At 37.0% G+C, this 270,300-nt stretch overlaps 1 protein-coding gene across 1 annotated transcript; it reads right to left on the bottom strand.

Annotated features, from left to right (window-relative positions):
* Positions 1-35,323: 35,323 nt before the first annotated feature.
* PACRG (parkin coregulated) lies at positions 35,324-269,324 on the bottom strand. Its single transcript, XM_054399075.1, has 5 exons — positions 269,178-269,324; positions 216,088-216,222; positions 153,308-153,479; positions 142,630-142,779; positions 35,324-35,484 (listed from the first exon to the last, which is right to left on the bottom strand). Exons 1-5 carry the CDS (start codon positions 269,322-269,324, stop codon positions 35,324-35,326), a joined length of 765 nt encoding a protein of 254 aa, XP_054255050.1.
* Between the last annotated feature and the right edge of the window lie 976 nt (positions 269,325-270,300).

Genomic DNA, 270,300 nt, shown 5'->3' with positions numbered 1-270,300 from the left:
GGATACAGCCATGTGTTTTCCAGAAAAGAATTTTCTTCATCCCTTTTAATCTTCAGGCAGGGATTTTTAACAAATAGATTCCTGAATAGGTTCACCTTTATTTTTCTTTCCCCCAAAAAGTCTCCTATAGGTGATTCACAGCATTCTAAAGGGAATCTGCTACTGCCTAAGCTTTGAGAAGTCTAGCAGTTGCCGTACAAGTGTAACAGAGTCATGTCACAGACTGAAGGTGTATGTTTCTGGATGGCACTGAGATGAATGACAATTTTTTGTGAGAGTTTAATGTACATACTTAGAGCATTCCTCTTTTGCCTGTAAACAATTTAGATGCATAACATGAAAGTTGTTTTCTTATATACTCACAGATGCTTCAATTTCTGCTGGTAGAAGTCCTAGTAGACAGAGTCTACAAAACACTGAACAGTTACCAAAGTCCTTAGAGGTTTCTCAAAAAACGTTAACATTAACAAACAAAATATGGATGAGTTTGTTGATCGTGTCTGAGAGTATCTACATAAGTCTACATTTTTTAAGTTACTACAGGTGATGAATTATTTTTTTATTCTCATATGTGAGCAATATTCAAATTCATGAGCATAGTTCTATTAGGACTTCTTGAAAATCTAGTTTCCATAAACAGCTTTCAGACACCTAACCTCAGTGAATTAATTGATAAAGGAACCTGAGCCTGTCTTTAGACACAAAGATGCATTTATCTTCAGTATAGAACTCCTCTAAGAGTTGAGTTTTCTAACAGGAAGACTGCAAGATGTTGGTGATGGAAAACATAACATTGCTCCATTTTACACAAATCAACTCCATATTTCTTCAAAATTCATCAAGATGTTAGCAGTTGTTCTTCCAGGCAAGCAGTTTCCAATATCAACAGTGCTGAATTAGGAAGAAGGAAAGTGGATTGGGGAGAGTTTTCTTTTCCAAACACAGTATTTTTCTTACCCTGCCTTCTCCTGTTGGAGTTTCTCCACATAAAGCAAGACTGAAAGAAGTACAGGCTTCTGTTTAATAGCTGTTTTCTTATCTGTTACTTTCCCTAGTAGAATTTGTATGCTTTATAAATACGAAACAATTATTTGAACAAAATAATTTGTCACCATTCCACTTCTGCCATCTTTTAAGCAATAACAATTGCTAACTTGTTTCTCATGGATTTTCTTTAGGTGTGAGAATTTTTAAGAACTGTTGAATATTGGCAATTAAAGCTCATATAAACCTCAAGCATTCCTAAAAATTATTTAGTGTCCCTAAATAGAACTGAATTTGTTCTCACAAGTGTAATTCTAGCAAGTGTCAATGCTCAATGCTGTTGAGTACTAATTACATGATCTAATTTTCAAGCATTCAAAAAGTCTATTTTTGAATCATTGACTTCTGTTTTATTGGTCATCTTGGTTTTCACACACACATAAAAACCCCTGAAAACAAATCAATTTTAACATTTTGTGATGCTTGAGGAAAATAAAAGGACCTCTCTTGTTCTTTAAACACTGCCTTAGTCATTTTACCAGGATATTTTTTAAGAATAATGTCATATAAATGAAGGCAGCAATCTCAAAAGGCACCAGAATGAGAGAAATCTGGATTTAATGTCAGTTCTTCATACAGATTTTCTGGCTACATCTCTTCTAAAATGTCAAACAAACAGGATCAGAACCCAACCATGACTATAATACTGGGCACCTTGGCCTGGCCATGTTCATACTGTTAAGATTTCATCTAGCAGAGCATGGTCACTTGCAGAACACTGCCCAGGAAGTCTTGGGAAAAGTGTTAGTTGGCCTTGGGGGAAAATTGTCCTGGGCCTTTTCTGACACTTGAATAGCGTTGACCAGTATGCACTACCTGTGAGTTTGAGCAGACAACTGGATAGTTCCATTGGTACATGCTATACATTTCTTTAAGTGTGAATCTGTAAATATAGTAATATGTAGTAGTGTGCATGTGCATGTATTTAAATATACTGTGCAAAAGAGTTCTGCATTACTGCATCCTTCTGCTAGCTGAATTAAGGTTATCTATTACACAGCTATTTGACAGAATGTTATAGTTAAATAAACTTATCATAAATGACTTATAAAAACCTGGACATGTTTCCACACAGGCATAAGTATTTCACCAAAACTTTGACAGTGTTTCACAGATTAACTAGTAGTAGCTAGTCTCTTTCTGTTAATCTTTTAAATTCTCTTCTAAGATCAGGTTACATACCATATTATTTAAACAATACCACGGGGGGGAAAAAATATTTGTGAAGGATGAAGTTAACCACAGGGATGAGGGATAACACAAAGAAAAGCAGAACTCAAGCACAGAAAAATGGCTACATACTTGAAGTAATAATGAGAAAAGGATAACAGTAACTGCAAACATTCTCCCATAGTCCAGGGAAAGGAGAAAAAATAGGTGACAAAGCCCTTCGGATCTGATTAAAGTCAAATTGCAGGAAACGTTTACTTAAATATGAAATATGCACAGCAACACAACCCTAATTAGACACACATCTCAAGATATCAATAAACGTTTCCTTTTTGATATGTCTGAGTTAATAGACCGTAATAACTGGGGAATGTTTCTGAAACATTTAGCATCTAAGGAAGTGAGAGAAAGAAACAAGCTCAAATATTTAAACCTCGACACCAATTAGCAGACCATTCTTAAAAAAAAAAAAAAAAAATCTGAATTTCAAGTTTATTTACTTTCAGCCAAACAATAAACACATTGTTTTCAGAATAAGTGGGTTTGAAATTTGAGAAATAGCTTCTGGACATTGGTATCTTTATTCACAGAAGTCTACATAAACAGCAAAATACCTTGTATGATTTTGATCTTAGCACCGAATTAAAAAAATACAGCCCTCCACATCTGAAGAGATTTTGTCTGTTCTACTTTTGCATGGAGCAGAAACAGACAGATCAGAAATGGGATTGCTTGTGTTGTGCCCAGGGCTGCAGAACAAGGAAATCTCTTTACTCTGAGAATACATTTTTGCCAGCAAGGAAGAGGAGAGTGAGCAGTGTTACGTGGTGCAACCTATGAAAATGTTTACCTGCATCTATACCAATATTATTTCACTTTCTCAAAATGGTTTCCTGAGTATTTGTGAGCTCCATTTCTTTGCTGTGTGAAAGAGGCCTCAGTTACTGCTGTCCTGGGATGTAAAACAAATTACTACTTTTGTTCAGGTTCTTGTAATTCAGAAGAAAGAATATTTGAGCATGAAGTCAATAGTAGATTTATACTGCCATCAGTTTATAAACATTGTTTTTAAACCAGAGGGAGGATTCAAGCCCTCCTGACATCAATGGATATTTTGATTCACTGATGGCAGGTTTCATAGAATTTTTTCAGTTGGAAAAGACCTCTGAGATCATTGAGTTAAACCACTGACCTAACATCACCATGGCCATTAAAACACTTCCCAAAGTGCCATGTCAACACGTTTTTTGAACACCTCCAGGGACAGTGACACCACCACCTCTCTGGGCAGCTTATTCTAATGCCTGACCACACTTTCAGTGAAGAAATTTTTCCTAATATCCAATCTAAACCTCCCCTAGTGCAATTTCAAGCCATTTCCTCTCCTATCACTTGATACTGGAGAGAAGAGACCGACCTCCACCTCACTACAACCTCCTTTCAAGTGGTTGTAGAGAGCAATGATGTCTCCTCGCAGGCTCCTCCAGCCTAAACAAGCCCAGTTCCCTCAGACACCTGTCATAAGACCTGTTCTCCAGGCCCTTCACCAGTTTCATTGCCCTTCTCTGGGCACACTCCAGAAACTCATTGTCCTCCTTTTTGTGAGGACCCCAAAACTGAACACAGTGGTTGAGGAGTGGCCCCACCAGTGCCAAGTGCAGATGCATGATCGCTTCCTTACTCCTACTGGCCATGCTATTCCTGGTACAAGCCAGGGTGCTGTTGGTCATGTTGGCCACCTGAGCACACTGCTGGCTCATGTTCAGTTGGTTATCAACCAGCACCCCCAGGAACCAGCCTGCCAGGAAGCTTCTCAGCCACTCGGCCCTAAGCCTGTAGCATTGCCTGGGGTTGTGACCCAAGTGCAGGACCTGGTACTTGGCTTTGTTAAACGTCATGACCTTGGCCCATTGATCCAGCCTGTCCAGCTCTACAGACTCTTCCAACATTGAGCAGATCAACATTCCCACCCAGTTTGTTGTCATCAAAATGTTGCTGAGGGTGCACCCAATGCCCCCATCCAGATCATTGATAAAGATATTAAACTAGACTGTCTCTAGTCTTGTTCATCCCTGATTTTCCAGAGCAATGATTAAAATGACAACATCCCTTTCTTAAAATATTTTTTCTAATTAAAAAAAAAAAGAAAGGTTTTTAAACTGTGCTTCATATAAAGTGGCTGACTTGTACAATAAAAATGACAGATGTTTCAGCTGTATTATTTTTTCTGTTACATCAAATATTTAAACATGCTGAATTAAGACCACAGAATAAACAGCAAGGCACAGAACTTAAGAGACCAGAAAACTTCACAGTATCATTAGCTACAAATAAACTTAGTCTCAAAGTCAGCATTTTATATTCCTTCATGACATGACTACCTTTTCAAAGAGACATAAAGGTACAAAACTTTATTTTTTTACATGCAGATATGAACTGGTGCATTCAAACACATTATGAAAGAAGGTAATCAATTTTTTTTAATATATCTCATGATTATACCACATCAAACAAAACCCCTGCATTTGAGAAATTCTTTTGCTGCATTGAAATCAGTGCAGCTGCCTCAGCTGTCACTGCACACTCAGTGGAAAAGGATGGATAGTGCACAATGTCCTTGTAGGTAACCTCTTAAATAATTTGGATGTGATGCATGTTTCCCTTCCATCCTAGAACACAGAAGTAGCCAATGCATAATGAGGCCTTTAATGAAGGGGAGTGGGGGAAAAGTAGGGCTGTAACTTGGGTGCTTCTCACTGTTGGTCTCTATCCTTCAAAAATATTGGGGAAAAAAAGACATTGTTTCTCAAAGGTAAATGAAAAGGCATGTTGAGAAGACATTCTGTAGATTCAGAACATAGCAAAGTTTCTTTTCCCCCTCCCATCACCACCATCCCAGACCTGGTCAGTCTTCCAAAATTTAAAAACCACTGAAGTGACTTTACCACTTCTCTGAGAAAGCCCCTGCTTCTGCAGGTGGGAAGTAGGCCTTATTTTCTTTTTCCTTGTTGCCAGAAAGACACAACTGTTCATCAGAAGGTGTGATGCATCTAAGGAAAAGGAGTGCAAACTACAAACAACAGACAGAAAGCAAGCAGAAAACTAATGCCATGGTTGCCAGATCACCTGCTGAAGAAAGCATTTTCCAAAACAAGCAGGCGAATGCTTATCACTGGGTATACAGGGGTCAGAAGGATTTAGCATACAGTTTTACAGGCATCCCAACCTTGACAGCATGGAAAGAAAATGTAACATGGAAGCAGAGAAATGTAAAGAATTGGAGCAAATAACAAAATGAACCCAAGAGGAATTAAGTGTTGTGGTGAAGAACACTCATTATGCATGGGTTAGCACAGCCACAGTCAGTGGGCAGTTAAACAGAGTGCCAGAAGCATGACAACATGTGCTGTGGAAAAGAAGGTTTGTAACTGCAGACATTTTAAGAATGCATTCATTCATTGAAAACAATGCAAAGCTTGGGACATCCAGAACCATTCCTCTCTGAAAAGTTAACTCACTTTTTCTTTAAAAGTTACATTTTCTTGGTGTTGGACTATACACTGGTGCATGTCACTGTAAATTTTCCCCAGTTTTGCCTCTTTTGTGCTGAGTATAAAGGGCCTATAACTTTACAGACGAACAATTTTACTTGTGCTTCTATTATTAGCAAATCCATAAATAAACTCTATGAGATTGCATACTGCACATAGATTAGAATATATCATTAAAAGCAGTGATAGCCCTCTATCCTTCGCTACTGCTTTGCTTATTATATTGTATAAATAACCTACTAGGTCTAGCATTCTCTACTTTCCAACCTAAAAGAGACATTTTCCCTCCCTTTTCTAATGCTTCTGCTCCTTCTGTCCCCACAATAAACACCTCACATTTTCAAGTTCCCTTCTCCCCCTTATCCCAATCTTCTACTGCCATGCTTACCTTTATAACAGATATACCTCATCCTTAGCTCTCCATAATTTTGTTTTACTGCTTCTTCACAGTCCAACCTCTCACCCTCCTTCAACCTCTGAGCTCCAGATAACCCTTAAGAAGCCACTCAGTTGGCTAATCTTCCTTATTCCTCTCACCTGCTACTCAAAACCCATCATTCATTTAATAAAATCTACTCCATATGTCTCTTTTAATTTATCTCAAGCTTCCTATGCAGTTTCTTTCCTATCTAACTACTCAGGCTTCTCCTGTACTACCACTCTCCCTGAGCTGTGCTACTCCAGTCAGCTTCCCTATGTCATGTGCCCCCCATGTCCCACAGTAATATCCACCTTCTTCTCATACTTTTGCAACGTATACTGTGACCTGACCAATGTCACAGCATTTCCACTGTCACTACAGCTCTCCATTTTGCAGTGTTGTGTGCAAACACAAAGGTTTCAATTAATGGGTAAGCTTGACATGGCAAGGATCTTTCTTGCCCAAACTATAAAGGGCCTTTTAATCACGTAACAACAAATGCAGATATTCTGGCACCATCTTATTTCCAGAGGCCTTATTTTGTGGAAAGTAGAGCTCAGTGCTTCCTTTCCTCCCTTGTCTTCTATTGCTGTTCCTCCAATTCATTTGGATCTCCTGGCACAAACAAGATTTCATGACAGATGTTCTCCAGTTCTGTAAAATTGCATCAGACTCAAAGAAATGTAGAGGTTTCTGGGGTGACTTACTGCCTGCTAATAATACAGGCTGCTGGCTGCTGTGTCCTGCTGTGCATTTAAGTTCATATCTTATTCCAGACCTACTAAAAAGGGCTTAAGTAATGAGGAAGAGTACAGAACAAGAAAGATACATGCCTCGTGTTATTCTTCCACAAACCCTTTATCTTCCCTACAATTAAAATTGGCCTTGACTGTCTTGGCTCATATTTTGGTTGTTTCTCAACTAAATCTTGTTCCAGAAGTACTATGTCTACTTATCACAAACCAGAAGAACAATTAACCTGAGTTATGTTACCTTAACTCTCCTTCTTTTTGTTCCGCTATTCAAGTAAAGTCTGTATCTTTCTCTACCGAATACTGAGAGAAGTGTTTCAGTGCAACATCTGCATAAGCAAGAGTTAGAGGTGTAGTTTGTATAATCAGATTACATAGCATTGTAAAATGGAAGAATAAATAGCTTACAAAATTTCTTTCAAGGCATGCATTACACTTGAAGGATCAATTTCTTCTGCCAGTATTGTTGCAAAAAGTTGTATTGCTGATTTTTGAAGCCTCCTCTATGCATGGAATGGAATCTTGCTGCCATATTCAGTTTCTGTTTTTCCAATAATACTGCTGAAATATCCCTCCCAACCACATACATATCACTCCATAAGAACAGATGGAGTTTACACACAACTGGCTTCCTTTCTATAGCCAATCAAAACGAGCAGCTAGATAAGACAGAAATTTGCTGAAATTGTGAGGGGGTTTTGTTTTGGTTTGGGTTTTTTTGGGTGTTTTTGTTGGTGGTGGTGGTGATGGTTTTTTGCAGGTTTAAAGATTTTGTAAGTTATCATTCATTGATTATGCAACACCCATGGTCATGAGCATCTGTTGGTTCACATGGGAGTTTAGACAAACCCCTTCTTTTATGCTACTGTAGAAAGTAAGGTACAAGCTCATAACTTGATCAAAAGGAAGAGCACTGCAGCAGCTTTCTTTGCAGGGTGAGCTCTGTGTTGCCTCTGAACTGGGGGAGAAGCCATTAGTAAGAGAATAGACACTCTACCATGCACCCCAGGTGCTCAGGACAGATATGATAAAGCCAAATTTTCTCAGCTAGGCAGAAACAAGGGGAGCTGTGGCTGAGATTCAGCTCTGGCAACTTACAGGAAGACTGTGAACAGTCCACAATAAGCAGAAGTCTTTCTGCAGCTGTTTCATATGTGTACACAGATAACCTGTCCATGTGGGAAAAGTGCAGATCAAGTATATGTAAGACTCCTGAAATTCATGGATTTATTCCTAATCATCAGGAGATGATTATACATCTAAGAGCATCACTATCAGAACCCCAGCCTTCAAATTTTTTACCTTGAACCTCAGCTGTTTGTTTCAGTCCATTCAGCTCTGTGAACATTGGAAAATATTAGTAAGTCCTATTTCATACTCCTTCCTGTTCCTGACTGTCACATATTCAATCCCATCCCAATCCCAAATGCAACATTTACTTAATGGCTTGCTTTTGTTCAGTAGCACTGTTCACTCCTTTTGAATATGCCAGGAACCCAGGAAAACAACTTTACACCAAAAAAAAAAAAAATTAGGAAAATTACTCATTCAGTTTGTTTCCTTTTTCTACCATGATGAAACACTGAATTCCCAGGCAGCACTAGGGAATTCATGTCACTGATGAGTCCAGTAAACATATCACTGTGCTGTGCTATTTTTTTTCCTTAGACTCAGAGTTACCAGTTTTATAGATTGCTCTTTCTAAAGGCAGGAGAGAGGAACAAAGAAACAATAGCAAACACAAGAAAATATCTATCACTGAAAAAAAAAAATAAAAACCTTCATACCCCTAAACAGCAGAAAGACAGACAGAAATTAATTTAAATCAGAAAAGAAGTTGGATATACTTGTCTTGACTCTTTCTGGATTTTCTATCCTGAGTTGAGATCACATTCCTTCAGTTCAAAACAAGGCACAATTTCCTCTCCTATTCCACTTTCTCTCACTCATTGCCTCCTTCATATCTCTTCTCCTTTCTACCTTTGTTTTTGAGTCTGGTTCTGGCTTTGAACTTTCTTTCCAAGTATCACACCTTAATTTCTAAAAAGCTTTTCTTCTATGAATCTCAAGCCATCTAATCAATTAATGGAATAAAGTTAAATTCACATAGATTGGTTTTCAAGCAGTACTTAACCCAAAGTTCAGTATTTCTGCTTCCAACCTGAGATTCAAAAAACATTTTCTGAAAAAAAAAAAATCACTTGATCCAATAAAAGAAATTTATTTCTTCTCTATTGAAAGGAGCTATTCTTTTGTGAACACTGCTACCAGTGTGCTCTTGGACTCAGCTCTTTTATGTTGCTGTCCTATGCTGTGTATTGTATTTTCTCACATTGTAAGTTACTCAAAACAAGTACCTTGCCTATGACAAGAACTGTATCAAGGATGCTAAGACACTGGCTTCATCATTGCTTTGATAAAGTTTGGTACAACATTCTGCTTACACATTGTATAAATGTGTTTTGTTTAGGACTAGCCTGATCCAAAAACCACATTCAAAGTTTGTGTCTAGATTTTAGAAAAACCCTAAAGTTCAAGTCAAACTCCAAGGTCTGGGTATAGGTTTGCATTCCCATACTCCCACTCTAAGACACTGTAGTTCTTGCAGTGCAGTATGCTAGAATTAATGGCTTAATTTCTAGACATATTTTTCTTCTAATTTCATCTGCCTTTGTTTTATACTTTTACAATCCAAGGTCTCTGTTGACACTGCAAGGCAGGAGTAAGTCACATACAGAATGTCACATACAGACAGAAATAGAAAATGGCAAAGCATGTATAAAAGTAATCTCAGTAACTTTCCCAATACATTCTGATTTTTCCTTGGACTGGGCAGTATTTTATTCATACTCTTGCAGAATATATTTTTTTTAGCCTAATGAATATGGACTGCTTAAAATCATGTTTCTTCTTCAGTATAAACAAACCACAGCCTCTGTGCCCCATTGTAGCAAGTAAGGGTGAGAGGGAAAAGACACTGCAGAAAAATTGCCTAGCTTCTGTTCCTTTACTTCCAAGAACTGTCGGTCTTTTACAAGTGAAAGAGGAAAAAAAGAAAAAAAAAAGAAAGGGAAAAAAAGTCTTTGTATCTAGAATCTACTTGGTGCTAATTTGACATGGCAATGAGATGAAAGTTGGATTCATACTAGTTTCAACATCAGAGGATTGGAATGCAGCCTGCTTAGCAGAGAAGTCAAACAATTCACTGGCAATAGATTGCTTTCCACTTGTAGATCTGCTAAATAAATAGAAAACTAATTAACAGTGTAGCATGCCAGATGTAGCAGGTTTGAATTTCTTTAGAGCACTGGCTAAGAACTGAAAGACTCAAGAAGTCAGTATATGTCCTAGTGTCTAAAGAATCTTTCACAATGTCTCTTCTGTGGGACAGAAAAGATTTATGTGCCCTCTGCCTAAGAATTTCCTGATACATTTCCACTTAAAATAAGAATAAAAATGTAAGCTCTTGAAATTATTGAAAGTGTACTTTTCATTTTCCATACAATTACTTTGGATCTGAAACAGCAGGATTGTGTTTCTTTGACTTCTGCATTTCTATGCAGCTATTTAAAGCTTGTTAAATATGTTTTTACAGGGCATTTTTATGTGTCTGTGTCTATATTTCTTGCTCCCTGGTGAAAAGTAATAATAGTTAAGAACAGGCATCACAAAAAGGAATATCTATACTCACATTTTGAAAGGAAACAAAGTTATTCAAGGCATCTATTTTTATACTTTTCCCCCTTCTAAACACAAATTAAATTGAACTTCCTATATCCAGAATTACTTAACCAGATTTGGCAGTATTAATTAACAATAAAAGTAGTGTTCTGCCCCATAAGAATCAATAAGATAATTATGTTACTTAGGAAATGGTAGTCATATGATTTTGCTTTCAGTGCATAATGAATAACATTAAGTTTTGTGCCACAAAAAGGTTTTGCAAACCAAACCAAGCCCTAGAACCTGCCTGAAATTCTTCCAGGAAAGCCTGATTGAAGCCCTTTAGCAACTATTTGATTTTACTAACTCTTATGGGTATGTATGTATCCTTGCAAACACATACATACTATAACAGTGTGAGAGCTGAAATCCTCCCCCCACAGCGACAATAACCAGGCTAGCTCAGTCTGGGAGCAAATGAAAGCTGTATTTACAAGCAAATCTACAATCTATGATGAATTGCAATGAATACGTACAAATATACACTATTCACAACGTTTACAAATACGTACAATCAACAGTAAAGCACAACCAAGCCCCCTGGCTTCCCCTAAAAGGGCCTTCCCCAAGGGGTCTCCCCCCATACCCTCCTGGTAGAAGGCAGAGAGTCAAGAAGCAGAGAGGCTGTTAGACTCAGCTTGTCAAGGTCAGCATGCAGGGGGTGACTGTTATCTTCCCAAAGCAGAAGAAGAGGCAGAGAGAAGCCAAGCAAGCTGAGACTGAGTGACTTTGTTTTGAGTAGTGATTCTTAAACATTTCTACCTCTCCAACAGAAGTGTTTAGAATAATCATTATTTTGCTTTCTTACACCCAATAGTGATTTATTTACATTCTTTCACTTTTCTGTTTGAACTTTGTGAAGAAAATTTAAAAAGACAGTCTTAAAACCATCACACATACTAATTTAAACAAGAAGTATATAAATTCATATAATCCCAGGATATAGTTTTGGCTGCCATGCAGGAAATACCTGGACCATTACTTTAATTTTTGGACCTTGGAACATTTTTGTCACACTCCACACAGCTTCGTTCCTAGGCAAAAAGTAATTAAATGTCTTCCAAGTGACTATTATAAAGCTGAGTTCTGTACATAAATATGCATGAGAAATCATTATTGCTGAAGATGATGCTTAAAAGGTTCAAGTATCTCTTAGTAAGATGTTCATACTTGTGATATGGCAGAAGAGTGAATACTTCAAAGGTGTAGTTGCATCTCCAGATACTGATTTCTGGTTTCTTCACTATTACCTCTTCTGTTTTCTTAAGGGTTCTCCCAGTGATGAAACATAAGCCACCAAGAATCCCTACAGTGGGCTGCTAAAATCATAAACTGGAAACCATCTCTCTAAGTAGTTGTTCTACCTGAGGGATTATCTGTACCAGGAGCCTGCCTGAAATCCCTGTCAGTTCCAGGGAAAGAGCAGTCACTGCTAGAAGACCAGCAGATGAATTGTGCTCTGCAGCTTTTGCTTTCAGTCTCAGCAAAAGCCAGCTTCGGAGTCAGGTAAATGTCTGGGATCCTCCCTTCTACAGCATGCTGACCTCGGTCTGCTCTGCCTTACAGCCTCTGGTCAGACAGCTTCCTGCTGTCAGCTGCTGCTGTGGCAGGCAGAGCAGGAGAGTGGCAATGCTGCTGCTCATTCCCCGCCATCTTCCCAAGAACAATGGGAAAGTGCAACGCAGAGAGTAAGGCGTTGAAACTGAAAGAGCAATTGTGGGTGCCATGGCAGGGCTGAGGAATGCAAACATACGCTCCTGGCAACTTTGGATTTCACTCTATTTGGCATCAGAGGACCCAGAAAAGATCATGCAATCAGCATATTTAGACACAAGCCTATGTCCTGTTGGTTGGTTGTTTTTTTTTTTTCCCCAGCAATGCTAAGCAGTTATATCTCCTGGTGATTTCTGTGGGAGCTGCATACAGTAGCAGCTTTCTCCAAATCTTGGAGTAGACTTCTATCAAACAGTTTAGCAATTTTGTTGTGCACAGGATACCTGCATGCCACATTTGCTGTGTAGTTCCTCCACAACCTTTTTTTTTAACTTTATTTTTTTCCCTCTCCACATTCTTCCAGTGGGGATTTTGGCTCTCTCATGCGCGTATTAGCTTGGTGTGATGTCAATCTTCCAACTGCACAAACCTTTCCAAAATGCTTGTCAAACCAGGAACTGTTAGGGAGTTTTCTTGTGCTTGTTTCTCAAAATGTAGGTAGAAGTATGAAATATATATTCCCAGCCTTTACTCATACAACAGGAAAGCTTGCTTTCTACCCAACACAGGGTAGCCCGGAGAAGGTGACTACATGATCCCTGGCTGATACTGCTCCTTTTCCACCAAGCCAGTTAGTCACATCCTCTGTTACAGATGGCTGATTTGCAGATAACCCCAAGGAGCAAATAGATCCTTCACTCCTCATAAGCTAATTTAGTCCTTTGCCTCCTTCCTACAAATCTCAGTTTCTACCCTATGACATAATTAAAATGAAAGCCTGTAATTATTTTTATGTTTCATTTTTTTGCTTATGTTTCAGTCTCTTTTAGTAACATGGTCTGTAACCCCTCAGTATATCTCATTCCAGAGCCATGGTTCAACTCAGGAGTATATTGGTTCTTATTCTGGTTAATGCATCCATTTCTTGAGTTATTGCTTTCTGCATTGATCTCTATTGATCCAGTTAAAAGACATGATATCCTTATTTCCATTTCTGTGAGAGAGTTGTGCTTGTGTTATGGGACGTCTAATGACAAGGTTATCTCTCCTGTCACAGCCTTCATCTGCAACATATTTTTATGATTATTTTTCATGTGTAATCCTCAGAACAGAGGCTGCTCAAGAGATAGAACAATTTAATATCTGATGCTGTAGCAAAGTGTTTTGCACTTTGCTGAAGAACACACCCATGCAACAAGGGTCACTGCTGGCTCGGACCTTATTCTTCAGTGGTAAGGAAGGATGTTGTCAAACCAGTAAATCTATCCAAGGCACAGAAGGAACAATGCCCAAAGTATGCATGCGAATCTAGCAAAATTAAAGCTGTGGTAAAGATTTGTAACATCATCCAAGAACAGCAAGGAAAAAAGCAGATGAACAGCTGGCAGAAACTTCCCTACTCTTTTGTAGCCAGATGTTAAGTGAGACAAGTGGAAGTTGTATCCTCAGACAAGAAGCTGTTGGGAAGCAAGGGAAATGACATAGCTGTCAGGAGATTTACTTCCTCTACACAAAGGCAGCCTGGTTGCCAAAAAGAAAAAAATAACAACAAAAAAAACCCCACCTCCTTTCTAACGAAAATGTTGCAAATGCAGCAAAACCAGCAATGCATGCATTTTTGCTAACTTGGCAAATGAAAATTAAAGAAAAAAAAAAAAGAAAGGGGTTTTTTGTCCCTCCCCCCTCAGCTAGAATCATCTATGGTTATGCATTTGGATTACAATGTTTGCTTGGCAGACTATGGGCTACTGGTTAGAGCAGAAGGCAAACCTCATCGAGACAGTAGTAGCATCTCCATTACCAAACTGAGCTCGAGACAGTTTGGGAGCTCATGTCTGAGCACTTACAGCATTTTAGGGAAATGAAATTCCCAAAAATAAAAAGGAGAAATGAATCTGAGCAGCCTTACATCAATTTAGGTTTCTGCTGGTCCATGACATGTCTCAAACACCAGCTCAGCTGTCTTTTGAAAAGAAAATAGGACCAGGGCTGACATGCTTCAGTCCCTGGGTTTGCCTGATAAATACCAGTTAGATGAATCAGCCTCTGAAAAACACAAAGTCTAGCATAAACTCTGGAACTTTAAGCTTCCTCTTTTCTCACTATCCTCCAGCCCCTCCCCAACAAACTATTAATATTAAAACAATACGTCCTTAATCCTATTGCTGTTCTGTATGGTCACCAAATCATGAGACGAGACAGATCCTCAAGGGAAAACTCATGTCCTTGCATTGTCAATAATTAATGGAATTATTTCATGCTTCACAATGCCCTTGAAAGGGAGTCATAGCAATTAACACAACTGGGTTTTTCTTATTACATGATCAAAATTAATGGGGGGGGGAGGGGAAGGGGAAGGGAGGGAGAAGATGGTATAGTGATGTTTTGTAATGCTGTTTGATCATAAGTTGAGGGTACATCACTGTATTAGCAAAGCCAAGCACCTCAGAGAGAAAAATTGCCTCGGTGGTGAGGAATGAGAGCTCTTTTTGTCCATGTAAGTCCATTCATACTGAGCCCTATTCCAAAGTAAGGGTTGTGTAATATTTAACTGTAGGACAGGCCTTGTGTTTACACCTGATATGTTACTGTGTAAGTTCAGTAAGGGTCTCCTAAAAGAGAAGTCCACATCTGGTGATGGAATACAAGGTCTTGACTGTAAATGTCTAGACTGCCTGAAAGAGTTTAATGCTCTAGGAGGTCTTGCAGCCATAATGATGCAGGTTCAGTATCTCTTAATTTCTCACAATCTACAACATAAAATTGCAAAAATAATTGCTTGGAAGATAGGTGAATGCCAACAGCAGTTGGGTGAGAAGTTAGTATTCCTCATCGACTTTGCCACAATTGGAAGTTAATAAAGATTTTGCTACCTTTATGAGTGCTAGATTCATGAAAACCTGTGTGAGGATGCAGCTGGATTCTCATTATTTCCTTGCACCTTGATATACAAGTCATTTACAGGAACAGCTCAACAATACAAGTTTGAAATAAACAGGGACATTGATATGGTATTTTTTTTTTCATTAAGGGAAGGCCTTCTTCCAGGGGAAAGCAAACTATATGCAAGCTATATGTTAAGTATCTGCCTACAGTACCTAACCTGGATCATTTGGCTGCCTCCACAGACACTATTTAGTGATGAGCTAAGGGCCCTGGGGCATCAGACTATCATCTCTGGTGTGGCTACAAAAGTCATTACTGTCTTTTTCTACAGAAATCATGGGATGCTGAAGATGATTCTTGGAAGTTTCTCTGTTAACTGCTCTCCATTACCTCCTCTCTCAAACACTGTCATTTCCCCATTAGCCAAATCTTCTTCTGTCTCATAGTTCCATTTCTAATCCTCAGGTCCTCCAGCTTCAACAATAGTTAACGTTTTCTAAGCAGAACTAAGCATTTCCTTTATTTAGGACATCATTCAGTCAAAGAAAGATATCAGTCAGTCTGGCACAATCTATTGCAGTAAGCTCAGATGTAGCATTTTCTTTACCTCCATATATTTGAATTGTTATTTTTTTCATAAATTATCCTAGAACTCTACATACAGTTAAGGCTGTGTGTTTTCCCTTACTTATTTCCCTTCTGCCTACCTCTTCTGGATGGACTCTGGAATCCAAAACTTCAATATTAACACATTCAATCTTTCCCACATTTCATGTCATGCTGAAATATGAGCAGCAGGTGAGCCTCTGAGCCATGTGGGCCAGTCTTGATGAGCTGTAGACACCCTCAGCTCTTGTTCTCTCTGTGGACTATTTTCAATACATAAAAATTAGAATCTTTCCTCAGGAGGAATCAAAAAAACCTAATCTAAGAAAGCATTACATAGGAGAGCTATGGCTTGAAACATCTCCAGGAAGAGAAACTGAGCTTTGAACTCAATTTCCCCACATCCCAGATGTGATCCCTTACTACTGTCATAATGGGAGGTGGTGGTAAGTCAGCTGAAAGGAGCACCTGTGACCCAGCTCCAGCCAGGCTCCAGTTCCACAGCAGCAAATACTGAAGGAAAAGAGGTGCTGAACCAGCTTGTGACACTAGGTATCTGCAGCACTTCTTGTAGAGTAATTGCCTGCTTAGTGTGAAACAAGATTTGGGTCCCACTGCTAGGTAGCTGCGTCTCTTCATGCACTGTAAATGCATGTGTGAAGGTTATGAACTCCATCAGAGTATATAAAAAATAGATGTTGCAATGTTCACACCCAGTTCTTTCATTCCCTGAACCTTAAAAAGGAACACAAACAGAAACTTGGCTGCTAGACTCAGATATTTTTCCTATGCTGACTTGTCCCAGCTATCTCCTTAAGACACATTTACCTTGACTTTCTTTTTCCCAGCTTCACATTTTTTCAGGTTAAATCCCATATACCAGTTCAAACACCTTCTGCTTCCAAAATCCTTCCTCCTCTTTGCTGTCAGTTGTGGCTGTTTTTTTGATGTCATTGCTTCCTTGTACTCTTCCTTCTAAGTGATAGCTGCATAGTGCTATTGAGTTCAATAATAAGCATCTCACTTGATTATCCACCTCTGCCCTAAACAATCTCTACACGTTTTTTATCACCACCTGGTTTCAATAATCAAGCCCAACATCTAGAGACTCAGTCCCATACCTCCCATCTCACATGGTGATATCTCATGGAGCATTAAATCCCCGTACTCTTGAAATTTGGCAATGTTAAGAATTAATTTTATATTCCTCTTAACTCCTTTTCTTTTTTTTCTTTTACTTGATGAAGTAGAACAATTGGTTTCAGTTACATCTGCCTTTCTGGTAATGATAATCAGCTGTCTTGAGCGCTCCCTGAAGCCTATAAATACTTCTTCCCCTGTTATTCTCCTTGAAAAATCTGGCATGCAGTAATGTTTTCCAGGTACCTCTCCCACAGCCACCTTAAGTTTCCTGTCTGATTTGAGTCCTTTGGTATTTATTTTTTTAAACAAATCTGGTATGTAAACAATTCACTTTTTGAATAGTTCTTTATTTTGGTGTCTTTAATCAATTGCTCGATTACATGGTAGCCTAGAAACTGTTACATGCCTTCCACTTGTCCTTGCTGAATACTGAGGTACAAGTAGTAATTCACTTCCCTAGCAATATCTCACTTTTTGTCAAGGTAGCCTCCTTGTTGCTCAGGAAGGTGATGGCTGTCTTACCAAGTGAACTTTGGCGTCCCCTATACCAAATGTATAGGAAGTTTTATTGTGTTCACATCTTTTCCCATCTTCTTTTCCTGTTGCAGCTTTTTGGATCATTTGCTTGCATTCCTCTTACACAACAGGCTCTTGTACCCATTCCTGCAGCACTGACCCTGCTGATTTATAGGTCTCATATTTTTCTCTTTTTATTGCTCTTTGCATTTCCCTGGTCATCCACAGCAGTCATTTCTACTCTGAGTAGATTTATTTCTCAGTGGTATACAGATTTCTTGAACTCCACAGACTATACCTTTGAGCATTGCCCCACTGTATCCTACCTCTTCACTGTCTTTTGCTGTTTGTTTAAGGATATATAAGCCTCTCTGTTTTCTATGAGTGCAGAGCTTTTGCCCTTCTTATTTTGGGGAGTCACATGCTCCTATTTTCTGAACTCATTAAACTGGTCTTATGGTTTTGTTTCCACCTCTGTTAGCCTTTCTTCATGACGCATATCTTATCTGGGCTCAGCTGTCAAGTGCTGCAATACAAGCCCGCAGCCTTAACCATACACTCACGTAGTCTTTGCTATAGTTCCCATATAGCATATGAGTGCTTCCCAGACGTGAAGGAGCTTGTTTTCACACTGCCCTGTGAGTAAAGAGTTATTATTTACATTTTATGGAGAGAGAAACTAAGGTACAGAAGTTTTACATTCTACATTTGTGAATGAGCTTAAGTGCATACTTCTAATTCAGATGAAAATAAAACCAGTTTTCTGATTAACTTACTCCTTTTTTTCTCAGAAGCCTGATGCTTTCTTCTTGAGAAGTTTCCCATTTTCAAACACTATCCAGTCCCCTTGTCCCACACGAGTCCTGCCTTGAACAGCACCATTTTGTACATTCCTCATGTCTACATAATTCAATCTTGTCTTCCTTTTTGCTCTTAGACAACGTACATCCAGCAAGGCAGCCTTCAGACTCTGATAGTAGAGTTTTTTTCAGCTTGCTTTGTTTCTCCACAGTACCTAAATCAGGAAGGACATGAATATGGCCTCTTTGCTTTGTAGTGGTTTAAAGTATTTACTTATTTTGAGAATTTGCTTCCTACACAAATGTAAAAACTGAGATGAACCACCTGAACACTCAATCCTCAGTGGATCTAAGAGGCAGCTGATGTTGTTGTAAGCCCCCAGCACCACTGTCAGCTGCTCTTGGAAGACAGTAAGACTCGCAGACCCTGGTACTTCCCCTGCTGAAACCCCACAGAGCCACTTCTACCCAGACAGACACAAAGCCCCTGCTGGTGTGAGATGGTGGGTCACAAAGCCAATGCCCACCCATACCATTCCACCATGTCCTTTGCCGTCCTGTCAGCACCCTGAGGATGCATGCTCTCTACCAAAGTGGCCTGAAGGGGAAGCCTACCTCAGCCATGCATGTGGGTGCTCAGGTTCAGGGCTGCAGGTCACCTCTGGCTGACCAAATCCCTGAAGCCAGGGTACATCCTGTTTCTGCTAGCTTTGTCATCCACAACTCCACAAAGGGTTTATCTACATGTGAGGGGACATGTAATGCAAGCACTCTGGAGTGAATTTCTCTCGATCTTTGCTGTTAAAGCTGTTCCATATCTTAACATATTGTTACCCATTTGAAGAGGTACCTGAAAACCAGGGATCATGCTCCCCTTTTAATTAGTGGGGATCGGTCTACACAGACAGTGGACCAATGAAAGAGATTTGTCTCATCCTAATAGACGTCCATCTGACAGCCTGATGCGCCAACTCCATCCACATTGACCATCCTGAGATCAAGACCACCAGCTTGCTGCACACGAGGCCAGTTCCTCAAGACAGGCCAGGGGAAGCCCACCCAGATCTCCCATTGCCACTTCTCAGGCTGCAGGATTTTTCTTGCTGTCTCTCAGGTTATTGGCACAGGTGACACCAGAGTTCCATCTACAGACAGGCAGAAATGTGGTGAGGCTCAGGGTGAGGGATTCAGCAGGCGTTTGTGCCCAAGACAAGGGACAGACAGCAATGTTGTGCCAACAGATAGACCAGCCAAAGCAGATAAAGAGAAACTCATGAGGAGAGCAGCAGGAAGGCAGTCCATCGTGGTGCCACAGCCCTGCCTTTGTCTACATCACCAGTTGATTGCAAATGACCCTGTTTTATCAGGCACTCCATAAGCACACAGCAGTGCCAGGCAGTGTATGGCATTAGCCAGTTTGCTGTTACAATAAGATGCTAATATTTTCAACAATCAGGTACTCACCACCACAAAATAAAGCTAAGCACTCTGGATCCTGCTTAACAAGCCTGCTAATGCACTAATGAAATCAATGACACATTTGAACACTGAGAACTGCCCTGAAGCTTTTTAAAGCCTGCTGTCCTTAGTTTTCATTTAGAGAAGAAAAGCATTCTTACTGGGAGGGCATCTTCTGTTTGAAAGGCAGTGGGACCAAAAGCACAAGTTACAGAGACTGGTTAGTAACAAGTGCTAGCCAATAGCATCCAACAAGTCACTTCATCTTTTCCTACCTCAGTTTCTTCAACTTGTGGAGAGCAATAGTCTTCTCCAGTGCTCAAGCACTTTGTGAGACATGGGTGGATAGAAATGGCATGTTAAAGGTTGTGGTGAATTGTTTTTAAATGGACTCAAATGATGTTTACATAATGCAGAATTGATAAAGCAATTGCAGATAAAACATATATCAAAATATGTAATTCCATGAGAGAAGAGAACAAGAAAATGGGAACTGCATAATTATAGACAGGAAAGAACAACTGGCAAATGAAGGCAAATCAAATATAACAACTCTTTTCTCTTTAAATGCCACTTTTCATCAACTAATTTATGTCAAAGTTTAAAAAAAAAAAATCTCCTGCGATTTTGATTTATTAGATTTTGCTCTGAATACCTGCCATGCTCTGGAGCTGCAGCTTCAAGCAGACCCACCTCTGCCACTCTCAGCTAATAGGTTTGATCTCTCTGAAGTGATTCTTACAGACACTGACCTGCAAGTCAGTCTGACACTGGAAAGAAAGGCCCCCACGTAAGGTGGTGTGGGAGTGACTGGTGCAGACTGGCAGCCTGCAGCAGATCTCTGCTGCCCCACTGGTGCTGCTGCTGCTGCTGCTGCGCCTCTCTGCTCAGGCAAGTTACGTTGTTGATAGTGAGATAAGTCATTGCATCCACAAAGTGCTGGTGTTTAGTATACAGTATTTATATTTTATGAATGTTAACAAGCGAGAAGCCCTGCACAACTGAGCAGTTACGAGCTCAAAAGGCTTTGTGAGATATTTTCTCTAAGGGCTCATTAATGTGGTCTTTTAATGGAGTACTTGCATATCTGAATCTTTAACTGTTGCTATAAATAGAGTTTATAAGCACTTGACAGTGTGTGGCAAAGCTGTGTTAGCAGTGCTTGCCCTGCTTTTTTGCAAGTTCCATTTGCAAAAGATATTTAAGAGGTGAAATTTAAATGTTTCCCAAAATGCAGGCTTGTGTACATCCTAATAATGCTGCACTCTGGATACCATTTTCACTGGGTTTAACATATTTGGTGTGCTCCCTCAATTAACTGAGCAACACAACACCTAAACAAAACAGCTAGTATTCCCATGCTGTGGAAGGGGAAATTAGGACATAAAACGGTCAAGCTACAACCCAAATGTTCCACAGCAAGTCAGTAGCAGAGCAAGAGAAGAAACCAGCTGTAATTACCTGCCCTAACCATTAAACCCAGAGAGATAAAGTCTGCCTTTGTTTTCGCTGGTGCTGGTCACTCCAGGCTTATAAGTCACTGACACTGAGCAGTGTAGCCAACAGCTGCATTTTCCCTTCCTCATTAGATTCCCTCATCCTGCAAAATGTCCATGCTGTGCTGACCAGGTGGCTTTTTCTCCCCTCTTGATGATCAGTTTAGAGCAACTACATCTTCAGCTCATCAGCCTATATGAAGCAAACTTAAATATACTTTTGCCAGCCCTAGCAAAGAATCAACAGAATTACCCAGCTTAATGTACTATACAGGAGTGTTGATTTACAGTGATATAGTAAAAGCTGCTGGTGGATCACAGCTTTTAGTAAATCACCATAGAGTATTATCCATAAAATTGCTATTTCCATGCACTACAGAACTTGTGGCAGCTGTCCTATTTTGCACAGCCACCTGGGACTGTAACACACCCACACCATGTCCACACTGCTGCCCTGTGCAAAGAAGCCATCACAGGTCAAGTGTGACAAATTTGAAGGGCTAGTTTGTAAAACACCAGTGCCTTGAAGCATCCGTCACAGCCTAAGGAATCCACAAGGTATAACTAGGCCTTTATTTACCTGTGTGGGGTTTTAAAACACTTTAACAAAAATAATTTTTGAAATACTTCACTGTTGAAGTGGGTCCTGGAAGCCTTGCCAGTGTCCATAGAGGAACACAGAGTGACACATCCACTTTCATCAGGTTTTCTACTGTAATCTTCCTATCTAGTGGAAGCAGCATAGATGCATTACTTCTCCAATAACACAACAGGAACTGAAGCCCAGTTGGGTCTTGAAAAGGAAATGACACACACAGCTCCTGAGCCCTCACTGGGAACAGCTCTCCTACCTAGCTGCAGCACGCAGCTGTGCAGTACAGATACTTGGGCAGAATTGCCTTTATTTACTGGGGTGTGAGCCCTGAACACATTGACAAAGTCCCTTTAAGATGATTATGGGGATCTGTTGTTCTCTCAGGCTGACATCTATTGCAGGTCATTATTTGGATTTTACGCTAGCAATTCTGAATGCTTCCATTTTTGGTTCATCTCTGATGAGACTGCAATTGAGTTTTCCGCATGCATACACCCTGAATTTATTTTAACTGTGCTCAGTGTCTAGAAGGTAAGCAAGGATGCTATTAGCTACCAGTCTGCATCTATGAATGATCACTTATTACTTTCTCAGTGGTTTGGTTCCACATGTGGGAGAATATGCTAGCTTGTAATGAGACTATCATGAGCTGAATTGTTTGAGGTAGCCCATTGTCAAATAGTTGCTTTGATCTTGGAGGAAGGGTGGAAATCAACCAGAATAACTTATAGCTTTAATTATTTTTTTGTGTGTGTGTGAGCATGTATTAGATGCCTCAACACCATTAAACTATTGTAAACCAAAACATGATTAAATATTAAGGCTGTATTCTCTTTTCTACATGGGGATAAGTATCTCTTTGTCTTGCACCACAGTTTTATGCACTTAATATCTTTCCAGCACTGTGGTGTCCCACACTAGAAGCTCAGGATCTGTACCTCCTTCAGGAGTGGGTGGGCAACTCCAACAATATTGTCTGAGTTGGAGATATAGTAGCTACACCCTCCAGTTAAAACAGGAAAAAACACAATAAATTTTGCCTCTTCAGTTCACCTGTGTGGACCTATGTCAGTCTAACACAGGGAATACTTATTTTTCTTTGCTCTTTAGTTAATTTCATTTCCCTCCTTCTTCCGTCCCTTGACCTTCTCACCTTCTGCTGCACTTCTCTTCCCATCCACTACTGGAGTCTTCCTTCTTCTTCCAGAATATTTGGTCCTTTTCTAATTAGATTTTTTTTTTCACCTTCCTCTTAACAGCAAAAAATGAGAAGTTTTGATGTTGAGTGCTTCCTTACATACTCTCATTGCCTCTTCAGCTCTTCCCTGGAAACCTTAATTTTTCCTGCTTGCAGGGGGCTCTGTCTCTGCTCAGAAGCATTTCTGAACACATGCTGATGTGCTGAGTTAAACACTACAGAGAGAAGAAGAGGAGACAGGCTGGGACCAGGTGGCCAGATCTAAGCAGCATTTGTCTGGAGAGCAGTTTGTTTCTGCTGCCTCTCCATAGCCTGGCAGGAAGACTTTGGCATAATTTTTCAGGACATTTTTGCCCAGCTGCAGGTCAGCTTGGATGCATCCCTTGAAATAACAGCTGTATATTTCTTTCAGCACTATGGAGTTGTCTATGGGAGGACTTTCCACCTGGAGTCCAAACTGGCCATCAGATGGGGAGACAAATCTTAGCATACAGGGTCCATATACCAGCTGCCTTCTCAGCAGCACTTCCTGCTGTTTCTTTAGTCTGGTGTCCAAAAGGCTGTCATAATTATTGACTCAGGCAGCAGCAGTAAACCATCATTCAGATCAAGGAGAACATGGTCAAAAATCGTAGAAGCATAGGACACAGCTAAAAAAGTTACTGTGAGCAACTGTTCACAGCTATAAATCAGGATTAGTGAAGCAGTGGAGAAAGCAAGGCAAGAGATGGGTGAGAGAAGAGGGCTCTGTCTTTTGCCCTCAAAGGGTAGGCTATATCTTCCTGGAAGAAAAGAAACCATGGACAAAAGAACCTGGAGAAAACAGGCTGGGACCCAACATCTGGCCATAAGGCAAAGACTACAGCAGGGTTTCCACTGTAGGCTGAAGTCTCATTTGCTTGTCAGCATGATGTCCACATCTGTACAGCATATCACTCCAGCACATCCCATCCTGCAATATACATAAAGCTTGTAAGCTTTGGGTTCCTGTATGCAATTTAAAAGTTGGTAGTTGACCTGTTAATCTCGTTCAAGAGAGGCTGCTTTTCCAGCTGGGGCTGATGAGGACACTAGGATTTTTTGGAAGAAACAGGTGTACCAGTTGGGAAGGGGCAAACACAAGTTTGCTCCAGGAGAAAGGAAGCTCCCAAGGTGATCTCCACCATCTCCCTGCCAGTGAAATGGATGGTCATGTATGTGAGTCTTCCCAACTTTGTTGAGGTGTCCTGCAACATTCCCAGTATCACAGATGCAAGGTTACAGGCAAGTTAGTTTCAGCTTGGTTCAGGCTTAATTTATCTGTTTTTTTTTTCTTCCTATTTCTGCTATTTGAATTGGGTTTTATAGAAGAAAATAAGTAAGGCATAAATGTACAGTTGATGTCTCCTTGTTATATTCAAGTTTAAAGGCTATTACCTACTTCAGTACAAACAGCTGCTAACAGAAAGTTTGGGTTCTCGCCCCCCCCCCCATTTAGCTTCATTCACAAATTCCACGTTTACTTGTGGTGTAAAGCAGGATGACCCCAGCATGCTGTACACCCCTCATGTGGTTAGGGCAGCACAACCCTGACCTCCTTCCCAGGGTGTGCAGTCTCTGCTCCACTCCCTTCTCAGAGACCCTGGGGCATGAACCATGGTTTTGGAAGTTATTTTTCTTCTCTCCCTCAAGCACAGCATCAGTGTGGGCAGCCTGAAGAAGAGTTCATTTGGGCATCACATGCTGCAGGTGAGATGGGCTCTTCCAGGCAGGTAGTGGGGAGGTCCCAAAAGGCAGCCCTTGGCACCACACACAGCAGGACAGCCAGGCATCTGCAGAGCCTGCAATGCAAACCCTGCCAAGATGCTTTTACAGCATTGGATTTATTGTGCTTTTACTGGGCATTTATTGAAATAAGTGAAAAGGCATAAAGTTCACAGTAAAATCCAAAACACCTTTCACAGCAAATTTCACAGTTCTTATTATTGTCTGATAGAGGCAGTTTAGTGTAACTTCCTAAACAAATACATCATATCACCAATTTTAACCTTGGTGAGCAAGGTGCATGCTACTTTCATATCAAATCAGAACATGACATGAGACAGAGATTTCCAGCCTCCTGCCATTTTCTGTAGAAAATCATTTGATAGAAAAATGCAGGTTAAGAGCTAATGAGTAAAACACTAAAAGTGTGCAAACCAAAGTGACACAGAGAAGCCATCTGAAATGACCCCACAGCTATAAGATGAAGATAAATTTAAATATGGTCCTTCTACAGCGCTGCTTGGGGTAGAATTAAAATTACCGAGGGAAAAAAAATGCAATGGACTACATAGCAGCAATTTAATTTTAAGGTAAGCTCAGGGGCCAGTTCCTCCTCTCCTTTTTCATATAAATAGTCCCTTTTACTTCATTAGGAACAATCTGAAGGCTAAGATGAGCAGTATTTAGCCAAAATCGCTGCTGTGTGCAGCCACAGCAAGTTGTGTACACACTGAACTGAAACCAGAGCAGTCACACAGCATTGCTTCCCCATTTTGATCTCAATGAGACCAAGAAGCAAAGAGGTCTGGCACCACAATGGCATCAGCAGTTGTTTGGGCAAGTGACTGGATTCCACCCCTTGCTCAGACACATGTTCTGTGTGACTTCAGTTTGCTCAGACAAAAGCAGAAACAGCAATGCTTCCTGATCACAGGGCAGCACTTTGGGTTTCAGCTGGCTGTCCCCAGGGAGCTGCTGACCCCCAGGAAGAAGGCTCTGTGGTAGTCCACTGTGCCGGCTGTAATGCTACACCACATCCACAAAGAGTAAAAGAGAAAGTGGGGGTTTGCTGAGCATTAGAAGTGAGCTGTCACAGCTCTTCCTTAGTCTCCTTTTATTTGCAATGTATACATCATTCCTGTTCCTGCCTGGAGCAAAGATAGTCAAGAGAAGCAGCAGAAAAAAAACATCACTGTGTTCAGATGCTTCCTTTGCTGCCTCCTCCTCCCAACTAGTAAGTCCAGCTCATGCCAACTGTTGGCTGCATTTCTCATCTGTGGCCACCATCTGTCATGGCAGGAAGGAAGCAGATGTGCAGAGACTTTGGCAGATCAGTGCACACTGGGCACAGTGAGAGTCTGCTTTTGCCAGAAACCAGTTGGCGCATGCTGCAGGACTGGGGTCAACAGGTGCCTGACCACAACCAGGGCTGTGCACAGCTGGGCAAGATGGTCACCAAACCCCTCTGCTGGTGCTAGGAAAAGGTCCTTTCACTGACCTTCTTGGAAATCGTGGCTTTGTGGGCATCTTGCACCCTTGATTAACAAGCCCAGCCCCAGACTGCAGGCAGGGCACAGTTTGTTTCACCTGACCCCCATGCAAGTTCCCAGACATTTCTTGCATTTCAGTGTCAACACCTGCCCTTTGAAGTTTATTTCATAACAGTTATGAAGGAGTAGTCACTTCCCCAAGCCTTTGGGATGGTTGGTCCACATGGACCAGGCTGCCCGAGAGGATCGACCCTGTGGTTTCATAGGAGAGAGAGACCAACATCATGAGGTGTCTCAGGCAAAGCAAATAGAACTGCATTGTATAATTTAGGAAAACTTCTAAATTTTCATGAGAAACTTGAAACTGAAAATTAGAAACTAGTTTGTACAACTGTGTTCTACTGATCAAATTAGAGAAAAAAAAAAGCCACGAATGAGGGCTGTGGGGAAACCAAACACACACAACACACCATCCATCTTCATCCTCCAAACATGAATATAACAATATGGGAGACACAAAAAGACAGTGCAGCACTATGCTCTAGTAAAAAATAACAAAGCTAGAAATATTTGTGGGTATACAGGGACGCCGTTGAGCATAGGCAATGCAATCATCTGCTAGATGAGCTGAAAAATGCTTGAGGAATAAATGCTTTAAAACACCCACTGAAACCAGAGGAAAAACAGAGTTTTTTTAAGGAGAAAAAACAACCATTAATAGTATGTATGAAGGAACACTGCAGGGTTTGCAACTGCCAATTTTTCTCCTGTTTGTGGTATCCAAATTAATTATAAGCTGCTATAAGAGACCACAAAACCCAATCCTGCGCTATGCCAGTAACCAAATTATTGATAGAAAAGGATCTTTGAGTTTGTTTAGGCCATTACTAGCTCTAAGTAGCAGAACCCATCCCTTAGAAAAGGTCAAAGCACTGTTACACAGGGTATTATATACATGTAGGATTTAAAAGCAAATGGTCAGAACTTAGTAGTTTAAGTTTCTTTTCTGTGATAAGGATTTATTTTTTCCCTTCTACTGATAAGGGGAAAAACCTTATTAATGAGGCCTCAGTGGTAGTTACACTGCAGCTGCTGAACTGCAAAGAGATGTACACTTTTCCCAAGGAGGGTTTAACTGCTTTGTAGATCCATAAAGATATTTCACAGAGAAAGCTTTATTCAATTGGAGCTCTTAAACCTCCTTTGTGAAATGTTGTGGTATTTTGTGAGATATGTGGCCTTCACTACGCATGTGATACTGGTAGGTCTCTAGGCATGCAAGTTCAAGGGCTTTATTTTCCATATGTTTTTTCAATCAATGAAGCTTGTTGGTAGGACTACACACACACCAGAAAGGAAGGAATAGAAAAACAACCACTAAGTCTGTCTGCTTTCTGCAGAAGTAGCTGGATTTGCTGTTGTTGTCTTCACAGAGCTGCTCAGATGCTGGTTTTGGTGGCTTGCGGGTTTACAGCCCTGGAATGCTTCTGGTGGGTTTTCCCTCCTTCGTTACAAACATTCTTGTGATGTGGGGGATTGCTATCGGAGCTACCATCACCCTCCTAACGCAATCATTCCCATGCTTTTGAATACAGGCAGCTGCTGAGCTACAGAAAACATCAATCTGCAACTACAGAATTCTTCATGGAGGTTTTTTTCCTAATGTTGCATTTCTACATGCTTGTACACCCAGCCCTTATGGGGGAGTGAACAAAAGGCCTTTTAAAAGCAGTCTTTCAGAATGCTCCAATTGTGCCCTTAATTGCATCAAAGTACACGTGGGCCAGTTCTATGCAGACATAGTTTTAGCTGTAGGTTGATTTCAAGCAAGCCTCAGATTTTATACCAAAGCATTGCATAAAAAGCAGGCACGTGAGTAATAATGCATAGCAAGCAATAATTGGATGCAAGAAGTTGAGAGCAGATGTTCCCTTTACTTTGATTCTTGAGGCAGTACAGCAGCAATTTTTTCCTTTGTAACAGACATAAATGATTTAGTGTTAATAAAGTTTCAGCCATGAAGTTCTTCCAGTGAATAGCTGATGAATAAAACACACATTGTGAAATGCGGGTCTGAACAAGGGCTTCCAAGCATTCCCTCTCCCCACACGGATCACGTTTTGAAAGAGATCTGGGTTTTATCCTTGAACTCACAGTAGTGGATTTAAAGCACTATTTCTGCTAGCCTTTTTTTTTCTCTTTATTTTTTTTTGTGTTCTCTCAGAAAATGTACTTGCTTTCCAAAGAGGCGGGGAATTGCAGACAACCTACCTCAAAGTTTCTTACCTGCTGTGTGCCCTGAAATAGGCATGCTCCAGACCTGGGACAACACCACCATCATCATCTTCATCAGCCCCTAAGGAAAAAGTAGGAAAGAGGTTTTTCAAGGTTGTGTTGCTGGCCAGGAGGAGCCAGGCTCAGCTCCATGCTTTCAGCTGATATCCTAGCTACAACAGTGACGATACCCAGTCCACCAAGATAGGACATTGCTGTGGGCGGGCTGGGCAGAGATAGTAGCACCTGGTACTCTTCAGAACATGCACTCCCTCCCCATCAGCAGCTCCAAGCACATCTTGGAAGTCAGATAGCAATCAAGGGGGAAAAGTTCCAGGCTGCCCCAAATCACAGTGCTGGGGCACCTGTCTGGCCCTTTGCATGAGCAGACCCTAGAAAGGCTTTGCCATCAAAAATACAGAAAACTTCCAGTGGCAGCTAATCAGGCAGTAGCTAGAAGGACAAATGGTGGTCCAGAGAGGCAGGAATTTGTGATGTACAACCACAGAGGCCCAAAAAGCTTGACAAATGCAGACTCTCAGCACTCATGAGGCAGGAGCTTCCTGCCATTTGCTGTCAAACCTGTGCCCCAGCTGCAGCTTAGCTGGTGTTTTTCTCTCAATACACCACAGCACTACGCAGGAGGAGAAATAAGGAGGGCTTTTTCCAAACTTTTTTTCCTCAGTTATTGCCCAGGGAACCACCCTAGGGTAAAAAATATGTAAGTTCCCCAAAACTCGCATTTTCCAAAACACAAACTGCAAAGTAAAAGCTTTTGCCAGAAAAGTTGGTCCCTCCTGGTCTCTTCTCATCAGCTGCACCTCTACCTGCCCACATCTCTCTTTCACATCAGCAAAGTACTGCAGGGACCTAAGAGAAGCAGGAAGTGAGAACATAAAGAAAATAATGGGACTAATGCTTGAGATGGAGATGGCGAGATACCAAGATATCATTCCTTGCTTCTAGGGCTGGCATTAGGTAAGCTGAGCTGCTTTTTGGTAATTACTCCTTAGGGAAAGACTTAGAAATTATACCCAGAAAACAGAAATTAAAACTTGATACAGAGTCAGATAGATCACACATTTAAAGCCAGGCTTCCCAATTAATGCAGTAGTGTGCAACATGAGGTAGTTGCTTTAGTTCAGACATTAATTTTGTCTAGCCTATACCCAGTGAACCTCAGCATCCACCACTGTTGTACCTCTTGTGGACAGGATGTACTTGTGTGGAGACTTCCTCAAGCTTCCCAGTGTTTTTAAAGGACTTCGCCCACAAGGTTTCTTCCCTCACTTTACCCATAACAGAGAGCAAGGTCAGCATGACTCCATAAAAGACACAGAGTTACAGTGATTATGGATGCTAGTGGCTGCAACATCTACATCTGCACACGAGTGTGCTGTATACCACCAAAAGCATCCATGCATTTATCTGCAGTCCCATTAAATATGGTAAATATTACATCAATGCATTTAATACACTCTCACCAAGGCAAAGCAAGGAGGCTGGGATTTAACTTTTCTTTCCACATATGTACAGAGCCAGGATTAGTTCCCATTTTGTCCTTTCACTCCATGCCCTCAACAGCCGGGGTCAGCAGACCACAACAGAGGCAGAGTTGCAGAGTGCTCCTGTGCACAAGGGTGGGCAGCAGCAGCAGAGAGGGTGCCATCCCAAAAATGACCCTAGACACAGCCACACCAGCACAGTTGTTCCCTGCACTTCTTCCCCCAGCAAAGTGCCCATTCTTCTGTAGCCTGAGGATTTTGCTCCATATGAGGGACACTGTTGGCAACAACTCTGAGCAGCTGTCCCTTTTCCTTCTCTTTCAGCTGCAGGAAAGGGACTGGAGCACACGCCTGCCTTGCCAGCACTAAAGCAGGGAGGCCAAGATTAGGCGCTTCTGCTGTGAAAAGGGAAGTGCAGGGTGATCACCAGCCCTTGGCATGCTGACCCTGAGTGACACTACACAGTCCTGTGCACTCACAGCTCCCAGCATAGAGAGCACAGGGGTTTATAAATTAGTGTTTTGCAAGGGCTGTGCAGTTCTTTAGCTGTCCGACTCACTCCTGAGTGTTGGTGAAAAACATTCAGTCTTTGTTGATTTGGGGAATAAACACCCAAGCTGGCATCACAAAAGGGACATTCAATACAGCTGACTCCCAGCTTTGCAAAAAGCATATTCTTCCCTCCCCGAGGCTGTAGATTATCCCCCTAAGATCAGCAGAAGGCATCCACTGCACCAGACGTGCTGGGAGACCCTCTGGACATGCTGCCCTATGGAGGTGAGAGCTCTCAGCAAGGACCCCCACAGACATACCGAGCCTGTATTGGCTAGGCAAGAACAAGCTGAGCTAAGATATGCCCCACCACACACACTCCCCTGCCCTCCCCTCACACGCCGGAAGGATTATGGGGCCAATGGAGGGAACTTCTTGTCCTGCCAGGGCATGAACCTTCTTCCCCAGTCTCCAGGAGGCACAAAGCAGCTCCAAGCTGTTGCAAGCAGACAGGCTTTGTAGAGAGTTCCCGCAAACATCACTGCTTTTATTTAAAGCAGAAAACACAGGATGTTACAGATGAGTGGAAAAATGTGAACTGCCCCATTGCCTACACAGCCCTTCAGACTGGAGAATGCTTTTCTGGAAGTCAGAGGGTCTCCAGACAGGATTAGGAAAGCACATAGTGTCTGCTTTAGCTTTTTATTTTTGCCCTGCTTGGCTGCAGTTACACCATTCTGCAAGCCACACACAAACACTTCCCCCAGCTAGGGTCCTGTACCTTCCCTCCCACTTACATCTTCCCATAGCCCTTTCATATTTAACTCCTGGGAAGTCTTTTTCAAACCTCTTTTGTCAGCTCCATCTCTTTGAAACACTGGAAAGCTACCAGCAAGAAGCCTGGCTCCAACTCCCCACCACCAGTGCTGGCAGCAACTTGCCCAGTCTTCTGCCAGGCTCTGCCCCTCCACAGGCAGCCTTGGCCCAAGCTGGACAGGAGCCACAGCCACCTCTGCCCTTTCTCAGCTTCACATGGACAAGTTGTTCCATTCAGTAGTTCAACAGCTTGTACAGCAACTGCTTTATAGCATCACCAGTATTCATAAAATGCCAGAGTCTCCAAAACTCTGACACTGGGTAGAGTTCCTTACAAAGATTTGGGGAGTAATCACTTCAAAGATCTCATTTTATTTCTGTTTTGATCATCATGCAAGACAAAGAACGCCACAGGTGGATTTTCTTTTCCCCCTAATGTTAGCTAAACAACCACCAGCCAATCTATCAAGATAAACTGGAGAAATCTCAGACATTTAGTCTCAGAACACTAGCACTTAAGACTTATTTAAGCATCCACAGGGTCCTTTACTGATGCTACTTACCTTGTAGTGGCTGCAGAGCTAGAAAGCCACAGACATGAGCAAGATGTAAATCACATCAATTCTGTAAAACCAAGTCATCTTCAGTGCTGCTATACTTAATTTATACTTCTTGAAACACCTGTCCCAGAATGCCTTTTAATTGATTGTAACTAGAAACTTTTTATTGGCTCACCCCCAGTGTCAGTGATCACAGCACGAGCTGGTGAAGAGATGTAGTTACCATTTCTGAACTGCAATTCCATTTTTTGCACATAGTAATATAGCTGAGGAATGTATTGAATGACATAGCATTACTTACATGCTTAAGCACCTGGGCCCTTGATCTTGTGCTTTATAGAAGTGCTCTAAGCTGTGCTGTGATTGCCTATAAATATGCTGCTGATCATGCTTAAAGGGGCACTGTCAAGGTTGGCAGGCCTACAGTTTTACTTAGTAAAATGACATCTTAAAATAGTTTTATTCTCAGTGTTCCTAAATCACCAAACTGTAGTTTTTAATATGCTTCTTTTCATCAGTCCAGCTCCTAGGATTAATAGGGTTTTGGAATAACGTTCATTTTTAAATGGCCCAGGCATAGAAATAGTGTAATAGAGGCTAATGGTCTCATCCTGAATATGCAAGTAAAAGCACTTCCCTGTAAAGACTATTTTTGCTGATGTGAATGGGTATGACCTCTATTGCCCTCGTGGTTTGCAAAAAGGTCACCCCTTGTTGAAGCAACATCTTGTGAGAGAAATCTTCAAGCAAGAGCACAGAGCTGAGGGGATCAGGCCTGGGCAAGTCTGCAGCTGCACAATGTACTGATTTTCCCTGGTGTCTCTTTGTCAGTTGTAGTCTTGTCCTAGTAGAGCTAAAGGGAAGGGGATGCAAAAAAGAGTCAGGCAAGAGAGTTACAAAGCTGATGAAGAGCCTGAAGCTTCATCTCATGCTCAACGGTGCTGCTAGGATGCAGAGGGGTGATGGGATAAGGAAACCCCAGGGATGAGAGCCCTTTCTGTACTGCCCCTTCTTGTGTGCTGCTCTGTGGCTAGAGCCTAGCAGTGGGGGAACTGAAGCCAGCTATTAAGGAATTTTTTTTATCTCAGGCAAAAAGCAGTACTGGGCTTTCTCTTAAGGACAGAATACAAATAGCTAAGGAGTGAAAGGTGGCCTGGGATTGTTCCTTATGTGAAGAGCCTGATTTGTTTCTTGAGCTGAATAACTCAACTCCCCTCAAGCAGCAGCCCTCCAGCACACTGTACTCATGGGAAACCTGCAATGCCACAGTAATCAAACCCAGAGGTGTCAGTTAATGGAAAAGTATGGCCCATTGCTGCCAGGGATGATGCAGGACACAGATATGCTGAGGAAAAACAGAGGGAAAGACTGTAAGTGAAGTCTGAGCTGTTAGTGCCATGGTGGCTGTACAGAAAGGCATTTTTGGAAGAGGAGATGTGGCCTTAGTCCCTGTTGCAGTATTCTGCCTAACTGTGCTGCAAGGCTTGAAGACAAAGTCTTGAGTTTCCCAAGACATGGGCTTACAGCCAGGCTTCACCTTCTTCTATGACCTGGAGGTGAAATATTTACTGATACCCTAGATATGAGGCAGTGTACTGGATATATTCATCCATCAGTGGTGTGTGTTAGTCACAGTATAGACACTGCCTAAACTCTAGGGACTTGAGGGAAGCCCTGACAACGCATAAAAGAAAACTCAGGAAGAACCAAACACCAAATAGTAAAGGAAAGTTTCTGGAGGTTGGGAAAAAGGCATACCTACACCAGCCTAAACTCGGGACAGGTGAGCGTTTATGGCCAGTGGCATCACTTTATGCTGCAGTTCCTCAAAGAGGTAGGAAGAGTAAAAATATTCCTCAACTTTTTCTTTTCTTTTCTTTTTTCCAATTACAGGAAAAAGAAGAAAGTAAAAGGGAAAAAAATTCCCCAGGGTGAAGATTCCACAAAACAGAAAAAGGCAAGTCTAATGTCAGTCTAATGACAAATCCAGCTCAAAGTTACGGCAGGTGGGCGAATACTCCTCAATTTGCAGTACATATCCAAGAGAACAGGGCAGCATAGGGGATGTATCTCTTACACAGGCAAGCCTTATAGGGTGTGAAAATGGATGTGGATAAGCGCTTGGAATGAAGGCTCATGCATCTAACACCAAAAAGTGCATTTTGAACTCTAACACTTAAAGACAAACACTTGAAGTACAACTTGCATATATTTTAAGAGCTTCTAGAAGCAAGAATAAAGGTGAAATGAGACCCAAATCTGTACTTTTAAAAATCCCATGCTTTTTAGGGAAAGCCTGATTTGCTTTGAGCTGACTCAATATTTTTAAACGGTTGTCCTTGATAATGCTAAAACTTCCTTTAGTTTGTGTAGCTTTATTCCACAGAAATACTGAAAAACAATAAAGTCAATCTCAAGAGCCTTTCTTCAATCCATGATTGTTTCAGTTCTGTGCGACTATGCAGAGAGAAACTAATGGAGTAAGAAATAGTAGGGGATTCCTGTAACAACTGTTACATTGTTTGTACACATATATATCGTAACAAAACCAGAAAAGCAGTAACAACCTTGCAGTTACGAAAAGTATCTGATGCCCTTAAAAAAATATATGTGTATATTCAGTGTTTATCCAGGTTAACATTGTCATTAGGGACTAATACATTATGTATGCTATATCTTCCATCTGATTTATTGACTTTTTTTCTGGGCTTCATTTTTCAAAACTTTAGTTGTGCCTGATGTTTGCCAAGAGGAACAGAAGTTCCATGAAAATGTAAACACCTGGAAAACCAAGATCAGGAGTGTGTAAGAAACATGAATTAATTTAATGACAGTGCTTTATAAGGGACAATATAAATTTTCCTGCTGTAATGGGCATATACGTTCAACAGTTTTATTGTATGTCGGTGCGCATTATTCAGCACAGCTGCTACTGAGACATCACTGAACTGGTGTTTCTCTTCCATGACAAACACCTATTAAGCAGTCAGCATAAACTCTTCTTGTTACAGCTTTTGACATCACCCTCAAGGCAAGGGGACACAGAATGGCAATTGCTGTATTGCGTATGAAAATTATAGTTTTATTGTCTATACAGCTGAAGGTTTAACTCAGATTCTTGCTCGAGTCAGCTCTGTTATAAAGGAGCGATTCTTTCAGAGAACAAACAAGCACAGTACACCATTGTAATCAAAGAAACAGGCACTATTTATGTATTGGAAAGCTTTGTTCACAACAGTGCTGACACTCTAATGCCCCAGAAGCCACTATTTTAGCAGCTGTAGAGAAAAAAACCATGACTAACAAGATACCATACAGAGTCAGACACAGGTTTTTTAGACCACAAATGGAATTATCTCATGTGATACAACTCAGTTTAATATGCACGACTGGTAAGTAGGGATCATGTATTTAATGTTTATATAAGCAATTTCTCCACCGTAGCGTTCAAAGGCTTCCAGTGTCTCTTGAATCAGATCTCCAACATTTTCACGCTTCTGCTGGCTGTAGTCTATCCCATCACCTGAATTAACTGGTTAATAAAACAAAAAAAAACAAAAAAAAAAAAAGAATTGTATTAAATTTACTGTTACACTGTGAATAATGACATGGAGAATTAAAATTGCTGGCCAGTCACTGTGCTTCTACGAGAAACTTTGCTCTGAACTGAAAACAGGGTGGTTTTGGTATCTCCTTGAGGCTCCACACAGGCTCTGACTTCAAATGCCTTCAAAATTTATGTACACATTACTTCAGTGTCTAAGTGAAAATCCTAATAAAAATAAAGAAAACATATTCTCTCATAAAATGAAGATGGACTGTTTCTTATACAGTTAATCTCTTAGGACCATTATTTCTTTGTTTCTAACATTGCTTATTTAGGACAAAATTCTACTGCCAGATGCACAAACACTTATCTACAGAATGCGATTTCAAATAGACTTGTGCTGGTTTGAATCTCAAACAGGTATTGTCTCAGGATTGTTCTATATTAGATATAATATTCACACACTTAGCTTGTTTCTGATAGAGGGACTGTCTTGCGGCCTAAAATAGATATTTGGAGCATGACATGGCACTCACTGAATTTCTGCTCTCTGAAAAATATGCAAAATTTAGTCAATGTCAAAATGACAACTTATTGCACAATTTTGACAACAAAAAATGCAAGACTAAGAAATAACTTCACCTGCAGTAATGCTAAGGGAAAAATATATTTAATTTTGTTTAAAACAATATTCTGAAGACTATATTAACATGGATGTATTCCAAGACATATATCAAAATTGCTTTGGTGGGAGCATAAAAGTACTCAGATCAGATGTGTTGTAGTGGTCAAGTGGAGCTACTGTCACTGCTGTAGGGTAATGCACACACAATCAGCCCGTGGTCTCCAGGCAGTGGTGGCAATGTGCCCATGACATGCATTTAACATCTGAAATGATGTTGCTTGCCTGTGGACGCCCTCAGCCATCCAGTAAAGAACACATTTGCCAAAACAATGCAACCAGGTTCTCAGGAAGTGTCTGCCTTTCACATTAGAAATGTTGCACACAAGGGCAAAGGGAGACTTTGCTTCCACTGCTGCCTCCACATCCCGAGGCCAATGGGGCATAGATGTACAACTGCACCTATCCTTATATCCTCTCCTTGGCCCAAGGATCTGGATTTAAAGTTTGTGACTTTGTTACCAGTAAAGACTGAAGAACCAGAGTCACGAAGAAAGAGCTGATGAACATATGTAAAAATCACCCTTTTGCTGAATTTTCCTATAAAATATCTGATTGTTTTCCAAGTCAACTATGTATGTAGCAGTTTCTCAGACTCCTGACTCATGTGTGTCACTGCATTTACATGTCACAACATTTACAGAAATACAGATGTAACGTTCAAGTACTGGGCTTCTGTGAGGAAAGGCAGTAACTGTTTCGGTGGTTATTACTTTTAAGTATATAAATACTTTCCTATATATTAACCATTTATTTCACTAACATGAGAAGCCAGGGTTGCGATATCAAAATTTACTACAATGAATTTACTGCAATATTAGAAATAATAGATTATGAGAGCCCACTGAAAACACAGAAATAATAAATAAAAGGGTTAGCTTATACCAAATACTAATGCAGAAATAAAAAGACATCCCAACTGAGTGCAATTTAGACAGAACACGGTTTACTCTTGCCAGTAACAACTGTGTCTCATCACCTGTGTTGCATATGCACTGACAGCACTCCTCAGAACACCTAAAGGTATTTTTGATTACACCAGTCTGAAGCAAAGGAAACCTTGAACCTTGACCTAAGTCTTGGCAAATATGTAAAGGAATTACTGACTTTCCAACCATTTGTCTATTATCTGTAATTTTAAGCCTACACACATGCTCTGCTAATGAGCTTACACAGCTTTCATTGTTCTTTCAAATAAGCAGTGAAAAAAATGAGTTCTCTAGAAGTAATGGTGATACATTACTAAGCAAGTTTGTAGGAGGCCAGCAAAATATCATAATGCTTGTAGAGCAGAGGTATTTTCTCAAATCCCATGTAACAGTCTTTATTATAGAACATAGTCTGTACAGTAAATGATGCCTTAGATGCTTTGATTAAAATATGCCTAAGAGAAGAGGCATAAAGGAAATAGTCTGCAAGGGAAGACTGTGTGATGTGCAGACTGTCATTATTTTTTTTTCCTACAGACCATCTATGCTGTATGAAAGTTTGTATCCTCAAGATAGCCATAATTCATGTTAATGTCACGACACAAGCTACATTCAGTGGTATCAGAAAGGTTATGTCAGCATTGAGGTCACCTGGTAAGTACCAAAATAGCTATCCTATGCAGTTATAGGAATTAACAAATCTTTCAGATAAAGAAAGATAATCATTAACTCAACAGGACAGCATCCTCTAAAGGAATGAGTCAGAATGGTCAGCCCAATTCACCTAAGGGTAAATATCTAATCATAATAACAATGATTAGTCAGCTAAAACTAAAAAAAAAAAAAAAAAAAAGTTTAAAAAAAAAGTCTACTAAAGTACAGCAGTCTCAGCCTGCCCTATTCTGGTTTCACTCTGTTTCCAAGTTTGCATGAGAAGCCAACTTTGTCAGACGTAAAAATATTGCATATGTAAAGTGTGAACATGGATCTGATTCAAGTTCTTTATGAAGCTGTCCTTTGTGAGGGGGAATAAATCAACATGAAAATGCCGGGAAGCACGTCTGTTGTATCTTTGTCTCGAAGTTAAATGTCTGGCAAATTCAGCATGCACTGAGAACTCTTCACAGCAAATGTTATTTCTGTGTTTACAAGAAACACATTCAAGCAATACTAACAGATGTAAAGTATTACAAATAGGAGAAGATCTCACTTTACTGGATCAAAAAGTTAGTCACCAGTCTCCTAAATCATACACTGAGGTTTTTATGGTTCTTGAAAATGTGGTGAAAACCTTTGCACCTGTTGAGACCTGTGTTAACTGATGAAATCATGCAGCACGTGAAACCCTGCTGTCAGCAATGCCCATGCCCACTGCTGTAGCCGAGAAAACCCTGCTCAGACCCTGGGGGAATAAACTCAACATTTGGCAAAGAATGGAGGAGGATTTAAATTTTGCTTGAAAACATGGTTTGTGTTTGAGTCTAGACATGCTTCTATTTATGATTCAGGATATTTACAAATATAAATCTAATGTTACTAATGTGTTCCATCTCATTTAATTTTAAAATTTCACTAGGGTAATGCTGGATATATAAAATTGTATTGCATTAAAGAAGGGTGAGTAAGTTTCTCTCAGTGTATTAAGAGTCTGATAGGGCATTTTTGAAGTCCTGGAGTGGATGAGAAAGTTAAACCAACCTTTAAAGCTCAGTCAGATCGATTCTTATCTCTGCACATTTGTTAGCATCTGAACACATCTGAGATCTTCTTTTATTTTATTAGGTTTCATTTCAAGGCAGGTCTCAAACAGAGGGTTTTTTAATCCTCTGAATATGCCAGAGTACGTCTCTGTAAATATCTCACAGACACCAGAACTCAGTCCTGTAGTCCAAGATTCTGCTTCAAGGAAATAACAAAACCATAATTTTCATATACCTGCTATTGTAGGAACATCATAGATCTTGGGATATTACAATTGTTAAATATGAGAGGAATGCTTAGTGTTGGAGGACAGAGTAACACTTAAAAGAGATTTCTGAAGTCACTAGGAGGGAAGTCCCACGTTCTCAGCTTAAGTAACATTTTTAATCAAATTGTAACTTAAAGGCCATTCTTTTATTTTTAACTGATATACATTTGAGAGTATATACACACATATATTTAAATTTGTAGCTCCTAGCAGAAATTTTCCAACTACTATCAGTTAAAAACAAAAAGCTCTTGTATGATGCGATTTTTTTTTTTTTTTTGTGCACAAACGAATAAATTTATTTGGAAAGATAGACACCATTCCTCCCTTTCTTAATCTGGAGAAATAGAGATAATTAAAGACAAAGTGACTTGCTCCAACTCATGGATGCAATCAGTCAGAAATCATAGTTTTGACTTTATATTGTAGATGATGAAAGTAATATTTATGGTGAAATACAGCTATGGTAAAAATAATTTTTAAGCCTCTCAGTTCATCCTTGTCACTCCAACAGATATTCTTAGCAATTAAAATGATTACAGTAATCCAACATGCTAACCACATAACTGAATAAGATTTTTACTTTGAAAAATCAACAGTGATGGGATTGTAGAGTGCAGATATTTCTCAGTACAGAATTGTGTTTTTACATAAAAGCCCATCACAGAATAATGCACAGCTAAGCAATATAACCTAGCGTTAAAATATTGGATGATTTCAGGACTTTATTCCTTATAGGAGTCAGCATCGGTACTAAGAAATAAATGGAAGCTGATTTCAGATACAGATTGATATGCATGTGGGTCAGGGTTCACATCATGTAAGTTCACTGCTCAAGTACAGTTCAGACCTTAATTAATTTTTCAAAGTCCTTTTGTTAGGATTAGCTTAATTGCCATTTAAAAAATGTTGGTTTCCTGACAAGAGTGGAAAATGAAAGCCCCTGATGAGTCAGTGCGGTGGGAGGGAGGATGGCTCCTTTGCATCACTCCTTTCACTGTGACTCAGAAATTGTCAGCTCCAGGAAGGATGAAGTAGTTCAATCTCCCTGATTGTTTAATTGAAAGTTTGTCAAAAGTCACAGACTAAGCTTCCTGTCTGCTAAGAAACACTCCAGTGAAGGAAGAGTTATGAGGAAGTCATGACTTTTCGTTGTTAGTAACCCAGATAGAAAAACTCGTGTTCCATTCTTGAAAGCTCAGAGCAATGTGAACACCAGTTTTACATGATTCTTAGAATATCTAGATTATGTGCACACAAAAGTGCAAACCAGCCTTATGTAGGCTGGTCCCAAAGCAAGAGCATTGGAAAGAGGAGCTCATAGATTAACGTATGTGGAAAGAACATCTGGAACCATCTGGTCCAAGTGCCTGCTTCACTTTCAAAGTTAGATCAGGTTGCTCAGGGTGAAATAGCTGAAGTGCTCAGCATAGAGTAATCACAGAATGGAAATGATGAAGAGATCCCCTTGAGCTGGCAGAGCTTTAAATCAGGTGTTTCAGATGTGATGAAGGGAGACACTACTTAAATATTAAAACATGCCTGGTGAAAGAGGATTTGCTGAAGTTACAAACTTCATAGGGAGAATTATTACCTGTTTCCATACCAAAAAAAACCCCTAAACTTTTGGCATAGTAACAGATCCTAACCTGCATATATAACATTCCTTTTGGAAGCAATCATATACTGAAGAAAGAGGCACAGGTTTGACTGAAAAATTAACAAAATTTCATTAACACTCTGACTTGAAACTACGAAAACATAATTTAAGAAAATTTAACACATATTTCAAAGCCCTTTAAAACATTAGAAAGGGAAAGTACTGATATACTTTAATGAGTCCAAATCTTTGAGTATGCACAGATCTGGATTTTGACACTATCAACACTTACGAGTTCCTTGTCTATTGCTTTACTTGGCTCTTCCTTCTATTTTCCATCAGTAGTCCTAAGTGTTTAGCACTTTACAGTCCTACAGTACTACAAAGACTGCAGAAGAATGTTTTAATCCAAGAAGAAAGCATGTATGGTTGGAATTAAAAAAACAAACAAACAAACAAAAAAAACCCCAAAACTAATACAGAGATATTTCTGGTCATCATAGATCTTAGAAAAACCCTTAATCTTATACTCTTGATATAAATGAGTTAGGTATTATTGAGAGTTTTTTAATTTTCATTGAAGACATGTTGCTTTAGTATAAAACAGATTCTTTCTGTAGTTATCTTCCATATGCAGCTAACTTTCAGTTATTTCATAAATTTGCATTATTTAAAATGTAAGTGCTGTTACTATAAATAATTTTCAGAAAGTCAACAATTCAGTAAGTGGAGGAAGTGTCCTGATTGGAGAGGAAACATTTGACAAACTTACAATGTTTTACTAATGATGTAAGCCTACTAAAGATAGCTGTAACTACTTTGAAATGGCTGCAGTCTAAAAAAATCCAAAACAACAAACAAACAAACAAAAAAGAAGCAATTGAAAATGAGCCAAGAGAGCAGCTGTTATCACAGTTTTCCATTTCCAGGAAATGTTAGCAATATCAGATGTAATCCATTCTAAGCCCAGACTTTTTTTTTTTTTTTTTAATAAAAGCACAAAAATGAAAACAAAATCACAGGTTTTGTAACAAATTATATTAGCAACTATATTTAGGAGAATGTTATTGGTTTGGATTTTTTTCCTCTGTAAGTACTTAAACATCATCAACTTTGAAGTTGCCTATATTTGTGCAACTGATCAGTACCAAAGAAAGCAGAATTAAATAATCTTAGATAAACAACATGTTCAACAGGGGAACAGAAAAAGGAGTCTCAGATCTCTGTGCCCTTTATACACTGTTTACTGTTGCAAAAGAACACATTAGGTCACAAATAGTGCTTAAGGTGCAACAAGAGTTGAACCGCTTACGTGATACTGATGTTCTCCCTGCTGTTTTGAATGTGTATAAGCTAGTGCAGACTAAATATGGCTTTTTGGCTGGAAATCTTTTTTTGAGTGTGCAAAATTTGCATATCTTTGCTGGACTGATGTGAAACACATTTGCCTGTCACACCAATTTCTTGTCCAAATATAGCACAATTAATGCAAAAATAATTAGAACCATGGAAAACCAAATTTTTTGCGTGTATGTGGAATAAACATAATTTCTTTTTTAAAGTAATACAAAGTGACACAGCTGAAAGTCCCAAGATGCTTTAAAGATCACTGATTTCAATATGAAAATCAATTCTACAACAGCCAAGTTTTAATATTGAGTTAATTCATTCTTAACCTCTATATGTTTGACAATTCATCCTCCTTCTCCCCCAGGAAGATTTTTACTTAGGTAACCAAAATGCTTTTGAGGAAAAGCCTCAGGTTTTTCTTTACAAGAAAAATACTCAGCAATTAATTACTTTGTGTTAATTAACTGTTGCTGTGTTTGCACATCTGTCATATGCTAATGGAATTTGTTCTGTTTAAAATTCAGTATTTAAAAAATATTACCATTTATGGACCCTATTTGGTATAGCTTGCCCATCAAACATTTCATTGACAACTAAATTAATTCAATGACTGCTTTCAATAACTTTGTGACAGAAGAGTGAGCCCTTCATTATCATTGGAATCCAACCATATGAAAAATAGAGTCCCAGAATCATAGAATGGGTTGGGTTGGAAGGGAACTCTAAAGGTCATCTAGTCCAACCCCGTGCAGTGGGGGTATGTCCCAGCAGGGACCTCCTCCACTAGTTCAGGTTGCTCAGAGCCTTGTTGAGCCTGACCAAGAGTATCTCCTGGGATGGGGCCTCACAAGGGGCTGGAGCACATCTGCTATGAGGACAGGCTGAGGAAGCTGGGGTTGTTCAGCCTGGAGAAGAGAAAGCTCTAGGGAGACCTTAGAGCAGCCTTGCAGTACTTGAAAGGGGCCTACAAGAAAGATGAAGAGGGCCTGTTTCCAAAGGCCTGTATTGATAGGACGAGGGGCAATGGTTATAAATTAGAGAAGAGGATCTTCTTAGATCGAATGTTAGGAACAAGTTCTTTACCATGAGGGTGATGTAACACTGGAACAGGTTGCCCAAAGACGTCAATATATTAAATATTTCCCATAAAAATTGTGGGAGCATTATGTTAGAGATGTCTGTAAGTTACAGGATATGCCTGAAGTTGTCAGCTTTCTAATTTTTCTGTACCCTAATTAAGTGAAATAAGCAAGCACCCAAAGTCAACTCAGCAGTGACTCGAGAAAGGGACAAGGACATGAGAGCTCTGAATAACTGTGGATTTGCCAAGATTTCTTTCATTGCTATGGGGTAAGGACAGAAGTTATGAAGTATAAAGGGCAACTCGTACTGAAATTAGAACGTGCTGTCTTAAACTAGACAGAAGATCAGGATATCTCATTCTGATGCATATTGGAATTTTTTTTAAAGTATATATTTTTAAAGTAAATTGTGGAATCTGATTACTGTTTCTTTCTGATTTTTTTTCAGTTGTATTAATGCATATGTGAGAGAAAAAATAAAGACAAATTACCTGCCCAGTATATGAACTTGCATTCTTTTTATGAACACAGGAAGGACATAAACCCAAATACTTATCAAAAGCTAGTCATTTTACATGAAAAAAAAATTATAAAAGCTTTCCAAGCAATCTGAAAAAAATAACTAATTTTTATGCATCTAAAAATGTATTATAATGTATAGTCTTTACTTACAATAATGTGAAAGACTTAAGAAGGAAAATTATGTCCCCTAGGTGCGGTGCTTCTGCAGACTCACAGCTTTTGAATTGTGAAAGCTGAAGCCTTTTGAAAGCAATATAGGAACAGTACATATGCCACATGAAGACTGATTCTTAAATTATTTGTTTTTAAAGCTTTGGGAATCTCTCACAAAACTGTCGCTTATTTATCCTTTTCAGCATTTTCCCTGCATTAAATATGAAGAAAGGTAAGTTAATGGGGAAAACTATTTCATTAGTGAATTTAGCTGAAAAACACACTTCTTGTCTAAGTTACACCTATACCTTTTGTTGCTCAAATGTGAAGAAAGCAAGAGGTTCAGCAGCCTTCACCTTAGTGTGCTGAATGTCTGAGATGTCACATAAAAGTCAGTTTAATAAAGAAAGCTGCTTTAGGAAATACAGTTATGTGAAAAAAAAAAAAAAAAGCCAGCATCTCAGGTTATAGAAACATCTATCAGTTCAGTCTGCTGAAGTGATGCTTGAAAATACTGTATGTTGATATGCATAGAAGACACTCCTGTATTCTGTGGCACACACTTTAGTGAGGACTTAACACTAGCGTGAGACTAAACAAAAGAAAGTAGAGCATGTGGTCATCCCAAACAATCACTGCATCTTTTTGTGTCATTTTAGATTGCTTAGTAAGATGAAGGAAGACAGATTTGAAGAATGGCAATAAGAAAGCTCTCCAATATAGCTTACTGAGTTCTTCAAATCTTGTTCTGACCTAAAATAATTTTTAAAAATGTAATTTAAGATGTTGGCACTTAACTATCTTCCTTTAGAGAACTCTTTAGCACTTTGATTGATACTAAATGAACTGAGGTATATTTCTCTGAATATGTATTTCTTGTGAGGTAATCCATGAAAGGGAAGTTGGTTGGTTGCATGCTGTGAAAATGTACAATGCATCTTGATGGTTACTAAAAGTCAGCCATCTCAGGTACAACTGCTTATTTGTCTATCTTGCCATCAAGACTGCAGGGATGCAAATAGTGGAGCTTGCTGGTACATGCATGCTCCTAAATTGTCTGCTATTTTTGTTTGAGAAGAATCACTTTGCTGAGTTTGAAAAATAACCCTGTGATGGTTTGAAACTGTCTTTTTAATTTTTCCTTGCAAAGTTCAAAACAGAGAAAGTGAAAGAGTGTAAATAAGTCACTACTGGGTGTAAGAAAGCAAAATAACGATTGTTCTAAACACTTCCATTGGATAGATAGAAATGTTTAAGAACTATTACCCAAAACAAAGTAGGCACTCTGCACATTCTGCGTTCGGCAGTGGGGGCAGTTGCTGGGCTGTCTGGCTGCTGTTTCTTCTTCTCTTCTGGCTGAAGATAACACGTACTGACCTTGGCAGCTAAGTTAACAACTTTCTGCTTAACTAACTCTGCTTCTCTGTCCAGGGGGGTCTTGGAGGAAGCTCCTGGGAGAGAGAGAGGCCCCTTTGGGAGGGTCCCCTTGGGGGGAAGCAAAGGGAGATCGGTTGTGCTTTTTTGTTGATGGTATATATTTGTAAATGTTGTGAATTTTGTATATTTGTACATATTCATTGCATTTCATTGTAGATTTTAGACTTGTAAATACAGCCTTCATTTGCTTCCAGACTGGGCTAGCCTGGTTACTTCTTGGTAGGGGGGGAATTTCAGCTCGCACCGACACAAACCCAAACAGAAAGAACCTGAACTGCAACAGTATTTGACAGGGAAAAAAAAGCTATTTGTAACACCAGTGAGTATGTGCAAAAACAGAAGATCACAGAATCACAGAATGTTAGGGGCTGGAAGGAACCCTGAAAGATCATCCAATTCCTCTGCCAGAGCAGGATCACCTATACCAAATCACACAGGAAGGCAGTCTTGAATATCTCCAGAGAGGGAGACTCCACACTCCCCTGGGGCAGCCTGTTCCAGTGTTCCCTCACCCTCACAGTGAAAAAATTTGTCCTCATGTTTACATGAAACTTCCTATTCCTCAACTTCCACCCATATCCCCTTTTCCTAGCATTGGGCTTCACTGAGAAGAGCCTCGCTCCATCCTCTTGGCACTCACCCTTTACGTATTTATAAACATCAGTGAGATCACCCCTCAGTCTCCTCCTCTCCAAACTAAAGAGAGACTTACACAAGTCTCTGAGTTTTTCCTGTAACCTGACCCAGTACTCGGATCACCTCCTGAGATTGAGCAGATTGACATGCTCTGGCAATACACAGCAAAACCTTATCGTTCACAACTCGTACAAGATTACTTCCTTTACTATCCGATGTAGAATCATTTGCTATGCTGCTATAGGTATCACAGAATCTAGATTGTGTTTTTTTAAATGTAGTCCTAACTTTTTCACCAAGGGATTGCACTATTAAGTTACTAAAATGCAAGCATTTCATTGATGCCTAAATAAAATTGTTCGTAACAAAGAAGTAATTGCACACAACAGGTGTGTATAAAAACAATAGGGTGGGAAATGGTTAGTATGTATACTGGAGTTTTTTTTGTGATTAAACTGTTATTCACATATATTTTAAAAAATAAGATAATTTAAAAAAAAATATATAAAAATATATTTCTTATTACGCTTTACCAGTTTTGTTCCTTAAAAAATGGTATTATTCCAGTAAAAAATGTTAATGTAGAATCTTTTCTCCAATTCCAGATAGTGTTTTTCTGAAAAAAATGAAAAGGAATCATAGGACCTAGTTATAGGAAAAAAGAAGTAAAAGAGTATTTTTCTGATTTGTAGTGTCCATGATACAGTTTAACTGTTGGCATGTATGAGTGCAGTAGCAAAAACTGATGCTGTTTCTTACATTGTTTACATCTGAAAAATTACAGTCATCCACAAGCAAATGACCTCTTAAAGCCATACTTTTTACACATTTACTAAAAATAACCCCTTTAAACTCATGTATTCTGGGACTATCCATAGAAGGAAAATGTATTTTCTGTGCAAACAGGATATGCAAATTTACTGTGCTCAGCAGGGTAAATCAGACACTGAGTAATACCCTTAGGATATTTGTATGGGTGCCTTTGCAGCAGCAAACGTCCAACTGCTAGCAAGGCAGCACTTACAGTTTAGTTTGTAATGCTTTTCTTAATACTTTTTCATGTCATTACAAAAACAGTGAAAGTCAGCAGCATTAAAGCTTGAAAAAGAATCTTTTCTTCTCAGACGAATTTGCACTTGCTTGTCCTAAACTGCTGCAAATATCATGTATCCATAAGCCAATAGTAGTCTACTAGTTACAGTAAGTTCATCTCCCTTTTAGTAGTCATTTGAATGTTTGATATCCTGTAACTTGTTCTCCAGCCAATCCTGGCATTGTAAGGCATAAATGACCATTTACATTCTCAAACATGAAGTTAAAGCAAGCTACACTTTTTAATTGCAATCTTAATTTTTTGTTTATAACTCAGTCATTTTACAGCCTTTTCATTTCTGACAAGCCTACAACTGTTCAGTTTCAGAAGAAAGACAGCCCATACAGACACACACACACACGTCAGGATAGGGAGGAAGAGGCAAGAGAAGTAAGTGACTTGGCAGGAAAACAGTTAAAGAGGTTGGCAGAGCACATGTGTTTGAATATTTGTAATTTTGCATTTTCATGTATTATAATGAAGAACAAAAGTAAAAATCTGTCAAGAAAATACTTCCCTGGCAACTTAAATATGCTTTCTTACACTTGATCTGAGAGTACATGCACATCATAACAAGCTTTGCATTAGTAACAATGAAATGGCAATTCCTATGAAAGAAAGTCATGGGGTTTTTTTTTAGATCAATTTGGGACACATTGAAAAGATAACCTGGATGACAGAATAATTTATACCTAAGTGGCATATATTTTGACATGAATATTCTCTTGAAGTTTTCCTTGAATGCTTATTTCTCTGGGTAGGGTCAGCCTCCACACAAAAAGGAGAAGTAACAACTCGCAAAATTCCCTTATTGACCCTCTCCAACAGGCCACAGATGGCTGCTTCAGCCTTCTGCATTGTTTAATGCTAATGGTTGCAGTGAGTTTACAGGTCTGTGATACGACTCTGCAGTTGCAGTGTTTAACTGGTACCTGTGAAAGGACTACCTCAAGAGAACTGAAAACTCTACCTCAGAAGAGATTACTGAGCATTTTTTGACATCAGAAGCTAGTGCAGAATGATGACTGAAATGTGTCCAGAGAAGGGTCACAAGGGTGATCAGAGCGCTGGACCAACTCTCCTATGAGGACAGGCTGAGAAAGTTGGAGTTCAGTTTGGAGAAAAGAAGGTGCCAAGAAGATGTCATTGTGGCCTTCCAACGTGTGAAGGGGGCCTACACGAAAGCTAGTGAGGGACTTTTTAAGAGTGAAAGGTAGTGATAGAACTAGGGGGAATGGATTGAAGGTGGAGGAGGGTAGATTTAGACTAGACATTAGGAAGAAGTTCTTCACCATGAGGGTGGTGAGACACTGAAGAGGTTGCCCAGGGAGGTGGTAGAAGCCCCATCCCTGGAGGTTTTTAAGGCCAGGTTGGATGTAGCTCTGGGCAACCTGATCTAGTGTGAGGTGTCCCTGCCCATGGCAGGGGGGTTGGAACTAGATGATCCTTGTGGTCCCTTCCAACCCTGATAATGCTGTGATTTTGTGACTTTTGAATGAAAGTATGGGATGTTATTTTAATGGGAAAGAATAATATATACGAGTCTCCATAAATTAACGTGAGCAAAATTCGTCACTGAATGGTGAGTGATATCTAGAAAAGTCTTCCTGAATTGCATGTCCTGCCATAGACAAATTTTATTGGATGCTTGACTGGTAAGTAGAATAGACAATTCTTGTCCTGGAGACAAGAATGTGGACATGGGAAGAGTACCAGGCAAAGAAGAACAAAGACTGTAGAAGTGGAGGAACAAAAGCCAAGGACATTCACTTGGCCAATTAATTTTCTTAGCTATATTCCATAAAGGTTCTAATTTATATGAACATAAATATTATGGATTAGGATAGTTATTGCACAGTGTAATTTAAGGTTTCACACTGGATGTCAATTGACATATGATAGCTGAGCATATCGAGTTTCCAGTTATTTTATAGCAAAACAAGGTGAAAATGTCGATAAGCTTCTCTGCATGTCTGTAGCTAGGATCCAGTATATTTGCTTTTACAGTTCTGTGTAAGAGTTTCACCTACTTACAAGTTTACTTTGGAAAATGATTAGGAGGGAATGTCATCCTTATTAATGTAAGTATTGGGCTCCCACAGCAATTTGTACTATTAGTCTATCAACTTTTTAAGATGGAAGAAGTGAACTGAAGCTGTTAGTAGTCCTGATAGGAAAGGTAGCAACAGCCTCCCATTGGTTGAGACCTCTCCTATTAACTTCCTTTTAATTTCATAGATAAAATATAGAGTAATTTAGAGGTCTCTTGCTGTTCTGGTAATAGCCTTGTTTTAGAGAAGCATACACTTTCCTCTCTCCTTAATGTAAAAAAATACTGAAGAGTCAGTCATTTTAGGCATTTTTGTTATCAGATTGAGTGCCTCAGCCATCTGCCTCAACAACTCCTGAAACTACTGGTAGTTGTCTGGTGGAGATTATAACCACTGTCACTGAATCCTCAGGAGTCATGGAAGAAGTCAGGCTAATACCAGTTTGTTTACATAATCCTCACTATTGTAATATATTCATATCTAGCAGCCCAGACTGGCTGCAGCAGGGGTTATGATTCTAGTTCTGTAGGAAAAATGATACCATGAGATAAGAACGTTATTTATAATGGGAAAGAAACAATAATAGCACTCAGAATTTTCAGGTAAGACAACTGTGAAAACATCCAGGCAGAATTAAAGACACAAGGTAGAAGACATCATCACATTAGAAATATTTTACAGTCATAATGGAAATTTCAGACCCAGATAGGAGTTATATCACTTGGATTTTGTCACATGGTCTTTGCAGGAGAATTGGTAGGGCTGCACTAAACACATCTCACAGGATAAAATAAGAATTTCTTCCCCAGGAACAGTGTCCAAGTGAGTGAAAGGCTGTACTGGGTTTGGCTGAGCTGGAGTTAATACTCCTCAGATCATCTTTCTAGTACTGTGTTTTGCAGTCCTGTAGCTGGGTGTTGATAACACACCAGTGTTTTGGCTAGTGTTGAACTGTGCTTTTCCAACATTTCCCTGCCCCAAGAGTACACTGAGGGGTGGGCAAGATCTTGGGAGGGAACACAGCTGGGCCAGCTGACCCAAACTGGCCAAAGGGATATATGATGTAAGCTCAGACATAAGAACTAAGTGAAAGAGGGAAACGGGGGAATATTCATTCATAGCATCTGTCCTCCAGAGCAACCGTTACACCTAGACCACTGATTCCCAGGTTTTGGCAGAACCTTTTGGACTGAACATCATCTGCTGATGGGAAGTAGACACTAACATCTCTCTTTGCTTTTACTTCCGCACACAGCCTTTGCTCTTTGCCTGTGCTTAACGTTATAAAATTACTTCTACCTTATTACTGGCTTTTGTAATATTTCCCCATCTCCCCACTCCCCATCTAAGGGGAGTGGTAGAGCAGCTTGTGGGCATTTGGCCCCCAGCCAGGGCCAACCACCACAAAGTCTGATCAGTGAGTCTCACAGAGGTAGCCAAAAAGCATCTAAAATCTTACTAGGTTTTTATACACCCTGGAGCTACAGCCCAGAAGTTGTCACGAGCATAGATAACTATTGCTATTCCTTCTGAGTAAGAGTGAATGCATGTTGGTTTTCTGCTACATCTCTTTACTATAATAATTGTTCTACCAGCTAAAATATAATATAAGCTAAGGCTGGTTCTAACACTTTGTATGTGTTGTATACCTTACCAACCTTTCTTTTACCATGGGCATAAATTTTGATCTCTCCTCCATCAAGATTCTTATTTTTCCAAAAACTCTGCCACCTTTCCGTTTTGATTGAATTTGGACAACGGATTTAAAAGTGATGAGAGTTGAGAGTAAGGAAAGACTTTGTACAATTGAATAACTCTTAGGACCTCATAAGTCTCATATTAGGATGGCAGGTAAAAAGATTGAACAATGGCAGCAGTAGCTGCCTTCTTTTTTATTGTAGAGCACCATCCCAGGGAGCAGGACACAAGTCCAGCATTGTTCAGCCTATGTGGTTTCAAATCTACAACTTTTGTGATCAGGGAGATTTCACCAAATTCTCACTCTCATGGAGAGAGGCTCTTTTGACCTCTATGCTTATAATTTGGCATAGAAGAATCTGCAAGACAAATCTGTTATTAGACTTGTACCAATATTTTTCAGAGAAACCCAAATTTGTCAGCTATGAGTGGGCAGATCTTGAGCCCTTACCAGTCCCAAATGAAGACTGCAGTGAATCAGAACATCTGGATACAAGGCTAGATACTTAGACGCCTAAATACAGATTTACAAGAATATATCTACAGTGCCAAGTTTTAAGTGTTTTGACTCAAACTAATTTCTTAACAGATGGTTATTCTGTATCTATCTTCATTTATTTATGGCTGTTTATGTTTTTACATATAACTGATCTAAAAGTGATACAAGCTTACTTCTTCTTTATATTTTATATATTTATTTATATTATATTTTATTGTATTTATATTTATTTATATTCTTCATATTTACATTGCAACAGTGAAAGATACTACTGTGCTGCACAATCTATAGAAATTACATAAATATGATCTTTCTGCGTTTTACTCACAGGAGGTCCTGGTCCTTCCAAATGCTCAAGAAAAACTGTCATGACCATAATGCAAAATGAATGAATGTAAATTAGATATTGGAATACTCTGTAACATTATAAGCTTATTGAAGATATTAGATTAAAAAAAAAATCAAAAACTCTGGAAAAAATGAGGAGAAAATGAAGGGAAATTAAGATGATAAAATATTTAAGCATGTGTACTAGAAGCTTCAGAATATGGAACATTCATAGAAAAGTTCTCCATAAGATAAATCCTATGCTATATAAAATGCAGTTTCATGGCATCATGACCTGATTCAGATCTGATTCAGGAAACTGGTATGCAAGTGTGTAAGTGACTGCGCAATCAGAACTGAAGAGTGTTTATTTTATATTAAATCATTTCCTAACTAAAGAAGCAAGGAAGGCAAACAAGTACAAAGCACAAAGTATTAAGAAACGAAGGGCCTAATACTACCATGTAATGAACGAGCTTAAGAAAACTAAATGAGAGTCTGCCTGCTCCTGTGACTAATCATCTTATTTGCAATACAAAAATAAATCATAACTAATTTTTTTCACAGTAACAAAAGTACAAGAAAACAACAGCTATTCATTATCCCTCTAGCAGGAAAAGGCACGTGTGACCATGAAACACTGAGCCTTTGGACTCAGGAGATGTCATGAGAAAGAAAATTTCTCAGCTTTGAAACTGTATTTATTTATATGTAAATTGTAATATCTATGGAAAGCAAAGTTTGCTGTAATCGTTTCCTCCATTACTGCAACATGCATTTTTAATGCATTGCTTTATTTACAACTCTCTGACGAAGATTCAAAAGATCATTACTCTTCCCAGAGAGGTGATGGAGTCATCATCTCTGGAGAAGACTCATCTGTGAGTGTTCACATATGTTCCTGTGTGACCTGTCCTAAGTGATCCTGCTTTGGCATGGGGGTTGGACTTGATGATCTTCGAGTTGCTTTCCAACCCCTAGCATTCTGTGGTTCTGTGATTTGGCAATTATAGTTGCCAACATTTATCTTACACATTTGTGATCACTGTAATGTCACTGCATTTGTATCAAGAAACCAGATCTGGAAGGAAAGACTAGGAAATTTTCCCACTGAGTGATAAAGATGGTTTATTTCCATAAGCCAAATAAACTTTTCAGGAAACAAACTCAAAAAAATATTGATGTAGAACAGTTTTTATCTCATCAGTCACAGACCTCCACTAGGAAAATTTGAAAGGAGAAGCCCTTAGGCCACATTTTGTGTGACCCAATTCTTTCAAGGGTATGTTTCTGCAAAATTTTAGGAGGTGACAATGCAAATGAGTAACAGTTCCCACTGTGATGTTTTTCATGGAATCTCTGCATAACCTCCAAACAGCAGACTTTGCAGCAGCACTACAGTACATAGTTTTGTTGTAGAGTTTAATTACTTTTGGATGTAAATAAGCAGAAAAACAATTATCACAGTTACACTTCTATAAATTTCTGGTATTCTACTGTTATGATTGTCAGTTTAAAGTTTCAGTCTATATGCTGCTGCCATTTAATGATTAGTCTACTACATTTTGGTGAAATTGCACTCCAGTCAAGGGAAATGAAGTAAAAAGATGAAGGAAAAAAAAACCCTTAATATTGCTAAAGTATAATTACAGAAGCAGGGCCAGTGCTATACTGAGCTCTGATGAGGCTGTCGTTCTATTAAATTTAATACACTGAATTCAATAAGAGCAAGAGCAAATGTTTTGATTTGATTTTCGTGGGTGAACTGTTAATAGGAGGGTGGATTAAATTTTTCCTCATGTTGTGAAATTGTTTTTATATTAATGTAAAGCAGAATAAAAAAAATTCTTTTAAGCGTATATTTCTAAAATCTGCCTGTTTACTTTCAGAGGGATTAGCATGATGCAGTTTATTTTGAAGAAAATCACATTCCTTTAACAAAGAAGAAAAATGATTCTTCTGACTTCAGCATCATCAGAAATATTTACCAGACCTTAATTTCAACAGTTTCTTATGTCAGACAATAATTTCTCACCTATATGATTTTCATTCATGCTGTACTGCAAGTGAAAGTGCTTTCATTGTTTTTTAACAACTGCACCACAATTTAGCTATAGCTAATAAAAATATAACTACAAAATAATGCTTTAAGAAAGTAATCGGATTTTATTTAAAGGAACCAAACCAAAACATACTCTGTAATTAAACTCTGTATTTCTCCTGTAGAACATCTAGTTATTAATTTACCCCTTCTCCAGAAATATTATTGAGCATTTGTAGAATCACAGAATGTTAGGGGCTGGAGGGGACCTCAAAAGATCATCAACCTCTGTGCCAGAGCAGGATCACCTATACCAGATCACACAGGAACACAGCCTTGAATATCTCCAGAGAGGTGATTCTCCCCCTCTACTCAGCTCTGGTGAGACCCCACCTGGAGTACTGTGTCCAGTTCTGGAGCCCCTATTACAAGAGGGATATGGACATGCTGGAACGTGTCCAGAGAAGGGCCACCAGGATGAGCAGAGGGCTGGAGCAACTCTCCTATGAGGACAGACTGAAAGAGTTGGGGCTGTTCAGTCTGGAGAAGAGAAGGCTCCGAGGTGACCTTATTGTGGCCTTCCAGTATCTGAAGGGGGCCTACAAGAAAGCTGGGGAGGGACTTTTTAGGATATCAGGTAGTGACAGGACTAGGGGGAATGGAATAAAGCTGGAAGTGGGGAGATTCAGGCTGGACGTGAGGAAGAAGTTCTTCCCCATGAGAGTGGTGAGAGCCTGGAATGGGTTGTCCAGGGAGGTGGTTGAGGCCCCATCCCTGGAGGTGTTTAAGGCCAGGCTGGATGAGGCTCTGGCCAGCCTGATCTAGTGTGAGGTGTCCCTGCCCATGGCAGGGGGGTTGGAACTAGATGATCCTTGTGGTCCCTTCCAACCCTGACTGATTCTGTGATTCTATGACTCCATAACCCCCCTGGACAGCCTGTTCCAGTGCTCCCTCACAGTGAAAACATTTGTCCTCATGTTTACATGAAACTTCTATGCCTCAGCTTCCACCGATTGCCCCTTGTACTGTCATTGGGCTTCACCTGGCTCCATCCTCTTGGCACTCAGCCTTTACACATTTATAAACATTAATGAGGTCACCCCTTAGTCTCCTCCTCTCTAAGCTGAAGAGTCCCAGCTCCCTCAGACTGTCATCATAAGGAAGATGTTCCACTCCCTTAATCATTTTCGTGGCTCTGCACTGGACTTGTTCAAGCGGTTCCCTGTCCTTCTTGAACTGAGGGGCCCAGGACTGGACACAATATTCCACAATATTTCACCAGGACAGAGTAGAGGGGGAGAAGAACCTCTCTCAACCTACTACAACCTCTCCTGACCTACTAACAACAGCTTTACCAGCCATATATTCTGAAATGCTTCTGGGTTCATGACACATGAATTTGGTACAATATGATGATGATGATGATAATGAAATCTGCTTGAGTGCCCGTAAATACTTTTCATGGAGAAATATTATATATACAGCTCTTCATCCCTCTACCAATAATTATTTAATACTTAAAGATCCAAATATATGCAATTTAGATAAAGCAGAACAACATTTAAATGAAAAATGTCAGGTGCATATAATACACACTTTTTTCATTCTAAATTGTGCTCAGTTTGAAGTCAATGGGAAACTTGAGTGTTTATTCAAAGAGAACTTAAGTATAATGCATATGTTCCCTGAAACTGTTTAAACTGCCTAGTACAAACAAATACTGTGATGTTGTAAGCACATCTCAAATATCCCATAAAGTATAAATGTTAATATAGACAACAATTCCTTAATGCTTCATAGTGCCTATTCAATCAATAGAATTGTGCATTTGATTTTTTGAAATAAGAATATTTCTCCCACTCCTTTATTAGTCTATGAATAAAGAAAAGTCTAAGCAACACACATAACATCTCTATGTATTTTTCTTTCCTTTTGATTCTGCTGTTTTCAAAAATTCTTTTGATAAACATACTTAATATGAACACATATATTGGCAGGAGTATTTCCTCTGGGGAATAACTGTAAGAGCCCATCATCTCTGGTATCAATACTTCCATCAAGCTGTTTATTTATTTCTAATGTGTATAATGTTCTCAGCTTTCACCTTTCCCAGTGCCTTGGAGGAATCAGATCTTAGGATTGAGCAGTTATACAAATTCATATTCTATCAAGACAGAAAATTATGTGACAAGAGAATATCCTGTTAAATTTTATAAATCTCCCAGCTTCCCACCTAGCTAACCAGGCCATCAATGCAGTCCATTTGGAGAACTGGTCATTCAGTTATAGTTGAAAATTTTGAAAAAGGCTTTATCCAGCTGAGAATTACTTTAAAGCTGCAACCCAATCTGCTATATTATGATAAAAGGCTTTGGCTTTTTTCACTGAAAACTGCTTGAATCAATTACTGAAATATATATTACTTTGATATAAGTAAAACCAACTCTGATTAGTGGTATGTTTTAAAATTGGCAGACCAAAGATGTGATCTCTTTCCTGAATATGAAAGTCCTCAAAGAAATGCTTTTCTTACATGCTGCAGAGTATATTTCTCATCCTGACTTGCTCTTTTATGTATTAATCGTTAGTCTATCAACCTGAAAAACAAAGCTCATGGGAGCAGAATATAGGCTAATTTAATAAACAGAACAAAAGATTTCATATTCCCTGTCAGAGGATATTAAATTGACCATGATTCTCTCAGCATTCAGAACAAAGCTGAAAACTCACTTCCAATTAGTATCCTCATAGTCACTATACAAAGCAGCTGAGAAAATAGGACATGGATCAAGGTGGAAAATGTGAGGTTAAAAGTATAATGAAATTGCTGTGCTATTGTGGGTCTGTTTAGTTTTTGGAAAATATGCAAATCCTATGATAGGTAACATCAAAAAAATCTTATTTATATGAGAAGGCAAGAAATACTTTAGCCTACAAAAGTCCTTAGTTTTCAGTAATGGTGTTTTAATAAAAAGACAAGGATAGGAGGATATGGGGTTTTTGCTTGCTTGCTTGTTTGTTTTTTACAATTAAATAATCACATTAAGTAATAAATGTTTTGTGGCTGTTACCATTACCACAATTTGTTGCTTAGCTGCAATGGTTTTTAAAAAGGAAAATGATTTAAATTAAGAAAATGTGCATACGTATAGTACTTTGTAATAACTGTGCAGTGTATTGAACTGTTTCGTTTTAGTGCACCTCTGCTGGCAAATGAACAGATCTCTCGTCCAGGTTGTAGAACTGTAAAGTTTAAGGGCAGAATCTGTAACCAACATGCTTTTCTGTCCCTCTGAGCTGTTAATGAGTGATGTACATTTTGTTTCTAACTTTGAAACCAAAAGGAATATTTTAAAATATTAGGAGAAACTTAGATTTTTTTTTTTCTGAAGTTAAACTACATGTAGCATAAGATAACTTCCCTGGAGTGAAAAGCATTTATATGAGCTGAAGATCTATGGACATTTCTATTTAATTACAAAAAAGGAAGGGTTTTTCCCAAAGATTAATTATTATTTTCTGAAACAACAACAAAATCATATTACTATCTTAAAAACACATAGCTAATCATACTTGGAATGTTTGCAATTGTAATATAGACCCCAGAGAATAATTTATAATGTAGCATTAGAAGTCTAATATTCACTCAAGGTTTATTGATCTAGTTGAAGAAAGTGTTAAATGAATTTTAAAATTGATAGCACACGGTATTCAATTTGGTTTCAGGAATAAGAGTGAGGGGGAAAAATGAACTTTTTAAACCTGTAGATCCCATCCTCAATAATCAGTGTGAGACAAAGCCCACCCTTTGATATTATGAGCTTTCTGTGATGGAGATTGTTTCCTGGAGCTGTTTCATTTGCAATATTGCATTAGACCTGATCCACCACAGTCCATGTGAACAAGGAAATGGCAAGACCATGATCTTTAGGGATGTCTGTAAATAATAAAAAGGTGAATTGATTTTTGTTCAGGAAGATGAAGTAAATGACTAAGAGGCAGTTCCTAATCCTACTATCTAAGGTCAAAGTCTTTTCATTAATATATGCATGTTTTCTACTGAAGTTAATAGAGGTGCAAATTGGTCTGCAAACACAATCTAATGTAATGCATCTGTCATTTAAAGAAACAATATTATTAGTGCAATGTATGTAGTGTAAATATCTAGTAACCAAACTTGGTGGAGTTCACAAACTTGTATCTAAATAGCTATTTGACTGTAAAATCATCACTTCTACTCTAGCTACATAATGTGATCAACTTTTTAACAGCATCTGTTAGTTCCATATTATTTACTAAAATACACCAATAATCCTTGTCTTCTTTTTCAAAGAAATACTTTCTTACAATAAGAAACAAGAAAAAACCATTTGCAATTATTCTTTTGCAGAAAAAAATGTTACTGACTGTAGCATATATTTTAAATGTTGCTGAAGAATTGGAATGTTGGGGTTTTGGTTTGGTTTGGTTTTAGTTGTGTAATGTTTTAAATCAGAACAAAACATGCCAAACCGAACCAGTGGGTTAACCTGTCTTTTTCTGTTTTCCCAACACAGAAATGAAGCAAAAGTACCACACAAAGATTTGGGATTGAGACACAATATAGAGTTTACTGAGCAAAATCAGAAAAACATGGTAAAAATGCATAATTACCTTAGTCTATTTGCAGAAAAAGCACAGCACAAAGCAGCAGCAAGCAGAAGCAAGTGAGCCAAAAGCCCAGCCATAAGACCACTCCCCCATCCCTCCTTGTCCCACTGCCATCCCAGTGAAAAAGCCCCACACCCGAGAACATGGAACCCAGAAGCAGCAACTGGAACAGGAAGCCTCCCATGTTGCAATCTGAACTTCAAGTCCCATAATACTTAGCTCCAGCCACTACTTTAATTTTTGAAGCTGGCATAACTGCAGCGTGGTATGAATAACAGCAGCAGATTCAACTCCATCCATGACAGTTTGGTACCCGCCACTGCTTCATGTTGAGCATTAAACTGGTTAAATATATTGACCCTCTGTCAATGAGGAAGTGTACAATGTCAGCATGTTTGCTGAAGAAAAGTGGGCACAGCTACAGCACATAGTGCCAGTCATGTAGCAATTTTTTTGACTTTACTATTTAGAAGATGATCAGTTGGGCTACAGATCTTGATAGACATATTAACTGTTATAGTCCATATTAATATTAATATCAGGCTTTTATTTATACATAAAACTTCTAGGATTGTTGTAATCACACAAAAACAAAGAAACAAAACCAAAAAACAACCAAACAAAACCAAACCAACCAAACAGAAACAAACAAAAAACCAAAACAAAAACAAAGACAAAACCCCCCTCAAACAACCCAAGATGCAGGAAAGAACCCATTCAAACAAAAAGTCAGAAAACCCTAGGATCTTTTCTAAAAGAAGTCAGCCTAAGGGGACAAAAAAATTTTCTTTTCTCTATGCAAGCTCTGGAGGTTAATAAAATCCATAAAATTTGAGTTAGTAGCAAGATTGTTCAACTAACCCTGAAGTTTTCCAACAGACATGAGGTAAGGATCATCTAAGCTTGTTCTGTAACACAGTCACCCAAATGATGAAATCAGTGGCCTGTACAAAACGTTAAGTCACCTTCTGGATGAAGGGAATACATGTTTCAACAATATTATCAGGTAGCTTTTAGGCTTAAATGGTATGAAGACAAAGATAAGAGAAAAAACACAGGTAGCATGGTGACTTGATGCAGTAACTGGCTCTTCACCCCAACAGATGAGAGCTGAAAGTCAAAGTATAAATTAAATGCTTTTTCTGATGTAATTCTTGTCCATTTGATCATTGTACAACATCACCAGGCAATTTTGTTGGATTAATCATGAATGGCAGCTGTATTCAAATAGTCTGGAACTGTACTAGAAGCTGTGAAAAATGAGAAGGCTACAACATCAGTGTAGAAAGGTACATTTAACTCCTTTCTATGGTAAACAGCATTTTATTTTTCCAAGAATGAAATCACACATGAAACAAGAAATGCCAGTAACGAGGACAAACGGTCCCTCCTTTCCCTTAGATAACAATAAAATGAGTGAGTAGAGAGAGGATTGAAAGAACATGTAACAGGTCTTCTGGAAGTTTTCGAAATGCAAGGAACTGTTCACAAGGGTGTACTTAAGCACAAATGTGTAAGTGTTTGCAGACTCAAGGACTTACTTTAGAATTTGGTCATACCACAGTAATAAAGCAATGCAGGTATTAAAAAATCGTTCAAATTTTAATATCATGAACTAGACTTGATGTGCTATAAAGCATGTAAAGCAGATATATCCCAGCTGACTGAGAGTTTTCCTTCTTTTGAGAAAGCAAAAAATACATTATCTTTTACTCATGAGTAGGCTGCTACAAAAAAAAGAAAAAAATTAAAGGGGAAAGCTAAATCTGAGCTGACATAGTATAACCTACAGATTCCTGAACACGTTATTGCCATTTTTATTTCTTTAGAAATCATAAAGGAAGAGGAAAAAGAGTTTAGCCTTATGTTAAAGATACATTTAACATTTTGATTTATGTTTTGTCTCATTTCTGTACTGTCAGAAATACTCGTGGAATTCTTTCTCCTATTTCCCAAATTCCCCTAAAAATATTTGTTTCTAATACACCAGCATACAACATCATTCTGAAACTATTGTGGAAAATGTATTTTTAAATGTTTTATTCTAGAGTTCTAGCTTCAGAATTAATTTACTTACTTTAAGCATGTGTTGAAGTTGGTTGTTTCTTTACAGTTAAAGAATACATTTGCAGAGTAGAGATTCCTAAATAGAATAAAATCTAAAATAAGATTTAGCAATCTAACCAATACTGATACTGGGAATTGTGACCTACCCATTGCTATACAAATATAGTCTATGGATTATCAGGAGACAGTACCACAGCACAAAGTTTTACTGTGTAGTAATGCAAGGGAAATGTTAGTAAAGTAGAACAAGATGCAGGAGTTATATTAGTGATTCATATATCCTCATCTGAGAAAAACAGTAAAATAAAAAAAAAAATGGACATTTTAGGTCAAATCCAGACCTAGAACAAATAGATGTCTGTACAGATATTTTCATGTCTACTGGCTGAAATTACCTCTTCTCTATTCTAGTTGCTGGTAACTTTTTGCCTCATTATAAACAGTACCAAATTGTCCTCCTGGGAAATGTGTGTGTGTCAAGGGTAAGGGAAATCAATGCCAACAAACACAATTTCTTACACCACATATAACTCTTTTCTACACTATTCTTAAGTTTCTGAATAATGTTCTGTCTCCTTAAAACTACCAAAGCTGAATTTTGCACCAAATTAGATCAATTCTTAGCATTTTCACTCATTAGGACTTGATTTGCATCTTGTTGAAGTCAGTGGAAGGCAATCACAAAAGCTAACATTAACTTAACATTGGTCTCTTAGTCTCCTCAACCTTTATAGTACATGAAGAGATTAGTTTTCTCTTGAGGTGAACCAAAATATCTAAAATTAAGTTCTTGTTTGAAATTTTTTTCTCACAAATGAGTAGAGCCTAATTAATAACCTTTTGACACCCTTTGACTATTCTTCCTCTTCCTTTCCCAGTTAAAATCAGCTCTTATTTTGGGTGCATTTTAATTTCCTGTTAGGAAAGAATTTCCGGTATTTTGCATATGCATAATGCTAAATAATGCAGTATTTTCTTGTACTTATTTCTTATTTTGAGACCCTAGATTCAGCTGAACACATGATAGTTTAATTCTATGAATCCCAGAGGCATTTATTCCTGTCTCCTTCTTTAGACACATCTCAGATATTTGTACGCCGATTCAGCTCACAAACCCAGCAGATATACCTACATAACGAGTTTTCTGGGGGGGGGGGGGTTGTTTGGGTTTTTTTGTTTGTTTGCTTGTTTTATTTGTTGCATTTTTTTTTAAAGCAAAATACTATGCTGTAGTATATATTGCATCACTGGTAGCCACAGCTTGAACCTGTTGCTTCCCTCCCAATCACCTAGATAGGTACCAGGACTGACCTCACCTACAGGAGTTGATAAACATAGGCCTTGGTGCAGGATAATTCTACTTTCTTTCATAGCAGTTCATAGTACATCTATTAGTAAAAAAAAAAAAAAAAAGTATATCTGAACTCTGGATATAACAGTCATGGTTGCTGCTGTGTCACATTGCCCTGAGGACATTTATTGGGTCACATGTAGAAGTGGATATAGTCTGTCTTCTACCTCCCCCAAACTCTGACTTAAAATAAATTAGTAGCTGTTAACGAAATATAGATAATAATATAACAATATAAATGTTCTGTTGATGAAATATAAATAATATAAATACAATATAAACAGGACATTGCATTCATGAATATATATAGTTTTCAGTCTTGTTTCTTTCAAGTTACTGTAACAGCAAAAACTATGTACTTGTAATTGGATTGAGTTAAAATTCTAGTAAAGCATCATTTATAGAAGAATAAACATGTTTGTCTCTTAATCATTCTTCTCAAACTCATTCTATTGTGGGCACTTCCATCACAGCTTATTGTTTTCCTTGCAGGGTCCATCTGTCCCCACCCTTTCCCTGCAAGTTTCTATTTGGGAAACCTGTGGTTTGTTTAAGACAGGATTATCACATAAGTTTCATCTGTAGTAAAAAAAAAACCCAGAGATGTATTTTACTCTTATGCCTAACTGCATTTAAAAGAAATTATTTACTAATTCTGGAAACAACTTTTTGTAAATATCTTAATTGCTATTGGAAATATCTTAATACAAATGTATAAAACATGAACATTTTACTCCCTCACATGTGTGGGCAGAAGAAATAACATGTCACGTTTTACATTTTGATGATAAAGAAAATGGACAGCAGTAATTCAGTAATTCACTGTGTAGAGGAGTATTTATTAAATGTAAAGACATTAAGCAATGAGACTGTCAGTTAATAACTAATGAACTGCTTTAATTTTCTTCCTTATGAAGTCAAAAGTATGCTCCCTTGGCCTCTTTTTAATAATTTAATATGAGTTGGTTTAAAAGTCAATGTATTTATTATATGTTTGGTAATGTCAGTAAGTGAGTGTTCTGCTTTTTTTGTTCTACTGTTAATTCGCCACAATGGAGCTGTACTTATTTGCTTGCATTTCATCATACAAGAAGGTGAAATTTATTATGAGCATACATTCAAAGGTGGGACTTGGCTTCCTGCAATGTTCCAAGTGATGATTAAAAAGTGTCTGCAACCTTACGGCTAGTTGGAGGGATTCCACTAATGTTTGAAAAATAATGGGTTTGGGTCATCATTGTTATGATGGCAGAGGGTGGTGTTCCAGTCATTTATTCCCTATGGCAGAAATTGGAAGGAAAGAAAGCATCACATGACTAAAATGTCTCATACTAATGAACTGGCTTACTTCTCTTTTGAGGAAAAGAAAAAAAAAATCAGTGTTGGTTGGAACAAAGTGAATCTTACTCATTTAAGGAGGAAAAAGCCTGGATCTTGTGTCCTTTATGTAAATTCAGGGGGAGAACATTTACCTTAAAGGGAGTCTGGATATAAGACTAGAAATAAGTTTTTCTAACATTACTTCACTTTCCATTTTAATTTGCCTTTGACAAAAAACCCAAAGCAAACCAATCCCCCCCAAATTCTGCCCCCGTAGTTTGTTAATATATGTAGTTTCACATGCAATCTTTGTTAGTGACACCACTCCTAATTCTCATATTTCTAAGCACAGTTATTAATAAAATGTGTATGTTGCATTGTCAGACAGATGAAATAGATATATTGGTGTAAAAGTTCTCCTTTAAAATTTCCACACAAGAAATCTACAGTCTCTCATGGACTTCACAGTGGAATGCTGCATATGAAAGAACAGAAAATTGTTTGAGCCACAACTGACGCAAAACATCTGAAAGAATAAATCTGTACAGTATATTCACTGAATAAATAGTCATTACAGCACACAATTTAGTATTTGCCTAGGAGTTCATATTTCCTTGCAGTACAGTAAGGAGGAGAATTAAACTTTAAAAAAAATACAATGCAGGGTATACATTTGCTAGTTAAATGTGTGAATAATGAACTGAAACAAGCAAACAAACAAACAAACCCCCCCAAATTTGACAGAAGAGTAGAGCAATAAAAAACATCCCTGTCTGGAACAGTAAGAAATAAAGCAGGTGTGTTATTTTATGAAAGTACACATTCACATACAGATGAAGATGAATGGGACTGATTAGGGATGCTTAATCATAAAAACCTCAACCCCCTACCCCCCAGTAATTGCCTAGAAACATTTTGCAATTTTCTTCCATAGAAATCATGCATCTACTTAAGAAAAGATCATATGTCATATTTTACTTAAGAGCATTACAAAACTTAATTAATATTAGAGATTACATTTCTTTGGGAATAGATCTAGATTTTGTCAGAAAATGAGCTTTTTGTGGGTTAATGGAGCAGGAAAACCAGCAATCACAGTAGTAGGTCCTCATTCTCATAAACTATTGTATAGTTTGGAAAATAAATAATATGCATTGTTTCTAAACACGTAAGAAAATAGAATTACTACATTGTACATATATGCATACTTCTACTATGTATTAAAATCAACTACAAGAAAGAAAATAGTGTAAAAAGCCTGTGGAATATAACACACAGCCAGTAAAGAAAAGAGTGGATACATTGCATAAAATGAAATCTTAAAAGGGATAAAGTAAAACCAATTCAATTTTCCTCAAATTTATTTACATGGTGTGGGTTTTGTCTTACTAAGAGAAATGCAATATATCAACCTAATTGCCATCTTCCATCCAGACAACAATCAATTCATTTCAGTTCTCCTTGACATGAATTGTTCTTTCTTCAATCCAACTCTCTTTGGTCACTTTTCTTGCTTACCATATTTGACTGTATCAGACTCAGTTTTGGTTCCATAACTATCACTCCTCCTTCCATTCACTCCTCACTGCTTATCAGCCTACTCCAATTCCTATGCTGCTCACCCTATCAGCCTTAAACATGTTTTATCAATTGCTCATTACAACCAGCTTTGTATCAAATGGAACAAAGTTCTTTAACAGAAAGCGTAAACTGAGAGGTGACAGAGAAGGAGTGCTCAAAATCCTTTTCAGTAGGAGCTGGAAAAAATGTCTTATCAACACCTATATGAGTTCTGGCTGTTCAGTTTCCATACAGCAGCTGCTAAACTAACTCTCTCTAGAAAGTACTGATGTGTATCAGCTCTGTTTAAAAAATTTGTTAAAATCTTGGCTAAATAATTTTGATTAAATAGATAATTCAATCTCAGTGCAGTCAGGTGTTTTGGCAAGGAGCAGCAGCTAAAATATTTCAAAATTAATGAGTTAGTGAAAGATAGGCTTGCATATCCATATTCATCCCTCTAAGTTTTGATCATATGAGCTAGAAGGCTCCTAAGAGATGACTTTGTATTAGTCTGAAAGACAGGAAAAGGAGTCCCTCACTTCAATTAAAACTTGGGAGGGGGAGAGCTCATGAGAACCCACAACTGTAGTCATAGAGGTCTCCAATGTCTTCAGAAGATTCTGCAATGAGTGGAAATTAAATAGCTGCAATTTATATTGGTCCCTTCTGCCCAGCCCTCCTCTGTATCTTTCTATAACCATATCTTTTCCTCTGACAGTAATGAACAGACTGGAGGAATGCTAAAGAAAAGCAGTAGGGAGCAGGATGGAAGACACCAAACTCATTGAGAACTGAACACTGACTGTTCTGTAAAAGAAGGATGCTCCTCTTTCCCCTTCTGCAGTCTTTGCTCAAAAAGCTGTGTGAATTGCTCAATAACCGAATACAAGTACTCAGAGTTCTGCAATGCAGAAACAATTGTTCAAATAAGTAAAAGTCATAGGTTTGAACAACAAAAACCCTGCAGCTCCACATTTTCTTTGCAACAAAGGAAAATCCTATAGAAAGGAATGTGGAACTGATAGGGAACCTAATATAGATAAACATGAACCTCCTTAGTAAATGGGCACTAAAAGAAACAGAATCACAGAAATGTTCAAGTTGGAAAAGACCCTCGGGATCCCAAGTCCAACTGATAACCCTAGTCTACAAGGTTCACCCCTAAACCATATCCCCAAGCACCACATCCAAAGGACCTTTAAACAGGGTTGGTGACTCAACCACTTCCATGGGCAGTCCATTCCAATGCCTGACCACTCTTTCCGTGAAAAAAATTTTCCTAATGTCTGGTCTAAACTACCCAGTCACAGCTTGAGGTCATTCCCTCTTGTTTGATCACTAATTACTTGTGAGAAGAGACCAGCACCAACTTCTTCACAATGTCCTTTCACATAGCTGTAGAGAGCAATGAGGTCTCCCCTCAGCCTCCCGTTTTTTAAACTAAATAACCCCAGCTCCTTGAGTTGCTCTTCATAAGATTTATTCTCCAGGCCTTTCATCAGCTTTGTTGCCTTCCTCTGCACTCACTGCAGCACCTTGACATCTCTCTTGTATTGAGGTGTCCAAAACTGAACACAGTACTTGAGGTATGGCCTCACCAGAGCTGAGTACAAGGAGACAATCACCTCCCTACTCCTGCTGGACACAGCATTTCTAATTGAAGCTACACAGCTTTCCAGTCACACTTCCCCAAGTCTGCAGCACTGCTTTGGGTTGTTGAGACCCAAGTGCAGGAACTGGCATTTGGCCTGGTTGAAGCTCATCCCATTAATGTCGGCCCATGGGTCCAATCTATCCAAGTCCCTCTGCAGAGCCTCCCTACTCTCGTGCAGATCAACACTCCCACCTAACCTGGTGTCATCTGTGAACTTACTTATGACATACTCTATGTCTTCTTCAAGAACATCAATAAAGATGTTAAACAGAAGTGGTCCCAGCACTGTGCCCTGAGGAACACCACTTGTGACTATCTGCCAGCTGGGTTTAACTCCATTGACACTTTGGGCCTGTTTGTCCAACCAGTGTTTCATCCAGCAGAGCGTGTGCGCATCCAAGCCATGAGCAGCCAGTTTGTCCACAAGAATTCTGTGGACAAAGGCTTTTCGAAAGTCTAGGTAGACAATATCCACAGCCTTTCCCTCATCTAACAGTCGGATCATCTTGTCATAGAAGGAGATCAGGTTCATCAGGCAGGACCTTCCCTTCATAAACCCATACTGACTGGGCTTATCTCCTGGTTATTCTCTGTATGACATGTAATGGGGATTGAGATGACCTCCTCCATGACCTCCCCTGGTACCAAGGTCAGACTGACAGGTCTATAGTTTCCCAGATCCTCCTTTCTTCCTTTCTTGTAGATACGTGTTCCATTTGCTACCCTCCAGTCCATTTGGACCTCCCCAGTTAGCCAAGACTTCAGGTAAATAATGGATAGTGGCTTGGTGAGCACATCTGCCAACTCCTTCAGAACCCTTGGGTGTAGCCCATCCGGCCCCACAAACTTGTGTGTGTCTAAGGGGCATAAGCAGATTACTGACCACTTCCTCCTTTATTGTGATGACCTCGTTCTTATTCCCTTCCCTGACTCCAAGTTCATGAGGCTGGGTGTTTAGGGAACTGCTGGATCCAGTGCTGAAGACTGAGGCAAAGTAGGCATTGAGCACCTCAGCCTTTTCATCCTTAGTCACTATGCTTCCCTCTGCATCTGATAAAGGATGGAGATTTTCCTAGTCCTCCTTTTGTCATTAATGAATTTAGTCACTGACTTGAGAGCAGCTCTGAAGAAAAGGACTTGGGGGTCCTGGTGGATGACAAGCTCAACATGAGCCACCAGTGTGCACTTGCAGCCCTGAAAGCCAATCGCAACCTGGGCTGCATCAAGAGAAGCATAGCCAGCAGATCGAAGGAGGTGATTCTCCCCCCTCTACTCCACTCTGGTGAGACCCCACCTGGAGTACTGCGGACAGTTCTGTAGCCCCTATTACAGAAAGGACTTGGATGTGCTGGAACATGTCCAGACAAGGGCCACGAGGATGATTAGAGGGCTGGAGCACCTCTCCTATGAGAACCAAGCACTTTTTGGTGGTGCACAGTAATAAGACGAGAAACAACAGGTTCAAACTTGTACATACAATATTTTACCTCAACATGAGGAGAAACTTCTTTCCAGTGAGGGTGATGGGGCACTGGAACTGCCTAGGGAGGTTGTGGAGTCTCCTTCTCTGGAGACTTTCAAAACCCATCTGGATGCATTCCTGTGCGGACTACCCTAAGTGATCCTGCTTTGGCAGGATCTCTTGAAGTCCCTTCCAACCTCTAATACACTGTGGTAGTGTGATACTGTGAAAGACTGAGAGAGTTGGGGCTATTCAGTCTGGAGAAGAGAAGGCCCTGAGGAGACCTTATTGTGGACTTGCAGTATCTTAAGGGGGCTTACAAGAAAGCTGAGGAGGGACTTTTTAGGGCGTTAGGTAATGATAGGACTAGGGGGAATGGAACAAAAATAGAAATGAGTAGATCTAGATTGGATGTTAGGAAGAAAATCTTCACCATGAGGGTGGTGAGACACTGGAACAGGTCACCCAGGGAAGTAGTGGAAGCTCCATTCCTAGAGGTTTTTAAGGACAGGTTGGATGTGGCTCTGGGCAACCTGACCTAGTGTGAGGTGTCCCTGCCCATGGCAGGGGGGTGGAAACTAGATGATCCTTGAGGTCCCTTTCAACCCTAACAATTCTATGATTCTTTGATAAGTAGTTAGTTATTATAAATGCTAATTAAATACCACAGATAAATAAAGGATTTATCCAGCTTTTTTTTTTTTTTTAATAATCTATACAGTATATGTTCACTTATTTTCAGAACTGCCCTGACAGGAAACAATGTGTCATTGGTTTAATTTTATGGACAAGAAGTCAGAGCACAGGAAGCTTTGGTAAGCAAACTTTAAACCCTTTTAGGATCCTGAACTGAGGTTAATTACAGCCATTCGGAAATCTCTTTCATTGAACATACTGACAAACAATTGATTAGGAAATAGAATTTACATCAGGACAATTTTTAGATCAGGTGTGAAAGGCACTTTATCATGTTTAAAAAAAAACATAGATGTGTTGAACAATGTACTACAAGGAAATTTTGCTTGCTGACACACAGAATTTTTAAAACAAAAGAATATTTTCTCAGCAGACAGTGGTTAAATTTCTCCCAGCAGGGTAACCATAAATTCAAGAAGATTGAAAATATGCAAACCAAGTAATTTCATTGCTCTAATAGTTTCATTTTAGGAGTAGCTTTTTCCCTTGTCACATTAACTATTTCCCTTTCCTATGGTAAACCAGTGCAGGCTGTCAATTAGGTTCGTAAATAATCTCATCCCAGAACTACTGCTATTCACTTAAGCTAATGACTTGATTGCACGCAGCCCAAACCTCAAGCAGTTGCTCCATTCCACCATGCTGCCAATGCTCCTAACTACAGTAAACAAAAATTTAACACATTGCTTACCAGAGATTAGGTGGAGTTATAAACAGTGCATCAAGTACAACATTTTAGTATACTAATACTATGAGATTTGTTTCCTTTTTTTCCAATTCATAGTACACAATATTACTGCGAAACCCTGCATTCAGATCTTAAGTTTCCAACAAGCTAGCTTTTATGAGATAAAAAGTATTGTTATTTAACAGAAATGACAGTGGTACTATTAATGATCAAACTTAATTCTGTAACTAACATACAAAGTGTAATAAAGACCTTATCGCAAAATTGGAGAGCTTTTCTTTTTTTCATTCACTGCCTACAAGTTATTAATGACACAGAATCACAGAATCGTAGGGGTTGAAAGGGACCTCAAAAGATCATCTAGATTAACCCACCCTGCCAGAGCAGGATTACCTAGAGCAGGTCACACAGGAACATCTCCAGGCAGGTTTTGAATGTCTCCAGGGAAGGAGACTCCACAACCCCCTGGGCAGCCTATTCTAGTGTTCTGTCACCATCACAGTGAAAAAGTACTCTTTATGTTTATATGGAACTTCCTATGCTCCAGCTTGCACCTGATGCCCCTTGTCCTGTCATTGGACATCACTGACAAGAGCCTGGCTCCATCCTCCTGACACTCGCCCTTCACATATTTATAAACATTAATGAGGTCACCCCTCAGACTCCTCTTCTCCAAGCTAAAGAGACCCAGGCTCCCTCAGCCTTTGCTCACAAGGGAGGTGTTCCACTCCCTTAATCACTTCTGTGCCTCTGCACTGGACTCTTTCAAGCAGTTCCCTGTCCTTCTTGAACTGAGGGGCCCAGAACTGGACACAAAATTCCAGATGCAGCCTCACCAGGGCAGATTTGAGGGGGAGGAGAACCTCTCTTGACCTACTAACCACACCCCTTCTAATAGACCCAAGAATGGCATTGGCCTTCTTTGCCACAAGGGCACATTGCTGGCTCATGGTCATCATGTTGTCCACCAGAATTCCCAGATCCCTTTCCCTTACTCTTCTATCCAAATGAATACTGCTAGGCATATAGACCTCTGTTGATCCTGAGAATGAAATAACTTAATGTCACATTTAAAAGTACCTCAAACCAGATTACAGCAAACAAGAAAAGTCTTTTAATAGGTATATATTTTTAATAAGAATAAAAGCAATAACCCTGCTTAGCTTGCTGGATTTGATTATCAGGTGTAAAAACCTGTTTTACCAAAGGCCTTATGAATGGTATTGCTTATGCACAGTGTCTAAATATCATGACACCTGTTCTAGTGATGCCATTATGTATGATATAAACGTAAATTTACACAAAATATGTATTGAGTACTACCATTGATTCTGTCACTTTTCACTGTCTTTTACATATCATATCTAGCTTCTGTGTTTCAGGTGAAGTGCACTCATTTTGCTCACTGTTCATCTTTTACCTACTAATATTTCTCTTTTTCATATTAAGAATCAGCTCAAGTGTTTGAATTGGATACAAGCAATTATTAAAACACTGGCCAAACTCAAGAGTTAATTTGCTAGACCATGGTTGTACATTATAAAAAAATTTTGAAAAAATGGCAAGGTTTCTACTCCAGTATGCATAGCATTTGTGTGAGACCAAACTATCAACTGCACAAGACTCATTTCACTTGTAATTTGCAATTCATCATTAGTTTATCTTAAAATGTTAGTTTGGGTCTAAACTAATTTGAATATCAAAAGAAACAATCCCCTGTAATAACTGGACAAATCATCCTTTCTTGAGGAGTGAATGAAAAAATAAATTTTAGCATCCTGAAAAACATGAAATATGATGGCATATTGGCACCACAGTTTTAAACATGCCACAGTTTATATATCTTGTTTTAGACACGCTTAGCTAAATAAGTCTTTGGAAGCAGAAGACCATTTCATCAACAATACTAATTTTCTGTGTTTATGATTCCATTACTGTAGGAAAATACAATATTATCTTACCTTTTTAAATGTAATGATAAAGTGCAGTCTTAAGTGACTCAAACTGAACAAAAACATCATCATAAGCAAGGAAAGCTAATTAGAACCTGAAACGTAGGAATAAGAGCCAAAGTGATGATACTCTACTAGTTCTCCCACAGCACTTTTCCTAATATATTGGAAATGCTCCACTGAGGTGTGCACTCAGTTGCTAAGCGCAATTCCAATCTGTAAACATTCCGCATACAGTAATTTGCATTAGTTCCACATAATGTACAGCACCACTTATTAATAGAGTGGATAGTGCCTGTACATCTGTTGGCTGTTAGTCTTTAATTTATTAGATCTTTATCATTTACCTGAGTAGTCCATCAAAAGCAGGAAAAGGAAACCTTGGCTCATGTCATCTGTAGGATAGAACTGTCTGGAATGTGAAATTACCTTGTATAAGTTCAGCTACTTTATATGAACAATGATCTCAAAGTTTTGGTGCAAGACTTTGAAATTACTCTATTTTTGTGAATAAAACTCAAAAACTATCTAGGTCTAATCCATGCAGCTGCTGTGAAACTATGCTAAATACCATTACAGGGAGTTTAATTTAACACACACTTAGGATCCTTTTAATATAACTAACCAAACTGCATTTCTTCAGGTTGCCTGTGACTTTTAGCCCAATCAGAGGTGACAAAAATGGCTGTTACAATGATATAACACCTCTACACAATTCAGTTGATTGTTGTGTTTTTTTTTTTGGTAACTCATAGATATAAATTTAACTGATATCATTCCTTCTGCATCATCCTTTATTATTTATCCATCTTTCAGGTAATGAAAATTAGATGAGACGTAGACTTTCCTCTGATTTGAAAACATGCTAAAAAATATGGGAACCCAAAAAGGGAATAAGAATGGAATGTTTATATGGCATTCATGTCTCTGAGGCCCTGGAGGTGGTAAGAGACATTGTACCTCCAAACCATGTGAGAAAAGGATGTGAGTGAAAAACTAAAGTGTTCCATCTTTGAAATGGTTGGGAAGGCAACTGGGGAGAAGGGCGCCTCTTAAATAAAGATAAATCAGTGGGCTTAATGAGGCAGGCTGTGGGAAAGTGGAACTGTAACGTTCACGTACGTCTCAATAAACAGCCACCAGCTCCACAGGTCTGGGCCATTTCTCCCACCCTGTGGCAGAGGTCACCACCTCGCAACTGGTCTGTCAGTTGTATTTCTGCTCTCCTTGTTGAGACCGGCAGGTCTCAACGTATCGCTTGATGCGCTCAGGAAAACCCACCAAAAAATGTAATTTCACAAACAGTGCAACAAATTGCACCCTGTGTGGCACTGTATATTGCATGCATTAATTTCAAATCACTTCTCCACCCTCTAGATTTGATGGTTAACTCTTTTGGCAAATGATCTCACCATCCATCTCAAAAATGAGACACTGAAATATTTGTGCCAGTATTATTTTGGGGTGAAATCTACTTATCCTCATGAAAAGACTCTGAATTTTGTTGGAATCTTGCTGACCTGAAAAGTTTTCCTAAACTGTGCAAGATTCTCTTAGACTGGAGAAATTTCAGGATTATTACTATATATTTTATTAAAAGAGGTAATGATTGTGGGCAGAAGCTTTCAGTAAAGAAAATTAATTTGTCTGACCAGTAAATTAATGATTAGTTCTTCTTGGGACTTTACAGATAATTCTATATTTTTACTGATATATACTGATACATACCATGCATCTTTGGTATACCTCTTGGCTAAAAACATGAAAATAGATCCAGATGGCATAATAACACAGTTTTAAAGTATTTTGTTAATTCCACTCTGAAATTATGAAGAAATGGCTTACACGCTAGGAATCAACAAGAACTAAAAAAATAACAATTCCAATTGCCAAAATTCTTGGTCTAACATAATTGTATAAAAAGGAATATTTTTTCACATAGGTCAATATTCCAGATATCTACAAAAACAAGCATGACTCCTCACAGAAAAATGATGCTATCAATGACTTATCTACATGGGTAAGGTTTACTGAACCATGTAGTGCTTTAGAGTTAACAGTACATAGTAGCTGTATGCAAAAGAACATTGCATTTTAACTCATGATGAGGTACAGAGAAACTTTGTCAGAACAATATGGTGTCATTGCAATTCCATGATATGATTAGATCTCAAAAAATACAATTAATTATCTCCCAATTCAACTTTTTCTGTTTGCAAATTACATGAAAAAAACAGTAAAGTATGTTACAAAGCTGGTAATTAAGAATGTCCAGTCAGGAGGACACTGCAATAACACTTGCTATTTCACTATGTAGCAGCACATCTGCAAGCCAGTGTACTTGTCTGCAACTTTTGGGCACAGTTGTTACATGAATGCATAGTCTTGTATTTGAAGATGTCTCAGCAGAGAGTAAAGAAAGCAGGATTAAAAGAGGGAAATAAGGAAGAAAAGGGCATGGAAGACTGACTATTACAAGACAGTGACAGAGGAGATAGGTTGCCTTTCTAAAAGGAAAAATAGTGCGCAGGACTGGCAAATAATGAACAGAAATTTAAAAGCTCATATCCCAGCTCATGCTTCAGCGATTTTCCCTATGGCAATGCATTCTGAACATTTTAAAGGCTGAAAAGCTAGCTGGCAGTAAAGACGAGACACAGTCCACTTCAGAGAGATACTATCTGATCTTATACATTAGATACTGTACCTTTGAAAAGCCTTATTCAGCTACTGAGTTATTGTTAGCCCTGGAGTCTCTGCCTTTCTTAATCTCTGAAAGAGCATTGAAACGAAAAGTGCCAGGTGATGCTTATGCCCTGTGGCAAAATCCTATTTATTCCTTCATAGTTTAGAGGTACAGTTTTTGTTCTTGGACTTGTTGTTTTCATACTTTGGTTTCAATATGGTATTGCAACTGCAATTCCAGTTATCAGCCTCAGCTATGCCTTTATCATAACTAAAAAATGTCTGTTATGGTTTCTTATCTACAGGGCTTCTAGATTATTTACTCTTCTGAGAAGACAAATAAATTTAGGACTTCTGCATAGGTCTATCTGAAAGTATACCAAAGCATAGTATAGGACCAGAACAAAGTCCTAGGTACACTGACTCCAGTCACAGGCAAGTGCATATATGCCAAGACTTACTGCCAACTTCAAAAAAAGGAGGATGGCATTCACGGGATCACAGAATCACAGAATGCTAGGGGGTTGGAAAGGACCTTGAAAGATCATCTAGTCCAACCCCTCTGCCAGAGCAGGATCACACAGGAAAGCATCCAGGGTGCGTTCTGAATATCTCCAGAGAGGGAGACTCCACAACCCCACTGGGGCAGCCTGTTTCAGTGTTCTGTCACCCTCACAGTGAAAAAATTTTTCCTCATGTTTACATAGAACTTCCTATGCCTCAACTTCTACCTGTTGTCCCTTGTCCTGTCATTGGGCATCACCCAGAAGAGCCTGGCTCCATCCTCTTGGCACTCACCCTTTACGTATTTATAAATATTAATGAGGTCACCTCTCAGTCTCCTCTTCTCCAGGCTAATGAGACCCAGGCTGCCTCAGTCATTCCTCGTAAGATGTTTCACTCCCTTAATCATCTTTGTGGCTCTGCACTGGACTCTTTCAAGAAGTTCACTGTCCTAGAACTGAGGGGCCCAGAACTGGACACAATACTCTAGATGTGGCCTCACCAGGGCAGAGTACAGGGGGAGGAGAATCTCTCTCGACCTACTAACCACATCCCTTCTGATCCACCCCAGAATGGCATTGCCTTGCCTGGCCACAAGAGCACATTGCTGGCTCACGGTCAACCTTCCGTCCACTAGGACCCTCAAGGTCCTTTTCCCCTTCACTGCTCTCCAACAGGATAGCCCCCAACCTATACTGATCAATGGGGTTGTTCTTTCCCAGGTGTAAGACTCTACACTTGCCCTTCTAAACTTCATTAAATTTTTCCCTGCCCAAATCTCCAGCCTGTCTAAGTCTCACTGAATAGCAGCACAACGCTCTGGTGTGCCAGCCACTCTACCCAGTTTTGTGTCATCTGCAAACTTGCTGACAGTGCACTCTGTGCCCTTGTGATGGTTTTAAAGACTGTGTCTTTAATTTTTCTTCACAAAGTTCGAGCAGAAAAGTGAAAGAATGTCAACAAATCACTATTGGGTGAGATAGAAATGTTTAAGAGTCAAAACTGAAAAAAAATCAAAAAAGATAGGGGCACATGGGCAGTCTGTGTGCCTGCTTCTTCTCTCTCCTGGCTGAAGATAACACACCCCCCCATACTGACCTTGACAAGCTAAGTCTAACGAACCTCTCTCTGCTTCTTAGCTTTCTTCCCTTTTCCCTGCTCTGGGAGGGAAGAGGAAAAGAAGCACAGCCCCTCTCTTTTGGGGGGCCCAAGGGGCTTTGTTGTGTTTTTCTACTGATTGTACGTATTTGTAAATGTTGTGAATAGTGTATATTTGTACATATTCATTGCATTTCATCATAGATTGTAGTTTTGCCTGTAAATACAGCTTCATTTGCTTCCAGACTGAGCTAGCCTGGTTATTGTCAGTGTGGGAGGGGGATTCCAGCTCTCCACTGTAACAGCCCTTATCCAGGTCATTGATGAATATATTGAACAGCACTGGTCTCAGTACTGACCCCTGAGGGACTCCACTAGATACAGGCCTCCAACTAGACTCCGTCCCATTGACCACAACTCTCTGACTTCTTCCCTTCAACCAGTTCTCAATCCACTTCACTACCTGATCATCCAGACCACACTGCCTCAGCTTAGCTGCAAGGATGCTGTGGGAGACAGTGTCAAATGATTTACTGAAATCAAGATAAACCACATCCACTGCTCTACCATCATCTATCCACTTGGTTATGTCCTCATAAAAGGCTATCAGGTTGGCCAAACATGGCTTCCCCTTGGTAAAACTATGCTGGCTGCTCCTAATGACCCTCTTGTCCTTGATATGCCTAAGGACAGCATCAAGGATAAGTTATTTCATTACCTTTATGGAAATGGAGGTGAGGCTGACCTGGTCCTCCTTCTTACACTTTTTGAAGATTGGAGTGACATTTGCCTTCTTCCAGTCCCCAGACACCTCTCCTGTCTGCCATGACTTACCAAAGACAGTGGAAAGTGGTCTGGCAATGACAACTGCCAACTACCTCAGCCCCTGTGGGTAGATCCCATCAGGACCCATGGATTTATGGATGTCCAGATTGCTAACCCAGTCTTCATCAACTCAGTCCTTATCAACCAAGGAAAACTCCTCCTTTGTTATGTCTTCCTCTGGCACCTCAGGGGTCTGGGGCTCCTGAGGACAGTCTCCAGCAGTATAGATGGAAATGAAGGCAGCATTTAGTAACTCCACCTTTTTTGTGTCCTCTGTCACCAAGGCAAGGGGCCTACATTGCCTCTAGTGTTAGTTTTTCATGCAGTGTATTTGAAGAAGCCCTTTCTGTTGTCCTTGACCTCCCTTGCAAGGTTGAATTCCAACGAGGCCTTAGCCTTCCTAGTTGCCTCCCTACATCCTCTGACAACAGTTGTATATTTCTCCCAAGTGGCCAGCCTCTCCTTCCATGATCTGAAGACTCTCTTCTTCCACTTGAGTTTGCTTAGCAGTTCCCTACTTAACCATGTGGGTCTCCTGGCTCACTTTCTCGATTTTCTACTCTTTGGGATGCTCTGATCTTGAGCTTGGAAGAAGAGGTCCTTGAATATTAACCAACTATCAAGGGCCCCTTTGCCTTCTAGTACCCTGTCCCATGAGATTTCCCCTAGCAATTGCTTGAAAAGGCCAAAGTTGGCCCTGCTGAAATCCAAGGTTTTGATCCTGCTTGATATTCTGTTCCTACCACATAAGATCCTGAACTCCATCATCTCATGATTGCTGCAGCCAAGGCTAGCTGCCCTCAACCTTCACCGTTTCAACCAGACCCTCTTTGTTAGTATCAGATTCAGTAATGCTCCTCTCCTGGTTAGCTCCTCCACCATTTGCATCAAGAAGTTATCGGTGCACTGGAGGTACCTCCTGGACTGTGGATGGCTGGCTGAGTAAGCCTTCCAGCAAATATCTGGCTAGCTAAAATCACCCATGAGAGCTAGGGCCTGTGAGTATAAGGCTGCTGTCAGCTTCATCCCAAGTTAATCCACACCACTCAGATAATGATAATACAGACTACAATAATGAACTTCATGCTAAGGACAAGAAGTAGTATGACAGAAGCGAGATCTGACAAATGTACATTTAAGACTAGAGTCCCCAGAAAAGCGTATGTGAGGAGTGAAGTCTCAATGTAAGCAATGCTATTTCTTAGTACACTGAACCTTCACTTATGGTTCAGAATCCCCACTGGGTCAAGTACTACAGATAAAAAAATCATTCCTGTGTCAAAGAGCAAAATAAATATGGTGGTTGATGAAGCAAAAGGACGGATCATGAGTTCAGCATAGATGTACATGTCCTTTAAATGTGAAAATAACTTCTGACAGCAGAGATAAAGCTGATTCCATCACAGTCAACTTTAGGTTGACTTTGTATTAATATTTATATAGATCACAGCCGGTCTTTTCAAGATGTCATTATACAATTTACTTCAGCTTTGTATCTGAATTTCATTTTTTATGATGTTTTGATGTCTGCTCACAACTGAAATGTTGAACTGTAAAATAAAGATTACTTTAAATTTTTAGAGTATCCTCAAAATCTTTACCAGGATCTATTGGATCATTTGGATTTTGTTCTATTTGCTATTATTTTTAATTGTTTTGCATTAATGGGAGTCAGCTGTAGAAACAAACCCTTTGATGCTGATAGGTGCTGAGCTCCTACTGATGTCAGCAGGAAATACATGGGATCAGCATTTCTCAGGTTTCACTCTACAGTCTTTATTGGGCTGACAAACATAGCCAAAGCATGTAGGAGGAGGAAACCTTTACAAATCTCTGAAGGCTCAAATGTTACAGCAATGAAAGACTCTAGTAATTACAGAGCTAACTTCTCTGAAGAAAATCAAAATGAAAATTGTGGAGTTTTTATAAGCTGAATGAAGTTCAAATAAACTCCTTGGTAGAAGGAAAACTGCTGCTACCAGCATACAATGCTAATGAAAATTCTCATTATATCATCAATCAAAAGAAAAATGTTATCAAAATCTAAGATGAAAGATGTGCAAACTACCTTTTACAACTGTTCTCTAAAATATTTAGGATATTTTTTTCAGCTTGCTGATCTCTTGGAGCCAAGAAGAAATTTAATTAAATATAAAATCTGTTTGCTTTTAAAGCAGAGATACACAAAATCTCAAGGATTATAAACAAAGAGGTATGAAAGAGGATGATACTTGCTGGCACAAGTCAATTTCTGTTGATTAAATGGCTGGTGTACAGAACAAGATATAAAATAAAAGCCTGTGTTCAGTGTAAAAGTATCAACTTTATGTCATTATTTCTAAAGGGGCTTGATTTTCAAGACACAGTAGACTAGATCTTGGAGAATTTGTGGCCTTCCATTAGTTTAATACATAGTGCTTTATTTATTTGTTAAAAATAAAACAACATACAGCATTCTCTGCTGTTTGGCATGACACTGGAACTTCTTGGTTTTGTTTTTGTAATGTTATCATCATTTTATATTTTTGTAATTTTCTTGCTCTTAGTAATAATAAAAAAAAAAAGCTAAAGTTACTAATAAAATTACCACCTTAACACATAAATTTTATGTACTATTTTCTGGAGCCATCTTTTTGATGGACCCAGCTGTGACCAAGTGTTTGGATTGTGATATCATATTCTAGGGTCCTGTATAATGATGCTTAAGGTTCTTGAGTTTAACTATACTATAGCATGAAGCACTACTAAATATATATTCAGCTTCTTTCAGAGGCATAGACTGTAAACATGCTCCATTCTTGCTGTCTTTCTGGGGAACATAAGCAACCTCTGACAAACATTTAAACATTCCTTTATAACATACTTGATGCTATGTTACCTCCAAAAATAGTCTCTTTTACAGTAATAGATTATGAATAGATCATATTGGCTTGTTAGAAGTGAAAACTTCCCCTTTTAGCATTTAAATAAACAATTTGATATAGAAATACTATAATAGATATATGGACAGAGAAGGTGATGTTCACTTTTCCTCATCTTCTCAGTAGCATAAGCAGTCCTGTGTTATGTTTCCCAAAGTTTATACCTTTTTTTTTTTTTTTGGAAGTTTTAGGTGACTGTTCCATCAGGAGATTTTCCAGCAAACTCAAATATCAGAACATCAGGGAGTATTTCCCTAATTTCAGTCTGATGCAACCTTTAAAAAAAAAAAATCATCCTTTTACTCATCATTATAGCCCCATGGGGTCAATATACAATTTCCCCATTCCTTGATGTGTATAGAATTTAAATATTTGTAAGCTGAGGTCCTGTTTGTTTTTTTTTTTTCCCAAAATATTTATGTAGGTTTTATTTCATGTATCAGTTCCTCCAACATCTAAGAATGTTTATTGCTTTCTCTAAGTGGTGTGCATTCAGAAAGAAACCCAATTGTTCTTTTTCTGGTAACCTGAAATCCATACATGAGTGACTAAGACTTCCTTAGGTCTTTAGAGACTTTGGCCACACAAGTCGAATCAGCAGTTTTTGTCCTCTACAGTACATTGCAAACTTACTTTTTATTTTCACCATTACCCTGGTTTGTTTTAATCATTGCTGAGTCTTGGACTATTCCCAACTGTCACAAACTGCAGAGAGGCAGCTGGATAGAACTCAAAACACATAAAATTGCAACAACTTCCCTTCTGTTATCAAGTCTGAAGGGTGCTACTAGAGCTGAAAAATTAATAGCACCAATCTGGGACCGTGTGTGAACAGCTTACAACAAGATGCATTACTTCAGCACATTTCCATGGCTGCTTTTGGTGGCCAGCATCTCAATTAGCCCTACCTACAGTCATGGCTGCCTTTCCCAAAATGCATACAGGAGCCTAACAGTAGATATGCCGACTGCTCTCTCTCTGAAATGTCAACTTTTTATTACTGATATGGCACAGTTATTGCTGAGAGTGCAGCAAAATGAAAAAAAAAAAATCCACACTCTGCTGGTTAGGATAAGTTAATATGATATGCACTGCACAATTATTTCACATGCTAAATTTCACATTAGTTACCACCCCATGTTGAATAAGTGATGTTTCCTATCCATTCTGAAAGTGACTGATTGCAAGGGACTGTTCTTGTGGCTAAGGATCACCAAAACCAAGATTATTGGCTCAGGTCTATTGTCAGGGTGAGTAATCAATAAAGCACAAAGGCAGTAACAGAGATGCAGAATCACATATCCAGAAAACTGGCTCTGCATCTGATCATCTATGTGTTCTATAGGACTATATAGAATATGATGTTCAACTGTGAACAGAATTCAAATTGGACCATGTGCTTGTGCTTTTTTCCTTAAAGTATGACACTTGGGGCATGGCCTTACATCCAGTAAATCATCAAAATGTTAATTTTAGTGTGAGACATCTTTAAAAGGAGCAACATAAAATAATAAGGGGTACACACTGAAGGGGTGTAGCTTTGTTAACGTAAGACGATGCCAAGAAACAGTATCAGAGGCACAGACAAAAGAGAGGAAGAGAAATTCTAGCAGTTAAAGGAAACGATAAAAATATCTTCAAAATAGTTGATTCAGAAACAACCTATATAGATTTCACTGAACAGATTCAAATGAAATATTTTGGCACAGCATAACAGCATGGAAAAGTTATGCATCCTTTCTTCAAACTAGCTCAGTAGCTAGGGTACCATTCCCTAGGATATTGAAGACCACTTCCAATTTTCAATGAACTGTCACTGAACCATCTGTGAATTCACACTGACCACCTTTCAAGAGGGTTACTTTTTAGTAAGAGGAGTTCCTAACCTAGTATTTACATAATTTGCTTGGATTTGCTACTAACATACCTATCTGATGAGACTGCAGAATAAACTGAGAGCAACACACTCTTCAGTGTGGTCTTTAAGCTCAGATCACCTTCCTTTTCCATGTAGTATGGGGAGCTCAGAACTGGATACAATACTCCAGATGTGGTCTCACTAGGGCAAAATAGACAGGGACGAGAACCCTTATAGTTAAAGAATCCTTATAGAAATATAACCTGTTAATATATATTAAAAAAAAAAAAAAAAAAGAGAACACAGACACAAGGAAAAAAGTCCTGATATTTCCCATTGGTATGTGAAACCTAAACCCAGGTTGCTGTTGGTTATAATCCCAGCCACTGCTTGGATCTGACTCTCTACATGGCCCCATGAGTTGGCACTAGGAATGTGACTGGAATGTATAGCTGGTATTTGGGACAGAGGACAGGTGGTGGTACAGGACTTCCTTTTTTGGAAGCAGCCCATATTTGTGCTAGACATTAACTATTGATTAACTACAGGCTTATTTATAAAATGTACAAAACCAGCCCATTAAATCCTCCTGAAGCAGATCCAATCACTCCTGTGATCTGCACAGTGACTGTGTTCATTAAAAAACACAGAACCCTACGGGATTATTGGAGAAAGAAACAGAATAAAAGTTTTACACTATGAGCCATTTGGAAGGAAAAAGTGTAGTACTTTACAACAATATTAAAACCTCAAGTGACAATGACCAGGAATTCAAAATGAGGCTAACATTTTAAAAGATTTTTCTGGTGCTCTGACAAAAGATAATGTAATACCAGGTTATCCCATAATATTGAAATTTCTGAAGATAACAGCAGAAGCTATAACTTCAGAGTTCTTTGCTTTATTGAAGGAGTAAAAGGAAACAATGTTTGTGAAACTCTCTCTTTGCAATTAAAATCTATTTTAGATTTATTTTTTTTAAATCTTCTCTCCTGACAATCACATCAATGCTTTGGATAATTTTCTTAAAAAAAAAAAAAAAAAGCTTCAAAATATATTAAAAAACAAACAAACAAACAAACAAGAAAAAAATATGAAAAAGAATGTGACTTCTTTGAGTCTGCATTCTGTTCCTTTCCCAAAACCAAGATGGCTCTATTTCCAGGAAATTTTCACCTGAGAACTCAAATGCAGAGGCACAAATTAAGATATTGTAAAGCAAAAGCCTTGGTATGGCAGGGCTAATTTGATAAAATACTTTTTTTCCCCCCTTAAATTGCATAGACATTTGAACACTGACACATCAAGCACATGAACACTTAAGTTTGCATAGCAAATATTGTAACTGTCTTCAGTGAAATATGTTTGATTATAGTTCGCCACATATCTAACCATGTAAAAGGGATACTTCAGAGAAGTTAATTAGTAATATCTGCAGTGGCAAATTTAATAACTTGGTTATGTCCACACAGGGCACCCAGTGATTCAGCTATGGTCATCTAGATTGAAGTTGTTATCTCTGCTTGTCCCTCACCTGTGTTACTCTTACAACCTGCTCGGTCATAGCTGACATCAATGTGTTGCTGCAGTGCAGGCATTTCACAATTATTCACCAAAGGACAGTGTGGAACTTTAAGGCCAGTATTTGTGGTAATGGTAAAGACTGTAGAGACCATAACTAGTAAACACCAATCTGTAGGTGTCCAAGTTACTCTGTCATTCTTGTCTACACATGTCTGTGCACACACCTTATAAAGAGTATTTGGGATCTTATTAGGTTAGAAATTTCTGCTGAGATAAAATTGGGAAGACTGTTTTATTCTGAATCAATGTTACGTACTATTTTTGTTCTTTTAAAATATTTAACAGTCCTTTAATTGAAAGCGATATACAATAACAAAAATGTCACAGTGTGTAAGCTATGTTCACTTTAACTCTTGGCTATCTTGACAGTTTAAATTATTTGGGCCAAATTTCCTTTAGAATTAGAGGAAACAACTCCTTTTGAAATTGGCATGCATTGTGTGTTCCTTCTTTAGATATAGATGTACTTTCTTAAAAGAACACTTTGATCAACGAAGAGTATACCTGTCCTGAAGGGTCAAACCCCAGAAAATACCCTAGCCCAGACAATGGCTAACCTGGACAGTTCCTGGGATCCAGATGGTCAAGGCAAGTGTATAGCATGTGTAATTAACCTTGTAAGCACCTGTGAATGTGCAAACCTGGACACTTCCTGGGCTCCAGATAAACATGTGGCATGTGTGATTAACTTTGTAACACAGCTGTGAACTCTTTGTGCCCCTGGCCCCATCCTATATGTCCAGTTGTCAGGTTTCTGCATTACCTAAGGGCATTAATTGTCTTGGGACAGTATTGAAACCAGCTAAGAAGTGAACCAGCTTGCCTAACCCAGCAAGCAGCAAGAGCCAAATGCTGCCGGAATAGCAGCTGAAGAACTTATCCTAACAGGCAGTGACTACACCCGGGCCTTGCACCTGGACCAAAGCAGAAAGGGGAAATACTCCAAGAGAACTGAATCCCAGAAGAGTCATGGAAAGACTACAACCCAGTGACAGAGCACACAAGAGAGAGAGGCCCCTAGCGCTCTCTGACCCAAGGGCAAGATCCAGACCGTGAACTGGGCACGAGAGCAGAGAGGTCCCTAGCCCTCTCCGAGCCAAGCGCAACCCCAATTATAGTCACAGCATCTAGGAAGATACCAGACAGAGGAGCAAGTCATGAGTACCCGGCTAATCTGCCACAGAATCCCATTTGTGGGGAGCCAGAGATCGCCTTTATTTCCAATCTGAATTGGAAATTCTTAGATCTGTGCTTGAGTCATTTAACTGTCTTCATATGTGGAATATAATACCCACAACCGAATAATCGAACTTGTAAATATACTTTTAAAATAAGTTACAGTGGTGTTTGAAGATATCACCACAAGGAAATATTAATTATAAAAAATACAAAAATATATATTTCATTACAATACCCTGTCCTACTTATTTGTCAAGTAAGCCTTACTTAAATAAATTGAGTTTTATGTTCTGTGAGAAGTAAAAAATCTGAAAAATAATACATGATAATAACTTAGATGAAAAATCCTCTGATATTATGAATATAAACCAAATACTCTGACATTCTCCTATCAAAAGCATACAATAAAACATTATTGTGAAATGAATCAAAGCTTGAGGATGTTATTTTTGTAACCCTGTTCTGGAACATTTTTGCAGTCAGCACCAGGAATGTTAAAACGCATACTGAAGCTGGACTACATACTAGTCCAGAACTACAAAGCACTGATTTTTTATTTTTGCATTTCATTGTAAACATTTATATTTTATGTCAGTTAGTACCAATGAGAAAACAAATTATCATAATAATCAGCTCCAGAAGAAGAAGGTTACCCCCATGACACATAAAACTATAAGCTTTGGAAAACTACTTTTACAAATACCTTGTCTGGTAAAAAATAAAACAAAATAGTACAACAATAAGACAATGGCAATAAAAGGCTGAGGCTCTCTGGCTTTAAAGACATACTGTGAATTGACTCTTGAAAAGCCAAGTTAATATTTACTGACTCTAAGCACATTCTATAGCTTCAGATTTTTTTTCTTTTAGTGGGTCCACTGTTCCTTTTGTTTGAAGAGAGAGCAAAGCTGTGAATAATGCCTAAGAGCAAAACTAAACCAGAAGTAAATTACTTTTTTAATGTGAGACCTTCAACCTCAATTCCAGTTCCCCAGAGGCCATCTTTGACTCCTTCTCAGACTCTCAAAGATGTCAACTTCCACAAAGAAACTGCTGAAGAAACTGCTGCAGAGAAAGGTGAGCTTACAAGTTTTTTCTGACACTGGTGAAGGCAAGGTAAATTAGTGTCATGCAGAATGGCCAATTAAATAAATGCACTGTAGGAGAGTAACAATTCCTACAGATAGCAAGGGCAAACTACATAGCTGTTCAACCAGGCAGTGAAGGCTACTGATCAGCTATGGTAGTGCTCAAGATTAATTAATTTAAGGGCTTATGCATCAGTTGATTAACTGTTCAAAATGCATTTTTTAGTGCATCTTGCTACTGGACCCTTCAGTTGACTTGTTCTGACCAAATCAAAAAGAAAAAAAGAGTTTAGATGAATACATTTATATGAATAAATTACTGTACCTTTCTGTATCATAAAGAAGTGAGGGCAAAGGAAAATAAAAGTCAGACTTTAACAACTGATGTAAGCAGTCCAAGTGTTAATATTGCCAGAAGGTAAGAAGGAACATCCTAGGAAAAGAACAAAAGTACCTGCTGATGGTGTTTTATAGCCAATTTTACTGCTGGTTAGTTGCTGTTAGAGGAGAACTAATCTGAATGCATGTGCATGTGGAAAATAAAGTTTATGTCACCTGGCAAATTCATGCTTAAACATCTGATCCAATCCAGAGATAAAAACAAGATGACTTGTATGACCTGCCTGACCAGTCACAAGCATTTTATTGGAAAGGTTTAAATTCTACCTACAATCACTGAGTTTTTAAAAATGGCAGGAAGTTATTTTCAGAGTTGACCTGGATTTGCACAGAGTTAGTAATGCAAAGGCAAAAGCCATCTGGAAATGTAAGTGGGAAGAGAACAGAGCAGGCTTCTCAAGAGGATCTTTTTCTTGAAAACAGGAGAGGAGTGAAATATTGTTGCTTCAAATATCTGATGAACAAAGAAGGAAAGCACAAGCCTGAGATCTGGCAAGACAGCAAAGTGTCTACTGACATTAGCATGATCCAAAACATTGGGCCTATTGCAAACAATTTTTTGGTACTGGGACTAGGCTGTGATGTGTGAATCCTCATGTGTCAAAACATGACTGACTGCTCTTCTTTGTTAGACACCCATCTCTTTGCTCTCAATGCAAATTTGTCCTTAACATGGTTCATGGTTGGACTTGATGATCTTAAAGGTCTTTTTCCAGCCTAAACGATTCTGTGATTCTATGAACTGAACCTCTTCCCTGATATGGACTAAATATTTGAGCTGAATTTTTATAAACTCTTGATTCTCCTTCTGGAGTAAGATTTCCATTTCTTTTAATGTATATTTTGTTTGAATTTAAACTTATTTGACATCCATGGCAATATTTTATAATCACAAAAACGTTTTGTATGGATTTACAATATATAGTAATTTTTCAAGTAAATGGTTTATATTTAAGTTTAATAAAGCACTGCTTTCCTCTATCCCCATGCCCTCTCAAAAGTTAGAACTGGACTTTTCAATTTCACATTTAATGGGAATTTTAAAACTTATGTTACTAATATTTGTTTATTCATTGCTTATTATTTTTCATTGCTTATCTCAGCATTTGTGTGTTCAAGAGATTTTCTCATCTGTGACTTTTGAAATGCATTCCCTCACTGTTTTCACTCTGACTACTAACATTAGGTCGTTTTGCCCTTTGGTCATGAAAGGTCAACAAGGCCTCTGAGGTGGGTTTAGTTAATGACATATGACTATAGCAAATAAAAAATTTTAACATTCTAGACATTTCATGTCCTTTTAGAGCAGTGATTAGATATTTACTGGTTTATCTTCGGTTAGGGAGGATAACTGAATGAATTGAGCGTTCATAATTTATCAAGATTTAGAGTAGATCTCAGCATAACATAAGTATATCCTTGCACACCATGCATTTACCAAAGCAAAAATTAATCCAAACATACAAATTAAATGTATACCATGAAGGTGTATTCATACATGCAAGCATTTAACAAAATACTTGTATACTGAAAGCTGTTTTTCACTAATCATTCCTAACATAGTATTATTTAAACTCACTGAACTTTATTTACTAATAGAAAATTTTGACCTAATACAATGTTAATAATTACAAATCTTCTTATCATTTCCCTTTTAAATTATTAATATTTCATTATTTGATACATTCACTGAATTCACCAAGACTATTGCTATACAGGAAGAATACCACAAATTCATACAATATTTATCCTACTGCCTTATCTAGTAACTGAACTTGCAAAGTTTTGTATTAGCTTTTATTAGCTGCATAAAAATGAGCCTGCCTTTCACATCTGCTTCTTCTCAATCAAAAAAAGTCTTATGTGAACTAAGATAGGTTGCTCACTTTAAACCCTCTCTTGAAAAAATTTACTTCTTTAAACTGCTAAGGTAAACATCTCTTTTAAAATCATTTTCCACTGCAAAATACTCATTGAAAGATGGCAACTCAAGTGCTTTAACATTAAATTTACCAAAGAAATTTAAAAATCAAACTTCATGTCCCCATATTTTATTATAGTTGAAATACTTGATTTATTGCTCATAAATCAGAGATTCACTGCATCATAAGTACAAAAGTACAAAAGAAATACAAAATAAGTACCAAAAGGCCTTTTGCTTTTGTGCAAATTTGTCTCTGTACAGATTTGTTGTAGTTTAGGAAGCACCTACATAGCCCAAGATGACCTTAAATATAGAATAACATATTAGAAGTCATTATAATGTTATTATGTCCTTGTCATCTTATTTATTGATTTCCCATACTAATATTTATTTGAAACATTGGATATATCTTTGCTATCCTTTCTTTCCTAATCTTTTCTGTAGAAGTAGAACCCAGAAAGGCATCTTTATATATATAAATATTTAAATTCACATTCATCTGTGCAAGACAAAATAGATTCTAGACTACAATGTCAGTTTCACAGTTACAGAATAAATTAGTTCTATCTGGATATTCAGGAAATAGTAGATCTGAGACAATGATAATTCTAGAGATAAATTAGACTGCTAACACAAATACAAAGAGTTTGTCAGAAATTGCTATTGCCTGTGCTCCTCTTTACAGTCATGATGTCAGGAAAAATGAAGGCAGAGGAAACATTGCTTTAAGAATGTTCATTTAATAAAAAGTTACTCCCATATGTCATTACAAAACTAGCAGCTGCACTGATGAAATCAGTTCTTTTTGGTGATGCCCATACAGAATGCAGAGCTTTGACATTACCCTTCAGTAAAAGCTGTGTTCTGATTTTCTGCATGTAACTGCATTAGGCAAATCTCAGTTCTATTCAATATTTGATATGAAAATAAAAATGTTATGGGGCATATATCTACATGAAATTCAGACGTACATTTGCTGTGAAATAAGTTGTGTTGGTCTTTGTTCCTGATACAAAGAAAATTGAGTTACAAAAATATTAGTTTTATGGAATCATGTAGCGATCCAAGTTGGGAAGGATATGAAGAGGTTTCTCACCCACCCTCCTGCTCAAAGCAGGGTCAGCTATGACATTAGATCAGGCTGCTCAGGCCTTTGTTCAGTTAGGTCTCAAAAAAAACCTCCAAGAATTGATTCTGCAGAGTCCCTCTGGACAATCTGCTTCAGTGCTTGGTTGTCCCGAAGATGGCTTGGATTACATGAGAAATCTTCAGTCTCAAATGTTCTCAAACTGACTTGAATTTTCTACTCATTAACTACTAGGAATGTTCTAATTCTTTATTTCTATTGAACTGTCCTTGGGCCTTTGGTTTTTGACTGCAAAGTCATGACAGCTTTGGAAGTACCTTGAGAAAGCAGTTCTGCTTCCTTTAAACTCCCAATAGACTTTGCCATCTCTTTAACAATAACTCCACTTTGTTATTCTGCAAGTCTGGAAATAGCCCTTTTGAATCGCAAGAGAAGAAATGTGAAAATTATGAAGATGACCATTACAGAGTGGATTTCACTGAATCCAAACCACACAATATTTTCACAACAACTCAGTAATCCAGTCATTGTCACTGATAGCAACAGTATATCCCTCTCCCACACTGTGAGTAACCAAATAGCCTTGATGCCCTGCCACAAAGATAACAAGGGCATTATCACATAGTCAATTCTTACAATCAAGGAGTAGAAATAAAATTACATGAAAGTCATACTAGAGAGGCATAATAATAGTTCCTGACTTAATTAAGCTATGGATTAGTATATGACATACTCAGTGTAGACAATACTTGGAAAAGAAGTCAGAGATACTGCTTCTTCCCCGTGAATGCCTATTGCATTTTGAAAGACTAAGAAAAGTCAAGGGGAAAAGCAGGGAGCTGAGAGAATCAGAAAAGACTACGGAAAATCTACAGATCATTTTAATACAGGGTTTAAGTATGGGACATCAAAACTGAATCATATAGAACAAGTTGCTCCACATCTAATATTTAATGCAAAATTTCTTATTTATGCCCATCTTTACTGGCTACTTGTTACAGTCATTTATATGAAAACAATAGGAATAAACACCCTTTCTATTTAAGGTGAAGAGTTATAGATATGATAAAATGGTATAGGGAACAAATGGATATGAAAGAGCTATTAAATAGCAACAGGCTATACTTATTATGTGGCCTATCATCTTTCCTTATGTGTACCACCCAACATTACAAAACAGAGACTACTAATACTTCCACTTTAAACTAAGTTCAGCTAGTGAAGGTAAGTGGAAGAGTCTGCCAGTAGTCACAAAAATGGCAACTGAATTTTAAAATGCAGATTATACTTCACATTTCCTATTTTATGATACATATGTGTCAGCTTCACAATGAATGAGATTGTTAGGGCTCCAGATGCACTGATAGGCGATAACTGCCCTGAACAACTTCAGCTGGGGCCCCCACCCACCCCTCTGCCCATCATACCTGTTCAAGCTCAGGACTAGGCATTTAGTCTCTGCCTGGGTCACACAGGAGGTGTGCTGGACAGACTCTGGGTCCCTGTTGTAAGCAGCTGTTGATAGACCCTGTTACCAGCTCTGTCTACTGAATTTGAATTCTACGTGGGACTGTGCCCTACTGGTGGTGATTTTAAAAGAATATATTCAAAAATTGGGTTTGCAGGCTGAGTAAAAGATTCTAATTAAGAGAACCTTCTAAGAACAGGGTTTTTAAATGAAATTTACAATGTTGACAATTTTGGTCAGTAAAAGCAATATTCAGGTAGAACAAAAACTTAAGAAACCCCACCAACCCTCCCCCACCAAAAAAAAAAAAAAAGCTAGAAAATATCCATTTAAAAAATACGTGGATGGTGGAGTGTTTTTCATACCCCAACTCCACCCAGCTTGACTTTCAACACCTAACAAGGTTTGAATTCCTTGATAGCATTCAAACCTTGACTACATAGCTACTTCATCAGATATGCCACCATTGCCCTTTCAGTGTCACATAGTAGGGAGAAGTTTAATGCTGAGAGGTCACAAGATACTTTGTCATGCATCTCAGCTAGCTTTGGCCTCTGAATTCAGAGACAACATGGCAGCAGGAATGCTGAGAGCCAGCCTAAGCAAGCATTCCCTTCATCACTCACATAGCTGGAGCAGTACCTTGAGATAGCAGTGAATGTTAAGAGACTACAAATATGGCAAGAATTCATAGAGTAGACAGGCTTTTGAGACTGTCTCAGGATTTGGACGATCATTTAAATGTTACTGGGAAGTCTTGAAAATTAAAGCAACAGCTGCGTTTTCCTTGGAGAATCAAGCAAGAGCAGACAAAATTAATTTTGTAGTTCATTTCAGAGTATCTACTGACTGAATGGCAAAACTGACTATTTTTGTACATACAGTAGCATACTGGTTTCAATACCTGAACTAGGTTTCTCAGAGATAGCTTGTCTTGCTGCTTTGTGTAACAAATATCCCTACTCTGTCAGCTACTTGTCAGATACTTGCCAAGTGTTTTAATATGTGTATGCCATGTCTGATGATTATCAAGAATGCTATTACGCTTGACATCATATTATTTCTACATGAAAAATTTCAGTTTCTTATGAGGTGCTTTGTTCATATTGTAAACACAATTAGAGGTTTTTAATTTTACATCATTTTACTTCCTCTTTTTCAGTATAGTGCAAATTATTCCACTGAACAGACTGCATGGAGTGAACAGAATGGATTTCCTGATGACAGTATTTTAGAAGCCATTTCACAATGTTTTATATATGAAGAAAACAATATACATTCAGTGTTAAATCATTACATAAAAACACCTATAAAACTGACTGCTAGGTTTTTAAAATGACACTTAAATCCTGATTTATTTCCCTGAATGCAACACTTCTGCAAATCAGATTGAGATAGGTGTCTGGCTACAAATGTAGCTGTTTAACTTCTCAGATGAAGTCCCAGTTTTGAAATCCAAATATTATTTGGTAGTCACAAAAAAACCAGAGTGATGAATTTTACTGCTCATTGTGAAATCAGGACTAGCATGAGAGGAGACTTATGTAAATATAAAAGCTAATAAATATCCCCACATAACAGTTGAAAATAACATTTCACTCGCACTGTAAGAAAAAGAAAACAAAACCAAACCAAAACAAAACAAATCCTGACAAAACCAAACACACCAGAAATGCTGATAATCAAACCAGAAAAATACTTATCTATAGGTAAGTTTAGCATACAAATGCTTCACTGAAATCCGTACTGCTGATATTTCAAATCTATTGTAGATTTTCCATTTACATCTATGGTAGCAGTACCATACCCCTTGTTAGCAAGTGCTGTGAAAGAATGAATTTACAAAGAAGAAATCCTTTTATTACTACCACCAAAACTATCTTAATTCCCATGTAGAAAAATCTATACTATGTGGAGAAAAAGCTGAGAGTATATTTCTCAAATATAAGCATAAAAAAACATGTAGTAATTGTCCCCAATTAAGTAGCAGGATGGCAGGAAATTCAAAGATGAGTTCACACTCAAAGAAAACCCCAGTGCTTTGAACTAACCACGGTCTGTTCCTTTTCACCAACTTCTGTTAAACAGTTCACCATTTTGATTTGTGTTTGTGTAAACCATTTAGTTTTAGGTGGTCACAACTTAATTTAGTGTAATGGGCTGCTAATGCCATAAACAACTTTGTCCATATGTGCATGTTTAATATGACTTAACTTTCCCAAGACTTTTTTCATCTTTTATCCTGTCTACTGTAAAATGATTGACTTACAGTGAACCTGTCCTGCTCAGTATGAGCTATGGATTTACAGTAAATTACTATTGCCTTTAAGATACAAAGATAACTGTGGCTGTTTGACTTGTTAGTGTAATGATACAGAAACAGGGAGAAAAAGAAAAATGACAAGATAACAAAGAAGCGGGAAACAAATTAAAAAGATGAGAATGAAAGAAAAATATGGACATATGCTCATATTTAATGTATTTATATTGGAAAGACATAGCCTGTTATGCTATCAAAATTAATATTAAAATTACATCTTGTTTTCCTTTTTTTTTTTTTCTCCTTGAGAAATCAACACTGTGGGTCAGTGGATCATGAACAGTATACATGGAATGTAATTCTTTGACACTGGACATGAATGTGTAATGATGTAAGCATACATGATTCCAGAAGTGTTTGAACACAAACACAGTTTAGCTTGAGATTTTGCCACCTGTAGTTTCAGGTTAATATCTTTTTATTTTGAAGCTCATAATATCTAATGGAACTGAGCATCATTTTGCTGTTATGCTGTAACAGATATGAGCTTCATATTAGAAATAATTGAAAACTGTGTTACTTTCTTTAGGTACAAACTTTTTCAGAATTGTTCAGTCTGAAGTCTAGAAACCAGACCTCACAGAAAGTTATAACAAGCCTTCTATACTGTCTTGCACTGCTTCCTTTTGTGTTCTGCTCTCTTTTCCCCCCTTAGCCCACTGTATGCTCCTTTATCTATGCATTCCTGTCTGCTGAACAGCTGATTCAGACTCAGTCTTGCTCCCCTTTAAATCAGTAACAAAACTCCACTTGAAGTTCAAGATGCTTTTCTGGTGGTAAGATTTTTAGCCTTTTTTGAGTTATAAAAGAGTTAATGGGTCCATTAAAATAGCAAAATAATGTTTAGTATGCTAACAAAGAGATAGCCATAGTTCCTAAATATGTGAAATTCCTGAAAAGAGACCACACTCACAGAACATACATTCTTAATAGAGAGTAGGCTACAAAACTATGTCTGTGGGCCAGGACAATTGATTTAATCTAAAAAACCAAATATACTCTTTAAAGTTTTTCTTCTCTAGTGTATCTAAGAGTAGCTACTTGAAAGAATGAACTGAGTTCTCGTCTATTCTGACCTATTTTGACTGAAATCTAGGTTTTTATTTGTGTAAAGCAAGTATAACACTATATTTCTAGCTGGAGTAGCACAGCAATAGTAATCTGTTCTTTTGATGTAATTTGTGACAGTTTTAAGTTGTGAAAGGTATATGATGTTCTAAACAGCAATGTCCAAAAATAGATGGATTTAAAAAATAAATAAATCCTATCTATGGTTCTTTTCCCATCCATTCAAATGAACACAAAAACATACAGGCATACTGCTGAGGATACTGGATAATCAGTTGTCAAGAAAAACTCCCACATGCACACTTTCCTGACAACCCACAAGCAAAATTGCTTAGCTTATGATTTTCCAAAAATTTTACAGGAGCTTTTGCACATGGTACAAAAGAAAGCAACAAATTCTAGTGCTGTAACCTGAACATAATTCTACAAATGGAGTCAGCAAACATGAAGATTGCTGACACAGAACAATAAAAACAATGTGTTTTTTTTCCAAGGCATAAATAATGTCAGAATGTAGTCTTCAGTCCGAAATAAAATGCTTTAAAGTTTATGAATATACTTAAACCTAAGTAGTGCTTCCTCTGATAGTCAGACACTGAATGTATTATTTCAGTGTACTTCTGCATTAAACCACTAGTACATATTGACATAGAGAGCCACTGATGTATAGTGGCCATTAAACAAAATATCAGGAATAGAAAACATGAATCATCTATCTGAGCCTTGCCAAAAGAGTCAGAACAATTTCTTCATAGGTAAGCCTTCAATTGTCTTTATAACTAACTTTGCATTTACATCTTGGTTTTCTGTACCGTGCTTGAGCTATCAGGCAGTGGGTAGTCCATCAGAATCAGTAAACTGAGACCTCAGGAACTAGCAGATTTTTGAGATCCTTTCCACAGCAGCTAATCTTGTGTTAGCCATGGGCTTTGAAAAGCCATAGATGTCTGTACTTGCCCAAATATGGACAGGAAGAAAAAAATACATCTGGCTTAAAAGTAAGACATGAAAAAATATGATCCAATGTTTTTGAAATAGATCAAGGAATTAGAAGCAATGTACAAAAAATTAGTTTAAAGATAGAAATTTTGTTAATAAATCAGAAAGAAGCTGCAATAAACAATGAACAGTTTTTAGTGTCTGTCAAACTAGAAAGAGAAACACAGCCTATCCTGTACTCCCACATTTCAAACTATTCATGCTATGATTATAGTCATAAACAACAGATACTGTGTCTGTACATAGGAAAACAAAGAGCAGTCCTTTTTAAGGAACTCTCTGTAGGAAGAACATACAATTTAAGTCAACAAGAGAGCTGGAATAACCTCTTGTATTATTTTCCACGACTGTAGTTTAGTATTTAGCAGAAGGAATGCTTTTGTTCTTTTCTGTGTTTTTTTTTTTTTCTGTTTGTCCCCTTCCTCTTTCTGATGAAACATGGATTTTTTCTGTCCTTGCACCTGGTCTGACAAACAGAACCCCACTACTTTTACATGTTCTAACCCACAGCACTTTCTTTTGGACAGCTACAATTGCTGCGCTCTCTGACCAAGGCAGCAAGATTCCAACCTCTGCCACTAATGCCAACAGGAAATCAGACCACGTAAAACATTCGAAGTAGCAATTTCTTCTGCTGCCTATAATGAAAAACAGTACAGCAATCCTAATCCAGTCCTGAAATTCTCCCCTCAACTCACTGACGTTGTCCTAAGCATTAGATGTCTACTGAGTTAATTTGTAAACATGTATTATGTTTTCTTTTTTTCTGAAAACCTGAAACTGTTAGTAGAAAGCACAGATAAAGTTCACCCAAAATATGTTAAATATGAGACAACTTTTAAAGATGATGAAACGTTAGTTTGGCAGCAACAGAAAGGATTTCCTTAGAGTAAGTTTCATCATCACAAATATTTGTCCTATTCTACAAACCACGGTTTGGGCCTAAATGTCTCTGTATACTGTGATAACTTCTATTCAACTTAGAGACAGATTCTGAGGGGAAAAAAATTGCTCAGGTAGGGACAAGTAAATTTTCCAAATTAAAATATGATCCAAAGTGAATATTGTCCAAAGCTTGGCTTAAACTGGATGTGTTCCTGTGTGGACTACCCTAGGTGATCCTGCTCTGGCAGGGGAGTTGGACTTGATGATCTCTGAAGGTCCCTTCCAACCTCTGATGTTCTGTGATTCTATGATGATATTATTTTTGCTTTTGACATTTCCTGGGATCACTAACATGCCACAGAAAAATGATTGTAGAGGATTCCACATCTTTCTAGAAGTCTTTTCAAAGACTGTTTTCTCACAGCTAACTCGGTCTTGATGATTGAGATTTGTTAAGAGAAGTGTTGAAATTCAAGGTAAACTTTTAAGAAGCAATTTACATTCTAACAGAACTTGTAAACTTCAGAAATTTGGATGATATAGTAAAGAAATATTTCTTTGCTAGTGTTTTTGATACTTTGACTCTCACTACATGAAATGCAAATATAAGTATAAGATAATTTAATTCCAAAGGGAAGGAAAGGAAAACTTGTTTTTTGAATCAAATGTAAGCTATTTTAAAATTTATTTTCATATGAAACTGATAGGATCTGAAGAGCAATGTCACAAAACATATTGTGAGATTTTTCATTTTTTCTCTTCAGCAAACCAAGAAAAGTGCCTTTAAAATACAGGTTATCATCTGCTGACAGAACTTGAGAGCAACATTATTTCAGATAGTAATTATAGCCTTCAAATGACAGAGAATCTTCAGAAGGTTGCAAATAATTTATGGGTTTTCATGGCTGAAAAAAATGTTTAACTACTTTCTTTTCATCTTATTCTTCTTTAACTTTTAAAATATATTTGTTCTAGATGTAAAAGATTCTAAGCAAAGGGTATACCTACCAAAAATATCAAGTTGGATCTGATTTATGTTTAAACTGTCACTGACTCAGTATCGTAGAGAAACTGAACTATCTGAGGAAAACACCAAATTTTCTACACCTCAAACTCTCATGCTTACCTGTTACTTTTGAGAAGGTAAGTAGTATTACATCTTTACTGCTACAAAGTATTTGCAGTATAAATTAATCTCATTTGCATACAGATTTATCCCAAAAGACATTTTTGCAGAATGCTGTAAAACGTCAAGAGAATCAAGCTACTTTGCACCAGCATAAAAGGGAGCATTCCACAGGCAAAGTTCCTCATGGAAAACAGTAGTACACAAACGGAGAATGAGAGAAGCTTCATCAGACAATCCGATTAACCTACACTTGATTCATTATGTAAAGAAAGGAAATGTCACATGGGGAAGATTGATGTGGGGTCTTAAATTCAGGGGAAAATTCTTGAGAGCTTGACTTTTAGAAATTGTAATTTACCAAAACATATCAAAGGTTTCTGCTGTTTTCTGGTTGTAAATGATTCTAACACTTTACAAAAACAACTCATGGCACCTAAACTTCTAGCTCCAAGGTAGAAACTCTACTTACAGCTTCCTTTATTGGGAATAAAAACTTCAGGTTTTGAATCAAACCACACTTAAAAGAAATATGGGATGATTGGAGCCCCTGTGTGAAAGAAAATCTTCAGAACCAGAAGTTTTGTGAGTTCATTGATGTTCTGGCAAGATCAAGTGCAGAGGTATATTTGGTCCTTGTCTTGGTCTTTGTCTGTCTGAATATACTGCTATTATGCTTAAGTAAACTATTCTTACATGATGAAATATATAGTTTAAGCAGTGTATACAATTAAGGTTTAGGTATAGACATGCTATGCCTTCCAGCTGGGAAAGCAGACTAATTGCATCAAGAGGGAAAGAAAGACTGGAAGAGGGACAAACGACTGGAAGCATATTTGATGACAAGTTGACCTGGTTGATAATGACCTAAGAATATAATCCTATAAGGATCCCTGTTGTTTATTTCTAGCATCCTACTGTGCTCCTCTGTACCTGTAAGCACCTATTGGCCTAATGTTCTTCTCTTACTGAAGCATAACATAGCAGTGGCAGCATACTGATATAATATCTAAAGGCTGGAAGAAACAGAGGCAAGACTCTTGTAGATTTTTCTCATTCTGCTACAAGACATTGCCTTCCTTGTCTTCATTCTGCAGAATGACATTGTCCAATATCTTGATACAGCAGATCAAGACTTTTAGCTGATTTTCTAACATATCTTAACACTGCACATTTATGTCATTATTCTGCAGAGATGTGCTTTTTTGCAAGGTAACTGCTATGCTCTTCTGTCATCAAATCAGCTGGATTATTTATTTCCCTAAAGACAGTATGGCAGCTTTTTTTCCCCAAATATTTTGTCTGCTGAACCACTGGTTATACTATGCTTCTTCCTTCTTTCTTCTACTATGCTTCTTTACTGCAGCAATGCTAAGAAGCCATATATACACAAATGTCACTGTGAGCTCTGGGTGTTAGTCAGCCCTACAGAAAATCAGACTTCATGTTATCTGTCTTCAGGTCATTCACAGAATGTCTTGATGTACAGGTAACAATTTTGCAGGACAAAAATGAGTATTGCTTTCAGATTTCAGATGTTCTGCTGCCAAGATTTGTCTCTGGAAGCAAGTACTTGGCATTGCAGGGTACAATTACAAAGATGCCAACCTAGATATGCTTAACATCTTAGAATGACAATGTGTGCTACTTTTTGTGCATATTGCTAGTTGTGGTTAGCACTAGAAGGAATATGTATTTTGGATAGTTTCTAAAATTTAGTCCAGAAATGTATTTTATATAGTGACAGATGCTGATGATTTAAACACTAAGATGTGAGTTAGCCTCTAAACTCAGTTCTGTTAGGGTTTTCTTGATACAGAGGTAACATACAGGGCAAATAACATTTTTTTTGAAAAAAAATTTAACATACCCAGAAAACTCAGAAAAGAACAAAGTTCTAACACTGATTTAGAACTGAACCAAACTGAAAAGAAATTCTGGTGTACATGGCACTACAACACAATGAATAGTCCACTCATAAAATTTACGAATGAATCAACTTTTACTCTTAGGTCAGTTTTTGTCACTAAGTAATCTTCTTTATTTGCTATTTGCTCTTGTTATCTATTAGGCAGCCCACTTTTTGCACATAAAACAAATGTCTATTTATGACTTTCTGTTACATTAAGCAAAGTGAAGTAATTATCTATTGTCTTATATGCTCCATCAAAATTAGTCTGACAGTTCATGTGGTTGGTTTTAGTTCTATAACATTGGAGAAAATAGAAAAATCAATAGAATTGCTAATATGTATTTTGATTAAACTGGGGTAACGTGTTGTAATTGAATCCATAAATTTTGATACTAAAAAAAATTCCACCTTTCTAAACTACATGGCTTCTATTTATGAGCTGCTGGACTAGAAATCATGTAAGCAAGGAAAACCAAAATCAAGTGTAATTCAGTTTTTAGATAAATATTTAACTAAAACCTATCTTAAACATTGTCATCCTATTTATCTTGCTGGATAATATAATTCCAAATAATTGCAAGATTTTCTGAATTTTGGACTATAGAAAAAATCTTCCTGGAATAAATTCCAGAAATCATGCAAAAGTGCATCAAGTATGGTTTTAGAATATTATGAAAGAAAATGACTTTATGTTGTACTTATCTTTAGGACAAATTAAGGATGGTAGGCGTAATAGCAATAAAGTAATTCAGTGGTTGGAGTGTATACTTGGCACAGTCAATAAATGGATATATTTATCTCAGAGACTATATTTCTCTTTATACAGATATTTAAGTAGGTGAATACTACTTTTTAAAAAGTTAGAGATCACCCAGTGAAATGCTACAATAATGTCAGAGGATCATCACAAGATCACAATGAAATTTGATAAAACAGCTCTGGTATCTATCACTGAAAAAACACAATAAAGGCTACAAATAGCAATTATTAACACTAGCATCTTCAGAACAAAAATTTGGCTAAGCATTTGAGCTGAACAATTTCTGCTATGGACGTCAAGAGATAAATACATACAGCTTCTTTAGAGCCTCATAGGAAACAGCATATTCAGAAGCACAAGGTACTCTCAATAGTATAGGGCAGTAATGTTTTGTTCCTGACACAGTGAAAGGATTTCACCCCTCATAGCAAATGAAACTTCCTCACATTCTTAGCTTTCTTGTTGGTCATTCAGACTGTGATTCACAGCCTACGACATCAGAGTGTGCCATTTTAATAATGTCTTCTGATGTCTTGTTATCTCTATGTGTTCTCCCCAAATCACTCTATATTTCCACCATCTTCACCATCTCTGTCTTGATCATCTCCTACTGTGTTAAGCCATTTCAACATGCTAGCCTGATACCAAATGATAAAATTCTGGATCATATTTACAAGTAAAAAAAAGAGCAGGGTGAGGAAGTACTGTATTTGGCCCAAGACAATAAGCAGGAATGTACAAACTGCTAGTGGCAAAGAAAGATAGAAATAGGTTAGTTTGGGATATTGTGGAACACTAACCACATACAACAAAGCCAAGACTTCAAATGTTAGTCTTATAAGATCTTGGGTACTCTAATTAAAATAAAACTGAAATTGATTCCAAGAGCTATGCATCATTTAAAAATGATTCTTTAACTATTAAACTGTTTTTAATGATTCCAATCAAATTAAGAAAAATACATAGGTCCAGATTTAAAGTAATCATCTTTTTTTGTCAAGAGAAAGAGATTTTAAGATCATATACAAAATGTTCTTGGCCTGGAGAAGAGAAGGCTCTGGGAAGACCTTATAGCAGCCTTCCATTACCTGAAGAGGGCCTACAAGAAATCTGTGGAGGGACTTCTTACAAGGGCTTGGAGTAATAGGATGAGGGAGAGTGGTGTTAAGATGGAGGAGGGGAGGTTTATACTGGATATTAGGAAGAAACTCTTTAGAGTGAGGGTGGTGAGACACTGCAACAGGTTGCCAAGGAAAGGTGTGCATGTCCCCTGCCTGGAATGTTCAAGGCCAGGTTAGATGGGGCCTTGAGCAGCATGGTCTAGTGGAAGGTGCCCCTGACCATGGCAGGCGAGTTGGAACCAGATTATCTTTAAGGTCCCTTTCAACCCAACCCATTATAGGATTCTATGAAATGATTCTGTGATATGATATCTGATGATTCACAGACATGATTCTGTGAAAAATGTGCTACATTTTGCCTGTATACAAAGGAGGAATATTCATACAGCCATGCATTCTGTCTACCTTCAAATCCCTATTTAGAATCCTGCTGTACCATGATGATAAAAACAATCACAGCAAAATCATCATACACACAACTGCAAGATGGCTGTTTCCTGGCCACAGTTTTCATACTGAACAAGGCTGGTTCATTTATTTTTTTCTTATGCTTTGTCTATCTGTCTGTTTTCTTTCACCTGTTAGTGGTAGAGTTGCACTCTAGATTGTGAAGTCTTTCGGGGCACGGAGTGTACCTTTGTGGCATGTTTATGCTGTGGGGGGCAAAAGAGTCCAATGATCTAGAACACTACAAGGGAGACCACTTAACTTCATGGGACATAGGGGCTATGTATGGCACTTTCTGTTTTCCCTCAGGCTTAAAACACTCTGCAGAAAGGAGTCACACAGAATTAATACAGAACCACACAGAATCACTATGGTTGGAAAAGACCTTCAAGGTCATCGAGTCCAACTATTAATCTAACTCTGTGAGGCCCACTACTACACTGTATCCTTGAATGCCATATCTAGACAGCCTTTAAACACATGCAGGGATGGTGATTCAACCACTTCCCTAGGCAGCCTGTTCCAGTCTTTGATAACCCTTTCAGTAGAGAAGTTTTTCCTAACATATAACTGAAACTTTCCTATGTGTAAATTCAGCCATTTCCTCCTGTCCTATCACTTGTGACTTGTGAGAAGATACCAGTACCCACCTTGCTACTGCCTCCTTTCAGGTAGTGTAGAGAGTGATAAGGCCTTCCCTCATCCCTCTTTTCTTCAGACTAAACAATCCCAGATGCCTCAGCTGGTCCTCATAAGACTTATTCTCTAGATCCTTCACCAGCTTTGTTGCTCTTCTCTGGACCTGCTCCAGCACCTCAGTGTCTCTTACACTGTGGTGTCCAAAAGTGAACGCAATACTGAGGGTGCAGCCTTACCAGAGCTGAGTACATTGGGACAATCACCCTTCTAGTCCTGCTGGCCACACTGCTCCTGACGCAGGCCAAAATTCTGCTGGCCACCTTGGCCACCTGGGCACACTGCTGGCTCATGCCCTGCTGGCTCATGCCCTGCTGGCTCATGCTCTGCTGGCTCATGCTCAGCTGGCTGTTGATCAACACCCCCAGGTCCTTTCTGCTGAGCAGTCTTACAGCCACTCAGCCCCAAGCCTGTAGCGTCGCATGCGGCTGTTGTTACCCAAGTGCAGGACTTAGCACTTGGCCTTGTTGAAGCCATATGATTGGCCTCAGCCCATCGATCCAACCTGTCCAGGTCCCTCTGAAGAGCCTTTCTACACTCCAACAGATCAACACTCCCACCTAACTTGGTGGCATCTGCTAGTTTGCTGAGGGCGCTCTCAATCTCCTTGTCAACATGATCGATAAAGATGTTAAACACCAGTGGCCCCAAACCTGACCCCTGGGGAGTACCACTTGTGACTGCCCACCGAGGGTATTTGACTTCACTCACTACCACTGTCTCGGCCCTGCCATCCAGCCACTATTTGATCCAGCAAAAAGTACTTGATCCAGTGCAAGCCCATCCAGGCCTAGAGCAGTTAGGTTTTTCATGTGGATGGTGTGGAGAGCAGTATCAAAGGCTTTACACCTCATCACAGCCTTTTCCTCATCTACCTCGTGGGTCACCTTGTCGTAGAAGGAGATGAGGTTTGTTAAGCAGGCTCTGCCCGTCATGGACTCATGTTGACTGGGCCTGATTGCCTGATTGTCCTGTAAATTGTGTCAGCCATGGTAAAACCAAATTAGCATCAAGAAGGATTTCCAGAAGGATTTTTTTAAAAATTCATACTATATTTATTTCAATTTTAACCACACCTTTTTCCTGTTCTTAACTCTCCTCTATATTCTTCATTCACTCATTTGTTTATATGGATTTATATATTTTTTTATGAAATACTACCTAAAAATTCAGTGTAAAGCTTTGCACCTTTGCCTTTATGGGTGATATAGATCTCCACTGAAAAGAAGCCAGTACTTATTTATGGGGTACTAAAAAGGTGCAGTAGGAGAAACAGAAAGAATTTTTATAGTCTTGGTGAGGCAAATTCCTGAATATTTCTATTGACCCTGTGTCTTGCTAGGAAAAAAATGATGAAAAATTGGCAGAGATACAGCAAAGAACCACAAGGCCTGAGCAAACACCATGTAGTGTGAGACTTCAGAAAAGCAATGTATTTTAGCAATTTAGAAAGAAGACTGAAAAGTAAATTAACTACAGTACATGAATACCTTCATGGGTGGAAAATATTATTTACAAAAAAAAAAAAAAGCTGTTTGATGTTATGAAAGGGAATATCAATAGAACAAAATGCTGAGTCAAATTTGAATTCAAATTGAAAATTCAATGTGGATTAGGCATGCAATTTTAACAGTAAGAGTATCTACTCACTAAAAGAAATGCAAACCTAAAAGAGGCTTCCAACAAGGTATGGATGCTTTTGCAGAGGCTAAAATTCAGTCAAACTTTGAGCTCTGTCTTTTTCAGTAAGAGGCACATTTTATTCAAACACATTATCAGGCATCAATATCAGAGCTCATGGCCTGCTTAACTCTTTGGCTTTGAAATCTCGTAACATTCAGCAACTCAGTGGCCTCAGTTCTACCAGTCCTGCCTGTGCCTGAGTCCACAGTTAATGTGCAATGCCTGGCTGTTTAATACAGAAGATTCTCTTGAAGTTAAAATACCATGAACTCTTCTGAAGTTTCAGAATCTGTGGCAAAGTAGAAAGATTACTTACTATGTTTTACTAGTTTGAAGTTTGTTACTTGTTAGCATTTTGGGGACCAAGATCGTTAGCAAACTCAGGCTCTTTTATCAGTTAATCTCAATGTGTATAACAATTACACTTTTTGTGGGGTAGTTCAAGAAAACTGGGAGATATTAGTTTAGATGTTTTCATGACATTTGGTGCATCTCTTTCATGGCAAAAAAATACAGACTGCAACCGTGTTAATGCAACAGGGCCAGAGCATTGGCCAAGCACTGCTCCAGTACTGCCTGTACTGTCTAGTTTTTGGCAGGCATCTGGGCTCAAATGCTGAGCCACTTAGAGAACAGGCTTGGGATATGTCATTTACTAATACAGACATAGCCATAGAATCTAAGCCTATACAAGACCATTTCTTCCTCTAAGAACTGGATTAAAATATCTCTTTAACAAATCTATCCAGTCCTATCTTAAAGGCCATTCTAGAATACTGAATGTGATAATTAAATTGTCCCAAGGCACGGTAACCACAGCTGGAACTAGAACTTGATGTAATTTGAGTCTGAAGCTAACAATTTCTAGTCTTTGGATATTATATTATCCTCCACTGGCAAAATCAAGAGCTACCAAAAGCTTCTACCTTTTTTTTTTTTTTCCCATGAGCAGCTATATATGCCCTCTGTCAACAGTTTCTGTAATATGCAAAGGACCAAACTGAAGATGCCAATTTCACATTTCTAGGCATCTTTTCTCATTGTAGAACACTCTGAAATCTTTCTAATATTTCATATTCATCTTGAAGTGTGAATATCACCTTTGAACACAACACTGCCCCAAGAGTTTACAATGAAATGTGCATACACGCATATTTGGTAGTCATTCTCTTATAAACACTGTATTATCCCATTTAACCATAGCACTACACTGAGAATTCCTGTTGAGGCAGTGATCTTCAATGACCTTATGTTCTTTCCCAGTTGTGGTTTTCAAAACAAGCTTTATTGTTTAAGTGCAAAGTGTATACTTACTGAGTTTACTATGTTGCATCTAGCTATATTAAACCAAATTTATTTCTCTGTTATCTGGTAAATAAGGGATATCTTTATTTGACTTACCTTTTTTTATAGCATATCAGACATTTTTATCTGCAAAAGTTTTGCAACATTGTGTTCAATAAAATATTGACGAACTACAAGCTGGGAAATAATTCCCTTTGAGAGATCTTTTTGCTTATAGCCATCGGTTTCTTCCCACAAATGGCTGAGTTTTGACATCTGCTTGTAAGCCAGTCCTTATTACATCTAGTATATGTGATTAATTCCATATATTACACTTCTAACCAAATTGTCTTACATTGCCAAAACAAATAAATTGAAAGATTCATGCATGTTATGTTGACAGGCATCTTTAAAAGGTCTGCTTACAAAAGAAATGCTGTGCATATTTGCCATCAGTTTAATAGTCTTTAATTAATTGTAATAGTTTACCTTTTCTGTTTATTCAGTTTATTTCTGAAAACAATCTTCTCATGTAATTAGAATAATTAGTATTTTGCATATGATAGCTGTAAATCTATAGCTACAGGTGAATTGAAAATGTGGTTGCAATTAATCTTGTTGATTTTTTAATAGATAAGAAAATAAGTAAATATATTCTTCCCTAATGAAATCAATTACTATTAGACTGAATATTAGTGAATGTTTTCTGTGATTCAAAAGAGATTTCAAGTTAGAAGATTTTTTAAAAATTGAAATAACATGGAACAAAACAGTGGCATATTACTTTGTGTTTCTCTTCTCTCAAGAGCTTAAAACTTCATAAATGCCTTACTTAAAATATAGGCCAATATTGATTAAAATCTTCTAGACATGCTGTGTTTAACAACACCAAGCATTTCTATACTTTTCATCCATAGGTTTTCTACTTATCCTGAAACTAGTGAGAGAATTACAGAAATATCTATCACTTACAGTCAAATCCATGCTCTAGCCTTACTCTTACTAGTGCCATGTATTTCAGTCCCTGTTGCTGCTACAGTTTCACTTGCCCTCAGTCTGATCCCTGGTGCTCTAAAGTGCTATATGATGGGAGAGATTTAGAGAGAGAGATACATATAAACACATGTATAATAACAAACCCCCATGGATATGTATACAGGCAATCACAACAAACAGTGCTCTACAAATCTGGAGTGCTTACTTGAACTTGCATATGCAAATGTGTTAAAAGTTATCAACTGTGACACTGGTGAACAAATCATAGATCATGATGCTCCAGGTTTTTAATGTTTGTGTTTAGAATTTGTTATCAGAAACCTTTATTATGTACTAGCACAACTTTTTAGTTGGAGTAGTCATAAAATGCAAATAGAATGCAAATTTGGTTGTTAATTTTGTCTTTTGCTTAATGTTTGCATTCAAACTCAAAGGATGGAGAAAAGATCATACTTTCCAGTGGCTGAAGTTCAGGAAGAACATAATAAAACATTATAGCAAACTTTTCACAATGGAATTTCTGCTAAAGTGTAACTTCTTTCATTATGTTCCAATAGTGCAAAAGCAATGTTATGGAGAATTGAGCTAGGATTTGTTATATTCTAATTTAACTGAAGACATCGTTGTCTATTTGGTGCTGATTGAAGACTGCATATACTTGAAAATTTCATACCTAAATCAGCAATGAACAGCATGTGATTCCCTACACTTCTATTCTGAGTGATTCATCTATAAACCGTATGGAATGGAAATTAAGAGATTTGGTATGGTAGCATTCTTTTCAGTACAAGATTTTGGTGAATTTTCTTGAGAGGCCAGGGAGCTCTGAAGGTGTATCAGCTAGCACTAAGTTTTTAAACCTGTAATTCAGGAGATAAAACAGTTTTATCAGCTGTGGAAGCCAAAACATCTCAGTTTGTTGTTGTTTTTTTTTCAGAATAGCAGTAGAATTTTATTGCCCAATTCTTCTGTTTGCAACTTCTTTTGCCATTGAACTAAACTCTGCAAAAGGCAAGCTATTTAAGTCAGCTGCAAAATATATTTATCAGCCTCTGTTGCATGCCATCATTTTCACATACGTATATACTCTTTAGCGGCATGTCATGTTAATAAGCGTTAGAAGATTCCTTACAGAAGAGACAGTAAATCCATTTTCTACCCACATGAGTTTAGTTCACATGAAAACATGAAATATTTCTGTGGTTTCAATAACAAAGAAAAAAAATTAAATAAAGGTAATAAAATAAGTGCAGAAGACCATATCTTAACAATAGTAAATGTCAACCGTCCACATCACAAACAAGATTTGGCACAGAAACATGTAGAGAAAAATGTGTGTCACTGAAGGTGATAGCAAAACTTCTGCTAATGTCAATACTCAGAAATTTTGATTGGGTGTTTAGAACAAAAGTAAATAAGCATGCATAATTTAAACTGAAGCCACACAAGCTGATTTTTCAAGGAAATAAAAGGGAATGCTCTCAAAAACTTCAAAAGAAGACAAGATTTTAAAATTACTTTTCATATGCTGTCAAGTACAGGTTACTAGGGCATCCCATTTATGCTTTTGTTACATAGTTTCTTAAAGTCTACCAAACATATTTGCAAAAGGTAAGCCTGAAGAGGACTTGTTCCAAATCTTGCAAATGTGATGACTAATATGTACGAAACCATTGGACTCAATATCCTCAGGCATGAGCAAACTGTCACCACTGACTGGTGACTCAGAAATGCAAATGCTTACTTCAATCTAAAAAACATTAATGTGGGAGAAAGGCAGATATTACTAATGAATACCGGACTTACTCTAGAAGGGTGAAAATCAATTTCCTGACACTAATCAGCACTACAGAAAAAAAAAAATAAAAACAAGAAGAGAAGGCATAAATGCTTCTGATTAAGTGTATTTCAGTGTTTGTTACTCTTATTGTATATTATTTATATATCTGTAAATATTTTCTCCATGCTGTTACAGAGCTAAGAGCAAAACCAACCTGTTATGAACTAGCTGTCTGTATTTCCCTACAGACTGAAGCAATTACTGTCTTTTATGACTAGAAACTAGTTTAACTTAATATATATAATTTTTGTACCTCACTTGCATTACTTTAAATTGTCTAATCTGTTACCTATCATCATTTTTTCATCAGTTAGATTTATTTTGTCCAGCACAAACAAAGCATATTTGGCCTTTACAGGCCAATATTACAACTCCTAAATATCACTGTGCAATGTTATTTCAGATCAAAGTACACTTTGGCTAATATTTCTTGTCCTTGGATGCACATTTTCAATTTTTCTCACATTTACAAAGCTTATTTGTGTCCTTGTTCAAAGAAAACTGCTGATTCAGATCTACCAGTTTATCTTGTTGCCTCTGATTTTATCTTCCTTTTGTCTTTATCACAATCAGTAGTGCATATTTTAAGATTAAATCTGTGTGGAATATGCTCTATTCTACTGAACAATCTGCAAGCAACAGAGAACCATAGCATAGCAAAGTCATCACTTCGAATGTAGTAAGCAGATAATTTTGATTGTAGCAGGCCACAGAGGGATAAAGAAGGACAAGACTTATTTTCTTGAAATGAGCTAAGTATGAAAGGTCTAAAAGGTAGATTTTAAGTCTAGTGCTGAGGGTTAACTTGGCTGCATGCAAAAATTGTTTACACAGAAACTACATTGCAAAACTGCACGTATAAGAGTGTTTCTTGGGTAGAAGAAATATTTAATGGTCATTCTAATAACTACTCTTTATGAAATACAGTGATTTGGAAATCTTCTCTGGAACTTCAACTCTGATGCAATTTAGAAAATCAATGTAGAAAACCAGATATATTAAAAAAAAAAATATATTCAGAATATATTACAGCCTGAAGTGAACTTGGAGTTTTTCTCTTTTTTCATTAGCAATTTCTCTATTAATAATAGCTAGCATAATTTCTTACAATTTCACTCAACTCTAATTAAAAAAAAAAGTAATTTAAACTGCTCATTCTACTCAATATTCTTGATGTTATCACATATGTTGTAACACAATATGGACATTATGTATGTGCTGAGATTCCACCACTTAGACAAAATAACATCTACTAAGCACGCTGAACTTTTCCCAGACAGGGAACCTAACCCTAACTCTAACCAAACAAAATAAGGGAAGACTAAATTTTAGTTGTAAACTGACAGTAATCAATGTATCCTATTGTTTTGTTGGTCTATTTTTTCCCTCAGGAAACTGAATACTTCTAAGTGTGCAAGATTCTGCTTCCTGAATGTTTCAAAGGTGAAACATAATTTACACAAGCAAAGTAATGAGATTAAAAATCTAATCCTTAACAAAGATTAAGTGAAAAGTAGTATCTAACTAATTAATAAAGGAATATTATTGGACAATAAACAGAGCAGGTGAGAAAAAAATCACCAAGTTTTAAACAGATGTTCCCTCCAGCTTATTCTGAGACTCTTCATGACTTCTGTCCTCTGAAGCTCTACCTTACTCTGAAGATGGATCTTTCTCATTGAGGGAGCTTTAAACTACTTTTTAGCAGGCCCTTTGTCACAAGTGTGAAAGCTATTCTTGAGTGAAAACAGATAATCAAGATTGTTGTGATCTGCAATTTTGTGTGTGTGTGTTGTGAAACAATTTCTTAACTGTTAGTAAGTTTAGAAAAAAAGCGTAGACATAAGATTATTGTACTTTCATTGGTAATGCATACACATAACAAGGCTCAGATACACACTAGCCTGTTCTGAGAGAGTGACTTGAAAGATGCATTTACACCACGTGCAGACTGAAACAATGCATTATTTGATTCTACAGATCACTTATGGAGATTTGGCACACAACAACTATTAGTTGTGTACAACTAGATGCTCAGAATTCTTACATTTCTCTAACGCTTTGTGTACAGTCCCTGGGAAGTGATGGCATTTTTCTGAACATTTTCCTGTATTTTCTTAGTATGTGTTAACTAAATATTTTAATTGTTTAACAAGCCACCTTTTTAAAAGAACACTAATATTTTACTTCAGTGCTGTTAATATTTAATATTTAAAATGTGTCTCGTAAAAATCTATACACTAGTGTTACAGAAACAAAGCTTTGTAGCAACATTTTATTTGTATAAAGCTGTGAATAACAGCTGTGGAGAAGCTCCATCTTCCAAAAATAGAACAAAGCTCAAGGAGTGGATGAAATTAAACCAAGTATCAATGGCTGTCTGTTTTTTGCATGTCACTCTGTTTAGGTGCTTATTGCAGTAAGCCAACTGTGCTAACTCGAAAAGGAATATTCCACATTGACATGCATTGTAAATATATCCCCAGCGAGCACAGATGGCATAAAATGCTTAGTGTTGTTTTCAGGCAACGTGTCATGCTGTGGGAAGCTATGGCTGGAAGAAATATTTTGCCTTCTGATATTTTTCTATATGATTTAAGAATTCAGAGAACAGTATAAAAGACAGCTTCAGTGTGAGTGGGATCTATTATATACTTATAAGTGAATTTGATACTTTTTTCAAATATGTTTTGGAAAGCAAATTTGTGTGACATATAAACAATACAACATTTTGTTGCACTTGGTTTAGCTTATGTATTTTGCCCAAAGGAACAGGTGATTATGAGATTACTTTCCCCTTCATCTACATACTCTGAATAGTTCACATAATAAGTTGATTATTTGGATATCAGCAGATAAATTCACAAAATAATTCTTTCATTGCCAAAGGAATAAAAGATTGATTCTACCCTATTTTCACTATGCTTTTTGACGATAAAAGGAACTAACAATAGTTACATGCAGAAGTGGAAAGAAAAAAAGATGGGTTCTGTGTCAGCTCTGTGCAGATGCAGAGGAATCAAATACAATAATCTTTTACATGCATTAGTCAAGAAATAGCACTGCACAGATACTTTTTTTTCATATTGCAGAACAAAGAGCCTGAGTTCATGCATCACTGAATGTGAAGCAGCAGCTTCCCATTGGGGACTGGCTCTTGGGGAGCCTGCAGGCAAAACAATGCAAACTGTAATTAGAATATTTTTCTCTTCCATTCTGGGAATAAACAATCTTTTCGTTGTTCATGTTACACAAATAACAAAATGCTCAGTTGTGTTGTGGTAACTATAGATGATACAGTAGTGGTGTTGCTGTAAATAATATATGCCAATATAATTTATTTTTTCTAATACATGTAGAAATTCTTTACATATTTTCTTGAATTACTGAAGCATGCATTTTCTGTGCATTATATGACTCAGATTCTGTAATGTCTTCTGCTTAAATATTTTCAAAGAATGATCGCTTAAAAAGTATTTCAACATATTTTTTTCAAATCTCTTGAACTTTACATCACTGAATATACTATGGGACTGGTATAAAAAAAGAATGAATCTGCTTGTTTGACCTCAAGTAACAGCTACAAAATTACTCAAATTTATTCAGGCCAAATAAAAAAAAATAGCAGTAGATTTTTTTATTCTTTGCAATTACATCTCCTTTATAGTTATGAAAGTCTTCACTTTTCAAGCTAGAGCTCTGCAGGTTTTTTTTCCTTGCAAGCCCTATCTACCTATAAATACATTATTTACTTTAAGAAACAAAACACATGGGAAAATTTAATATCTAATATAATTTCATAGCCTGTTTATAAATGGATGCTATATTTCAGAAGTTAAAACCAAAGCTATTAATATTTTATTACTATTCTTTATTATGCCTCGTAGACCTTCACTATCTGGAGATGGTTTAGGAGATCTAATACACTTGTTCTGAGTTTTATGCTTACTTTTAGATCATTGTGTTTGAAGTGCAAGCTATGGTAATATTAACATGCACCAATATAATGACTAGCACCATCTAATACTAGATGACAAATAAAAAACTAATGGTAATTATACAACATGGTGTAACATGCATACATGTATACAACATGTCAGACTGCTATAAAAGAGATAAAAGTTTGCTACTTAGACTTTTTGTGGGTACCCCTACCACTGAGTAAGCAAAGGAAGCCAAAAGAGTGTGCTTTAAAAATCTATACCACATATGAGAAAGTAAAATAAATGTTCATTTACAGGTAAAGATGTGAATTATTTTGGTTACCTGCAGCATAGGTTCTTATGAGAAGCCATTCAAGCATGGAGCTGACATTCCAATAAAATTATCTTTACTTTAGGATACATCTCTCAAAATATTCAAGACAACAAAAGAGCATGGGATAGAGTCTTGCTAGAACATGAGTCTCCATGAATGGATTTCGACCTCTTATTATACATCCTTTAGCACAGATTCTAAAACAATAAAGGTAGAGGTATCTTTACTAGAGCTTCCCAACAAATCTGACTTTGACAGAATTATGAGAATAATTCTCCCTAGTTCAACTGTTTAAAGTGACAAATAGTCTTAGAACACACACACAAAATAAATGGATCTTCTCGGTTCTAGTATTTGTTGTCTTTTTTGTTTTATGAACAAAACAGAACTTGTAAATGTCATGAAGTTAAACTGGGATTACAGAATTTCACAGAAATTTGACTTTCTAGCCAAAGTTGATAGATTCTGTGGATCAAAAATTAGGTGTCGAAGCCTAATTTTCAGTAATTGAAAGTGGAAATTGGTTGTCAGAGATTGGAAGGAACTCTTGAAGAAATGAGGCCCATAGTTTATTTTCTGAGGTACTGATGATAGTTATAAAAATAATTATAAACCAGTTACATTTAATAGATGAAAATAAAAAACCACTGTCTGTTCCAAAGTAATGTAGTTTTTAACTCTAGCACACTTTGAATGCCTAAAGATTTTCAAAGTTTTAGATATATGGTGTGGTTCTTAGAATACAAAAACTGGACAATAAAATGTAGTAGCCAGATAGACAACATCTTCATACCAACATCTTCATGCTCCAGCACAGTTGGAAAGGTTTTGGCTACAGAATGAAATCGAGATTTATTTCCTATTCGAGTTCATGGAATCTTTTCATTTGGTTTAAATACAGCTCCAGTCTTCAACGTTTTGTCCAAGCACAGAGCAAAGTGAACACAGTCTAGCTACTTTTTCTTGGAAGTGCAGAGTCAATCATTTCAACATTGAACTTCTCTGCACTCTGGCAAAAAAAAAAAAATCTTTCTTTTCAAATGATTATTGATATGGAGAATAGTTCAGATTACACTCTGATAACATGAATTATATCCTCTAAAGGCACATGTAGACCTTCAGTTAGGAAAAGTTGAACCACTAATAGCATGCATGGGCCTGTGATTCTGTTGCAGTGACTAGCTTGACTACTTTAGTTAATTAAAATGCAATACAAATTGGTCATTTATAGGCTGATCCAATTCTCATTAAAGTCAATAGGAATCCTTTATTGAGAACTGGGTCAGACTGTTCTCCAATTGCTGAGTTTGGAAGGATATTATGATCTCACTTGAAGAAAATGTTCAAGGTGTAATAGATGGGCAGCAAAGACACAAGAACATTGAAAGAAGAAATCTAGTAAAAGTAAGTACTAAACAGTTTTGCAGTGTCAAGTAGTCATTTTCTCTGATAATTGATGTCTGAATTAGCCCTATTCCTTCTCTCTCTATTGGCTCCCAATTACACCTCTAATGGAAGTCCACAAAGTTCACTAATGCAATTACAGCCAGACACCTTTGGAAAGAATTGTCTGGTCTGCAGTGCCACCCAGAGCAAGAACCAAGCACAAGAATGGAAAAGGGGCAATAAATTAGTTTGTGGGTAGTAGAGAGGTGTGTTTGAAAGAATACATTGCACTCTTCCTGCCAGATGCAGGCTCTCAGGTACCTGTGCAGTTAATTTTCTGGTTTGTGGAATCCAGTAAGATTCAGTAAAGGTTAAAAGAACTTCAGAAATTAGAGAAGAAGAAATAGTCCAGTTATCCCAAAGAAAAAAAATGAGTCCATTTCCTTTGATAATCCATGTTTAAGGAAAAAACCTTTCACAATAAAAATGTGGTGATTTCATAATTTGAAGATTTGCATGGTTATTGTTCTCAGCTTACAAAGTGAGATCCAGTTGTTTGTATTTAACCAATATAAAATAATTGGACTTTCCTTTTTCAAGGATGTACTATCTGATTACCTAATCCACAAATTGTCACAATACACCTTGGTAAGGTACAATAAACCCTGCAAAGTCTGTTGTTTTGAAACCAATCATTGATAAATTTATTATAATAACAGCTGCAATGAAATTATGTTTTGTTGAAGAGGGGTACATAATATCATATCCATGTATTATATGAAATAAAATAGTATTATATGAAATAAAATATTTACAACTTCACAATAAGTTATCATCTCACTTGCATCCACAAGACATTAAAAAAAATTATGCTACTTATGCTTTAGTGATTATTGGATTGAGTTATATAAAAAAGCAGTGGAAAAAAGAGTTCTGATGTATATCTATATGTTGTATATAAAAATATCTACAAAACAGTGATGGTTCTGACAATATACAACCTGCTTATGTCCCCTTCTATTTGTGTAAACAGAGTTACAGTTATACAGCATTGATCAGAAGAGATCCTTTGCATCTTACAGAATTGCAGAAGTTCATCCATCTGCTTGTCTGAACTGTTAAGTCAGATGGACTTCCGTACCTGATTTTTACAAACTAGGGGCTCTAATTCCTACTATAGTCATCCTGATGTGACTATGTGCCCCCTTGTTCCACTTCTGACAGTCTGTCCATATGCCTTTCTAACTGATTACTTTTGCTTTGGAGAAGTTTTAGGTATTAATAATAATAGTAGTAATAGTAATAATAATAGGAAGAATAATAAATACAACTAGTTTTAACCAGTCTTAATTTGAGTGACAAAAACTCCACCACCATTACCACCAAGAAAACCTTAAAATCGAAACCAAACCCAACCTCTGGTTATAACAATGGTTAAAGCACCCAAACAGTTTCTATCCCACATGCAATTCAATGTCCTCCCTCTGGCATAATTCTGTGTTCATGACAATAAAATATATATATCTTACTTCTTTTAACATATATTTCTCAATACACATTTATGAAAATATACTGTAATCCTCAAAGGATCCACTGAGTTTTTTATTTTATAGTTGGGCAATGTTCAAATGATAAATGGTACTTCTTCATAATGAATTGAAGGAATTAGCTCTTCTAATGTGAAAGTTGGTCAAGTTTCAGTCCTAAAGAAATTGAGAGATAGCTTACTTGAAAATTGATTTTTTTTTTAATAAGCATGATAAGCATCTTAATAAAGATACCAAACTCAAAACTTGGTATTGACTCTGTGGATATGTGATATTTGTATCCTATGCTAAAAGAATTTCATTACAGTAAACAAAACAGAAGAGAGAAAAAAGAACTGTAGTGGAAAAGCTATAATGAATAAAATGGAAGTTTCAGGAGAACAATGATTTATAAAATCATTGGTCAAGGTACATCAGGGCTTATTTAGAAATTTGAACTTGTAAATGAGCTGAAATTTTAAATGCATTTTTCTGAAAACTGCTATACCAAATTAATTTGGTTGTTCAAAGAACCAGGAATCTGTTTTGTCAATGACTGTACAGTACTGAGCAATTCATGCATTAATAGTACACTCCATTTCAGTTAGGCTGAGCCTGGTGGATAGGTTGCCAGCCCTCAGTTGTCCAACTCTCACAGAAAAGTAATTTTCCTCCCCGATTCTACTAGCATGATTGCACAGGGAACTTAGTAACGAGGTTTTATTAGAATTAACCAAGTTAACTTAAAGACTTTTACATTCTGAGCTACTTAACAGACTTAGAGCAAGGAACAATGACACATGCAACTGTAAGTAGATAGGGGGAATGTCCCTCATTTGTCTTATGCATCATCATAGAATCACAGAATCATAAAATCATACAATCATAGAATGGTTTGGGTTGCAAGGGACCTTCTAGGTCATCTAATCCAAACACCCTGCAATAAGCAGGGACAACTAGGATAAGGTTGCTTAGAGCCCTGTCCAACTTGACCTGGAATATTTCCAGGGATGGGGCAGACACCACCTGGGCAACCTGTTCCAGTGTTTCACCACTATATCTAGTCCGAATATACCCTCTTTCAGCTTAAAACCATTACCCCTTGTCCTGTCGCAGGGCTGTGCTGAAATGTTTGTTGCCATTTTTCCTGTAAGTCCCCTTTAAGTACTGAAAGGCTGCAATAAGTTTTCCCCAGAGCCTTCACTTCACTCTTCCAGGCTGAGGAACTTCCAACTCGCTCAGCCTGTTCTCACAGAAGAGGTGTTCCATCCCTCTGATCACTTTTGTAGCCTTCCTCTGGACCTGCTCAAACAGGTCCATGTCTTTCTTGTGCTGAGGACTGCAGAGCTGGACTCAGTGGTCCAGGTGGGGTCTCACCAGAGCAGAGTGAGAGAATCACCTCCCTTGACCTACTGACCATGCTGCTTTTGATGCAGCCCAGGATATGGTTGGCATTCAGGGCAGCAAACAAACTTGCTGGCTCTTGTCCAGTATTTAATTAACCAATACCCCTTCGAGTCTTTTTCTGCCAGTGCTGCTTTCAATTCCTTCATCCCCTAGATGATATTGATACTGAGATAACCTTATCTAATTTGGCTGCAGCCATAAACCCCTACTGTACTTTCCCTATTTATAAACTGCAGTGACTTTTACACACCTACAGAGAAGAAAAAAACGTTGCAATTTCAAGGTCAATAAAATATACAAACCTAAGTACCACTCCTAGCTTCTATCCATATGGGTATTTTGTATATGCAATAACATGTCTAAGTATGTATATATACACTGTGCTTATTAAAGAAATCTTCAGAATATTTTTTTTTCCAAAATACTCTGAATTAGCTGAAGTAGATTTCTAACATCACTTACATGCAGTTTTATTTTCACTGAAATGCATATAAGATAGTCTTAAATAGAGACTTAAATGGATAGTCTTAAATGGATAGGTTTAAACCAATAGTCTTAAGTGAAGTCTATCAATTTAAGAATAGCCTCTTTCTTAAATGGAGATAAAGCGAAGATTTCAACCTAACCTTTAGGTTAAAACCAAAAATGTTATCAAAGGATCACCAACTCCGATCTGCACAATTAACAACTTCTGTGAAGTATACTTTCATGAAGTACATAGCTACAGATATCCTGTTGCCTGTCTCATTTAAATCTATCCTTTTCATTCTAATCAGACAGAAACAGGGTCCAATTCCCAATGTGAGAAAGAAAGACATTAAAGAAAATTAGTTTAGGCATCACTACAGTGTATGTACATGAGCCTACATTTTTTAATGGACACTTTCTAAACAGCATTTAAATACAAACCATAATTCCTCTGTGTGGCTAATTTGACCACACATATTGCAAACTGTTTTCATTTTCCTTTATTGTCCTCTAATGAGCTCATCAAGAGTATATAATTAGTGCAGTAAACTGCATAACACATGCTGTGCCCTAAAGCAGCCAAGCAGAGTTCTTGACTAGACCCCTCTCCCACTGGAACTTCGTACTGTTAATGGACCATGATCAGTAGAAAGTATATTGTGGAATATGCCTTTTAAAAATAGCTTGTGATCTCTGGCTGGAAGCAACAGTTCTGGGGCTATCACCATCTGTACTGACACACACATGGAAGTGGTTCTGTCTCTTTTTAATGAAGCTACCAAGGTCAGTTAATGGCTCTGGCTGCCTGAAAGACACTGTAAGACAGAACAATTAGATTCTGTGGCAATTTCTCTTCATGTGTAAAACTTTTCATATTCTCTGCAGTAGGTAATCTTAGAGTTCTCTGCCAAAATTCAAAATGACCAGTAGATATAAAAGACATTACATAAGAAAACACTACAAGACTGTAAGAAATGCACAAACACACATAAATATTATGTAACATCTGGATTTCAGTCTTGGCATGCTATGGAGGACATCGTACTTGAAACGTATCATTCTGCCTTTCATATATGCAATATATCAAGAAAAACAGCACTTTGAAGAAGCAGGCACCTTGATGACCTAAGGATCTGGTTTTTAAGATGCACATCACATACTACACTGCTGTCAATGATCCATAGTCACATACAATAGCTATGTTATCATACAGAAATTTGCTCTAATTTTTGAGTTCTGCTTACTGCAGGACAAGCAATTACAGATGTTGGGTGTTGTCCAAATGATTTTGACCCCACCAGGCCCCAAAACTTGTGGGAAATTGTCCATAGCACAGAAACAGCACTGTAATAGCACCTTTTCTATGCCTCAGCTGGCATCCCAACTCTTTTCAAAGGAAATATGGCACTGAGTCCAAATATGCAAGTTTTACAACACTTTTGCCTGCTAAAAGTAAGAAGATTTTTCCAAATGGGTAGGGGAGCGTCTGCACACATGCATTAGCATATGTGTATCTCTAATTATATACATACACAAATGCGTACACACTAATGATGTCAACAGAAATGGTTTTAGATCTTTTCCTGCTGTCAGCCAACAACAATTAGTCACTGTGAACATGAGTAGCTGACAGAAATATGAGGCAGAGAGCAACAAATGCAATTAAACAATGGATTAAAAAACAAGAGGAAAATGTAATCTTAGTTACTGTAAAATCTGACATCACCATTCCTCTCCAATCACTTCTTATTTATTAGACTCTGCATAGCAAAATAGCACATTGAGGGGCTCCTCTGGTAATTACTTTATCAGGGCTCTAATCTTCATCTTCAATTAATCATGCAAAATCATATCACCAGTTTAATTTTAATCCCTGCTGTTCATCATCTACAAAATAAAGTACAGACATGTAATGTGGTGGAAACTGTTTGCCATTAAACACTTAAAATGTCAAATAAATGTTAAAAATTGTGCAAATAAATTTTTTACTTAATTTTAAAGTATCATTAGACTTCGTGTTTGAGAGCTGCTGCAGCAATTTTTTAGATTTCACTCACCACAACTGAAAGTGTTGGAGAAAGGAAAATTACAAATATCTAAAGAACACAGAAACGTAAATAATCTTTGTAGGATATACTTACATGTGTTTAGATTTTTCTGTAAATAAATAAATAAATGAAAGCATACAAATAATAAAGATTCTTAAACATACATTTCTGAGCAGCTTAAAAAGAATACCCTATGTTTATTCTTATTTGCTACATAAATATTGGCAAATATATAAAGCAAAATCAAGAAGTATAAATAGAAACTAAGTTTATTACACACCAGCAGGGAATTGTTTGTCACATTCTTTCCCAGATGTCATTGCAAATAGCACTAGATTTTAAACAATGACTCGAACAGTGATGAATTAAAAAAAAAAAAAAATCCCGTAAACTTAATGTATTATTCTGCTCTGAAACAAAGCTGCTATTTAAACTGAACCAAAGAGGTCCTTCAACAGAATTTTTTCAGCAAATTCCATTATATTTACAAAACAATAAAGTTTATAGGAACAGCATAAAGAGTAATAGTATTTTGAGATTTAATGAAGGTTTATAAAACAACCAAGTTTTTTAATGTGTTCTCATATCTAACACAAGACAACTGGATTTTATAATATTTTCTTCTTAGAAGGAAGGAGAAAAAATCTGCACTTAACTACAACCTCAGGATATAGCTGCAAGTCCTCAGGAGTGAAAGACCATAAATATTGATGAAAACAAATTGGCAGTGTGTAGAAAACCTCTAATTTAAACTACATTTATGCACTTCTACATCATACATAGAATTCTGGCATTAAAAAAGATGTATTCCTAGTTGTATTTCTAGATGGAAGCTAGATCCAATGTAGACCTAACCAAAAAAAAAAAAAAAATGGCATTTCATTCTTCATTGCAATCATTCCTTTTCTTGAGAGCAGAGTAAATTATTAGTGTGTCGGTGTGAGCTGAAATTCTCCCCCCACCAACAATAACCAGGCTAGCCCAGTCTGGAAGCAAATGAAGGCTGTATTTACAAGCAGAGTCTAAAATCTACAATGAAATGCAATGAATATGTACAAATATACAAAATTCACGACATTTACAAATATATACAATCAACAGAAAAAGCACAACCGATCTCCCTTTGCTTCCCCCCAAGGGGACCCTCCCAAAGGGGCCTCTCCTCTCCCAGGAGCTTCCCCCCCAGACCCCCCTGGACAGAGAAGCAGAGTTAGTTAAGCAGAAAGTTGTTAACTTAGCTGCCAAGGTCAGTGTGTTATCTTCAGCCAGAAGAGAAGAAGAAACAGCAGCCAGACAGCCCAGCAACTGCCCCCACTGCCGAACGCAGAATGTGCAGAATGCCTACTTTGTTTTGGGTAATAGTTCTTAAACATTTCTATCTATCCAATGGAAGTGTTTAGAACAATCGTTATTTTGCTTTCTTACACCCAATAGTGACTTATTTACATTCTTTCACTTTCTCTGTTCTGAACTTTGCAAGGAAAAATTAAAAAGACAGTTTCAAACCATCACAGTCCACCCCTTCTAAACAATTCCATTGGCTGCTACTATCATTTATCTAATCTAAAATAATATCTACAACAATAGGTGAATAAAGACCATAGTCCATTCCGGCTATCTCAGATGTAGATGATTCAAAAGAGTCAAATCACAGGAAAAACAGCAAACAGCTTGTTTCCTCGCAGATGGAGCGAAGAAAGGAACAGGGACTCTCAGGTGACTCAGGGCTCTCAGGGTTCGTGCACCGTAGATCTCATGAACTCTCCTCTTGGGCGCGATGCTGTATCTGCGCAACACTCTGAATTTAACCTCTCTCAGCCAAAGTTAGATTTCTTTGTGGAATACACTGAATTTCACCATTTTCTTGCATCACCCAATAGGTGTGACCAGGACCTTCAGCAGAAACCACCCCTCGGACAGGTTTGGCCTCTCCTGAAGGAGAAAATACCCAAACAGTTTTGCCTAACAGATTCTTTTCTCTGATAACAGGAACTCTATCACCTTCTTCCTTTCGCAACAAATCTGATTGGGCAGGTCCAGCTCGATTCACTGAACCTCTACTATTCACCAACCAGGTTGCTTGTGCTAAATGTTTCTCCCAGTTTTTCAAAGATCCACCCCCCATGGCTTTGAGAGTGGTTTTCAGCAAACCGTTGTAGCGTTCGATCTTCCCTGCAGCTGGTGCATAGTAGGGAATGTGGAATATCCACTCGATGCCGTGCTCTTTGGCCCAGTTTTTTACAAGATTGTTCTTGAAATGAGTTCCGTTGTCCGACTCAATCCTCTCTGGAGTTCCGTGTCTCCACAGGATTTGTCTCTCCAGACCAAGAATGGTGTTACGTGCAGTTGCATGAGGAACTGGATAAGTTTCCAGCCATCCAGTGCTTGCCTCTACCATAGTCAGCACATACTGCTTACCAGATGGAGAACGAGGTAGAGTGATGTAGTCAATCTGCCAGGCTTCACCATACTTGTACTTGGACCATCGGTCACCGTACCACAAGGGCTTGATCCGCTTTGCCTGCTTAATAGCAGCACAAATGTCACAGTCATGGATGACTTGTGTGATAGCATCCATGGAAATGTCAATGGATCTGTCACGAGCCCATCGGTAGGTTGCATCTCTGCCTTGATGTCCTGACGAGTCATGGGCCCACCGAGCTAAGAACAGCTCACCTCGGTGTTTCCAGTCAAGATCAGGATCAGGATCAGAGTTTGTGTCCACCTGGGAAACTCTTGCAGCTAGATCTGCCTGATGGTTGTGTTGTTGTTCCTCAGTAGCTTTGCTCTTAGGAATGTGAGCATCGATGTGTCTCACTTTCACTGGGATTCTCTCAATGCGAGCAGCAATGTCTTGCCACAGATCTGCAGCCCAGATTGGCTTTCCTTTCCTCTGCCAGCCATTCTTCTTCCAGTCTTTCAGCCAACCCCACAAGGCATTGGCTACCATCCACGAGTCGGTGTAGAGATAAAGCTTTGGCCATCTCTCACGTTCAGCTACGTTAAGAGCTAGCTGGACAGCTTTTACCTCTGCAAATTGACTGGATTCTCCTTCTCCATCTCTCGCTTCTGCAACTCTGCGCGTTGGACTCCACACTGCAGATTTCCATCTCCGCTTGTTCCCAACAAGACGACAGGAACCGTCTGTGAACAAAGCATATCTCTTTTCATCAGACAGATCACTGTAAGGAGGAGCTTCCTCAGCACGAGTTACTCTCTCCTCTGGAGGTTTTGCACAGCTTGTGCCTTCTGGCCAGTTTGTGATCACCTCCACCAAACCAGGCCTTTCGAGATTTCCCATTCGAGCTCTCTGTGTTATCAGAGCCATCCACTTAGACCAGGTAGCATCTGTTGCATGATGTGGTGAAGAACCTTTGCCTTTGAACATCCAATTCAGAACTGGCAATCTAGGAGCTAGAAGAAGTTGTGACTCAGTTCCAATCACTTCAGAAGCAGCTTTCACTCCTTCATAAGCAGCTAAAATCTCTTTCTCTGTTGGAGTGTAGTTTGCCTCTGAGCCTCTGTAGCCACGACCCCAGAAACCAAGAGGACGTCCTCGTGTCTCCCCTGGAGCTCTTTGCCATAAGCACCAGGTTGGACCATTGTCACTCGCGGCTGTGTACAGAATGTTCTTAATGTCTGGACCAGTTCGGACAGGTCCCAGACCCATCGCTTGGACTACCTCTCGCTTGATCTGGTCAAAGGCTGCTTGTTGCTCAGGACCCCATTGGAAACTGTTTCTCTTTCGAGTCACATCATAGAGAGGTTTCACAATCTGACTGTATCCAGGAATGTGCAGTCTCCAAAATCCCACTATGCCTAAGAAACGCAGAGTTTCTTTCTTGTTGATGGGATTTGCCATGGTGGAGACTCTGTTTATCACATCCATTGGGATGTGACGGCGACCATCTTGCCACCGCACTCCCAGAAACTGGATTTCTCTGGCAGGTCCTTTCACCTTGTCTCGCTTGATAGCGAAACCAGCTTGCAAGAGAATGTCAATGATTTTGTTACCTTTCTCGAAGACTTCTTCAGCAGTCTCACCCCAGACGATGATGTCATCGATGAACTGAATGTGTTCTGGAGCTCCACCTTTCTCCAAAGCATCATGGATCACTGCATGGCAGATGGTTGAACTGTGAATCCACCCCTGGGGCAAACGATTGAATGTGTACTGAATGCCTCTCCAGGTGAAAGCAAACTGAGGCCTGCATTCCTCTGCTATGGGAATAGAGAAGAAAGCATTAGCAATGTCTATGGTAGCATACCATTTGGCCTGCTTGGATTCCAGCTCATATTGGAGTTCCATCATGTCTGGTACAGCTGCACTCATGGGTGGAGTTACTTCATTCAAGGCACGGAAATCAACTGTCAGACGCCACTCTCCATTCTGCTTTCGCACAGGCCAGATTGGACTGTTGAAAGGTGAATGAGTTTTGCTGATGACCTTCTGACTCTCCAACTGACGAATCAAGTTTTGAATGGGCACCAAAGAGTCACGGTTGGTTCTGTATTGTCTGTGATGCACAGTTTGAGAAGCAACCGGCAGCTTTACATCCTCTATCTCATGTTGTCCCACAACTGCAGATTCATCTGAAAGCTCAGGTCTAATGGACAACTTCAATTTTCCTCCATCAATTTCTACAGTTGCTATTCCAAAAGCCCATTTGTAACCCTTAGGGTCTTTAAAACGCCCTTCTCTCAGAAAGTCAATTCCCAAAATACAAGGTGCATTAGGACCTGTTACAATAGTATGTTTCTTCCACTGCTTCCCAGTTAAACTTATGTCAACCTCTATCTTAAACAACTCTTGAGATCCACCAGTGACTCCCTGAATAGTTATAGATTCTCCCCCTTGATAATTTGATGGTATGATGGTGCACTGAGCTCCTGTGTCAACCAAGGCCCTGTACTTCTGAAATTTTGAAGTGCCAGGCCACTGGATGTACACATCCCAATAGATTCTGTTATCTCCATTATCCCTTACCTCCCCCTGGCGGAAGGCAGGGCACCCCTAATGGTGGGGATTACCTCCACATGTACAGCTGGCACAACGTCCAGCACCAGAATTAGGATCACTGTTGGAGCTATCAGAGTTGTTCTGGGAAACTGAGGAAGCGACAGCTACCCTCCTGGTATTGCTACCTCGGGATCTGCCCCTCTGCAGCTCCCGTAACCTCTTGAAAAGATCAGAAGTTGGTTGACCATCCCATCTGTTCATGTTCTCACCAAACTGATCACGCAGAGTTATCCAGATACTGCCACGTGATTGCCTCTGCTGTCTGTTTTGGTTTGACCTATTCTGGAATGGCCTTCTTGGAGCACGTCTGTTTCTAACAGCTGAAACTTGTATCCATCTGGAGGAAGAGGAATCAGAATCATCCCCCTTCATCAAGTTGGATATGGAGGTTTTAAGTTCCTCCTTCAGCTCTTTCATGCAATTCTTTATTTCTCCAGACAAAGTTTCAATGGCTGAAACCAAAGAAGTACGTGCAAGACTATCCTCCAACTGCCTCATTTGGTCAGTGAAATGGCCAACAGTAGGAGGCACTCCACCATAATTTCTTGCCACAATCCTGCTTGCCAGAATAGTAGCATAATTAGGAGGAGCAAGCTTAATGAGCTTTTTGGCAAGGCCTGTTCCAACAGGAATTTCATCAGGATTCAGAGTCTTATGATCTCCATACATTATTTCTCTCACAGCAAATTCTCTCAGACGCTTGATTCCCTCAGCTATTGTGGTCCAAGGCTTAGGGTTCCATGGTAAATCATCTCTGCTGGGGTACCTCAGCGAGACTGCCAGTAGGAGGCGTGCCCACAGAGAAACTTTACCAATGCACTTGCCTAGGTGCCTGTCTATGCCTGTATCCTTTGAGAGCATCCCCAACTGAGAGGCCGACTTGTCGCCTACCACCAATGCTGGGGCTCCCATATCAAAACACCTGGCTAGCCAAGACAGGACTGGCTCATTATCTCCTCTGATGTAATCCTTCCTCACATGTCTAATTTCCTGTCTGGGTGCATTAGCTGACTGTATGTCATCCTTATCATCCTCATCATCATCCTCCTGAGGTCGCTGTCCCCATAATCCTGTTGTAATCCTCTGTTGAATTTCCTTGAGTTCAGAGGCTCTGCCAGCAGTTGCTAATCTACCAGGGTCTACATCCTGACCTACATCTCCATCATCCATGTGGGGTCTCAAGAGGTCTACCAGAGTTTTAAGGCTAACCCTCTCTTCCTCATCAGAAGGGTCTTTCTTAACAGAGGGACCCTGAGTAGAAGGACCCTCATCTCCATCTGCACCATCTCCTGCAGCATCTGCATCTCCTCCTGCAGCTCCTTTACGCTTTCTGGTTACAGTGGCCACCAAATTTACTGGCTTGGTTTTCACATTCACAGCAGAGTTGGAAGAGCAAGTAGCCTTATGTCTTTCTTGACACAGTGCTATCAGTAGCCATATGATTATTCCAAGAAGCAACAAAATTACGATTAAGGCTAGCACAAGATATCTAGGGTACCACTGGTTCCAAAGACCCTCTATAGTTGTAAGAGGAGTAACAAACTCAAATGTGTCTGCTAGTAGATCCATACTTGAGTTACCATATCTTCTTAGCCCAATAAGACCACAACAGAATTCACCAACATTCAGTAACTTGTTCTTAACCCAAAGAAACGACTTATATGCCACATATCTCACAATCTTGTCTATCATGCAAGAAATGGCCCATCTGTAAACAATCACACTGATAATAGATGAAATAGAATGACTCAGAATCCAGAACAGCTTCATTTTGCTTCCTAATCTGAGCAGAAATAAATCACAAGCAATCAAGCCCCACGTTGGGCGCCAAAAATAAAAAGTGTGTTGGTGTGAGCTGAAATTCCCCCCCCACCAACAATAACCAGGCTAGCCCAGTCTGGAAGCAAATGAAGGCTGTATTTACAAGCACAGTCTAAAATCTACAATGAAATGCAATGAATATGTACAAATATACAAAATTCACAACATTTACAAATATATACAATCAACAGAAAAGCACAACTGATCTCCCTTTGCTTCCCCCCAAGGGGACCCTCCCAAAGGGGCCTCTCTCTCTTCCAGGAGCTTCCCCCCAGACCCCCCTGGACAGAGAAGCAGAGTTTGTTAAGCAGAAAGTTGTTAACTTAGCTGCCAAGGTCAGTGTGTTATCTTCTGCCAGAAGAGAAGAAGAAGAAAACAGCAGCCAGACAGCCCAGCAGCTGCCCCCACTGCAGAACGCAGAATGTGCAGAGTGCCTACTTTGTTTTGGGTAATAGTTCTTAAACATTTCTATCTATCCAATGGAAGTGTTTAGAACAATCGTTATTTTGCTTTCTTACACCCAATAATGACTTATTTACATTCTTTCACTTTCTCTGTTCTGAACTTTGCAAGGAAAAATTAAAGACAGTTTCAAACCATCACAATTACTAAAAAAGTTTTTAAAGAAATCTGAAAGGAGATGGACATGAAAAGGGACTGTTGCTTTCACTTTTGAAATAGAAGACCTTATTACTGAAAATGGTTTTTCATTTCCTGCACTGCAGCTTCAGTGTCATTATTATTGTATGACATAAAAGTTGCTTCAAAAACATTCCCCCCCCAACTTACGTTATTTTCAAAATTAAAATAAACTCCATACTGATTAAGGTCTTGAAATAAAATTAAGACCTCCCTGAAGACTAAATTATATTTAATAATAAGTATTGTGCTATAATATGGATCATTATAGATTTTCTTTTCTAAGTCTGAACTTCTGTACCTAATTAACACAAATATGTAAACAGAACAAATCAATGAAGAGTCTGCATATATTCCTGCCATTTAACAAAAAATTATAATTAGAATCATAGAATCATAGAATTGTCAGGGTTGGAAGTGACCTCAAGGATCATCTAGTTCCAAACCTCCTGCCATGGGCAGGGACACCTCACACTAGATCAGGTTGCCCAGAGCCACATCCAGCCTGGCCTTAAAAATCTCCAGGGATGGGACTTCTGCCACCTCCCTGGGTGACCTGTTCCAGTGTCTCACCACCCTTATGGTGGTGAAGAATTTCTTCCTAACATCCAATCTAAATCTACTCATTTCTATTTTTGTTCCATTCCCCCTAGTCCTATCACTACCTAACACCCTGAAAAGTCCCTCCCCAGCTTTCTTGTAGGCCCCCTTCAGATACTGGAAGGCCACAATAAGGTCACCTCGGAACCTTCTCTTCTCCAGACTGAATAGCCCCAACTCTCAGTCTGTCCTCATAGGAGAGGTGCTCCAGCCCTCTGATCATCCTGGTGGCCTTTCTCTTGGCACATTCCACCACGTCCAGATCCTTCTTGTAATAGGGGATCCAGAACTAGATGCAGTACTCCAGGTGGGGTCTCACCAGAGCAGAGCAGAGGGGGAGAATCACCTCCCTCTACCTGATAGCTATGCTTCTCCAGATGCAGCCCAGGATCTGGTTGGCTTTCTGGGCTGCAAGTGCACACCGACAGCTCATGTTGAGTTTCTCATCCACCAGCACCCCCAAGTCCCTTTCTTCAGGGCTGCTCTCCAGCCAGTCACTGCCCAGCCTATATCGATGCTTGGGATTGCCCCAACCCAGATGCTGGACCTTGCATTTGGTCTTATTGAACCTCATGAGGTTGTCATGGGCCCACCTCTCCAGCCTGTCAAGGTCCCTATGGATGCCACCCTTCCCTCCAGCATGTCTGCTGCACCACACAGCTTGGTGTCATCAGCAAACTTGCTGAGGGTGCACTCAATGCCACTGTCCATGTCACCAACAAAGATGTTGAACAAGACTGGTCCCAGTACTGATCCCTGAGGGACTCCACTTGTCACTGGCCTCCACTTGGACATAGACCCATTGACAGCCACTCTTTGAGTGTGGCTGTCAAGCCAGTTCTTTATCCACTGAATGGTCCATCCATCAAACCCAGACTTTACCAGTTTGGAGACCAGGATGCCATGCGGGACAGGGTCAAAGGCTTTGCTCAGGTCCGGGTAAATTGTGTCAGTTGCTCAGCCTTCATCTATTAATGCTGTGACCTTGTCATAGAAGGCCCCCAGGTTTGTCAGGCAGGATTTGCCCTTGGTGAAGCCGTGTTGATTATACCAAATCACCTCTTCATTATTCTTCTGCCTCAGCTGTGCCTCCAGGAGGATCTGCTCCATGATCTTACCGGGCACAGAGGTGAGACTCATCCTATCTTTAAACTGCAGGCAGTTTAAAGATAGGATGATATTTGAGTAACATTGCCTATTTAGCAACTCACATTGACAGGGATTCTCAGGTTTTGGGTTTTTTTTTCACAAGTCTGTTGCACTGTGGGATTTGCAAATCAACAGCAAAATAAATTGTCTGCTACCCCTGGAGAGCCCCTATGAGTGCCAGCAATCTCCACCTGTATAAAAGTGGCAGAAATACTAGAGTAACTTTCCATGCCAATTTTTAGCTACATTTCCACTCTATCCATCCATACTCTAGGTTTTGGTAGAAGGCGGGTGCAGAATTGTTTCATTTGTAGGAAAGACATAATGCAAAGCTGTTCCATGTCAGATGTTAAATTCACAGAAAAATGACTGAATTAATCACAAAGTAGTACACTAATACTCACAAAGCATGGATGCATTGCCAATCCACTTCCTAATCATAAAAACCAAATTAAACCTCTCCTGGATGTAGATGGAGTAATGTTTTAGTTACTGAAGAAATAAATTGCTGGACTGTGTCTATCTTCCTGAAGCCAGTTGGCAAAAGCATGCTACATAGAACTTGGCACTATCTTTTGGGCCCCAGGTGACATTTATCTGACCCTTACAAAAATATCATTACAATTTCAGTGCTTGCTTCATTCAAGGTGGCTGAAATAATAAGTTGGCTCTAATGTAGCCCAGCAGAATACATTTACATAGCAGGCAGGCTATGAGTGGAATAAGGATGAGCTTGAGGGTGGTGGAAAACACACTGCATTGGCATAGAAAAGGAGGTACTCAAGTTACCAAAGTTTTGTCCACACTATCTGCTGAAGGAACATCATCCATGTGCTTCATAAACAAAAATATGCCTTGGTTGCGCCACTTGCACAGGCCAAATCTGTGCCAGATGTGGTGCTAATGCTTAAGTGACACAGATAATCAGAGACACAGTAGCTGAGATCAGTATTTCCTTTTTGTTTTATTTAGCAGTAGGAATATAGCCTTATTGTCTCCCCTGCAGCCTGAATTCAAATACACAGGGGAAAAAAAAACCTAAATTGGTCAATACTTGGTTTTAGTGTAGAACCTGAGCAACAGAAGCATTGCATATTCATACACTGTACGAATAATATATTTAATTTCCGCATCATATGGTAAGAAAATGTATTTCTAAACTTTTGAAGGTCAAAAATTAAATTTCTTTTTCTATGAGCAAAAGTGACTGAAAAACATGGCTTTATGCATGCAGTGCAGAAAACATTTAAATGTCTAAATAGAACAGGCAAAAGAGGTTTATCAAATTTCAACAATCAGCACTTGAAATTTGAAAATTGGAATTGCAAGAAATATAGTTTCAGGCCTTTAAATTATTTAAATGTACGTTTATCAAATCACGGATATCAATAAACCTTGTCTTGCTGCCTAAAAAGTCCTGTCCTAAATACAGTTGTTTAATGTATCCCTCTTTGGGAACAACAATGAGCCTATTATTGCTGTCATAAGCACATGAGGAAATGGTAGTGATAGCACCCTAAATCTTTCTTTGTTCTAATTCACTCATTTGAATTCATCAGACATTTAAGTAATTTAAACTTCTCTTAATGGCATTTGCTGAAGAAACTTCTTTCTTACACATAGACACTGAAAAAGAAACATCAAAATAGTAAACATAAAAGACTTTTTTCTTCTCAGACTTGGCTCAAAAAATAAAAACAGGAGTCTAATCTTCTGCAGGGCTGACACAAAGCAAAACAGACTTAGGAAATGAATGAAGCATGGGGAAAAATGCTAGAAGAAAGAGCTGACAAACACAAAGGTGATGTTTCTTGAAGGAGAAAATTCTTTCAACAAAAATTTCCATTTTATGGATCTAGTTTCATTCCTCAGCTATCTGTTAGAATTTGTGTTCTGTTTATTCTACTCTGTTAATTACAGAAATATGCTCAGTGTTTGTGTGTAATTACAATTTCTGCTCACTTCAAAAATACCAAGGAATAAATTGATCATCGCTCTTTGTACTACCCTATACTTTCATATACTCACAATAGAAATACATGGAGTAATATATAACACAAAACTACACTTATATTTACTTTCAAATCACAATCTGTAGCTCAGGTCAATGCCACATCATTGGTATATAGTTGTACTATTGCAGAGTAAGAATCCTAGTCAAGGAAACTCATCATTGATAACACCACACAGATACATCAGAAATGTATCTATTTCTGCCCCAGAGAACTTGAACATTAAGTACAAATATCAAGAAACAACATGTCAATACACAAGGGTTGTTGACAGTGAAAAAAACCATAAAATTACTATTGGCACTATAGGAAGTGATTTCAGAATATCAATGTCTTGACCAAGGTCCAGCACTATGGAAGCAGAAAAGGAACTTCACAGTGGCACATGAGGTACTGTACCTTTTCACAGCCTTTGCTATGTATATTGGCCAAAGGAATTTACTAGTAATTCAGTTGTAAATGAATTTTTGATCCCTGGAATGGAGACTCAAAGGCAGACGATAGCAATGTGTAACCCTATCATTATCATGCCTTCTCCAGACAAAGAAACTGGTATGTGTTACCTACATGAGTTTGATGAGACATTGACTTGGGTGACCTAAATCAAAACTGTAACCATAAGTATTGTGAAAGACTAATCTTAGACGAAAACAGGAACTTGTTAAAATAAAGAAACTCTGGGTAGTGCTCTGTCTGTGTTTTTAAAAACACATGCAAATATAAAAAATAGTTAGGTAGAGTAGTATGTTTTAAGCATAACCTTTAATCAAGTTAATTTAGTATTTACTGTAAAATAGTTGTTATAAAATTGCTATATATAGTTGTGAATTATGTGTGTTGTGATCTGAAGGGTCCTTCAGACAGAATAAATTTATCTATGATTATGACTGCTTATCCAAGTTGAAAGACTGATCTAGTCTAGATAACAAGTCAAGAATGAAGCAAGTAAAATGCAGAATGAAAACACTATGCTATATGTATTGTATATGTCCTGCTTATAGAATTATTTTTACAAGCCACTGCTGTTGAAATTTCTTTGAAAAACTGCCTTCAGAACCTGAAGTTAGTTTCTGTTTTGTTGTGCGTTACTGACAAATTAATACTAAAAATCCCACAAAAACATAGTTCTTTAATTTTTTTTCCTTGACCATGAGTTTTAATGGATTTGGGGCAGTGATAGGATTCTTAGTCACAAAAGTGTTTTCTTTACAACATCCAACTAATAATGTGTAGCTCCTAATACTTAACACGCTCCCAAATTCCTTTTGTTTGGTATACAAACTCACTATGAGGCTACTAAATCTTTTCTTCTGTAAGTGTACTTTCACATGATTTGACAAAATCTCCAGGAAGTTGTATATTTTGAACAAAAGGAAAATGTTAATAGCTTCAAACATAAAGTAGGGAGAGAAAAGTTGAGAACAACAAGATTTCCATCCTTGCTCACTTAGCCACAATCTTTGATCATTTGTTAAAGTAACAATATGGATAATTCATTTAGGAAACAAGAGAATGAAAAATAATAAATGTTTCATCAGTTAATAATAATTCTTATTTCTTGTAACAACCCCCATACTTTAGTCACATGGCACTGACATTTCAAACTAGATCTAGGTAATACATCTTAAGGTCAGACATAAACTATCCTGTGATGTGAGAACCATCGATCTTCCTTTTTAACAACCATGACTGATAAATAGGTGAATAAAAAACTACAATGTATAGATTTTACGCATGCAAGCAAGCAGACATATAAAACAGGGGAAATGAAAGTTAAATCATTCAGAGATTTCTTCCAAATAAGATCTCTTTCCAACACCTTCAGAAGACTGAGAAATGCCAATTTAATAATGAATCCTCAGATATTATTTGTAATGAAAACTAGTACTTTAAAATAGAATTCCTTGAAAAGTATTTTTATCATGAATGTTTTGATGCCAAAATTCTGCCAAAATTTTCAACAGAAAACATTTACTTTCAGCAGAAAACTCAAGAGAAAATATTTTGTTACTTCAAGTTTCACCTCTGCAAAAAAAACAACAAACGAATAAAAAACAAAAAAACCTTTGATTTGGAAGTTCAGTCACCATGGCTCCTTGAAGCTACAGCCTCACACACGTATCATTTTGTTTACACCTTTCATGAGGTGCCCAATGACTAAGCAGTGATCAGTACAGACCTTGGATGAGGAGTGTAGTGGGGAACTTAATATGGGTAAAAACTTAGGCTACAGTGGAGAATGAGGGCATGAGGCATCAAAATTAAACTTGAAGAACTGCAGCAGGAATGGCAGATATATATTTTCTGGTACCAACTGATGATAAATGTCTAATCTAGTTCACCTAATTCTCAAATAAGAAAGGTCAAAAGGGTACCTCTCGGCCAATACATTCCTGTCAAAGAAGCTGAGAGTTTCATGTGCTAATTGCAAAGGCATTGGGATAGATGATATTGTAACAAGAATACATATTTTTGTTGGTGTGTCTAAAAAGGAGGATGATGGATGTGCAAAACAGAAAAAGGAATCAATAGTCCAAAGCTATGGGCCTCATAAAATCAACTTTGTTGCCTAGAGTGTTCTTCAAAAACTATGAAAAAGCAATGTCTTGAAATGAGATGAAATGATATAACAGAATAATAACCAAAGGACCTGAAGCACTTTAATCGCTTGAGTATTTTGGTGGTTTAATCACAGTGCAATATTTATGCTCCCACTGGTATCACTCCGTTACATACTATCCTTGAGGGCTAGAGAGAGATGCCAGCAGGAAAACTGACACCCAGACAAGGAGTAGCCCCTCTCCTAAGCTTCTCACCCCCCATCACCTGTTTTTTTTGTTGTGGGTTTTTTTTGTTTTTTTGTTTGACATAAAAACAGAAAGCTGGGTGCAGAGCTAATTTCTGTGATTTTGACAACTTCACACTGGCATTCACAGAAAGAGTGTTTTCAGAACATAAAACCTAATTGAGTACACAAATTAAAATATCTGCAATAAACACATACAGTCCACTTAGAATCATTAGATGAACACATACTTTATCATCTTACGTCAATAAATGTGGCAAGTCACAACTATATGTCCCCTCAAACTTATGTGCATTTGTTTCCAAACATACATAAAAGGAGAAGTATGAAGAAAACATGTATTTTCTCAAAACTATTTAATATGTACTCTGAAAGTAATTCTAAATTAAGCAGGCAGTGCTAGCCCAGCTGAAGAAATCGCTATAGGCAAACCAGCTATGTGAAAACATGTAGAAATAAATTACCAAGAAGAAAGGAGTAACTCCTAACTGGAAGGGTAGCAGTCAAATTTTTTAAAAATCTAGATTATTGTACAGGGCAGAACCAAAGAGAGGAAACGTAGGTGTCTCAGCTCATTACAAATTTAATCAGGAGCCTCAGAACGATGAAGTCCACAGGGAGCTGCCTATAGCAACTCAACTGAAAATGAGAAACTCAAATGTACATTTGAAATTTTGCTCCTCCAAAGCTTAGGGGGCTTTTATCAGAATTATAGAATGGAAAGTGCAGTTCTGATCTCCCTGGGGTAGCTGGGGAATTATAATCCTAGAGAGATGTAATCCCACCAAATTGAGGCTTGTGCTGGTTCTGTGGGTAGTACTTTACTATATACATTATAGATGAAGCAATTCTGTGCCTAGCAGTTACAAAACCAAGCTGGGTTCTAGTTCCAGCTCATACAATTCTAATGTATTTTATTTGTTAAAAACAAAACAAAACAACCAAAACCAAACACAAACAAACCAGAGAATCACTTATGTTGGAAAAGATCTTTAAGATTATCCAGTCTAACCATTAACATAGCACTGCCAAGTCCACCAGTAAGCCGTATCTCTAAGCACCACATTTACAAGTCTTTTGAATATACTCAGGGTGTACTCTACCACGTCCACAGAAAGCCTGTTCCGGTGCTTGACAACCCTTTTGGGGAAGAATTTTTTTCTAATATACAATATAAACCTTCCCTGGTGTAACTTGAGGACATTTCCTAGGACTTCAGAGAAGAGACTGACCCCCAACTTGCTACAACCACCTTTCAGGTAGTGGTAGAGAACAATGAGGTCTCCCCTGAAGTCTCATTTTCTCCAGACAACAACTCCAGTTCTCTCATCCACTCCTCATAAGACCTGTTTTCCAGACTCTTCACCAGTTTCATTGCCATTCTCTGGACACGCACCAGCAACTCAATGTCTTTCTTGTTACAAGGGGCTGAAAACTGAATGCAGTGTTTGAGGAGTGGCATCACCAGTGCCAAGTACAAGAGAATAATCATTTCCTTAGTCTTGTTGGCCACAATTTCTGATACAAGCTAGAATGTTACCTGTCCTCTTAGTGAACCAACAACTAACAAGCCAGAAATAAATTTAAATGTAAGCAAAATAAATAAAGATGACTGTCTGCTGTGTTTCAATACTAATACTGCAGCTATTCATTAGATTTGCTCCAAGTATGCCTACAAGATAGGCTTCTTGAGTAACTTAAGCACTTACTTGTCTTATTTGGAAATCAGATACTTATAGGTAAGACAGGTAAAAGTATGCAGTATAGGCTGACTTACATACACTACTGTAATTCTGCTAAAGTCTGTCTTCCTCAAACATGGGATTTCTAGAAGTAATTAATTCCCATAGGAACACAGATTGAAAGTATTAAAGCAAAACATGATAAGAAGTCTTAAGTTTAGGAAAAGGATGTTTCACTGACATGTATACCCACACTTCTGGAGCTTTGTAAAAGTTCTGATTAATTGCCAAACAAAATGTTGATTGAGGCCTACAAGCTCTTTCAGGTTATACCCATTTTACAGATATGTACAATAAAGCACAGGAAGAAATTGACTTTTCCATTATTTTACTTCTGCATGAATGTCATCTGAATTCATAAGTCCTAACTCTCACTCTCACCTCTGTACATCATCCAATAGACAATCCTCCTTTCCTTGGATCAACATATTAAAAAGATTAAAAACAGAAAAGGGAAAAAGAAAATATTTGGTGCAATGTACACCCTCTGACATGGGAACCCTTTGATTTTTCTTTCATCGTAATTCAAGGTGCTGAATTAATTAGGCTATTAACACATTAGAAGTGTTAATAACATAATTTTAATGACTGCTCGTTCAATATTTTTTTTGCTGTATTTTTAGGTAAAAAAATACATAGACATTAGAAATTACCCAGAAGTTATGATCTATGTGTTTATTATATTACCAAATTAAAATCACATGCTTTGTATTAAAGATACTAAAAAAAAATGCTCTGATAAAGGTAGGTATTGGTAACTTTTACTTTCCATTCTTCAGAGTTCCAGTGGGTTTTTTGTAAGTCCATACACAAAACAAAAGACAAATCAGGATGGGCCAGTGTGTGACAAAATATGTAATGGCTGTTAACTGTTGAGGATCACTTTCTTGTTAGCCTGTATTAAATTATTATATGAAACATTGTTTTGGGAAACTTGCTTTCAAGAGGAGATTTTTAATAGAAAGTCAAGACATTTATGAAAAAGACCTTTTAGAAGACCATCAGCTGATCTGATAGAATAATTTTTTTTAAGTTCTTAAAACATAAAAACAATTCAAGTATATTTGTTAAATATTCTTATAATTCATAGGAAGCCTCTTGAAATAATATAATCAATTACACTTGGAAATGACAAAAATATATTGTGCTTCTCATCAATATGATAAGAACATTTCTGAAGAGTGCAATCAGTTTATCCTCATCTGCCTAAAAAGGTGATTTACTGGAGCATAAGAACCATTTGAAAACTGTATGTAGTACACAGTTTATGTTACTGCTCTGATATGACTAGTATAGTAAAATGCCTTATTTTATCAATAACTTTATGGCATTAGGTGATTTTAGCCAAATCTCAATCATTAATCCATTAATTTTGTAGGAATTTCTCTCTCTCTTCTTTTCTTTCCTTTTTTTTTAATAGAAAATTAAATAAAAGAATCTAAACTTAGTACCAGGGGGAACCCTAAAAAAAGTCACCTGAGAATAATCTGAAATCTCAAAGTTCAGAGGAGAAATTAAGAGAACCTCAAATAAGTTACTTTGTAAGAGCTGATGTTTAAGCCACCTGTTTTTTTTAAATCTGAAACATGATTTCCAAATACAGAGTTGGGAAAATGCAAAGTATTTTAGACCAAGATAGACATTCTTTATGAAAGCACTTTTAGATCTCCCAGCAAGAGGAGCAAACAGTTGAAATGTTCTGGGGAAGAGATTATCTTTAGACCTTATTCAGTCACATTAAAGGATAATAGCTGCTTCTTCCTAATAACCATGAACCACTCTGAGAATCATTACTGCCTCTGGAATACACCAGCAGTTCTGAAAATACTCCCACTCCAACACAGGCAACACTTTTTACTGAGGGGCACAGACTATTGCTTCTGCACACACACTGAAATTCTTCTTCTTCCTTTAGAGTCAGTATAGTACTGTTGTATTTTGTAAAATAGAATTATTCAAACTACGCGAAGCACCTTTCAGACAAAAGAATGTTTTTTTCCAAGTAAAGTTCAGGTGCTGTAAAGCATGCAGAGTAATACTGCTTCAAAGCTTCATATTTCATTGAATCCTACAAGTCAGCTGTATCAGGCAATCTCAGTCAAATCTCTAAAATTTTATTTTAAAGGACATGAAAAGACTATCAGAAAATTTTATTAGCTTTAAGTTTTTGATTGTATCACAGCATTTTTATTGCAGCCAAAAGAAACTTAGCTTTCAGTGTGTCCTGTTAACACTGTTTACCTTACAGTGACTGAAGCAAGTCACAGATGAAATGACCATGCTATCTGAAGAATGGAAATCCTAATGATATTTTTGCCTCATCTGTTCTATGTTATCCACAAAACAGCACTTGATCACTACTGAGTAATATAAATTGACAACACAAAAATATTTTTATGTACATCAATTGATCAGCTGTTAAAACTACTTGGATTTGACAGCATAAAATAGTTATAAAATAGTTCTTAAACTAAATCAATGAAATTTTCATCTACCAGTGAAGTAAATTAAATAAGAGAAATTTGTACTTCGTAAGTGTCTAATCTTTTTAACAAGCATATTTCTGTGTCAGACAATATTCTGGTGTACATGCAACCTAATAGCCTGCTTCTGGCTTTTTTTTTTCTTTTTTTTTTCTTTTTTCCTTTTAGTTTATTCCTGTTGCTTTGATACTTTTACACTTTGATACTTTTACTTTTTTACTTTTAGCAAATTTATTCTATTCATTTTTAAATTGTATTTACCTCAAAAACTCACTGATTTTTCAAAAGGCAGCAAGTACAAGTACATTTAGCATATATATTTGAATGAAAACTACAGTGGCATTACAGGGGTCATTATAGACTTAGTAAGCATTATCATGATACTTTGTTTTTCATATATCAGTACATTTGCATAATACTACATATGTTGGTAATCTTGCTTAGAGACTGCTAGTCTCCTCTAAGTGTGCATAGATTGGGCAAACAGCTCTTACATCTCAGCATTACTCCCCAGTCACTGGGATGAATTCATGTTCCCTTCTCTTGCTCTCCTCCCAGCCTAATGACTGGCTAACAATTTCAATAGAAAGCTTCAACACTTTTTCAGAGCTCACCATGGCCTGTTGGTGAGGATGCTCTCACTGTCTCTACCAATAAAAAGACACTACCAGTAGCATCACCAGTAACAGAACTTTTTTCTTTTTGTAAGGTCTTAAGGCTCTGCAACAGAGCACTCAGGAACTCAATATCAACCTTAAGTTCCAGAGAGGTCACAAATTCAGACACACCAAACATGCTTTGTGCACCAAAATGCCCATGCTCACTACTGAGACTCTTCTGAAGTTCATTTTATTGAGCTCTCTCACTGCTCGGGAAAGACCTCTCCTGGATTTTTCCCCAGGCATTTGTAACTTAAATTGTACTGATGTATTTGTACCTGTATTTTATGACTCAGAAGGGTAAGAAGGATTTAGATATTTTTACTAATTATAACTCTTCTTCTTGGTTTTGCTTGGGTTTTTTGGGGGGGATTTGTTGGTGGTGGTTTTTTGGGGGGTGCGGGGAGGGGGTTGTTTGGGTTTTGGTTTGGTTTGGTTTAGTTGTTTGTTTTTTTCTTTTTTTACCTTTTTAAATATTTCTTTCTAAAAATTACCAATCTTAAAGTCACCTGTATATGAGAAATACAAAAGGATAGGAAATGGCAGAATTTCTCATATCCAACCGTCTTCTCCATTTCTGTGCTTCAAGATATCCAAATTACAGAACATATACCTGGCAATCACTTATCTGAACTATGTCTATTTTGTGGCCCATAAGTCTAAAGATAAAATATATTTGGCATACCTTAATCTGTTTGTTCCAAAAGGTCAGTTGTCCTTTGTAATTTTTTCTGGTATTATACAGTTACCACAATAATATAATCATTATGAAGACACTCATTTTAGAGAGTGAAAAACATCGTAAGACAGGAAAAGATATCAGTATCAGAACATGTTAATTAACAGAAAGAAAAGGGCTACATTGACAAAATAATGACAGGGTGATCTGGAGGTAACAGAAAAAAATTAGAAAAAAAAGCAGACATGTCAAAAGCATAATAGAAAACCAAAGGAACATATAAGAAAAGTTTAATGTGAATAATCAATATTCTGTATGCAATTAAAAGAATGAATTAATAACTCTGGATAAAGGAACTCTTGAGGCTGGTTAAGAAGCAGTGTGACAGTAGACTAAACAGGAGCAAGGAGATATTATCTTCAAGTACCCAAGACATGAGATTCCAGGAAAGAGGATTTACATGGTTCAGAGCAGTCTTGGCTAATTCAGTAAAAATCTGTGATGAGAACTGTAGTCATCTGCATTAAATGGCTGACACAAGGAGAGCCATTAAGGATACCTACTTTTTTATGACAGAATGACCCTTGAAGGCAATGGCAACTAAACAACACCCTTGCTGACTGTGAAACTGCAGCCTCAGTGTTGGGAAACAGATGGGAATTTGGAAAGAATTGCTTAGACCTAAGTGGGACAGAACTGAAAGCTTCTCAAAGTATTGTGACATTCTGGGAAGTCTGAACAATCAATTACCATTCATTTACCAATTTTGTTGGCTAAAGAACAACTCAATAGATAAACATGAGACAAGCTGATGCCAAGACCACATTCTATATTTGTTCTATTAAATATCTGTTTCTGTTATCCTAACCTTAAGATCTTACAAATGCAATTTTTAAACTGTTTTATTTACAAGCCTGACAAATATTCTTAGGTGAACTGCTATTCAGACAAATCAAAAGTACATAGTATGAATCCAATTTCTGAGGAACCTATATTCCAGAGCATTTTGAATGTCAATAGGAATTTATTATCTTTTGCAAGTCTGTTAGGGACTAATGAAAGAAGAATATAAGGATGGATGCTTTAGACAATAGAAAACGTCCATCTAATCCAGAAGTGTGTCTTTCAAAAGGAGATGTCTACGTAGTGTAAATGTAGGACAAGCACTCATAGTACTTCACCGAATGCTTTCTCAGCTTGCACCATGTTGTGGTTTAGAAATGCCATGAGCAAGAAGTTATCCATGTGCTTTACCAAACAAACAATAAATTATTTTTTATGACATTTTTGAACCTTCACTGAATTCATGTAAATTTTTGGTATACATATTTGGGAATAGGAATTCCAGAGTTTCACATCACACACTTTGCATGAAAAATCACTGGTTTGTTCTTCACTGGTCACCTGGTAACTTGATTTTAAGGTAAGTTGACTTTAATGCCACATTCTTTTTTAAAAACAATGTTCTCTTGCTTGCAAGTCACACAAATCCTGGAAGATGTACCACATGCAGAGAAGAAAGAAGAGTGCACACTCCACTCAATGCATCTTTCACCCATATGAAAAAGAAGCTTGGAAAACAGACTGAATCAGTCTCTACCACTTATAACTGGGAGCAAAGACCTGCTCCTCAGTTGCATACTGCATATGGAAGACAGACAGGAGAAGGAAGGGAACATACATTTTCTCTAAACCACCATTGAAGGAGGAAAGGAATATACACTTCTTGAGGTAGAGTGAGACAGGAAGAATCTTTCCCAGTACCTGCCTGCAAGTACTGAAAAAGTTGAAAAATTTCATATGGTAGGCCTTGCAAATAGTACTCATTTCACTACTGGTAATAAAGAACTTTCAAAGCCTTTATTTATGAAAAAAATAATGCTTTTATAAAATGTATTAATCTCAAAGTATTACTTTTAATTTATTTTTATTTTTTAGTTCTTAAACATCAAGATTATATCAAATATCAAGATTTAGTGTAGTTTGCTATAGGCACAAATTCATACAGCAGAGATGCTGTGCAAATATGTTAAAATATGTTATATTTTGTGCAGAATACAATCAATCAAAACTTAAGATAAATTTAGAATGTGTTTAATCCCTTGTTAAACTGTGCTCGTGGTTACACGTGAGTTTTCCCTATTACTTATCTGAAATCACTGCAGAAAAGCCTAGTCAGGAGAATTTATGGTCTACTTCAGGCTAAAATTTGAAAAAACACATGTATTATATATTCACTAATCAATGAAAGTCAGCCTTTTCACAATTTTGTGTCAGAAACACAGCTAGCTGAACATGAGCCAGCAGTGTGCAAAGAAGGCCAACAAGAAGAACAGAAGTCCTGGCTTGTATCAGAAATAGTGCGGCCAGCAGGACCATTGAAGTGATCTTTCCCCTGTACTTGGCATTACTGAGGCCACACCTCAAGAACTGTGTTCAGTTTCGGTCTCACTACGTGAAGGACATTGCGTTGCTGGAGCATGTCCAGAGAAGAGCAACAAGGCTGGTGAGGGGTTTTGAACACAAGTCGTATGCAGAGTGGCTGAGGGAGATGGTGTTGTTCAGCCTAGAGAAGAGGAGGATGAGGGGAGACCTCATCACTCTCTACAACTACCTGAAAGGAGATTTTAATGAGGTGGAGATTGGTCTCTTCTCCCTAGGATCAAGTGATAGAAGGAGAGGAAATGGCCTCAAGTTGCCCCAGGGAAGGTTTAGATTGGAAATTTCCTCACAGAAAGGGTCAGGAACAGGATACCCAGGGAAGTGGTAGTGTCTCCACCCCTGGAGGTGTTTAACAGACATTTGGATGAGGAGCTTAGGGACACAGTCTAACAGTTGTAATGTGGTGGGTTTGGAAATTTCCCCCAACATTAACTTTACCAGCACATGTGTAGAGGGATATGTTATGTTCTGGTTGGACTTGAGGATCTTAAGGTCTTTTCCAATGAGGTGATTTTATGATCCCATAATTCCTTATAAGTTTAGAAAGCATGGATTTGATTTGTAGACACTGAAGTGAATTGAGAACTGGCTGAATGACAGACCTCAGAGGGTTGTGATGAATGGTGCAGAGTATAGTTGGAGTTCTATAGTTATTGATGATCCCCAGGGTCAGTCCTGGGTACAATCTTGTTTGACATCTTCATCAATGACCTGGATAAGGGATAGAGTGCACCCCTGAGCAAGTTTGCTGATGATATAAAACTGATAGGAGTGGCTGATACCCTGAAGGACTGTACTGCCATTCAGCAAGACCTGGACAGGCTGGAGATTTGAATGAAGAAGAATGTAACAAAGTTCATCAAGGGAAAACATAGGGTCCTGCACCTGGGGAGGAATAGCCCCACGCACTGGTACAGGTTAGGGGCTGACCTGCTGGAAAGCAACTTGGTGGAGAAAAACCAGTGAGTGCTGGTGAACAAGTTCACCATGAGCTAGCAACATGCCCTTGTAGCCAAGAAGGCCAATGGTATTCTGAAGTGCATTAAGAGTGTGGCCAGCAGGTCGAGGGAGGTTCTTCTGCTCCTCTCTGTCCTGGAGAGGCTGCACTTGTAGTTATTATGTCCAGTTCTGGGCTTCCCATTTCAAGAGGGACTGAGAACTGTTGGAGGGAGTTCATCAGAGGCTACAGTGATATGAGGACTGGATCATATTTCTTACAACAAAAAGCTGAGACACCTGGATCTATTTTGCCTGGAGAAGACTGAAAGAGGATCTTACAAATATATAAAGGGTGGGTCGAGCAAATGGGGCCAGACTGTTTTCAGTGATGCCCAACAACAGGGACAAGGGGTAATGGACACAAACTGAAACACAGGAAGTTCTGTCTGAATATAAGGAACAATTTCTTCACTTTTAGGGTGACACAGAACTGGAACAGGCTACCCACAGAAGCTGTGGAGTCTCCTCCTATGGAGAGTTTCAAAACCTCCTTGGATGCTGTGCAACTTGCTCCAGGTGAACCTGATTTAGTGGTGAGATTTGAGACAGATGATCTATAGAGGTTCTTTCCAACTGTGAGCTAGATGATTTATAGAGGTTCTTTCCAACTATCATCATTCCGTGATTCTGTGACTGATTTGTGAAATTCCATAGGTTTCTCACTAAGTAAAACAGAATCGCAGACATACGTATTTACTGAATCTCATTTGAGTCTCCAAGTCAGTCTTTGGACAGGCATTTTTCCATTTGAAGTGAATCATATACTCACTTAAAGAGTCAGTGTAAGACAATACATTCTGTAGTAACACATGCACATACAAAAAACTTCATAGGAACCAGGCCTGTAGATAGATGTTAAAATGTTATGAATTTCTGAAAAACCTCTTTTGCTAGATTATGGGGAATTAACTTCTTTTGATCTATATGGCTGCATGTCTGTAACTTCAAAGTCAGTAACTTGGTAGATAATTGAATAGATAAGTACAGATAGATTTACTACAGAAAAATATTTAATGATTAGTTTGACAAAAGCAAGATACCTCATATTGATTTCAGCTGGTGACTGTGATGTGAATGCATTCACAGTGTACCATACTCATAGTACTCACAATATCAGCTATTAAAGACTGAAACTGGCAATAGAGGTTTGCACTACAAAGAAAACAACATATTCAGCTGTAGATACAAATTAGTTCTAAACGTCTTTATAATAAAACCTGACAAGTTAGCAGTAACAACTTCAAACTACAGTGCTTTGCTAGATGTTATGAAACTTGAAATTTTTTTACAACAAGGCATTATCTTGACCCTCAAATTAATTAGTTTGATTGCTACTTTTATTTTTATTCTTTCCTAAGCCTGCTGGTAGCAGTGAATTGCTTATGAAGAATACAGAATAGAATAAAAAGGTTGGGCTGATCTAATGTGTTGGAGGGAGAAAAAACATTTGCAATTTATTAATGTATTCAAAAGACTGTTACAAAACTTCACAATTTAATTATTTGAAGATTATAGGACTGCTTCAGTGCATCTGTACTGCATTAAATAAACTGTACGTGCAAGGAGTAATAAATGAAATTGCTAATTTCAGTGCATCCTTAGGGAATAGTAAAAGGGGTGGTTTACATAATGCAGAGCTCCAAATGGATTTGAGTTTATATACAGTAATAAATCTTAACTACATCATTAATTAACCCTGCCTCAAGCCCCTTTTTGCCTTAGCAGTTGAAAGACACAGTGTCTGTTAGCATAACTCACCATTCATACTCTTAAAGATGTTTAGGACTGGGAGGATTTGTCGATAATAGGGCACCAAGGCCTTCCCCACCATGTCAGCTGACACCACCAGGTGCTGGAGGACTTTCAGCGTGGTGCAGATAACCTGTCTGTTACGAAGGTTCAGTGCATCTGTGATGTAGAACAAACAACAGGTAGAAAGAAGAATTAATTTCTAAAATATAGAGGGAGGGGGAGGAGTCCTTTAACATACAAATTTAATTAAACTGTACTCTGCTGGGGATTGTAAGTGGCCCTTTATTAGCCAAGCTTTGAAAGATCTCAAAGATAGATTGCAGTCCTGATGTTATAAAACACTGCCTTGTCTGATTGTTATTTGTTCCCACAATTTGTGCTGACTCTTCAGTAACCCAAAGAATGTAGCTCATTATTCCCTCATGCTGCATGTGTAATACTGGCATGGCCCAAACAAATAATAAATAAATGCTCAGTAAGTACCATTTGGGACCAATGGAACAGTACAACTGAAGGACAACCTGCAAAGATTGACAACAGATACATTCTAGTGCAACAATTAGTATTTGTATGTTTGTACTCATTTACATCACCATCATTTTATTCATTCAACAAACAACTCCTACTATTCTGAGAATCAGTACAATGAAGCAATGTTTAGAGGGAAAAAAATCACGAAAAAAGAAACATATAAGCTTTTTTAAAAGACAAACATCCTAGAAAAAAATTCTTGCCTACTTAGATTTTTCTCAGTTTTCAATGTCAGGCTTCTAATTTTATGACACCAAGACACTGCATAAATACATTTTGTTTCTCTTCTCTTTTAATTTTACCAAAATCAAGTACTTTTTATTCTCTTTTGCAATTAAAAATTAGTTATGCTTGCATTATATACAGGCTTTTCTCTTGCAAAATCCTTCTAGTTATAAAACCACCTCTGAAATTATGCTTCTGGAAGCAGTTATCAAATTTGGTATGCTACTATATGTTAGTCTAATTTTCCAATGTTCTGTCCATTTAAACAGATATTTACATAATTGCACTGGGAAAGCAAAAGCTGCATGAGATAAGCTCACATTCACCTCGCATTCAATGTGATATGTTTATAAGCACAGAATTACATAATGTATGACTCAACACAAAGTATGTGTAAGCAATTGGAAAAAGCTGTAGTCAAGAACGGACTGAAATTTGAAGAAGAGTTATTAACAACTTCAAGAACTGCATCTTCACACTGAAGTAACAGGATTCAGCATTTCTTGCACTAAGATTTGGCAGCACACAGCAGTGTCATTTCATAAGGAATGAAGAAGGATTCCTCACACTGGAGCAACGTCAGTTTTTCCACCTCTTTTAGCAAATGCACTGTGCCCCACCCGCTTCTGCTTCTTACCACATGCCTGTCGTGTGTTAAAAAACAGAGTTAGAGCTTCAGAGCTAAGGCAAGGCAGATTGCTCGTAGAGTCAGCTCTTGAAAATCAGCTACTAAGTAAATTCCCTTCATGCCTCTTTGCATGACTATGGGCAGCATACTAAACCTACTGCTAAGCAACAGTTAGAAAGCCCAAGGTATAAAGGATACTGTAGTGCCTCATTGGGTAATTCCAAGTTAGAGAAGTTTTATTACATGAAAATACAGACTGAATTCCATACTTATTTGTTAGTTTCTGTTGTAGTCATCAGACTACATTTAATTTCATATTGTGGCAGAAAATATTAGTGTGTGGACAGGGAGTCCAGCAATGCAGCATGCTCACACTAAGCTCCAGCAAAAAGGTTGGCTAGTGCAAAATATGCTTTCATCAAAAGATGTTTTAAAACTGCTTTAGCAAAGAGAGATCTCCAGATACGATTTTAAAGATTACAGCCAAATCTCAGGCAGAAAAATATTCTTTTGCAGAGGAACAGGTATCATTCGTTTTCTCAAAGAAGTGCCTAGAAGAGGAAGCTCTGAAGTACCAACACATAGATTTATTCATGCTTAAGTTGTCATACACAGAATAGTAGCTAACCAAACTAATAGAGAAATTATCACTAATGCTTGTAATTTTCAATACAATAATTACTAGTTATTCATACAAAAAACAATTCATATTTGCATTCATTCTGTCTGAACAAATTAATACAAAAATTAATTAAATAATTACTTGTACAAACACTAATAATTAACTTAAGAGACATGAAAATTAATCAATGGCAAAAATCATAGCTTCTTAATCTTTAACCAGCAAATTGCACTCACTTCCAGGAATAGTTCTTCCTGATGACAAAAGCTGTCCTAAAAGGTGAAAGACCTCAGTTTTAGGCATGTGGAGTTGTCATGTAAGTGGAAATGGCTGTCCAACAACCCCTAGGAAGAATTTCATTTCTACATAACTCAGAAAGGTTTTCAGAGTTTCCTGGTTTTAGAGTCCTATCCTGTGCAAAGACAGTTCTACCCTGTGCTCTCAGTGGAAGCCAAGACTGTCCTGGTAAAGATTAATTCGTTAATAAAATCAAGTGTGAAATATGCCTCATGACTGAGAAGGCATTCCAATGGGTGCAGCACATTGAACACAAACTGAACCCAGAAGAATGTTTTCAAAGAACAGCTCAGCAGAGAACCTGTCACGAAAGTTTTCTTACATCTGAGTTCTGCTGAAGGAGTGCTTGCTAGAACTTTAAATAGTAATAAATAAAAAAGATTTTGTGCTAGAAAATCAGCTGGATACTCACCCCACCTCCTTTAAACAGGGGCATTCCATCCTTCATTTGACACACAAAACAAAAGGCAGAACTTGCATTAAAGTTTTGAGTGCTAAAGTGAAGAATATGGTATATTCAAACAGCAGAATTTTAGCCTGAAGCCCTTCAGATTTCAGAATTCTGAAGTGTGTATTAGGGAAACACTTGTAAATATCAAAAGTAAGATCAAATTGACTGCAGAACTGTTGCTATTATTATTAAATATTTGGACTGTGGCATGCATAGCAGTCAACCAGCTCCTGGCTTGATTATATTAGGCACTGTATAAACATTTAATTAGAGACAGTTCCTGCCCCAAGGATACATCAATTTCAAACATATGTTTAATCTTTTAAAAATCTGGCAATTATTTTCTGGGTACTATCACCACTGCAGACTATTCTCCCACATGAATTAAAGGAAGAAAATTTTAATATAGCATTTGAAATAAGTACATTTCAACAGTTTGAAAAACATCAGCAATATTCAGAGGTTAAGAGAAATGGAAGAAAGTAGCTATATTCTTGCACAGGAATAAAGCAGATCATTTAGGCCTCTTAGTACAGTACAGCTACATATTCCTAAAGGAGGAAACATATCCAAAGTATTCCCATCTGAAAGTGTGCTGGGTCGCTTGACCTAGAAGTTTGCTGTAAGACGTAGATGACCAGTTTGCTTCTCAGTTAGAGGTACACTTCCAATCCCTGAAGGGTGGTTAGAGGACTTCTTTCCTTCATTGACATATATTTCCCTTTTGGTCATCTACTCTACTTGCTATGTGTGTTACAATTCTCTTAAGCAGCAACTTTGAAAAAAACAAAACCAAAAACAAAACAACCACAGCCCAACAAATTGACTCTTTAGTTTAGTTGCTTTATAGCAACAATAAGTTGACTCTTTAGTTGCTTTATAGTTCTGATGTTTTTTCCTTTAATGGTATATAAACTGGACAATTTTGCTTGTCATTAGGATACATACTTTTCCAGGAGACTCCCCTGCTTAAATGATTTCTCAGTCTAGGTATTTAATGAAATTCTTACTTCAAACTTATTTTGTGCTGCTACAGTTTTATTAGACAAGTATTTTCTGAAGCTCATTGAAACTTTCTTAAGAGAATTTCAAACTGTTTGTAGGTTAAATATCTGGTATAAAAGTTCAGTATCTGAGTCAGCTCTGAGTTTCCACTCTTCAAAGTCACAGAAAGAAAGAATTATGAAATTTCAAAGCATTTATGAAACACTGAATATTTTTGAGATGGAAGATTTTCATAGTGCTGTTCATTAAAGCTGTTTATTAGCAATAGGCTTATATAAGATTCCAAATCATTAACAGCTTCTGTGTTTTTTTTTAAATGAAGTTTTATTGGCAATTGATGTCAATTGGGAATTTTCTTTTGTTAATTTCCAGTAAGAGCAGAGATTTAAGATATATGCCACTTCTCAGCTTATCCGTTTGATAGAAGTAGCTTACATATGAGGAAATAGAAATTATTATTTTGAAACACTCCAGTCTTTTGCTTGAGCAACACTTGTAAGAGTTCAAAGAAAAAGACCTAGAAGCTATGTAAGTTGTTATTTTTAATTTTTATATTTTTGTTTTTATGTGTCACCTTGAAAAATTCTATTTTAGTCTCAGATGTTGCCTATAATAAAAGTCAGAATTCTCATCTTTGGGACTGATATATTTTATAAGCCAGGAAACATGACAGCATTTCTCCCAGTGTATAGTTGTCATGGTTCAGACCCAGCCAGCAGCCAGGCCCCATGCAGCTGCTCATACAACTGCTCCCCCACCTCTCCAACCCCAATGGGGAAGACAAAGCCCCATGGCTTGAAATAAAAGTTTAAAAGAACAGCACAAAGAGAAAACAAGAAAGAACAATAATACTAATAAAATAATATATACAGCAAGTGATACAAAGTACAGCACTGACTATTATGGCCTGGCTGGGCATGCACCTGAACCTGGACCTGATCCTTATCCATCACCCACACCTGCCCAGCCAGCCCTTATATAGTGGGCATGAGATCTGTATGGTATCAAATACCCATTGGCTGGTTCACCTGGCTGGCTTGACTATGGTCCCTCTCAGCTTCTTGTGAAGGGAAAAACCCAACAAACCACAAACCAAAATCTTAACCTTATCCTAAACGAACTCAGGACCACAGTGGATCTATTGCATGACACAATGTACTTTTACAGAAGAGATCAAATCAGAACATTCTTCCCCAGATAGCACATTGAGAGACTAAACTCAGAATCAAATCAGATTCACCAAACTTCCAGCTCGTATCTAAACATTAAAGTTTAGATTTTGGTAGTTATGTTTAAAGTTATGCTGATCATTTAATTGTCTTTATTTTGCAGTGGCCTTTAACTATAACCAAACTTTTTAAAAAATACATCTTGAACCTATGTTTAGAAATGCCCTGGCAGTTTCCATTTTCTATTTAGGTCTTACAATCAAAGGTTTAAATTAATTTTGTTTGCATTCATATCTCCCCTCAAACTGGTAAATAAGGCACCTGTTTTAGAGAATTCTTTGCCCGAAGCAGAACAAGATAAATAGAGCAGATCTCCTGCAGAACAAAAAACACTCAGGATGAAGATGTTTTGATTGTTGTGATCTACCTAATCTTGTTGATTGAGGGCTTTTTTTCTTCAATTCACAGTCGGGTTTTAAGACAGGGTAACATGAAGTGTTCTCAAAATTGATTGAAGTTATATATCCTTATCTTACAGAGAATTTTGCCTACAACTTTCAAAACACATAATACTTAACTACCTGAATGGACATAATAGAAATATTATGCTAATTTTCACAGAACATTAATGAAAGCCTTTAGAAAACACAGTGTTTCAATCAAAACTGAATAAAACCCAGACTAACAACCCTGTGTTCTGTACTTTTTCAAAGTCACATAAGATCCTGATCCAATTTACAATATAAGTGTACAGATATTTCTTATCAGTACAATTGAAGTAGTGATGTGTTGGAGGGAAGTGATAGGAAAGAGAAATAGGTTGCAAGGTATAAAAGCCTTAGGCTAGTTTTGTCATCAAAAATTATGTCCTGTAAATCCAAAACTTTTACTTGCAAGAAAAAATGATGTATCAGAATGCAGAAGAAAAAGTCACTGGCTTTTCTTTAAGCTTTGGTTGTGCTTGTAATTGTAACATTTTACTAGATCAGCACTGATGAACCTTGAATTCTATTAACGTTTGCAGGCCCTGTTTAATAACTAGTATAAAGAGTACACTGAGAATCAAGTCCCCCAAACCTCAGTTTACCAAGTTTCCATCTATTCCTTGATGTACAATCCTTCCCCTGTGCTTCCTCAAGCTAGTGAACTGCACTGAGTACCACCCTCTCAATGAAATCAGCTTTGTTATCAATGATGGGTAATAGAAGTTATAAAAAAGATTTTAGGGAAGATTTGGTGAACTAAAGATGAGCAATTTATATCTGTACTGCAGAAATTAATATAGTGTTCTCAATGTATTGTAGGTCCTTGAAGAAGAAGAATGTCACAAGAAATGCTTCATAATGTAGTTTTCTAAGACTTCTGAAAGGTATTTTGTAAGGTCCCTCACCGAAAGCTTTTGAAACACTTTTCAGCCATGATTTCCATATAAATAATTGTTTAGAGATAGGAAATGAAGGCAACAATAAATGGCCACAGAGAAGTAGTATCACAATCCACATTTTACAAACACATATAATGTGGAGAATAAGAAAATAGGAATCAGTTTAACTTAGAAATTTCTTAAACGTTAAAAATAACTCTGTAGGTGACACTGAGGGAGCACTGCTCTGTGCATTCCTCTGTATCTGATTCACAAAAAATCTGTTTCCCTTAATGAAACATTTTCAGCAAAGTTTAAGGCATCCTTGGTATATTGTGTCACAAAGGGATTCTTAACAGCATAGAAAAAACCTTGAAAAGGAAAATTTCTGTGTTCCTTAGGATGGAGATTGTTTTTTTTTGGACTCAGTCAGAAGCACTGGTCTGCTGACTGCAACCATTTGGAAGGAATACTTTCATTTAAGTTGCAGCTTAATGCACAGACATAAGCTTTATTGGCTTCTAGGCTTAAGTTCAGTTTGCCTACATGTACATTTTAGGATTCACAGCACAGAACAGAAAAGATTTGAGAAAGTGAGTGATTTAAGAAGCTTAAAGGTTTAATTTCACATTATTTTCTTCATTTACAAAGCTATATAAAGATGTTCTTACTGATCACGACTACTCACTCACTCCAGCTTCTGTGCTATTGAGTACTACTCCCTCATTCGTGACAGTGCAGCCATGAACATTATGGAAATGAACTGAATTTAAAAGCAACATCACTCTGAAAAAAGTCAGGGTTTATTGTAGGTTTGGCAGTTGGTTGTAATACATCTAGATGTGTAGTTCATTGAGGTGCTCCACAAACAAATGCATTAGCAAAAGTTGGTTGCAATGAACTGGGAGTTGGAACGATTGGTCACTTTGTGTGTGAAGGGGGTGGACACTCCTACAACTACACTGCCAGCAAAGAAAATGTAAATGGAATCATGCTTGCTGCTTTTGAAAGGAGAGGAGGTGCTTCCACACACTCAGTGGATGTCCCTAATGTTACTCAGAAATAGCAGGCAAAAGCGTAGAAACTTCCTGCCCTCAGTGTTTATGTTTGCATGTGTAGCTCACGCTGAACCTGGGGCACTCTGTGGTCAGAAATCTCGAAGTTGCAGAAACCTAATTAAAGCAAGCAAAAGAATTTACAGCTTTTCTGATACAGCATTTGTTATGGCAAATGTAATATTAAAAGTAATAATTTGCCCCCAAAAAATTAGTATAGAAAGGAATTTTTCATTCCCATAATGGCCACACAGAATTTTAACAGGAGTTTTGCATTAACACACACAAGGTACGATAGCAATCTCACCCTCACATCCCTTCTCTGGCTATCCTTGATTGGCTATAGGTAGCGGTAGGCCACAAGTGAGTTTTAGGATACATCAGTGCATTACTAACAGACATGGTGGCAACAGACAGATCTCTTTGTTCCCTAAAAACAAGAGACCTTTTACGTGATGTGGCAACTTTGCTTTCCACACCAAGGGTATGTGTCTGGGTATTAAGGATTATGGTTTGGTTGGCCACTAGACCAGGGCTTTCTGTCATCAATGCAGTCTATGATGTGGGGAACGATTAGACTCCTTCTACCTCCTTACCCATGTACAATGTGAAAAAACCTCCAAACCAATACAGAACTTTCTACCAAAAAAAAAAAAAAAATTCCGTTGTGTGCTGTGCATCAAAACTTTAATAATACCTCAGGAAGTACTTTGCTACTGGCCATATATCTCAGTTTTTTGAATCTTTGCTCTAATTTAAATAACCAAATGGGTTTGTCTATACCTTCTATGAAAGGGAGTAAAAAGCCTTCACAGTTGTTGCCATGCAATGGTTATATTTATCTATTTATCTATTTTATCATGTTTTGTCACTGAAAGGTACAATATATTTTGAATTTCTATTTTGAGAAATCAAATTGAACATTTTTCTCTTTGAGAAATTAGTGCCTTCAATCTGAATTTTTTTCCTCTGAATGAAAAAAAAGTACCTTTCAATGTGACAAACAAATATAAGCAATTATTTTTCAATGAAAAAGTATTATTTCATATTATTTTAATCATATTTCAGGCATTTTAGAAAATAAACTGGAGCTGTTAATTTAAATTGTCTGCCTTTTGTTAGTCATTGCCTGTTTGCATAACCAGATGAAAATTTACTGAAAGGATTTGGGTTTACAGAAACCCAGATTAATTAAACAATATTATGTTCCTCTTTAATGATATAATGTTCAAAAAATATGAACTTTAAGCAAGGATGGGTGGAGGCTAGATGTCTTCTTAAATCATTAAAGTATTAATACAGAATTCTAGTCTTTAACTCAAAATGTTTTTATAGAGCAGCTCTTTGATAATATTTTCCATTGATGAACATGCAGAAGAGAAAACTGCTTTTAAAAGCATTCAATCTGTGGTTACATTTCTGAGTTTCTTTTATCCGCTTCCCCTCCGTCATACGTCTTACTTTGCCTAACCATCAGCTGATTTACTCCTTCACATGAGAAATACATTAGTGATTTGGAAGAAGACTGGTTAATCAGATATAACCCACTCAGTGGGACATTAGAGATATAAGTATGTTAAACATTGTTGAGTTTATTGTGGGTGCACCTCAGTCACAGAAATATACAGCTCTGACTATACTGCTGTGTTACACAGTCATTGCAAATTGTAAAACTCTTAGAAGTGCACTTTCATATTCCTTGAGCTCACGGTGTCTTTTATTAATATTAATGTGGCTTTAATTAGGATCAACCCTTTATCATTGAGAATGCAGAGACTCTTCACATATTAAACCTGATACAGAGGATTTTTTAAATTAAAAAAAAAGTATTGTACAATAAAATAAAGCAGTATCAACAACTAAATTTAGCTAGCAGATTTTTGAACATGTTCCAGCATCATAAATTATGACTTGATTTAAAAGACTATATTTCAGACCCATATAAATAGCCTTACCTTCTTGGGCTAAAAGCTGTATAACAGCTAAAGCTGCCAGGTAATTATTTCTAAGCTAGATTCTGGTCTCAGCAAGAACTTTATATCCTGACTGAGGAGCTGCCATCATTAACTTTCAATCTTTTCTGAAGAAATAATTTCAGCTTTCAAAAAAGAAAGATAGTTCTATAAATATGTTTGCGTGGTACTGGAAATACAGATGTAAGGAAATGGCATGATTCCTCTTTGTATGTGTTTTGCTTCTAAAGAGAAAAAACTGTAACATTGTTTTCATAATCTTTCACACATGTCACCTATAGAGTAACCATTCTGAATATTATTATATGTATTATGTGCCTTTTGACATTTTCAAAATCCTCAGTAAGATAGAGATAATGGCATCTATAATTAATCTTTTTAAATGGTGAATAAATGGAATGAAAACCCCCACAGTTCTGACCCTTCCAACAGCAGCAATCCAAGCTACATTGCTTTTCCAAAACTGTATTTAACTCTATTCATTTTGTGTCACATATATAATGAGTCTGGTTTGTTCTGTATTAACATGGATACTGAATTACATCAGGAAAACAGGACAAAGGACAGTAATTATACTGATGAACCCAGTTTTAACAAATACGAGCATCTATTAGTACAGGGGAGCATGTAGGCTTCAGACTCATCTAACTAAAGAATGATGATGCTTCAGAATAATATCTAATTGACATACAGATCTAAAGAAATAGGAAAGGGCAAAACAATGAATCTGAAGTAGTAGATATTTCAAGAAAATAAATTTTAGCTTTACCAGTATTGCACTTGTATTAAAGTAATGTATTACTTTTCACATAATTTTTCTACCAAAAAAAAATTTTTTTACTATATAAGAACTTAAAAATTAATATTTTTCTAAAATGCCAAAATTTTATTTCCAACATTAATTAGGTAGAACTCCCAATTTAGATAAATAATGTATATGCAAAGTAATGAGAATGATAGAAAAGATATCTAGAAAATAAATATACCTGTAGATTAACAAAAGGACAAAAAGGACAAAATTTCATCTGTGGATTTTTCCCGTCATTTTAGAGGAACTGGTTTATACAGTAATGGATTTACATAATAAATATACTAAATCAGGTAAGAAAATGTCACTTCACATTTCCAAAGACCAAGAGTCACATTGTAATAACAAAAACACTAACCAGACAGCCTGTTCATTTGCATTACTACATGAATGAGGTGACTGAAGGCATAAACCTTCTGGACATACTCCTTATAATTTACTCACATTTCAACAATCACCAGACTGCTATGTTTTATTGCTTAATTAGCAACTTGTCAGAAATCTACAGTTTACAAAGTCAATTTTAGGGATTTTTTTCCCCCTACATGTTCACCTACTTTTTATTGGGATAATGAGCTGAGGAATGACAGGAAGGATCTTGTTTCCACCATGTTCCAGCATGTCATGGATTCCTTGACGAGCAAGAAACTCATATGGAAATGTCATTTCACAAAGCCCATCAAAAAACAAAGGTAGATAGTAATGATAGTCCAGCTTTTCGATCTCTACCTGAAAATAAATGAAAAATAAATAAATGCAAATTTTCAATACTAATACAAGGTGATCACTAATTAATGCCACCTACACAAGTTTAGTGAAAAACAATTCCTTTTGTTACTCTGCAGACTATCATTAAGTCTCAAAACTGATTTATGGCCAGATACTGAAATCCAGAAACATTAGACTTAAACAAGAGAATGAAAGTTAAGATACTCCCATATATTTTCACTTTTTGATTAACTCAGTACTAGATTCTGACATTCTTGCTTATATATCTTACTTTGTCAGTTACCCATAGGAATCAAAGCAGACATTTTAAGAATAACATTCAGTTAATCTCAGAAATAACTTAATTTTTACATCTTCACTTGGACACTCAAAAGAACAAATAAGAAAAAGACTCCTGTAACCAACAAATGTTCAGCATGGCACAAACCCCAATATTTGTACAGAATCATCAGCTTTCTAGAATATTGACCTATTTTATTCTCTATTAATTTCAGAAGCAGAATTCTAAGAAATTCCATGAGTCTCTACTGTGAAAAAAGCTAGAGACATTAGGTAACTATTTCTAATAGGAATCTCCCTCCAATCCTAAAATACAAAGTGTACTAATATTCCCAAGTTACAGACTTTGCAAGGGAATTTTCTTTCGATCCTAGTTTTCTTCCCTTTTCCTTCTACTCAGCACTTTGTTGTTACTTGCACTCAGGATAGCCAGAGAGAACAAGGAGTTCTTCACTTTCAGCCTGTCAAAACTCTGAATGCAACTAACTGGTGACTCCAAAGCAAAGCACTTTCTCTGAACAGAATATGATCCTCAAAATCACTTGGAGATCAATCCATCTCTTTAGAGGTTCATTTCTGTCTTTAAAACATCATGTAGCTGCTACCCTGTTTTTCCAGTGAAATTAAATTTTGGATGTGAGTAGATGCTACCTCCTTCACACCTAATTATCTTTGTCACATACACCATGATGAAGCTCCAAATATCCTAAAAAAAAAAAAATTGTCAGGTCAAGCAAACAAATAGTCAGTTCTTGTTTTGGGGTCCATAGACAAATTCTTACTTGAACTGTTGAAGAAAAATCTGAAATAAAGCAGCCAAGAATTGAACTGGGACATTATAGATCTTGGGTAAATCCCAGAGAGAGCAAGCAGCAAACATGCATTCTCTGTCTGCAACTATGATTCGTTTTTGTCCCTACTTGACTCGGAGTAGATCTGAATTCTGGTCTTGCACATTTTAGCTACTGATAAAATTGGCTGCTTCAGTCTTTCATGTTGAAACTGATTCATCCATGATAAATGAAAATTAATTGGAACATGTACTTGAAAGTAAGTCCTTTACATTTGCTGTGAGCATCTCACTATTGGCAGATGTAGTGGCAATTACATACTTATATAGTCTCACATGCACTGACTTAATCTCTTATGAGAGACTAAAAGGAACAATTGTGTAATACTTACAAACATTTGTGAATGAAGTAAGTCACCGTAATGAAACATGGAGAAGAAATAAGAGATGAAACCCACATTTCCTATTTTGACAACAGCATGTATGATGGCTTCTCTGTAATTTTTGCTCATTGGCTCTTCGTTTCACAAGGCAAAACGCCTTTATCAGATGCCTTTTGGGTCAATATCCCAGGGGCAATTCATGAGAAATTAAAAAAAATAACCATATCACGCAACCACATATGAAGATCTTTACAAAATAAGAATCAGAAGACATTTAAATTCCTAAATTGATGGGGTTTGTATTTCTTGAGGACATGCTAGGGAAAATATGTGAGATGCTAAAAGAAGTATGGCCCCAAAGTCATTGACAAGACAGTAACAGAGCAACTACAAACTTCTGGTGACAAGCCTGTCAGAGACCAAATTGTTCATTACACTGAGAAACTTTTATCAGGGAAGAAGTAGCCAGTAGGTCAAAAAATAATTGACAGAAAAGCAGGACCAAGAAGAAGCAATTTTTTCCTATTCTTTGTCAATAGGACAATATGACATCCTTTATAATTTTGCATTTTAACTTCTAATTTGTATTTTATAATGTTATTAGATTGCATTTTTTGTTTTTGAATGCTTAGAAAATCAAATACAAGGCCTGCAATAGCTACTTGTGTCTGGGGAAAGCTTTTGATCTGAAGAGATTCAACTAGTAATCTGTGAGCTGCTTTTTTAAATGGGAGGGGTGTGTCTTTCATAAGGTGTTTTTCCTTTATCAGCTTAGGTTTGTTTGTTTGTTTGGGTTTTGGTTTTTTGGTTTTTGGTATTTTTTTTTAGAATCTATGACTTACATGGGATTTTGACTACTCTTGAAATTCCAAACTATTTCCACAAAAAAAATACCCTGGATGGATAAACAACTATGTTTCCATGTTTTGCTCAAATTTCTCATTTATTTTCTCCTACTCTTCACTCATGTGTCCTCTAACTTTATCTACCAGTTATCTTTCTTCTCAAAGATGTGATATTTCTGATACTCTGAGCAATTTTTCTCACCTGTTCTCTGCCCTTGAAATATGCTTTTTCTGTTTCAGATATGAAGAAAGCTTATGTATTCAAAAGCTTGTCAATGTTTTTCAGTGATAATAACTGGTCAGTGAAAAATACAACCCTTATCTACCAAGTACATCTAACAGGTGCACATTATATATACCTAGGAATGATATATTAACTTTAAGGTTAATGGAATATGATTTCTGAGTTTAAAAACAAATATGATTTTTCTACATGACACAAAAGTTTTATTACGAGAAAAAAAAATCTACAAAATATAGGCATGATAAGCTCTAGATCATAAAGCATTTGTGTGAACTTCTCACTTCTCAATTAATTCCAAAGTCATTAGTAGTTTGCAACTTGCATGGTTCTGAAAAGGACTCTGATTTCTAATTCATTTCTTGAAGTGTCAGCTGTCCAAGCATACAGCCAATTTTTACTTAGCATTTTGTGCTCTATAATAACTCCCACAATATGGAAGCCAGAAATATTTTGTCCTACATTCTATGACGTGAAACTTTTTTCTTCTGTGTTTACTATTTAGATTTTAAAAATGGCTATAAGACAGCTATTCAGAGAAAAATATAGGGGTTTTGTTTATGCCCACAGAATTCTTTTGTTTTTTCATATCTGCCCACAAAGAATGCTAATTAAAGCTCAAACTTTTGGCAAAACTCATTCATATCTGACAATAACTATTATGAACTTCTGCACTAGCAGTTTATAAATTGTGAGAGCCCAAATTTTCAGCAAATAGGCAAACCAATAAAAAATTACAGAATGACAGAATCACAGAATGTTAGCGATTGGAAGGGACCTCAAGAGATCATAGAGTCCAACATTCCTTCCAAAAGCAGGATCACATAGGAAAGCATCCAGACAGGTTGTGGAAGTCTCCAGAGAAGGAGACTCCACAGCCTCTCTAGGCAGCCTGTTCTAGTGCTTCATCACACTCACTGTAAAGAAGTTTCTCCTCATGTTGAGGTGAAACCTTCTATGTTCAACTTTGTATCCATTGGTCCTTATTACCATTCACCACTGAAAGAGATTGGCCCCCTCCACTTGACACCCACCCTCAGATATTTATACACATTGATGAGATCCCCTCTTAGTCTTCTCTTCAAGACTAAACAGCCCCAGGGATCTCAGTCTCTCTTCATAAGGGAGATGTTCAAGTCCCCTAATCATCCTCATGGCTCTCTGTTTGACTGTCTCCAGCAGCAACCTGTCTCTCTTGAATTGGGGAGCCCAAAACTGGACACAGTATTCTGGGTGTGGTCTCACCAGGGCAGAGCAGAGGGGGAGAAGAACCTCCCTAGACCTGCTGGACACACTTTTCTTGATGCACCCTAGGATACCATGGCCATCTTGGCCACAAGGGCACATTGCTGTACCCTCGAGAACTTGATGTCCACTAGGACTCCAAGGTCTTTCCCCTTGGAGCTGGTCTACAGCAGGACAACTCCTAACCTGTACTGGTGTCTGCTGTTACTCCTCCCCAGATGCAGAAACCTGCAATTGTCTTTTTTGAACTTCATGAGGTTTGCCTTCACCCAGCTCTCTAGTCTGTTGAGTCCTCATTGGATGGCAGCACAGCCTAACAGAGTGTTGGCCACCACCCCCCCGTTTTGTATCATCAGTGAACTTGCTGAGGGTTCTCTCAATCCCCTCACCCAGGTCGTTGATAAAGATATCGAACAAAACTGGACCCAGTGCCGATCCCTGGGGAACACCACTGGCCACAGGCCTCCAAGTAGACTCTGTGCCACCAATCACAACCCTCTGAACTCTGTTGTCAGGGCAGTTTTCAATCCACCTCATGGACCACATTTCCTGAGCTTTTGTATGAAGGTGTTATAGGAGACAGTACCAAAAGCCTTACTGAGGTCAATGTATATGACATCCACAGCTCTTCCTTCATCTACCCATGGTTTCATAGAAGGCTATCAGATCAGTCAAGCAAGATCTCCCCTTGGTAAATCCATGCTGGCTGCTGCTTCCATGTGATTAGAGATGATCTCCAGAATCACAGAACCAACCAGGTTGGAAAAGACCTCAGAGATCATCAAGTCCAACCTATCACCCAATACCTAACACCTCCTGACAACTAAACCATGGCTCTAAGTGCAACACCAAATATTTTTTTGAACACCTCCAGGGATGGTGACTCCACCACCTCCCTGGGAATGAGCTGCTCCATCCTCTTTCCAGGGATGGAGGTGAGGCTGACTGGTCTGTAGTTGCCTGGGTCTTCTTTCTTGCCTTTTTTGAAGACTGGAGTGACATTGGCTTTCTTCCAGTTGTCAGGCACCTCTTATTTGTTTTTCAAGGGAATACACTTTACTTGAGCTTGGAGGAGGTAATGTTTGAATATTAACCAGCTCTCTTGGGCCCCTCTTCCTTCTAGAGCCCTAGCCCACTGCATACTTCTAAGTAGAGTTTTGAAGAGGGCAAAGTTAGCCCTCTTAAAGTTACTTAGCACCCTGCTTCTTTGTCTAGCCATATTAAATTCTAACATGTTGTGGTCACTACAGCCAAGATTACCCCCAGCCTTAACATCTACAACCAACTTGAATTATTATGAGAAAATATGATCATGCAACAAAACCAACCGGATTAAAATCAGTAAAATCTTCTGTTTTCAGACACTTCCATGCTCCTTATGTTTACTACAACCTAGGTGGAAAGGAATCAATACACCATTTCTGACTGTTGTTTATCAACATGCATACCAAATGCACAAGATAGGAGGAAACTAACAGCAATATCACAGTTAATTTGTCCAGAAGAAAATCTGTTCCTGTGAAGCAGTTCACAGTGAGAGGGAAATCTGCTGAGATAATGAAAATCCATGCAAAGAATCTAGGTGGAAAATAGTAAATGTGTGGCTAATCTGCCTAGAAGGAGATTCATGTGAGAAATAAGGATGTCACTGGACTTTCTTAAATGATAATTTTTAAAGTAATCTGGTAATCTATAGGGCAAACCTGAGTTTTAGAAAGTAATGTTTAAGATACATAAATGACTTCATTTTCCATCTGATTTCACACAACTGATTTTATACTATGTTTTTTATATGATTATCCAAAAATTGATCTTGATCTTCCAGAAATACTATATCCAACTGTTTATGTGCTCATTTAATGTCTTTATTTAAAGCATTAAAATTAGGCATAGTAAAAGAAAATCTGAAATTGTTGGTTTGATAAGGACAAAGAGGAGTTTTTGTAACCATTGTAAAGATTTTATAAGGATTCTTTGATAAAATAATAGCTCCTTTTAAGCTTTGTTTTTCATTCTATACTAGTTATTTCATCTCTATTTTCTAGGTTAATGGAAAGAGAAAAGCAGAAACAATATTGAATAGTCTCAGCTTTGAACTTTCTTTCTGATTTTTCTTCCAAGACTTCTTTCAACTTTCTTTTAAGGTTTCTTTTTCCCTTACAATATTCTCTACCCATAGTCAAGATGAAGTTTGTTCATTTTACAGTTTTTAGTTTCTTGCTTTTGGTGTATTTGTCTCTTGATTCATAATGGGATGGTAATTTTAATCTTTGCTAGTACTTTTGAGACTTGATTAGATAGTTTTTAATATGGTAATTTTGCTTATGGTACTTATGGTTCAAATCTCAGTTCTGCTGTTACATTTAGTCCCCACAAGTTTTACAGCAATAAAGAAATCTTTTATTTTGTTGTGTATTAGCTTTCAATACATACTGCATAGGCTCGCACATAGATTCTATGTTCAAAGAGGTTTAGTCTAAATTATTACTTGTCTCCAATTAAAAAAAAAAAAAGAGGGAAGTGGTAAACTATATTTTGCATTCTTCAATGAAATTATGAAATATGTATCTGAAAACAAGTGAAGATACTCAGCTGTAAACAGATAATGACATGGAAGATACTAGAAAAATATCCCAACAGGAATCCTTTAACTTCATTAATTTAGAGCCTTTAAACACATTCTCTAGATATCTACCTTCCCACAAGAAGTTAAATGTCAAAATAAAAGATTTGTCTCCCATGGATAAATTAAAATAAGCAATAATTTGAAATCTTTTTGGGGTGTTACTGTAATGACTATCTGAATTAATTTCTGAAATACCACTTCAAATTTAAAAATTCCTAAAGTACATAAATGTTACATAGATAATCCTTTTGAATTTACTGCATTTTATGTTAGTTACAAGAGTAATGCTGTTACATTATATTTTATATAAGCAAGACATAATTCAGTTTTCCATTATATTCTCTACATCTTGATGTCATAATTGTTCCTTTAAATAAAGTTGGGACACAGACACTATGATGCGCACCATAAAGTAAATGTGGTTCTAAACGCTTTTCTCTTTATCATTTTAGGGGCATACAATTAACAATTATTCCTTAGCTATTATTCCTATCTGCACAGTGAGGTTCCTTCTATATATAGCTTCAAAAGGCAGCAGTCCCTGCAGATTAATTGCCTCGTCTGCCTTTCTCCCTCATTTTCCCACTGCTTTCTCTAAGCTGACACTGCTGCTTCATCCATGCGGAATCTTTTCAAATTATAGGGAAACACTCATAATAAAATGCATCCACTTTTGGCTCATGTTTGATGCATATCAATGAGAAGTGTGACTGAAACAGAAATTATTTGATCAGAATTATATGGCGATATGGCAAAACCAGTCCATTCATAATCTGCTGTAAGCAATAATGGCTAGAACTGGATATGATCAAGACCTCTGTAATGTTATTGAAAATCAGTTACTCAAATTTGTGTCATAATAGCAGACAGACTCCACAGATATTATTTGCAGAACAATTGCTACTAGCAATGGTGATGGTCCTGCATATGATAACCAAAATATTTCCTTTTCAGATGCCACATCTGACTATGGTTATTAAGGTAAGGAAAATTAATAGTGAACAATAAGGTCATATTGTACCCTAAATAACTAAAGAATCAATGATTTCATGAGAAATGGGGGCAAGAAGGAAGACATACATTTGTGTAAACCCCTCCCTGGCTAGAAAGAAGGTAAAAATCTAAAGTCTCTTCCTAGCAATACAACCTAAGAACTGTTTTTTAAGAAATAGATTCTCTAGCAATCTCTGAGCTGTGCCATCCAGAAGACAATCTAGGACACTTCAATGGGGAAAAGATCTTATTCTTGCATTTTCATAAACCTTTTTTAATTGTGCTGCCTGGATTTTGATCTGATCAGGCAGATATTTGAAATATAGAGGGGAGTTAGTGTACCATACAGTAAAAATCTGGATAACAAAACCTGCCTACATTATGAGATACAGGCCCTATATTATGGCATGCAGTGTTCAAATCAACAGACTAATAGCAAGGATTTCTGCCACAGCATAGGAATTAACCAGTGTGATACAGAAAAACATGAAAAAGAGTTGATCAAACTAATTAGTCTTTATAAGCCACCAATATGATGCAGATAGGAAAAGGCAAATATTATTTAGCATGTGTGAGATATTTCTTGTATAGATAGGAAAGCATTGATGCTACTAGCTAAAGCAGTTGTGAGAGCTCATCTGTTATCATCAATTTGCCCTAATATAAAGTACTCAGATTTTATTCCCAGCAATAGTTCACTACAAATAACAAGGGTAATATATAGGGATATATAGGAATATCCCAATCTGAAAAAAAGGAACATGTTCTTATTTATTTGGGCTTTGATCACATTAGATTAACTGAGGCAGCTGACTTTTAAAAAAGCATGTAAAATATGCTATTCTTGTAATACAGTAAATACCTATGGACTATGCTTAGAGGATTGCTTTCTTTTTAATTGACGGGAAACATTATAAATAGAAAACGAGTATACCCTGTGAAAAGTGCTCTGTAAACATCTCTGACAAATGCATAACGTATTCAAGAATTGTGTGAAGCAAATAACAGGCCACACAATAATCTTAGTGGCAGACAAAAGCATCTGCACTACTTCAGATAGTACGCTTATATAGTTACATAACTCGTGCTGCTCAAAGACTTGCCACCACCTTGTTAAGCATACCCAATTGTCCCATTTTTTTCTTTGTGTGATTTATTGATATCTTGTTAGAGTTCCACAAAGCACAAGAAAACTTCACACTAAATTAGAGGCATGATTGCTCTGAATTTTGCTAATCTCTTATTCACAAATGACTAATACAAGCACTATATGATCTATAAAGATAATTTACATTTATGATAACAGAATCACAGAAAACAACCAGTTGGAAGAAACCTGAAAGATCATCCAGTCCAACCATCAACCCAGCACTGAAGGGTCAACACTAAACCATGTCCCCAGGCTCCAGGTCCACACGCTGCATAAACACCTCCAGGGACACCCACTCTAACCTGCCTTGGGCAGACCATACCAGTGTCTGATAACCCTCTTTGTGAAGAGGTGTCCCTGCCCATGGCAGGAGGGTTGGAACTAGATGATCCTTTTGGTCCCTTCCAACCCTGATTGATTCTATGATTCTAAGATATCTCCTAGCATCCAGCCTTAACCTTCCCTGGCACAGCTTGAAACCATTTCCTTTAGTCCTGTCACTTGACATCAAGGAGAAGAGGCTGGTCCCCTCCTCTCTCCTACATCCCTTCAGGCAGTTAATAGAGAGCAATTAGGTCTCTCCTCAGCCTCCTCTTCTCCAGTCTAAACAATCCCAGCTCCCTCAAACACTCCTCACAGGACATGTGCTCCTGGCCCTTTACGAGCCTCGTTGCCCTTCTCTGAATATGCTCCAGAAGCTCAACGTCCCTCTTGCAGTGAGTGGCCCAGAACTGAGCACAATACTTGAGGTGTGGCCTCACCAATGCTGAGTATGGGTGGATGATCACCTCCCTGCTCCTGCTGGCCACCATATTTCTAATACAAGCCAGCACGCCATTGGCTTTCTTGGCCATCTGGGCACCATGTATTACATTACATACATCTGCCTCGAGAGAATTAATGACTCCTGAGGGGTCCATAGTCCTGTGGCAGATTAAGTTCCAATCTCAGGTGCTGAGAAATCTCCCACGGCTACACTTAGGCACCAGCAAGAAGCTGTTCCTTCACTACATAATGCACAAAGGATTATCATTGTGAAGAAGAAACTTCACATTTTACAGACACTTAATTAGGTATACCAGTGAACATCTATTCTCTGAAAAAGGAAAGCAAAGAGGATAATACTGCCCCAGTAATAGGCAAAGGGAGGAGGCTAGGTAGAGATTAATCATCCTCATGTCCAAGGCAGAGTCTGAAGGTAGAAAGACAATAAGGAGGTTCCTGCAAGACTCCCCCACTACCTTTGGGGAAGATTTCATTTACTTGCTTTGTGAAATATGGATTTAATTTTAAACTTTTTGGAAGAAGAATGGACCAGTTCATCTGTCCCAACAAAACACATACAATGCAGTTATGTCACTATAGAACTAATATAAAATTGACTTTTTGGGAAAAAATACTAATCTTTTCCTCAAATAATGCTTGCTACCATTTTTATAAGATGAAATCTAATGCTCTTATATTATTTTTCAAGAATTAATTGTGAAGGTAAATCAGGAGAGACTGTCAACTGATTACATCCCATTTGGAAAGCTAGTGGACAAGTAATTGCTTTCTTGGTTTTTGGCATTAATTTCCTTTCTCTCTGCCAATTATTCATGCAAAGCTGTCTGTCAAATTAACTTGAAATTCTTTGGTTTTAATAAAAATAACACAAACCAGAAAATGAGATAAACAGGGACATTGGGAAGAAAGCACATATGAAAAAGAGTCTGTAAGAAAAGGTAAACACAATTATCTGAAGATTTATTTTGTTCTAATAACTAAGCCATAGTGTAAAATAGCAGAAAACCTTCTACAATATAATTCACAGCAATTGTTCATCCATCCAATTTTGTCGTAAGTTTCATATACATAGTAAAAAACTGGCAGTTTTATGGGTATAGAAATTGCAGAAGTTTATAAAACATGTCATTAAACATTATAATTTTCATTTTCACACATATTTTTTAAAAAAAAAATACAATAAAACAATGAAACCAAATAGCTCCAAAGCAAATTAGTGATTTTTCTGCATTAAAAGCATTCTGTGAGATTGTTCTTAACAGCTCCTGACTCTTGACATTGCTCTCTAGGCAGAAAAGTGGGCAGAATGGCCATAATAAATAGAATACAATAGTGGTGCTGTGTTCACTCTCCCCAGTAGAAAAGAAGAGATAGTTCTTCAAATTACGTAAAGATGACTCTATATCAATATCTCACTTTGGAGTTATGCAATTTCATAGTTGATCCAATCAGGGAATAGTTGCATTTTGCAACAAAAGCAAGTGTGCAGCAAATGTTCTCTGTATTTAAATGGGATTAAGGTATTTCTTATTTTAAGCTTTTCCCATTAGACCTTTACTCTGAGCAAAGTAAAGGTGTTACGGATGGTTCCCTCCAGGAGCAGACATGCTACACTTTTGTTCACAAATTCCAAAATTGTATTGTCATGGGATTTCATAGAATCATAAAATCTGATCATTGTCACAGGGGGTGGGGTGGGGAAAGTGTGTAGCATAAGCCTGTTCCAATCTTCAGGGTTTTAGGTTGTATTCCTACACCACCAACACTGGAAAAATTATCCTATCATATTTTATTAATATCCCAAGATGTAACTGTGTATTTGTTGATAGCATTAAGCAAGGTAAACTGAACAAAACATGAAGGAAGACATAGTCCACAGTTTACATATTAATTTCTTAACATACAGTTAACCTTATTGATTTCTTACAGCATTTGAATAATTCTCTTAATGACAACAGCCTACCTTTCAGGTTGATTTTTTAAAAATGAATCTACACTTTTCAGAAATATAATCAGAATCCTATATGGAAAAGAGCCCAGTGAATTATCTGGTTGTCTCATAAAGTTTAGCAAGAACGAACTGAGAAGCTGGCTCAGAACACTAAAGTAAAGGTTCTATATGTCTCTCACTTTTATAAAACTGGTTTGTTAGAGAGAACAGAAATCTGTAGACTGTACTATGGAGATTTAGCTTGTTGAAAGCAATCTAAACCACAGCTTTAAGAGGGATTAAATAATAGGTAAAGGATATCTGGCTCAGTAGATACAGAATTAAGATTTGAAAAAGCTTTCAAGAGAGTCCCTTTCAAGAGATTATTAAGTTAGGAACCACAGGAGGCAAAATGAAGTCCTTTCATGAATTAAAAGCTGGTTACAGTAGAAGCACCAAAAAGGCTAATGGTGCATTGCCTTTGGAATTAGGAGAAATGATGCTGCTTGGTATATTATCACAGGCCACAATAATTTTATATTGAAAGTATTACTCAGAATGATAGAAATCATGGAATATTGCAAAGAATTGAAATTGGCTTATGAAGTGATTTACCAGTATGTAAATGGCAGAAAAATAACAACTGTAAATTACTTCTGCAACTTTTAAAGCTGCAGCTTTTGATAACTGCATTGATTAATATTAAGACCAAATCATATTGATAACTCTGCAAACAGATAGGAAAGGTGGTTTTTACTTCAGTCTGGTCTGAATTGTAAAAGGTCCAGACTCAGGCAAAGGTCAACAACACAGCAGTATTACAAGAGATTACCTTCTCATGTGGGTACTTTTTTGAATAATCATTTTTAAAGCTATGAAAAAAAAATAACAGTTTTTAAAATTTAATTTTTGTAATTCTCTTATCTAACTTCTATCATCTTGAATCTTCCGGAAGCCATAAAACTTGAACTGTGGAATAGCATTTTGTAAGAAGACTGAAAGTAATACATACAATGCCAGACAAGGAAAGATGATAAAGATTTTTATGGACTCTAGTAACACAATCTTCTCCAAGAGCCATATTGGGACTGCAATGTGCCACATTGGCCTACTTAGGAGTTCTTGACTGCAACTAAAAAAAAGTTTCTGCTCACTGAACAGAGTTATCTGAGCTGTCACAAAGATAAATACTCCTCATAGAAGCTTGGTGGACAATTTTACCTAATTTTGGATTAATTTAAGCTTGCTACACTTGGTTATATCTCTTCCATGATTAATACAATGAACACAGAGAAGCTGAGATCTACAATATTTTAAATGACTGTAGAAAAATCTAAAGGATTTGTCATATGATTCAGATGAGAATAATTTGTCACAGTAAATCGTGTTACAAAAAATATGACAAAGCAAGTCATTACTGTCAGCACATTTGCTGAACTTATTTCCAAAAGAAAACCTACACAATAATATCAGTTTAAAAATCAAAACACTGGTGTCTAGTCAGCCTCTTGCCAGACTTAAACTAGTCACAAATCTAGGTAAGATGCACATACTTCTGCACATTGTTCTGCTTCCTAGAAGCCCAAGCACAGGGCTTCTGAATTAACTTGATTTCCATACTGATTAAGCTTAATTAAATTAAAAATATGTGTAAAGGTGATCCAATTAGTTAGGACTTCTAATTGTATATCTGCAGAGCTAATTTAACTAACACACCACATTTTAACTAAGTTCAAGAAATCGCTTACCTTGCACCCAGCACATTTTTTGCAGTATATGTATTTTATAGTATTTCCTGGAAAAAGGCATCATCACAGTAATATTTAATACTGTTTAGACTATTATTTTGGATGAAATGTATAAAAACACCTGTTTTTCCTGAGGGCGGGTATAGTTACTCCAGTAACTGGAATATTTTAAGATTTGTATACCTCTTTAATATTGGAATTATTTGCTCTCCTGGAATTGATTATAGACACTAGAAAACACACATTTCCAGCAAGGTGAAATCGAGCATATAAAAAAGGGCCTGACTGGTCTTCTGGCTTCCTCAGAGCCACAGAACAAGATCAAGCTCTGTACTGATTAACAAGTGCTCTTAAACGGGGAAACTGGTTAAACTTTTACTAATGTTTAAAATCAAGTTTGGGAAGTGCAACAAAGCTGCAAGGGGTCTGTGGCATATGTTAACAAAGTGGTTGGATAACAGACTGATTGACAGCTCTTCAAAGTCATCCCCCAACTTTTTAAGTGATTTTAGTGGTACATAGAATCATAGAATTGTCAGGGTTGGAAGGGACCACAAGGATCATCTAGTTCCAACCCCCCAGCCATGGGCAGGGACACCTCACACTAGATCAGGTTGCTCAGAGCCCCATCCAGCCTGGCCTTAAAAACTTCCAGGGATGGGGCTTCTACCACCTCCCTGGGCGACCTGTTCCAGTCTCTCACCACGCGCATGGTAAAGGACCAATCTGGGATTCAGTTTCACTGGCACAGAAGGCTTGTTTGGTTCAGTTTCCCATGTATGTAAAAGACATTCCTCCCCAGAAAGACCATGTCTGAGTATCTGCAGATAAACATCCAGAATCCAGAAAGATACTGAAATATATTGAAACATTTGCCATGAATACTGTATATCTGGGCCAGGAACTCTTGCATCTTATCAACAAAGAAGTGACACAACCACATCTTCCTGAGACAAGTTGGAGAAAGCAGGACTACAATCTGTGAATCTTCACTAACTTTAGGAAAAATACTGAGGAAACACAAAACATTCTTACTGCCTGTAAGTGTGCCTAAGAAGGAGGAGGGATCAGGAGCAGTTTTGGAGCTAAGGACTGTCTAAGAGTAAGAAGGCAACCAGCAGAAATTCTTTGCCCCATGGACTCCAAGAGTGCTAGAAGATAGCACTTAAGTTACTTCACACTTTTCAGTCATGGTCTGGTGGAATGAAATACCAGAGACAATGTTCAGTAATGCTGAATGGTCCACAAAGGTAAACTTCAGGTGAACCCAGTACTAAATGAACCATTTCCAGACAATGACAGAGGCTAAGAAATGGAAGGGAATACTGCACCATCTGCTGGCTGACACCAAACACTTTCAAGGTGTTGCCCTCATTTCAAGGCCAAACCAAGAAACAAAATAGCCAGGATACTACTGGAAATGTCAAGATTATATTTTGGAACAAATTGATTGAGCTGCCATGGAAAATTTAAAATCATCCTCCTATGAAAATCGGTGTTATTTCAAATAAGCCAAAACTCAAGACCAGCACAGAATGTTCAGAGCTGATAACCTACAGCATGACTAATAGATGTCTACATGAACTATATCTACACTTAAAATCAAAACAGAGTGGGAGTCACTCTGTGTCCAATACACAGCAGTGTGGAGAAGATGACTTCTGTACAGCTAAATGCTTTGATGTACAAAACTGGGTAACTGCCTTTAAATTGTATACTATGGATAGTTCAGTAGTTGCTCATCTTGAATCACAAATGAGCATTATAATCTAGGCAAATAAGTCCCTGACAAATCATAACAGAGACTGTGCAATCTGTGCACTTAACAGTGGTGTGTCACTGCTCAAGACCATATCTGTTAGCTAATGACTCTGTTAGTTTCTTAGGATAAATGTGGGGGTTGGCATGACTTACACAAACTGAAGCGAAGAACACAAATACATTTGCAAAAAAAAAATCACTGTAAGTCTGCTTGCACAACTTTTAAATGTTACATTAAATATATTAAAGCATATATGGACAAAATGTTTGTTGGAGATGCATCATCCAAGACTATTAAGTTGAGTTGATTAGACAGTATTACTCTCAAAAAGGTAAAAATAAACTCTGCTTTAGGAGGAGATTACTGTTGCTTGTGGCATCTTACATGGGTGTCTGTGAAATGAGTCATTGAACACAACTGTTACATTGATGGTGTCACTGAAAATGTATTTCACAACTGGAAAGAAGTATTCAGTTGATTTTCGGTCACTACATCCACATGACTTTTCCTGAGATAGTAAGTTGTCAACAAAGTCAATAGAAACTTAAATATTTAAATTTCTCATTTGTTGCTTTGTGATCTATTTACCTGTGATAATTTACCTAGCTATACTCATTTGGATTTCTATGCAAAAAGCCACAACAGCCCACACAGAAGTTTTCTACAGTTACTGGATATAACGTTATTGTTATGATAACTGAGCACATTCATATTAATCAGATAATTCAATAGATCTTCCTGAATTTGGTTCCCATAACAAATCTACTCAAAAATATGGCACTTCAAAGGGACCAAGTGTTGATCGAACACTCCCTTAAGACACTGAATATAGCAACCTTTCCCTCTGTAGGTCTGATTGCTTTATTAAGCATTTATTTGCTCTTTCAAGAAAACCTTTTTCCAAATTATATTCATTTCAGCAAGGAAGAATATGCCTCTCAAAGGAAAGAATAGTTTTGGTAAAATCTGGATGGAACATACTAAAATGTGCTGCAACATCCAAGGCTTTATTCGAATTAGAAAAGTTACGAACAAATTGTCTTTGAAATTTAACATATAAAAGTTTCTGTAATCTGGGTAAACTCAATGGTCATTTGCCTAAATTCAAATGAAATTTCTTACAGTGAAATGTATTGCTCTTACTTGGCAACTGAATGAGTTGATAAAGAATTATTTTTTAATTAAAACTATGTTAGCAACCCTACTTTCAATGTCACAGCATGGGTCCTTTTGGCATAAGACATTTTATATTGTTTCATTATACTTCTTTGTTTCAATGCTGAATTTACATTGAAAATTTATATTCACATGGCTTGTAATGCTGTAAATGTATAGGTTTAAGCAGTTCTAATTTCTTGTTAATAGAGTCCACATTATTGACGGCCTAGATAAATACAAGAGGGAAACTTAAAGCTTTTGCTTATTTTTATAAGGTAATATATGTCACATATGCATTTAGAAAGCATAAAATATTGCAAAGTATGACATTTTTTATTCTCTTTCTTGTGTATCTGATGTACACATCAGAGTTGCCACTATGAAACAGCTTTCTTTCATTTTCTTAATCTACTTTGCAGTCATATCTATAGTCTTTATAGAAATCAGTAAAATATTCTTTTTAAAATATAATGGTAGCAGTTGCCAATTTAATATCCTAACATATGAATAGACAATGAAGAGAATACAGTAATATTTTGAATATATAATAATAATCTTTCAAATTTGTGTAGAAATCTTAAAAAGTAATTCCTAATCAACTCCTTTCAAAAGCAAAGCTATACTTTGCATTCTTACCTCAAAATTAGACTTCTCACCATAAGAAATGAGGATCACATTTACTAAGTTTATTTAGTATGCTACCAATCTGCTAATGCAATGCTTTACATTTGAACCATCCGCATTCTGAATGAAGAACTTTTTGTTCAGGCTAGATGAATCTCTTCCGAAAATTATAGGAAAGGAAAAACTACCACAGAGGCCCAGATAAATAACAACAGTAAAGCATGGCAATAGCAATTCTTGCTGATTTTTTATTTTCTTCCAACCCATTGCATTCTATGACTCCATGATTCTTTGAAAGTAATGAAAAGTGAAAACCAAAGACAAATCTGTTGAAAGTAAACTGAAGTAGAATAACTAACAGCTGAACAGTAGCTTGCACTCTGCTTTAGTATCTCAGCAAATCTCAAGAATTACATTAAACAAAATCCAGTATCACACAGTAGAGCAAGTCAGAGTGTATTTCACAGGATCATTGCCCAGTTCTTCATCTTTTCTGTTCAATTTATCAGAGAAAATTTATCAGAATAAATTTTCTGTTCAATTTATCAGAACTGTGCCTCCCAATGTGTTGCAAACTGAATTTGAAACAAACAGGTTTTTATAAGTACTGTTTACTAGATGAAATGAGATCAGCTCCTTGGATCTGTAAACTGTCCTTGAAAAACACACTGAGGTCCAACACATCATGCTGTATCTGTCTGTAAACTATAGTATTGATACACATTTTATGTGTGTATCTTTATATACTTTGTAAGTTTTTTGATTGATACTTATAACAGTTTTGTCTTTAAGAGTGTTTCTAGATTCAGTAGGAAAGCTATTCCATTTTCACATTAACCAGAAGAATAAATGGGGAAAAAAATTGCACAGAGAACTTGATAAATCGCAGTTATGCCTATATTTTTTTTTCTTTTCAAACACATTGTTGGCCATAGCTGTATTAATTCACAATTAAATATGTCAGATAAATATGCAACACCCGTAAACTGGGCAGAAAATTCAAATGGACAAAACGTCACATTAAAGATAAAGGTAAGATTACAAACTTTAAAAGCACTTATTTGGTTTCTAGGTCATATGAAATATAACTATACAATAGTGGGAGAAGAGAAGTTAGTGTATTTAAAATAAGTGACTGCCTTTAGCTTGGCTTATATTGTTTTGTGCATAAGTCCTACACTGAACTAGTTTGTCATGTCACTACTCACAGCTGATTTATGGTAGATGTGGCTTTGTGCCCAATTTATAGTAATTTTCTCAGTTCCCATTTCCTATGCATTTTGTTTGTAAATGGGGTTGCAGGTTTCTAGGTAGCCCTAATAATGCAATCATTCCTATACAGTCTCTGAAAGAAAGTAATTTGAAAAGGATATTATTATCCATTTGATTTTTTTCCCCAAATACAAACATCCAGAAGTCATTAAACCCTAAATTCGGCAAATCCATGCAAAGTAAATGGAGGGTGTACTACTTTAAAGTAATCTTCAAAATTATTTCGAAAATTAATGACGATAGGAAACACTTCTGAGTAGCAAAGCAGGGTCATTGGAACCACTAGAAAAGGTCACTGCTGCAATACAGAGTCTAATAGACAGACAAAAAGAGTCTCAGGAAGTATACAAAGATAGCTCAGAAATTAGAATTGCTATATGAATAGTGAGATATCCTAGATAGGTTTTAATACAGGAAATTAACGTGAGAAAAAAAATCCTCAAAAACAGATGGAAATGCAGTATTATTTTTCAATAATGTTGCTCTAAATTGAGGCACCACTAACATCATCAAGTGGAGAAGCTTCATGGATACTAGTTTTAGGAATATCTCCTAATCAAACTACAGTACAGTCAAACTGGAAAAAAATGTGTTAAAAGTTACTCTTTGGAAAAATACTTTGATGACAATATGTACAAGTCTAACTACATTAACAGTAATCAGTTGGAGTTGACTGAATTTGTAGGTGTACTGATCAGCTAAACTAATATACTGCACAGCGTTTTTCCACAGTAGAGCTTGATAAGACATACAGCTAAAGCATAAATAGATTTCACTAATAGAGTGGGGACATCCATTTTTTTTGAAGCCTCAAGACACCAAGAAATTCATTGTGCTCTTTTCTTCTAAAGACCTACTTCCTTAGCAATCTGCTGCTATTATAATAATACTAATACTAATACTACTACTAATAATAATAATATAATTAAAAAACTGGACAGGCTACAATGGACTGAGTTCCAAAGTAGGAGCACTACACTTGGTCTTTAATCACCCAAGTTATCCCACTATTTGCTTAGCCACCAAAAAAAAATGGAAATTATGATATGTGCTATAAAAGTTAATATAAACATATATTTATATGAAATTTAATATAAATCCAAAAAGCTGAATAAGAAATAAGAAGGGAAATGGAATATGATAAAGATTTATATTAATAGCTGTCAAATGGACTGTGTAAAGTAAACGTGAAAACAGTTTACATTAAGATTGCTGGAAAACTACAGAAAACCTATGACAATATTCTTTTTTATTATTTCCCATAACTCTTTAATTATCAGTCATGACTAACAATACCTGAAAAGCCACACAATTATACAAATTTCTGCAGGAATCTAACAAAGTTCTCAGTGGGTAATTACTCAAAATTCTCTTAAACATTTTTTAAGAGTAACAAATGTTTTCATTATTTGAATAATCAAAATTACATTTGATAGACCATTCAGTGGCTGCTCCAGTACTTAGAGCTTTGTTCCTGTAATATGAAACTCCGCAAGATCAATTAAACCTTATAAGAACTTCATCTAATCATACCAGACAAGCATGGATACTCTCATAGAATAAAGAACACTACAAATAATTAAACATATTGAGATTTAGGTGATCATAATCAAATTTCTGACTTATTACTCTGTTAAGATTGATTCTGTTTTTATCTTCTACAGTATTATCATTGTAACAAAAGACATCGTCTTGAGAATACCTAGAGATCAAAATAAGACTTCTAATATTTAGATAACAACTCTTTCCAGTGTTAAAAAAAATTATATTTCATGTTAATAACTGAGAATTATCTGATACCATATGCAAGGTCTGGAATTTCAATGAAGAGGATATGATGTTAGGGCAGTTCTCTATGGAAACTGGAGACAGATATTTGGGGATTTTTTTATAACCGAGCCACTAGCTCAAGCTTCCATAATCACATGTGAAAATTCAGCTGATATTTCAGGTACATCATGGCAGGTAAAGTGAACTTATCTGGCAGTCAAAGGATGCTGAGTATTGACCTGTCATGTCAGATAATGAATTTCCTTTCAAAAATCAGAGGCCATGTCTCCATTTCAGATAGAGCAGAATAGTTAGGGAGTTTGATACACACTGTCACTGTAAAGACTGTTATTTTATGCACATGTGCTCTGTGAAAAGGAGACAATGGGAAAAACTAAAAAGAGAAAGTGATAATGGCTAGCAGGTTTTAAAAAGAGAAATGTAAATCTGGCATTGTAAGTCAGAGAAGAGATCTATCTCATATCGTACTGGCTAATACTGATACTTTAGGTGAAGGATCAACAAACGCTGATTAAAAGTTTGTTTCTCTACAGTGCCGACGAATGAGGCTTTATAAACAGGATGTATGCATCTTTTAAATTTTCAAAAATATACCAAAACATTGCTGTTTAGCTCTAACACACTGGTTAAAACACACCAGGTTAAAAAAAAAAAAAAAGAAAAGGCAAAACAAAAAATAAGAATTGACTAACTCTGTTTGGTGGTAGGGCAGTTTTTGTATTACAGCCAGCAAACAAAGTCATACTTAGTTCATTAGTTTGCAAACAAAACAAAAAAATAACTATAACATCTATCTACACTGAAATGTAAGTTATTAAAAAAGAAAAAAAGCACTTCACTAGTTGTCAGTTCAAGGGTAACTTCAAAAGCAGTCCCTGAGCATCCAATATCTTTCTGAAAGCCTCCTTATCTCTTACAAGCTGTTGTGAGAAGTGAATCCAACCAGCATGTCATGAAGACTGCTTTCTAACAGCATAAATCACAGCAATCACATACATCTGATCAGCAAACTACTCCTTTTCAGATCATCAAAACAGGTTAAGTTGCTGGCATGGAAAAGGGAAGAAAATCTAATTTTTCACCTATACCTGGGGTTTTTTGGTTGGTTTGTTTTTAATGATAACAAGAAACAGGGAAATACTTTAAAGATTATTTAAATATACTATTTGGAACTTCAAACCTCGCAAACTGAATTGTGATTTCACATTTCCACATTTTGAAAGCAGAGGTAGGAAATCATCTTGGACTAAGCTTTTACTTTACAGTTCTTTTTTGTGACATATTACTACAATCTGTGTTCACATCTTCTTTGTAAACACATTTGCATTGACAGCTTTCTGAACACAACTCCTCAACACAAATTCAGGCTGTGAAGGCTGAAATTACTTAACTATGTGTTGCAGAACACTTCAGAATTCATATATTTTTGTTTAAACATTTTCACTCAGAGAAAGGTAATTGGTATATGAAAGTTTCAGCTTACCTCAGTTTTATAGCTTTTAAATTTCCCTGAATATGGAAAATATTTATTTTCTTCTCTGCTCATATAGAGAAAGATAATAAGGCATAGCCTACTGGACAAAATCTCTTTGTAAGTCCAGGGGCAATTTGACTTTTGAGTAACAATTATAGTACTTTCCAGACTGGAAAAAAGAAGACCATACACCGTGGAGCCCAGAAAGGTCCATCTGGATAAGCATATCAACATTTATGTACTTGTCTTCCCTTTTCCCAACAGAGCACAAGAGAAGAAGAGAAGTAAAGGAGTTTCCCCAAGAGTTCTGATCTTCGTGTAAAGTACTCTAGAAATGGCAGAGGACTATAGGAAACCAATGAACTGAGCAAAATAAAAAAAAAAACCCACCTAATTTTTTTGAGTTTCACATCCTCACTCATGAAGTGTATGAAAAATTTTCATTAGCTGTGGCACAGATCTAGAAATGCTCTTAATAAGACCTTCTAGTTCTATTCAGTCTGCCCCAAACACCCACTGTGCAAAAAGGACTTATCTTCAATTCATCAGTTCCCACACAACCATAGAAATAGTTAGGTTAGAAAAGACCCTTAAGATCATTAAGTCTAGCCATTTATAGTATTAATTGACGGAGGAAAGATCTAGATCTGGCAGTATATATTCGGCTTTCCAATCCATTAATAAAATTCCAGACTTTTGAGAGCAGAGTTTATTCCATACATTGTGGATGTAAAGTTTAGATGACCAGCATCTGATTGTCCACGCCTTCTGAGAGCTGATACTGTCAGCACTATTTTTTATGCTTCTGAAATTCAAGGGATTTTAGAAAAAGGTGTCAGCTTCAATGTTATTAGCACAACTCTGCACAACTGATTTCTTACTTTGTGCATCTCATCTAATTTTTCCTTTAATGTATAGTTTGTGGTTTTACAGCTTCTTAATAAAATTCTTCCAAAACTAGCTAGTCTTGAGCTAAAGCTGTTTCTGGTTGTTGAACTCCTCTAGTTTTAAGGACAGCAGAACTTCACACTTCCTTACAAATAAACAAAATTGCAACAGAAACATTAATTCCATAAACATTTTTTCCTCCTAGCTGGGAATGTGAGCAAAACCATTAACTCTATTTAATCATTTTGGTCTGAAGACATAAAAAACAAGTGATCTCTTTAACTGAAAGAGAATTATGTTTTACATGCCATATTTTTGAAGAGGAACACTATAAGGATTCTCATAAGCAAACAAAATAGCCCAGTGGTTATTTTCATGGTCATAAAATACTACTCACATGCAATATACTTATCAAAGGATTTATATAAACTCAAGGTGAACAGATACAATAAAACTTTGAGTAAGAAGACACCAAATGTTTTAAGAGTACCCACTATCTCTTAATTTAATTCTGCTTATTTCTGTATAGAAAATGTTTTTGCTGTCTAATCACCCTAGTGAAGCAATTTGTCTTTTTCTTTTCTTAAAAAAAAATCACGTTTCTCAGGCTTATATAATGAAAACCTGGGTCACTAACTCTGAAATGAGAAGACAAGTTGATTGGGATCACAGCAATGCCACAGAATAAATAGCATCTGGAAAAGATGGACAGAAATAGTTAGCTTCTTCCAGCCAATCTGAGTTTCCAGCTTCAGTCATTCTACAGAAATGATACCCTAATGCAGGTTTATCTAGATTCAGGTCTAACCTCTAGTATGGAGGTAGGGGATTATTTGGTTGGTTGTGGATAAACAGCAATTGGAGTGAACCAGGATACACTTCAAATCTAGAAATGGAAAGGAAAGATCTTGACTAGAAGAGGCTCAGTGAAAGTCTATCACCTGGATATAGGCAGATATCAGCAAAATTCTCAGAACATATGGGCATTCCACTGGTTCATTGACAGTGAGCTGGACTTGGGCATTCAGATCATGAGGGCTATAGAACTTGCTACAGAATTTACCTAAGTCCATGTGAAAAAGCAAAGAGTTACTAAAAGAAGATATCTTTATTACTCTGTCTCTATAAAGTATTGTATAACAAGTTTGAAAAAATGACACTATTACAGGTTATCTGAACACTTAGAAGAACAAATTTTTTTTCCAAACAAATAAATTTGCAGTGGGGATCTAACTACTGAATATATATACTACGATTTATTACATAGACAAGAAGAGATATTGCTAGAAATAGAATGTGCTTTCCATCAGACATATTAAAACATAATTTCTAAAACTATTTTTTTTCATCTGGAACAAAGTCTGCCTAAAGATTCATTAAAATGTTTTTGCAAATTGGTTCTCTTGAATTCAAGCAAGGAGTCTGAACTGAAGAAAGTAAGGTGACATTATTTACTTCTCTAATTTACTCCTGCAGAAAACAATGCATTACATTTAGGTTTTCTTTTTGGTCCTTTACTAAGGTTTTTCAGTCAAAAAAAGGTCAGTATGTAATGAAAAAATATGGTTAAAATTACAAATCTATTTGGTATTTAAGCACATAAAAGTTCTTTGAGTTTTACTTTAACACTACTTGGATAGCATAATGGGGGTAATTCATCTTACTTGGAATCACAGAATCAGAATTGTTTTGGTTGGAAAAGACCTCTAAGTTCATCAAGTCCAACCACTGACCTAACACCACCATGGCCATTAAGCGCGGTCCCAAAGTGAACTTGCCTTTCCTTGCCTTGTGACACCTAAGAGCACAAAAGTCTACAAGACGTTTTAGAGGGAGTAAACTTTACACTGAACAGTTTACAGAGCACAGAACTAACAAGTATCCTATATTAACAAGTTAGGAAAATATAATGACAAACAGAAGTGGAAGTTTTAGGGTTATACAGCTAGATCTTTTTTTTTTTTTTTTCCTCCAAGCATAAAATATGGTTAGGCTTCTTCAGAGACATGTCAGACTCACAGGTCTTCAAGTTTTCCCTATAATAGCTAAAAATTACATTTCCCATTTCTTAATTGCACTGCAATTATCTAATGAAGGATGTTTGGTTTACTACTGAAAATACAGAAATATACACTACAGAAAAAAAAAATAAAGCTGTTCATGAAATGACTTCTTAATATATAAGATGTCATCTTTTCCTGTTTAAACTTGAATAATTGGCATTTATTGGTGGGACAACAGAAGAGACAGAATAAAAGAAAGCAAGGGTTTTCAGCCAAATACTTTCACAGTTCTAGGCAGGCAGTGAGACAGGCAACTGATATATGAGTCTAAGCACTAGTCACTTAAAAATCTGCAGATGATGCATTTAGTTTAGAGTTAGTGTCTATGTTCCAAAAAAACACACTACTTTACCGAATCAGTCCATTTTGAGGATTTTATTTTGGTTTCCTAGTGTGATTTTAGCCATACAATGTTGCTATTCATGTTCTTAGTTTAGCCCTGCACCAACTTTGAAAGGGATAGATGAAAGAAGAAATATGAATAACGAGTTAGAATCAGAATTTTCACTAACATTAGAAAATGGGGAGTCTGATGACATTTTTAGCCCTATAGAAAACTTCTCTTTACTACTTCAGAAATCCTTTTACTTTCCCTAGACTGAACTGCAAATCTGTTTATAAGATGAATAGTAATCATGGATAATAGCATCTGAAAATGTACACAGCTTTAACATTTCAGTATGTTTACTACAAGTAGTCTTATAATTATTTAATCAGTAAACAAATAGTAGTGGTGATTATAGCATCACAGAATCCTTAAGGTTGGAAAAGACATTTAAGATCATTGAGACCAACCATAACCCAGCTACCATAACCACTAAACTATATCCTGAAGCACCACATCTGCACAATTCTTGAACATCTCCAGAGATGACGACTCCACTGCCTCCCCAGGCAGCCTGGTCCAATGACTCACCTCCCTGGAACAACTTAAACCCATTTCCTCTCATCCTATTGCTAGTTGCTTGGGAGAAGAGAACACCACCAGACTCACTACAACCTCCTTTCAGGTAGCTGTAGAGAGCAATAAGATCTTCCCTTAGCCTTCTCTTTTCCAGACTAAACAACTCCAACTCCCTTAGCCACTGCTCATATGACATGCCCTCCAGACCCCTCACCAGCCTCATTGCTCTTCTCTGGACACCCTGCATATAAATAGGTACATACAGCTATATGCAGAGAGAGCATCATTTGTAGTATTCACCTATCTTTAGTGATAGCAGCTTCTAAATTAGTCCTACACGAGCAATGGCCTTCTTGAAGCTGAGTTCTATGAAGTTTACCAATTAACCTGTTAAGACACTCCTGCAGGCATGATTCCTGAGGATCCGTAAATAAAATTTTGCAAGGCTCATAATTTGAAAGCAAAAAAACATACAGACAGGAAATAACATTTACAAGGTTATATATGATTGTTTTGTGGTCAGCAGCTAAAGGAAGGTGATTCTGCCACTCTATTCCACTCTGGTGAGACCACATCTGCTGCAGTGTCCACCTCTGGAGTCCTCAGCATAAGAAAAACATTAACCTGTTGGAGGAGGTCCAGAGGAGGGCCCCAAAAATGATCCAAGGGATGAAGCACTCCACCTATGAAGAAATGTTGAGAGAATTGGGATTGTTCAGCCTAGAAAAGTGAAGTCTCTTGGGAGAACTTATTGCAGCTCTTCAGTACTTAAAGAGGGCCTATAAGAAAGATGGGGACAATTTTTTTAGCAAGGGTAAGGACATATTTAACATGCTAAGGACATGTAATGATATACTTCCTTAGAAAATAAATTTTTGATGTTACTTCTTTCCTTAAAAAAATAAAATAAACTCACACCATTAGGAATTTACTTTTCAGAATATTAAAATAAGCTTATTTCAGAAATTGAACATCTCAAAAAACATTGGATTCAGTTGCCCCTCTGTGTATCTGCACCACTGCATTCCTGGTTTTCATACTACAAACCTGACATTCAGTGCAAGGAAATGAGGTGCAAGTGATCAGAATTTGAGCTATTTAGGTAGCTGAAGGTCTGACACTTAGCAACTTTTAAGTCATTTAATAAGAGCTTATCTTATTTCTTCCACTTCTTGGAATTAAACCTATGTCAATTCCACTTGACTACTGGAACACAAGAATTACAAGCCCAAGACAAACTCAAGGTTATCCTTATACCTGTACCTAGAAAACCCAAGATGACCTTCATACTCAGCCCCTTTCTCCTAGGTGGGCCTTTGCTGGGAGTTAATTTCCTCTTTCTTTTTCTTAATCACTTTCTTTTTTTTTTAAATAGAGGCTTAGATTTCTTGTTTTTCACGAATCACTTTTCTTAATTTCTGCTAATCCATTTTACTCTTTCTGCTCCTTTCTATACAGTTTTTTGACACTCCTTTCCTCTCTAAATGTTCACCTCATCTACTTACTTTATCCATTCAAACCACATTAGCTTTCCTAAAGACAGAAAAATTGGAATGCAGAAATACAATCCAAAGAGCAACGTCACAACACTTCTCATCTTGTAACTTACTGTTGCAGCTTCATAACCTTCAATCAATTAATATATCTCACAGGCACATTAATCAATCCTTTTGTTACCTATTATGCTATTAAAATTATTTCCTTCAATTGCATTTTAATCCATTTGATATCTTTCTTCTTTTCAGAAATAGGTCTAAAAACTTTTTTTCTCCATATGTCAGGATAGCAATTGTAGTTAAGCATTCCAACTTTTATAATTAAAGTATGCTACAAAAACTTCCCTACCAAAATATATATATATATTTAATACTACCTCAGAAAACCATGCAATAGCAGTACGATGTTCAATGTACTGTTCATATGTTGCATCATATCAGTTATGTGAGATCAAAGAAATGGCATTCTTAAGCTGGGTGGAAACCAACTGGTTCCACATTACAGCATCACAGAAACATTCAGGTTGGAAAAGACCCTCAGGATCACCTAGTCCAACTGATAACCCTACTCTGCAAGGTTTACTCCTAAACAATATCCCCAAGTACCCAACCCCAAAGGACCCTTAAACACATCTAGGGTTGATGACTCAACCCCCTCCCTTGGCAGCCCATTCCAATGCCTGACCACTCCTTCTGTGAAAAAAAAATTTCCTAATATCCAGTCTAACCCTACCCAGTCACAGCTTGAGGCTGTTCTATCACTAATTTCCTGGGAGAAGAGACCAGCACCAACTTCTCTACAATGTCCTTTCAGGTAGCTGTAGACGTCAATGAGGTCTCTTTTCAGCCTCCTCTTTTCCAAACTAAACAGCCCCAGCTCCCTCAGTCACTCTTCATAAGATTTATTCTCCATGCCCTTCACCATCGTCACTGCATTTGCTCCAGCACTTCCACATCTCTCTTGTATTGAGCTGCCCAAAACTGAACACAAACTGAACTGAATACTCAAGGCATGGCCTCGCCAGAGCTGAATACAAGGGGACAATCACCTCCCTACTCCTGCTGGACACAGCCTTTCTGATACCAGACAGGATACCATTGGCTTTCCTGGCCACCTGGGCACACTGCTTGCTCATATTCAGTTGCTTGTCAATTAGAACTCCCAGATCCCTTTCTGCAGACAGCTTTTCAGCCACACTTCCCCAAGCCTGTAGCGTTGCTTGGGGTTGTTCTGACCCAAGTGCAGGACCTGGCATTTGGCCTGGTTGAAGCTCATCCCATTAACGTTGGCCCATGGATCCAATCTGTCCAAGTCCCTCTGTACATCCTCCCTACCCTTGTGCAGATCACCCTAACTTGGTGTCATCTGCAAACTTACTGATGACACACTCTAAGTCTTCATCAAGATATCAATAAAGATGTTAAACAGAACTGGTCCCAGAGCTGAGCCCCAAGGAACTCCACTTGTGACCGGCTTCCAGATGGTTGATTTTTAATGAAAAAAAGAAGTTTTAGAGAACAATAAGTGCTCTAGAGTCAAAAGTCAAAACTGGGAGACTTCTTTTACCAATTTTATTTATTTGCCCTTTAAAAATGATATTATCTGATTTTTGATGACCCACCATAGCTGCATTTTTTCTACATATTTACAAGAAGGTCTCATGTCTTTCAATAGCCCAGCAATATGAAGTAATGCACAAATTCTCCTAAGCATATTCAATGACCTAACTCTTCTATCTATCGTGTCTAGAGAAACACTGCGCTGTAAAGTACAACATGAAATACATGGACATTAATCTTATTGACTTCAGTGAAAATTGTTTATCTTCAGGAACTCATGAGTTCAATCCAAATATTCTGTGACAAAAAGACCAACAAACAGAGGGTTACTTGTAGTACAGGCAACTCTAAGTTCAGTATTTTGGATCTGGATACATAAAGAAATCCCAGACATCTAGGTTAAAAAAAACCCCACACATAACAAAACAACAAGAACAACAAAACCCCCTAAATAAAATTATCTATTTTCTACCACATTTTCATGTTGAGACTTTATAACAATATTCCCCACAGTAAAATATACTAATCTTCTAATTTAGTTGGATATCTGAGCAATACTGTTGTCTAGCAATTTCTTTCTTAACTGTTTGCCAATTTTCAAACATTTATGCAAGTTTCCCTAATATGTTTTGTTTCTTTCATTTTGGACTACAAAGTTACATGACACTGTTTTTTGCTGCTATGGTTTCACCTCTCAAAGAAAATCTGCAAAATTGTATCACCATTATTTGTGATTTCTAATATTTTACAGATAAGGTTAGGTTTAATATATAATATAATAATTCATATAATATTTAATATATTATTTTTAGCTTTTTTATTGCTTAATGCAGAAGATGAGAATATGAGGTTAGAGACTTGTAGTCTTACTATTGGCACGTTTAAACTCATTCTCAGAAATAAAAACTTAAAATCCACATACCCTAAACATATGCTATTTTTTCCCCTTTTTCTTTCTTTTTATTTTTTCTTCCTAAAAGAACGAAGATGCTGGGCATGATTTGATAATGATTCTATGGTTAATAATAAAGACATAATCAAAACAGGTGATAAAGAAAATCATTACTTTAGAAAGATTTATAAAAGTGGTATCAAAGTAAAAGTTATGGAATGAATTATGTAAAGACCTGATTTCCAATACAATCTGGTTTTCCCTGTATGGTAAAGCACTACTTCCATCTGCACACAAACAGATTTTCAGATTCAGGAGCTGCAGCAGTCTAATTTGGTTAAGTCATAACGGACCTGGATTTCCACATAATTTTTGGAAAAAGCAATATCCTTCTTCCACTGAATTCCTCAAAAACTCTACAAGATGGACAGGAAAAAACATTAAGAATAACCTGTGTTCTACTCATTACCATAGTAACAGAATGAACACATGACCTGAAATGTAATGAGTATTACTAAACACAAAACAAGCCATACAGGTGAAAAAACCCAACTTCAGTAACTTGGCTATGTCACCTCAAAAAACCAAAGGCCAACTCATCAATCATTCACAAATAAATTAAAAAATACAGTGCTTATTAGGGAGCTCTGCCTTATTAGTAAAGGAAAAGAATTTAGAAACTATGGAATATAATGACATAGAAAAGAAAATGAAATGCCAATCATCTGGAACACTGCAGGAAGTAATGATCACTTCCCTTCAAAAGAAACTTCAAGATTAAAGAGAGTTCAGAAACAGTGAAATAGTGAGACTGCTTAAGGATTTAGGAAAAAAAAAATCTCAGGCGTAGAAAAACTGCAATTGATTACTTCAAAAAGCTGATGAATAAAAATTATCGTATTGAAAATATATGAAATAATGAATGGCATATGTGAAGATATATTGGGAACTTCTGTACTTCCTGATGAAGTGAACCATGGTGCAGGCAGTACAATTAAGAAATGGAATTTTGAGGTTTTCAGAATAGCAAAAAGTTATTCATAAAGTACATAATTAATGCATGGAAAATGTCATATAATGTTGAAAAAAAATAAAGGAGATTCAAATGACTGAATAATCATTTTACTGTCTTATAGAAAACATTGAGTTGTTAATTTAGTAATACCGTACAATAATATAACAAAAGACATAAGAGTCAGCCCTTTAAAAAGTATTTTTGAAAGTTAGGAGTGTGGAATACACTGTGCAACTACAAGAGGAAAATTTCAGATAATTTTATACTTCTGCAGTCAGCTTTCCCTTTCTTTCCATTGGTTCTGGCTGAACCAGGACGCAGAACATAACAGGTCTGGGCTGGCATTTCTCTGATCTAATATAAAAATTCCAGCATTTAGTAGTTGTGGTATAGAAGTAATATTACAGTGTGGATGAGGAATTTGACAAAGAAACAGTGCTTCATCTAAGCTAACACTGAGTCTTTGTTTTCCACATATCCTTCAAGGTATTAAGGGGAAAAAAAAAAAAGCTGACCTCTGAAGGGTTCTGTAAATTGTAGATGGTTGTCAGCAATTACTCGTAAGAGGTAAATACATACTCAATATGAAAAAAAAAGGCAAAAGGTCAGCCATATTTTAAGACTGAACTTTAGTAATAATGATGAACTATACTGCATCTTGTGCTGCTAGAGACCAGTATTTTACTTTGAGTATGTGAAATTATCAATTACACCTTACCAGTAAAAAAGATTCAGAGTTTACTCACTTTACAGTGTGTCCCAAAAAGTAAACAAGTAGAATATCAGTCAATTGAAATATACAGTACCTATGTATAGCTGAAATGAGAGCAGTGGAAAGGTATGAACTCTCCATTACTTGGAAAAAAACAAACAAAAAGAACTAAGAAAAGAAAAATATTATTCTTAAAATCTTAAAAGATTTGATATTTAGAACAACATTAAAAAATATATTCATGACAATATAGCAGTAAAAAAAAATTAAGAGTAAGCATTAAAATTAAAACAACTTCCTAAATTAGATTTCATCTGCCTGGCAGTCAGTGCTTGAAATGGTCCTATTGTTAGTTTTATTATCATCTGTTAAAACACAATTCACACAGAGATGAACTGCTACATTTTAACACTAACTGAAAGAACTAACTAGAAACAAACATTTCAGCCTGTGTACCTCATCTTCTCATTCTGTCAATACAGTCAGAATTATGAGTACCTTTCAGAAAGGGTGACTTTCACTGGACTCTTTTCTACTATTATATGAAAAGAATACACTTCCCTTTAGTCTGTGTGATTTTTAATAGTTTTAAAGTTAATATGTGTCCTGGTAGGGCCATTATATGGCCCAGTACAAATCCAGACAGGCCTTAAGATGTCTAGACAGGGTCCCTTTCTCTCCCCTCCTTCCTGCAGGAAAAACAGGGCAATGCAGGAAAAGGAACAAAGGGGACAGGACTCCTGCCTGTCTGGAAAACAAGATGTTTATCTGGGGTGAGAGAATGTATGCTGACCACTGCTCCCCCAAATACAAGGTCCTTGCTTCTGCCTTTTATGGTTATAGCCTGGCAGAACACCTTTCCATTGGGCAGCTACACGTTAGCTTCAGTGCCCCGTCGGACCAACCGATCTCTGGCAATTTGTATATATACAAGTGACTTGGTAGTCACCCTTGCCTTGCCTTGCCTCGCCTTGCTCAAGCCTGCTGAAGCCTTGCTTCAAGCCTTGCTGCTTCGAGTTGCCCTGCCCTGCCTCAAGTGCCTGGTCCAGAGCCTGGGATAAAGCCACGAGCCATATACATGCAAGCTGGAGAAGCCACAGACCTAGAAGTGGAGTCACCTAGTCTGCTTTCCCTTGCCATCAGAATCTTGCCCTGCCTCAGTTTACCCAGAAACCAAGCAAGCGCCCATTGTGAAGAGCATCATTAACTGCCCGCCGTCTGCTGAGGCCAGACCAGCCTGGGACCATTCGGTAAACTCTTGCCGGCAATCTGCCATGCTGGCCTTATGAGAATGCCCCGAAGCTAACACAGCAGCAGCAGCATCCCTATATGGGTAAAACTAGCTGTGAGCAACTAATTCACTGCCCTTTGGGTTTAACGGTTCTTATGAAGCCTCCCCCCACTGTAACTGAGCGCTATCTGCTCTCGGGGACTTTCTCTTTCCAAGTTGTTGCCTCCTAATTTGCATAGAATAGTTTTATATTTGCCCTAAGACTGCATAATTCCCATTGTTAATATATCTTCCATCCGTACAACGATCCTTTTAATGAGTTTTGGCATATTTCATTAATAAAGGGTTACTATTTTTATTAATACCCCTTTGCCATATTATTATTTATTGTTGTGAGGGTAATTAATTTATTCTTCCCCTCGACCACAACAATGTCTTTTCAATTCTCCATTTTTCTCCTCAAAATTTGGGTTAACTTCAGACCTTAGAGATTAGCAAATTACAATTTTGCCCACAATACATTTCTTCTGTAGAAGCTGATGGTTTACATTGATAGCATATTCTCCCTGATGAGATCTGCCAATGTATTTTTAAAGAATCTGTGCACCAGCAGAGATGACACAACAATTTTAATAAGAATATAGCAGAATGGAAAGCTGTCCTGTAAGACAAAGGGCCCCAAATAAGCTGGACAAGCCCTTCAAAGCATGTCAGCCTCTTCAAAGTCAGGCAAGCATGTCAGAAGGATAGCATAGATGAATGCAAAATTCCTTTCTGAACTCAAACATCAAAAGAAGTGCACATCAGATGGAAGCAAAGATGGACTACCTATGATGACTACAGAGACCCACAACAACTACATACAATGACTATCCATGATGAATATAGAGTGTGCAGAATTGCAGTAAGGAAAACCATAGCTCACCTGGAGCTGAAACTAATGAGAGATTTGAGGGGTAACAAGAAGACCTTGAACAAGCATGTTTGCAGCAAAAAGAAAACTCAGGAAAATGTGGTCCAACATTCAGCAGGACAGAAAAATGAGTGCTAAAGGATGTAGCATAGCCAGTAGGTCAACAAAGTAATTCATCCTCTTTATTTTGTAATTCAGAGACCATGTTTACAACACTGCATCCATTTTCGCGATTTCCACTACAAGGAAGGTTATCAAGAAGATCAGGGGGCTGATATAGCAAGAGAGGCTGAGAAAACATATTTTTGGCCTCAGAAAGTTAAGTGGGGGCTCTTATTGAAGAAACTGTGAAGACACATGAAGACACTTAAATACTGAAGGTGAAGATACAATGTTTTCTTAATAAGATCCTACATTTCTCTGAATTTTAAACAAATAATGAGAGATAAAATAACACTGGAACTTTGGACAACACAGAGGAAGCAGTAGAACAGACAGTTATTCAGAAGCTCATAAAGCTCAAGGTACAAATTATAAGTGAGTCCTGCTGTTGGAGGGTTGCTGTTATGTGTTAAAGGAAGAAACTACAATGAAATAAATTTTTACTGTAAGAAGATATACCAGAAGCTCTAGAGATTTATATTTATTTGTATCAAAGCTACTTGTAATAGTTCATCTGAAAGGAAAATGAAACTACGAGATTTCCACATTACCTGCTGCAGGGTGGATCCTATCAGTTCAGTCGATATCTGTAGCAGTAGAACAGAACATGACAGATGTGACAGCACTGGAAGTGGTAAAATGGATGATGAAATTACTGAAGACATATAAAAATATGATTTATTTGGATTTATCAGTATTCCTAGAAATCTTCAATAAAATGGTGTACTCATACCTGTGAGATCACAATGTAATCTCTGGAATTCACTATGGGTAGTAAAAAAAAAAAACCCAGAGGTTCTTACTGGGAGTGTTTTGTAATAGGAGTATATCTGATTATGTCTGAAAAACATCTATGTTAGTGCATTAGTTAGGAGAAGTAGTATGCTTTTAGACTAAATCTCCTGATCATCCACACTTACAAAATGGTCTTGAAGTGCTTGAATGGGATTTTTTTCAGATAAAGCTAAATCAAAAGATGTATTCCATGAGCATCCTTAGTCTATTCCAACCGCTGGTGGGTATGCACAAAATCCACAAAATCAAACCACAGTCAGAAATAAATCTCCCATAAAAAATACATTGTGGATGCAGAGTTATCATTACTGTTTTACAGACCTGTTTCTGTTGCACCATACTGGTACTGAGGCGCTGATAGCTTGAATTTCTCCTCTGCAAAGTTTCCTCTTTCTTTACTGTCTACAGAATCATAGAATCATAGAATCATAGAATCATAGAATCAAGAAGGCTGGAAGAGACCTCAAAGATCATCGAGTCCAACCTGTCACCCTAAACCTCATGACTATCTAAGAAAATGCCTTCAAAGGGTATTTGACTCAGTGTTTGAAGTGGCAGATGTGCTAAGTGCCCTAAATACACCACAAGATTCTTGTGGACGATAAACAGTCACTATGAAACACAAGCATAATCCTTTAATAAATTAGTAACTTATTGAAGCATTGTAATGAGCAATAGAAGTGAGCAGTCAGTTTCCAGAATGTGGAGAAGTTACTACTGGGAATCTAAAGGGAAATGTGTTGGCCTACGCTGTCCATTATATTTAAAAATTAGCCAGGAAACAGTGATAGCATGATAGATTAAATTCATTATCGGTAAACGCAGAGCAATACACATGTGGAAAACCAATCAAACGATCCTAATTATACCAGTGTCCTAATCAGGAAAGACAGCTTGAAGACCCTGCAGACAGCTATCTGAAAACGTAGGCATAGTGTTTCATGACAGTCAGAAAGGAAAATAAAATGCTTGCAATTATTACTAAACATAAAGTACTGGTCGTAAACCAGCATTATGTCAGATGGTAAATTGCAAAAGTTGTAGTCATATGACTTTAAGTAGTGCATAAAATTAGTTGAGAAAATTGAGAAAAGGGCAGCATGGGTTATGAAAGGTATACAATGTTTTTCGTAGTGCAAAGACCCAAGAAGGTTAGAATTGTTTTGTTTAGAAAAAGTGATGACTGTGCAGGATACACCAGGAATCATGAGCAGTATAAGTGGAGTGAATTGATATCAATACTTCAACATTTTTTTCATAATACAAGAGAAAAAAAAACCAATCAGGCATACATATAGATCAAAGAAAGTATTTTTTTCATACAGTGAATAAAGAAATGGCAGAGTTTACTGACAAAGTATATTGTGGAGTTCAATTAATAAACATATTTAAAACGATTAGCAACAGTCTATCCAATCTTCCTAAGTGCAAAAATTTTAATTCAACATCCAGATTAGGAAGCTGCTAAGCCACTGACAACTAGAAACTGGGAAGATATACTGGGGAATATGGAAGAAATATTGACCTTGTTGATAATGATACATACCCTATTTCATCCCAAACACTGTTAGAAATGACACAGACCTTTGAATGAATATGATAATGTCTTGTTCTTATGAACAATAACGTATACAATTTTCTTGGGCTCTGCACTGCTCTAGAGATCTGTTGGAATCATCACTGGAATTCGAAATCTACTTTGGGGAACAATGAATCTGCATTTTTAATGCACACTGAATTCAAGTGTAATATTTTTTCGTTCTCATTCAGGACTGGAATTGCGCTTATTAAAATGAATGGGAGGGTTTTTATCAATGTCAGTAACAGGTCTAAAATTCAGTTTGAAGTGAAATGTATTTGTCAGTCAAAGATATGAACTGAATATGAAAAATTCAATTCTTCATGTAATTCAGCAGTAGAAATAAAGATATTACCACAAGTAGGCAAATTACATCTATTTACATGACAAAGAAACTTTAAGAATACATCAGAAAGTGAATGTAGAAACAGACTACTAAGGAACCTTGCTTACCTCTCTCCCTATCAGAAACACAAGCATCACTTCATTACTATGCACAGAAATTATTCACAAAATGAAGGAGGATTACTGGAGAAGAAATGATGGACAAAATAATGAAGAAGTTAGTAATATTAGAATACTGAACTGACTGCAAAATTCATTAAAAATAATATTTAATACATGGGTGTTTAATTTCCTGAAGAAAGCTTGTCAGAAGCATTTCAGAGGTAGAAGTACGATTTGCGGTCTTTTTAGTTACTAAGAATACCCCTAAATACCCCTACTTTAAGAAAAATTAGACTTATTTTGTAAGAATAACAAAACTTTGGAAAAAAATCCACATCACTTAAGGGAAAAATTTAGGTATGCCACTAAAATCTCTCTCATTTAGTACCAAACCACTACATAGAATCTGTTACATGTCACTCACTGCAATATGAAGTAAGTCTTGTTTTATGCAGCTTTGTTTATCATGGGAAGACATTAGAAGTATCTATACAATGTTTATTCTCATATCGATAATTTTTTTTGCATTGCAACTTCATAACTTTCTAAAGGAAGTAAATGGTTTTGTGCATTATGAATAAATATGCAGTGCTGGCTTCCTCCAAGTACTGATTTTCACAGTCCAGTACCTTTTAAAGTCCTTTCTCCTGACAGATTATATTTCTTAACTGTTTTAAATCTCATTAAAAGCATTCTGCCCCCTTGTTTTTTTATTAAATAACTCACATTTTCAGATGAATTATATAGATGTTCTAAAATTAATTACATACATGTGATTTTAAAGTGTTTCTATTTAAGCTTTCTCTTAGAAATGTTTCATTCTTTATATTATGACTATTATTATTATGCAGCCATCTCTTAATCTCTTGGTTTAATTTCTGAATAGACTATTAGACTTAAACTACAAACTTTTACCAAGTTCCATGGAAAGTTTTTTGTATTGAAGAAACTGGTAGTTACTTCTGGAAACTTAGTTCTTAAAAAGTGAAATGCAAAACAAACATGTTTTCCTGTCGGCTTTCCTCTTCTCACTCACCGCTCAATGGGACCAGTTTCCATTCAAAAAGGTAACTCCTGTGGTAGAACTTGCTCAGAAATTTCAGAAAGAGACACTGAGCAGAATGCATAAAAAATCCAAAAATAATATGAAATTAAGTATAAAAATAGCTTTGTCATTTAAAATTAATTCATTAAGATGCCCTTAGTGAAGTGATATATAGTTCTGATTTTGATTGGAATGCAGCACTTTAACTTCTAAACTATCTAGTAGTAATTACTCAGTATTTATTGCTATATGACAGTTCTATCTAATTACTAACATATTTTAAAACATTCATAAAGAGGTTAATTAAGCCACGTCTGTGTGCTTTTACATGACAATGATGTTTCTAGCAACTGATTTGGTATGACTTGGTAACATCTAAGTCTTACTTTAGTCCAGTTAAACTGTATTAACATAAAATTAAAAATAAAATCAAAGGAATCAAAAATAGGTCCTGTAAAACTTCCAGAAAAATAAGGTATTTTTTTCAGCACTTGTATTTAGATTGCATTTTTTCTAATGCCTGACACAATCCCAAATATCACTGCCCAGAGGAATGCTTGCCATAACATATTCTTACTGGAGTAGCTGTAGGTTACCCAGCAACCAGTTAATATCAGTTTTTTCTGGGTCCCCTGTCAAAAGCAAAAAATCACCTATTTTCCTTTCTCTCTTTCTTCCTTTCTTTTAAACTCTTCTGAAGGCAATGCTGTTTTTACATAAGCATAATGCAGAACTTACAGACACTATACAAGCAGTTCTAAAAAAATCAGTTGGCAAAAGATCATGTCTGATTACAAAAAAATGCTTCAATCTTTTCTGCCTGAACATCGTAACAATATTTTCTATAAAAATTCCCACAGTATATTCAAACAGTCTTCCAGCATTACTATGCAAAGGATACATTAAGTCCTTTTTTAGGAAAAGGACACAGATTTAGTTTTTCTGATCACTTTATACACACAGAATTTAGTTTTCCTACTTTGTTCCTGTCATAACTCAATTTTTTTCCAGAGAGATATTTATAAGTGATAGGCTGTTCATAATTCCAAACTAAAATTAAATTTTAAGAAGTGGCATTCATTTTGTAGCTCTCACCTCTATAATAAATTTCCCATTTGGTTCAAGAGAATTGCTAAAGAGCCTGTAAATCTGCAAGTTTAGTTGAAGCAGAAAGGTTTTTGTATCATGTTCTAGACCACTGGGTACAGGATGGAAATTATAAAACAAATTCTCAGTTTCAATAAATTTACAGAATAAAACTATCAACATTACTTCCAAGTATCTGTCTTGTTTTAGCTCTCATCATGACAACAGAATCCACTCACACCACAAGAAGTATTTTTTGCGTTACAAGCAAAAATACAGTTACAGTCAAACTTCTGGAGAAAAATTTTCTTGATAATTGGTTTTGAATTGCAGAAATGCTGACTGCTTTGAAGAAAATACATTATTACATAAATAAATCAAGTCAAAAAATACATAATTGTAGTAAAAAGGTTTTGTTTTGCATTCCTACTGGTAAAAAAAAAAATTAAGAAACCCCGAAGAATTGAAAAAATACAGTGCAAATCAGAAGTAATCCTTTTGTCTTCAACACCCTTTGAGATAACCATACTTAGAGAGCCATACACAAAACAATCACATACTTATTCTCAGTAGCCATATTGCCTTCTCAAGTTTTGTTTATCCCTCTGTAAAACTGATATTTCATTCTCCTAGTCATGCTTGGAGTTATCTACACCTGTTTAATTTAACCTTTCTTGTACACAAATGACTGGTACTGAAGACTATTCCAAACCAGGTCTTATGAATGCCTAGCACAATGCTTTATTTTCCATCTCTCCTAAATGCACTAATGCATTGCAAAATTGCATTAGAGTTCCATCATACCAGTATCTTACTGCTATCTTCCAGACAACTGTCATTGTAATAGTAACTTTTAGTATTACTCAGTGTACACATAACTGTTTTGGTACTAATTTTCAATCCATTTCTAACACTTCAGTTGACAAACCTCTAAATTTTCTTATTTATGGTTCCTCTGCATTAGCAACACCATAGAACTTTGTATGACTATTAGTCTCACTAATGCTGCCAAATACCTCAAGAAAAGTGCATTGGTATTGATTTGGTTTGTGACTGAAATGAAAAGTTACTGTAATAGTGAGAAAATAATTATGTAAAAAATAATTATGTTGGCACCATCAAAGATGCACTGATTGATTTTATTCATTACCTGTAAAATATCTTTCATATGCTGGATTACATAATATATGAATAATACACACTAACCTAGAGAGATAATAGAGTTCCTATTTCCTGATACAGCTCCCTGATTCATAAGTAATAGTGGCACTGTTCTAATCTCAGTGTGTTTTCCATGATACTTCATCGGTTAAGTTCCTCCTGTTCAAAGCATGAAATACCCAAGCTGATGCCTCTGAGAATAAGTTGTCAGAGATGACATTAGAGCAACAGAGTTTCCTGGATCTGTGGAGACAGGGCCAAACAGACTCAACAAAAACCAGACAAGTCCTGTGACAGGATGAGGGGCAAAATGGAACACAGGAAGTTCTACGTCAATGTGAGAAAAAACTTTTTACTGTGAGGGTGATGGAGCTCTGGAACAGGATGCCCAGAAAGCTTTTGGAGTCACCTTCTTCAGAGACTTTCAACACCCACCTGGATGCTTTCCTGTATGGCCTGCACTAGGTGATTCTGCTTTGACGGTGCAGTTGTACTGGGTGATCTCCAGAGGTCCCTTCCAACCCCTACCATTCTGTGATACTGTGATTCTGTGATTATTATTTTCATTATAGTGTCTATTTATGGACAAACTAATCTAAGGACTTTTATATTAAAATATTGGCTCATTTGATAGAATGTTTAAACTAAAATTGGAAGTTAGTATTCATACACAAAGAAAAACTGCTCTGCTCTCAAAGTTTCATTGCAAAAATGTTAGACTTCATTGACTTTTTATTTAAACTTCTAATATTTCTTTACGCAAAAGAAAGTTAATAACTTTTTTTTTTAATTATAAGTTTTTAGTAATTTATTTACATTAGCCTGAGTACAACTGCCTTTTAAAGCAGGTTTAAAATCTGCAGTCTTTGGAGGTGATGCCAAAATTCCCACCTACTTCAATAAAATAAGGTTTGGAAATGAGGTCAATAATATTACGACAACTTGAAGAAATAATTTTGCTCAACATAGATAATGGCACCGCTAGCATGGCACTTAACTGTGTTTATTTTTCTAACATTCCAACTACTGGCCTGAAAAGCAGGTTGCAATACAGTCATCACAAAGGGAAAGTCAGAATATTTTGAAACAGTTGCATTTTATCCAGGGAAAGTATGAGCAATAGGAAGCATTTCTAACTCCTTAGACTAAGTCTATTGAAAGAATGCTATTGAAAGAGAACAGAGCATGCAGATCATCTGGAGAATTCAGAACTTAAAGTGATTAATTAGACCTTACTTTGTCTCAAGCAGATTTACTAAGCTTTTTCCAACTTCACTCTATTGTTTGTAATTACCAAAATCACACCTCCATTGGCTAGTTTTAGTTGCTTCATGCATGAACAGCAATCTGATTGAGCACTCTTGTTAGGATTTCATTCGTCATTGTAATTAGCCATAATCATAGCCTTCCTGGGTGCATGAGAATGTGCAAACGACCGATTCACAACCCCAACCTATTTGAATATGAATCTTCTCAGTAAGTAGCACTAAAATAGTGGAAACAAAGCAGTTTCTCTAGGGAATTTTGTAAAGCATCCCTCTCTCTAATTCTTTCCCCTTAAAAATGTTCCCTTTTTAGTATTTGAATTCTGTTTGCTAAAACAAGGCTTGCTTAATGAAGACAATGGCTTATTATTTCTTGAAGTGGCACAGCAGGGCCCAAGTATTAGAGGGCCAGCTCTTTCAGCCTCTGCCAAAGACACAAGGAACAAAGGGGCAGGCAGCGAAGCAAATAGCCCTCTCCTTACACTGCAGTTTGTGAGCACTTTCCTCAGAGCAAGACACAGGTCTCGGCTATTCTGGAACTGAAAGACAGGGTCTTTTTCTCCTCATTCCTGTAAATGACTCATACATTGCCGAAAATCTCTCCGCAGCGGACACAGGCCCAGGCACAGAGACCCAGTCAACGTGGAGGAGGGGTGGCGGAGCTAGTTCCACCACAAACGCATTCACAGTAAGCCACCTAATGGTGACAAAATGGTTGCTCCGTTTCATTGCCAGTCAAAAGTTCCATGGGAGACAGCCTTGCAAATAGAACTGGGTGACAGCCAAATTAATTCTCTGCCAAAGCAGAGAATTAGGTGGGAAAATATGGATTTTGACGACTGCAGCTCTGGCAAGATGATCTATTTAATTTTTCAACACGTTTAGCAATTTCTCGGTAAGAAGAAGTCTCAGAGGCACCATGAAGTTCCCACGCGTCTCTGGGCTCAAATGAAATTTGGCATGTATGATCCCCAAAACAACCTTTCTTGAATAATGAATAAGAATTATTTTTGCTTATTGAGGAAATAATAATCTGTAGCAGACTTTCTAGAGTTAGATACTGATTGGACTCGATGATCTTAAAATTCCATTCCAACCAAAACAATTCTACAACCCTATGTAAATACAATCTGGCATATTACAGCACATATATATGCTTGCAGATCTGTTAATACACTTTACTTTAAAATTCTATTATTTTTATTTAATGCAGTATGTTAAATTAATTTCTTTTCTTGCTACAATTTCTTGTTTCCAGATCATCCAACTTAACAGAATAGCCATGCAGTGATATTTTATTCACCAAAAAAAAATTTATTCAACTACAGTGTTATTAATGTTAATTATATAAACTATAAATTAAACTGAAGCTTTAAGTAGAAAGTGCCTTCAAATGAGCATGAAATTACATTCACACAATCTTATTTTCAACAGACGATAAAGATATATAAGATTGATTGTGTATATGTCTCTCTACCCACATGGTGGAAATGGAAAGCTGACTTGCTCGTTGTTGTAATTAACATAATACTTTTTTCCCCTCATAAAAATAAGTCTAACACATTCATGAAAAAAAAAAGAAAGCTCAAGATTTATCACAACTAATATATGTGATAACTACTACATTACATATTAAATGATTTTGTAGGTTGATCTTCACTACTTGTAGGCCTCTTGCTAAATGTGGGGGTGGGAGGGTTGACACTTGCACAGTTTCTAAGGAAACAATTACTTTCAGTGCTGAGCTATGCCTTCTGGAAGACTGGTGAAATCTGTGGTCAGACCATCCTGAAGGAACTGCAGGATGGAAGACATGCAAATTAAATCCTGCTAAACGTTGCTCTGCTATACTAGCTTAGAAAACAGTTCCATAGCAACCATTTCCCTGTCAACCCTTACAGTCCATGGTGAAGAATCTTTCCCAGATGCTCAAAAAAGAGTACTGTTTTAATTAGGATAGCAAATACTTTTTAAGTACAATGTTCAGTAAGCTGCCACATAAAGGCATCTAGTAAGATAGAGGGTTATGTCCTATCAGTCTTTTCCATTACCTTAGAACAAACAGAAATCAGGGAAGCAAATAGGACAGAGACAATGTTTTGTGACAGTAGCTGTTGCAGTTGCCTTCCCTTTTTGTCCCTTTGGGTACTTTTCATTATATTGCCTCTTGCTGCAAACACTCTGTAAGGGCATTCAGATTCTGAACTCATCATTAGAAATCTGACAAGATTATAAAATCACATCCTGCCTTTCAGAAAACAAACATGCTGGATAATGGTCAGCTGAAGCAAACAAAACTTTCTGACACTTCTACAGTATGCCTCTTCATTAAATTTTGGTAAAGGATCTAGGTAAAAGAGATTCTTCTCAGTTCAGTGAGATGTATGTCACCCATTCCTATTCAATTTAGGTTTTACAAATTTATCCTCCGTATTTGAGTCATGCTTTCAGTATTCACTAGAGAAAAAACACTTCCAGTATATGGAAGAACATAGTCCATTAAAGCTGAAAGGTACTAAGTGGAAAAAAATATTTTAGTTCATGACATAAAAAATAATTTGTTAAATTATAGCAATATGGAATAAGATACAAACTAATAACAAAAGATCATTCCATTATAACCTGTTCCATATACAATTATCCTGACAGTATTTTACAAAAATATTTTAACATTTTTCTGCATCAGAAGTCATCAAAATATAAAGAATTAAGTCCCCATGCAATCTAAATTAAAAGTGTGTAAGGGTGGGATTTCCATATTCCATTCAAATAAGATTACAGTAACCATTAAAAGAAAAATCTTGGCATGTTTGTGAACTTTTTGGAAAAGACTCTCTTATTCCTCTTTCTGTGGAGAAGTTAAATGATTCTTCCAATGCTTTATGCTTAGTGTTCCTCAGAAATATGAAATACTTGTCATAACAATACAATTAATAAATTATATTCCACATCATATTCTCCCTAAATATTGAAATTCTAGTGCAATGTATGTCAGCTTGTTAAGAAACAGCTTGTGCTGTCTCAGTATTTTTCCATTATATGTATGATAGATTTGCTTTTACTTTACTGCTGGTTCTTCCACCACTGTGGCTACTGAAAATGTGTGAAGTTTAATGTTTCAATTGCTATTGTAAGATTTTCTGTGAAGTTTTTAACAAAGTACATTAAAATGAAATTTAGATAACTGTCCTTTATTATTTTGTCATATTTGCTATATAAGTCCAACCAACAGAAAGTGTGTAGCCTTGTCTGGCAAATGGAATAGAGATGGTATGCTGAGCTAGCTATGTTTTTATTTAAGTGTCAATGGCTAAGGCTGGTCTGGCCACTAGACAAATGACATGCTCTTCGCTAACCCCTCTCCCTTCCCTAAAGGGAAGAGAGAAAGTAAAAGGGAGACAGACTTACGGATTTGAAAATAAAATGAAAATTGCTTCAATAAAAATAATATAATTAAATATATACAAACCCAATATCGAACCCAACCCCCCTGATGGCAGTTATGTCACCAGCACCATTGATGATATGGCCAGGCACCAGGAAAGTTCCAGACTGGACTCGGTGGCAGACAGGAACTGGATGGAGGATTTGGATTCTGGAAATGCATTCAGAAACAGAGGATCAAAGGGAGAAGAGTGATGAGTCCCTCTTGGATAACAGCCATGGAAGAAGAGGACTTAACCCTTGTGATCCCTCAGCTTCATACTGAACATGATGTATATGGAATGGAATTCCTCTTTGGTCACAATTCAGAGTCACCTGTACTGTCCCACCTCCCCACAGTTGCGACCTCTTACTTACCGTGCCTTTAATGTGAGACACAAGGTTTAGCAGTGACATTGATCTCCACTGCAGCAAGAATAAGCAAGAGCCTTTCTGCATAGCAATCCTTAGGAGTAACAATAAACATTTAAGTGTTATCACTTCTAGAAGCAGACACTGCCAGCAAAAATATGCCATAACTTTAGTAAGTGCAGCTACTTAGAAAAGATGTAACTGAAAAGTAAAATCACTGAACAGAATGAATTCTATTCTAGCTTATAATAGGACAATAACTATATATTTACTTAAATACAGGTATTTATATGTATGCTTAATAATTTGAGTCTGTCCTCAGTTGCAGTTATTCCAGACAAACTGTTCTCCCAAAGTATGGATTCCATGGGATTATATTTCTGACCTACACCTAGCCTTCTGGTTGCATAAACACTTTTTGTTGTACTCTGAGTTCCATAAAACACAGGATTTTGGACCAATTTGATTTTTTATTGTATACTAATATCAGACTTTGAGTAGCTCATTTTCCTCAGGGTTTCTATATTGCAATGCATTTCTCTAAGCATTGTAAACAATATTGATATAGATTAGGTTGGTGTCACACAGAGGTATATATAGAGCTGAATGCTAAACTGGCCACCTTCAGCATGATTCAAGATATCAGTCACATACATAACCCATTTTCTTTTCTTAAAAAAAAAAAAAAGGCATATATTAGAATATATTAGTCATAAGCAAATGTTCTTTATTCTTTCAAAATCAAAAAGCAATGCATTTGTATTGAAATCATAGAAGTAAGATTAGACATCAAGCTATTGAAAGACATATTCTAACTGCTTACTGAAAGATATTTTCTTCTATATGTATTGATGCATTAAGTTTCAGAGCTCTGTGAAAAGTTTAAGATATATCAACAAGACCTTTAATAGAGAGATGGAAATGTTTAATTTTCAGGTTTGAGTTTTTCCTTACGTAAAAGGTATGGTTTGTCGGTGTTGTTTTTTTGTTTGGTTGGCTGGTTTGTTTTGTTTTGTTTTTCCTTAAGAAAATCCTGTATTCATCTATGTAGAAATACTCTTTTTTTTTAATAATTCAAAATATATTGGGCAAATTCAGTATGCTAGAATTAGATTACCAATAGCTAAAATCTGACTTAAACCTTTATTCTAGTGTACTTTCAGTATGTGTCCATACTGAGCAGTGTAGTACAGAAAAATATCACAAATTTATCTTTATGATAAAGATAGGGTAAATACAGATAGGATAAATACAGGTAGGAGAGATAGAAAAAAATATTATTGTAAAATAATTAAAGGACAGTTTTGAAGTTGTACCGTTGAACAACGTAATGTTAATAAAAGCAATTACTACACTTGCTGCACAATCTAAGATGTGATCTTTGTCTTTTACAATAATATAATAAGTTTAACTGTAGAATCACCCTTCCTTTCCTCAATAAGTTGCTTTACATATTCTCTATATGAGGATCCAACTCAAAGAAGAAACCTGGTGTATTTTCATTAGCAGTTTCATGTCTACAAAAGCTTTGATTCTTTGGCTAAAGAAGCTGAAAGGTGTGTTCTTACTGAAAAAAGAACAATTAGGACAAAAACGAACAATTGAAAGATATGCTAATGTCTATGGTCATAGAATATTTTACTTAAAATTTTTCATATGTCCTCTCATTGTTTTCCAGGGACCACACTTCAGAGTTCTGTATTGGATTTGCAGAAGTTCCAACAGGGTTTGGTTTGGTTCAGTTTGGCTGGGTTTGGTTTTGAAAGGAAAAGTTTGTTTCATGTGTGTTTGGTAAGTACATCTATATTTTTCATAGAAACATTTGTTTCATTTTACTGAAATAGTATACCTTTATTCTAAGCAATTTTAAAACATTTAATTTAACAATTTGAAGAATAGGTTCTAAAATTTTTCAGTTGCAACCTTCATTAAAATTGTGTCAGTCTGTAGGAGTTGCATTTTGAACAGATAAATAAAATCAAGTAACCTGAACAATCAGGTTGTAGAATAGAATTACCAGATTATAATCAATCACTAAATTGTTAAAATAATTATCAGGGTCTCCCTCTGTGACCTGTCCATGTGCAAGACATGTTTAATAGTGTAAACTGTGTAACTGATAAACATTTATGAGGTGATCTGATATTACACTGAGAGCAGTATAAAAACAAACACAGATTGAAATTATATAAACCAACATATTCATGCAATGTACCTAGGTACCACTGGTTTGATATTTAAAAAATTCATTCATGTGTAAAACGGATTTAAGTTTTCTCCTTCCCTCCCTCTGTCCCTCCCACCCTCTCCTGCTTCTTCCTACTTTACTAACATGGCTCACACTTTCCAATGCACAAATGCAAATATCTGTGTGGCTGCACTCAGATTACTGTAATGGCCTGAATAAAAATAAAATGTCTCAAATTCTCCTCACTTATTTGGAATAATTTGCAGCCCTACCTCAGTAGTCTATGTACTTGCTTGGAAATTTTCTCCAGTATTATTATATCAAGTGAACTTCTGCTACAGAAGGATATTTCACATCTTTTACCTTCTGATGCTATTGTCCAAAAAAGTTTTTAAACCACAGTATTGAATCCTTGTTACTGCCAGAGCAGCAAGCAGCTGCAGGATGCATAGCTTATATGTGCATATACATGTGACTATTAACTTTCTTATAATATGCAGACTCTGTATTTCCATTTTACATCTTCTCAACACATTATAGTCAAAGCTTGATATTAAGAAAGATATGTAGCTGTATAACAGAGCTTTTATTTACAGTGACCTTTAGAAACTTGAAGACTAGGCAAACAGGAAGATTGTGACACTCAACAAGGAGAAGTTCAAAGCACTGCAGCAGGGATGGAGCAACCACCTACACCAATGCAGTCAGTTTGAAAACTGACTGGCTGAGTAGCAGGCCTTCTCCCTTGAGGGTTATGGTGATTGCTATATTGAGTAATAGCCAGTGCTGCTCCTATCACAAAGAAAGCAAATCACATCTAAAAAGAATGCAACCACAAGGTAGAGGAAAATTAAAATCTTCCTTTAAGAGGCAATGGTGAGACTATGTGTAGAATACCATATCCTATTTCCTTGCCACATCTTATGAAAGATGTTGAGGAAAAAGAGAGATGGTTCAGTTTATGATCACCAGGATGGTTACTAGATAATTATTGCCTCTAGGTTCTAGTATTCCATAGGTATGAGGGTGTTTTATGATGTATTTTGTAATTTTTATTTTATTTTATTTTTAATTGGGAAGAAAACAGATAAGCCTCTTTACTTGAGTCCTATTTAGAACCTAATACTACATGGCAGGTACTGTTAAATTTCTTCTACGTCCATTAAAATCACATAAAACCTAGAGGCCCAAAGCACTTTGTGCAAAGTCAACAGACTAATCACAGGCATTTTAAATGATTCAGGCTCTCCTGCATCAAGACGAGTATTTCATTGTAAGTTGCATCAATTTCATATACTGACACAAGTTTAGAGAGCTGCTACAGTGTGTTAACTGTAGGATTTAAAGATGGGGGTGTTTTTGCATTTAGCATTTAGTTATGGCAAACTGAACATGTATACAAATCACAGACATCTTATGATTGCAATTGTAAGTCTACCTGTTACAGCAAGAAAGGAGGTAACAATTATGTCCCGAACAGATATATATGTATGCATGAATACTGCACATGGAAAAAATGTGGTATTAAGTTACAGGAATGTTAACAGTATAATGGAAAAAATTAAGTCAATTAATAGCATTTAAAGTAATATCATTATTACTGTGACTCAGTTTCTTTACTTGTATAACATTTATGTTTCAGAAGCACTGGGAAGTCTTACTCCTTAAGCAGTACTGTTTTGACATTTTCAAAAGAAAGGTAATGCAGAAATACAAAATAAAGTTTCCTGTTTGATTTCATAGAATCAAAGAACATATTACTTTGGAAGAGACCTCTAGAGGTCATCTTGCTCAATCCCCTGCCTCAAATATGGATCATTATTTTTCTACTATTCAGATGAAATCTGTTATTGTAAATTGTGACTGCCATTTCTTGTCATTTTGTTGCGCAGCACCAAAAAGCATCTGGTTCTGTCTCCTCCGTAATGTCCCTTTAAGCATTGTAAGACTTGAATTAGATTTCACTTAGCCTTTTCTTACCCAGGATAAATCAACCCAGTTCCTTCAGTGTCACTTATATGTCATGTGCTGCAGCACCTTGGACATCTTAGTGGCCCCTCTGATGGATACCTTGAGTATGTTGGTATCTGTCTTCTATTTTTGTTGGTCCAAACCCAGACACAGAACTCCAGATGCAATTGTATGACTAGTAAATCAAAGGGAATAATTCTTTCCCAAGGCTCCATGACTTTATGTTGCTAATGTAATTTAATATGTGGTTAGCCCTCGTTCTGCAAGGGTGCACAGATGAGTCATGATGACCTTGCTGACCACCAGCATCCACAGATCCTTTCAAGTGCTACTAGCCAGTCAACTCTTTCAACATCTTATTTCATTTAATCTGAGCAAAAATCAGATTTTGCACTTTGAAAATCAAACTCTTTTGGAGTCAAGGAAAATGTAAAACATGTAAAAAATAAACCTTCAAAATCAAACTAATAACAATCATAATTTACAAAGACAAGGATAATGATGAGAAAATAAATGCCATCTTTGTTGTATTTTTGAAAATATAAAGTGTGTTGAATATATAATGTAAAAAACCTATACTAATGTACAGTTTAAAAGATAGATTATATAAATATATAATGTGATGTAAAAGATACAAATCCAAAGACTCTGATATATAACAACAAAAAATAAGTACCAAAAAGCAGTAAATGAAGTGATTTGGGGGAAGGGGGAGGGAGGGGGCAACAAAAAGAGAAGGGAAGGGAAGGGAAGGGAAGGGAAGGGAAGGGAAGGGAAGGGAAGGGAAGGGAAGGGAAGGGAAGGGAAGGGAAGGGAAGGGAAGGGAAGGGAAGGGAAGGGAAGGGAAGGGAAGGGAAGGGAAGGGAAGGGAAGGGAAGGGAAGGGAAGGGAAGGGAAGGGAAGGGAAGGGAAGGGAAGGGAAGGGAAGGGAAGGGAAGGGAAGGGAAGGGAAGGGAAGGGAAGGGAATATTTTTGAACAAACATCACAAACTAAACCAGGTGATGGGAGTTTGCAAGGAGTACAGAGTGGTTAATGTGCTAGAAAACATTCACATTATGCTTAATAGCAACAATTGGACCAAAGATCTGATGACCAGGAAATGTAGTAGCCTTCCAGAAATTCCAGAATACTGATTACATCCCTAGTTGTTTAAAATGTTGTAACTTTAAAACAAATGCAACAATAAATACTCTGATAAACATTTAATAGTATATAGATGTAACACTTTTAGTTAAGGAGAAATGTATGCTTTGAACTTTTTAGAATTCTTGGAAGATCAATAAAGAACATATTTGGTAATATATTCTGCATTGAATTAGGTCTTTCTTTAGGAGGTTATTAAAATAGTTTTGTTATGGCTCTTCATTAAAAAAGTAGCATTTACTGGATAATAGGATAAACATTTCTATGAGAAATGATTTCTTAGCTGATATGAAAACAATAGCTTTAAAAATAAAAAGTTAGAAAAACATTCCAAGGTTCATGTGCATATTATTCCTTATTTTGTGTAAGGATAGGGAATTTTTTTTACTTTCTTTCAGAAGTAACAGTAGTGTAAAAGGCTGCCACTTTATAATTAAATATACATGGGTACAGAATTAATTATTAAAGCAGAGAAAACATGCTTCATACTTAGAACTCATTTTTACATTCTGAAATTCATTAGTGGTCCTTTTTGATAAAATAAAAGATTAAGAGGACAATTCTAGCTATCCCAGCATGTATTTGTTACCTTTAAATTTTCATCAAATAGCCCAATACTAACCAATAAGTGGAATTCTGGACCACATCTGGTTCATATCTGAAAATTAAGCAGCTTTTTGGAGGATTATTCACAGTTGATAGTCACTGTATTAGGTGATATCACCACATTAGATTAGAATGCTTTAAAAATTTTATATTAATGATTATCATCCTAAATGCATAAAAAATAATTACCTGGAAAAAAGGTATGAGGCTGAAGTCCCTGCTCTCCATGACTGTTATTACTGATGGTAACTAGTTGTGTCTAATTAATGCATAAGGAAATACTCAAGCAGTTGGATTAGCTGATCATTGTAGATCCCTTCCAACAATACATTCTACTTCTATTCACATGAGCATTCCAAACCAACTTCATGCAAAGTCAGTCAGATCACCACCTGAGGTGGTAAATCTGTGGAAATTTGTCTTTCCATGCCGTTGAGAACAAACTTATTGTCCAAATTACCTGCAGCTCTCTGCACAAGAAAGCATAGCTATACCCTCATTGTAATCAGAAAAGTCTGAAGACAAGATCTCTGACAGACTGATGGCAAGAGCTGTGTGAGCAGGAAGTTGTATTAACTTCTTTTCGTATTTGCTATATATAAGAAAATTACTTGTGGTCGGAGTTAATTTTATGGACTTCTTTTATTATAGAACAGAAATATCAGATTGATCACTGCTGATGATAAACATATTGCAAGTATTTTGCTATGCATTTCTAATTTAATTTGTGAATGAATGATCTGAATAAGTTCAAATGTAAAAAGGAATAAAAATACATTAATACATTCAATAAATATGTTCAAGGTTTTTCTTTTACCAGATAATCTTTAATAAAAAAAAAAAAAAATATTCCTTTCTCATGTTGGGAAGGGTATGTAGGATCATGACTGTGCCTATATACTGCTTATATTTTGTAAATAAAGAACAAGACAAATTCAGTGATGTTACTGAAGAGTTTTAGACAGCCTTTTTTTCCCTCCTCTTCAGCAAAGCTTTAAACATTTGAGGAATGAAAAAAATATAGCAGAAACAAAAAATAAAAAATAGGTTTAATTCTCCAATTAAAAAAAAAAAGATAAATTTATCTTTCCTTGTTGTTAGCTTAAACTAGAAACTACCAGGTAATTGGCTACATTGTCAACTATTATTTGATCTCAGACTAAATTAGCCTCTGAGAACTGTATGACAGCAAGAATTTTAAACATGCAAGTTTACTTTAACTCTGAAAGGAATAAAGTAGTCTTAATAACTGCAATGCTCGAATTCTCAAACTTATGCATACTATGCTCTTTTGCATCAACTAATAGTTGCTCATGTTTCCACCCAAACTGCTGCACAGGTTAGACTTTGGAACAGACATAAAAAGAACTGCAGTTTCCACTGGTTTCACCTGGTTAGTATGCGGGGATTTTTTGTCAGCAAGCATACGAACTCATCTGTGAATATATTAGCTAATAATATATATTGGCTTTAACGTTGTGGAAGCACAAGGTCAAGCCACAACTCAAAGGAAACTGAAATTCACCTGAGTTCAGCTGTGAAACTGATGTTTCAGCTGGGCTTTGTGAAAACAAATGCATCTGACATACAAACTGAGGACCCCAGTTTACCAGCCTAGGAATCATAAGAGCAGAAAGGTTCCAGTGCTCTTATTAAATGGCAAGACAGCGCAGGTGTGTCCTGTCTGAACTGGTCTTTTTAAGAGTTTGAAAGTACAAGGTAAGAAGAGCAGAGTAGGAACATCTCTTACTGTACAGGTTCATATGTACAGGTATTTATAATTCCTTAAGTGTACAACCACTGGCTTGTGACCTTTTTTACAATTTCTTTGGATATGAAAAGAGCACACTAATATTGATGGTGTCAAGCTGGATGGCAGGACAGCTTTCTGGTGTGTCAGCCACCCCTCCCACTTTTGTATCATCAGGAAACTTGCTGAGAGTATACTCTATCCCTTCATCCAGGTTGTTGATAAAGATATTGAACAGGACTGGACCCAGTACTGACCCCTGGGGAACACCAGTTGTTACAGACCTCCAACTATAGCCTCTGTGTCACTGATCATAACCCTCTGAGCTCTGTCTTTCAACCAGCTTTCAATCCACCCCACTGTCCATTCATCCAATCCACTCTTCCTAAGATTGCCTATGAGAATGCTGTGGGAGATGGTGTCAAAAGCCTTGCTGGTCAAGGTGGATGATGCCCACTGCCCTCTCCTCATCTATCCATCCAGTCATGCCCTTGTAGAAACACCCTTTTTTATCTTCCTTCTAGCCAGAGGAAATTTTCATCTGAATATTCATATCTTTATAAAGATAATTATTTGTGATATTATGAGGTATTTCTTTTCCTGAAATGAGTAATGGATTTATCTGCACATATGAAAAATAACAGCAATTCTAAACCATAGAAAATCAGTTCTGACATACAAGATTAAAATTAATTATTTTAAAGTATAATGTGCCAGTTAGGTGGGGTGGGGTTTTTTGATGTTGTTGGGTTTTTTTTACTTTTAGTTCTGATATTATAGACTTCTACTTATAGCACTTAGATTGTCTCATTTATACAGAAACTCTTTAAAGCTGGTATTCCTTTAAAATTAAGACAATTTTTTTTGGCGTGATATTGAAAGAAGCCATGGGAAAGAAAAGAGCAACTCACAGATTCTGTCACTTAGTGCAAGAAATGCAGTATTGTACCTGTTTCATTAGTATTAATGTGCAAAAGCTGCAAGCCAACAGGAACTTTCTTATTAAAACATCTAAGGTAATTTATTTTTGTCCTGATGACCCACCACATGCTATTGCTATGGAAAAAAAATCCACACTTCTATTTGAAATGTAAATATAGACTCAGTCTTCAAATGTTTTATGAAAAATCACAATTCAACCACTTCAGTAGAGTTTTTATCAGCCACATTTAAATAAAATAAATATGTGAAGGTCTTGGCCATTAATGCAATAACATTAATCTGAAACTAGCACTTATTAGGAAAGTTACATGATTATGATTGAAAACAAATGTAAGTAAGTTCTTATTTTAGTGGTAGGTGCATCTCACTAACACCACTGGCACATAGTATAAACAAAAGTATTGCTACCCTGGGTTTGACCACAAGGCATTGAGTATGTGCTTTAATCGCTTCAGGAACAGAGCTCTTTCATGTCACATTGATAGCTGTTTTATCTAAGTGAGTTGTCAACAAGCTTCAATGGAAGAGGGATTTTTTTTTTTTTTTTTTTTTTTTTTTGGAAAAAAAAGTTAAAATTGAGGTCTTGCTGTTCCAGGAATATTTCATGAATCTTAATCTGAATGTTTTCTATTCAAGGATGCATTTGCACCATAATAAAATATGTAAAAGCATTCCTTACTTAAACTAGTTCCTGTTGAGTTGTCCTCATTAATAGCTTCATATGAAGACAAACTCTCCAGAGATAAGCAAAAGAAGACTCAGATGACAGAACCAACAGGAAAGAAAGTAAAAGGGCAATAAACCCATGTATTAAGCAAAGGGATACTATTAATTAGCAGAGTAATAATGTGAAGAATGAGAGCAATGCTGAACCCAGATCAGAACTCTGCAGCATAGTAGATATGAGCATGAATTTTATGGGGAAGGTTCATAGAGGCTAGTGGCAAGAAAAGGACACTGAAATGATGATGAATTCATTTATATTTTGGAAACAGTATGGAATATGAAATGGAACTGTGGGAGATAAAATTGTCCTATGCACATCCCTAACGTATAGTGGACAAAAGTGAAACAATGAAAGAGTAGCAAAATATACAGTGTTTATCACAATACTGATAAATACAGACTTCTAATACATTTCTAAAGTAGAGACATTTGTTGATTATGTTTTCAGTAATAGTGAACATATTCTATTAATTTGTTAGAGAAATACAGTGTGAACTTTTCTTAAACATCTCGCATTTTCCTTTACATATTTTACACTTGTATTAAAACTGTTCAACACATCTGTTCAACACAGAAAAATAAAAGATGCTTACAAATTGTATTCAATTGTCACAGCTTGTTAGCTCTACATTTTCATCAGTCAATAGCACAAACAATACACCAACACGCAGTATGTGTGCTGGGTACTGACTTAAGCGTTTGAGATTCCATTTATGCAGCAGAAATAACCCATAATCATGATCACTTGATCTGAACTGCTCTATTTATCAAGCTATATGTGAATTAGGCCAGGATATCCAGCGCTACATAATGTCAGAGGATTACAGAAAACTCTAAAGTAGTTTTTTTCCTCCAGGTGCTACAGATAACCTCAACAAGCAACAAATTCACACTTGTAGAGGATCAGTCTTCCTGCTATTAACACATGCCATTTTTACTACACCTCAATGTATTTCAAGGCTAAATTTACCCCTAAATTTTCAAATTAAAAGACTCTACATAATTTCTACAATGCCTTTTCTTAAAATAAAAATACACTTCAGTATTTGCCATTTTTAACCTGGAGTTGTAACAAAAAAATCTGACTTGATATGATAAAGTAATTGAGGAAATTATTCGATCTCAAAGTAGAATGGTTACAGTATCTGTGTACCAGAAATGAAAACATCAAGCACATTGATTTTTATGTTGTCAATTCCATCCATTTTGTCACTTGCCAGAAGACTCTGCAATATTTAGGTAAAAGGAGGAAAGCTGACAATTAATGGACAGAGCACAAGCCATCCATTAATTGGGATAGCGCTCAGAAGTCATTTTCAGGGTAGATGTGGAAAATTCATCAACACTGCATTTGAAGCAGTGAAAAACCTTTCTGGCAAACAAGAAGAACTACTTTTAAAGACAGATGTTTCTGCTTGCAGCTGAAAGCTTGAAGCAGAATAAGTTCTGGCCCTTCTGGGTGGTAACCTTTGTAGTTAGGAAATGCTTATTCCACCTGAAAAACTTCTGAAAAGTTCCTGTCTTTAGGAAGAGAGCTAGCCATTTAACTGAAGGAGGAGGAGCAATTTGTTTTTTTCTCATATGTCAGTCTACCAATTTCTGAGGCTTATAACATCACTCGTGTCCTCTAGGCTCCATAGTAACGTGAATTGTCTTTATCCAAGGGCCTAGCAAATCACTATCACACAGCAGCAGTCGACCTTTCTTTTCAATCTATGCACTTTTCAGGGGTTATAAATCAGTTGACTTTCAAGCTCGATGAGATGGCATATGCCCTAGTTTGAAGAACAGATGGAGGCTTGGGGGAAAATTGTTTCTGCAGGCTTGCTGCAAGCAGGACTGCTCCATAAAAGTGAACCATTCCTACTAATTTCTCACATAAATTACAACGGCAGGGAGCACCAGCCCATTCAGCATAAAATCTTTCATCTGGCTTTCAGAGGTCATTTAGCAAATTTAAATTAAAGTTATTTCTGATACATGGCTGGGTTTTCATTCCATACGCTTTCAAGAGCTTGCAATTTACGTCAAATAAAGGAATGGCTTTAAATGTGTATGGAGGGGAAAAGGAACAGCAAATTAACTGACACAATATTACTGTTTTCTAGAATCCTGGGATAACTTGTGACTGTTAATTAGTCACAGAGGAATTAATAACTGACATGGTAGCTCTGTACTATAGGAATAAGGTAAACTGTCACTACTTTTTGCAAGTCCTGTTTTAGACTCCACTTGAACACTAGTGCCTGGATTCATCACTGATGTTGTTAGAATAAAGGAGATCTCAGTAATTTCCATGAAAATATTCTTTGCTTTTAAAGGAAACATAATATTCAGCTGTTAAGCAAATATATGTGGTCATATTTTTAATAAATATAGCACTTTTTCTGAGCACGGAGAAAAGAGAAACAAATGGAGAAATCCAGACTCCAGAAAGAATCATATTTTTGTGAACCACAAGTGGTAAAAGAGAAGATGACTGCACTGAATAACCTCTAATACATAATATGCCACAATTCATCATTTCACCAGAAATTATAGTTTAAGTGTGCAAACTAAAAACAATGGATGAGAATTTTGGTAAGTATTGAAATAGTCACTTTGAATTTTATGGGAGTTCATTAAAACATAGTGTTTTGCTACACTGTTTTGAAAAAGCATTTTGATAAGATTCTTTTTATAACCTCTAACGTCACACATTTCTTTAAAGACTGGAAAAGACATCGCCTTTTCAGACATGAAAAATAACAGAAAAGAGTAAATTCATAATGAACTGTGGATTAGGATTAAGAAGCATTGACCCAAACAAAAAATCATATTATATAGGCATTTGCTACCTAAATTTTTAATGACTGGTTTAAGCACACAGTTAATTAATGCACTATTATTAAGAAAATTTTTTCAATTCTAATACAGTTCTTTTGAAAAGCAGGATTTGAAAATACTGAATTTATTTAGAATTTGTATTACTTAGCTGTGTGATCAAATCATTGCAGAAATTTCAAACTTGAGAATCTATTGTTTCAATGCTTTCTGTGACTGTATGCATCATGGAATCAAAATGGGAAACATCTAGAGTTACTTAACATTAAAAATGTTGCCTTAATTGAAGGATATAAATGTAGTACTCTATTTTAGTCTGTAAACAGAAGATAGTTAATCCTAGGTAATTCAAAATCAGTCAATATACATAGAGACTTCTGAATTAAAAAACTCCACTACATAACTACTCAATCTAAATACAAAATTAACACATTATTAAATATAAAAGTGACACATACTAACACTTAGATGTAAGAGAGAGATTTAAACTTGCTGTTATGAAAAGGATGACCATAGATGATCATAACTTCTGTAACTTTGACAACTCAGGACATTATAATTTGCATCTGATCAGAAATTGATTCCTGTGAGCATTATCAAGGACTGAAAAAACTGAATCGATCAGAGAATAGTTATAAAATAATAGAGAGAAAATGAATAATACTTATCTACAGCACTAACGATCCCACTCTAATGCAGTCAGTAGTAATTTTGTTGTTTTATTTGCTAGATAAGATATTGCATTTATTCTGTAGCTCTTCTGTATGATTTCATGTCATAGAGTGGGCATAAGTGTAATAGATACACAATATTGCTTAAGAGATTTAGAGGAGTTTTCATTTAGATGGAAATCAGGTCACAGTCATGAAGATGTGGCTATTTTTTTAGTATTATGCTTTTGAAAAAGGAAACTGGAATAGACCTGTGATTGCAGCTTTTTACAATCATGAAGAAAAAGTCACAAGCACATCAGTGAAGACAGCACTTTTCATAGTCATTACCAGAGCACTAGTATCACAGTCACAAAGAATTATGAATGGCATATGTCTATGCACAACTGTTTAAGAGTAGTATTTGACTGCTTGCTTTAGTAAGCCATAGTATACAGATCACTAATAATTTCTGATTTAAGATGAGGTTACAGAGCTATTGCTACATATTTTGTTTGAAACTCAGCAATTCTTTCTTGCTACCATACAGTATTTCAAGTTTCCTCTATTGCTAACCACAGAAAACAGAGGGTTTAATGTCCTTTAAATAATAAAATTATTTTCCAAATTATTTCTTTATATTGTATCTTTTTATATAACTGTAGGTTGTTTTTTTTTCCAAAGGCAGCATTTAAAATGTTTCTCCAAGATTTTATTTCTTTACCTCAACTCATATTTCTAGTCTCTCTAAATTACTATGTATTTTTTCATGCTTAAAAAATTCTTGTTTTCTGTTGTCTTCCTTAGAATCCATGCTATACTTTTCTGTTACACCAACACAACTGTATTTGAGACAGGCTTCAAAATGATCACTGAAATGATTAGAAAAAGGAGCCCTCTGGGGCAGATAGACACAAGAAAACTGTTAAAACATTAATGGAGACATTAAATAAAAGAGAAACTACCACCACTCTGTGCTGTACCCACTGTGCCTAAGCGTGATACATGGCTGCTTCTCTTTGTATATAATCTTGCTAAAAGCTTTCATTCTGCATGAGAACTCTTGTGGCGGGATCTACAAATTTTCTTTAAGATGCTGGTGTCAACATCTTTCATTAATCACATATTAAACATAGTTCAACAAAGAATAGAAGCAGAAAAAATAAAATCTGTGTCTGAAAATAAATCCAAAATAAAAGTATCGTTTTACAGGCAGTTTGTTCTCATTGCTTTCAGATAGCTAAGGCTGTAATTCCATGAGCAGCTACACTAATCTAGAAGTTCATTGTTGAAAGAAAGTTTCAAGATCCTCCACCTGTCCCACCTTCTTCACTGTAATTCATTATTGTTTCTTTCTCCTTCACCAACACGCACCTTTAGCAATCATAGAACTTTGTAATCAAAGTTCCCAGGACTGTGAATCAGTTGCTAATCCAGAAAAAACATATACCTTTTTTGCTCAGTTTGTGAGATTCATTTACTGACAGAGGGCTCTGACAAGCACCAATGCCAGTGCCAAGCATGCCTTAGAAACAGAAAGCAGAAGAGGCGAAGAAAAATAGTTTTCTCTTGTGAAGGCAATAAGCTATTAAATCCCCTCAGTTTCTAGACTGACACCTCTTTAAATTGCAAGACATTAGTATAATAATGGGGGTCATTCTGTAGGATAAATGAGCTCCCTCCAACCATTTTTAGTTTGTTTTGGGATCTGACTTTTGAAAGCGTTACATAAATTTACTTAATATGGAAAAAACATATGGTGTTTATTCATGAGGTTTAATGGCAAAACAATGCCAAAAAATTAAAAACATTGAGACATTACTTGAAAGCTCTGGAACTGAAAATTTGTCTCCCATCTATCTCTACTGGTTGATATTTAAAAAAAAAATATTTTATCTCACTTAAGACTTACTTCTCAAACAAGCAAAAAAAGTTGCACTTCCAGGCAAAGAACCCAAAATTTAAACTCCAGCTACAGCTATCTTATGAAGAAAACTCCAAACAAAAGCTCAACAGCAAACCCAAAACACCCTAACCCAACTCAACCCAAAAAAAAAGAAAAAAAAAAGTGGTTTTGGTTTTTATTGGTTGGGGGGTTTTTTTGCCTTTTCTTTTTTTTGCCCTTTTTTTTTTTTTTTTGGTGCTGAGTATATGTACCAGCTTAATTATAAGAGCTCTGGATATTTTATAAATTAATATATAATGTGCTGATAAAACCAAATGAAGTTTTAAAGATGATAATAAAAATTTCAGTTCAGTGGCATGTTCAAATTATTTGTACTTCCTATTACCAAAAGCAAATTAGGTGTACACACAATCCAAATTCATGATACCAAGGGCAAAACATTTTATTTAACCACTTCATCTAGTTTCAGTCACCAAGAAGTAATTTTGGTACCATATACATAGTAGCCCCTGAAAAATAAAACATGCTTTGTAGGAAAGAGAAGATGAAGATAAGTTAAAATCATACAAGTCACATCCTAGTTATTCTGGAAAAAAACATAAAGACTGAAGCATGGAAATCGTGTTCATTTTGATAGTTTGCTTGAGAAGTTTGAGGTTTTGAATTTGATTTTCATTTCTCTGGAATTGCTTTTAAAGAATTGAAGCTTTGCCTCCCCCTTCAACAATGACTTTCTTAACTAACCCCATTCCCTAAAAACTTAGTTTTCAAACATTCTGCTGACTTTGTGTAATATACAGAGAGACTGCATTTCAAACACATTCTTAGTAATTCAGAAATTCTTTCTCAGTTTTATCAGCTTCCTTAGTTAAAGGTTTAATTGCATTCTGACCTTTTTAATTCAGTAATGTATATTTAAAATTGGAAGCCCTATGAGCTTTTATTATTTGTAGCTTGATATGAGATTGTGCAAAAGAATATATTACTACTTTTGAAATAAAATGGTGATGTACAGATGCTAAAATAGAACTGCAGGATCCTACATAAGTGTTCAACGGTCTTACATTTTAGCACATTCTTTTTCTAAAGAGACTATTTTCTACTGTTTTCTAACTCTAAATTCACAACAATTTATATTCCAAATTCTTGTAGTTGATACACATCAGAAGCACATTTTCAGACCACACCATTATTATTCATTCTCTGTTAATGGATAAAACCAATTGCTTCAAGTTTGGAAAGACTCTTGAACATTTGTTGAATAAGTCAAACAATTTGTTTATTTCTAGATCTCCAAAGCTATTGATTTATCAAAAAATATTACTATATTTGCAGAAATTTTAAGGCACTAATATCTATCAAATTCTATTCAATGACACTGAGGAAGCATGAAAACAAATAAAGGATTTAAATTAGATATTAAAGTATTACATTGAGTGTATGCCATTTAGCACAGAATTTCCCTGAATGGGGATGAAAAGTTCTAAATTCACTTAATTGTAATCAAAACCAGAAATCTGTGTAGTGAGATATAAAGATGGCAGATTTCTTTTCACAGATTACAGAAACATTCAGGTTGGAAAAGACCCTCAGGATCACCAAGTCCAACCGATAACCCTACTCCACAAGGCTTGTCCCAAAACCATATCCCCAAGCATCACATCCAAATGACCTTTAAACACATCCAGGGCTGGTGACTCAACGCTGGGCAGCACTTTCCAATGCCTGACCACTCTTTCTATGAATTCTTTTTTCCTAATGTCCAGTCTAAACCTACCCAGTTGTAGCTTTAGGCCACTCCTTCTTGTTCTATCACTTATTTCCTGGGAGAAGAGGCCAGCAGCAGCCTCTCCACAACATCCAAGTACATGCTGAATCTTTGACTTGAGACTCTCTTATTGTGACTGTCTTAAGGTAGTATATTCTCAAACAATCCAAACTGTCAGATAAATAGAGTGAGTACTTTAGATCACACAGTTCAGCAGTGGTTTGAAGGCTTGTAAATAGCAAATTAGCAAGATGACATAGAATCACAGAATATCTCAAGTTGGAAGAGACCCATAAAGACTATAAAGTCCAACTCCTTGCTCCTCATAGCACTACGAGTGTTGTCAAGATGCTCCTTGAACTCTGGCTACTTTCCTCTGGAGATTGTTCCAGTCACAACCACTGTCTCAGTGAAGAACCTTTTCCTAATGTTCCATGTGAACTTACCTGATGCAGCTTCATTCCATTTCCTCATGTCCTAAGTCAACTAAGCAGTCACTAGCATCATCTAGTGGAATGCTAGTCCTTACACTGGAAGTATATGCATCAAAGGGCAATTAAAATGAACTAAATTGTCTGTATTTCTCAGTCTTATTATTTGAAAATAGAAGCTACAATACCTCAAGGCAAAACCTACATTCTGCAGGGTTTTTTTGCAGTTGCTAGCAAATCACCTTTGGGTTTTATCTGATGATAACAGATTAGAGTGCTGATTTATGTTGTAAGCCTGCCTTTTAGTCCTGAACAGACATTTCTACAGTTGCTGAAGACTAGTTGCACTGGAATCTGATTCTGATCATTGGTAATGTCTTGTTGGATAGAGATTCTCTTTGCTGCAAGAACTAGTAATTGTTCCTTGTGCTGATTCAACACTGCTAAGGGCAACAAAATGGTAGAAGCAACATATCTCTTTTTTATACTCTAATAAGCAAAAAAGCTGATTTAAAATCTAGTTATTAAACTAATTATATAGTACCACTTACCATGCTATAGGTCTAATACTGTTGGCTTCACTAGGAACAGAACCAGCTATAAGATTGCAAAATCCCTCCTATTTGTTTTGAATTAATATAGCTATACATTTGAAATTTGTATCATGTTCTTGACAAGAACAATTTTAAACCTTCAACAAATCTGAGATATTTTGCTCATGTATATTGTGTTAATTTTCTGTAACTATCACTGCTTCCAACAGAATCTTATTGTAGTAAAATAAATAACAACAACAGCAAAAGAAATTCATGATAACCAAAATAATTAAAGAATTGGAGCAGGTTAAAGATCAGCATTCATTTTTCAAATTAAATTTAAAAGTCTGTGGTAGTTACTTAGAAGATTGGTTAAGTTTTCCAAATAATATCACCAAGCCTTTTAGAGAGAAACACAGCCGCATTGGAATGGAGTCATTAGGCAATACATTTATTTTGAAGCCAATTAACCTTTTGTCAGAGAAATGTCGGAGCTGTAATGGCTTCAGCAGTGGAGGTCAGCCTGTAACAGAGGCACGTATGACAGCGATTACGCTGTCTGACATATGCTGTAGACTGAGAGTACAGCTGTGGAATGAAAATCTGCCTTCGTTTGTATTCTACTCTGCATTTTCAGGGAGCAGGCAATCTTGACCTATCCATTTAGGTAATTAAAGCTTCTATTTGGAAATGTCCTGCAGGAAGGTGAAATTTGGGGGAGACAAATTGCTGCTGCTCATTGTATCCAGCCACTTCCATCATTTGATGGACTGTCTGAAACAGCCTGCATTGCCAGGTCCTCATAAAAATAGAGATGAATTGGGTAGGAGACAATTCTCTAAGGCAAAGCAACTCTGTCATCCTCCTTCTTGCAGCATATAATTTAATTGTTAGCCAAGGTAGACAGCTGACTCAGGGGCCTTTCTTTAATGGCTTCCCCACCATCTTCCATTTGCTAAGAAATTATTTCAACTTATTTACTTACAAGTTAACTTTGTTTGACAATGAGAGATGTCAATTCAATAAGCTCAGCTAGCTGTCGCAGCTGTGCCACAACTTACCTTCCAGGCGATTTTGTTTCCTTTAGTATCATGCTCAAGGGCAATTGGGAAGTCTCCTCGATCATAAAACTTGCGAAATGCTGTGGGCTTTGTTGGTCTTTCTTTAAATGCTCCTGCAAGTGGGGGCCCTCGTACCTTACAAAAACAAAACCAAACAAAACATATGAAACCCATAATAATGTATTTTTAGAAAAAGTCTAATTCATATGGCTCAAAATAGAAACAGATAAGAAATAAGAATAATATTCATATCCCAAATTATAGTTTGCTTTCTTCTTTACGTGTTTTACTTCACTTCTTTGAAAGTACACTTTGGGAATGATCTACAGGTTTTGTTAACTAGGTTTTTTGGGATGTGGGTTTGTTTGCTTGTTGTTTTTTTGTTATCACTTTCAGATCATCCCTTAAAAACTTTACATTACCACAGCATTTTTAAGCAAGAATAAACACCAAGAACATATTAACATTATGTAGTAGAAGTTGCTGGGAAATTAAGCATTTGTTTCTTTCTAGAAGCCATTTGACTTGATTTACATCTAATGTAGTTGTCCTCACCTTCCATTGTCTTTCCTTCATGATTATCTAATTGTCACCATATTTCTTTTCTCAAATGCTATGGATCTGGCTTTCCTATGATTTACAGCAGTTCCAGCACCTGAGGGTTGAGCACTGGAAGAAACAATTGAGTCTTCTCTCAGACCATTCCTCTCTGCCCCTCAGGAAATTTTATTTACCAACACTTAGTCCTTTATCTGAGTCATTGCTGGTTAGCATATTGCTTAGCCTAAGTGCCTGAATTAACAGACCGATTCCAAAATGCTCACACTGGAACTTTTTTCTCAGCCAAACACAGTAGTAACAGCAATTAATTGGTACCAAGAAAATAGAATTTCAAGTGCTTATAAAAAATTGTTTTAAAGCTCATTAACAAAATAATCTCAAATGTTAAGGAGACTATGAGAGCTAAACTAATCTCAAATGTCCTTCACAGATTCCTCCCTGAAAAACTTACCTTTTTTTTTTTTTCCTCTTTTTTTTAATAGCCATACCACTGGGGTAAGAACTTCCTACAATTTTTTTTGTATCTCTTGGATGAGGAGATCAAGTCTACTGTTAGCAAATTCACAGATGAGACCAAGTTGGGGAGTAGTGTCAATCTGCTTGAAGGTACGAAGACATTTGGGTTGATGGGCTGAGGCCAACAGTATGAGGTTTAAGAAGGCCAACTGCAGGGTCCTACACTTTGGCCACAATAACCCCATGCAGCACTACAGAGTGGGGGATGAGTGGCTGGGGAGCATCCTGGCAGAGAGAGACCTGGGAGTGCTGGTTGACAGCTGGCTGAACATGAGACAGCAGTGTGCCCAGGTGGCACAGAAGGGCAATGGCATCCTGGCCTGCATCAGGACTAGTGTGACCAGCAGGACTAGGGATGTAATTCTGCCTCGGTACACAGCACTGGTGAGGCTTCACCTTGAGTTCTGTGTACAGTTCCAGGCCCCTCACTTCAAGAAAGTTATTGAGGTACTGGAGCAGGTGCAGAGGACAGCAATGAGACTGATGAAGGAACGGGAGGGAAAGTCTTATGAGGAGAGGCTGAGGGAGCTGGGGTTGTTTAGCCTGCAGAAGAGGAGACGCAGGGAGGATCTTATCACACTCTGCAACTACCTGAAGGAACGTTGTAGTAATGTGGGGGCAACTTGTGACAAGATGAGAAGGTATGACCTGAAACTGCGCCAAGGGAGGCTTGGGTTGGATGTTAGGGAAACACTTCCTCAAGGAAAGGATAATTAGACACTGGAATGGACTGCCCAGGGAAGTGGTAGAGTTGCCATCCCTGAAGGTATTTAAGGAAAGATTGGACGTGGCACTTTTAGTGACATGGTCTGGTTGATGTGGAGGTGTTAGGTCATATGCTGGATTTGATGATCTCAGAGGTCTATTGAAGCTTCAATAATTCTGTGATTCTTTTGTCAAAACAGATTTCATGACTTGCTACATTTTACAACAAAATATCATTGTCCAAAACAAGGTGAGAGTTTCAAGGATTATAAATCAGGTGGCATCTTGTATTGTTTTATTTGTCTCTCTGTCTTCAGTGACCCTTATGTTAGTATCTAGCAGTACAGATATTCAGCATGCCAGTGAACAGAATACAAATGTCTAACATCTTTTGTTTCATTTGTGATAATGAGGAATTTCTGTGCTAACTGGAGATCTAAATCTGATTTGGCACTTTTTTCCTCCAAAGTATTTTGACATTATTTTCCATTGACCAGGGTAGAGGGGTCTCCTAGTGATACTGCAGACACTGTACTTTATTAGGGCTACTAAACTGTGATCTGTTGTTGTCATTGCTGTCACTGATAGACCATGTTTAATGAAAGTAGATGTGATATGCATAGCTGTAACTTTGCTTAGTAAACACATCTGCAGCAGTTGAGAGTAACACTACAAGAAAAGCATTTCTTACCAAGGTAAATAAAGCTGTGCTTATTGTTCTGCAGTGAACCACTAGTGTAAGTACTTTCACTCATCTTCAGTTGTTTTTGCATTTCAGACAAATCTGAGTGGCAATGAGTAGGATCCTTTTTCTTGTGATACAGTCTGTCTGGTAGATCTCCTAGCATTACATTTAGTCTCTCAAGGCCACATCATGCTGTCGTCTCATAGTTATCCTTTGATTAACTGCCACAGTAAGTATCTTTTCTAGTTGATGAGCTCTATGTTAATATCAGAATTTCATGTCATTAGTTTTAAGTGCATTACCTTGTACTTTGTACTATTATATTTAATTCCATTTCTATTACACCAGTTCTCAAGGGCTTCCACTTCCATCAGTGTGATACCATGATCTTCATCTATTTTAATAACAACTTCAAACATTATGTCAACTATAAATTTCATTATACAATCCTAATTTTATTTGTCAAGGTTGCTAATGAAAATATTAAAACAGGTTAGTCCTAAATCCACCTCTTAAGAAGTTCAGTTAACAACTTTCATCTATTACTGTATTTCTCACTTCAACAATACACTTCAATATAGAGTTTCTTATTGTGTTTGGTTTGTGTCTGACAGGGTTTTAGCAGCAGTGGAGGGGGCACAGGGGTGGCTCCTGTAAGACATGCCTAGAAGCTCTCCTGGTTCCAACTCAGACCTGCCTCTGCCCAAGGCGGAGACAATCATCATCTCAGCAATAACATATTTAAGAGGAGAAAAATCTGCTGGGCAGTTTTGGTGGTTTGTTTTTTTTTTTTGGGGGGGGAGGGGAGGAGTGGAGGAGAGGGGGGAGATATGAGAGAAACAACTCCACAGACACCAAGATCAGTGAAGAAGCAGGAGGGGCACCAGAGCAATGATTTCCCTGCAGCCTGTGGTGAAAATCAGACTTTTTTGTTTTCTCCTTTCAGACTATCATAATGCAGGAATGCCAGTCACAGATTCTAATCAATTGCTATATTATTGAAAGAAAAAAAAAAGTAAATAAAAGAGCAAAAATTAAATTGTGGAACAGAGTATCCACAGTGAGAAATTGTCTCCAAATCTTTAGGTCAGCCATGTACTCCCTGAAACAAAGTAAACTTTACCTCTTTTTCTCTTTCCATGCAGAACATTTCTCACAATAGAAAACTGTCGAACAGTTATTCCTAAAAGCTGAATGGCCATTCTTAACAGCTCTTTTCCTCATGCAGATTTAGCATTTCTCCATGTGCAATTAATTAGGACCTTCCTAGGTATAACGTGACAGTTTCTAAAGAAACATCTGCTCCATAATTTCAGAATGCAGAAATCAGCAGGATAATACCTACTGATCCTAGTGACAGTTGAAATAATCCCACTTATGAAGCTGCTTATATAACTATGCTTTTCAAAATCTTACTAAAATGTTATGGCATGAACTTCTAGAGTAAGAATAATATGCTCTAAATGGATTGTGGGGAGGTGATCACAAAGGAAGTTCTTAGAGGTTGATATTAGGTCTGACATTGTTCAGTATATTTATAAAGGATGTGGATGACAGAAATAAATGCTTGCTTACCAAGACTGTGTATCATACCAAACTGGAAGGAGAGGTAATATATGCCAGAAGGAAGAGATACCATGCAGAAGAATTGCATAAATGTAATGTCTTGCACACAAAACAGAATAATCCCAAACAGCAGCACAAGCTGTGTGGGATCTAACAAGTTGGTGTGCTGCTTTGCTGAAAACGATCTGTGGGTTCTCATGGACAGCATTAAACTTGAGCAGTGCCTTTGCAGCAAGAAAGATAGAATGAGACCTGGGTTGCTTCAGTAAGGGTATATGGTCAGTAGATCCAAGAGCTTCAGTATTGACATTTATTAGGACACATCTGGAACATTCTTGTCTAGCTGTGGTCCTCCCACATGAGGAAAAAAAAAGGGGGGGGCGAGGGGGAGTCTGGCAGAGGACCATGAAGATCATTAGAGGTCTGGATATCTTGGCAGAAAGTTCAAGCAACTGAATGTTATCAGTCCTGAGAAGAGAAGGCTCAGGGAAGGACCTAATTACAGTCTTCCAATTCTTAACAGAAAATTAAGAAGGAGATGGAGGTATTCTCTTCAGAAGGATGCACGGGACAAGTGGCAACAGGTGCAAACTGCTTCAAGAGAAACTGTGTCTGGATACAAGGCTGGACTAACTCTAAAAGTCCCTTTCACATGATGCTTCTCTGTGATTTTATGCTGCTAAGTAAAACATACAAAAATAAACCACTCAGTATTTTTCCTGTGATGATGAGTTTTGTCTTCTTACTTTTTATACTGCTATAATTACTGACTTAAAAAGGCATTCTGAAAGTATTCCATTTATTGGAAAAATAGTAACAAGTACTATCTTCTTCAATCTAAAAAAATTAAAAATTAATTGCAGCATAGATGGAATGAATAAGATTATATTTCCAGTTAATTAAAGGCTAATATTCATGATGGTAAAGTATATGAAGCAATGAACAACTTCTGAGATTCATTAAATGCCAAAAAGTAGTTGAAGAGTTTAATAATTGCCAAACTAATTTATTCTAATTGAACTATGCCACTGAACTACGTGACAAAACCAAAGACACAAGCCATGAAGAGGAAAAAAAAAGTAGATTGTATTTCTTTCATTGACTTATGGGCATTTAAAACCATTTTATCTGGTTGCATTCTTAGACTTCTCAGTGAAGGCACATTAGGAACAGGACTAAGAAATTTTCTTTGAAGTCAGGTTTAAACAGTGATTCATTATTTGAAGACTGAATTTTCAAAATTTCCTAAATAAGCATCAAACTATATACAGGGACCTAAATGTACAGCTGCAGAGGACAACTGGTAACTTTTGTGCAAACACTAGTTTCATGAGCAGTTTAAGCCAGACAAAAATTGACACTTACATGGAGAGAAGTGATCTTTCCCACCTCATACACTTGCATGCTACCACAATATATTGCCCTCCATTAATGAGAGAAGCTTTCCTGTAGGTATTCAGAGGACCAGATTAAGAGCAGTGGAATGGTTTTGTTTGGTTTTGTTGTTGTTGGCTAGGGGTTTTTTTGTTAGGTTGATTTGCAACATATTAGATTCTTAAGTGGTTTACTGCAAAGATGAGTGAACACTTCAGCTGTTACAAGCGAGAAAGCAGCATGGAGCAGGACAGGAACAAATAGAAGACTGATTCTTCAAGGAGTACTGCTGAATTTATACTGAACACCAAGAAATAATTCAACATACAGTTTCTCATTTGCCTATGCAAATATAGGTTGATTTATTCAAATCAGAAGTCAAGAATTTTTCAAGTGCTATGTGAAAAATAAAATATGTAATCACATACTAAGTTGTAGAGATTCGGGATACTAAGAGATCAATGATTTCACTTCCTAAAAGTAGAATGGACTGAGATTGTGCTATCATTGTAAAATTATATATATATAGATAGATAGATATATAAAAAAAAACACCAACAAATTTGTAATCAAATTTAATGGTTAAGGACATAAAGACATTTTTTTGTCTGCAAAGTTCCTTGCAGGAAAACTGGAATTTAACCATATCCTTTTATGCTTTCTCATCACAAAAAAAATATATCATTACCTTTATTTATGAAGCTATAGGGATCAAAACCTATATGACGACACAACTGCTTGCCTAAAAGTGCAGTCTTTCTTGAAAATATAATACCATGCTATCATTTTTAAAGTGACATTTTCAGAAATAAAACCATAACTCATATTTCTGTGTATACAAACTGAATAATGTATTTGTATAAAATTCCACTATCCACATAATGGAGTCCACTAATGCATACTACTGTCTCAGGTAGATGTAAAGGTAATGGAAGGGGATGTTTCTGTAACCACTGCTAGGGTCTTTGCAACATCCTCATTTTCACTGGTGTTAAAATATTACATGACTTGGCTAGTGTAGCATAGTCCAGCTGTCAACCCACTTAATTCTCCATCAGAAAGATCATAATTCATTTTCTTGTGTACCAGAGCCAGAAGCTGCTGCCAGTTCTTGGTGTAAACCTCAAGTAAGATGCAAGGTATGTCAAATAAGTCAAATAAATTACACCATACAATCAACAAATACTCAAGCCAGCAGGAGTAAAGGCCAAATAATATGCCTAGAACTATGCAGTGACATGTTGACATACAAAGCTCTACTAGAACCATCAACAGCATGGTTCTCACTGATACAGTGTGATATAACTCTTGGCCAACAAGACACAGGTAAAACACTGTCTAGTTATAATTTGTGCCCTGAAAGCAAGCCTGCGTATAAAAGCTTCGACCTCTGGTTTGTGCTTCTGGAGTTGGCATGCATGTTATGTGTTTCTATACCTGTAACAAAGACAAACCCATCAAGAAAAGCCCAGCAATCATGTATAAGAAATCACCAAGATTTTGGCAGTTATCTACCAACACAACACAACAGTAGCATGATAATAGTATTTGGTGAAAGACCCACAAATTTGATAATAAATTTAAGTAATATTAGTAACAAAGACTTGGAAACACAAATCTTAGCAACTGCACTGGGCATCCCCTAGAGTATATACTCTGACTGGCAATAAGTAAAAAATCCTCTACTGCTTTGTGTTCATTTACTGATTCTAATTTGATTAAAGTAACATAAGTGGTTAGTACACTGTACAGTCATGTTTTGATTTTCCTATGCAGATATAATGAAAAGTGAATGAGAAACTTCAAATGACAGAAGAGTCGCAGTAAGACGTCCCAATAGGTACTCAAGTTACACATTAATTCCTTTTATTTAATATCAGTATCACAAGTATTCCATATCAAAAGAGCATGATCCATCAACATGGATCAGACAAAAGCTTTTTATATCAAAAACGAAACAGGAAGATCTTTCTTCACATGTGCCACTCTTGATATGCATTTTAATGGTGTTACATCTACCCCATAAAAGCTACTTCTGGCCCTCCTGCACAAATCTGGACAACAGATCAAAGCTCGTATTGCAGCTTCAAAAGTCAAAATGAGAGAAATCAATTTTAAGACCCCCAAACTACTGATAGAAGGTCAGTAAACTTTACAAATGCTTCTAAAGCACCAAAACTTTAAAGAAAATCAGACGTGATTTTTTACAAAGATATTGTATCTCATTATCGCCTTGAGACGCTACTGAAAGTAAGTCATAAGCTGCATGCAGAGTAATTCCATTTCATCACCTCAGAAACATTTTTGATTCAGGAAAAGATAAGTTGTTTTGATAAGTCAGATGTGTCTATGTTACAAACTGCTCTATATCACTTTGTTCTCAGAAGGTCCTCCATCTCTTCGTCTCTGCTGGAATATAGTGCAATTACTTAATATAATTTAGATTTCTCTCCTGATACTTGCCAAGCAATCTCCTTTAATGCAAAAGGAGAAGAGTAACAACTGCTAATACATTACTATCCTTCTTCCAGTCCACAGATGAATATTTTTTTCCCTTTTTTTCTTCTTTATTAGTTTCAGAAGGCCTTCTGGTTGCATCAATTCCACTAAATCTGGGAGGCTTCTAAATTTTTCCCAATTGTGGAAATTCTTCCATCTGCAGTCTAATGTTTAGAAAAATATAAATTCACTGAGAGTACATTTGCATTCATTTTTCACCTGGGATTACAAGTGTACTTCTGAAGTGGCACCCAGTTATGATTCACATTATGATGAAGTAGTTTTTAAGTGAACAAACTAGAGTTCTTTCAGGCAACAGTCAATTTCAATGAAGAAAATCCCTGAAAATGTAAAACATTATATCCTCAGCATCAGCTCTTTTCCTTTGATGATCTTCTCCCATCAGTCAGCACTACTGCCTTATATAGAAACAATCACAGCATTCTTTGTGGCTGTATATATGTACTTTTTGAATGCCAAATCTACATGCTGCAGGAAGAATGTTGTTGACTAGGAAAGAAAATGAAATGCATGGCTTTTCTTTCTTTCAGTAATATATGTAACTCAATTACATTGTTTTCTGATTTATGTTCTTTTTAGTCCTTTATAATGCTCCTATACATTATTATAGCATATCTGTGGGTATTTCAAAGTAAAGAACAACTGATAAGCCAGTAAAATATGAGGAGAGATTCTCAGCCTATTTTGTATCTCCATCAAATGATGGTCCATGCTTGAATACACCCATTCACATTATTTTGTTAGAACTTTATTTTGATGATGAATGTACTGAAATGGTTCAGAGTTGGAACGACACCACAATTGCTGAAAGTGCTGTCATAGAACTAAATCTGATAAGAGGTCCAGTCTTTTCCCCTGGTAGTTTTCCTGTACCTAGAAGGTGGTATGTAAGTTTCAATATATCTCCTGGTAAGGATGTTCTCTAATGCTGACATCTTGTGGAAGTCTACTGTGTTGTATTGGAAAGTACTGTGTTGTATTGGAAAGCTTAATTCCAAATGTACATAAAAAATTCTTTGAAATTATTTAAATTACATAAACATTAATTTAGAATAGGGTCCTACTGGGTCAGTCAGCTTCTGAATCAGTATTAGTCCAAAGACAATCTAAGTGAATTGCCTATCTGAAGAAAGAGAGTTTGACAGGCTGGACTGACCTGCAAGCTAGCAAGAAATTCACTTGGGTCATGACATACCATTGTTTAAATAATTAAACGTTTGAATGATAAGGTAAAATCACTGTATTCTAATTCTGATTGTGACACACTCCATCCATGGTTTTGGTGAAACAACATTTTGACACTAATTTCCCATTTTAGAACCTTATAACCTTAACTTTACCACAGTTACAAAAATCCAGAAAGTCAAATGACGTTGTAATAATTATCACCTTTCATAAAATCATGTTTCTATAGAATGCTCCTGGAAACTTCTTATGGCTAGAGGCTTGAGATAGAAAGTTACTAGAGGACCCTCATCACTCTCCCACAGTTAAAAAAATGCACAAAATCCCATCTTATGGCTATCTTTATTAGCATATTCCTTGACTGCATCTGAAGAGGTGGAACAGAACGCTAGCAACAGCTAACAAGGAATGGAGAGGAATGGTGGATTCATCATTATCCCCACCACCTATCCTCATTTGTCTCATCTTGAGTAAACAGCACAATTCTATGGCCAGACCTCAAACGTCCCGCAGTCCTGTATACGTTTGTCCACCCTCAGCATTTTAAATCTGAAGAATCAAATGGTTCTTTAATACCAAATAGTATTAAAAAAACCCCAACTTTTTAAATTAGAATCCCCTGGAACAGATTAAGAAACTGCTTTAAAAGCTACTATGTATTTTATTCACTTTATCAAATACTTATTCATTAACCATAAAAAAGTAACCTGAGCTTAAAAACACAAAAACTTCAAAAACAATAAACACTTTGTATCTTCGTATGTAAATAGCTAAAGCAGTCTCATTTTCTTTCCAACTTCATGTGTGATGTGCTTCCAAAAGCAGAAAAAAATCTCTGAAAGTGAGATGACACTAACAGCTAAATGTAAAACTATATTCCCCAACTTCACCTCTTTCTAAACACAAAGAAAATTAACGGGGTTTAACTGACAATTTTTTTTTAACCCCTTGATAAAGTAAGTTTACCCACTGCTCAGTTTGAGAATTACTGCTGAAATACATGTAAAGTATTTGGTAGTTCCTTATTTAGGAACCCTTCCTCATTTGTCTTAAAGAGATAGAAAATCTCACTTGCAGGAATTAATTCCTGGTTTGCTATAACCATGACATTCAGATATAATACTACATCAAACACTATTCATTGAAACGGGAAAACTTTCATGAAATCTGATAACTGTAAAAGGAAAAATGAGAAATGTTATTTCAAGCAATATAAGAATTTGAATAAATCCAAAGGCCCCAAAGTGTATATTATTTTATTTTCAATTTTTTTAAGGTTCAAATTCAAGCCACTGCATTTATTTATAGCTTTAACTGTGAAGTGTATTATAGGTCCCAGCTTACTCTCCTCATGATGAGAGAGTATGTTATATACATGTGCTTTGAGTGCAACAATAGTGATATCTTGCATATTTATAAAGAAATTGAAAAAAAAACAGTATTTATCAATAACAATACAAATTTTTAAGATTCCTCAAAAAAAATTTTTACCTATGTTACATATTTTTCTTTTTTCAAATTACTTTATGAATAATATACTATGTTGGAAAGAAAACACTTTTGCTTTAACTTGCTGCAAAAGAACATGCCTGACGAGAAGCAACTGATGATTTCTACAATCAATATATCCTTAAAGTCAAAACTCACATTAAAATTAATATGACATGATTTTTACATGAATGAAAGCAGCTTCTTACACTATTTTGAGCATTATTATCAATAACAGAAAGCATTGCTTTTAACAGGCACTCAGAATTACCTATTTGCCACTCAACCATTTGTGCCTTTTGCAAAGTATATCTTAAACAAATGTTAAGCAGCCAATGACAATATAGAGAACAGACTTAGCTTAGCTGATGTGTCACCATGTTTACCAGCACTGTAACCAGCTTTCAGAAAATGGTGCAACAGCATGCATAAAAAGCCTTTATGTATATTTGAGTGGGATCCTCGGTTGACTGTTGGGCTGTCCTAAGGCTTTTAGGAGAATCTTAAAATCATAGGAGAATCAGCATTCTTTAAAGACATTCTCTATATAGGAGTGGTTCTGCCTCTAACTGGTAAAATTTACCTCCATATAACACTTGAGTTATCTTCATGCTTCTTCCTTTATCTAGATAATTGAAAGCAAGTCTAGGACTTCAATTTCTCCTTCCTTTTCCCTTTTCCCTTCTCCTTCCCCTTCCCCTTCCCTTTCCCCATCTCTCCCACCCCTCTCCCTTCCTCCCTCCCTCCTTTCCTCCCTTCCTCCCTTCCTTTTAGAAAGAAATGCATAAACCTTACACACACAAATCCTCAACACCACTCTTCTAGGCATATTACAAGTAGCTTGTCGAGATCTGGTCTGGGGTGTAAAGTTTCATCAATCTGAATATTTTTTTCCTAATTATCTAATTGCCTTAATTAATTCAGATTCAAATATATTACAAATTATCTTGATCATTATTGGGACAATATATTAGCAAAAAGGTTTGTTGGTGCTGACACTTGAATTTAGGACATGATGCAGTATGTATTCTACAGCGTGGCAGTTTTTCTTCCTTTCAGAGCTAATGTTGCTGATGAAGGTATGTATTAATCTGCCAAGATATCTGTCCTTTTTGCAAGGACAACAGATCAGTGGCTTTCCTCAGTGTTACATATGAATCATACCTTCACAAAAGGAAACATCGTAGGAAAAGAATAATTGTTTAATTCAAATTGCATGCATTTGAAAATGTTTTAACAATCTCCATTTGTCTGTTCTTCACATAGATAAAATAATCTCCCTAGGAAAGGTAAAAACAGCCAATTTTGTCTCAGAATTCAAAAGAGAATGCAAGTAAAAAGGAGGTCTCACAGAATATGTCTTCACAGGTACCGATAGGTTGTGATTGTGGAGGGACAGACATGTTTTTCATAGGTCACAATGATATTACTTTCATAGATGTCGCTATTTGAAATGCTTTTTGCATTTGCAAATGCAGTATTAATAAGTTTTTGTAGTCATTGGTATTCTCCAAATGTTTTATTTCAACCTTCAAAACCACCAAGCCTTACTCTTTGTTTGCATCCTTTTTCCTTCAAAAATAAAAATAATTTTTCATGTCTGTATGGAAATATATTAATCTTGACAGAATCTATGAAATATTTATACAAAAAACTTTGAACTTTGGTTCACATTATCATTTCTATTTATTGAATATAGCTGTTTCTAATACTGAAGCTCTTAGTATCTTCAGTTATTATGGGCTAAATCAATATGTCCTATATTGAGAGGTGAGAATGTTGTGGACTTTCTGAAGTCTGGAAGATATGGGGGATGTATTTCCAACTTCAAAAAAGTTGTCATCTTCCTACTTGTTAGTTTGGCAATCATATGTGATTTTTGTTAATCTTCAGTGACAAATTTAAAATCTTTCCCATATGAAGTGCCATGCTTTTGTCTAACAATTCCTCCAATTTATATGGTGTGACTTAAGAAATGGATTTATACTGGTTTAATTACTCTGCCTTAAGACCTTTTTTGGTATCCTCTTCTTTTGCTAAAATTGCTGAATTTTCTTCAGAAGTATCAGAAGCATCATGATGTCTCAGGTTTTTGATTAAGTAGCACTAGACTGACTTCTCTTACTGAATGTCAAAGCACTTGTTATTTGTTGGGGTTTTTGTTGTTGCTTTCATTTGGTTTTGTCTTGTTTTTTAAATCTTAGCACTGTTTTTACGGTTCACTGTTTCTATCATGTTACCAAAAATGCTTTGAAGTATTACAAATCTCTCAATTTTCAGTAAGCTTATTTGTTTTAGATTAGAGACTACTGACAGGGGGTTTGGTTGGTTGTTTTTTGTTTTTTTTTTTTTTTTGCTATATTGAAAGGAAATCTGCAATCCAGATTCTTTCAACCATCAGATTGGATGTTCGGAAGAAGGTTTTCACCATGAAGGTGGTGAAACACTGGAACAGGTTTCCCAGGTTTCCATCCCTGGAGGTTTTTAAGGCCAGGTTGGATGTGATTCTGGGCAACCTGATCTAGTAAGAGGTGTCCCTGCCCATGGCAGGGGGCTTGGAACTAGATAATCCTTCAGGTCTCTTCCACCCCTAACAATTCTATGGATTCTATGATCACTGTTAAGACTGTAATTAGATGAATCATGAATTCTTGGTTTCACAGTGTATATTTAGTTTAGTAAACTTGCCCTTTGGGCTTAGCTGTTAAATCTCCTGAAGTATACCACTAGACATTGGCCTCCAGTTGGGCTGTGCCATTGATGACATCCTTTCAAGCCCATCAGTTCAGCTAATTTTAGATCCATCTCATTGCCCACTTACCTAGTCCATATCTCAGTTTTATGAGAGTGTTATGAGGGACAACATCAAAACACTTATTAAGATCAAAATAGACAACATCCACTGCTGTCCATCCTCCAAGCCAGTTACCTCATCTTAGGAGGCTATCATGTTGGTTAAGCATGAGTTCCACTTTCTAAACTCATGCTGACTACTCCAAATCATCATCTTTTCTTCCATAGATTTCGAAATAGTTTCAAGAAGGAGTTGCTCAACATCCTTCCTATGGATCTGTGAATGGCCTGTAGTTCTCTGGATCCTTTTTCTTGCCCTTCTGGAAGATAGAAGTGACACTTGCTTTCTTTAGGTCTTGAGGAAGCTCCCAAGACTGCCATGATCTTTCAAAGATTATCAAGAGTAACACTGAAGTGACATTAACCAGGTCACCCATTAGTACCAGGGCCTGCAAAAGTGAGGCTTTTTCCAGTTGTCTGAAGAAGGCTTCATCATCTTCTACCTGTTTAGGTGGTTTGTAGTAGATACCCACAACGATGTTACTCTGTTTATCCTCTCTTTAGTCCTAAACACATGACATAAACATATAAACTTTGCTGATTTGTCATTTGTCACATGACAGAGCTCCATGCAGCTGCTCTCTCACAATAAAGGGCAACTTCCACTCCTCACCTTCACAGACTTCCATTCCTGAAGAGCCTGTTTCTAGTCAAATATAAATTTAAGTGGAAACTGCATAGAATTTATTATGATCAGAATAGCTGGATAGGTTTTAACATGTGTAGTTCTACTATCTTCATCAGGCTGTTTCAGCAGCCAGGTCTATTCAACAGCTGTTCTTTTCACTTTCTAAAGTTCATGCTGTGTTGGTCATGACACAAGTGATCATAGCTCTAGATGCAAATTGATGATGAATTTGTGAGCAAATTCCATAGCGATACCACTGAAGCCTCCATTTCCATAGTGATGTAATTATTCCATAGTACCCATCATAACACCTCCTCAAGGTCCCATAAGAACTGAGGGTGAAGTTCCTTCCTGCCAGCCACTGGGCCAATTGGCCCAACTTCACACCTAGCAGTTCAGTATCCTTAAGAGAAAGCACTAGTTACATCAACTTGCTACTGCAACCTCTTTAATCTTAGAAAAAGATTTTATCTAGCTTCCCTTGGTCATAAAGAAAAGATAAACCCAGTGAAGAGTGAAAAGTACAGCCGAAACCACAACAGAGTGACAACCAGAAACTAGTAGTAAAACATTAGACTTCATCCGTCTTTTTTTTTTTTTGAACACACTCAGCTTACCACCAGTTGAGCACAAGAATTCTTCACTTAATCAACGACAAAAAAATATTGTTGCCGAAGATAAACTACTCAACAACATGAAACCTTCCCCTCTGGTCATTCTTGAGAATTTCCAAAAATCTGACAACTCATTATGGCACAGATTATAAAAAAAAAAAAATCAAACTGAAGAAATGGAAGATCATACTTAGAGTTGCAGTACATCACTTTGTTTCTATCCTCTTGCAATTATTAAACATTTATCAGCCCAGTTTTCCTTCTCACGTACAAACAATGTACACAAGGACTTGAGGTAGAGGGAATCTAGCAATAAAGTTTGCATACAGAGTGAACATCTTTTATTATATGAACTGGTATCATCTGGCAAATTTAAATATAATGTGGCATAACCAAAACAGAACCTTCCCTTCAGGTCTTTAACAGAAACTTCATTTTCAAAGGTAAATAGAAATTGAGAACAATTGCTGACAATTTAGTTTGATATATATATATCTGTTGCATGATCTAGGAAAGATAGTTGGGTAACTGTGAAGTAAAGATGTGGGAGACAGGTGAGCAGTAACTGTAATTCAGTTAGCAGACCTACTAACATTTTAAGAAGGAATTAATTTTCAGTAATACAGTAATTTGACTGTTCAGCTGTTAACTGAGAGCAACTTGTAATGCCAATGGAAGTCAGAATAAAAATGGTACTGCAGCTTATCATAGCACAGATGAAAGTCATATGACTAAACCCACAAAATACATTTATAATGCCTTTACTAGTTTATTTCAAAGTCTTGAAAAATTAGTGTCTTAGAACCATGAGAGTAGCGCAGAAGGATTGTAACTATCGAACAATGTATTAATCTAGGAAATTTGCTGACATAAAACAAAGCATTTGCTATGAAGAGCATCAATACCTTGTATTTACTCACAGGTAATAGAGCTACAAGACCACCACCAGCCTCAGTAAAATTCATAGCTCTTTTAAGACTGACAAGATAAAACTCAGATGAACTATACATACATTATTAATCTAGTATCAATAATTCCTTTTGCTACCAGGCGAAAGCTAAAGGCAGATCATACATTTATTTTTCTTCAGAATACACAGCATTTTTATGGGAAAAATGTATGTCTGTACAGCTGAAACATATTTCAAAAACAAATAGTGATTTTACTTAAAAAAAGAAAAATCTATTCAGGATCAACTAAAATGGGTGCCACTAAATGAAAGTTTTCCTCACCAGTTGAGGCATTTTTTTCAGAAGAACGGAACTTCCCTTTCACTGTATACTCTTCTTTTAGATGTAGACAGATACAGAAGGAATGAAAACTTTGAGGGGAATTTTGACATTTCGTAATTTACTCAATATTCCAGTAAGAATTTTAATCTTGTTCTTGCTGTGAAGAATAAATTTACCTACTGCTGATTTTAAAGATTTATCGATTAACAAACATTTAGCTCAAATTTTCTATCCTTATTTTCATATTAAATTTTCTATAAACCTATATGAAAATGGTTTCTAATAAGAACGTGTATGGTGTATAGACACCATTCGCATTTCCAGGACACACTCTTTCTCTGAAAGAGACCTGTAGTTCAATGAAAAACTATTTGCTACACAGCATATTGAAAACAAAATATTCAGCTGATTGAATGTTACATTTTGGATTTTACAGGCAAAACTACTGTCAATCTCACAGTTTATTGTTCAGTACGAAAGAAACACAGTCTTATGTTCTTCTTTGAAGTCATGAGTACAGTCTGTCTTGTATATTCTGTTTCAAAAGATGGTCTTCCAATAGGTGGTTAGTGTATTGACTATGATAGATTAAAAAGACTATTTAGAAGGCTCACATAACTGAACCTGTGTTTTAGTAAAAAATTAAACATTCACATTAAAAATTCTTTGCCAAGGGGCTGAAAACAAATCAATACAATAAATAAGATTGAGGGAATTCAGATTTTTTTCATAAACATTTTAGGAACAGTAAAAAATAAACTCATTTAAATTTATTGAGTGAATTATTTGTTATGAAATATTTCTTTTATTCCTAAAAAGAAAATTGAAGTCCTAAAATCTCACATTCACGTAATCAGTTGCCTATTGGTTTATATTTATCAATCAACAATACTTCCATCTAGTAATAACAGAAGGAATAAACTAATCATATACTTCTTGGTGACGCCACAACTTTAAAAAATGTTACCAAAAGATCACACAGTGTTACCACAAAAAGAAACTGCAAAGATGCACAAGCAGAGCATGCAGTTAGAAAAACTAATTTCCTAAATTAATTCAGATTGTAACTGGCATAAGAAAAACATTGATGTTAGATACTGGAGTTTGCAATAATAAAGGGACTTAGAGAGGATTAAAGAGGATATAAGAGATTATCAGACTAATCACAACTGATATTGGCACAAATCAGATATCAGAGGTCATATTTATATCCCTTTGATGTGTCTTCTCTAGAAATACCAAGTCCTAGTATCTCAAAAAATATACTGAAAAATCTATATTCACAGTAAGGATCATTTTTTTGAAAGCCTAGTAATTCCAATAATTGCTCCTTTGTGCAATATTTGAACATATATACTGAATGTCTCCAAAAATTTATGTTCATCTTTCATATATAGAAATTAATTTTCAGTATTTCCATAGGAACACAAATATAATTCAAAGTAGGAAAGTTTATTTTTAGCATATTATGTGCACTAGAGTACATTCTCCATTGTTTTTGAAGATTAAACTTAAAAGACAGGTTTTGTGTAACATGGTCAAGACAACAGTACAGGAACTGAGCACGACAAAGTGATGAAATTTCTAGAAGATAGCTTACATGGAATACTGAACTTACTCTCCACTAGTGTTTAGCAATAAGTAATATAACACTCCATTATGTAAAAATTCTAATTATGTCAAAAGTCTGTCAACTAATGTCAAAATGGGGGAAAAAAAAACCAAACCAAAAAAAACCAACACCCTAAATTAATGAAAAAAAAAACCCACCTCCTTCCTGCTGTCACCAAACCAGAACAGAGAGATTGTCAAGGTATACGTAAATCAATAAGTGGAAGGAAAAACTCTTCTCATAAGGGTTCTATTTGTTTGAATAGCAATTTGGGTATTTTTGACAATTGGCAGATTCCATTTTAAGAAAGGATCTGCTTACAAGGAAACAAGAACACAAACTCGTAAGGATGTCACTAAAAGAAAAAGTGTCTTTAAAAAAGCAGAATATAATTAAACAAAAGCAGTTTGGCCATGTTAGGATACAGAACATAACATCCTTTAAAGTCAGAAAATATCTATGTTTTTACAAAGTAACAAGCTGAAATCCATAATACTACAGAACTCTGACAAAGAGGAACAAATTGTATAGCCTTATGTTAACTACAGTGAAGTTAAATACAAGCTGAAATGTAGATGTAGAATCAGGATTCCAAAATTAAGAATGAGTCTTGACAATTTGGTAACTAAAACTAAGCTAGTTAAAACATTCTCCAAGAATTTTGGTAGATGCTTTAGGGTGAAATATTTATTCTTTGTATACAATACTAGTAACAGATTAATTTAAACACATTTTTGCAAAATCTGATGATTCCTTACAAGATTAGACTTTAAATAAATCAGAGGCTAGTAACTTCATTAATTTTCTTATTCATATAGAACAGTGCATAAACCCAAACAACCCAGGTACTATCAAATGTAGAAAAGAATAGACATGAAAATAAAAAATTAGAAAAAATAAGAGAAATGATGTAAGAATATATGACTATGAATGCTGGACATTTTCCAAAGGTGACTGTTCATAACATTATAATTAAGAAAAAAAATGTTGTCTTTCTATGTAACAATGCTACTTTTGTAATTTCCAGTGGTAGCAAAAAAGATTCAGACACTTCTGCTGAGACTTGGCTGATTTTCAGGTATTATTTCAGGGATAAAAGAAGAAACCTCTTGGACTTGAAGGAAAAAAAGACAGATGTGAAATTTAAAGACAAAAACATTTCACTGCCCCTGAATAAATCCAGCTCTGTACTTACACAGAATAAATATAAAGACCCTATGCAGACTTAAGATGACTGAGAAAGCAAGCAAGATTTTTATGGATTTCTAAACTTAACATATCTTCTCAAATATATGATTAAGTTAATTCCTAATAAAGGACAATATAAATATTGCAATAATTGAACAATTTACAAAAGGTAGATAGAACTGCAAATATGTAGGGCTGATTCCTAGTAAATTCCCTGTATTCAGAGTTGTCCTGGTTTTGCTGGGACATAATCAAAGGCCAGTCATGGGCTGCAGGCCATTAGCAGTTCTGAGTCAGCCAGGACAGCTGACTGGAGTTGGCTCACAGGTGTATCCCATACCATGAGCATCACACTCAGTATGAAGAGAGAAGTTTGCTTCATGTCAATTTTCCTTTCAACCTGTGGGTCTCCTCTCCTTTTCCCAATCTCCCTTCAACTGCTATAGTTCAGTCCCAGATACAGGCTAAACACAGACAAGAGTTACGCAGTAGATATAACACAATCTGTGGCACCAAATTATACTGATTCAAATATACTAAACAGTTATTCCTTCAAGTACTGGTAAATGTTGAAAAATTATTGCTAAAAATGTAAGTCTTCTCTAACATGGGAGGAATCACTCTGTAGGAATGCAGAGTTGATATTTTTTCTAACTCAATGTGTGTTCTAAGTTCTACGGATACCTCATTTTTCTCTTGCCTCATTTTTGGCATGCATCTACATATATTCAGATGAATGTATAAAGAGTCTTGTGGAAGACATTTTATTTGAGGACCCTGAGCAAAACAATGTCTGCTTTATTGGGCCTTGTACTTACAGCTTGAGAAGCCTCTATGTTAGTATGATTTATGCCACAGTAAGAGAACTGGCTGCAGTGGCTGATGCCTGCCTGTGCTGCATGCTGGTAAATCTTATGATAGTGATAACATTCCAGCCTTTTAGGAGAAGAGATATGACTTTCTTTGCTACACAAAATAAAGGCACCATGGTATGGGAGGGAACAGGAAACTCTCCAAAGAAATCATGCATGCAATATGCCATGGGAAAAATCCTGAACAAAAGGAGGGCTCCAAGAATCTGAAAGGACATAAAATTTACTGCTATCTCCATTAATCTTTTTATTCTGTCTTATTAAAATGGCTATTTTATTAGGTCATTTGTTGTCAGATCTTTCTTACTGAGATCCAGAAAGAATGTACACCCTCTTCCTGCTCTCTCCAGAGACTGAATAGTCGATAGGATTGTAAAAGAATATGGTTCCATACACATTTTTTCAGTGATTTTGCCAGTTTCAGCAGATGGAAGGTAAGATGAAAAAGAATAGGTGCATTCATAAAGCTATAAGTTTTGTGGACATCAAAGCCATATTGAGTAACTGCATAATGAATTTTGAACTTCCGTAATTACACCAATGACAAAGGTAGATGATAGGTAAGACTTGTTTTCAGGACTACCAAAAGTGCTGAGAACTAAAAATTTAACAATCACTATCTACAGCTCAGTGGCAAAATAGATGAAGTTTTGGTCAAGTAAAGATTCAGTTTGCTTGAAAGTGATGTACAAAGAAATTATTTCTCAATAACTTTAATACTATTTTCTCCCCTTTTGTCTCTTCTTTTAACCTTGGAAAAGAAAGGTTATTATCCAACATGTTAATCTATGAACTGGATTAGACATATGTGGTGAGTTGAAATTATTCCCCAACTAATTTGGAGAACCTACTCCCAAAAAATAAATTGCCAGACCAGTTCAGTGTGAGATGGAAGCAAATGAAGCTATATTCACAAGCAAACTAAAATCTAAAAATATGAAATTCACTGAATATGTACAAAATATACACTATATGTACAATATATATTTACAATTTATAAACAACACAGAAACTCCTCAGACCCCCTGGATGGATCCAGGAGACTGGTTCATCTCCTCCCCTCCTCCCTCCCTCCTTCCCATTACCTCACACAGGAGTCAAAACAAAGATACCCTGACAAGGCCACAGGAGAGAGAGAGAGGAAAGTTGCAAGCAGAAGTGAAAGAAGAAGAGAGAAAAAAATGTTTATGCCTCTGCTCTATATCCCATAAGCAATCCCATGAATTATATAGACCTCATCATTATTTTTCTTTTATATCCAATGGTAATAATTTTACTTTCAGCCTTTGCAGTCAGGATCTAGGCTAAAGTTCCCCCTTCAAACTGCAGCATAGCAAAACTGGAGACAAATGGAATGAGAGTAATAATTTTCTGTAAGGACAAAGACTAACTAAATGCCATTTTCATTGATGTCATTTACATTTCACTGTATGCATGAGTCTCATCATACTAGCTGATGAACTAGATAACATTTCCATGCATGATCTTATTTTAGCTGATAATAGAATCTAGTTTTCAAAATTATTTGAAGTACTGCTGCATATTTCTTATTTTATCCTTTCTTATTCATTGTCTTTTCTCAAAAAATTTAAAACACTTAATCAAAATGGAAATATTTTCCCAATTATTAACTGATGCATATATTTCCATAGCTTTTATGTTGTTTTCTGAGAATATTCTCCCAGAATATTCCTCCATACTCTCCAGTCGTGTTTCAGAAATATTTGGAGGTAATTATTTCACTATCACACACATAAGAAATGTGTAAAATTTTTAAAGGAATAGATGCAAACCATAACCTTGAGCTCTTCATTTTGAATTGTGGTGTACAATGCCTTCAGCAGATCCTGTCCTTTTACTATGACACCTAGTGATAATGTGATACGAATCTGCAATACCACCATTAATAATAGTACAAGGTATTTATCAAAGATTTAGATGCCATATAGGCAAGGCAATTTCAGAGGAAAAAGTAGTAATCTTTTCTCTGTCTGTCTTTGTTTTTACTTATTGGAAAGAAACTGATCCAGAAGGGAAATATTAATAACATTTTATGTTGTATAACACCTTACTGTTTCTGAATTATAAGGAATAAATCCAAGAACATGATCATAAATGATATTTGATCCCAAGAACAGAATTTCTGTGAAAATAAAATTACTGAGCAAAAATCTCTGCCCCAGTACAAATGTATTACAAAGATGCAAGACAATTTCCCCCTAACATTGAAAAAGCTGTGATTATTTTTGAATCAGCAGTGCTGCACTAATTATTACTGACTGTGGCAACCAATGGGACAGAAAATGAATGAAGTTTCCCAAAATGAGGTGTTCCAATACACACACAAGGTTGAAGAATTGTGGTGTGATTGGTTTGTGCCTTGTTTTCTCCTCCTACATCTTTGCTGATTTGTTAGTCTCATGTGGATTTCTCTACTCAAAGAGGGAGAAAGGGATCATGGAATTGCAATATAAACCTGGAAAATGAGTAATACAGCTTAAAGACATCACAATTAATCAATACTAAATTACAGTTTAGTGTAATTTTCTAGTGTAACATATTTTAGGAAACATACAAGAACTAGAAATGTTCAGGATGATTTTTTGAAAACAGCTCAGAAGGATAACAATACTATTACACTAGAATGGAAAAACAGCTAACCTGAGGTTGCTCACAGAAGTCCAATTAGGACTAGGAGATAAAATTAAAAACTAACAAAACAAACAGGCTGACATTTTTCTGATAAAAGTATTTTTAGAGAAAAAGATAAGAGCTCTAACTGAAATGCTAGCAATATTAGAGAAAATACCTATTAAAAGATTATTTGCTAGTAAAAAATCTAAAACAAGTTAAGAATTTATCCACAACAGTAAATATTGGAAAGAGCTAAAAAATGAATTAAATTCATGCCATGTAATAATTTTTCTTGCACCTAGTTAATGACAAGGAAAATATCGCATGGTGTCAAACACACTGGTGTACTTCAGTGCATTAGGAATGGAAAAATAAAAAATCAACTACATATCAGAAACTACAGAGACTAAATAATACAGCACAGCTATATTATATACAGTATATATCTATTGGTGTAAAGTATATCACCGAAGAAATACAATGAATGCAGAATTTTGTGCATTTGTGTGTGCAAAAGCAAGAGAGGCTGAGAGTGCATGCACACACAGCCTGAACAGTTTTGTCCAATCAACCTGAGTAGAGCACCCAGTAATAATGGAATGGATTACAAAGAAGAAAAATTTATAATCGATAAAGAGAGAGAATAGAAGAACAACTCATGGTAAATAACATGGGTTTAATAAAGATCTATTTTGATAGACTTTTTTTTTTTTCCAGTTTTAAATGTGATTATAGGAAAACCTACACTGTGCCTTAATTCCATTGCTTGATGTGGGAAATTATTTCGCCTGTGTACTTTTGGAGGGACCTCTATCAAGTGAAAAGTTCAATAGTGACTTTGTTATCACGTTTACATGTAACGAAATAAGCTGATCTAACATCTCATCACTGCTTAAGGGTGGAGCTTCCTTTTTTTTTCACTCCTTGCTGCTGGACACATACTCCCAACATCTGACTTTTACTGGCTGATGTGCTTTTGAGTGTTCTGAGTGGACTGATCTCAATAAGTTGGTAGAAAACTAACCAAGAGGATAAAAGATGACACTTTTTTGGCTGGGTTAGCAAGCCTAAACAGCTTACACTACTGTCAGATGAACAGAAGAGATAGTGTGAGAAAACATGGTGCACAACGAGAAGCAGGGAGAAAACAAAAGGAAGTAGGCAAGATTTCTAGGCAGCAGCAAAGTGTTCTATGAGCTCACCTTCTCATGCAACCATGCCTTCAGAAAGGAGGATTTACTGCTGCTTTTGGAGGAAGCTGTTGGAAATGGTTGCTGCAATACACATACATGTTAACGAGTAAAGGGAAGTCTCCACTCTGGAGAATGAATTTCTTTGTAGTTGTCAATCATTGTTACACATCCAAGAGTCTGATAAATAATCTGAATGCTCTGGGCAACCTGGTCTAGTTGAGGATCTCCCTGCTGATTGCAGGGGGGTTGGACTAGATGACATTCAGAGGTCCTTTCTAACCCAGACCATTCTATGATTCTATGATTAAATCCTATTCAGAATTGCAAATTGCCTTAACTATCTACTGTAGTAAATATTAAAGCTAGCATAGAAGTTCTGAAAGAAATTTCATTGAAGCAAAGGGAATTAAATCCAGTGGGCTCTGGACCAAGTCTGCAGAATTACATTATTAACATTAACCTGTGGAATTTTTTCCAAAATATTTGATATGCACTGATTAATTTAAAATAATTGTTTCTTATAAGTTTTTTTCTCCTCAACTCCATATGGAAACACACCCAGGAGGAGAGTATAATAATTCAAGAATAATTATACTCTGGAAAAAATCTAAAAGCACACAAAAGAAGGATAAATAGTCTCTTTATATGTGTTGTGCAGTATAATGGAATCACTATCCCCAACTGCTGATATTATATATAAGAGCAAAATAATTTTTGTATAGTTTATATTTATAAAATCTGGTTTTATATTAGTCCATTGGTGCCTGCCTCTTATTACTTTCATGGAATCCCTATTTTTCAGCATATAGAACTTATTCTGGACATTTGACCTGCCTTTCTCCCTGCAGATCATATAATGTTATACAGAGCTGTGCAAAAACACATTTTGTTGTTTGAACATTTGCAACAGTTCAAGACAGGTCACCTAGGGAAGTTTCAGGAAATGGCACAGCTAAGCAATGTAATCAACAGGGAACAGAATATACGTCTCTAAAGTTACAAAATTTGCTTCACAGGAACAGAGCTAAGTTTTGGGAATTTCTAAGTAAATGTTATTTTTTATTATTTAAATTATTTTAGAATTAGAATCTTTAAGAACTATTATATTCACTCTAAGATTCTATTCTTCTAATAACTATTTGAGGAAAAAAACACAGGCTCTTCAAACTTTCCATGCAAATAAAATTGCATGAAATTCAAATTTGATGACTTAAATTGAATGTTTTTACATTGGTTCCAAAAAGACTCTACTTTGTCTAATCTCCACAAAAAAAACCCCACCTCAAACAAACAAAAAACAACCTTCTTAAAAAAAATGGCTGCCTGATTCCCATTAGTAGAACTCTGGTTAAAGGCTATCTGTGCTAATGACCTTCTTCATCAGTGTAAAGGATAACCACACAGGTCTGCTTCCTATTAGCTAAATCCAGGTGCAGGTATAAGGCACTTTTCAGAGCAACTTTAGTCATGTTCCAAGAAAGCAGTTTTCTTTGAATGAAAGCAGTGAACCTGAAGATAAGGGTTGTAAATAAACCTATACGACAACTGCTTGCAATGCACTCAGGAAGATTGATGCAGTTACATATATTATAAATTAGAGAACAAACTTGCCAGATAGTGTACAGACTACACGGTTAAAGGTGTTTTTCTTAGATCATTTAGGTTAAAAACACTCTTATCTTTGTTGATACCGAATAACAAGATCTCACTTTCTTCCAGAAACACGGAAATCCTATGTGAAAACACAGACTATAAAAGCAAATATATATTAAGTGAACAAAACATACAATATTTTTGCGCCTTTAGAAATTACTTGATATGAAGACCTTCTGTGACTTCAGACATAATTAACTAAATGTATTTGAACTTTGAAAACTTGATTACTGCCACTCAGTACTCTTCTGGAGACTCAAGACAAAAGCACATAGCTACACAGATCAGAGTACACATTAATGATTTTAAAATGTTTACCACTAGAAATGAAACAAAATGCAGACAAGATTTTAGAGCCCTTCTGTAATTTACAGGCCTACTAGTTTAAAGAAGTGCTAATCTTTTACAAGCAGACTATAAAAACTCTTGAAAAATCCCAAAGCACATGAAAAATAAAGCCAGTAGAGTATTTATTCCCAAAGAATTTTTAAGGTCAAAAATTTTACTTAGGAAATCTTATGCCCAGAATTAAAAGGCATGTAGTAAGCCCCTAACTACAGGCACAAGTTAAAACAGTTATTTTTTAAAATTCATACATAAGATAACATTGGAAAAAATCATAAAGAGTGAAAGCTGCTTCAATACAAGAAAATTAGAATTTTACTTCTTCATCAGTCTTGGTGGCCATTTCACTATTATTAACAGTGTTTTGTTCCTACTGTTTTAGGATATCCAACTTAACATTTAAATCCATAGAGTCTTCAAGTAAAAAACCAATATGCCTTTCCTTTTTAGTGTCCATTCATTAATGCATTAATGCCATTTTAAAGACCTGAAACTATTAAAAAGAGAAGAGTTTACACATCCTCTTACACAGGAAACTTAAGAATTTTACCCAATTCCTAATTACAAATGGAGATTAATTGCAAACCTAATAAGAAAACACGGATTGCTGTTGGTGTTTTTTTGGGTTTGATCCTAATGAAGAAAACCCAGAAGATTTTTCCCCCAAATGACATGAGTTTGCCTAAATTATCCACACTTCCAAAACACTCTTCAACTCCTATACAGTAATGTAATATAACATCTGACTAATAACAATATAATACAAGCAGAATTATGATGAGAAAAGTTCAACTGATACAACTTTCTGGAAGAAAAAAAAAGAGATGAATATTAACATTCACTGTAATTTTAATCAGTAATATGCAAAAAAGGTTGTGACTTTCTGATATGAAATAGTCCTTGACTTTCATAACTCTTAAGCACTTCCTTATATAATTTTGCTGATGTATGTTCTATTTTAAAATCAGAAGGATAATGGATGTGCTTCTTGGACAGTAAATTGGGTTTTATATCAGAGACCTGTCAGCACCATGACAGGTTAACCTGAGAGTGGTCTTGCATTTGCAGCTCTCCTTCATGATTGCATTTCAAGGTGATAGGTCAGTCTTAAGAAATGCGAGCATTTCTTAATCCTTCAAGAAACCAGTACACATAGCATGCAACAAACAGGAGGAGCTGGGAACCATTGTGCAGCATGATAGCTGTTCTTTTACTTCTAAGGCTAGCCCTCAATCCCTGGAGGTAAGAGAAAAAGTCTGGAGGAAGTAAGGCTTTCCAGTAGTCAAGGAGGATTGGGTCAGAGATCACCTGGGCAAGCTTGACACCCACAAATCAATGGGCCCTGATAGGATGCATCTACAAGTGCTGAAGAAGCTGCCTAAGGTTATTGTAAGCCCCTCCCCATCATTTTTGAAAGGTCATGGAGAACAGTGGAGGTGTCTGAAGATTAAAGGAAAGCCAATATCACTTCAATTTTCTAAAACAGCAGGAAGAAGAATCCAGGAAATAACATGCCAGTCAGCCTCACCTCCATCCCTGGAAAGGTGAAGGAACAGCTCATTCTGCAGGTCACATCTAAGCATGTGGAAGAGAAGATGATTATCAGGAATAGTCAGCATGGATTTACAAAGGGAAATCATGGTTGACCAACCTGACGGCTTTCTATAATGGTGTGACCAACTGCATAGATGCATAGATGCAAGTAGAGCAGTGGATATTGTCTGCCTCCACTTCAGCAAGGCTTTTGACACTGGTCCTCATCGGTAAGCTTAGGAAGTGTGGGTTAGGGGAGTGGACAGTGAAGTGGATTGACAACTGGCTGAATGTCAGAGGGCAGAGAGGGTTGTGGATGCAGGATGCAGGATCCTGGTGCAGGATCTAATTGGAAGCTTGTGGCTAGTGATCTTACCGAGGAGTCAGTACTGGGTCCAGTCTTCTTCAGCATACTCATCAATGACGTGGATGAAGCAACAGAGCGCAGTCTCAGCAAGTTTGCTGGTACACCCTAGGGCTGTGCTGCAATTCAGCAAGACCTAGACAGGCTGGAGAGTTGGGCACAGGTGCACCTTGTGAAGTTCAGCAAGGGCAGGTGTAAAGTCCTGTACTTGGACGGAATGGAAGTAAGTTAGTGGTTGACCTCCTGGAAACCAGTTGTGCAGAGGACCTGGGAGTGCTGATGGAGTTCACAATAAGCCAGCAATGTACCCTTGTGGACAAGAAGGGCAATGGCATTCTAGGGTGCAAAAAGAAGAGACTGTATCCAGCAGGTTGAGAAACGTTCTCCTCCCACTTTACTCTGCCATGGTGAGGCCACACCGAGAGTATCATGTTCAGTTCTGGGCTTCCCAGTTCAAGAGGGACTGGGAATTACTGGACAGGGTCCCAACAGATGGCCACAAGGACAATTATGGGACTGGAGCATCTCTCTTAAGAGGAGAGTCTGAGAGACCCTCTTTAGCCTGGAAAAGAAGACTGAGAGTGGATCTTATGAATGCATATAAATATCTAAAGAAAGGGTGGAGGTCATAAGGATGGGATGCTGGCCAGTGTCAGAACAAGATGTAACAGGCACAAACTAGAACAGAGGAGGTTTCACTTGAAGTTAAGGAGAAAATTCTTTACTTTAAGGTTGATGGAGCACTGGAACAGGCTGCCCAGGGAGGGGTTGCAGTTTCCTTCTCAGGAAACTTTCAGAACCTTCCAGGATGTGTTCCTGTGCATACCTGTGTTAGCTGGGAAGATGGACTAGATGATCGTCCCTTCCAGCCCCTACTAGTCTACAAAACAACTTAGAGTCATAAAAGTCACTGGTTTTATGATATTCATAGCAGATTAAAAGCAGAGCTATCTTTCGCTGTAACTTTTTTTAAGATTTAGGTAGGTCATTTCAACTAAGATACATTTGATGTTGATACTCCCTCTAGAACAAACACCAAAATTCAGGAGAAATAGCTTGTCTTATGTTGTTAAGTGAAACAAAAAATTAAACCATACTTTTATAATGACAATCACCCATTTGATTTCACCCATTTTTCAACAAGTGCATTAAGACAGTATCTTAGCATAAACACTAAGTTTAAGACTCTTCTTTTTATTTTCAATGTGAAATTTAAAGAAAATATACAAATTCAAAGCCCAGAGGTTAAATGGTTTATAGCAACATCAATTGCAACAAAGTACTGGAACGCCCTGAACTCCTATCTTTGTTCAACAAAGTGCTAATGTGCCACAGTACCTCACTGTACACATCCATTGATTTATTTGCTATCCTGAGTGCTCCAAGTCTAATGATACTGGGTTTAAAAAAAAAAGTTTAAAAAATCTACTGTAGAAGGACTGTTCTGCAGGTATTGTTATCTATAATATGATTGATCATATCCTTGAAGGCTGTAACACATCATGGATGAAAGGAAAATGAAGACCTTACTATGACAGAACTTGCTTTCTATTCTGTTTTGCCGACTTCTTTGTTTGGCTTCTGTAGCTGTGGTCATACTTTAAATGGAGTGTGCTATTTTGGGGTGTTATGGAAATTTTCCATGAAAGCTTTCTTTGTAACTTTCTAGTAAGAACAGATACAAGCATGTAAAAATCAACTTTTGAGAGCTTACTGTAATCTTTTACTAATTCTGATGTGTGCACTGGAAACAAGCTCTTAGTTACAATTGTATGACCAATCCATAGTGCCGTATTTACCACATTTCTATTTACAGGAACAAAAATAAAATACACTAAAATTCAAAATTTAGAACACAGGAACCTGACCAAAAAGCACAGATGACATAGTTCTTACTGTAAATTCCTATCAGATTTTTTTTTTCAAAAGAGAAGGGGATGCTTTTAGAATCATATCTGCATTTTTCTTCTGTACCAACTTCTTGAAAGTAGTTTCTGATTTGCACTCAAAATTCATAAAAATAAACAACATGGGAAATGCTGACTTCTGATATGGCATGACTCCTACAACGAAGCTCTAGAAGCACAAATTCTAAATTACATCTCTGTTGGCAATCAGTAGAAAACATTATCATACTTTATTTCTACAACTGATAATATAAGTCTCCACAAGTAATTGTGCTGTGAAAACTATTTACTAACATGTTTTCAAGTTAAACCCAAGAAAAAATGGATACTGTATTAAATTAAATTTTGACAGTTTTTCTTTCACTTATAAGTATCTAACAAAGTGAGCATGATAAAATAGTGTTCTTTGGTGCTGAAAACACCATAGTAAACCTACTACATGAATTTAACCTTCTTGTTTAACAAGGTATTATTAAGTTTGCATTTCACAAAATGGCAAATGAATGATAACACTGCTTTGAGATGAGATGAAAGAAACTTTGAAATTAGCTTAAGTAACATACTATATAAATTTGCTAGCATCCACTCCAGGGTGTCTCTAAAATTAAAAAGAAGTAAAGTGTGCAGACATTAGGAATTAAACATTTATAGTGCAGCAATTTACTTTGCCAGTTACATTTTCTATAATTGTTCTTAGGATATTCATGTCTGGAATAATTCTTTAATTATGTCCAATATTTTCACCAGTTCTTTTTTTCAAGTGTGATCACAGTAATTTATAAAGATATTTTAATTAAACAGGTGTCAGTTATTTCCAAAAATTTAGATACCAACACTGTTCTAAAAGGATAGGGAATAGTGCAAAGATAAAGATATCTTCTCTTCTAAGATGTCTTTTAATATGTTCAAAGCTGCACTGTCGCAACAGACTTATCCTTGGTGCAATGCTTCCTTTTCATCTTTAGCCTTGGATCTGCCTGTGCTAAGCTGTTTCCATGCTCTGAATAATCAGAAATCTATATTCACTTTTAGGGGAAAGTGGAGTTCCTTTTCTGTCAATTTAGCATGCAATAACAGCTCTGCTGAAATCTTTTCATTCTGGCCACTTTCCTGTTTAATGTGAACATCAGAAAGCAATAGGAAAGGTTAAGTATATATACATGTGTGCAGATGCTCCACTTGCTGGCCAAAACACTCACTTATTATGCAGAGAATAGCAATTGCAGCAGTGGCACAGGAACAAGTCCTGACTTCATTTATTCAAGGAATACCGGTAACTGCTTATTCTCAAACAAAACAAACAAACAAAAAACCCACAAACAAACAAACAAACACACCAAAAAAAAAAAAAGTCATCCTTTGACTTCAAGAGAACGAGGGAACTTCCCTGAACCGCTAAGCTAGAAATGATGATTAAGTTGTTCTGATATGTATGGCATGATATGTTTCACATTTCCTAGTGAGGCATCTCATCAGAATAAATATTTTGTGGACATTATCTTTACAGTACTTCTCCTCAAGATGCTGTATAGGGAGCCCAGTGACTAAGCTGCAGATTCCATGCTTCTCCTTGTGGATCAAGATTCTACAATTTAGGAGTGCATTCTACACTTATTGTTGGGATTTGCAAAGCCTCTTCATGATTGCGATACCTAATCAAATGGCTGGTACATGGTTCAAGAGGCAATGTGAAACTGCATGGTTTTTAAAAGAGAAATGTTACACAGTCATATTCTCAGGGTAAATGAGACTCAAGACGAGGGCTTAGAGGGGAACAAAAGATGAGGGAAAGGCTGAAGTACTTACCGCCTTCTTTGCCTCAATTTTCAATAGTAAGATAGCTTGTCTTCCAGACAACTGGCCTCCTGAGCTGGCAGATGGAGTCAGGGAGCAGTATCGTGCCCCTGTAATCCAGGAGGAAGAAGTTAGAGACCTGCTGAGCCACTTGGATCCCCACAAGTCTATGAGACCAGATAGGATCCTAGGGTGAGAGAACTGGCAGACGAGCTTGCTGAGCCACTCTCCATCCTTTTTCAACACTCCTGGCTCACTGGTGAGGTCCCAGATGACTGGAAGCTGGCCAGTGTGATTCCCATCCACAAGAAGGGCCAGAAGGAGGAGCCAGGGAATTACAGACCTGTCAGCCTGACCTCAGTGCCAGGCAAGATTATGGAGTAGGTCATCCGAGGGCAATCACAGCGTACCTGCAGGATGGCCAAGGGCTCAGGCCCAGCCAGCATGGATTTAGGAGGGGCAGGTCCTGCCTGACCAACCTGATCTCCTTCTATGATCAGGTGACCAGCCTGGTGGATGTGGGGCAGGCTGTGGATGTAGTCTACCTGGACTTCAGCAAGGCCTCTGACACCGTCCCCCATGGCAAACTCCTGGCCAAGCTGTCAGCTCACGGTTTGGACAGCAGCACTCTGCGCTGGGTTAGGAACTGGCTGGAGGGCTGAGCCCAGAGAGTGGTGGTGAATGGTGCCACATCCAGCTGGCAGCCAGTCACTAGTGGTGTCCCCCAGGGATCAGTGTTGGGCCCCATCCTGTTCAATATCTTTATTGATGATCTGGATGAGGGGATTGAGTCCATCATCAGTAGGTTTGCAGATGACACCAAGCTGGGGGCAAATGTTGATCTGCTAGAGGGTAAGAGGGCTCTGCAGCAGGACCTTGACAGGCTGGACAGATGGGCAGAGTCCAACAGCATGAGATTCAACAAGTCTAAGTGCTGGGTTCTACACATTGGCCACAACAACCCCATGCAGTGCTACAGGCTGGGGACAGAGTGGTTGGAGAGCAGCCAGGCAGAAAGGGACCTGGAGGTACTGGTTGACAGTAGGCTGAACATGAGCCAGCAGTGTGCCCAGGTGGCCAAGAAGGCCAATGGCATCCTGGCCTGCATCAGGAATAGTGTGGCCAGCAAGAGCAAGGAAGTAATTCTGGCCCTGTACTCAGCACTGGTTAGACCACACCTTGAGTACTGTGTTGAATTCTGGGCCCTTCAGTTTAAGAAAGATGTTGAGTTGCTTGAACATGTCCAGAGAAGGGCAAGAAGGTTGGTGAGGGGTCTGGAGCACAAGCCCTGTGAGGAGCGAATGAGGGAGCTGGGGTTGGTTAGCCTGGAGAAGAGGAGGCTCAGGGCAGACCTCATTGCTGTCTACAACTACCTGAAGGGAGGCTGTAGCCAGGTGGGGGTTGGTCTCTTCTCCCAGGCAACCAGTGACAGAACGAGGGGACAGAGTCTCAAGCTGCGCCAGGGGAGGTTTAGGTTGGGTGTTAGGAAGAAACTCTTTACAGGAAGAGTGACTGGCTATTGGAATGGGCTGCCCAGGGAGGTGGTGGAGTCACCACCCCTGGAGGTGTATAAGATAAGACTGGATGAGACGCTTAGTGCCATGGTTTAGTTGATTAGATGGTGTTGGGTGATAGGTTGGACTTAATGATCTTGGACGTCTTTTCCAAGCTGGTTAATTCTGTGATTCTGTGACTTCATTGCTGGAAAAATGCCACTCAGTTATGATTCTCTTGTGACTGGAGGAGGAAGTATAAATTCTAATAACATATGATTACAATGAAAGTTTATACTTGAGAATAAGTCATGTTATGCCACACCAAACTAACAGGAAATGTTACAGCGAACAGTATATTTTATGGCAGCTTCCCAAATACAAAAATCTATATGAATCAGCATTAATCTTTTATAGGTTTGCATGTATCTCTACCAGGGTTATTCCAGTTATGTAAATCACTGAAATTTAAGTAGAATGGTAAGTAGGGGGAAAAAAAAATCCTTTTCTTGCTTTTCTAGCTCTACTGAACTTTGTAATTATGCCCTGATGTACAATTTTTTCATCGATGTAAGATGCATCTCAGTATAGGATATTTAATTAGCCTTCAAGAAGCTTTCAAGAATAGATTTGTCTGAATGACTACTATTTGAAGAAATGCTATAGAACAGTGGTTGAAATTAGATTTACAAACCAAAGTCCATTCTTTCTCATAGAGAATTAAGTGAACAGCTTAATAATAATCACTACACCAAGATACTAGAAGCAGCAGAACTCAAAATGAATGGAATAATCCTTTTTATTCTGACTGACCACCTAAGAATGCTAAATCAAAGAGAAAAAGAAAAATCTATTTCAATCAATTGCTTAGCACCCTGGGAAGACCAAGTGTTCATACATGTGAAAAATATTAATTCAACAATGCATGCATGCAGATTTATTCTGAACGGTTTAGAGACAGCAGAATGGCAGAAAAACATTTCAGCTTTTTAAAATAATTATTACTCTTACTTAAAGTAGTAGTATAAACAAGCCAGTGATTTAAAAGTCAAAGTCAGTCATGTGTCTCAATCCTTGGGTACACATAGTTGTTGTACAGGTCATTGATTTTTGTAATGTTTATAAATTACGGCAATAATATGTCTTCCAAGAAAGCTGGGCATGCTTTCCTACTCTTGGGAGAATCAGTATAGATATTTAATTGGTAGCCTCACTATAGAATAATTTACTGGTATTTGAAAAGGACAGCAGTATAAATATACATTCAGTGGAGTTATATTCCTTTCTGACAGCAATTTATGTGGTAATATTTTAATTTTTAACCAAAAAATAATATAGAATTAAGAAATGAAGACAGAAACTAAAAAAATGTAATATACTTTAGATAAAAAAAAAAAAAACCTACAAAATAGTTCTCCATTACAGAGAAGCAACAGAAGAAAGAACTGTTGACAATAATAATTACTTCATTGCCTCTGGACAGCTAAAAAACCCCAGTAATATCCAAAGAGCATCCTGTGTGAATTATTTATGTGTATATCTTAAAAGTAATTAAATGTACTTTGGCCTTAAACTTGGTAAGAAATCATACAACTCTGTATTTTAATCCCTGGGCTCCAGAAGAATCATCAGTATCCTACTTTTCCTGTTTAGTTAGCCTTTTGGAATGTTAAATAGTTCTTTTCAGGCAAACTTAAACGCTTCTACAGTGGCAATATAGAAAAACAAATTGTTCTAAGAACGCAGAGTCTTCCAACAGTTTCCTACAGTTTTGTACACTTCTCCATAGTACCCAACACCACCACAATAACCTTTGTCTTATGACCTTACCTTGCTCACATTTTCTTTAGCTGTATCTTCCCCCCCTTTGGAAACTAGGTTTAAAATCACAGGAAACCTTTTTGTGTAAAGAAGGGTGAATTAAAAAAAATATATTCAAAAATTGGAAGCGTATTTTAGTGAGCATACACCAGTAAGAATGTCATTTCTTTAAATATGTGCTGAAAGTAGCCCTTTAAGCAGAAGGATGAAAATAAAATGGAAGTCAAACATCTAGCAAGTGGAAAGGGCAGAAAGAAAATGCTACAATATTAAAAACTGTCCAAAGGGCTTGAGTCATAAGAAAGAACAAATAACTCATGGAAGCTTTTCTCTTACTTCTCAATTGTCCTCTTTTGAACTACTGAGCAGAAATGGAACAAGAGCTGTGAACAACATTAGGCAGGAGAATTTACAGTGTAAATGGCATGAACCACAATGTTAATCAGACAAAATGAAAAAATCTTTATGCTATTGTCATGGTATTAGGCCCAGCTGAGCCCCACATGGCTGCTCACACAACTGCCCCTTCCCATTCCCTTATCCTCCAGTACAATGGGAAGGAGAAATTGGGAGCAAAATGCAAACCCCCATGAGTTGAGATTAGGAGAGCTTAACAGCACAATACAAAGAACAAATTAACATCAGGAATAACAACAATCATAAAGAACACTTACACTAAATAACATAGGTAACATGCTCACCCAGCACTTGGTGAACACACCAAAACCCACAACCAACCACATGAGCAGCCCAAGCCAGCCCTCTCCTAATATAGGGAGAATGATGTTGTATGGTATTATATCATTATATCATTAGCTAGTTCAGCTAGCACTCCTGGGTGTGACCCATCCCAACTCGTTGAGAAAAAAATGAATCCTATCCTAGGCAAACCCAAGACAGATATGAAGGGGTCTGCAAGCTTCAATGGAATGAACGTGCAAAATTAGTAATTATTAAATTCTAATAAATATAATTCTAATCTGCATGCAGTTAAGGATGCAAATATAAGAGCAGTCATCACCATATTGAGTTTGAGTTACATCATTTTTACATTAAAGGAACTCTCACATTTTCTATTTTTTTTTCTTTATAATGCTTATCAGCTTAAAAATTGCAAACTAGAAATTCTTGTCTTCATTGCATGCATGGACACAACAATGTTAAATAGATATATAATTTATTAATCATTACTCTCATCAGTATTTTATGATCAAATAAATTTTAACATTCATGAATCATAATAAATAATTGAAATAAAATGTGTGACATATATTTTTCAAATATTATTTTCACATATACTTGCTTATTAGATTTTGCAACATTTGTCTACAGTGATCGAGCAAAAGACTTTAATGTTGCAAAGTCAAGTAGTAATCTAAACCCAGTAGATTTAATATTGTACATGCAATTTCATTTTTGAGCCTTTTAAGTTTATCCTGAGGACTGAATAATAAAAATTAGCATACTATCAAATTATTACAAATCATATCATACTATAAATGCATAATGAAGCAGCAATTAAGGTCTCATGGGCAATCTAGGATCTGGCATTTCTTAGTTTTGGTGTGCTTTACAACTAATACAATATTTGTTACTATGTAATGCTTCCTATGTGCTCTTTTAAAGGAAAAATTAAACAGTTCCACCTTTGGCAAATGAAACAAATCAATCCACTCGTTCTTCTCCACTTATCTTTTTTTTTAATATTAAGACACCTTCATGACAATATGGTGCTTGTGTCAAAGAGAAGGGAAACTACGTGCAGGAACAAAAAGCCCTGGACATGTGGAAACACTGGGAGTGGAAACCAAGCCTTATGTCTTCTCTAGACAGTTTTGTCAAGGGCAGGATAAAGTTCTGAAAAGGAGAAAGCCTGGCTTATTTTGTCTACTGTCCCACCCCTTCCCATACAGAGCAACTCAGGGAGCTCTCAAGTGTTCACTTCTGCAGAGAGGCCTGTTTGTCTCCCATTTATAATGTAATATTATTCTGGTCATTTGCCACAGGTCTGCAAGTAAAAAAAGGAAATCTTAGCATTCAAGTTTATACATCAGCAAAAGCAGAAGTGCACTTCATTACAAAAAATACATCATAGCCTTTAGGGTTTATTTACACCAAATTAAAGATCTGCTGCAAACACTGTAAATGTGAGGGTCTATTAAAATGGAAAAGGTTAAGTCATTTAAGTATTAGGGTTGCTAGTAACACCCCTATTAGCTACCAAGCTATGCTAGGAAGAATGTAAGAGGAGGGAGCACAAAAAAATGTTGCCGATATGAACTCTGTATCAGTATCAAGTACTTGTGTAACTACATGCATTTACAGTTCAGCAAAATATTTTATATATTAGTATACATATTAAACATAACTAGACACATCAAAAATCTGACAGACTGGTGTTGTGAAGGTGCTCCACTGTGAGTAGGATTACCACAGCACATAGAAGCACACTCAGTAGCAGCTTTCACTGAGCTGACAAGATAGTAGAACTCTTATAGGCCTGCAGTTTCTGTCACAGAAGTGTTCATCCAGATTCCCCAGTACTAACCTCAGTCAGCTCCCAGTACTGACCCTCATGCTACAGCTCCATAAAGTTTTATGCTCTTGCTCATGCTGAAATCAGACTTATGTCAGGATTACCAACAAATCCTGAATATCCCAGGCAAATTTTGATTTATACCAAGGTCTTTGATGATCTCAGTTCAAACAGACACCTGTGTTTGTGTACAGCTCATCTAACTTACTTCTACTAAAGAAATCAAAATGCACATGGGCTCAGGAGCCTACACATATGTAACTCAATATAAAAAGTGATCTTAGATATTAAAATATAGAAGTATTTTGGGTGGTATAGATAGTTTTGTGTAAGCACAAAAGCATAACTGATGAGGTGTGGTTTTCTTTATCTAGAATCTTTTGGAAGAAAAAGAAAAAAAATGAAATAATGAAGCAGAGGAAAATACCTGGTTCCATGTACCTTCTTACTTTCTTTTTTTGTAAAATACTTATGCAAAAGCCTTACAAACACAAGCTTTGACAAAACTATATACCTGCCATTTAAATCTTGTAAAAGCATAGTAACTGATCAAGCAAATTTTACTATAAGGGCATTGTAATACATGTATTATTAATTCACAGGCTACATCGAGTATAATTGAAATGTACCTTCTGATGAAGAAAATATATTTTTAATTTAACATGCTGATCAAAAAAAAAATCCTGAACCTTTTAGTGATTTGCAGAAAAAAAAAAAAAAACTAATTCCTTGGCTAGATTTGGAGAAAATACAGGCAGAAGGTGTGGCATCCTAACATTTTGTAATAGAATATTAAGATTTTTTGCTCTTGAGCTACATTTTACCTTATGTACAACAGTGAGATGAAGTTGTGTGATTACCATTTGCTGAATAAGGTTGATGGCTCTATTTAGTTCTGAGTTACCATACAAGGCACCATTATAATTGACAGCATGTACTGATTATTAACAGACAAGCTAAAAGCTGAACAAGCTAGAAAAATTAACTTCCATTTTAACCCTAAATGGGATTCTTCTCAGTTGCCTGGATAAGTATGCTGGTAATGTACAATGGATTTTGAATATAAGTGAAATACTTCAGCCAATGTACAACACAATTATTTTTTATTTCCCTTGAATATTTTCAGGTTTTTAGAGTTAATTCTTATAAATGAACCTATAATACAGTGTGATGGGTCACTACCTACACATCTGGTTAAATGAAATGATATTTTATAATAGAAACTACAAACTATATAATTTTTAATCAGTATTATTCAACTGATTTGGAGATAAGTTTCAAATTACATTAGAAATTTGAGTTTAATCATACATTTTAAAATAAAAAATGGAATATTTGGAGAGATGATAAAACTGAAAATGATTCGTCATTGGCCTTTTCCTCTACTAAAATATCTTTTTGACAATCATGCAACTCTGGATGTGATAGGATGTGATCCAGGAAAGACATACATAAAAGTTCATTATCTCATTTTTCTTCTAAATATTATTTAAAATTGAATTATGATTTTCCTCTAAATTCTGCCTGGTTCAACCACATACACATTTCCTTTATGCAATGTGATCTCATTATCAGAGATGAAAGTACTGTGTGAATCACACACTGTGAAAATTTCATGGAACATACTGTGTGTATTTCATAGAACACACTCACTCTGCAGGAATTTAATAACAGAAGAACATCTTCAGGATGCTAATTATTATGAGGTAATAACTCAGAGAATCAGTAACACTTGACTTCTGTCATGTAGTTCTAGGGATGCTTTGGTTAATTCACATTTACTGCAATGTTTTGCTCAATTATACCCCTGCTCTGTTGTAACACTGATCATTTTGGCCAAAAGCAAGCCAAATATGTACTGACATTTCAGGCTGACTGCAAACTAAGTTACAGAAGACAGAGAAGGTAGTTTTGACATCTATACACTGTAACTACCTTACTGTAACTGCTAAAATAGTAATGAAAGATGGCTAATATGATTATACAGTGTCAAAGTGCTATACAGAAGAAGACTGCTACACTTTAGACTTCATCAAATCAGACTATCTGTCAGAGATGGAGTAAAGGACTTCACTCACAAGAGAGGAGTAGTAACATGTTTATTGACATAAGAGAGTTAACAAAATTCAAATATAAAAGTGATAATGGCAAAGGTACATAGAATGGTTTGAGTTGCAAGGGTTCTTAAAAATCACTTAGTTTCAACATTATATTATTTACTGCATAGAGGACAGGGTCAGACAAAACTGTCAGGCAGACCCTCCCATTGATTCATGAAGTTTAGAAAGGATCTCCTTACTTCTTAAACTCTTTCTCTGAGAGGAATCTATATGCAGCTGAATCCAGTCCTAATCCTAGACATGATCAACAGTTTATATCTAAAGGATATATTTACACAATCAATCCTTTATACCACCTAGCTAAGAGTTCAAAGTTTCAGTGTGCTTATTCTCAATTCACTTACTGAGTATTTGACATGATAAGGATTCTCTCAACCTCAAGGAGTACCTGAGAAGGCATCCTTAAATCACAGGGAGATCCCAGTGTGCAGCCAGCTGCCATGCAGGAGAGCTCAGTAGGCCCTGAGCTGTCCATTCATTATGAAGTAAGATAATTGGCTCATGATCATAATTGCATACTGACTACAGGTGTTACATTCCTCCATATTTGGCCTGAGTCAGACACTGACCAACATTGTGGTTAGGTGGGAAGATTGCTCAAATTAGCCCTTGTCTTTTGTGTTCCTAACTGTGTCCTCTGAATCCACTTTGACCAGAGGCATCCATCCATCACTTGAGCACAGTTACTGGAAATAAAAGTCAGATTGTAAGGGGTTTCAGAGACAATAACAAAAAGACAGACTGTAATGATAGAAAAAAAGTAGAGAGAATAAATAAACCTTGTGTTATGCTAGTTATAGAATAAATACTGCTTACCAACCTCTTCAATGTGTTATCTACTTACATTCCTATATCTGAGTTTTTGAAATACTAATGAAATCATGTTCAGAAAGATGACAAAAATCAACACAATGCTTCCAGAAGCATAAAATCAACAGAAGATATACAACAGTACATGAAGCTTGAAAGGCTTTCATTATGAAGAAAGATGAACATACAGAGCCACTTTCTAGTTATCTTACGTTCACAGAGTTTAATAAAGTAAGTTGGTGTCATGGGTTGAGTCGAATCTGCTGCAGATATTAAATGCTGCTGTCACTGCAGCTTCAAAATGAAAGGGCTGCCTTGAGCAAAGTATCACGGGGCTTGAAGTTCAAACTGTAGCATGAGAGGCATCCTGTTCTGGTTACTGCTTTTGGTTTTTGGGTTTGGGGTGTTGGCCTTTTCTGCTGGGCTGGCTTCAGGTTGGTGAGCAGTGGGGATAGATTGCTGGCTTCTGCTGCTGCTTCTGCTTTTTGCTGCACTTTTCTGCAAGTAGGCTAAGGGAACTGTGAATCTTATAATCTCTTTAAACTCTCTTTATCTCAGCCCAGAGGTTTTTTTGTGTTACTTTCCCTCCTGTCTGTGTGGGGAGAGAGGTGGGGCTTGTGAGAACAGGCTGTGGTAAACCAGGACAGTTGGGTTTACCTGATGTCTAAAAACTGAATATCCCAATTATGCTGGTTAATTTATTAATCTACCTTTGTTCTAATCTGCCAATACAACAATATATTCAGCACACATTTTTCTAGTCACCATCAAATATAATTATAATAATATGGCTAAGTAGCAGCTAGCCATCTGTCTTTCTCCACACAGAAAAACAGTCATTAACAAACTTCTTCCAACTTAAATCCTGGATTTCACAGTAGAAAATAACTAGTATTCAAATGGTGCAAAATTCAGAGAGCATTTCGAATACTGCATTGTTGTATTTTTTTAGTGCTGTTAATTTGCTGAAATTTAACTTTTACTATGTAACCAGAAATCTACATAACCTAGAAATGTACAGGAAGAGTTGTGTGGCTTTACTAACACTAATTACATTGCTGCTCCTTCTCATATAATGCAAATGTAATGACATGATTTAATTGAAATTTTGTATAATAAATAAAGACTAGCACATTTTCCAGAGTAACAACAGATATAAGATACAGTGATTATAGAACAATAATAGTGATATAGAATCATAGAATCATAGAATCAAGAAGGCTGGAAGAGACCTCAAAGATCATTGAGTCCAACCTGTCACCCTAAACCTCATGACTATCTAAACCATGGCACCAAGTGCCACGTCCAATCCCCTCTTGAACACCTCCAGGGATGGTGACTCCACCACCTTCCCGGGCAGCACATTCCAATGGCCAACCACTCTCTCTGTGAAGAACTTTCTCCTCACCTCCAGCCTAAACCTCCCCTGGCACAGCTTGAGACTGTCCTCTTGTTCTGCTGCTGGTTGCCTGGGAGAAGAGACCAAACCCCTCCTGGCTACAACCTCCCTTCAGGTAGTTGTAGACAGCAATGAGGTCTGCCCTGAGCCTCCTCTTCTCCAGGCTAAACACTCCCAGCTCCCTCAGCCTCTCCTCATAGGGCTTGTGCTCAAGGCCTCTCACCAGCCTCGTTGCCCTTCTCTGGACATGCTCCAGCAATTCAACATCTTCCCTAAACTGAGGGGCCCAGAACTGGACACAGTACTCAAGGTGTGGCCTAACCAGTGCTGTGTACAGGGGTACAATGACCTCCCTGCTCCTGCTGGCCACACTATTCCTGATGCAGGCCAGGATGCCATTGGCTCTCTTGGCCACCTGGGCACACTGCTGGCTCATGTTCAGGTGGCTGTCAACCAGTACCCCCAGGTCCCTTTCTGCCTGGCTGCTCTCCAGCCACTCTGACCCCAGCCTGCAGCTCTGCATGGGGTTGTTTTGGCCAAAGTGCAGCACCCAGCACTTGGATTTGTTGAATGCCATCATGTTGGACTCTGCCCATCTGTCCAGCCTGTCAAGGTCCTGCTGCAGAGCCCTTCTACCTTCTAACAGATCAACACCTGCTCCCAGCTTGGTGTCATCTGCAAACCTACTGATGATGGACTCAATCCCCTCATCCAGATCATCAATAAAGATATTGAACAGGATGGGGCCCAGCACTGATCCCTGGGGGACACCACTAGTGACAGGCTGCCAGCTGGATGTGGCACCATTCACTACCACTCTCTGGGCTCGGCCCTCCAGCCAGTTCCTAACCCAGTACAGAGTGCTGCTGTCCAAGCCACAGGCTGACAGCTTGGCCAGGAGTTTGCTGTGGGGGACAGTGTCAAAGGCCTTGCTGAAGTCCAGGTAGACTACCTCAACAGCCTTTCCTACGTCCACCAGGCTGGTCACCTGATCATAGAAGGAGATCTGCCCTTCCTAAATCCATGTTGGCTGGGCCTGATTCCTTGGCCATCTCAGACCGAGATAAGACATGCAATTGATTTCTTCAAGAAATGGTAGAGAATGACTTTTTAAGATGATAAATTATGATGATCTTAATGAGATGGAGACATTCATAAATATGTAATGTGGCATGTAATATGGCATGTAATATCATCAATATGTATCAGTCTACACCCCAATCAGATCAAGAGAGTCCTGTGAGGAGCTCACCACAAGCTTGGCAGAAAATGGTGTGCTGTGGGGCCCAAAGGGCAGCAGTTAGCTGACCACCTACTAGTGGGTTACATGAAGCATTCTTCAGGGCTCAGTACTGAGCTATTTAAAATCTCATTCAGAAGCTGGACAGAATGTACTCTGGAAGATTTTGTGAATGACATCAAATTTGGAGAGGGGTATTCAGAAACACCTTGACAGGCTGGCAAAATGGGTTGGCAGAAATTTCATGAAGTTCAGCAACAGCAAATACAAAGTTCTGCAGTACAACAGTTCAGGCCAGACACTGATTGGCTAAAAGGCTGCTTGGCAGGAAAGATCTCAGGCATCCCTGTGAACAAGTTAAACAAGCATACCCTTGTGGCAGAGAAGAGGTAACTGCATTGTGGGCTACATGAAGAGTCCTCAGGGAATTCAGCATCTTTTATTTTATACTTGTGAGACTGTATATAGAGCATAAAGTCACATTTGACTCCCCAGTACAAGCAAGACATTGATATACTGGAGCAAGGCTGGTGAAGGTCACCAATATGAAGGGAGGAATGGAGTACATGACACATAAGAAGAGGCTGAAAGTTTGTTCAGCTTTAAGAAGAGGAAGAATGGGAATCTCATTGTTGTCTTCAGGTACCCAGCCTCATGCACAGTAGAAATGTCAGGATCTTCCCAGAGACACACCACCATAAAAAAAAAAAAAAAAAAAAAAAAAAAAAAAAAAAAAAGGCTGTCACAAATTGCAATAAAAGAAATTCTGACAGTAGGAAAATCTTTTTCACAAAGAAAGCAGTCATTGAAAAAGGTTACCCAAAGATGATGCAGAATCTTCATCCTTGAAGATGGATGTCAGTCAAAGTCCAGCTGGACAAAATTCTGAGCAAACTAATGTAATTTGAATGTAATATGAATTTAAATAACATTTTTTTAAAACAACATGAAAAATGAAGTATTACTGCTTAGGCTTAAAAACTCCTTTTAGTCTAAATGTTCTAACCAGCTACTACATAATATAGCTTTTAATTCTTCACAAAAATTATCAATAAAAAATAATTTTAAAAAAACTCAACATACCGTTCCAAGGAATTTGAGTTCTTTGCCATTGACCTAAATCTGGGTAGTCAGGCTTTCAGATTTGGTAACAGCTTTCAAAATGCATTAGTTTTGCTTGTGAAATATTTCCTCTCTGGCACAGCTAAGAGGAAGATATTCATGTTTACTTCATTAAACCTATCAGCAGTGCTTGACACTGAAGATCAGCATGTGCTGCTGACTTGCCTGGGAGACTGGCAGATATGAATCAGTCACCCTGAAGTGGAGAGGTCAATTTCTAACAGTCAGCTTCAAGACAATTCTGATAGGTGGTTCTTTCTAGTCCTGAAAGCCTTTATTTGTGTGATGCTACAAGGATTGATACTACCTCTTGTTTTAACACAAAACTTTGAGGCATCTTGAGCAACCCACTTCCGTGGCAACAAAAATTAGCGGATTCCTTGGTTTATTTCATTTCCCATAAACACAGATGGACTGCATACCTAAGGTCTTTGTGAAAAAAAAAAAAACCAACACATAAATTAATATGATATATTATTGCAAAATGTGTGGAATAAGGGAAAGAATGCTAGGGTACTGAGGAAAAAAAAAAGACAGAACTTTCTCAAGGCCAAACATTGCTGAGAGTTTTGATGTACATGCACATCTTTCTTGTGGCTGTGCTGGAAAGGTGATGGCTTGTTAAGAACATCAGTACACTCTGAATGGCATAAGCAAGATTGAAGAGCTGGCTAAAACTAAGTTACCTAGGTCCTGATTCTTCACCAAGCAGCAATCTATAGTCACCACACATACATACACACCCCCTCGCCATCTTTGCATTCATATTTTCCAGTTATAGACTGATGTTATTATCTAGGTGTTCACTTTCAGTTTGGACTATTGCCGACACTGTAGCTGAGGTGACATGAATGACAAAAAAATCAGTTTGGTCTATTATCCTCAAGTCCCTTCTATCACATTTAAAAAATAAAATAAAAAAGGAGTTTAACAGATAAGCATGCATATTTTAGTTTCAGACAACCAAAGTTCATTTAATCTTAAAAATAGCTCTCCTAACTGAGGGTGGGAAGATTTTATTTTTTTATATTTCTTTAAGGTTTTTATATAAAAATTCTGAAAATATAACAATTTCTCCTACTCTAGTCTTTAGCCAAAGCATGATTTTTCAGTTTAAGGAGCGATATTTTGCTAGATCAATTTCAAATGCAGTACAGAGACAGTAAATCATACTGTCTAGAGAAAATAAACAGGATAAGTACAAGACTCATATCAAGAGAAAAAAAAATGCTTACTGATACTTGTTCCATACTCTATACTCTTCATAGTAAAAATCCTCAGCTTTCAGTTTCTTTTCCATTTTAGTAGCCCACAGAAAACATAGCTAGTTACTTATAAGTAGTATTTTAATGAAGGATGTGAATCTAATTATAACAGGGAATAACACTCTAAGAAATTAATTAATTATCCAATACAAATTTCTATGCCAGGACTAAAATTCTGCCTTCTTTAAAATCACGCAATTTGCCATAGCTTTCACCAAGACATTTTACCTAGCATCTTACAATAATTTAAAATTCTTAGTAATTATTTATGTCTCATAGGTCTACTAAGTGAACTCACAAATCACTGAATAAATGCTCCTTTTAAAAATAAAAAAAAGGATTTTTATCATTGTGGTAAGGATTTATTAGCTCATAAAACAATCTTGCCTCTACTGTTCCGTTTTATCTCTGAAACAAAATACGTTTTCTTATACTAGCTTTCAATAAGTACCTGTTCTTGGAAGAATTCCTTTTATTACTTTTCCTAAAATACATCATTGTAAAGAAGAGTTGTAAATAGAAAAAACACTTTAATCTCAAGGTTCATGCATATAGATTACATAAATTACAAACCCGTATTTTACATTAATGAACACTGACAAAATTTTGTCCTATTTTCAGTCACTTGTGAACACAAACATTCACTTTATAGACAAAGCAGTTGTTTCCTTCATGACTTATTTTTACCTACCTCTTCAATCTATTTTAAGAACTTATTGTTGCAAGGCTGTGTTTCTTTAACAATAAACAAATGTTTTCTGTAATAAACTCTTCAATCTATATTAGAATGCTTACTCTTGCCTTGGAATTGAAGGCCTTGACTGTGTTTTTACAAACTGAAAGCGTTACCATGATTCTCAGCTTTCTGTGTTTACAAATGTATATAAGAATACATTGACTCAAGTTTTAGAAATGTTTCCTAAATAACTCATACCTTTCCATTAAATTCCTGTTTCTAGTCTATTAAATCCAGAGGGTTAAACAATAGCATCAAATAAACAACAACATACTTAGACACTGAACTTGTTAGTTAATTACAAACTTGGTAACTTCTACAAGCTAAATCTGGAAGCCAGAAAAGTAGTAAGAGATTTTTCTTCTGTCTCTATATGAAAAGAACTTTTACTTTTTAATGAAATGGCAAGTAAGATCTGCTTCAGATATTCTAATTTCACAAGAAGTCCTGTTTTGTGCTGCTGATGCACCCTGCTGTCAACTTTGGTGATGCTACCAGTCACTGCTTTGTAAAAATACTGAAGTCGCTAGTGTTCCAAAATTGAAATCAAGGCCTTGAGAGAGAAATTTATTTTCACTATAAAATTATGTAACTCTGTTAAGAATTCAGACACTTTGGTTTATCTTCAAGCAACAGCTTCTGATTGAAAAGAACTTGATCTTTTTCCTGCTTGTATGATTCACTTACTATATTGCAATTGTTCAGTCTTATTTAGTTCCTTTTTTATCTCAATTTTCTTTTCTGTAAAATGAAATAAATTCATATGGGTACCTGTTCTAAAACAGCTTCATAAGGATAGGAGGTTTACAGATCATGCTGTGTGTACACTTGCCTGTCATCATTCCTAAAGGATATGTATCCGTGGTCATTTTCAGCTGAATTTGAGAAAAAGGCAGATTTCAAGTATAAACAATTGCCTTTATGTTTTATGGAAATATCAGAGAAGTGTGCTCCAACCAAGAGACTTGTCTCTCAAGTTATGACACATCAAATATCTTATCAAGTATTAGCAGGAAAAGCTTACTTTTGATACTTATCAACCAGAAAACAGAAAAACCTGCTGGATATCAGGCTTTGTCATTTTGGGTGTGTATTGAACTACCTAACACAATGGTTTATTTTCACTTTGTCTTTTTTTCATGTAATAGCATAATCTTTCAGTGATTAGGCTGCAAATGTTACACAGCTTGAGAGAGTTCTTTTGAAAACACAAAGACCTTCTCAATATTTATGAGTGTCTCCCTGAGAATCACATTTTCCTTCCTTTCTTTGGAAAAACATGATCCAGAATGAGCATTCGAATTAGTTTGCAACTTGGAAGAAAAGATGGGATAACAACTCCTTCAATAGATACCTTGTAAACTACTTCATCTCTGAAAGTGAGTCTATGGGACCCTGAAATAAAGTCAATTAGACAGGGATGAAATAAATCATGAAACAGAATGTAGAAAGACAAGACAGAAAGAAAGACAGAAAGACAGAAAGACAGAAAGACAGAAAGACAGAAAGACAGAAAGACAGAAAGACAGAAAGACAGAAAGACAGAAAGACAGAAAGACAGAAAGACAGAAAGACAGAAAGACAGAAAGACAGACTAAAGGAGACTGTACTAGATACTACAGAGGATTACAGAACACACCCCCATGATGAACATATTACATGGAGTGGATCTTTTTTAATCTTCCACTAGTTAATAACCAACATTTGTATTATAGTATTTTCTAGATACCTAATTAAAAACTGACATCTCATTGAGTTATGCATGGCACAAATCAAAGTTACAAATATTGTCTAGCAATTGAACACTGGCTTCCAACATCAGGGCAATTCAAAGAGTCTAAATTAAACTCTAAGTGTTGGTGAAGAGAATGAGACACTTCAGGAATTAGAAAAAGATGAAGTGTTTGGGAGACACTGAATGCCTACAGGATGCTGAATACAGGAATGCATATTAATTTCTGTTCTTGGTAGACCTGTCTACTGAAAATACAGACCATTAAGTTCTTTTCTGAAGACTAAAGCCTGCCTTCAGGAAGGTCCTCTTAAATAATATTTCTATCTTTCACATATTTACAGAGGAGTTTGAATACAAGCTCAGGAGGTAGTGGCTTTGTTAATTTCTCTTCCAGCTCACACACTTTTAAGTCTGAAAGTTTCATTTCTCAGCAGCATATTCTGATAATCCAACCACAAAATTATCTTTGTCCAGTAGGCCACACAAGTTAAAAACACATGAGTTAAAGCTTTAGAAGAACTTAAAACAAAGGGGAGTCCTCCTCCAGTCTACTGGGAAGACCATTCAGTTGGAATCAGCTGATGTGCATTTAGCCTCTCTAACCTAGGACTTCAAGTAGAAAAGGTCATACATACATCTTGCTTTCATAGGAGCTGTTTTGGTAATCAGAAGAAACACTTTGCTTGTATTTTACAAGTTGAGAAGTGCTTAGCCATGTAGTTGGCTGAACGTTGGTGCTAAACATGCCACCAGGCGAGCTTTTTTGATATCAAGGTTAAAAGAGTATTAACTGAAATCTAGATAAATAAAGAATATTTAATATTATAAAAGAACAAGACATCATAGTGTTCTGCTTGCCAGAGGCAGAAGAACATATAGGATAAAAATATAGAGAGTAATCACCTAAATGCTACTTAAGAATGACCTGAGAAGAACAACTTCAAGAATATCAAATAAGGGGAAAAAGTATACCTCTGAAAATGTATTATATTTCCCCAGTACATATTTTGTTATTATTGTCTAATGGAACATTGTACATAGAGGAAGAATTGTTCTGTTGCTACTAAAGGGCCATTTGTCTTCTCACTTAACCTGAAAAAAATTTCAATTCTATTCAGTGACCACATAAGGAAAAGCCACAATCCAAGTAGAAGCAACTCTGTTAGATTTTCTCAACAAAATTTATATCCAAGGGTCTGAGTGATGTAGACTTTTGGTAGGCACAAAATTGTCAATGGTTGACACAGCTAACATTTCTGTTACAAAGATTCCTTTGTCAGACAACAGTAGACAGAATTTGTGAAATCTCATGCAAGCTTAAATATGTAACTCACTGATTCCCCCTTATACAACTGAATTTATTTTGCTTTTTAAAACTAAAGTGCCGGATTACACACAATTTTAGTGCACTGTCTGAATTCTTCATATTGGATGAACAATTGAATGGCCAAAAGCCTTCAGACATTATCAAATAAAATATTAAAACTCAACTATTCTCCTGAATAATAATATTGGAGTACGTGTTTAATATGTCCAGAGGCATACTAGAAGCTCATAAAATAATAATGATTTAAACAAGTTTGATGTAAAAGTCTGAAGCATGTTGGAACTTTACTTTTGTGGATTTTTAAAGGCAGTATCTCTCCGTAAATTGTTGTCTAACTTATTTACATATTTCACCATTTTGTAATAATTATGTATAGGTCTGGACTGACAGTTTCTAAGGGAATTGCACTGGTTAAGCACTGCAGTAGTTACAGTCATAAAGGACTCTCTGACATTATCTTATTTTCAGGTTGTATTGCTCTCTAAAAAAGCATAACTACTGGCTCAACTAGAAGCTACACATTTCATGCAGAAATCACTTTCTGAATTTGATGGACTACATAACACAGGAGATCAAATTAAGTTGTATTAATTGTGCCCCTGACCTTAAACTATTAATTTAAAACCTGACAAAATGAAAGGGGGGCACATAAATTAGAAGGGCGTGAGATAAGTTATTAAAATACCATATAAAAAATGAAAAAAAAAATCAGCTAATAGACCTAAACTTCATGTGAAAAATATTTTTTCATTCATACTTTAGAAAGCTGAAATTTAAAAGTGTAAGGAACTCATTCCTGTGAGACTTTTTTTACAGTAAAAATTATTATGTAGGTTATTCTAATAAGAAAAAGTGACACATCTGGAGGATAAATAAAGAAAATCAGGGAAAAAGTGAGCATCAAGCAGTAAATAAGAGTGCAAAAATAGAGAGATCAATAGACCTGCTCTGAGAAGTAAGAATGCAGGTTTGAAGTTTCTGTGAAAAAAACAAACCAAACCAAAACCAAATCAACAAAATGGTTTTCAAATTCTGCCTGCCAATGTCAATAAAGTATTTTGCCTAAGTAGTTTTAGCTGAGATGTTCAACACAAAACACTAATGTCACATTAAATAACAATAGGACATAACAGAAAAATCAGGCCATAATTTATTTTTTTCTACATATTGAAATGTAGACCATCGATCTTTTCTAAATAAGTAAACAATGATAAGTCTTGAAATAGCTAACTTGGTTCACAAAGTAATCTTCCCTAATTTCATTCTATGATGCTCACAATGAAAGGAAAAGAATTCAAAGCTTTTGGGTTTTTTAGAATATTGTTAAAATATTACTGTAAAAAGCAAGCTGCAGTGACTACAATTGAAGGCACACAGCTGGTCAGAGTGTGTCTGGGGACATGCACCAGTCTCATATTTGCAGCCTTGCACAGCTCCTTGCACCATAACTCACTTATAGTGATACTCCATGCACAAGCCCTTGCAGGAATGCTCTTTGCATGTGGCCTTGCTTGTTAACATCCCCTAAACTTAAAAAACAAACAAACAAACCCCTCCCCCAAAAAAGTAAGAAATAATATTTCACAAACATTTCCAGTTGGAAGAGACCTCAAAGATCATCCAGTCCAACCCTCAACCCAGCACTGAAGGGTAAACAATTAACCACATCCCTAAGTGATCATTCCAATGTTTGATAAACCTCCCTATGAAGATATAATTCCTAACATCCAGCCTGAATCTTCCCTGGTGCAGCTTGAAACTATTTCTTCTAGACCTGGCACTTGACAGCAAGGAGAAGAGGCTGGCCCCCTTCACGTTCCAACCTCCCTAAAACATTTTATTCCATAAAACATAAGCTGAATAATACAGCTGACATTGAGACAAACACTACTTTTGTGACATCTGCTACTGATAGAGTGAAAGATCTGCTAAACTTTGGAAGAATTCATACTTAAAGATTTTTTCATGAACACATGGGTAAATCCAAGTAGCTTATGCAGAATTAGTTCTTTCATATTATAATAAGATGCACAGGGAGACATAAAATTGTTAAAATGTTCGTGTCATAATGGTAAAACCAATTGATGTTTTAAGCACACAAGACAGGCAAGAAAATACTGTACTGTGACTGGAATATACATTATTTTTTTGTGAAGAATAGTATGTATTGACTATCAACCACACATACCGTAATATGCTCATGCCTAATAAAGTAGCATCAAGTTTAAAGATCTGTTCTTTCTTGAGATGGTGTTTACACAGGAACTTAACATTACACCATGCTTGGTTCACGGCATTCAAGAGTTTTCATTGCACACTTATTTCTATGGTGCATTTTATAATATGTTTAAACCCTGTCACACATTGTGCAGAACTTTTGTACTTTCTACAGTATACAGCTGTTTACTTTAGAAAAGCGATAAAAAAACTTTTATCATAAAAAACCCCTCCGAACCAATCATAGCTAAAGATGTCCTAATGTTCAAATAATGACATTACTTTTTAATTAAGGTACGACATGCTTTTCAGATACTTCTGTTATCAAACTGAAAAAATATCTGTATTCATTCTTGCTACCAAGAAGGCCAAGAAGGAGAGCTTACCTTCATTTCAAAGACTGTAGTTTGACGCTTAGTTTAAACAGGCAGGAGTTTAAATTGAGTCACATTGCTCAAAAAAAAGGTATGTTCACAGATCCTACAGAGCTGCTATTGTTAAACTGGAGGAGTTCTTTCAAGATGGATGTGCTAATGCCAAATAAACATCATATAATTACTTTAATTTAACACCTACATGCCCCCAAATTTATCTCGAATAAATTAGCTCTTAAAATAGAAAGGTAAACTTTTTCTTGTAAACAATGCTTTCCTATAGCCTTAAAATCAGAAACTGTTACTGCTACAGGGTAAATAACAAAAGTAGTTTAGTTACACAGCGTGAATGTCAAATCACAACTTTCATTAAAAGAATCATCTCTCAGTGGTTAAAATGAAAGCCTTACTATGCATTACTATCAAAGGATAGGAAAGTCCTTCACACCACATTACAATGGCTTAAAAGAGGAGTTTAAACACAAAGATTGAGAACTTATTCCAATGGAGACTGTGAGACGAGTAGAAGGGTAAAAATCCAGAACTACAATCTGAATAAAGTTTTTTTCTGCATATATGCAATTATATTTCTTTCAGGAGATGGGAGCTGTGCTTCTGCACATAGCTATGACTGTACTTACCACTGGATTTGAAATCAGACTTTGGAAGAAAACTCTCCAGCAACTTTCATGAAAAATAATGTAGTAAAACACTCTTTGTACAACCTGGAATGTTTACTATACTATTTACAGCCACATATGCAATAACAGTAATGTTAGACACTATGCTGAGAGTTTAAGACTTATTGAATGTTTGCACCAAATGCAATTCTGTCTAGTTATCTGACCCTAGGATGCTGAACTTGTTGCTGACAACCCCATGCCTTGTCATGCTGTTAACCAAAAGAATGACCATGTCTTAACTACACTTGCTGCTGTGCTTTCAAACCTGCAGTCAACTCCTAAGCCTTCCACAAAAACTTCATCGATGATGTCAACCTCTGACATGTGAATACATAATATACCTGAGGCTCCTTTTAACCAGTTTTTGGAAGCACTGGAATAGGCTATCCAGAGAAGTTGTGGAGTCTTCTTTTCTGGAGACTTTCCAAACCTGCCTGGATGCATTCCTTTGTGGCCTGCCCTTAGTAATCCTGCTTTGGGAAGGGGGGTTGGACTCAATGATCTCTAACAGTCCCTTCCAACTCCTAACATTCTGAAATTCTTCACTAGCTGAAGCATTTTATTCTAAAATTTTCAAAAGTATACAAATAATACCGTACCAAGCAATCTGAAATGTTTTTATCCTAGTATTTTCACTCATGTGTCTCTAAATTAGAAATTGGGACTGTTACTATAGAGTGAAGCTTCCTGGACAACTCTTTGTCTTTGAACTATGAGTTGGAGAACTAATGTTTGTTTCCAGCTTAGTATTCCCCTATGCAGTGTGGAAACTTCTGTTATTTTTTAAGCTTATTTTAAAAAATAATTTATTTTCCAGATATTTGCAATCCCATGTGCCATTCACATCAAATTTATACCACAGTGCCAGGATATGAAAATACTTTCACATACCATTGCAGTGTCAGTGGGATTTGACAGCATTCTGATAAATGGGAGGTAGATAGCACACAATTCTATAGGATAACAATTTAATACAACAAATACAAAACAAGATAGAAAAATGGTGTCACCTAATCAATCCTCTTAGAGGCAAAGCATCACAATTTCTACAGGCACAGTTAGTTACTTCATGACAGTTTTAGCAACTCACACACCCTCCTGACATGCTTTATCACCAGTTCTAAGTTGCTATGCTTCCCAGACACTTGAGAATAAATTAATTATCAGCTCTACACTAGCAGCGGACATACCACAGTATTTTTCATCATGGCTTTAACAGTGAATCCGTCGGAGACCTGCTGCTTGTTTTTCTTCGCGTGCCCCAGTGGCTCCTGCTTCTGGGGGCACCTGTCACCTATGGGCTTTGAGGAGCTTGAGCCCGCTTTCTCCACTACCATTTCCCCACCAGGGTCCGCAACGGACAAGAAGTGAAATACAGACTGGAAAAAAACACGAAACAAAACGTCAACACCCCGCCCCCGGCAAGTTGGAAAACTGAGTAGGTCTACCTGTGTTCCCTTCTCTACAAGCGACAGCCTCACATACACCTTTCTCGTAGCTACCTTGCCCCTGACAGACTTCGTTGTCCCTCGCTCCCCTCAAGCCCTCTTCTCCACCCCAGCTTGTTTCCCTCCTCTCCAACTCTCCCCCTCCTCCGTTCCCCGCCCTTCATTACCTTCTTGGATTCTTTCCCACCCCGGTTGCCCGCCGCCCCTTGCACTGGCTCTCTCCCTGCCTCACCCCCTGCGCCCCCTCAGCTGGGTCCGTTGGGGGCGCGGCGGGTGGTAGCCGCTGCCGGCGCTAGCACGCGTTCCCGGGCTCGCACCCGTCTCTAGGCAACGCGTCAACAGCCAGCTGCCTTGCCGGCAGTGGTGGCGTGCGCGGGTTAAGCACGACGTTAACCAAAGAAACCCCAGCGGCAGCGGCCCGCCACGCGCAGCTCACAGACAGGAGCCGCGAAAACCGAGCAACCACCGCACCGGTCAGCAGAAAGTAACAGAAAGTAATTAACATGGGAAGGCGGTCACGTGAGCAGAGCTGGGTGTTGCGCAGGGCGGAGAACTACGCTACCCAGAGTGTCTCGCGCCCCCTCAGGTACATGCGCACTCTGCCGCCACATACGCCTCCTTTCCCCTTCACATTCCTCTCCCCGAAGCCGCCATGATAGGTGAGTGCGCGCATCTAGGAGGGAGTGAGCCCGGATGCAGATCCGCCCTTTCCTGTCCGTTCCTCTGTTGCTGCTGCTACTGGCGCATTAGTCCTGGGGGGCGTCGTGGGATGGTTGGGTTCTTTTCCCTTCGGTCCCCGTGAGCCTGTTTGCCTGCGCCGCTTCCTTTAGTGCTTCGGCGAGGCTCTAGTGGGGTGCCTCGGACG

The sequence above is a fragment of the Indicator indicator genome, chromosome 2, assembly GCF_027791375.1.
Source record: "Indicator indicator isolate 239-I01 chromosome 2, UM_Iind_1.1, whole genome shotgun sequence".
Taxonomy (NCBI): domain Eukaryota; kingdom Metazoa; phylum Chordata; class Aves; order Piciformes; family Indicatoridae; genus Indicator; species Indicator indicator.
The sequence above is the reverse complement of the archived record's forward strand: the minus strand, read 5'-3'. Positions and strand labels throughout refer to the sequence as shown.

Bases quoted from the DNA above. Each gene is read 5' to 3' on its own strand.
- PACRG (XM_054399075.1), bottom strand. From the start codon at position 269,324: ATGGTAGTGGAGAAAGCGGGCTCAAGCTCCTCAAAGCCCATAGGTGAC. The intron at 153,480-216,087 runs GTAAGTTGTGGC...ATTTATTTTCAG, and splicing joins GAAACAAAATCGCCTGGAAG to GTAGAGATCGAAAAGCTGGA. The intron at 35,485-142,629 runs GTGAGTTATGCT...TTTATTAACCAG, and splicing joins CATCTTTAAGAGTATGAATG to TTAATTCAGGTGATGGGATA.